The 267,169-nt window shown below is 44.3% G+C and overlaps 6 protein-coding genes across 12 annotated transcripts in view; 3 read left to right on the top strand and 3 right to left on the bottom strand.

The window, feature by feature from the left end:
• Positions 1-25,548: 25,548 nt before the first annotated feature.
• Positions 25,549-37,610, top strand: tmem9 (transmembrane protein 9). 2 transcript variants are annotated; one of them, XM_039010013.1, is made up of 6 exons: positions 25,549-25,611; positions 26,001-26,158; positions 27,770-27,861; positions 32,073-32,181; positions 36,570-36,701; positions 37,037-37,610. In XM_039010013.1, the coding sequence occupies exons 2-6, from the start codon at positions 26,063-26,065 to the stop codon at positions 37,187-37,189; spliced, it is 582 nt and encodes a 193-aa protein (XP_038865941.1). In that variant the 5' UTR covers positions 25,549-25,611; positions 26,001-26,062; the 3' UTR covers positions 37,190-37,610. The 2 variants fall into 2 exon arrangements, with proteins under 2 accessions (XP_038865941.1, XP_038865940.1); XM_039010012.1 differs by having other exon boundaries at positions 25,574-25,644.
• A 2,991-nt stretch (positions 37,611-40,601) lies between these two features.
• On the top strand, positions 40,602-78,911 carry LOC120060984 (dihydropyridine-sensitive L-type skeletal muscle calcium channel subunit alpha-1-like). Its single transcript, XM_039010443.1, has 45 exons — positions 40,602-40,774; positions 43,453-43,558; positions 49,209-49,348; positions 49,920-50,053; positions 50,375-50,527; positions 50,976-51,181; positions 51,737-51,840; positions 52,164-52,309; positions 52,854-52,929; positions 53,271-53,431; positions 54,934-55,159; positions 55,590-55,797; positions 55,880-56,000; positions 56,515-56,629; positions 57,050-57,149; positions 57,547-57,616; positions 59,996-60,128; positions 60,335-60,464; positions 61,968-62,027; positions 62,143-62,249; positions 62,698-62,785; positions 62,886-62,993; positions 64,286-64,338; positions 64,567-64,713; positions 65,187-65,388; positions 65,633-65,791; positions 65,997-66,107; positions 66,252-66,335; positions 67,000-67,047; positions 67,615-67,641; positions 67,763-67,888; positions 68,133-68,198; positions 68,279-68,370; positions 68,701-68,860; positions 68,948-69,075; positions 69,338-69,434; positions 69,630-69,732; positions 69,846-69,947; positions 70,235-70,374; positions 70,755-70,880; positions 74,563-74,777; positions 77,497-77,573; positions 77,905-77,960; positions 78,317-78,454; positions 78,594-78,911. Exons 1-45 carry the CDS (start codon positions 40,602-40,604, stop codon positions 78,909-78,911), a joined length of 5,640 nt encoding a protein of 1,879 aa, XP_038866371.1.
• A 4,162-nt stretch (positions 78,912-83,073) lies between these two features.
• On the bottom strand, positions 83,074-102,512 carry smc1a (structural maintenance of chromosomes 1A). 2 transcript variants are annotated; one of them, XM_039010495.1, is made up of 23 exons: positions 102,225-102,512; positions 99,556-99,744; positions 99,183-99,295; positions 97,822-98,025; positions 97,354-97,592; positions 96,881-97,139; positions 96,509-96,649; positions 96,199-96,381; positions 95,811-95,918; positions 95,209-95,394; positions 94,865-95,044; positions 92,848-92,994; positions 91,430-91,567; positions 90,958-91,181; positions 89,902-90,043; positions 89,482-89,627; positions 89,063-89,216; positions 86,699-86,809; positions 86,301-86,457; positions 86,008-86,162; positions 85,572-85,793; positions 85,162-85,269; positions 83,074-84,943 (listed from the first exon to the last, which is right to left on the bottom strand). In XM_039010495.1, exons 2-23 carry the CDS (start codon positions 99,728-99,730, stop codon positions 84,863-84,865), a joined length of 3,573 nt encoding a protein of 1,190 aa, XP_038866423.1. In that variant the 5' UTR covers positions 99,731-99,744; positions 102,225-102,512; the 3' UTR covers positions 83,074-84,862. The 2 variants fall into 2 exon arrangements, with proteins under 2 accessions (XP_038866423.1, XP_038866421.1); XM_039010493.1 differs by lacking the exon at positions 102,225-102,512 and adding an exon at positions 101,047-101,412.
• On the top strand, positions 101,835-107,355 carry ribc1 (RIB43A domain with coiled-coils 1). Its single transcript, XM_039010496.1, has 7 exons — positions 101,835-102,033; positions 102,142-102,365; positions 102,768-102,882; positions 103,143-103,261; positions 106,146-106,388; positions 106,696-106,862; positions 107,091-107,355. Exons 1-7 carry the CDS (start codon positions 101,835-101,837, stop codon positions 107,170-107,172), a joined length of 1,149 nt encoding a protein of 382 aa, XP_038866424.1. The 3' UTR covers positions 107,173-107,355.
• Positions 107,356-107,551: 196 nt separating this feature from the next.
• Positions 107,552-213,590, bottom strand: LOC120061010 (neural cell adhesion molecule L1-like). 5 transcript variants are annotated; one of them, XM_039010489.1, is made up of 29 exons: positions 213,406-213,590; positions 204,267-204,550; positions 147,495-147,904; positions 146,041-146,055; positions 143,385-143,487; positions 142,184-142,380; positions 140,584-140,706; positions 140,207-140,377; positions 138,937-139,051; positions 138,452-138,636; positions 137,192-137,323; positions 136,793-136,936; positions 136,584-136,695; positions 136,186-136,346; positions 135,812-135,971; positions 135,229-135,353; positions 134,729-134,830; positions 132,521-132,718; positions 124,420-124,490; positions 123,983-124,208; positions 123,271-123,386; positions 122,739-122,958; positions 122,252-122,374; positions 121,603-121,779; positions 121,195-121,308; positions 119,629-119,778; positions 118,608-118,739; positions 113,469-113,541; positions 107,552-112,739 (listed from the first exon to the last, which is right to left on the bottom strand). In XM_039010489.1, exons 3-29 carry the CDS (start codon positions 147,631-147,633, stop codon positions 112,466-112,468), a joined length of 3,858 nt encoding a protein of 1,285 aa, XP_038866417.1. In that variant the 5' UTR covers positions 147,634-147,904; positions 204,267-204,550; positions 213,406-213,590; the 3' UTR covers positions 107,552-112,465. The 5 variants fall into 5 exon arrangements, with proteins under 5 accessions (XP_038866417.1, XP_038866418.1, XP_038866416.1 ...); XM_039010490.1 differs by having other exon boundaries at positions 204,267-204,485; XM_039010488.1 differs by lacking the exon at positions 204,267-204,550.
• Positions 213,591-217,834: 4,244 nt separating this feature from the next.
• Positions 217,835-267,169, bottom strand: part of LOC120061009 (E3 ubiquitin-protein ligase HUWE1-like) — a 77,419-nt gene continuing 28,084 nt past the window's right edge. Inside the window, exons 26-84 of the mRNA XM_039010487.1 lie at positions 263,228-263,361; positions 262,925-263,040; positions 262,413-262,601; positions 261,931-262,147; positions 261,271-261,393; positions 260,732-260,969; positions 259,572-259,794; positions 257,020-257,204; positions 256,579-256,635; positions 255,591-255,713; positions 255,366-255,461; positions 254,707-254,976; positions 254,382-254,534; positions 254,100-254,227; positions 253,761-253,842; positions 253,361-253,537; positions 252,954-253,104; positions 251,555-251,816; positions 251,095-251,275; positions 250,631-250,826; positions 250,179-250,346; positions 249,842-249,990; positions 246,656-246,722; positions 246,168-246,391; positions 245,513-245,724; positions 243,619-243,801; positions 242,214-242,380; positions 241,811-242,032; positions 241,175-241,276; positions 240,804-240,931; positions 240,402-240,561; positions 239,737-239,965; positions 239,203-239,381; positions 238,888-238,977; positions 238,513-238,719; positions 237,078-237,416; positions 235,231-235,441; positions 234,830-234,954; positions 234,345-234,568; positions 232,687-232,896; positions 232,332-232,516; positions 231,555-232,230; positions 230,604-231,315; positions 230,261-230,352; positions 229,838-229,994; positions 228,760-228,895; positions 226,089-226,291; positions 225,599-225,816; positions 224,610-224,712; positions 223,714-223,863; positions 223,214-223,459; positions 222,803-222,920; positions 222,411-222,551; positions 221,903-222,190; positions 221,312-221,417; positions 220,604-220,721; positions 220,085-220,266; positions 219,563-219,753; positions 217,835-218,725 (exon numbers count right to left, since the gene is read on the bottom strand). Of these exons, the coding sequence (XP_038866415.1) occupies positions 218,623-218,725; positions 219,563-219,753; positions 220,085-220,266; positions 220,604-220,721; positions 221,312-221,417; positions 221,903-222,190; positions 222,411-222,551; positions 222,803-222,920; positions 223,214-223,459; positions 223,714-223,863; positions 224,610-224,712; positions 225,599-225,816; positions 226,089-226,291; positions 228,760-228,895; positions 229,838-229,994; positions 230,261-230,352; positions 230,604-231,315; positions 231,555-232,230; positions 232,332-232,516; positions 232,687-232,896; positions 234,345-234,568; positions 234,830-234,954; positions 235,231-235,441; positions 237,078-237,416; positions 238,513-238,719; positions 238,888-238,977; positions 239,203-239,381; positions 239,737-239,965; positions 240,402-240,561; positions 240,804-240,931; positions 241,175-241,276; positions 241,811-242,032; positions 242,214-242,380; positions 243,619-243,801; positions 245,513-245,724; positions 246,168-246,391; positions 246,656-246,722; positions 249,842-249,990; positions 250,179-250,346; positions 250,631-250,826; positions 251,095-251,275; positions 251,555-251,816; positions 252,954-253,104; positions 253,361-253,537; positions 253,761-253,842; positions 254,100-254,227; positions 254,382-254,534; positions 254,707-254,976; positions 255,366-255,461; positions 255,591-255,713; positions 256,579-256,635; positions 257,020-257,204; positions 259,572-259,794; positions 260,732-260,969; positions 261,271-261,393; positions 261,931-262,147; positions 262,413-262,601; positions 262,925-263,040; positions 263,228-263,361 (11,022 nt within the window). The 3' untranslated portion in view covers positions 217,835-218,622. The remainder of the gene's footprint in view (positions 218,726-219,562; positions 219,754-220,084; positions 220,267-220,603; positions 220,722-221,311; positions 221,418-221,902; positions 222,191-222,410; positions 222,552-222,802; positions 222,921-223,213; positions 223,460-223,713; positions 223,864-224,609; positions 224,713-225,598; positions 225,817-226,088; positions 226,292-228,759; positions 228,896-229,837; positions 229,995-230,260; positions 230,353-230,603; positions 231,316-231,554; positions 232,231-232,331; positions 232,517-232,686; positions 232,897-234,344; positions 234,569-234,829; positions 234,955-235,230; positions 235,442-237,077; positions 237,417-238,512; positions 238,720-238,887; positions 238,978-239,202; positions 239,382-239,736; positions 239,966-240,401; positions 240,562-240,803; positions 240,932-241,174; positions 241,277-241,810; positions 242,033-242,213; positions 242,381-243,618; positions 243,802-245,512; positions 245,725-246,167; positions 246,392-246,655; positions 246,723-249,841; positions 249,991-250,178; positions 250,347-250,630; positions 250,827-251,094; positions 251,276-251,554; positions 251,817-252,953; positions 253,105-253,360; positions 253,538-253,760; positions 253,843-254,099; positions 254,228-254,381; positions 254,535-254,706; positions 254,977-255,365; positions 255,462-255,590; positions 255,714-256,578; positions 256,636-257,019; positions 257,205-259,571; positions 259,795-260,731; positions 260,970-261,270; positions 261,394-261,930; positions 262,148-262,412; positions 262,602-262,924; positions 263,041-263,227; positions 263,362-267,169) is intronic.

Below are 267,169 nucleotides of genomic sequence, written 5' to 3'. Positions count from 1 at the left end.
TGTTATCAGGTGTTATTATAGTTATATGATAATAAAATAAATAACTTCAAATAATTGCAATAATAGTAATTTACAGTAACTGCATCTCAATTGCCCAATTCATTCACTAAACAATTGTGGTCAAAACAGTATAGGGACATAGTTGTAAAATAAATGTTTGCATAATTATAAAGGTATTCATATATTTAATGGCTTTAATAACTTGTTTTTAAATGCAGGTTTTACCTCTGTATCCCCCGAGATTTGTGTCTCTCTCCATGACAGGCGTAATCACACCTCTGCATGTTTAAAGTTTATTGACTGAGATGGGAGCTGGTGGGAGGCTCTGGGGAAATACATATTGATGATGACTCTTTTTCATCAATTGCCAATCGTTCTACCTCTATCCCTCTTTCTTTAGATATGACCACTGTCAAGGGAGCGAGGGAGAAGCCCACCAGAGAGAAAAAAACAGAAGGTAAAAATTGTGCCTAACAAGCGTTAAGCTTTCTCGCTATTAGCCTACTGAATATATCAAAGTCTAGGACATATGACAACGTGAGACTAGATTCGGATGGAACGTTAAGAGAAGGAAAAGGGTGGGTGTGAGACTAAGCTAGATTAGGTTCCTAGGGCTCCATGGGGTAACGTTTGAGAACTTAACATGTGCAGTCCAGTCCTATCCAACACAGGTATGTATTGTGTTAAATGGTGTGTCAGTCTCATTTTGTGGCTTGGGGAGTCTGCCAGTGCCATTAAAACCATTAGAATTCTAGAACATTACAACATAATAGAACACTCCTCAGAGCTCTAGAGGCAGTCTCAGTCACTGACAGGACAACAGATAGATAATCATGGCCAGCAGTGAGAGGCAATATAGTCCGAATTGGATTTTTAGGGGCTGTTAAAATATTACTGAGCTCATTAATATTGAAATTTGCATATGTCTCTGAGCTGTCTGTCTCTCTCTCACTCCCTCCTTCTGTCTTTCTCCCTCCCTCCCTCCCTCCCTCCCTCTCTCCCTCCCTCCCTCCCTCCCTCCCTCCCTCCCTCCCTCCCTCCCTCCCTCCCTCCCTCCCTCCCTCCCTCTCTCCCTCTCTCTCTCTCTCTCTCTCTCTCTCTCTCTCTCTCTCCCATGCTCTATCTACCCTTACTTGTCCTTGTTAGATTTGTATTTATTGTGAGAAGAGTTCCTTTTATTTGCGTTATTGAGCAGTGTGCATCCATGCTTCTGGTAGCAGAGGTGTGAACAGGACATTCCATTTACTGTAGCTAGGGTCGGAAGACATTTTGAGTTGTTTGTTTAATCGGCCTCATATATCGTGGTGCAACAAGGAGAATCTCTCTCTCTCTCTCTCTCTCTCTCTCTCTCTCTCTCTCTCTCTCTCTCTCTCTCTCTCTCTCTCTCTCTCTCTCTCTCTCTCTCTCTCCCTCTAACCAATGATTTAGGCTCAGTCGTTTCTCTCCTCTTTGTCTAAAGAGAAAGAGCAGGAACCTATTTTATGGTCACATAACTCATGGAATATTTCTCGCATTTGTCTGTGTGTGCTTTCTTGACTACACTACCGTATCACGATTTGAATTTAGACATTGTGAGAATTCAAGGCTCGTTTAATATTTAATTGAAGACGATATCAGAACCTCAATTTCAAAGAAGCAGGCCACAGAATGCAATAGTCTTACAACTTGCATTGTAAAGACAAAATATGCAAACCTGCTTGACGATACAGCACGAGGTAGATTTCAGCGAGAACGTTCCACATATTAGATCAGCATCACTGTGAGTTCCAGTCTGAGGGGGATATACGGATGGTGTTGGAGAGATGGGTGAAGGGGATGGTGAAGGGTGGAGTGATAACATCAGAAGGATGGTTGTTGGATCCCCTAGAGGCAGGTCACAGCTGGATGTCTGATGGCCACCACTGCTACTCCCTAGGGTCCCACTCCTCAGCAACACAGCTACCCACAGCTCGACCCACACTACCACTAAACACAGATCCAACTATCTAATCCTCATCCACTGCCAGGGGGACAGATAGCAATCAATCTGGGGGTCATTAGGATACAGGGGATACAACGGCTTCTACAGGGTTGTTTGAGGACAGGCCAGAACGACACACACACATGCACGCACACACACACCAAACGACGGACAGGAGAGTTATTACTCAATATAACGATTGTGGGAGCGGGGGTGAGAAAGAAACAGAACGTGGGACATCTATACTACAAGTGGTTAGTGACAAAAGAAAGTAAGTCAGGAAGGCATGACCTGACCTCCAAATAAAGATGGAGAGGATGTCTTGCCTAACTTTGATATGGTGTTAGTTAGAAATAGGGTCAATACCTCCCAGTTTGGTATGGCCTCTCAACAATGAGATCAACGGTATGGAAGGAAAGAGAATTCTTAAGGCAGGAAAAGGGAAGGTATACACTTGCCCGCACAGCACGTGTGTGTGTTTGTGTGTTTGTGTGTGTGTGTGTGTGTGTGTGTGTACAACATGTTTGTGCTGTGCTGTTCCATTAGACTTTGATTAGGAGGCCTGATGCAGAGTGACAGTGTGCAGATTGAGTTGCACAGCCACTCTCATTCTCCCTATTAATAATACCAGCTACACGCCCTGCTCTCTCTCTCTCTCTCTCTCTCTCTCTCTCTCTCTCTCTCTCTCTCTCTCTCTCTCTCTCTCTCTCTCTCCCTTCCTCCCTACACACTGCTGGCCCAGACCACATTTATTAATCACTATTTGTCACCTGTCCAATGCTCCACTCTCGCTCTCACTTTCACTCTCTCTTGGTCTCGGTCTCTCACTCTGTTTTTTTAACTCCTCTTTCTTCAATCGCTCCCTGTCTCCCTCCTGGTCTGTCCAGTTATCCCTTGCTTTCCCCCTCTTCCTCCATTCCAAGCTCTGAGACATGGTCAGGCATACTGAGAGATGTTCTACTCTCTCTCTCTCTCTTTAAGTCCACATACATTTTTGGTAATTTATTTTTTATTTTTAAAGCTTTCCTATTTATACGACATAATTTACTGCCGCATTGTCTTTACAAAAAAAGTATAATGTATAATGAATACTTATATTTCTGAACGCTATATATTTATATACATATATATTTTTTACACCAGATACAAACGTATACATATGAACAACAACTTACAGACGCACACAAACAATGACTACATCTCATCTGCCCAGACCCACATGATCTCACCCTCCATCCCTAGTGCCTGCGTTATTGTTTGCCACTTGGCCTTAAATTGTACTAATTCGTTTTTTTCTCCCATTCTATTTCAATATTTAAATAATAAATCATTTTATTTTTCCATTATGTTAATGATGGCGGAGTGATTGATTTCCAGGTTGTTAGTATACGTTTAAAAAGATGAGTGATGAGAAGAGAATCGTCCAGCCCATTGGGTGTCTCACTACAACCCCATATGACACTACACCACCATATACCATGTCTTGAAATATGCAGACAGACGGAATAAAAGTAAGTTTACGTCGTAAAACTTATGACAGACAACTTTCTAACTCTGCCCATAACTTTTAGACTTTATAGCATTCCCAGAATGCATGGATTATTGAGTCGTTCTTAGTTTTACACTTAATAAGACATGACTCTGCCATTGTGCTGTAGAATTTGTGAATTTTGTCTCTTGTATAATAAATTCTATACATTAGTTTATACTGGATTAAGCATACATTTTCCTTAACTGTAATTTTGTTAGTGTCACGTTCTGACCATATTTCTTGTGTGTTTTACTTGTTTTAGTGTTGGTCAGGACGTGAGCTGGGTGGGCATTCTATGTTGTGTGTCTAGTTTGTCTATTTCTATGTATGCCTGATATGGTTCTCAATCAGAGGCAGGTGTTTGTCATTGTCTCTAATTGGGAACCATATTTAGGTGGCTTGTTTTGTGTTGGGGTTTGTGGGTGGTTGTTTCCTGTCTTTGTGTTCTGCACAAGATAGGACTGTCTCGGTTTTCACGGTTGTTATTTTGTATTTTGTATAGTGTTCACGTTATCGTCTCTTTGTTATTAAACATGTTGAACACTAGCCGCGCTGCGTTTTGGTCCTCTCCTTCATCTCAGGAAGAAAACCGTTACAGTTAGTTATGCTTCAACATTCCTTCAATCTTGTGCCAACATCAGTTATTTTGAAGTCTTGGTTCCAATAGTTTATATTTCTTTCTTAGAGATTGTCAGTTGGATATGCTCTCTGCAAGGTTTTGTATATCTTACCTATCATATGAACAATTTCTGGCTCAAATAAGATACCCTCAAGGAGGACCGACTTTAGAAATCAGTGGAACGGCCGGTGGAATTAGAGTATGATAGCTAAGGAGATGGAGAACATTCTGGCGTTTGATTGCAAATATGCAGAGGGAGTTGAAAAGAGAACACACAGAAGGCTGTTTATAAAACACCTGTCTCTGGATTACATCTTCAAACTAAGGGCAACCATGGCAGGGAGAAGCGTCCATCCATGTATACAACAATCCAAAATGTATTTTTGATACTGTCGCAAAGCTAACTAAAAAGCAGCATTCCCCAAGTGAGGATGTCTTTCACTTCAGCAGTAATAAATTCATGAACTTCTTTGAGGAAAAGATCATGATCATTAGAAATCAAATTATGGACTCCTCTTTAAATCTGCGTATTCCTCCAAAGCTCAGCCGTCCTGAGTCTGCACAACTCTGCCAGGACCTAGGATCAAGAGAGACACTTAAGTGTTTTAGTACTATATCTCTTGACACAATGATGAAAATAATCATGGCCTCTAAACCTTCAAGCTGCATACTGGACCCTATTCCAACTAAACTACTGAAAGAGCTGCTTCCTGTGCTTGGCCCTCCTATGTTGAACATAATAAACGGCTCTCTATCCACCGGATGTGTACCAAACTCACTAAAAGTGGCAGTAATAAAGCCTCTCTTGAAAAAGCCAAACCTTGACCCAGAAAATATAAAAAACTATCGGCCTATATCGAATCTTCCATTCCTCTCAAAAAAAAAAAAAAAAGCTGTTGCGCAGCAACTCACTACCTTCCTGAAGACAAACAATGTATACGAAATGCTTCAGTCTGGTTTTAGACCCCATCATAGCACTGAGACTGCACTTGTGAAGGTGGTAAATTACCTTTTAATGGCGTCAGACCGAGGCTCTGCATCTGTCCTCGTGCTACTAGACCTTAGTGCTGCCTTTGATACCATCGATCACCACATTCTTTTGGAGAGATTGGAAACCCAAATTGGACTACACGGACAGGTTCTGGCCTGGTTTAGATCTTACCTGTTGGAAAGATATCAGTTTGTCTCTGTGAATGGTTTGTCCTCTGACAAATCAACTGGACATTTCGGTGTTCCTCAAGGTTCCGTTTTAGGACCACTATTGTTTTCACTATATATTTTACCTCTTGGAGATGTCATTCGAAAACATAATGTTAACTTTCACTGCTATGCGGATGACACACAGCTGTACATTTCAATGAAACATGGTGAAGCCCCAAAATTGCCCTCGCTAGAAGCCTGTGTTTCAGACATAAGGAAGTGGATGGCTGAAAATGTTCTACTTTTAAACTCGGACAAAACAGAGATGCTTGTTCTAGGTCCCAAGAAACAAAGAGATCTTCTGTTGAATCTGACAATTAATCTTGATGGTTGTAAAGTCGTCTCAAATAAAACTGTGAAGGACCTCGGCGTTACTCTGGACCCTGATCTCTCTTTTGACGAACATATCAAGACTGTTTCAAGGACAGCTTTTTTCCATCTACGTAACATTGCAAAAATCAGAAATTTTCTGTCCAAAAATGATGCAGAAAAATGAATCCATGCTTTTGTTACTTCTAGGTTAGACTACTGCAATGCTCTACTTTCCGGCTACCCGGATAAAGCACTAAATAAACTTCAGTTAGTGCTAAATACGGCTGCTAGAATCCTGACTAGAACCAAAAAATGTGATCATATTACTCCAGTGCTAGCTTCCCTACACTGGCTTCCTGTTAAGGCAAGGGCTGATTTCAAGGTTTTACTGCTAACCTACAAAGCGTTACATGGGCTTGCTCCTACCTATCTTTCCGAGTTGGTCCTGCCGTACATACCTACACGTACGCTACGGTCACAAGACGCAGGCCTCCTAATTGTCCCTAGAATTTCTAAGCAAACAGCTGGAGTCAGGGCTTTCTCCTATAGATCTCCATTTTTATGGAATGGTCTGCCTACCCATGTGAGAGACGCAGACTCGGTCTCAACCTTTAAGTCTTTATTGAAGACTCATCTCTTCAGTAGGTCATATGATTGAGTGTAGTCTGGCCCAGGAGTGTGAAGGTGAACGGAAAGGCTCTGGAGCAACGAACCGCCCTTGCTGTCTCTGCCTGGCCGGTTCCCCTCTCTCCACTGGGATTCTCTGCCTCTAACCCTATTACAGGGGCTGAGTCACTGGCTTAATGGTGCTCTTTCATGCCGTCCCTAGGAGGGGTGCGTCACTTGAGTGGGTTGAGTCACTGACGTGATCTTCCTGTCTGGGTTGGCGCCCCCCCTTGGTTTGTGCCGTGGCGGAGATCTTTGTGGGCTATACTCGGCCTTGTCTCAGGATGGTAAGTTGGTGGTTGAAGTTTCCCTCTAGTGGTGTGGGGGCTGTGCTTTGGCAAAGTGGGTGGGGTTATATCCTTCCTGTTTGGCCCTGTCCGGGGGTATCATCGGATGGGGCCACAGTGTCTCCTGACTCCTCCTGTCTCAGCCTCCAGTATTTATGCTGCAGTAGTTAATGTGTCGGGGGGCTAGGGTCAGTTTGTTATATCTGGAGGACTTCTCCTGTCTTATCCGGTGTCCTGTTGAATTTAAGTATGCTCTCTCTAATTCTCTCCTTTTCTCTCTCTTTCTTTCTCTCTCTCGGAGGACCTGAGCCCTAGGACCATGCGTCAGGACTACCTGGCATGATGACTCCTTGCTGTCCCCAGTCCACCTGGCCTTGCTGCTGCTCCAGTTTCAACTGTTCTGCCTGCGGCTATGGAACCCTGACCTGTTCACCGGACGTGCTAAAAAAGCCAACTGACATTTACTCCTGAGGTGCTGACTTGCTGCACCCTCGATAACTACTGTGATTATTATTATTTGACCATGCTGGTCATTTATGAACATTTGAACATCTTGGCCATGTTCTGTTATAATCTCCACCCGGCACAGCCAGAAGAGGACTGGCCACCCCTCATAGCCTGGTTCCTCTCTAGGTTTCTACCTAGGTTTCGGCCTTTCTAGGGAGTTTTTCCTAGCCACCATGCTTCTACACCTGCATTGCTTGCTGTTTGGGGTTTTAGGCTGGGTTTCTGTACAGCACTTTGAGATATCAGCTGATGTACGAAGGGCTATATAAATACATTTGATTTGATTTGATGTATACGAACGAGTAAGATAGTCTAGCAAGCTACATTTTCAGATAGTATACGTTTCTAATTTTGTCAAATAGTAGTTTTCATTTCAAGTTAAAGGTTACTATTAGCTAGCTAGTGGAGAGCTGTTATTTGTCTACACCCATTCTTAAGAGGGTGTGAACTATGCTGAGTGGGTGTAGACAGGGAAGAGCTCTCCAGTAGGTTTACCAAAACATTCAAGACCATTTCCTCAAAAGTGAGGTTACCAGTTTATCAACTTTCAAAGCAGAATTACTTTTCCAATGTTCCTCAACTGTAGTGTATGATATACTGTACAATTTTCTAGCTCTGAGTCTCTACTTTTTGCTACATAAGACCAAATTGAGCGGGTTGGGCACAAATGTATTATTTCAGCTAGAAAGTTGAAAGCTTCCAAAGTTTTGAATAGAAAAGGCCATTCAGGAGCCTCCCGAGTGGCACAGCGGTCTAAGCCACTGAATCGCATGCAGTGCTAGAGGCGTTACTACAGACCCGGGTTCATTTCCTGGGCTGTGCCACAACCGACTGTGGCCGGGATTCCCATAGGACGACGCATAGTTGGCCCAGCGTCGTCCGGGTTAGGGTAGGCTTTATCGACTCCTTGTGGCGGGCTGGGTGCCTGCTGTCTGACCCCGGTCGCCAGTTTGAACGATGTTTCCTGCGACACATTGGTGCAGTTAGCTGGCGGTTGTTAAGTAGCGCGGTTAGACGGGTCATGTTTCGGAGGACGCTTGACACCATCTTCGCCTCTTCCGAGCTCGTTGGGGAGTTGCAGCGATGAGACAAGATCTAGAAAATTACGGAGAAAAAGGGGGTAAAATACAAAAATCAGGATTGTCAAAAGCCTTATCTGCATTAACAGCCATTTTTTATAAATCTATATCTTGTTGCGTGTTTAAAAAATAAAATAAAAATCGTTTTTTGCTGTGGGTTTCAATCCTATAGAATAATGTATAACCACCCTGATCGTTAGCTACCCACTATTGACATTTTTATGATGTTCATTTTGAAAATCAGTAAAGTTCAAATTAGTCAAATAGGATAAAGGATTTGGACAAGGAGTAGGCACACTGATAAGGGTTTGGTCTCAGAATGGAATTTAATAGGATAATAATACTGTATTTCGGGAACACTACTAAAAGTTCTGTATGCGTTGTATTTTTTTACTCGATTGATCCCCTCTAAAATGATCTCCCCAGTCACTTAGTTTATCTTTATCATAGAGTAGAAACAACTCTGGTGTATATTTAAAACTGTTCCTCACTACTGTACTCAAGTCGTGGCATAAAGTAGAGGAATTTTGTATGAGCAGTTTTTAATTGGATTCCACAAGCCAAGAGTTCTGACTGTGGTTTTTGATTGTGAATGCGGGTGAACTCAGATTCAGAGAATTAACTTCATATGAAGAAGATGAGGCCATGCTTGTATCAAACAGAGCTGATACCCATAGAGCCATTTGAACTCTGCCCACATAATGTGTGTCCCTTGATGTGTTATATGAAGCTTCAAGGGGAACTACAGGAAATCCTAGCATGTTGGATGGAAACAAACAAACAGACAGAAATCCACATGCGCCTCACATCGTCACATGGTGAGGGGGTGAGGGAGAAAAGCCGAGAGAAATGTAAAAACAGAGAAATGAAAGGAGCCATGGAATGAGAGGTCGTGTAAATAGCTGGAGGGAAGGATGGAACTTTGTGTTGGAATTAAAGGATGGGATGTAAGCTTTGGTCTCCAGTGAGACCTGCCAGTAGGTTTAACATGGTTTGGTAGGAGGGTTGATAAACTGACAGCCATTCATGTCCACAGCACAATCCCAATGACAAAACGGCTGATTTATAACGCTGGAAATACACTGAATACTCTCATTCTATCTGGGGGGTTGAGTAGCACTCTTTAATTAAGAACTCAGGAACCAATAGCCTATGACAATCTTTCACATGTCAAAAAAATGTGTGACACACCTTTTCTATGTCAGCTTCCTCCAAAGCATTGTGGGTAACATGCTAAGCCATCAAAGGTCATTCAGAGGTGTTTTTTTGGTAAAAGCCTGACAGATGAGAGAGGAGAGACAAGCATGTTGTCAGTTCTAATTCTACATGGGGAACCTCACAGCGCTGTAGTCTGGGGAGTAGCGCACACACACACCTGGGGAGTGTGGGGGTTTCCCGACATGCCCCTCATTGGGGAGGTGCTGTGTTGAGCCTGTGAGCGTCCTGGAGCGTCCTGGAGCCCCCTGGAGCGGCAGAGTTTGATCCAGCTGCTCCAGCTGCGGCTCCAAACTGCAGGCATAGAGGCCTGCAGGCAGACAGGTCTCCACTGGGGCTCTCCTCCAAATGCCACAGTGACTCACCCTCCTCTGCCTCCACAGACAACACAACATTATCAAACCTGGCAGCTCTGAAAGCGCTCCACACCATCCTGCCCTGTGTCCCCTAAAACACTCAGAGGGATACGTGAGAGAGTATTGTGGCTATTAGGGATGGTCTGGAGTAAGGATTACCTATTCCCACAGTACTTCTTATTTCATATGAAAGGTAACGAGCCTGTTTTGATTAGGAAATACAGCTTTTAGTCACAGAAAGAGACAAGCTACTCACATAAATAAATATAGTGCATTCGGAAAGTATTCAGACCCGTTTACTTTTTCCACATTTTGTTAAATTTCAGCTTTATTCTAAACTGGATTAAATCATTTTTTTTCTTCTCCTCATCAATCTACACACAATACCTCGTAATGACAAAGCGAAAACAGGTTTTTAGACATTTTTACAAATGTATTATTATTTTATTTTGGTATATTTTATTTAAGCAAGTATTCACACCCTTTGCTATGAGACTTGAAATTGAGCTCAGGTGCATCCTGTTTCCATTGAAATGAAATGTTTCTACAACTTGAATGGAGTCCACCTTTGGTAAATTCAATTGATTGGACATGATTTAGAAAGGCAAACACCTGTCTAAATAAGGTCCCACTGTTGTCAGAGCAAAAACCAAGGCATGTGGTCAAAGGAATTGTCCTTAGAGCTCCGAGACAGGATTGTGTGGAGGCACAGATCGGGGGAACGGGTACCAAAACATTTCGGCAGCATTGAAGGTCCCTAAGAACACAGTGGCCTGCATCATTCTTAAATGGAAGAAGTTTGGAACTACCAAAACTCTTCCTAGAGCTGGCCGCCCGGCCAAACTGAGCAATCGGGGAGGAGGGCCTTGATCAGGGAGGTGACCAAGAACCCAATGGTCACTCTGACAGAGCTCCAGAGTTCCTCTGTAGAGATGGGAGAACCTACCAGAAGGACAACCATCTCTGCAGCACTCCACATATCAGGTATTTATGGTAGAGTGGCGAGACGGAAGCCACTCCTCAGTAAAAAGCACATGACAGCCCGCTTGGAGTTTGCCAAAAGGCACCTAAAGGACTCTAAGACCATGAGAAACAAGATTCTCTGGTCTGATGAAACCAAGATTGAACTCTTTGGCCTGATTGCCAAGCGTCATGTCTGGACGAAACCTGTCACCATCCCTATGGTGAAGCATGGTGGTGGCAGCATGCTGTGGGGATGGCGACTAGTCAGGATCGAGGGAAAGATGAGCGGAGCAAAGTACAAAGAGATCCTTGATGAAAACCTGCTCCAGGGCGCTCAGGACCTCAGACTGGGGCGAAGGTTCACTTTCCAACAGGACAATGACCCTAAGCGCACAGCCAAGACAACGTAGGAGTGGCTTCGGGACAAGTCTGTGTAGCAACGCTCCCCATCCAACTTGACATAGCTTGAGAGGATCTGCAGAGAAGAATGGGAGAAACTCCCCAAATACAGGTGGGCCAAGCTTGTAGCGTCATACCCAAGAAGACTCGAGACTGTAATTGCTGCCAAAGATGCTTTAACAAAGTACTGAGTAAAGGCTCTGACTACTTATGTAAATGTAATATTTCCCGTGTTTTTTTTATTTTTATGAATTTGCAAAAATGTCTATAAACCTGTTTTTGCTTTGTCATTATGGGGTATTGTGTGTAGATTTATGAGGGGGGAAAACAATTTAATCCAGTTTAGAATAAGGCTGTAACGTAGCAAAATGTGGAAAAAGTCAAGGGGTCTGAATACTTTCCGAATGCACTGTACAGTAGATATACTCACACGAGTGCACACACACATACACACAGTCTTTCGGGGAGAGCTGAAAAAGTGCTTGCTGTGAATCAACTGTAAACAAAAAGGGTGATCTGAGACCATAGACCATCATCTCACAGCTTCAAGAATCAATATAGCCCCATTTTCACACTCTAATCCCCCAGCTTGTGTGGAGCGGTTTGGCGGCGGCTGGGACCTGCAGAGAGGCCTGGGAGGGAGAGAGAGGGTACACACTATCTTCAATGTCCTCTCATCTTTACCAACTGACGTCTTACATTTGTTGTACATTTATTGTAGAGTAAACATAAGCCTAACCCCTTTGCTGCATTTGAATTTGCTGCCTCTCTCTTCTGTTATTCTCTCGCTTCCCGCCTCTCTGTCTCTCTCTCTCCTCTCTCTCTCTCTCTCTTCCCCTCTCAGTCTCTCTCTCTCTCTCTCTCTCTCTCTCTTTCTCTCTCATTTGTAATTCTGTGCAGCCTTTGGCTTTCTTATTAGGAAGCATCTCCTTGGTTGAAATTCATTCCCACTGCCTCTCTCACTCCTCTGCACTCAAGTAGTACACAGCTTCTCCACCCTGTTTTATTCCATCCATTATGTCTCTCTCACATCCCATCTTTCTCTGTCTCTCTCCCTTATTGACTTCATCAGGTTCTTTCCTAACTGGTGGAAGAGTGAAGGCAGTTTAAAGCAGAGGAAGAGAGAACGGAAGAGGCTGTAGGAGAGAGAGACAGAGATAGGAAGATGGTGGGAGAGAGACAGACAGAAAGAGAGCGAGATAGAGGTGCGTTGGGGTGGGTTTAGGGGGAAACGCTCCAGTGCTTGGCTGACAAACAGAAGGTCCCTCCAGAGCAGAGCAGATGAGAAGAGAGGAGCGAAAGAAACGGGTGCGAGAAAAGAGAAGGAGGGGAGTTTGATGTAAGCATTCAAACCCCTAACCCCCTTCTCTCTCTTTCCCCAACAGAAAGAAAATCTATGACTGCTTTCTTAGTATTCCTCCCATCCTCTACTGAAGCCTCTACGGAAGGAGAACGCAGACAAGCGGATTGCTGGTGAGGCCAGGGCCGGCTCTAGCTTTTTGGAGGCCCTAAGCAAGAGTTGGTTGGGGGGCCCCCCACCTCATGGCAAAACATTTTTGTGGCCCTTCATGGCCGGTGGGTATTTGGCCATGATTACTACAAGTTTAGATAGCTGGCTAGACCAACTACCAATCTAAAAGTTTGGGCACACCTAGTCATTCAAGTTTTTTTTTTTTTTACTATTTTCTACATTGTAGAATAATAGTGAATACATCAAAACTATGAAATAACACATATGGAATCATGTAGTAACCAAACAAGTGTTAAACAAATAAAAATATATTTTAGATTCTTCAAAGTAGCCACCCTTTGCCTTGATGACAGCCTTGCACACTCTTGGCATTCTCTCAACCAGCTTCAAGAGGAATGCTTTTCCAACATTCTTGAAGGAGTTCCCACATACTGTATGCTGAGCACTTGTTGGCTGCTTTTCCTTCACTCTGCGGTCCAACTCATCCCAAACCATCTCAATTGGGTTGAAGTCGGGTGATTGTGGAGGCCAGGTCATCTGATGCAGCACTCCTTCATTCTCCTTCTTGGTCACATAGCCCTTACACAGCCTGGAGGAGTGTTTTGGATCATTGTCCTGTTGACGAACAAATGATAGTCCCACTAAGCGCAAACCAGATGGGATGGCGTATCGCTGCAGAATGCTGTGGTAGCCAAGCTGGTTAAGTGTGCCTTGAATTCTAAATAAATCCCTGACAGTGTCACCAGCAAAGCACCCCCACACCATCACACCTCCTCCATGCCTCATGGTGGGAACCACACATGCTGAGATCATCCGTTCACCTACTCTGCGTCTCACAGTTGGAACCAAAAATCTCCAATTTGGACTCATCAGACTAAAGCACAGATTTCCACCGGTCTAATATCCATTGCTCGTGTTTCTTGGCCCAAGCAAGTCTCTTCTTATTATTGGTGTCCTTTAGTAGTGGTTTCCTTGAAGCAATTCGACCATGAAGGCCTGATTCACGCAGTCTCTGAACAGTTGATGTTGAGATGTGTCTGTTACTTGAACTCTGTGAAGCATTTATTTGGGCTGCAATCTGAGGTGCAGTTAACTCTAATGACCTTATCCTCTGCAGCAGAGGTAACTCTGGGTCTTCCTTTCCTGTGGCAGTCCTCATGAGAGCCAGTTTCATCATAGCGCTTGATGGTTTTTGCGATTGCACTTGAAGAAACTTTCAAAGTTCTTGACATTTTCCGGATTGACTGACCTTCATGTCTTAAAATAATGATGGTCTGTCGTTTCTCTTTGCTTATTTGAGCTGTTCTTGCCATGATATGGACTTGGTCTTTTACCAAATAAGACTGTCTTCTATATACCGCCCCTACCTTGTCACAACACAACTGACTGGCTCAAATTAATTAAGACGGACAAAAAATCCCCAAATTAACTTTTAACAAGGCACACCTGTTAATTTAAATGCATTCCAGGTGACTACCTCAGAAAGCTGGTTGAGAGAATGCCAAGAGTGTGCAAAGCTGTCATTAAGGCAGAGTGGCTACTTTGAATAATCTAAAATCAAAAATATATTTTGATTTGTTTAACACTTTTTTGGTTACTACATGATTCCATATGTGTTATATCATAGTTTTGATGTCTTCACTATTATATATATGTATATACAGTGCATTCGGAAAGTATTCAGACCCCTTCACTTTTTTCACATTTTGTTACGTTACAGCCTTATTCTAAAATGGATTAAATAAAACAAATGTCTATACAATTTACACAATACCTCATAATGACAAAACAAAAACAGGTTTAAAGAAATGTTTAAACATTTATTAAAAACAAAAAACTGAAATACCTTATTTGCATAAGTTTTCAGACCTTTTGCTATGAGACTCGAAATTGTGCTCAGGTGCATCCTGTTTCCATTGATCTTCCATGAGGTGTTTCTACAACGTGATTGGAGTCCACCTGTGGCAAATTCAATTGATTGGACATGATTTGGAATGGCACAACCTGGGTCCCACAGTTGACAGTGCATGTCAGAGCAACAACCAAGCCATGAGGTCGAAGGAATTGTCCGTAGAGCCCCGAGACAGGATTGTGTCGAGGCACAGATCTGAGGAAGGGTACCAAAAAATGTCTACAGCATTGAAGGTCCCCAAGAACACAGTGGCCTCCATCATTCTTAAATGGAAGACGTTTGGAACCACCAAGACTCTTGCTAGAGCTGGCGCCCAGCCAAACTGAGCAATCAGGGCAGAAGGGCCTTCGTCAGGGAGGTGACCAAGAACCCGATGTTCACTTTGACAAAGATCTAGAGTTCCTCTGTGGAGATGGGAGAACCTTCCAGGCCTTTATTGTAGAATGGCCAGACGGAAGCCACTCCACAGGAAAAGGCACATGACAGCCCGCTTGTAGTTTGCCAAGAGGCACTGAAAGACTCTCAGACCATGAGAAACAAGATTCCTTGATGATACCAAGATTGAACTCTTTGGTCTGAATGTCAAGCATCCCGTCTGGAGGAAATCTTGCACCATCCCTACAGTGAAGCATGGTGGTGGCAGCATCCTGCTGTGGCTATGTTCTTCAGCGTCAGGGACTGACAGACTAGTCAGGATCGAGGGAAAGATGAACGGAGCAAAGTACAGCAAGATCCTTGATGTTGGAGCGAAGGTTCCCCTTCCAACAGGACAATGACCCTAAGCACACAATCAAGACAACACAGGAGTGGCTTCGGGACAGGTCTCTGAATGTCCTTGAGTGACCCAGCCCAATCAAACATCTCTGGAGAGACCTGCAAATAGCTGTGTAGCGACGCTCCCCATCCAACCTGACAGAGTTTGAGAGGATCTGCAGAGAAGAATGGGAGAAACTCCCCAAATACAGGTGTGCCAAGCTTGTAGTGTCATACACAAGAAGACTCGAGGCTGTAAATAATTACTGCAAACGGTGCTTCAACAAAGCACTGAGTAAAAGGTCTGGATACTTATGTAAATGTGATATTTCAGTTTTTTTATATACTGTATATATAAATTAGCAAACATTTCTAAAAACCTGTTTTTGCTTTGTCGTTATGGGGTATTGTGTGTAGATTGATGAGGGGAAAAACAATTGAATACATTTTAGAATAAGGATGTAACCTAACAAAATGGGGAAAAAGTCAAGGGGTCTGAATACTTTCCGATGGCACTGTATATATTGTGTCGGGGGCCCTCTAGCGGTCGGGGGCCCTCTAGCGGCCAGGGGCCCTAAGCAACAGCTTACATCGCTTTTGCCTGGAACTGGCCCTGGGTGAGGCCCAGGCCAGCCTTGTGTGATGTTGCTGCTGGGTGGTGTGGTTGCGTGCGTGACAGGTGTTTGTTCAGGCCTGACAGGACAGACGGGAAGACTAGCGACTTGAAAGCTCCTCACCGGGGACTTGGGCTGGACAAGTACTCCCTTTACCTCTCCTTTCTGCTCATCTCACTTTTCACCGGTCCTGCTCTAGTCCTGTACACTCTGTTCTCATGCCAATCAGATCAACATGAACAGTTAGAATCCCATCAACAATTCTGTGATATATTTACTTCTGATTTCCAACACTCGGTTGAGGTGCATGTCATCTATTGTATTTTTTACAAGCGCAAATGGCATAGAAATGCTATCCATCAATCATCTCTACCACTACTACCACTAACCAGACACACAAAATCTTTATCCGTTCCTCTTCCTCTCCCCCAAATTGTTCCTCGTCTGTTACATTGGGCCTGGTAGTCATGCTCCCTGATCATTCCAAAGGTCACAGCTTGTAGCCACTGTCATTACCTGTCACTCTTCTCTCCCTCCCTCTGCCCCTCCCTCCCTCCATCTCTCCCTCCTGAAGACACTCTCTGTCATGCATTTCGTTCCTTGGCTCTGGAAGACAGATCAAAGTGACATACTTAGTTGGGCTTTGAAGGTTAAGAGAGGAGAGAGTGGGAAGTGATCCAACTACAAAATGAGCAGAGTGTGTGGAGTGTGGACAAGGGAGGGAATGGATAACGCGCGGAGGCAGACAGGAGAGTCAAGGTGATCAAGGTTTGCTCTCAATGGAACCTTGTTAAAGTGTTCGTTTAAGTGTTTCAGTGTGTCAGACAATTGCAGTTTTAACTGATGCTCAGTCTATCGGCATCTAAGGATTCATCATTCTGAAGCAGTTGGAGGAAAATATAGTTGTTGTTCAGCACTAGTCTAAGCAGGGTTCTTTATTGGCCTGAATTGTGTTACTGCGGGAGGAACCAAATGAAAAGGAGGCACTGCAGACAAGTAACTGTCTTTCATATAACCACAGAAACAATCGGACAACAAAGGTACTTTAACACTCTTTTTTAATTGAAACTAGCTTGATTGAGGGGAGAAGGGAACAACTTAAAGAGACAGGGATGTGGACACAGGCAGGTGTTGTGTCATTTCATCAACCAGTAGAGGAGAGGTGAGGGGGTAATCATGGCGAAACTTTAATCAGATCAGATCAATTATTCATGTTGATGGGCCTGGCGACGCGCACGCCCATGCACACAAACGTACACACGACACACTGGCACACTGACGCACACCAACACACACACCTGACAGACAGACTGGCTAGAATGAATAATGCAAGCAGCATACACTGGGAAGTCCATCTCTGATCCCTGATCAGCCAGTTCAGGGAATGACAATTAGACAGAGAGAAAATGTCTCCTGATAGGAACAGGATAAAAGACAAAACCCTGAAGTAAATATGCGTCTAAAATCAGCATTCCCTACTACACAGTGCCCTACTTTTAACTTTGGTCAAGCAGAAAAGTACTGAGACAAAATTAGTGCACTAGGGAATAGAATGTCATTTCAGACATTCTGAAAGGTGTGCCGTCATACATAAGTACTTGGAGGGCTTTATGTCGTGTCGTTAGCTTAATCTATACACAACAGTGATGAATTAACAGAGAGAGAATAAAACAACATCAGCCACAGTGTTTTTAAAAGCAGTGTATTAAACACTCCAAAAAGTCATTGCAACTACGCTGAACAAAAATATAAATGCAACATTCGATCTTGTGTTCGATCTTGCAACCTTTCGGTTACTGGCCCAACGCTCTAACCACTAGGCTACCTGCCACCCCTATGGTGGTCACACCAGACACTGACTGGTTTTCAGACCCACACCTTATTTTTCTGTAAGGTATCTGTGACCAACAAATGCATATCTGTATTCCCAGTCATGTAAAATCCATAGATTAGGGACTAATGAATGTATTTCCATTGACTGATTGCCTTATATGATCTGTATCTCAGTAAACTCTTTGAAATTGTTGCATGTTGCATTTATATTTTTGTTCAGTGTATGAACTTATTGGTGTGAAGGGAGGGAAAAGACAGACAGAGGGGTTGGGGGAGGCAGGAAGAGGGGGAGACAGAAGAGGACGACGAGGCAAGGAATGAGGGGGAGAAGGGATATACATACAGTAAAAAGGAGAGTGTCATCGTTGGCTGCCACCATTTATCGTTAAATCCCAACCATAAATCACCAAATAATCCCTCATGTCCTCCTCTTCTTCCTGATGCCCTTGGTACCACCACAGCATCAGGTCAAACCACTGGCCATTGAGGCACTTGTCCGTTCCACAGTTTGGGCTGTTGTTACATCATTTTTACGTCCAATATTTTGAGGCGCACTGAGGATATTTAGCTATTTTCAGTTCTTCCCTTGTTTCTTTTGTGGACCCTTTGAAAACGTACTCAAGTTCCTTGGATGAGAATCACTAATGGCTGCATCAGTGAAGTACACAACATGTCAGGTTACAATAGCAGACGGTGGAAGAAAACAGTACATGCTGTACATTCCCTACAAGGCATCGCTAGTGATCCTGCATGTCAGAGGCTGCATTAACAAGGCAACACTGTCTTGACATCTCCATGGAAACGTTCCATTGCATTACTGATACCCAATTCACCTGTGTTCTCTTCACATTCCATTAAAGCTTCAGATATTTGAGAGACACAGGAAGAGTATCCTTCTTCCTAAACATTTGACATCTTTACATCTATGTACACATGGTTACAATAGAAAGACACAGCATATTGATACATAATAGCGTACTAGGGAATTTAGCCTCACCAATCAATAGTATTTGTCATTATAAATCTTATGAGGATGAAGTTCATGGATGGTTGCATATACACTATGGTAATGAAGAGGTTTATTCCTGTGGTAGTTTCAGGGAAACGACTGACTAACAACGCTTCTAAAGGATCATTAAAACACATAATAATACATGCATAGTTTATCAATTATAATAACATAAATTGTTATGTTATATAAAGTGTCCAATATGTCACGTTTACGTGCTTAAATATTTTGATTGTGTTTGTTGGACAGCACCGTCTATCCTTGTCATGTCCCGGTCCCAGCTGAGGTGTAGAGGAGCGATGAGCGCTCTGGTCCGATGATGTACGGTGACTCACTTTGACAATGATAGAAAGATAGCGCAGGTCAGATGGACAGAGAGAGGGATCAGTTCTTCCCTCTATCCTCTACCTCTCCATGTCTCTCCTGTCATCTCTTGATGATGATCTTTATCTACTCTCCTGAACGGTTTCTAATGTCTCCCTCTCTCCCCCCTATCTCTCCCTCTCGCTCTCTCTCCGCGCGTGTGTGTGTGTGTGTGTGTGTGCGTACGTGCGTGCGTGTGGGTGTTTTTATTACAGGCAGGGATTAGCATCGACTTGGGGGACGTCTATGAAAATGTCATTGTTTAGTTGTGTTTTTGTTTTATGACACTGTTTATACAGTGTGGATGATTGTTGATACCCAACGGGGAGGGAGAGAGAGAGAGGAGGAGAGAGATAGAGAGAGTGAGAAAGAGAGAGGAGAGAGAGAGAGAGAGAGAGAGAGAGAGAGAGAGGAGGAGAAAGAGAAAAAGACTGTGTGTGTGTGTGTGTGCGTCCATGTGTGGGTGAGAGAGTTGCAAGTGTGTGTGTGCGTGCATGTGCATGCGAGCGTATGTGCCTGCATGAGCGAGTGCGTACGCACATGCGTGTGCGCGTGTGTGCATGTGCTTCTGTCTGTCCATGTGTGTGTGTGTGTGTGTGTGTGTGTGGTCGTTGGGGAGAGATTTCTGTCATCACTTTAGAAGGCTGTGACCCCAGAACACAGGGCACTGAGCTGCTGTTTTATTCAGTCCATGTCTCACCCCTCCGTGATTGCTGGGAGCTGACTGACTGACATTTGCACATGTAAATCGATTCCGTTCCCCCCCAAAACATACGCTGCTTAAGGAAAACAGTGGAGGGACCAGGGTCTCTATGTGTGGAGGTGTTGGGATGGTGTGTGTGTGTGTGTGTGTCTGAGAGAGAGTGTGTTTGTTTGTTTGTGTGAGTGCGTGTCCTTATGTGTGCACGCACTCATGTCCATCCGTATGTGTGTGTGCACGTCCGTCCGTTCATATGCGTGTGTCCATCATGTGTCATGGTAGCTCCTAGGGTTTCAAATTCTGTCTGGCTCAATATCCTGCTCTGCTCCAGTGGTCAGTCTCCTCTCTGTCTCCTCACCGAGCATCTCTGTCCCTTAGAGACAGGCCAGGCTGGAGGAGCTGCCACCTCAACTACTACTCTGCATCTATTTCAGGTGCACTCGCCTCACCTCTCCTCTTGGCGCCACACTCACCAGACACCTCCTCCTCTCCCTCCTCCTCTCCCCCTCCTCCTCTCCCTGGGCTCAGGTGGGTGTGTGATTGACAGCTGTCTTCTCAGTCGAGGCAGGAGAATACCACCAGCTGTCTCGGACTAAACAACAGAACAACAGTAGTTCTCAGACTGAGCCAGTGTTTTCTTTTTATCGGCTGTTAATTTGGAATGATTTCTCACTAACACCTCTATAGTTCACGCTTTCCCAGAATGATCCATGGGGCTTCTACGGTTACAGAGATTCACAGTTTATATAAACCAAAATATATAAACCAAAAGTAACTACTTCTTCGATCCATAGGGTTTCACAACATCATGTTGTGGCGTCCCCCTGGGTTTGAGGAATCCTTTAGCATTTTCAATGAAATCTATCATTCAAATGTACAGTATCAGTCAAAAGTTTGGACACACCTACTCATTCAATTATTTTTCTTTATTTTTTACTATTTTCTACATTGTAGAATAGTAGTGAAGACATCAAAACTATGAAATAACACATATGGAATCATGTAGTAACCAAAAAAAGTGTTAAACATATTTGAGATTCTTAGTAGCCACAGCTTTGCACACTCTTGGCATTCTCTCAACCAGCTTCATGAGGTAGTCACCTGGAATGCATTTCCATTAACAGGTGTGCCTTGTTAAAAGTTAATTTGAAGATAGCCCTATTTGTTAAAATACCAAGTCCATATCATGGCAGGAACAGCTCAAATAAGCAAAGAGAAACGACAGTCCATCATTACTTTAAGACATGAAGGTCAGTCAATCCTGAAAATTTCAAGAACTTTGAAAGTTTCTTCAAGTTCAGTCACAAAAACCATCAAACGCTATGATGAAACTGGCGCTCATGAGGACCGCCACAGGAAAGGAAGACCCGGAGTTACCTCTGCTGAAGAGGATAAGTTCACTAGAGTTAAATGCACCTCAGATTGCAGCCCAAATAAATGCTTCACAGAGTTCAAGTAACAGACACATCTCAACATCAACTGTTCAGAGGAGACTGTGTAAATCAGGCCTTCATGGTCGAAATGCTGCTAAGAATCCACTACTAACGGACACCAATAAGAAGAAGAGACTTTCTTGGGCCAAGAAACATGAGCAATGGACATTACACTGGTAGAAATCTGTCCTTTGGTCTGATGAGTCCAAATTTGAGATTTTTGGTTCCAACTGCCGTGTCTTTATGAGACGCAGAGTAGGTGAACGGATGATCTCCGCATGTGTGGTTCCCACAATGAAGCATGGAGGAGGTGGTGTGATGGTGTGGGGATGGTTTGCTGGTGACACTGACAGTAATTTATTTAAAATTCAAAGCACACTTAACCAGCTTGGCTACCACAGCATTCTGCAGCGATATCCCATCTGATGGGACTATTTGATGATTTTCAACAGGACAATGACCCAACACACCTCCAGGCTGTGTAAGGGCTATTTGACCAAGAAGGAGAGTGATGGAGTGCTGCATCAGATGATCTGGCCTCCACAATCACCCAACCTCACCCCAATTGAGATGGTTTGGGATGAGTTGGACCGCAGAGTGAAGGAAAAGCAGCCAACAAGTGCTCAGCATATGTGGGAACTCCTTCAAGAATGTTGGAAAGGCATTCCAGTTGAAGCTGGTTGAGAGAATGCCAAGAGTGTGCAAAGCTGTCATCAAGGCAAAGGGTGGCTACTTTGAAGAATCTAAAATCTAAAATATATTTTTATTTGTTTAACACTTTTTTGGTTACTGCATAATTCCATGTGTTATTTCATAGTTTTGATGTCTTCACTATTATTCTACAATGTAGAAATAGTAAATTAAAGAAAAGTAGGTGTGTCCAAACTTTTAGACTGGTACTGTATGAAGTGCTCTGTTAAGTGCTCTATTGTAGAACATTAAGCTTTGAATAAGGTCTAAAGCAGCAGTTGCTAAAATAACTCCATGTTTTATAACCATGGCACTGGCAGCAAATTCAGTCATGCCCAAAACAACCCTACTACTTGATGAAGACAAATGTGCAAACCCAGGTTGGCAGGATTGCTCTCTCGGCTACAGTTGGGAGGGCGGAACCATAGCGTTGTGATTTATAGTTTTGTGTTGTCCCTGGTCGATGGATCACCACTCTCTGCTGCCTCCTAGCCACCAATGTAATTACAGTGTGTATCTATTAGAATAGAAATGTCAGGAATCCCAAGCACGTACACACGCACACACACATGCACACACACACACACACACAGTCGAGTCACCAACCACCATAATTACCATGTGTGTCTATTAGAATAGTGATAGTCAAACTACCCAAAGCACATCACTGAGAAGAGAGGAGAGGGGGAGGAGAGGAGAGGAGAGGAGAGGAGAGGAGAGGAGAGGAGAGGAGAGGAGAGGAGCAAACAGTGGGGAAGTATCACTTACCGGTGTTGTTGTCTTGTTATTCAAACAATGTACTCTGCAATAACATGATAGAGAGAAAGAGAGGACTCCACAAAAGGAACTACAGAAGATGTAAAGGTAAAGGTCAAAAAGAAGAATGGTTAGAAGTAGTACTGGAGGGAGTGGGAGAGGTGGAGTGAGGAGTAGTGAAATGGTAGAGAAAAAGGTAGGCTACAACATTGTGTTTCTAATTGGAACATTCATTTTACAACAAATCTTAACAGACTTTCTTTTCATTTTGTCAAGCAAGCCCAATATTCCAAATTGATGCACAATATCTAACAGTCCTGAGAATATCTGTGCTTTAATCAGTTGTAAAGGTTACATGAATATGTGCAATTGATTGAATTGGAGGTTCAAACAACATACAATAGCTGGTCATTAGACATCAAGGCATATTGAAAGCTGCTATTCTTCCTCAATACCTCCTGACATCCTACTACAGGGATGAGCCCTATTATAAAGTATATGTATCACAATGGATGAGCTTATGCCACTGGGCCCAGTCAGTGACTGTGGACTTGGAACCTTGTAGCATCACCTAGTGGTCAAACTGACTACTTTTTGCAACAACAAAAAATGTCCTATACGCTTTTGCTTCTTGGTGGATATTCAAAAGATGTTCTTACATTCTATTTAGATGATTGAAATGGAAAGATGATCTAAACTCGTACTACATTTTTGATGTGAAAATATGATGGTTCTGAGTGCTCTGTTCTGACCTTTCAGGTGATGAAAGGCCAGTGACTGTGTGCCTCAGTGGGCAGAGTTCGGTGTCCTTAAACAGACAATTAGCCTTTGGGTGCAAAGACCCTCACTGTGCAGGAGACAGGAAGGGTTACTGCTGAAGAGAAGAGGCTAATAATGGCAGAGCTGGTGAAGCGTAATTTCTCACAGCCCAGTCTGGCTAGAAAGACTGGTGAAAGCAGGATATTGGTGGGAATTAGGACTCAATGTTTTGGGGCTGATACCAGGAATGCACCATGATGTCCACTGTACTGAGTACTTACTTAGCACATGTATGACATAGGAAAGGTGGGAAGGTGGTTGCACTCTTGAACTGTATAACTCCCCAACAATGCAGCTGTATTGAATCTGAAGTGTGCAGCCTTTTGACCTTTTGTCCTCAGGTCAAGAAGACCCTCCGATAGGTCAAGAGGGAATCTCACCATAATAAAAAACACAGGACAGATTCAGATGGCGAGAAAGAGGATGACAAGCAAAGAATACAGAGTAGCGTTCACACTGATATCATAGCTCGTTACAGAAGTATCAGTGTCTCCAACTGCCCTTTCAGTTGCTTGTGTGCATTATTGGTGTGTATGGCTTATTAAGGGTAGCCTGGGGTCTAGGGAGGGTAGCTCACTATAGAAATATTTATCTCAGATTTTTTTATAATATGTATTTTTTTTCTCCACTCCAGATACAAACGTATACATATGAACAACAACTTACAGACGCACACAAACAATGACTACATATCATCTGCCCAGACCCACATGATCTCACCCTCCATCCCTAGTGCCTGCGTTATTGTTTGCCGCTTGTCCTTAAATTGTACCTATTTGTTTTTCTCGGTCGCCCATTTCAATATGATTTTTTTTCATTTGATTTTTCCATTATGTTAATGATGGCGGATTGATTGATTTCTAATTTGTTAGTATACATTTTTTTCAAGATCAGTGATGAGAAGAGAATCATCTAGCCCATTGGGTATTTCACTACACCCCATATGCCATATATTGAAATAGGCAGACAGAAGGATTAAAAGTATGTTTACATTGTAATACAGTAATACAACTTTCTATCCCCACCCATAACTTATTTTGGTCTTTATATCGTTCCCAGAATACATGGATTATTGAGTCATTCGTTTTACACTTGTGCTGTAGAATTTGTCAAAAGATTTTAAATCGAAATTTCGTGATATCTTGGTCAGTCCAAAATTACTTATTAATTCTGTCATGGAAATAAATGTATTTCCTGTTACCAAGCCATTTATGTTTTTTATGCCTTTAGTTTTCCATGTGGACCAATTTATTAGTGAATTCCAAAAAGCTTTCCAAAGATTGTTCCATAAGGTTGTGTATTTAGGGCATGATATTGGTTCTTGTAGAATAGGTTTCATTTTCTTCCATGTTGTTATAGTGTTCTTAACTATAAAGTTGTTCATGTTCTTAGCTTGAGCCTTTGAAAATAGACATGTAAAAGATTCTGGGGTTGAGCATGAGCATCTTCAATATGTACCCATTGTTCCTCTTTAGTGCATTTAACTATATGTCACAAGTAAAAGCCTTGGGTGGCAGGTTGATACAATTCCATGTCTGGAAGGTTAAAACCACCCACAGACTTAGGAAGATGTAAAACTTTCCATTTTATTCTGTGAATTTTATTTGCCCATATAAAGTATGTTATGAACGAGTGTACTTTTTTAAGAGAATGTCTGCGGTGGGGTAATTGGTATTACCGAAAATAAATACAAAACTTTGTCAGCCATGCCATTCTATAGAGTTTTTTTCTACCTGTAAGATTTATGGGAAGATTATTACATTTTATTACATCTGCTTTCATATTGTTGAGTAATGTAATACAGTTTTCTTTATATATGACTCTATATGATATTGATATGACTACCAGGAAATAGAGCTATTGATCGGGTCAAGAAGAATAAGCAGGGGTTTACCTTATACTTTCCACCAGAGCGAGAGAGGATACACATTTTAGTCATTCAGAGAACACACATTTGTCAATAGATTACACACACTGGACTGAGGCTTTTTCCCAATAGACATCAAATTGCATGCAATGATGTACACAAATTGTATAATGCCAGGGATCCTAATAGTTCGCACTTTTTTTATTCCAACCCAGTAGGTGGCGATAATACACCATTGAAGTTCGTTGCCAACAACGGTTAACACCACTGAAGAAGAAAATCTGAAGTCATCTTGTGGTATGTGCGTAGGAAGTAAATAACGTTTCAAAGGTATTTACTAGCTAATAAGTATATCGCTGGTGTGGTATTTTTTCTGTTTAGTTTGCAACATACACATATACATCAATGGCACGAATGTCTTCGACTTAGCTTCCATTTTAGGCCCTGTTGACAGCTTGCTAGCTGTTGTGGCGTGCTATCAGATTACTGTTGACAGCAGTTGTAAATTAATTTGTTTATTTCAACATGTAGCCAGAGAGAACATGTGGGAGACAACTTAATGGAATAATATGTAGTAACTTAATAATATGTAGTATCTAGCTATGTAACTAACAGCTATCCTTGCTAAGATTTGCCATAAAGAGTGTGTTTGTGGGTGCGTGTGTGCCCTCTTCCTCCACATATAGGGTAGTGTTCTTCCTCCAGTCCAGGGTAAGGAGGTTGATACCTGGCGGGTCTGTCTGTTAGTATGTCGTCCAGGAGAGAACAGAGATCCAGGTCCCTTTTATTCGGCCTGCTGGTTGTACTGCTCAGTGACGCCATCTCCTTTGCACACGCTAGTAAGGTATATCAATTCCAGGACCATCAACACTGGTGTATTCTAGCCTAGAAGTCCCAGATCCGTTTTTGCTGTCTTGCCAATTCCATTGCCATAGCTGGCAACTTTTGAAGAAAGCTTTGAGTGATATTTGCTATGTGAATTTCATTGCCCAATGGCACAACCCCTAGACGGGGGTCTGGGGGTCCTGTTTTAAAGCTAAATTCCTGCAATTCTACATATTCTGACATGGTTTAGGCCTATGATCAGAGTGGAAGATAATTTATTTTAGAACAACCGTTACGTTGAGTATGCACATTATTTTATTTTTAAAAAGAATTATTTGGCTGTTTGACACTTTATTCAGACAGTAATTAAATGAGATGGGGGAGACAGGAAAAGGGGAAGGTTGGATGCAGGGATTGGTCCCTGTTCTCAGGTGGAAAGCTGTATCTGACATGTGCTGGGGAGTGTTACCACTAGACCAAAACTCTGCACAGTAAATACTAATATTAATGGTTTATGGCAGTGGGTAACCAAATCATAAGATTGTATTCTCCTTGTCCATAGACTGCTTTCAAGGTAAGGGCACAAACATTTTGTAATTTAGGTAAACTATCTCTTTAAAATAGGGCTGATAGAAAATCCTGCTAGCTCTCCAGGAGGGTTTGGCCACCCCTAATGTTTCCCAAGTGCTGGGTGTTTGAAAATGTTCTTGTTATATCAATTAATTTCTCAAAATCACCCAAACTTCAATAAAAGTCTAATGAATTTCAATATTCAGGTGGTTTATTCCTTCTAGTTTAATATCCGTGTCATCGTCTTACGCTACATAGAAGCAATATGTGTTTTATGACTTGTGAGTCCCCCTAAAATGTCTAAAATGTTTTTTTGATTCCTGGAGCATATAATATCCAGTGACTATTTGTATGACTTAATCAAAACAGTCCATTAATGGTTGAAAAATACATGATTTTCAAAGACCCAAGTAGGCATATCAGATTTCAAATATGTGATTACACTGGCAAAATAATGAAGAAGTGGAATAATAAAACAAGTGTGGGGAATAACAGTAATGTTTTGCTGACAAGCACGCTAATTAACCTAAATTGTTGCTCATTGTTAAGAATGAGAATTGTTTCACTGATCAGACTAAATAAAGTAAATGGGTAATACAATCTCCTGAAGACAAGATTACATAAATCTACACCCTACACCCTGCTGTGGCAAGACAGGGCGATAATAGAGGTTCCGCTCGTGATGTTAATCTGCAGGCGCAGATGCTCCGATTTCAAAACGATTTGGAGCACAGTTGAAAAGTTAATGCGCTGACTATAATGGACTAATTATGGAAATAAAAGCAGTACTTTTCAATTACGTGAGATATTAGAGATGTGCCGTGAGAGCGTGAGAAGAGGGTCAAATGCATGTGTCTCACAGCCAATGCGGGAGAGTTGGCAGCTCTGCATTGCTGTGATGGCCTACAGCGTTTGGCGTGGCAAATGACAATGACCGCAATGGCGTTGACAAGACAGCACACATAGATCTGGTATAAGCTCGTGTATACTGCTACTACTGTCATTTGTTGATAATGCACATGTCACTATATAGTAATAAGAATCTTCTCTATATTCTCAGAGTTTTGAAGATGTGCGCTGCAAGTGTATCTGTCCACCCTACAGGAACATCACCGGACACATCTACAGCAGGAATGTCTCCCAGAAAGATTGGTAAGCGATTTTCTAGTGCATAACATGTGCATGCACATAATGCTGAATTCACAGTCTAGTCTTCCAATCTAGGGGTGGTGGATTTCAAGTTCCATACCAAAAAACAACAACATCTTAGACCAACTTTACTCCACACACAGAGATGCATACAAAGCTCTCCCCCGCCCTCCATTTGGCAAATCTGACCACAATTATATCCTCCTGATTCCTGCTTATAAGCAAAAACTAAAGCAGGAAGTACCAGTGACTCGCTCAATACAGAAGTGGTCAGATGACGCGGATGCTACCCTACAGGACTGTTTTGCTAGCACAGACTGGAATATGTTCCAGGATTCATCCAATGGCATTGAGGAATATTCCACCTCAGTCATTGGCTTCATTAATAAGTGCATCGATGACGTCGTCCCCTCAGTGACTACGTACATATCCACACCAGAAGCCATGGATTACAGGCAACATCCGTATCGAGCTAAAGGCTAGAGCTGCCACTTTCAAGGAGCGGGAGACTAATCCGGACGCTTATAAGAAATCCCGCTATGCCCTCAGACGAACCATCAAACAAGCAAAGCGTCAATACAGGATTAAGATTGAATCCCACTACACCGGCTCTGACACTCGTCGAATGTGACAGGGCTTGAAAACTATTATGGACTACAAAGGGAAACCCAGACGCGAGCTGCCCAGTGACGCGAGCCTACCAGACGAGCTAAATGCCTTTTATGCTCGCTTCAAGGCAAGCAACACTGAAGCATGCACGAGAGCACCAGCTGTTCTGGATGACTGTGTGATAACGCTCTCGGTAGCCGACGTGAACAAAACCTTTAAACAGGTCAACATTCACAAAGCCGCTGGGCCAGACGGATTACCAGGACGTGTACTCTAAGCATGCGCGTACCAACTGTCAAGTGTCTTCTGACATTTTCAACCTCTCCCTGACCGAGTCTGTAATACCTACATGTTTCAAGCAAACCACCATAGTCCCTGTGCCCAAGGAAGCGAAGGTAACCCGCCTAAGTTATTACCGCCCTGTGGCACTCACATCGGTAGCCATGAAGTGCTTTGAAAGGCTGGTCGTGGCTCACATCAACAGCATCCTCCCGGACACTTTAGACCCACTCCAATTCGCATACCGCCCCAACAGATCTACAGATGACGCACTCTCAATCGCACTCCACACCGTCCTTTCTCACCTGGACAAAAGGAACACCTACAGTTGAAGTCGGGAGTTTACTTACACCTTAGCCAAATACATTTAAACTCGGTTTTTCACAATAGTAAAAAAAAATCCTGTCTTAGGTCAGTTAGGATCACCACTTTATTTTAAGAATGTGAAATGTCAGAATAATAGTTGAGAGTGATTTATTTCAGCTTTTATTTCTTTCATCACATTCCCGTGGGTCAGAAGTTTACATACACTCAATTTGGTAGATTTGCCTTTAAATTGTTTAACGTTTCAGGTAGCCTTCCACAAGCTTCCCACAATATGTTGGGTGAATTTTGGCCCATTCCTCCTGACAGAGCTTGTGTAACTGAGTCAGGTTTGTAAGCTTCCTTGCTCGCACACGCTTTTTCATTTCTGCCCACAAATTTTCTATAGGATTGACGTCAGGGCTTTGTGATGGCCACTCCAATACCTTGACTTTGTTGTCCTTAAGCCATTTTGCCACAACTTTGGATGTATGTTTGGGGTCATTGTCCATTTGGAAGACCCATTTGCGTCCAAGCTTTAACTTCCTGACTGATGTCTTGAGATGTTGCTTCAATATATCCACATAAGTTTCCTTCCTCATGATGCCATATATTTTGTGAAGTGCACCAGTCCCTCCTGCAGCAAAGCACCCCCCCAACATGATGCTGCCACCCCCGTGCCTCACGGTTGGGATGGTGTTCTTCGGCTTGCAAGCCTCCCCCTTTTTCCTCCAAACATAACGATGGTCATTATGGCCAAACAGTTCTATTTTTGTTTCATCAGACCAGAGGACATTTCTCCAAAAAAGTATGATCTTTGTCCCCATGTGCAGTTGCAAACCGTAGTCTGGCTTTTTTATGGTGGTTTTGGAGCAGTGGCTTCTTCCTTGCTGAGCGGCCTTTCAGGTTATGTCGATATTGGACTCGTTTTACTGTGGATGTAGATACTTTTGTACCTGCTTCCTCTAGTATCTTCACAAGGTCCTTTGCTGTTGTTCTGGGATTGATTTTTACTTTTCGCACCAAAGTACGTTCATCTCTAGGAGACAGAACGCATCTCCTTCCTGAGCGGTATGACGGCTGCGTGGTCCCATGGTGTTTATACTTGCGTACTATTGTTTGTACATATGAACGTGGTACCTTCAGGCATTTGGAAATTGCTCCCAAGGATGAACCAGACTTGTGGAGGTCTACAATATTTTTCTGAGGTGTTGGCTGATTTCTTTTGATTTTCCCATGATGTCAAGCAAAGAACCACTGAGTTTGAAGGTAGGCCTTGAAATACATCCACAGGTACACCTCCAATTGAGTCAAATGATGTCAAATGATGTCAATTAGCCTATCAGAAGCTTCTAAAGCCTTGACATAATTTTCTGGAATTTTCCAAGCTGTTTAAAGGCACAGTCAACTTAGTGTATGTAAACTTCTGACCCACTAGAATTGTGATACAGTGAATTATAAGTGAAATAATCTGTCTGTAAACAATTGTTGGAAAAATGACTTGTCATGCACAAAGTAGATGTCCTAACCGACTTGCCAAAACTATAGTTTGTTAACAAGAAATTTGTGAAGTGGCTGAAAAACAAGTTTTAATGACTCCAACCTAGGTGTATGTGAACTTCTGACTTCAACTGTATGTGAGAATGCTGTTCATTGACTACAGCTCAGCGTTCAACACCATAGTGCCCACGAAGCTCATCACTAAGCTAAGGACTCTGGGACTAAACACCTCCCTCTGCAACTGGATCCTGGACTTCCTAACGGGCCGCCCTCGGGTGGTAAGAGTAGGCAACAATACGTCTGCCACGCTGATCCTTAATACTGCGGCCCCTAAGGGGTATGTACTTAGTCCCCTCCTGTATTCCCAGTTCACCCACGACTGCGTGGCCAAACACGACTCCAACACCATCATTAAGTTTGCTGACGACACAACAGTGATAGGCCTGATCACTGACAACGATGAGACGGCCTATAGGGAGGAGGTCAGAGAACTGGCAGTGTGGTGCCAGGACAACAACCTCTCCCTCAATGTGAGCAAGACAAAGGAGCTGATCCTGGACTACAGGAAAAGGCGGGCCGAACAGGGCTGTAGTGGAGCGGGTCGAGAGTTTCAAGTTCCTTGGTGTCCACATCACCAACGAACTATCATGGTCCAAACATACCAAGACAGTCGTGAAGAGGGCACGACAAAACCTTTTCCCCCTCAGGAGACTGAAAAGATTTGGCATGGGCCCCCAGATCCTCAAAAGGTTCTACAGCTGCACCATCGAGAGCATCCTGACCGGTTGCATCACCGCCTGGTATGGCAACTGGTCGGCATCTGACTCGGCATCGGCATCTGATCTGTAAGGCGCTACAGACGGTAGTGCGAACGGCCCAGTACATCACTGGGGCCAAGCTTCCTGCCATCCAGGACCTATATAATACGCAGTGTCAGAGGAAAGCCCATAAAATTGTCAGAGACTCCAGTCACCCAAGTTATAGACTAATCTCTGCTACCACACGGTAAGTGGTACCGGAGCGCCAAGTCTTGGACCAAAAGGCTCCTCAACAGCTTCTACCCCCAAGCCATTAGACTCCCCCCGTACACTGCTGCTACTTGCTTTTTGTTTGTTACCTGTGCATAGTCACTTCGCCCGAACCTACATGTACAGATTACCTCATCTAACCTCTACCCCTGCACACTGACTCCGTACCGGTGCCCCCTGTATATAGCCTCGTTATTCTTATTGTGTTACTTTTCATTATTACTTTTTATTTTATCCTACTTGGTAAATGCTTTCTTCTTCTTGAACTGCACTGTTGGTTAAGGGCGTGTAAGTAAGCATTTCACGGTAAAGTCTACACTTGTTGTATTCGGCGCATGTGGCAAATAAAGTTTAATTTGATTTAAATGAATATATTTTTCATTTGTTGTTTATGGTAGTCATGGAAAGGCTCAACTAAAAATGTAGACTACATCTTGGCCCAGTCCATAATGTCATCTTGGATCCATCATAATATGTGTATTTATCGGTTCCCAGTAAGTGCCTCCATGTGGTGGAGCCCATGCCAGTGCCGGGCCATGATGTGGAGGCCTACTGCCTGCTGTGTGAGTGCAAGTATGAGGAACGCAGCAGCAACACCATCAAGGTACTGAGGTCTGACCCTTACACACAGTCCATCAGCTCATATTAACTGGTGTTGGGTGTGGTTAAATTCCACGTGCCCATAGGGACAATTTTGCCTCTTAAATAACTCCCGAGGTTAAGGGTCACCGATTGTAACTCAGCTATGGTGATCTGGAAAGTGACTTCTAAGGACTTACTGTCCACTTAGCAGATGGTTTATAGCCTTAAGTTACGTTATGGCATGTGCTGTGGCACTGGGAGAACGGAACAGGTACGGATGCTTTTATAATACCTTTTTTGTTCTTTGTGTTTTTTGGTTTTATGTTAAGGACTCTGGAGAACGTTTCTGTCTCCCCCTTTGTGCACAATTGTTTTATGAAACCACATACAGTCGTGGTTCGCTTTATGCTTTGAATCCAGCATTTCCACACCTGAGCAACCGAAGATTCCCAACTGGTAAAAACTGACAGGGGGTAATGCTAAAGAGGAAATGGTATAGGAGCATGGTGTTCAAAACCATGACTAAAAAAATACATTCACTGACTATCCATACAGCATGTACTGTATATAAGGCCCGAATAATCTAGTAAGTGTAAATGCCAGATAATGAGAGAACCAGATTGTACTGAAATGCATTTTTTTTTTTTTTTTTTTACACCTCAATGTTTATCAGTAAAATTCATTACATTTTCGTTAAGGTATGTGATGGCCGAATGTTGTACATTATGGCTGGTTTACTGGTAACTGATGTTGTACATTATGGCTGGTTTACTGGTAACTGATGTTGTACATTATGGCTGGTTTACTGGTAACTGATGTTGTACATTATGGCTGGTTTACTGGTAACTGATGTTGTACATTATGGCTGGTTTACTGGTAACTGATGTTGTACATTATGGCTGGTTTACTGGTAACTGATGTTGTACATTATGGCTGGTTTACTGGTAACTGATGTTGTACATTATGGCTGGTTTACTGGTAACTGTAAGTGTAGTAGAAGGTTCCACTACTCAGACCACAGGTTACGCTGTGGGTGCCAGAGCGGAGCTTAGTGGTGCAGGTTCCCAGGTGGTCATCGAAGTTTTAATTTTTTTAATTTCACCTTTATTTAACCAGGTAGGCAAGTTGAGAACAAGTTCTCATTTACAGTTGCGACCTGGCCAAGATAAAGCAAAGCAGTTCGACACATACAACAACACAAAGTTACACATGGAGTAAAACAAACATACAGTAGAAAAATAAGTCTATGTACAATGTGAGCAAATGAGGTGAGATAAGGGAGGTAAAGGCAAAAAAAAGGCCATGGTGGCGAGGTAAATACAATATAGCAAGTAAAACACTGGAATGGTAGATTTGCAGTGGAAGAATGCGCAAAGTAGAGATAGAAATAATGGGGTGCAAAGGAGCAAAATAAATAAATACAGTAGGGGGAGAGGTAGTTGTTTGGGCTAAATTATAGATGGGCTATGTACAGGTGCAGTAATCTGTGAGCTGCTCTGACAGCTGGTGCTTAAAGCTAGTGAGGGAGATAAGTGTTTCCAGTTTCAGAGATTTTTGTAGTTCATTCCATTCATTGTCAGCAGAGAACTGGAAGGAGAGGCGGCCAAAGGAAGAATTGGTTTTGGGGGTGACCAGAGAGATATGAAGTTCAGGTCCTTCTCCCAGATCTCAAACTTCAGGAAAGCCCTGGATGCCACATTCAGAAAGTTGAATACGGCACTCCAGGATGGGTTTTGAGTATCCTTGTGCCAGTCTGTCATGCCACCGGATTCGCCACCACACCAAACCTTGACATAGGGGTCAGGGGTAATTACCAGTAGGGTCCCCTCGAAGGCCGCTAGCATAAAGGCCCGACGTTTGCACCATGGACACCAGCCAGCATACAGAGAAACAGCAGTCTCAAGGACAGGGAGAGGGAGGAGGAGGCCATTGGGGCGGGGGGGTTCAAAACATTACCATGACAACAGGATGACCCTACTTAAGCCACATGAGTCAGAAAGAACCTGAGTCAATATGCAAACAGTTTTCACTAGGGATGGAGGAAAACATTTATTTGGTTACATATCGCAATATTATATCAATACTTTGAATCAAAGTATTGATTTCCCCCTCCCCAAAATTATGATAATTTTTTATGATAATTGTGATAATATTGTATAACGAGTTCCATTCGCAATTCCCAGCCCTAGTCTTCACAGAGAAGAGTAGATACAAATAAATAAAAAAGTCCACTACAATCCTAAAGAAAATATGTACTTTCTACTCCACTTTCTACTGACATTCAAAAGTACTCGTTACATTTTGAATGCTTAGCAGCACAGGGAAATGGTCTAATTCACGCACTTATCAAGAGAGAATCTCCATCCCTACTGCATCTGATCTGGCAGACTCACTAAACACAAATGCTTTGTTTGTAAATGATGTCTGAGTGTTGGAGTGTACCGCTGGCTATCCGTACATTTTTTAAATTGGTTTGGTTAGTATAAGGAATTTGAAATGATTTCTACTTTTTACTTTTGATACTTAAGTATATTTTAGCAAGTGCATTTACTTTTGATACTTAAGTATATTTAATACCAAATTCTTAGACTTTTACTCAAGTAGGATTTTACTGGGTGACTTTGCTTTTACTTGTAATTTTTCTATTAAGGTATCTTTACTTTTTCTCAAGTACATTTGGGTACTTTTCCCACCCCTGAATACTCACCTTTGATGGCCACTGGCATGCTGGAGAAGTGTGCTCTTCCTGGATGAATAGACCGCATGTATGGCCTCGTGTGGGCGAGCAGTTTGCTGATGTCAACGTTGTGAACAGAGTGCCCCATGGACAACGAACACAATTGCATTTTGTGGACGGCAATTAGAATGCACAGAGATACTGTGACAAGATCCTGAAGCCCATTGTCGTGCAATTCATCTGCCGCCATTCATCACCTCATGTTTCAGCATGATAATGCACGGCCTAGTGACGCAAGGTTCTGTACACAATTCCTGGAAGCTGAAAATGTCCCAGTTCTTCCATGACCTTGCATACTCACCAGACATGTCACCCATTGAGCATGTTTATGGATCGACAGCATATTCCAGTTCCCACCAATATGTGGAGATGTGTCGGGCTGCAAATGTTGGTCACACCAGATACTGACTGGTTTTCTGATCCACGCCCCTACCTTTTTTTTAAGGTATCTGTGACCAACAAATGCATATCTGTATTACCAGTCATGTGAAATCCATAGATTAGGGCCTAATTTATTTATTTCAATTGACTGATTTCCTTATGAACTGTAACTTTAATCTGATTTCCTTATGAACTGTAACTTTAATCTGATTTCCTGATGAACTGTAACTTTAATCTGATTTCCTGATGAACTGTAACTTTAATCTGATTTCCTGATGAACTGTAACTTTAATCTGATTTCCTGATGAACTGTAACTTTAATCTTTGAAATTGGTGAAGGTTGCGTTTTATATTTTTGTTCATTTTAATTTGGTAACAGAATTTTGAGCTTAATCACTTAATTCCAAATATATATTAGTTAAAGCACTATAACTAATTGGTAGGTCTACCTTTTACTTGTTACATCTGTGAACTTTCATTATACATCTGTGAACTTTCATTATACATCTGTGAACTTTCATTATTGTTCACCTAATACCTTTTTTGCACTATTGGTTAGAACCTGTAAGTAAGCATTTCACTGTAAGGTCTAGACCTGTTGTATTCGGCACACGTGACAAATAAACTTTGATTTGATTTTGCTCCCTCATGAAGGAGAGAAATGAGAAAATATCTTTGGTAACGGAATTTCAAGGCACAGGGCAATGTTTTTTTTAAACTTCCACAAGGTAAATCATTTCTCCTAAAGTAAATATAAGTGTTGATATTATTTGGCAGGGGTCTTTAGGTCAACACTAATGTGTCTTGATGTATTTCTAATACTTATTAACTTTTTCTGGTCGATGTTTTGTAAGACCCTTTTCTGTCTTTCCAGAAATCAAAGCCTTTGCTTGTTCCTAATATTTAAGATAGAAAATAGCTGCTAAAATGTATATATGCTTTAATTTTTTTTTTATATATATCTAGACTCTTAACTTTAATTTGACACCAGATTTGACATGCTCCTATGCAGTTCACATGTTGGTGTTCATGGGTCATTTTACTTCTTTTTTTACATGCCATGCCTTTTTAGATACTGTATTTGCCAATAATATTTATAATAAATGATATATTTATAATATAGAAATAATGGGTGAAATATCCCTCTCCCTCTGCTTTTTTTGTAATAATACATATTTTCTTCTCTTTGTATTCCTGCATATGTTTTAATATTTGCCTTTGCATTTCAGAAAGCAGCCAAAGGCCTTGTCTACCGAAATGTAATCAAAGCTGCATTATATCCTCTGTCCCAGGTGACCATCCTCATCTACCTGTCAGTGGTGGGCTCCCTCCTCCTCTACATGTTGTTCCTGCTGCTGGTTGACCCTCTGATCCGTAAACATGACCCTTATATCCAACCCCTTCACAACGAAGAGGACTCTGAGGTAGGCCAACTTTTTAAATACACATAGGCACACACAAATGAACGAGTTACTTTAACTGTTTGAATTCTGGAAGGTCAGATATATACAGGAGCTATTTTTCCATTTATCAGTTATAGAGTGCCAGGTTTGCTCTTCCACACAGTCACCACACAGAGGGATCATAAACTCACATTACCTATCAATTAAGCTTCGTGCTTTGATGACTTTAGTTCTCTCTGATACCGCTAAGTTTTGTTGTGGTTAACCGGGTAAGGTCAACAGGTGAAGAACACAGGAGCGTGTGTAACGTCCTGTGTCTGTAACGTCCTGTGCTCTGTCTCTGTCTCCCCTCACAGGACATGCGGCCGCAGCCTGAGGGTGCCAGTGCTGCTCAGGGAGGCAGAAGTAACACAGTACTGGAGAGGGTAGAGGGGGCACAGCAGCGGTGGAAAAAGCAGGTCCAGGAACAGCGCAAGACTGTCTTTGACCGACACAAGATGCTTAGTTAAACCCCAATGGCTGACTTCAGATCAGAGGCTAGTCACCTCCTGAGCTTTGTCCACATCTGCTGCTGTTATACTGTTATTAGCTATGTCGTTTTTGTTCAGGATTTCAATTCCTTTGCTATTTCAATACATTCCCAGCACCTTTAGGACAGTTTATGTACAGTAATGCTGTTTGGAATGATGGCTGGCCCAATTGTCCTTTGTTTCCAAAATGATGGTTGCAGTCATGACTCCTAAGCTAAAGAATACAGATGTGATAGAAGTGTACCAAATGAGGAGTATAACAAAACAGCATAATGCAAGTTATATCTTCATTTCTGTGTCATACACTGAGTGTACAACACATTTAGAATACCTGCTCTTTCCATGACATAGACTGACCAGGTGAATCCAGGTGAAAGCTATGATCCCTTATTGATGTCACTTGTTATATCCACTTCAATCAGTGTAGATGAAGGGTTGAAGACAGTTTTAAAGAAGGATTTTTAAGCCTTGAGACAATTGGGACATCGATTGTGTGTGTGCCATACAGACGGTGAATGGGCAAGACAAAACATTTGTGCCTTTAAACGGTGTATGGTAGTAGGTGCCAGGCGCACCGGTTTGTGTCAAGAACTGCAACGCTGCTGGGTTTTTCACACTTAACAGTTTCCCAAGGACATTCAGCCAACTTGGGGGGGAAGTGTTCCTAATGTTTGTTATACTCGGTGTATGATAGTAGGTGCCAGGCACACCGGTTGGGGGGGGGGAGGGGGGTGTTCCTAATGTTTGTTATACTCGGTGTATACCGTTAAATGAAACTGGATATATTGCAATGACGTCATAAAAAAATAAGCTTGAAAAAATAGGACTGATTCAGAATGTCTGAATATGCTTAAGCACCTTTAAATTCAACCCTCATTGTAGCATTGTTGTGTTGTGAAGCTACCTCAGTGCAGTGGATACTGTAGCTAGGCTGAATGTTTAACCACTGTATATGAGCACCAGCTCACTGCTTGTGGTTCATTTAGCACTTCCTGATGCTATCCTTTGTACTGAAAGACACAATAATGGAATATTTACTCCTTTTATTAAGCCTTGTAATAATGATTCATAGTTTTGCTGACTTTGTTTTGAGAGGCTCTGAAGTAGAGACTTGTGTTTATTGAAACCTCTGAGGTAGCTGAATGTGAATGGCTTGTAACGCTCTTTTATAATGTAGTTATTAACTGTAGAATCACTGGTTAATGGTTTTTGGAATTACTGGAATGCCAAATGGCTTTGAATGATTCCAGAGTGGAATATTGCAGTCAGTTGGATTGTCTCTCGCATTATTAGCAAGGACTGATGCTCTGTGCATCAGTGGGGGGGGGGGGGGTTCACAAGGTGACGTTTTGCTGGCCTGCTTTTACTCAGACATACATGTTACGGAATGATGAAGATGTCTGTTGAATTATTATTTCTTAGTGTATTTTTTTGCTGTTGTATTAAAATGCAGATGCACTCTTTTAAATTGACATTGTTTTGAATGTAATTTTCAACGTGTGAAAATGATCAGTATGTTGATTTTTAAGACATCAACTGACACGTTTGAATCGGTTATTACATTTGTTTATTACAGTTATCGTATCTTGCACTGTTGAAAGAATGTCTGTTTGATGTAATTGTCTACATCATGCTTGGAAAACAATAAAAAAAAAAATCCCTTGGTTGAGCTTATATTGAAGTTATTTGGTGAAATCTGTGTAAAATAGTTTGAAGCCGCTTTTGTCTTCATGATGTTCGAGCCCTTGTTGTCACTTGCGTTGCTTACCGCCTTTTTCTGAAGCCGTATCCCTCGTCTTCTGTTGTGCTTGTATTACTCATGACCACTAGATAGCAGCACATCATTTGGTATTTTATATAGGCCTATCTTTGTTAGCTGGGCCTGGGGGTAAAATAGTTCAAAGAACAAAATTACCAACCGCACATTTTGTTAACAGAACACTTAGCTTAGTCTTTTTTAACAACGTTGCAGTAGCTAGAGGACTTGTTATAAGCTATTTCACAGCCTTTATGATTAACCTTACAAGTTTAAATTAAATGCTTGTGTGTTGTAGTGTTTTTTTTGTTTGGTATAGAAAGTTACAAGTCGTGAATGGTATTCTTTTGATGCAGTTTAGACATGCCACCTGCCCTATCCTGGAGAGGGGTTCTGTGGAATTATGGTGTCGAGATCAATGTGGTGTCGAGAGCAGGTCAATATGTTGTGTAACACTTCAGAGAAATCATGACAACATGAGAAGACTCTTAATCGTCACTAATGACCCTATTCCCTATATATTGCACTACTTTTGGCCAGGGCCCTGGTCAAAACTAGTGCACTAAATAGGGAGTAGGGTGGCATTTGGGATGCATACTTTGTGTTCCTGCCTGCCAACTCACTGTGCTGTTCAGATGAAGAATGTTTATACTGTAGACTAGTTTGGGTTGGTACTATGGTATAAACACTCTCCTCCATCTGCACTGTGTCACAGAAGCACAACAAGTCAGCCTGCCCTGGCCACTGAAGGCAAGAAAGAACATCCACACCTCTTTTCCTCCCTCTCCTCCCTCTTTTCTCCTCTTCTTTTTCATGTGTTCAGACAATGCCGCTAGAGCTGCTACAAGTACCTCCTTCCTGGCCTCCCTCTTTCCTCTTCTTCATGTTCACAGATTAGAGTCTTCTTTAGATCTCTAGTCGGTAGGGGGACAGCTGCACACTTTCTCTGTCTCTCTTGGGGACAGGCTGTTTTTTCTGCTGCCTCGGGAGGACTTCCTCTACCCTGACTGATCGTGCTTCCCCCTTCCTTGTGCGCACCGTCCCCCATGCCCTCACCCCCCAAAACCCCCTTAGCTACCCCTCCCCTCCTCAGCCACCCCCCCCCCCCACCCCCTCCCTCGCTGTCATTCCCCCTACCCTCCACCTCCAGCCTGTTAGCCATCCCCAAGCATGGCTACAGTCAGTCCGTCGTTAGCGCTCTATATTTAAATCAGGGAGGCGGCCGGGCCAACTGCTGTTCTTCAAGCAGCTCACAGACAGCTCTAAGTTTTCCTCTCCTGGTCTGGTGCAGTTTTCTCCTCTAACAGGAGCCTGGGCCAAGTAGATCACTCTGTCCTGTACCTGTTCCTGTGGCTCTGAGAGAGAGACAGAGTCAGGAGGACAGAGAGAAGGAGAGAGAGGGAAGAGGGTGGAGGCAGAAGAGAAGAGAGCACAGAACTGAGTGCCTAAGAATTGTGGAAGTTCTGGAACTAAAGTGGGGCCACAGTGGAGTCACAACACAAAGTTGTGTAGCAGATACAACCGTTTCTGGAATATTTGGTGGTGATTAAAGGAGAGGACGTATCTTTCCAGGATTTAGAAGCTTTGTCCCGGGCGGGACAGTAGGACAGTATGGCGGCCAACGGTGAGCCGGCGATGGCTGCGTTGACGTCGTTCATCATGAACGAAGAGGAGCTGAAGAGGAAGCAGAGGGAGAAGTTGAAGAAGATGCAGGCGACGGGGGGTAACCCTCGCCCCGCCCGATCCCTCTTCTTCTTCACTCTCAAAAACCCCTTCAGAAAAGCCTGCATTAACATCGTAGAGTGGAAGTATCCTTTAAGGGCCCATACAGTATACAGAAATGCATGCGCGCACACTTGCGCTCTTTAACACAATCCTGACTCTTGCTCTTTGATTCTGTTGAAGAAATGTTCCATGTGACTTATTTAAGTGATAATGCCCGAGAAGCCCGGTGTTTGTTGGATATATTGGCACGGGAGTTAAGGCCCGAGGCGAAGTCGAGTCTTATACTCTCTGTATGCTCTCTACTCATGTCATGCCTATATTCTCTACAGAACATTTATGTGCTTGGTGGTTGAACCTTCTATTCTACAGGATCACTCTCGTTTGGATATTTCAGAGACTTTAAATGTGTTACTTGCCAAATGTTTTTTTAGACCAAGTACATATGCAAAAGCAATCTGCCTGCCTGCCATGCTAAAAGTGTACAAATAGTTGAACAGGGAACTTCCCAGCTGGTGCATTTAGTTCCCAAGCGCAGCCATGTCTATAATCCTCTTTAAAATCTCTGTTGAGGAACTTTTGTAGGTGTTAAAACTTTTGTTATGCAGCCTGCCTGGGTTGCCCACCCAGAGTCTATGTGAAATATGTAACCCAGTCTTTTCACTGTCCAGGGTGCTTATCCATGGCTTAACCCTGCGCGATTTTAAAAAAAACGACAGTTAATGAAACCAGTTTATTTAGTGATAAGTGTCTGGCTGACTTGGCTGCTTTTATGTGGAAAGAGCATTGTTGAAATGTTAGGGCACAGTTAGCCAATAGTTATATATTCTACCAGTATCATATAGTTGAGTACCCATAATATCTACGGTATTATATACGGTATCTACTGTGTTATTGGGTGCACTTTCAAATTGCCATGGTCTGAGCTGAGGGGCTTTTCCACCCATTCTAGTTATTCTATGTCTATGACAGTTAGCTTGATCCTGAAGACAGGTTGTTGAAGGATGTTTTCCTACTCTGGGGGTTTCCACCCTGTTTTCGGATCAGTCTCGCATACTATAGCTGTCTGCTGGTTATACATTGGTAAAAACATTTCATCTAGATTTCATCTAGTATTCGTCGACACTATTTCTCCTGGCCAGAGGCAAAGGCTTGTCTTCAGTTCAGAACTTTTGATGGTGGAGATGGATTTTGTTATTTCTTAGATCCACTGCTTGTTTCCATCATAGATTATGGTTTGTAAAATTATTTGCCAATTGACAGGATGTCCTATTCATAGATTAAAGATGGCACCTACTTTTGTTTTTCTGCAGGCATGTTCTGGCATTGTCAGTTGTTAGGATGAAACATCCTCTTTACATTCAACTGTAAAAAGAGAGAGTTTGATTGTTTACAAATCGCTTTGTGCTCACAGAATCCAGGCCTCAGGTACTCAGAGCAGAAGAATGTTCTAGAAATAGAAGCTAAAAATATACACTCTTTACAACACTTGTAAAATTGACTTTTCCTATGTGCCAGACACAACGCCATGCGAGACTGACCTTAGTAATTCATCATCATAGGCAAAAAATTTACTTGGGACTTATTTGAGTTTGTATAAAGTGTGTTTAAAAGGTTTGATAATATTCTGGGCTGGTGGTCAGTAGTGCAGCTGTCCTGTGGCATCACACTGAGACACTGCTGCTGAGCTGGCAGGGGATTTCTGACATAGCTCCCCTTAGAGGTGAGAATGAGAAGGGCGGGCAGGATTATGGCAGGTTCATGGTCCGTTTATATTCGTTTTAATTTTAGATTCAGTTTCGTTTTCAGACCTGATTAGCTCGTAGTTATTTAGTTTAAGTTTTCTGAAAAATATTTCTTTCGTTTTTATATTATTTAGTTTCAGTTAGGGACAGAAAGTATGCGTGGGAGGCTAGAAGCCATTGGTGTTGTATAGTTTTTGTGTTTTTTGGGATGTCACTTTTTGCCACTGGGGACAGTAATACAAAAAATGATGGGTCAGGTACAACTTTATATGAACAAAGTGATTGAGGATTTCACACCATGAATTCCTATGTGAAGACTCAATGGCCCATTTGAAGCTCAGGAAGTCGGTTTTAGTTGCTAAAATGGTGTTTCATGTTGACATAAAATCAAAGACAGTACAGTATGAAGATAGGCAGAAACTGCTTCCCCAATAGAAATCCCTGATCACGCTTGTTTTCAAGGCGATGTTAGCTAGCTAAGCTCATGCTCAGAAACACGTCATCGGCTCTAACGGTCACCTCGCGTCGAACTGCACATGTGCAGGCAGGCTATCAAATCAAAGGCACTAATTTGATATAAAGTTGTTTTTGACAAAAATGAAAATGTGTCAGTTTTTCACTTTCACAAAGTTGGACTAAGAACATGTTCAACTACTTAAAAGACATTGGCTGGAATCTGTTGTGCATTTCGATTTAGAGGCTAGCTCAGTGCTGCGCCCTCACTGAGTATCTCAAGGCCAACAGGGTTAATACAGGCTGCCAGTAGCAACTGAATTACATTTAGAACTTCTTCTGCGTACGATGTTAAAATAATCGGTTCAAGGACATGCAGACGCAAAAAAAAAAAGGAAATAATTTGACTGTTTTCACCATCAAGGTCTATCTCTGGAAGCGTCACAGTGAAATCCACAACAAGAGCATATCTCTCAATAGCGCAATGTTCCTGTCTGCTCCAGTCTCATATTCAATATTAGCCCAATATCTGCTTGGTTGTTGTCTTCCTGAGCTGTGCTCTCCAGACCATTTGAGATCATCATCCTGCTGACCATCTTTGCCAACTGTGTGGCCTTGGCTGTGTTCCTACCCATGCCTGAAGATGACAACAACGCTACCAACACCAGCCTGGTGAGAACCTACTGACCTGATCTTCAGTTTGTGTGTGTAAAGCTGTTCTGATTGTAACATAAATATGACATGCACTGAGTATACCATACATTAGGAATACCTGCTGGCCCGTGTTGACTCCAATGACCCCACAGTTGAGGCTACATTTGGGGTTTTCCCAGTGGAGTGATGTCACATCAACATGCAGTAAGAGGGTATTTTGTGGCTGATGGCAACTAAGGCATGTTGAACAAACTGATGGTCATCAGTTGGACAACAACAGCTGTGTCCTTCTATCCTTAGCGTATGACTGGTAGGCTAATACATGGCACAAATGCTTGAAATCCAAGTAATCTCCTTTGAAACAAAGTGTTTGGTCATAGTCAGTTGGTCATCTCAGTACTTTCCCTTTCGAGTCATCGCAAGGTCAGACTGTCCTGTCCAGCAGCTAACCGCTCCAGCTATAGTACATCGGCCCCTTGAGTCCCATCCTCATCCTCAACATGCCTCCAGAGCTAAGACAGTGCTATACGTAGGACAACATGTGGAAATATACTGAAAGTTATATTGAGGTTTTTTGTTTTCAAAGTATGAGGTTGAGATTTTGGAGCCTTGGTTTTTGACAGTGTCACACCAGCATGGTAAATGAGACCGTGACATTAGTGTGGATATAGTCGCTCATGACAGACTGTTAGCTGGAGAGATTTGTTTCTGGGTTCCAAGATTAGCCTGGATGTGATTTCCGTCCGCATACACTGGACAACAGCCGCTCATCATCTTAACACCGCTACGCTATCAACTAGGCTGGGTGCCAGTCTGAACTGCTCCCTTACCAGCTCAAATCTATAATGAAATAGACAGGCACCCAGGCTAAGTACCAACAGCACCTAATAATATATCTGTCGATCAGATATCGTTTTAATAAATTGATCACACTCTACATAGCAGGTGACTCTTAATGTCTCCAACATTTATAACACTCAGTGACTGTAAGGCAAGACAGGCGTTAGCCCTCCCTAGCCTGGTCTGAGGAGCGTCCTGAGGCTTTATATTTAGGCCTGTTCTCATAGGTGTGTGTTGATGTACTGCTGTGGGTGTGGGAGTACGGTGCAGGCCATAGATCTGAGTCGGTGGGTTATACTTGTACATAACCCCACAACCCAGGAGGTTTTTCCATACACTCACCTCTTAATTTAGGGGATTTCTGAAGGAATATTTGAAAGTGTCTTGAGATAACTAGTCGACGATACTGGAGAGTGGCTATGTGTGTAAGGATTGTCTCCGAAGATCAGAGACAGGCTTTCAGATCAGGCGCAGAGCATGCAATGTAAAATAAATCTTGTTGTTTCAACTCATTATTTTTAAGTAACTGGTTCTGCAGGTTTTTTTCTCGGCCCAAGTGTTACGTGAATAACCCAAAACATTGGCCAAACAAGAGAGAACTATACTGAACAAAAATATAAACGCAACATGTAACAATTTCAACGATTTTCATTTCATATAAGGAAATCAGTCAATTGAAATAAATTCATTATGTCGTAATCTATGGATTTCACAAATATGTGCACAAAATTAAAGAGAAATAAGCTTTTTGTGCATATGGAATATTTCTAGGATCTTTTATTTCAGCTCATGAAACCAACATCTTACATGTTGCACTTATATTTTTGTACAGTGTAGTTCTACACACAGACAGTGCTTTTAACATACAATGTTTTCAACATACATATTTGACACACGTTGCTATTCATGATTACATTGTGCATGTTCATTTCTACAGTAATTCATATTCAACATGTCCTCACCTGGGATTTGAACTCGCAACCTCTTGGTTCACAGCATTACAATCTTACAGCTAGGCCAACATATCTCGGTCAATGACTGATTTCACCTGTGTTGCTACACTATGCACTTCAAAGTAAATCTCAACTCTGCTAGAAGTACACTCAAGATAAACTATTTTATTTATCCTAGTGATTAAGGAGTTGCATTAAAACTGAATAATATGCCCCACCAACTTTAGACAACTGTACAGAAAAAAACTCAAATTACAGAAATAATCAAATTAAATCAATGAAGAGAGACTAGTCAGATGAACTGATAATTGACATTGACATGGTGGCGTAGCTGTAAGATTGGAATGCTACACACTGAGTTTGCGAGTTCAAATCCCAGTTGGGAACAGGTTGAATAATAATTACAGTATAAATGAACATGCACAATGTAATAATGCATGTCAACGTGTGACAAATATGTACGTTGAAAGTGTTGTATGTTTAAAATACTGTTTGTGTGTGTGTGTAACTAGTTGCACGGACTTGTTTCAGTTGAGCAAACACATCATTTTTGTTTTTTCAAGTTGGAGCAAAGCTTAGGCCAACAATTTTAGTTGTTGTTAAGGTAACACTTGGACCAAACATTTGAGTAAACAAAAAAAGGCTGTGGAACCAGTTAATAATTATTAGTTGAAACGGTAACACTTTACTTGACACCCAGCATCATAACACATTATGACACTGTCATAACCATATCATAATCTGACATAACTTGTCATAATATGTTATAATGTGTTCGTAAACACTGTGCTGACCCTTATATTTACACCTGTTGTGGCATATATTGCGTTATTTTATGGCAGCCTATGACCCTGACAGACTGACCTTAGGCACTCCTATTGTACAGAATGTTTAGATGGAACACCCAGTGCACCAACTGCCACTTAGCGCCACATAGCTAGCTAGCGCTCCCAAGTTCACAAACCCTGTGTCTGGCTCTCCCTAGTTCTGCAACATGGAAACTAGGTGCCTGTGCCATGGTGCTGCGTGTCTCAGTTAGTAGAGCACGACGCTTGCAGCGCCAGGATTGTGTGTTCGACTACCGCTGGGGTCATCCATATGGAAAGAATTATACAAGCACTACTGTAAATCGCTTTGAATAAAAGCATCTGCTAAATGGAACTCTGTCATGATCCACGTTCCACCTCCTTTCACCACAACAGAGTAACACTACCATGGCCAACATACAGTATACTGTTAATGTGTTGTCCATCCATAGGATACACACCCATCTCATCACTCTAGATTACAACCCCAGCATGATCCATCTGGCCATTCCTGTCATTAGATCTGATTTGGCATTAGATCTCCTAATGCTTCCCTGATTAATCCTGTATGACTCGTCTCTCAGCTGGCCCTCGGCTGGCTCTCAGCCCACCCACCAGCTCCTCAGTGAGTGAGTCATTCCAAGGATGCGAGGACTGAAACAGGAGCTGTGCGCTGGGCTCTGAAGAAGCAAACCCACTCTCCCCCTGGTCGTCAGAAGTAAGCGTATAAGACCGGGGTTCAAGTAGTATTGCTTCTGGTCTGAAGCCCACCCTCCCTGGTTGTTAGAAGAAGTGTGTCGACGTGCATTCACAGTCAGCATCACCTCATGGACGCACAGCACTGTCACTGGAAACACTCAGTCAGATACTTATACATACTGTCACACTGTGTAATTCACTTTAAAGTGGGTGTACTGTGTGTGTGTGTGTGTGTATATATATATATATATACACACAGAGTACACCCACTTTATATACACACACACACAGTACACCCACTTTAAAGTGAATTACACAGTGGGATTACACAGTATATATCCATGAGGTGATATATATATACATCACTACATGACCAAAAGAATGTGGACACCTTTTTGTTGAACATCTCATTCCATATCATGGGCATTAATATGGAGTTGGTCCCACCTTTGCTGCTTTAACATCCTCCACTCTTCTGGGAAGGCTTTCCACTAGATGTCGGAACATTGTTTCTGGGACTTGCTTCCATTCAGCCACAAGAGCATTAGTCAGGTCAGGCACTGAAGTTGGGCGATTAGGCCTGGCTTGCATTCGGCGTTCTAATTCATCCCAAAGGTGTTTGATGGGGTTGATGTCAGGGCTCTATGCAGGCCAGTCAAGTTCTTCCACACCGATCTAGACAAACCATTTCTGTATGGACCTTGCTTTGTGCACGGGGGCATTGTCATGCTGAAACAGGAAAGAGCCTTCCTCAAACTGTTGCCACAAAGTTGGAAGAACAGAATCGTCTAGAATGTCATTGTATGCTGTAGCATTAAGATTTCCCTTCACTGGAACTAAGGGGCCTAGACCAAACCATGAAAAACAGCCCCAGACCATTCCTCCTCCAACAAACTTTACAGTTGGCACTATGCATTCGGACGGGCAGCTCTAGCAGGGCAGGAATTTGAAGAACTGACTTGTTGGAGCGTTTGTCTGTCCTAACAACCACGGTGGTGTTAGTTTCATTCTGTAGAAGGACACTGGCTATTGAAGTAATTTTACCAATCAGATCTACAGTACATGCAAATAGTTAATCTGAATATTGACTACTAATAAGTATAAGCAGTGAGTAACGATGAGTAACTCTGAGCCAACTGCAATGCTGCTATATACAAGACAAATCACTTTTCACTAATTCCATTATTTAACCAGGAAGTCCCATTTGAGGTTAGAAGAGCTCTTTCTCAATGGAGACCTGGCCAAACTGTAACTCAAGCAGGGTTTAGTTCTGTGACTGTTCTTCACTGCACAGACATACCAGCCAATACAGTGTGGAAAACATTTAGAATAGCTATTTTAATCCATCCAATCGGTTTGTTTCAGTCAGGGGAACCAGGAACTAAATGAACTCCTTGGAAGTGATTTGTGAAGGAGAGAATTGTCAACACAGAGATGTAGTCTCCGAAAAGTAGCTGTCGTAAATGTAGTCTGTCACGTTGCAGTTGTTGTGTGTTCCACAGTTCCTCTGCCTGTCTGGTCTAGCGACCACCACGGTGTGTGTATAGAGACAGAGGGACACCCTACATGGTGCTGTTATGTGTGTGTTTGCCTGCTCTTCCTGACACTATCAATGCTAGAGCTAATACCACAGGGAATCAAATGTTTATCTAACTTATCGTCTGTAGCATTATCAGCTCAAATGAATGATGAGTCAAAGGAGATTATCTGTGCCCTTAATAACCTTTGGTTACAAAACATCATACTTCTCCTCAGCGTACTGTTTATGTGAGAGCTAGTATGTTAGTATGTGAGCCAGTGTGTGTGTGTGTAGCTGACAAAGGTCAGACATTTGAACTACAATGGCACCCAGTCTCACCATACGTCCCTCTTACTGAGTCAGCGTCATCCCTTTAAACCCTGTCTAGGCCCTTTCTAATCAGAGCTGTCGCGAGAGAACAAGCTGGCAAATCTAATACCGTTAAAGCCCGTTTGATTTTACAGCAGCCGATTGTGTCAAAGGTTTCAGTGACCCCAATCATTTTTCCTTAAACGCTCACTCCTATGTTCTTATATCGTTAATGAAGAAAAAAAACAGAGGTAAATATCACAGAGTGGGCCTTGAAATGCCTTTTATCCTCTATTGAACTAACTGCCATCGATAGGTCTTTTTCGGGCAGATGGGCTCTTTGCTTCCCTAAAATGAAAGGTGTAAGACCAGGGAGTTGGGTATCAAATCTGACCCCAGCCTGTTGTGTGTGTATGTTGTGCGTGAGCTTTACAACTGCAAATTGGGACAAATTCTCAAGGTCTCTTTTCTAATGGATAAATAAAGACGACGAGTTTTGTAAAGAGTCTCATTGCCAGGGTTTTCGTGTCTTTCTCTTTCAGGAGAGTCTGGAGTATATCTTCCTGGTGATCTTTACGTTAGAGTGCTTTCTGAAGATAATAGCGTACGGCTTTGTATTCCACGAGGGAGCCTATCTACGGAACGCTTGGAACTTACTGGACTTCGTCATTGTCTTCATGGGGTAAGACGTGCCCTATGGGAGGGCTCCGTATGGAAGCCAATCAATCAAGCTAGCACTGTATGGTTTGGGTCTGCACAACAGCGTATTCCGGTCACATTCAGTTTTATGCCAGTAGATTATAAAGGGGGCATACAATGCATTACAACCACACCACAATGCATTACAACCACACCACAATGCATTACAACCACACCACAATGCATTACAACCACACCACAATGCATTACAACCACACCACAATGCATTACAACCACACCACAATGCATTACAACCACACCACAATGCATTACAACCACACCACAATGCATTACAACCACACCATAATGCATTACAACCACACCACAATGCATTACAACCACACCACAATGCATTATGCTTGGCTTTAGTTGGTTTCAGGTAAAGGGTTACAGAGAAAGTCGATTGTTTAGTATCTCTGTGGTAATCAGTTAGTTGCATGCCACTCTATAATGTCCTATGTAGCTGTTATAAAGGCTTTATGAATGCGTACCTAGTGAGCCTACAGTAAAAGTGTCACCAGTTACTAATTCTGTCTGTTGTTTTTCTCCTGCAGCCTCTTCACCATCGCCCTGGACACCATCAACTATCTAGCAGGCATTCACATGGAGAAGGGAGGAGGGTTAGATATGAAGGCCCTCAGAGCATTCAGGGTGCTCAGGCCCCTACGTCTCGTAACTGGAGTCCCCAGTAAGGACCGACACATCACGCAAACACGCACGCGCACACATGCCCGCACACATTGTTTGATGCTTCAGTTGTTTGATTCTCCAGTGCAGCGTTTCGACCAGAAGTTCTTCGTCAGGCTTCGAGTAACATTCACAGTGGGTAGTAGTGGGTCACACTGTCATCTCCTTCCATTATGTTTTACAATATTGTTTCTTCAGGTTTTAGCTAAGCGCGCATTTCTGTTTCTTTAACATACCATTGACCCTCGTTGGCTAATATGTCTGTTTTTTAAAAATGAAATAGTACTGAGGTAGTGAGCTCCTCCCTGTTGTTCCCCTCCAGGCCTGCAGGTGGTGATGAACTCTATCCTGAAGGCAATGCTGCCCCTGCTGCACATTGGCCTGCTGGTCTTCTTCATGGTCACCATCTACGCCATCGTAGGTCTAGAGCTCTTCAAGTGTAAGATGCACAAGACCTGCTACTGGACCGGCACAGGTAAGCAAAAAGTAGTAGATAGTAAAGAGTATGTGAAGAGTATTTGAGGTAAGTCACTGACATTGAGGACAAACAGCTATGACAACCAGGTAATATTTGGACAACCAGGTAATATTTGGACAACCAGGTAGCTCTACTGTACTCTTTGGATGGAGGTCTGAGTTGTAAACAAGGCACCACTAACCTGGTCGCTAATGTGTTAGTGCTGTATTACAATATATTGAGTTTTTGCTATACAGCACATACTGATCACGTCACCATACATCAAAGTCTTTCACAATGAAAACGTTGTTGTGTCGCTTTCTGTCCTTTCCTCCAAAATTTGGGAATTGGAATTGGGGTTTTCTGAATTGATTGGAATTGAAATCGAATTGACCCCAACCCTGGTCACCACACATCAACATCTTTCACAATAAAACATTTGGTTGTCTCTCTCTCTCTCCTCCAGACATCATGGCTACATTAGAGAACGAGAGGCCCGCCCCCTGTGCCCAGGCCGGTAACGGGCGCCGCTGCCTCCTCAACGGGACAGAGTGTCGTTCAGGCTGGGCGGGGCCAAACTTCGGCATCACCCACTTTGACAACTTTGGTTTCGCCATGCTCACCGTCTTCCAGTCTATCACTATGGAGGGCTGGACCGATGTGCTCTACTGGGTCAGTCTCTCCTCCCTATGAGAAGCAGCTGACTGCAGACTCACAGCAGGGTCCTGTGGCGTGCCATTACCTGAGAGGACCATACATCTATGCACTTCACAGGACATGAGATGCGGTCAGAATCCGGCTGAGATTCCGCAGACAGCTTATTTTGCCTCCCAACGACGTAATTAAAGGCAGTGTATTAGAATAGATGACCCATCCAGCTTCATGGTGGTGTAGCAAACAACCTACTGTATTACAGTAGTGACGCTGTAGTTGGTAGTAATGTTGTGCTGTCCTTCAGGTGAATGATGGCCCTGGCTCTACTTTGTGACTGTATGACAACTCGGTCCTGGGGACCCCAAGAGGTGCACGTTTTGGTTTTTGCCCTAGCACTACCCAGCTGAATCCAATAATCAACATGTCATCAAATGTGATTATTTGAATCAGCTATGTAGTGCTATGGGAACCAAAATGTGCCCCCCTTGGGGTCCCCAGGACCGAGTTTGGGAAACACTTGTGTATTATGTTGTAGTGACGTTGTAGCAACGCAGTAGTGATGTTCTCCTGCAGGTGAACGATGCCATAGGGAACGAGTGGCCCTGGCTCTACTTCGTGACTCTGATCCTAATTGGATCCTTCTTCGTGCTCAATCTGGTCCTGGGTGTTCTCAGTGGGTATGATCATGTCCTCTACTCTACGCTTTTATTAAAAAAGGTGCAATCTGGAACCTAAAAAGGCTCATTGGCTGTCCCCATAGGAGAACCCTTTGAAGAACCCTTATTGGTTCCACATAGAACCCTTTTGGGTTCCACGTAGAACCCTTTCTACAGAAGGTTCTACGTGGAACCCAAAAGGGTTCTCCTATTTGGACAGCCGAAGAACCCTTTTGGAACCCTTTTGGAGTATACTGTTCTTCTAGTTATGTTGAATGGTGTATTTAATCAGAAATGTCTCTTATTTTCTACTCTACCTTTTTTGTCCTCTTCCCTACACCCAGAGAGTTCACTAAGGAGAGAGAGAAGGCTAAGTCCCGAGGGGAGTTCCAGAAGTTGAGGGAGACCCAGCAGCTGGATGAGGACCTGAAGGGTTACATGGAATGGATCACTCAGGCTGAGGTCCTAGACAACGAGCAGGAGGGGAAAGGTAGCTGCTGACACTGTCCAGTTGTACATTGACTCTTGAGGGCGCCCAACATCTCTTGGAGGTGTCCGACGTCTAAATTGTTATAGGGTGTCTGATTTGTTCTGGGGGTTCCTAGGGATTTGAACAACATTGCATTTTATATTTTAGACATTTAGCAGACACTCTTATCCAGAGCGACTTACAAATGAGTGCATTCGTCTTAAGATAGCTAGGTGAGACAACTACATATCACAGTCATAGTAAGTACATTTTCCCTCAATAAAGTAGTTAACAGCAAAGTCAGTGATAGTCAGAAAAGGCAAGTTGGGGCGGTGTGCGCCTGGGGGGTTATTTAAGATGCACTTCAAAAAGGTAGGGTTTCAGACATTTTCGGAAGATGGGTAGGGACTCTGCTGTTTTGATGTTAAGGGGAAGCTTGTTCCACCATTGGGGTGCCAGGACAGAGAAGAGCTTTGACTGGGCTGAGTGGGAGCTGACCCCCTGTTGGGGTGTAGGGTGTCTTCATGTATACAAGTCCCCCTAATATTCTGTTTATTCTTGGCAGGACTCCTGCCTTTGACGGAGGCAGACACAGACAGTCTGATAGGGATGGAGGGTGAGAGCCGGATGGTGTACTATTAGTGAGTACGGAGATAAAAACATAAGCGATACATCATTTAAATGTAATATTATTTTTTACATATCATAGACACGGTGACTGACTTCAGACCATCCTCTCCTTCCCCGCTCTCCCTCATTCTCTCCCTCTCTGCTCTCTCTGCACTCTCTGCTCTCTCTGTCTCCCTCTGTTTTTCTCCCTCTCTCCCTCATTCTCTCCCTCTCTCCTCTCTGTCTCCCTCCCTTTTCTCCCTCCCTCTCTTTCTCTCTCTCTCTCTGTCTCTCCTCCTCTCCTCTCCCCCCCTCTCGTCTCTCATTTCTCCTCCCTCTTTCCTCTCTTTCTCTCTCAACCCTCTCTCCCCAGTCGTCTGGCTCGTCGCTGGAACCGGTTCTTCAGGATGAAGTGTCTCGTCTATGTAAAATCGAAGACATTTTATTGGTCTGTGATTCTGGTGGTCTTCCTGAATACTATTGCCATCGCTAGTGAACATCACCACCAGTCAGACATGCTTACTACTGTACAAGGTACACACACACACACACACACACACACACACACACACACACACACACACACACACACACACACACACACACACACACACACACACACACACACACACACACACACACTCTACTATATAAGGTCTGTTTTACGCTCTCACTGAAGCTGCCATTGACTAGTACATCTAGGAAGCATGTTCTGCATGGGCCCGATTCAGAGTAAAGATAAGCTGCCACAACTCAGGCTTTCGCTTAAATCATTCATTGATGTCAATAAGATACTTGCACAAAAATGTTGCGTTACGCAGATCTCAGGTCAGAATATTGGCACGTAAGCATACGCTAGTGTATTGTATCTCGTTTCTGTCATGTCTTTATCTCTTTATATTTACTGTGACCTCTTTTACTTTTACTCACTGATATATGGTGACTTTTTTTAGTTGACTAATGTTACCCCCATAGCCAGAACCTGAGCCTCTAGTACAGAAATAGCTGCTCCCAGTACAAACCATGAACTACATCAAACGTCCTGCTGTCTAAGGGTCAGTTCTTAGCACCCTGTCTTGCCGATAATGAATGCAGGGGGTTTTACGCACATCCAAAATAATAACAGGAACAGGACAAAAAGAACGTCCAATATATATATAGAGTAATTGCCTGGCAACCCAGACTCCTTGCTCCGGCCAAATGTTACATCACGCCCACGGACGTTAGTTTCTTCTCCGCAATGAGTCTGGATCTGAATACCTCCCCGACCCTTCACCGAATGCCAACCCATTCGGGGCCGTCTGATTGGTACAGAAACCGATGGATTGGGCCAGAACACACGTGGGTAAAGCGGCGGTTTGAAAATGTGTCATTGGATTTGTTACTATGATTGGTTAGAGGCGATCCAATCGCTGATGACTTTGTTTTGTACAACGCCCCTCGACACCACAAACGACTTCAATGACGGCAGTCTCAGAGTAAAGTACGCAGCGAACGACAGCGCTGCGTAAGAATTTAGTGTGAGTCGTCAGGCTAAGAGAAAAAGCCATAAGGAAATGTCTGCTCACTGTTTTGCTTCTCCCAAAATACATATTTGAATAACCCTAAGGTGATTCAATAACCTAAGTCTTTGGGTGTTTGTTCCCAGCAGAAGTATTCCGACTTGCATGAAAAAGACAACCATCACTCACAAATAAAATATGACTTAGATGGAGGCTGGTGGGACGAGCTATAGAAGGACAGGCTCATTGTAATGGCTGGAAAGGAATCAATGGAAACGGTATCAAACACATCACACATATGGAAACCACATGTTTGACTCCGTTCCATGAATTCCATTCCAGCCATTACAATGAGCCCATCCTCCTATAGCTCCTCCCACCAGCCTCCACTTACTTAGCTGTGTTATTCTCTCTGGTGTCAGATAGTGCCAACAAGGATCAGTTCTTAGGGGCCTGTCTCGCCTGTCCCTGATTTCATATCGGTTACCTCTTGCCTATCCCTTTGTCCTCATTGGTTCCTGTGTCCTTTCTCAGATAATGCCAACAAGGTGCTGCTGACCCTGTTTGCGCTGGAGATGTTTGTGAAGATGTACGCTCTGGGCCTGCCTCAATACTTCTTGTCCCTGTTCAACCGCTTCGACTGCTTCGTGGTGAGCGTGGGCATCCTCGAGATCATCCTGGTCACTGCTGACGTCATGTCCCCTCTCGGCATCTCTGTCCTCCGCTGCATCCGCCTGCTGAGACTGCTCAAGGTCACCAAGTAAGTCGCCTCACTGGAAGAGCATTTATTGACCAAACGTTTGCTATTCTTGCGAGCCTTATCAAATCCCGAGCTAGCTAGCCTTCCATCAGAGAGATTTAACATTTGGTGACACATGCTGTTGCAGTGATTTTGGGGTTTGTTCCACAATCACTGAGCGGCATCTCTGTGCTTTCTAAGTTTAATGAGTCAACAATAAAACAGCACTTGTCAAGCATTGCATTTGAAATTACGAGATAAGCGATATGATATCAGTAATATAATCATAGTCAATGTAATCAAACATTTGATATAGTCTAGTATCTCTACGGTGGCCCTAAGAGCCAAAGTAGCTTTTTATTTTCGTGAGCGCACTGTCAGTAAACGTTTCACCTAAGTACCACCATATAGTATATCTCTGATAACAGCCCACTACTCTCTCCTCTCTCAGGTATTGGACCTCCCTCAGTAACCTGGTTGCCTCCCTGTTAAACTCAGTCCGTTCCATCGCCTCGCTGCTCCTCCTCCTCTTCCTCTTCATCGTCATTTTCTCCCTGCTGGGCATGCAGGTGTTCGGGGGGAAGTTTAACTTCCCAGACCAGGAGATCAGACGCAGTAACTTTGACAACTTCCCCCAGGCGCTCATCAGTGTCTTCCAGGTATTGTGCTTTCTATTGTAGCGTGATGTGTTGACTGACTGGCCGGAGGGACGGATTGAACGACTTCCTCCTCTTCATTCAGGTTCTGACAGGGGAGGACTGGAACTCCATCATGTATAATGGTATCATGGCTTACGGTGGACCAGTCTTCCCTGGCATCCTAGTCAGCATCTACTTCATCATCCTCTTCACCTGTGGAAACTGTATCCTTCACTTCACCAGTACATTGAAAAAAGTTTCGAATATTTTTTGCGGAAATGGAATGGATGTGAGGGGATTCAGGCGGAGACTGAGATGAAGCCAACGGTTGTAGATGAAGGATCCAGGGGGTGGACTCTGTAGGGTTTGAGTCTCGGGTTGACATCATCATCATCCGCAGGCAGTGGTAGGCTGCTGTGGTGATGGCAGTACCCCTCAGGAGATCGGTTGTCACTAGTTACCACAGCCACAAAGTCAAAATTGGCTAATATCATAAAAATGGGTGAAAACAAAATAGAACTGTTGTCTTAATGCAAGGTTCGGCGTGGTTACTGGCCAACTTGATTAACATTTTTGTTACCGTCTGTCAGGATAGAATAGTTTGTGACCTGTTTGGTTACAGAATAGGGTTTGTTTTATAGGATGTAAAATAATTGTATAATTACAAGGCTAGACTGTGGCATAGCTAAGAGCAGGCCCAAGTACAAGGCTGTTGTTTCCTGAGTGCTGTGTGAACAGACATCCTCCTCAACGTGTTCCTGGCCATCGCTGTTGACAACCTGGCAGAAGCAGAGAGCCTGACGGCCGCCCAGAAAGACAAGGCAGAAGAGAGGAAGAGGCGGAAACTGCTCAGGTAAACACAACAACCCTCCTTTGACTCAACACACTCTTGTTTGGCACCATTGCAGAAAGAGCTAAATAAATTTAAGATGTTAGCAGTGCTTGACTTAGACTGAAATAGGTTCCGGTACTCATTTTGTGTGCCGGTACCGTTTATATTCAGGTACAGGAGCTCCACAATACTTTTGAGCTAATATTTTATAGGAGTTGCGGGAACTCAAGAAGAACAAAATCTGAGGTGCCGGTACGCAGTTGCGGTGAACTCCTGCCCATGTCAAGTACTGGATGTTAGCGGCTGTTTGCTCAACTTTCTCTATCCTTCTTTATATTTATCTTCCTTCCTTTCCCATCTTAATCAGCCGCTGTTAGCTATACATCCATTATTACAACTAAATGTTCCCCTATTCTCCCTCTCTCCACCTGTTCCTACCAGGGCCAACATGCCAGACAAGGCTGACGAGGAGAAGGTTCTGCTGGCTAAGAAACTGGCTGAACAGAGGGCTAAGATAGAGGGGATTCCCACCACTGCTAAGGTTAGTACTGCTGACTCAAGAGTCCTCTATCTGTACCTGGCAGGTTAGTGTATGAGGTTAGTTAACTAACCCTAGCATTAAGAAGCTAACTGGACAGAGAACTAGGATAGAGTGGATTCCCACCACCGCTACGGTCAGTCAGCAAAGAGGGCTAGTGAGCCAACAGGATCTGACACCACATCTCTTGGTGCAGGGTTACATTTCACTATTTCAGTCCTGAACCAGGTGTTGAGATGGCACGGATAGCCTACTGTATACTGTGCCATTAAGCTGTCAATGAGCTGATGCTTGGTCAATGTGTGGTATTTAGTTAGCTGTGTCTCTTGTATTCTGATACTCTATGTTTTTAGCTGTTTATTAACCTGTCTCATTATATATCCATTGTTTTCAATTCCAGCTGAAAGTTGATGAGTTTGAATCCAACGTGAAGGAAGTGAAGGATCCCTTCCCTTCAGCAGACTTCCCAGGTAGGTGGTAGGCACTGTCTGAGCCAGCCCTAGGCCAGGCAAGGCTTCAGGAATTATCCCAGCATACACTACTGTACTATCATCTGAATCGCACTTCTGCTAATCGAACCGTTACAAAAAAGAAGCAACTGAATCTAATAGTCGATAGCTAATTGCAGTAGGAAAGCTACTGCTTGATGTTGACGTCATTACATTGGATTGAATGACTATCGGTGCTGCTCTCCCAGCCGCGGTACAGTCAGTATAAGAATAGCCCCATCTAATTATTATTAGCCGCTCATCCCAAAGATCATCATCTTTTTAAGTCCAGTCTATTCTTACACGCTGTCCACTGCCTTATAAAGGCTGTACTACCACACATGTGTTTGTTGTTATCCTGGATAACATCAATCAATCGTATTCCTGGAATCGGAAATATGAGTTGTCTGAGATTGTTGTGCTCATCCTCGACAGAGCTCAAGGTCCTAAACGATATCGTAACCGCCATCGATAAGAGACAATACTGTGCAGCCGTATTCATCGACCTGGCCAAGGCTTTTGACTCTGTCAATCACCACATTCTTATCGGCAGACTCAACAGCCTTGGTTTCTCAAATGACTGCCTCGCCTGGTTCACCAACTACTTCTCTGATAGAGTTCAATGTGTCAAATCGGAAGGCCTGTTGTCCGGACCTCTGGCAGTATCTATCGGGGTGCCACAGGTTTCAATTCTCGGGCCGACTCTCTTCTCTGTATACATCAATGATGTCGCTCTTGCTGCTGGTGATTCTCTGATCCACCTCTACGCAGACGACACCATTCTGTATACTTCTGGCCCTTCTTTAGACACTGTGTTAACTAACCTCCAGACGAGCTTCAATATCATACAACTCTCCTTCCGTGGCCTCCAACTGCTCTTAAATACAAGTAAAACTAAATGCATGCTCTTCAACCGGTCACTGCCCGTACCTGCCCGCCCGTCCAGCATCACTACTCTGGACGGTTCTGACTTAGAATATGTGGACAACTACAAATACCTAGGTGTCTGGTTAGACTATAAACTCTCCTTCCAGACGCACATTAAGCATCTCCAATCCAAAATTAAATCTAGAATCAGCTTCCTATTTCGCAACAAAGCATCCTTCACTCATGCTGCCAAACATACCCTCGTAAAACTGACCATCCTACCGATCCTCGACTTCGGCGATGTAATTTACAAAATAGCCTCCAACACTCTACTCAACAAATTGGATGCAGTCTATCACAGTGCCATCCGTTTTGTCACCAAAGCCCCATATACTACCCACCACTGCAACCTGTACGCTCTCGTTGGCTGGCCCTCGCTTCATACTCGTCGCCAAACCCACTGGCTCCAGGTCATCTACAAGTCTTTGCTAGGTAAAGCCCCGCCTTATCTCAGCTCACTGGTCACCATAGCAGCACCCACCCGAAGCACGCGCTCCAGCAGGTATATTTCACTGGTCATCCCCAAAGCCAATTCCTCATTTGGCTGCATTTCCTTCCAGTTCTCTGCTGCCAATTACTGGAATGAACTGCAAAAATCACTAGAGCTGGAGACTCATTTCGCCCTCACTAACTTTAAGCACCAGCTGTCAGAGCAGCTCACAGATCACTGCACCTGTACATAGCCCATCTGTAAATAGCCCATCCAACTACCTTATCCCCATACTGTATTTATTTATTTATCTTGCTCATTTGCACCCCAGTATCTCTACTTGCACATGCATCTTCTGCACATCTATCACTCCAGTGTTTAATTCCTATATTGTAACTACTTTGCCACCATGGCCTATTTATTGACTTACCTCCCTTATCTTACCTCATTTGCACACAATGTATATAGACTTTTTTCTACTGTATTATTGACTGTATGTTTGTTTATTCCATGTGTAACTCTGTGTTGTTGTATGTGTCGAACTGCTTTGCTTTATCTTGGCCAGGTCGCAGTTGTAAATGAGAACTTGTTCTCAACTGGCCTACCTGGTTAAATAAAGATGAAATAAAAAATGTAAAAAAGAGAGCACAGCACATCCTCTCGTTTATCCCTGCTACAGTAGCCTGATCCCAGATTTGTTTGTGCTGTCAACTTCATTGTCACGCCACTAACCATAGGAGTTGGCAAAACAGCACAAACAGACTTGGAATCAGACTATTGCTACACTATGTCTTATGTTTATGAACCTAAAACAAATATGGTTGTGTTTTTGTCTGAAAAGAGGAGGCCTTATTAAAACAAAAATCTGGTTCTAACTTGAATGACTTTAATGAAAGAAAAAGGATAGCACACCATAAAAAAACCTGTCAATAATGAATTTACTGTATAATAATTGAATGACTGCCAACTACCAACTGTCCTATCCACGACGCCTTCTGTTCTAGGTGATGACGAGGAGGAGGAGCCTGCTATCCCTGAGAGCCCACGGCCTCGACCAATGGCTGACCTCCAGCTGAAAGAGGAAGAGGTTCCTATGCCGGAGACCTACTCCTTCTTTATCTTCGGACCGGAGAACAAGTGAGTCGCACAGATCAACACATTCCCTATTCAATTCAGGCCAACAACGAACAATGGGGTGTATCTGACGTAGAGTCGTATTAGACTGCTATTAAAATCATGATTCAATAATAAATTGGCCTCGTGTTCCCGTCGGATGTTACAATAACTATGTAAGTTGAGGTTGTTGTCTTTTCTTTGTGTGTTTGTGTTCCCTCCGTGGTCAGGTTTCGTAAGCTGTGTCATAGGATCGTCAATGCCACCCCCTTCACCAACTTCATCCTGCTCTTCATCCTCCTCAGTAGCATATCACTGGCCGCTGAGGATCCCATAGACCCCAAGTCATTCAGGAATAAGGTGCTCAGGCTATGTTCCATTAGGAAGTCTAAGTGTAGGGTGTCTATCTACTCTGGATGAAAACACACTTTGGTGAATAAAATTTCACTTCCTTATGTTATAAAATACAATTAGTGTTCTGAATTCTTCAGTGGGGACTTTCTCTAACATATCATTAACATTATATCCTAAAAGTCTGATTTTGTAAGCTAATATACATCTGATAATAAGCACTGTTCTCTGTCGACAGAGCGGCGGCACTTTCTCGCAGACTTTTGAGGATTTCATATGTTGTGGTCGTTTGCAAAGTTGTTTCCGCGGGTCGCAAAAAAGCAAAATCGACATGACACGAGCTGAATTAAATAAAAAAATGCTTGTGCTCCTTTTACATTTCACAGAGATATGCTTGATTTTGCGAGAAATCTACTAAAATGAACAATAATTTCACATGAATATGAAAAGCGAATACTAATATATAAGACATGAATGCCAAGAGTGTGCAGAGCTGTCATCAAGGCAAAGGGTGGCTACTTTGAAGAATCTCAAATATAAAATATATTTTGATTTTTTTAACTCTTTTTTTGGGGGGGGTTACTAATTCCATATTGTTATTTCATAGTTTTGATGTCTTCACTATTATTCTACAATGTAGAAAATAGTACAAATCAAGAAAAACCCTTGAATGAGTAGGTGGGTCCAAACTTTTGACTCGTACTGTATATTTTTGACCCAAAAAATTCTCTGGCCTCCATTGAATTATTCACCTTAATTTTGGTCACCTGCAAGGGTAACAACTCCAATAACTTTTGAACGGATTATGATAGAGACATGAGGTTTAGACTACACCATTTACCCACTGGTCAAAATATGTGTTTTTGATTGGACACCCTACTAAGTGGTGTCTTCTAATGTGTTCCAGTCAGACACATCAAATAAAATAACATTTTAAATAAAGTGCATTCAAAATGAAACATCAATAAATGTTCCATAAAAGGACAAACAGTTTAAAGCTTCTCAAACTTTTTTGGGGCCGGGGACCCCTTTTGTGATAGCAAATTAATCAGGTTTCCTTATAATCGGAACACAACTCGAGTTAGTAAAACTCCTTGTGTGCTATATTGTTATCTATGACTATGTTTTTTAAAGGCCAATGTCTTGGCATCGGAGAGAAAATTGTGCTGTTTTCAAGCTAATTTCCCTCAAATCTACACATTTTATCACCGTGAATACCAATATCCCTGTGATTATCCCAGGCCCATGTTGCCCAGGGTTAAGAACATACAATGTAGATGAATACTATTGCATTGTATTGTATTACACAATTTAAACTTATTCCACGGATCCCTTGGCCAAAAGTTCTTTAATCTGTTGTTAGTAATATCCATCAAAATATATATATTGAGATCTGGCTGCGGACCCCCTGCAGTTCCGCGGACTCCCCTTTGAGAACCCCTGGTGTAAAGTACGCTATGTGAATGACTTCGCTATGTGACGATAACTCGACCAACCCTCTCTTTTCTGCAGGTCTTGGCATATGCTGATATCGTCTTCACCACTGTGTTCACCATTGAGATTGTGCTGAAGGTAAAGTGGTCTAAATTCCTATTGGATGAAATATTTAGGACATTACCCTGGTGACAGCTCGTATATGTTAACCCAAGTGCCCCCAACCCCCCCCCCCCCCCCCCCCCCCCTCCAGATGACAGTGTATGGAGCCTTCTTGCATCCAGGCTCTTTCTGCCGTAACTCCTTCAACATGCTGGACCTGCTGGTGGTGGGCGTGTCTCTGTTGTCCATGGGAATGGAGTGAGTGTTGCTATCCTGATGGGTGATAGTAAATATATAGTGTTACTGTATTATTCCTGTGGATAATCACAGAGTTTACCAAACATTGGAAACACCTGCTCTTTGCATGACATAGACTGACCAGGTGAATCCAGGTGACAGCTATCATCCCTTGTTGATGTCACCTGTTAAATTCACTTGAATCCGTGTGGAACGCTTTCGACACCTTGTAGAGTCCCTGCCCCGACGAATTGAGGCTGTTCAGAAAAAAGGGGTTGCAACAGTAGTAGGAAGGTGTCCGTAAGGTTTTGTACACTCGGTGTAGTTCTCGATGTCTGAGTGGCGCCGTAGAGATGCAATAGAGCGCTGTAGAGATACACGTGTACACGCGTGACCTCATTTCAACCAGCTTCGCCTGCTGGGACGAGCACATTGTGAAGGCTGTCGTGTGTCTGCCGTCGGACTCTAGGTCCAGTGCCATCTCAGTGGTGAAGATTCTCAGGGTGTTGAGGGTGCTGAGGCCTCTAAGGGCTATCAACAGAGCCAAGGGCCTGAAGGTACTGTACACCACATACACACACACACACACGTATTTCTATACAATAGCATTGCCACACAGCTGGTGATCTGACCTGTATGTGTAACCTTTTTTTACAGCACGTGGTTCAGTGTGTGTTTGTAGCCATCAAAACCATCGGCAACATCGTCCTGGTCACCATGCTGCTAGACTTCATATTCTCCTGCATAGGGGTCCAGCTCTTCAAGGTACGGTTCAAACTGTATTTTGTAGCTATATGCAATAGCTCACATATGACACTGAGAACAGCATGGTCCTAGACAGCTCAGTGGGTTTATTATGATTTATAATATGCTAGACTGCATACGGGTCCAGCGCCACAATGTGAGATTGAATAATGTATGTACAGTAGTAGCTAGATGACATAACACTTGAGGTCATAGCCAGCTCAGTGGTTATGGTTGTGGTTGGGGCTAGGGTTGAACCAGGATGTGGACATGAAGCTAGGGTTAGGGTTGTGGTTGGGGCTAGGGTTGAACCAGGATGTGGACATGAGGCTATGGTTATGGTTGTGGTTGGGGCTAGGGTTGAACCAGGATGTGGACATGAAGCTAGGGTTAGGGTTGTGATTGGGGCTAGGGTTGAACGGGGATATGGACATGAGGCTATGGTTATGGTTGTGGTTGGGGCTAGGGTTGAACAGGGCTGTGGACATGAAGCTAGGGTTAGGGTTGTGGTTGGGGCTAGGGTAGAACGGGGATGTGGACATGAGGCTAGGGTTAGGGTTGTGGTTGGGGCTAGGGTTGAACGGGGATGTGGACATGAAGCTCAGTGGTTATGGTTGTGGTTGGGGCTAGGGTAGAACGGGGATGTGGACATGAAGCTAGGGTTAGGGTTGTGGTTGGGGTTAGGGTAGAACGGGGATATGGACATGAGGCTAGGGTTAGGGTTGTGGTTGGGGTTAGGGTTGAACGGAGATGTGGACATGAAGCTAGGGTTATGGTTGTGTTTGGGGCTAGGGTAGAACGGGGATGTGGACATGAGGCTAGGGTTAGGGTTGTGGTTGGGGCTAGGGTTGAACGGGGATGTGGACATGAAGCTCAGTGGTTATGGTTGTGGTTGGGGCTAGGGTAGAACGGGGATGTGGACATGAAGCTAGGGTTAGGGTTGTGGTTGGGGTTAGGGTAGAACGGGGATATGGACATGAGGCTAGGGTTAGGGTTGTGGTTGGGGTTAGGGTTGAACGGAGATGTGGACATGAAGCTAGGGTTATGGTTGTGTTTGGGGCTAGGGTAGAACGGGGATGTGGACATGAGGCTAGGGTTAGGGTTGTGGTTGGGGTTAGGGTTGAACGAGGATGTGGACATGAAGTTAGGGTTGTGGTTAGGGTTGGGGTTGAGGTTAGGGTTAGGATTGTGGTTAAGGGTTAGGGTTGCTAGTAATCATAATTTCAAATGACTCTAAATACGTAGTGGAAACTGTAAAGGTTGCGTATTACTTGATGTAACTTAGCTCATGATTCTGTTGTGCTCTCCTCCAGGGTAAATTCTACACTTGCTCAGACCCCTCCAAAATGACAGAGGTCACGTGCCGGTAAGACCCCTTTATTATCAGTCTATTTAACTGTCCCTTATTCATTCCATTGGGCATTATCTGACTAACTGAATTACTCCCTTTTCTCCAACCCCATCCTCTCCTCCCATCCTCCTCTCCCTCTTTCTCACTTCCTTCCCTTCCTTCTCCGCCTCCCCTTTCTCTCTCAATTCATTCCAACTTCATTGACATAGCACTGATGATCTAATACTACATCTCTCCCCCCAGGGGTATGTTCCTGAAGCACCAGGAGAACAGTCTTCAGGAGATGGTGTTGGCCTCCAGGGAGTGGATCAGCAGTGACTTTAACTTTGACAACGTCCTCAACGGCATGCTGGCTCTGTTTACCGTGTCCACGTTCGAAGGGTGGCCACAGTGAGTTACCCAGCCTGGAAGGCGAACTGGCTGAATCAGGGTTGGGGGCTCAATTCCATTTCAACTCCAATTTAGGAACTGAAACGGAAATTCCAATTCTCCATGATGGTTTTCTGTGAAGAACATTTTGAAATTGGAATTACAGTTCCTGAATTGACAGAGTTTAAATGGAATTGACCACAACTCTCGTACGAGTGTCACCGTTTCACTGTTGTTTCATTGTCTTCATTGTATTGAATGGTTCCAGGCTAGATCAGTGAAGTGAAACAATAGTGAGACTGAGCGATATTCAGTTTGGATTCCAGGCTAGGTACTGCAAGACATATAGCCATTATTAAATTAATCCCTCTTTCATGTTCTTCCAACAAGGGAAGTCTTTTTTTACTCTCTTTTCTCTCTCTCTCTCCTTTTATCGCTCCCTCTTTTTCTCTCCTTCCTTCCTTCCCTCTCTTTCCCTCCCTCCCCTCTCCCAGGCTGTTGTATAAAGCCATAGACTCAGACAGGGAGGATATGGGCCCAGTCTACAACAACCGTGTGGATATCTCCATCTTTTTCATCGTCTACCTCATCCTCATCGCCTTCTTCATGATGAACATCTTCGTCGGCTTCGTCATCGTAACCTTCCAGGAGCAGGGAGAGTCTGAGTATAAGAACTGTGAGCTCGACAAGAACCAGGTAAGCTGGCTAAGCATATTGATGTCTTCTTAAATCTTTGTGAGCGACAGCCTGAAAGAGTCACAGAGTATTCTTATCTGCAAGTACTCTCTTTGAGATCTGACAGAAATGTCCATGTAAATATTCTATGCGCTGCTCAATGCATGATTTACGCGAAAATCCAAGTTACGTCATTTGGCCTGTTACTATTTAACAGATATTAACAGGTACTGGGCTTTACTCCCAATATCTTCTCTCTCCTCAGCGTCAGTGTGTGCAGTATGCTCTGAAGGCCAAGCCTCTGCGGTGTTATATCCCTAAGAACCACTATCAGTACAACGTGTGGTACATAGTCACCTCCTGCTACTTTGAGTACGCCATGTTCTTCCTCATCATGCTCAACACACTGTGTCTCGGCATGCAGGTAAATCTAGAACACATCCATTCTATTGGATTCGTGCTCAACGCATCTGGCTGCGTTTACACAGACAGCCCAATTCTGATATTTTTTCCACTAATTGGTGTTTTGTCTCTTTGTTCCTAATGGCAGATATTTTGGAGGTATTGTATAGTCAAAATGCTGTTATGCTATTTCCTCAATGGGTTTGTTGTGTATTTCCACCATGCAGCACTGTAACCAGTCAGCCCATGTGACCAAGCTGTCTGACACTCTGAACATGATCTTCACTGTCCTCTTCACGGTGGAGATGATCCTAAAACTCATTGCCTTCAAAGCTAAGGTAGGGTTAGGCGCAGGCCCAGGCTCTGGGCTGGCAGGAATGTTTACTGTAGAATGTTTAATGGGTCTTTTTAAGTATGCTGGAGGTTCTTTCGTTTCCAAAATAGTTTTTCCTCCATGCCCCTGTGTATTCTGTGTATCCCAGGGCTACTTTGGAGACCCGTGGAACGTGTTTGACTTCCTCATCGTCATCGGCAGTGTTGTCGATGTCATCCTGAGTGAGGTCGACGTGAGTACACAGAACAACGGCAGCCATGTTTGTACACCTATGCAAGTTGTACGGTGATAGTAGATACTGGCCGTGTTCAGTAGCAAAACGTCTTGCAACAATAAATGTTTCCGAACGTTTTCTCCCAACTGAACGTGAACGTTCCCATGCAATGTGATTGTGTTTATTCAACGTATTCATAACTGTGACCCAGAAACACAAACTCCTGGCTCCACAGCAGCAGGCTGTGGGAAGCAGCACTAGTTCTCAGCAGGACCTGGTTAGTACCACTGTCAGACACACGGCCCACATGATCTCCACTCCCTGCCATTGGAATGTCTATGTTACATGTTGATTTAATATTGCGCCGAGGACTAATATTCTATCGTCGGTATCATCTCGTCCGGTTGAGTTCAGTGAAGTGAGGCTATGGCAGGAAATACTACAGCATTTTGAACATCACCTTGTTTTCATGTCTTTATTTTCCCCTCTCCTTTCACTTGGTGAAGCACCAGGTGTCGTTTGTTTCTGTCTTCATCCAACACGCACTCCTGTGTTTTCTCCCCTCTGAACCGTCGCCCATAAACATCTCCAGTGTTCCCTCACCTCCATCCACCTGTCTAACCCACCATTTCCCTCCTCCTCCTCTCCTCCCTCCCTCTCTCTCTCTCCCCCCTCTCTCCAGGCTGCCTTGGCCTCTAGTGGAGGACTGTACTGTCTCCATGGCTGTGCTGTAAATATCACTTTACACTGCATCTGTATCTGCATGGGCCTTCTTGCTGTGTGCTGAGCACTGTGAGCACTACTCTAGTTGTCTGTTACTGTGCCTGTGAGGCCCTAGCTAGATGCGTCCTTACAGAGAGATAGCGGACCCAGCCTTTGGGGCATCTTGTTGCACTAGGAGCTAATTAGACATTGGGTTAGACATTGCTTACCATATAATTGTATATAGGATGTGGTCAGTATTATCTTGACTTGGTTTGTAACTGTATGGCTCTTCTCTTAACATGTCTAACGCTAACTAACTGATTTAATGTCATCAACACATTAGGTACTGATGTTTGTGTCTACATTTATAATAGGTCTTGAAGTTTATTTTGTATTTGGCATGCTGAATGTATCTGTTAATAACTGTGTATCATAACTTCCCCCTCCTGAAGTTTTGTAGAAATGAACATACATTTATGCTAAATCTATAAACAAATTACAGTAATGTGTCCGTTTACTAATTCATAGAATTATCTACTAACGCAACAATAATGTCTGCGGCTAATATGATCTATTTCTGATTGTATTTCAGCAGACAAACCCTATGCAGGCCATTGCGGTAAGACAGGTTTTTTTGTATTGTTTTCAATTACAAATGTATTAGTCTGACAAAGTTACTCTGTAATTATACCATTGATATGAATGAATGAAAATGAACATGTGTTTTTATTCACCTAAAGGATTCTGAGAATGCCAGAGTGTCCATCACATTCTTCCGTCTGTTCCGTGTGATGCGTTTGGTTAAACTACTAAACAGGTCAGAGGGCATCCGTAACCTGCTGTGGACCTTCATCAAGTCCTTCCAGGTCAGTACCAGTCAGTGTTTCCCTAACCTCAATTTACAGGCTTCCTCACATTTCTTCGTAAACAGCAGAGTGATGAACAAAACTTGGGGTAGGGAAACACGAGACCCAAATGGAAGGTCGGGTCCAACTGGTGGTTCTGGAGCCAATTCCTACTGGGTTGCAGCAACCATGTACTGATGGTAGTTTAAGTAAATATCACTGGATATCATTGGTTGGGATGACTCAATGTGTGTTTGTTCTGCAGGCTCTACCCTACGTGGCTCTTCTGATCATCATGCTCTTCTTCATCTACGCAGTCATTGGGATGCAGGTCAACTTTTAGGAGTGAACTGAATATTTTTAAGTACATACACACTAGGGGTCCACTTACCCTTGGGTCTTCCCTTTCAGGTGTTTGGAAAGATAGCCTTAGTGGATGGCACACAGATCAACCGCAACAACAACTTCCAGACATTCCCCCAAGCTGTCCTGCTGCTATTCCGGTGAGTCAGTCAATCAGAGTGAGAGAGTGGATGAGTCAGTCAGTCAGAGCGAGAGAGTGGATGAGTCAGTCAGTCAGAGGTAAGGTCAGAGTTCACACATACTGTATATCTACCGCTAAGGTGCCTGTGTGTCTATGGGAGGGTGCAACAGAACTTTCAGATCGAAATATACTGTGTAAAAACACCATCTGTGATGTAATGATTTGGCCTATTGAATACACTAGTTGTGCTACAGGAGAGGCGTGGCAGGAAGAGATGCTGGCTAGTATGTACGGGAAGTTGTATGGTCAGGTGTAACTGAATCTGATGCCCTCTGTATCCTCCCAACAGTTGTGCGACAGGGGAGGCGTGGCAGGAAGTGATGGTGGCCAGTATGTACGGCAAGAAGTGTGACCCCAAGTCTGACTTCCTACCTGGGGAGGAGTACACCTGTGGAGCCAGCTTCGCTGTCTTCTACTTTATGTCCTTCTATATGCTGTGTGCCTTCCTGGTGAGTAGTCCTTTCTCCTCTCCTCCCTTCGCTTCTCCTCCAGGAAGTATTGTTGTTGTCTTAAGTTATCTTTCTCTCCCATCTCAGATCATCAACTTATTCGTGGCTGTGATCATGGACAACTTTGACTACCTGACACGTGATTGGTCCATCCTGGGTCCTCATCATCTGGATGAGTTCAAGAAGATCTGGGCCGAGTACGACCCAGATGCCACGTGAGTCATCTCTGAACCCAGATCAAAATTTTGTGTGAGCTGGTCAGTTATTTATGTCACTAAAGAGACTAGTCCTCTGTCAAGAATGCAGGGACAATGCCCCATGGCATTCCCTTTCAATCCACAATAAGTTAATGTTGGTAGGTGTTTCACATGGCATCTGTATGTAGTTGATGCTCTAAGTCTTGGTACCCAAAGCTAATATATATCTCCTCTCTCTAAATCAATGTGCCTAAGTGTATTTTGTCCTCCTGTCCTGCAGGGGGCGTATAAAACATCTGGACGTGGTAACACTACTGCGAAGGATCCAGCCTCCGCTAGGCTTTGGGAAATTCTGTCCGCATCGCTCAGCCTGCAAGGTAAGTCAAGTTATTTGGATGAAATGGATTGCCATTTAAATGGGTACCATTGCCATGTACCATGTACATGGCAACTACACCACAAGAGCACGACCACCTGTGCTGACGGATGTGGTTCGGTGCCTGATAGTGTGTACAGTACATCTTCTCACTGGTGTCCACTCTCTCTCGTTCCCCTCTTCTCCCTGACAACAGCGTTTAATATCCATGAACATGCCCCTGAACAGCGATGGCACAGTCACCTTCAATGCCACCCTGTTTGCCCTGGTCAGGACTGCCCTCAAGATAAAGACTGAAGGTGTCGAAGGTGTCTTGTCTCTAGCACTGCGCCCGTCTCACACCATAAATAATATTCTATGTTTATGCTTGTCTTTTAATGTAATACTTTGCTTTTCCTCTTATGTTGACTAGGTAACTTTGAGCAGGCCAATGAAGAGTTGAGAGCCATTATAAAGAAGATCTGGAAACGCACCAGTATGAAACTGCTGGACCAGGTCATCCCACCAATTGGAGGTGAGCATTTCACTGTGACCCCTACATGAACCCTACCTAACTGAAAGCTCATGTACAAAAGCCCCTAGAATGGAGCAGCATGCTAAGATGAACCCTGGTCAGCAAAGTTGATCTGATCTGTTGACTCTTTCAAACATCTTTCCTATGTGACTTTTCATCTAGTTCCTTCGAGCCGGATTGTGTTTACCAGGTGTGTTGTGACGGATTTCCGTCCACCACGACGTAGGCATTTGCCTCCAGTTAGCTCTGTTTGGGTTTTGACACTGTTTTATTGGGATCTGTCCTAGATGACGAGGTGACGGTGGGAAAGTTCTACGCCACCTTCCTGATCCAGGATCATTTCCGTAAGTTTATGAAGCGTCAAGAGGAGTACTATGGCTACCGGCCCACCAAGAAGAGTGCTAATGGGAGTGCTCCAGAGATGCAGGTGAGGCCCTCCACAGTGTTGTATAGCAGGTTTGGAATTGAACATTCAAATCACTTCCTGAATTGAGTGAATTCAATTCCAATTGACACCAACCAACGCTCGTTTGGATGTACACCTTTCTGCACACTATCTTTAGGCTTCAAAATCATCCTCAAATCATCCTCTGCTTATATCGAACATCTCAAACACTACTGTAATCTCTACCTCTATTTCTCTTTTACCCTCCATGTTTATTTCTCTCATCCTCTCTTGCATCTTCTCTCCCTTTGTTTTTCTCCTCACTTTGGTCGTCTGAAATTCATCCTTATTGTTCTCACCCTCTCTTTTCTCTTCCTCCTCCTCTGTTTGTCCCTCTCCCATTTCCTCCCTCTCCTCCCCAGGCTGGTCTGAGGAGTATAGAGGAGGAGGCAGCTCCAGAGCTTCACAGGGCCATCTCAGGAGACCTGCTGAATGAGGAGGAGATGGAGAGAGCCATGGAGGAGTCTCTGGAGGAAGGCATCTACAGGGTGAGTCACCGACAGAGCACTTTCCTTTAGTTTAGCAAACTTTATTATCCCATATGGGGAAGTAAATATGGTTCCAACACACCGTAAACAAAAAGGACGTTAAAAACAATATCATACCATACTGTATATATACAGTACATTCGGAAAGTATTCAGATCCATTGATTTTTTTACACATTTTGTTACGTTACAGCCTTATTCTGAAATGGATTAAATCGTTTTTTCCTCTCATCAATCTTTGTTCACACAATACCCATAATGACAAAGCAAAAACAGGTCATTAGATATTTTTGCAAAACAAATCAACGGAAATATCACATTTCCGTAAGTATTCAGACCCTTTACTCAGTAGTTTGTTGAAGCATCTTTGGCAGTGATTACAGCCTCGAGTCGTCTTGGGTATGACGCTACAAGCTTGGCACACCTATATTTGGGAAGTTTCTCCCATTCTTCTCTGCAGATCCTCTCAAGCTCTGTTAGGTTGGATGGGGAGCATCGCTGCACAGTTATTTCCCGGTCTCTCCAGAGATTTTCGATCAAGTTCAAGTCCGGGCTCTGGCTGGGCCACTCAAGGACATTCAAAGACTTGTCCCGAAGCCACTCCTGCATTGTCTTGGCTGTGTGCTTATGGTCGTTGTCCTGTTGGAAGGTGAACATTCGCCCCAGTCTGAGGTCCTGAGCACTCTGGAGCAGGTTTTCATCGATCTCTGTACTTTACTCAGTTCATCTTTCCCTCTATCCTAACTAGTCTCCCAGTCCCTGCCGCTGAAAAATTGGTGCCAAGTTTCCTCCAGACGTGACGCTTGGCATTCAGGCCAAAGAGTTACATTTTGGTTTCACCAGACTGGAGAATCTTGTTTCTCATGGTCTTAGAGTCCTTTAGGTGCCTTTTTTCAAACTCCAAGCGGGCTGACGTGCTTTTTACTGAGGAGTGGCTTCCGTCTGACCACTCTACCATAAAGGCCCGCTTGTTGGAGTGCTGTAGAGATGGTTGTTCTTCTGGAAGGTTATTCCATCCCCACAGAGGAACTCTAGAGCTCTGTCAGAGTGACCATTGGGTTATTGGTCACCTCTCTGACCAAGGCCCTTCTCCCCCAAATGCTCAGTTTGGCCAGGCGGCCAGCTCTAGGAAGAATCTTGGTGGTTCCAAACTTCTTCCATCTAAGAATGATGGAGGCCACTGTGTTCTTGGGGACCTTCAATGCTGCAGATTTTTTTTGGTACCATTCCCCCCAGATGTCTCGGAGCTCTACGGACAATTCCTTTGACCTCATGGCTTGGTTTTAGCTCGGACTGCGTGAATCAGGTCATCGTGGTCAAATTGCTGCAAAGAAACCACTACTAAGGATACCAATAAGAAGAAGAGACTTGCTTGGGCTAAGAACATGAGCAATGCCATCCCATCTGGTTTGCGCTTTGTGCGACTATCATTTGTTTTTCAACAGGACAATGACCCAAAACATACCTCCAGGCTGTGTAAGGGCTATTTGACCAAGGAGAGGGATGGACTGCTGCATCAGATGACCTGGCCTCCACAATCACCCGATCTCAACCCAATTGAGATTGTTTGGGATGAGTTGGACCGCAGAATGACGGAAAAGCAGCCAACAAGTGCTCAGCATATGTGGGAACTCCTTCAAGACAGTTGGAAAACCATTCCTCATGAAGCAGGTTGAGAGAATGCCAAGATTGTGCAGAGCTGTAAAGGCAAAGGGTGGTTACTTTGAAGAATCTCAAATATAAAATATATTTTGATTTGTTTAAACCTTTTTTGGTTACTACATGATTCCATATGTGTTATTTCATAGTGTTGATGTCTTCACTATTATTCTACAATGTGGAAAATAGTAAAAATAAAGAAAAACCCTTGAATGAGTAGGTGTGTCCAAACTTTTGACTGGTACTGTATGTAAATAAGGTATTTCTGTTTTTTAAGTTTAAGAAATGTGCAAATAAAAAAACTGTTTTCGCTTTGTCATTATGGAGTACTGTGTGTAAATTGATGAGATATTTTTTTTTTTTAGAATAAGGCTGTTACGTAATAAAGGGGTCTGAATACTTTCTGAATGCACTGTACATATATTATATTTAATGTAGCCTGTCACAGTCTTTATCTTTAATCAGAGCAGGATAGATAAACATATAAACGTCCCTTTTTCAGGACCCTGTCTTTCAAAGATAATTCGTAAAAATCCAAATAACTTCACAGATCTTCATTGTAAAGTGTTTAAACACTGTTTCCCATTCTTGTTCAATGAACCATAAACAATTAATGAACATGCACCTGTGGAACGGTCGTTAAAGACACTAACAGCTTACAGACAGTAGGCAATTAAGGTCACAGTTATGAAAACTTAGGACACTAAAGAGGCCTTTCTACTGACTCTGAAAAATACCAAAAGAAAGATGCCCAGGGTCCCTGCTCATCTGCGTGAACGTGCCTTTCGCATGCTGCAAGGAGGCATGAGGACTGCAGATGTGGCCAGGGAAATAAATTGCAATGTCCGTACTGTGAGACGCCTAAAACAGCGCTACAGGGAGACAGGACGGACAGCTGATCATCCTTGCAGTGGTAGACCATGTGTAACAACACCTGCACAGGATCGGTACATCCGAACATCACACCTGCGGGACAGGTACAGGATGGCAACAACAACTGCCCGAGTTACACCAGGAACGCACAATCCCTCTATCAGTGCTCAGACTGTCCGCAATAGGCTGAGAGAGGCTGGACTGAGGGCTTGTAGGCCTGTTGTAAGGCAGGTCCTCACCAGACATCACCGGCAACAACGTCGCCTATGGGCACAAACCCACGGTCGCTGGACCAGACAGGACTGGCAAAAAAGTGCTCTTCACTGACGAGTCGCGGTTTTGTCTCACCAGGGGTGATGGTCGGATTCGTGTTTATCGTCAAAGGAATGAGCGTTACACCAAGGCCTGTACTCTGGAGCGGGATCGATTTGGAGGTGGAGGGTTTGTCATGGTCTGGGGAGGTGTGTCACAGCATCATCGGACTGAGCTTGTTGTCATTGCAGGCAATCTCAACTCTGTGCATTACAGGGAAGACATCCTCCTCCCTCATGTGGTACCCTTCCTGCAGGCTCATCCTGACATGACCCTCCAGCATGACAATGCCACCAGCCATACTGCTCGATCTGTGCGTGATTTCCTGCAAGAAAGGAATGTCAGTGTTCTGCCATGACCAGCGAAGAGCCCAGATCTCAATCCCATTGAGCACGTCTGGGACCTGTTGGATCGGAGGGTGAGGGCTAGGGCCATTCCCCCCAGAAATGTCTGGGAACTTGCAGGTGCCATGGTGGAAGAGTGGGGTAACATCTCACAGCAAAAACTGTCAAAACTGGTGCAGTCCATGAGGAGGAGATGCACTGCAGTACTTAATGCAGCTGGTGGCCACACCAGATAGTCCTGACTGTTACTTTTGATTTTGACCCCACCCCCCCTTTGTTCAGGGACACATTATTACATTTATGTTAGTCACATGTCTGTGGAAATTGTTCAGTTTATGTCTCAGTTGTTGAATCTTGTTATGGTCATACAAATATTTACACATATTACGTTTGCTGAAAATAAACGCAGTTGACAGTGAAAGGATGTTTCTTTTTTTGCTGAGTTTAGATGTGCCTGGGTTGTTTTAACCACAGTGTTTGTGTTTGGTTGTCCAGCGCCAGGGTGGTCTGTTCGGGGACTATTCAGACCCGTTTTCCACAGAGACCAGCAGTGTCCTGCCCTCCCACATGGCTAGCCAGCGTCCCCTACAGCTATCAGAGAACCGCCCCGAGGAGGCTGAGTTGCCCCTCGGTCGCTCAGACTCCGTGTTCCTCCCCGATACAGAGTTCTTTCCCCTGACCCCCACCAAACACAACAGCAACAACAACGCGTAAGTAATGTCGTCCCCAGGCTAATTGAGTACTGTTACTGCCCTCAACCAAACACAACAGCTACAACAACGCGTAAGTAATGTCGTCCCCAGGCTAATTGAGTACTGTTACTGCCCTCAACCAAACACAACAGCAACAACAACGCGTAAGTAATGTCGTCCCCAGGCTAATTGAGTACTGTTACTGCCCTCAACCAAACACAACAGCTACAACAACGCGTAAGTAATGTCGTCCCCAGGCTAATTGAGTACTGTTACTGCCCTCAACCAAACACAACAGCAACAACAACGCGTAAGTAATGTCGTCCCCAGGCTAATTGAGTACTGTTACTGCTCTCAACCAAACACAACAGCAACAACAACGCGTAAGTAATGTCGTCCCCAGGCTAATTGAGTACTGTTACTGCCCTCAACCAAACACAACAGCTACAACAACGCGTAAGTAATGTCGTCCCCAGGCTAATTGAGTACTGTTACTGCCCTCAACCAAACACAACAGCTACAACAACGCGTAAGTAATGTCGTCCCCAGGCTAATTGAGTACTGTTACTGCCCTCAACCAAACACAACAGAAACAACAACGCGTAAGTAATGTCGTCCCCAGGCTAATTGAGTACTGTTACTGCCCTCAACCAAACACAACAGCTACAACAACGCGTAAGTAATGTCGTCCCCAGGCTAATTGAGTACTGTTACTGCCCTCAACCAAACACAACAGCTACAACAACGCGTAAGTAATGTCGTCCCCAGGCTAATTGAGTACTGTTACTGCCCTCAACCAAACACAACAGCTACAACAACGCGTAAGTAATGTCGTCCCCAGGCTAATTGAGTACTGTTACTGCCCTCAACCAAACACAACAGCAACAACAACGCGTAAGTAATGTCGTCCCCAGGCTAATTGAGTACTGTTACTGCCCTCAACCAAACACAACAGCAACAACAACGCGTAAGTAATGTCGTCCCCAGGCTAATTGAGTACTGTTACTGCCCTCAACCAAACACAACAGCTACAACAACGCGTAAGTAATGTCGTCCCCAGGCTAATTGAGTACTGTTACTGCCCTCAACCAAACACAACAGCAACAACAACGCGTAAGTAATGTCGTCCCCAGGCTAATTGAGTACTGTTACTGCCCTCAACCAAACACAACAGCTACAACAACGCGTAAGTAATGTCGTCCCCAGGCTAATTGAGTACTGTTACTGCCCTCAACCAAACACAACAGCAACAACAACGCGTAAGTAATGTCGTCCCCAGGCTAATTGAGTACTGTTACTGCTCTCAACCAAACACAACAGCTACAACAACGCGTAAGTAATGTCGTCCCCAGGCTAATTGAGTACTGTTACTGCCCTCAACCAAACACAACAGCTACAACAACGCGTAAGTAATGTCGTCCCCAGGCTAATTGAGTACTGTTACTGCCCTCAACCAAACACAACAGCTACAACAACGCGTAAGTAATGTCGTCCCCAGGCTAATTGAGTACTGTTACTGCCCTCAACCAAACACAACAGAAACAACAACGCGTAAGTAATGTCGTCCCCAGGCTAATTGAGTACTGTTACTGCCCTCAACCAAACACAACAGCAACAACAACGCGTAAGTAATGTCGTCCCCAGGCTAATTGAGTACTGTTACTGCCCTCAACCAAACACAACAGCAACAACAACGCGTAAGTAATGTCGTCCCCAGGCTAATTGAGTACTGTTACTGCCCTCAACCAAACACAACAGCTACAACAACGCGTAAGTAATGTCGTCCCCAGGCTAATTGAGTACTGTTACTGCCCTCAACCAAACACAACAGCAACAACAACGCGTAAGTAATGTCGTCCCCAGGCTAATTGAGTACTGTTACTGCCCTCAACCAAACACAACAGCAACAACAACGCGTAAGTAATGTCGTCCCCAGGCTAATTGAGTACTGTTACTGCCCTCAACCAAACACAACAGCTACAACAACGCGTAAGTAATGTCGTCCCCAGGCTAATTGAGTACTGTTACTGCCCTCAACCAAACACAACAGCTACAACAACGCGTAAGTAATGTCGTCCCCAGGCTAATTGAGTACTGTTACTGCCCTCAACCAAACACAACAGCAACAACAACGCGTAAGTAATGTCGTCCCCAGGCTAATTGAGTACTGTTACTGCTCTCAACCAAACACAACAGCTACAACAACGCGTAAGTAATGTCGTCCCCAGGCTAATTGAGTACTGTTACTGCTCTCAACCAAACACAACAGCTACAACAACGCGTAAGTAATGTCGTCCCCAGGCTAATTGAGTACTGTTACTGCCCTCAACCAAACACAACAGCAACAACAACGCGTAAGTAATGTCGTCCCCAGGCTAATTGAGTACTGTTACTGCCCTCAACCAAACACAACAGCTACAACAACGCGTAAGTAATGTCGTCCCCAGGCTAATTGAGTACTGTTACTGCCCTCAACCAAACACAACAGCTACAACAATCTATGAGTAGAGTGCTGCTGCGCCACCAAAGCTGCATTTGCTGCCACAGAAACGAATGAATGGAGGCCCAAGATTAATAAGCACCTGGAAAAGCACTGTATGAATCCAATCAATCAATGATCTTTTTCTGCAAATGCCCAAATTCAGCACTATTTGGGTGATACGGTACACTTTGCTTGCTGGTATGTATATGATACATGGCTTACCTGATTATATATAGATTTTTTTTATGTTTATAGGTTTTCTTATGAGAGAGAGGAGAGTCCGAAAGTGAGCAGGCACCATTCCAGAGTGGACACAGAGCGCAGCTCTCCAGGTCAGTTCAACATCAGCCTAGGCTGGGATGTAATCTGCGTAAGGGCCGTGTTATAGCGTAGCCTTTGACAGTCAAAGGTCATCTCCACTTGAGCTGACATGCACAGTGTTTACTATGAATGTGATCTCAGCGAAAAATGCCTTGAAAAGCCACATTGTCAGCTGTCTAGTCCGCTGCGCTAGGAATTGAATCCCGGCCCTAGTCACCTAATCAATCCTATTATCTGCTGATCATCATCACCCTGCATGATATTTGACATACCGTCAGATACTCTTTAGTCATTCTTGTGTCCTACAATAAATAACTGTGTTCTTCTGTCTGTCTCCTGTAGATAGCAGACACTTCTCTGAGATCAGTGAGAAACCAATCAGAACAGACATCACTCAGGTAACATAATACACATCAGATTGAAGACCCCATACAACACATTTAAACACTAAATGCCATAGACCAGGGGTGGGCAACTCCAGTCCTCGCGGGCCTGAGTGGTGTCACACGTTTTCCCCATCCCTAGCAAACACCGCTGATTAAACTAATTGCATTCTCAATTGAAGATCATGATTAGCTAAATATTGGAGTCAGTCGTGTTAGCTGTGGCTGGGGCAAAAGTGTAACACCAATCAGGACCCTGAGGATTGGAGTTGCCCATCCCTGCCATAGACAAAACGGATTGAATTTAGCTGAGTCATGATTCTATTGTTCCATGAATGTCCTAACTGTAAGTGCTGTCTTTGTTGTTGCAGTTCCCCTATGACCTCAAATACGGTGAGAGCCAGTCTCTCCCCAGCTGTTCCCAAGCTAAAGGGGAGGCTACAGAGGAAGCTGAAGGGGCCACAGGAGGCTCTGTGTCTGCACCTGCCGCTGACCAGCTGATCAAAGAGGTACGTTGATACTGATTAACAGATTGTTGTAGAAACAAGAGTATAAAGTTATTTTTTCCTCTGTGCCAGGTTCCTCCCTGAGACCCTATGTTTGTAACAGTAAACATCATATCATTGTACGTATCATGTTCTCCGTCAGGTCTTAGTGGTTGGCGGTCTTGGCGACCTGGCCAATGATGATTCGTTTGTGGCGGTGACTCGTAATGAAATGGCCGAGGCGATGCGCATGCCCATGTCCCACTTTGAAGACGTGGCCCTGGAACTCCTCAACGGGCGCAGTGGCCGCGCAACCTCCGCCACGAGGAAGAAGATCCCAATCCATGTGCCCCCTTCCGCCCCCGACCGGCCCTCTAGGTCTACAGAGCTGAAACCGAAACCCCAGGAGCAGAGAAAGAAGCGCCTCGTTACACCCTTTAAACAACACCTGAAGGGGGAAGAGGCAGACACCAAAGTGTAGAGAGTCTGTCATCGGAGTGCCCATGACGACAGTGGCCTTATCTTGTGACATGATATGACACTTGACTTGACAAGGCTGTGTTGTAGTTGGTGACATCACACACTCACAGCATTAACAAATCCTGATTAGTTGCCGTGGCGATGAGATCAATCCACTAACCATAGTTTCCAATGGAGACTGGAGGAAATAGGCCCACTAACCAGGGTTGATGGCCGAGTTGCTAAGCTCTAGCTGGTTGGCTGTTCAGGTTTTAACATGTTATTCCACTGTGGTTGATTCTTGTCAATTCTGATTCAATTCTTGAATCAGATTCATGATTCTTATGGAAAACTAATCGACAAAGGAAAAGGAATATTCTGCTACAGTAATACATTTTAATCTTCTCAGTTCCGCCATATTTATTTCAACAAATTAAAAAATAACTTATCACAGAGTGCACAGGTTCATGAACCTCTTTCTTTGTTATACTGTTGGTTGACGTAATAATCTATTGCATAGAGTGGTTAGACAGAACAACTATGTCCAGTCTGCTGTGTTTCTTACTAAAACCCTAACTAATGTCCTGTACACACTGCAGGATAGCATTTTTTGTCATGAATCTTGTTCTAGAGGCGGTGCTGCAGTGGTCACTAGCGAGAATTAAAAATATATATTTTTAAACTTAACCCTAACCTTAAATTAAGACCAAAAAGCTCATTTTGACTTTGCAGCTGGCCTATCTAAGGGGAAATCGTTCCGTTCTGCCTCCAGGACAAGACACATGACAATAAACGTCAACATGCGCACACACGCAACTTGTACACGTATTGTGTGCATGGTAACAAATGGGAACTCTGGAAAAAAACGAGGTAAAATCATATCAGAGCTCTAGAAAGATTTATTATTTTACCAGGTAAGTTGACTGAGAACATGTTCTCATTTACAGCAACAGCCTGGGGAATATTTACAGGGGAGGGGAATGAGCCAATTGTAAACTGGCGATTAATAGGTGACTGTGATGGTTTGAGGGCCAGATTGGGAATTTAGCCAGGACACCAGTTTAATGTCCCATCCAAAAGACACTCCCTACACAGGGCAGTGTGTAAGGTCACTGCCCTGGGGAATTGGGATATTTCTTTTAGACCAGAGGAAAGAGTGCCTCCTACTGGCCCTCCAACACCACTTCCAGCAGCATCTGGTCTCCCATCCAGGGACTGAATAGGACCAACCCTGCTTAGCTTCAGAAGCAAGCCAGCAGTGGTATGCTGCTGGCAATATGAGATGCCTGAGTTTCCGACTTGGAATTCGGAGCTCGTTTTTTTCCAAGTTGTCTTGAAGGCACGGAAGTCGGAGATTTCTGAGTTACCAGTTGTTTTGAACGCAGCAAAAGTCTGTGAGTGGAGACAGGGGTGTCCCGGCAAGGGCTGAAGGGGGAAAAAGGAGGTGAGAAAGAAAGGAAGCCATTTTGCGTTTCAGTGAGTTTCTATGTATCTGGGACAACTGCAACTGTTGCGTTTGAACGGTTTAGTTCAATCTTTTGAAAAGAGTCTCTCCTGTTAAAACATCCAGGATGCAAGGAAACGCTTAGTACACACTCAGATTGTACACCTGATGCACAACACATTTGACACAATGGTTGTGATACATCAAACAGTTTTGATGAAGCCTCACCATAGAGATAGAGGACTCTGCATGGATATCACCCGTTTTTAGCATGGACAGTGCCATTGAGGGCTTCCACCATTTTAAAGTGGTTAACTGGGTGGGGACTCCCACGAGTTGGGAGCAATCAGTCACTGAAGAACATGAGCTACTTTCAAATGGAGATAGACTCAAAAACTGCTGTCACAGACACTATAATGGAGCAGTATACAAAGATGAGTCTATCTCAGTGAGCCTCACTGTTTGTGTTCTTAAAGGCAACGTCCTTCATTTATGTCGTTAAAGGGAGGACTTGCCATCTTTTAACTTTATTTATACTTGTCTTCATTTAATCGAGACTTGTAAAACACAGTTTCCTTGGTGCTCAACCTCCCACTGTGGGTTTGGGCACTTTTTTAAGAGGAAGTTTCTTTTTTTTAATGTGTTGAACATTTCTTTGTACTTTTAATTTATTAGTTATTATTGTATTATCAATGTTTGAATACTCACTGAAATAGGTGTATAGGGGAGAGTGGGGTAAGTGGAGCAAATGTTTCATTCAGCATCACTCTGTAAAGGGAAATATATTATTTCTAACAAAAGGTATCTACATATATTTCAGGATGTTGCGCATCCCTTGAAATAATCCGAATTCATGTAAAAATTAGTTTTGAAAACATAGCTTGTCCAAAAAAAAAGTGATCTCTTGGAACAACTTACCCCGGGTTAAGCCACCAACACATTTCTGTACTGAATGAAATATTACCTTTTTAAAACCATGTCTATCTTCATTTCCAAACACAATGACAATCACTGTCTTTTAATCATATTTTACCCCAAGCTTAACGCCTAACAAACACTTTGTACTTTCTTTTTAATGCTTTGCATTATGCTTGGGAAGAAAACACATGCTCACTTACCCCAAGACAAACATTTTGGTTTAGATACAAGCATCATGAAACCTCAAATTCATTTGACTTGCTGAAAATCTGTTTTTTGGTCCTAACTTGCTTACCACTTTTTACATGTGGTTTCTTCCTTCACAGACTCCATAAAATGACATTTTCCTAAATATTTGGTCAAGTTATACATTTTGTTTGGAGTTTCCTAGAAACAAGGGAGGCTCAACTTACCCCTTTTGCTCAACTTATCCCACTCTCCCCTACTGGTATTTAGCACTTATCTAACAGATCACATTGTATTTAATATAAACCAGAGATTTTGTTAAATGAGATTCATATGTATTAATGACCAGAGGTTAAAATGAAGTTGAAAGTAAGAAAAAAATGTAATAAAGGCGATTCAGGATTTTAAGTGGTGCTGAAGTTAGTCTAGACTTGATCAATGCAAGAGTTGTTAGTCATATCAGCATACCTGGCGTATGGTGGATTTAGCATGAAGGCCCACATAGGGGATTAACTGGTTTTGTACAAAACTTTGCACATTTTTTGTCTGGGGAAGGATCTCAAAACTATTTTGCTTGATTCCTTGCGAGCTCTTTCCTCACCTCCTGAAAATGTAAGTTGCAAGCAAGGAGAGCATTGGAGAAGATCTGATGTTTTGAGGATGCAAAGAAAGACCGAATCAAGGAAAATACCTTTGAGATTCACCCCAGGTCTGTTTTTTTTTATTTTTTTTAGTTACCTTAACAGGTCTTAAAGGAGTTATTTTTCACTTCATCCTCGTTGGCCATTTCTGCCTTAGTAACCGGTTTGTCTTTAAAAAGAACGCTGCATAAATAAGACATTAAGTAGTGGGTGGGACAGCTTCTAACCCTGCTATAACATGTATACCCATCTTCTAATATGTGCCTTTCAACAAAATGTTTTTTTCCTTCATGTCAGTGGCAAAACAAACAAATAAAACATCCAAAATATACATCACTTTGGTTTACTTGATTTTTTTTGTAATGTGCAGTGCTTGACTTGGACTGAAATAGGTTCTGGTACTCATTTTGGGTGTCGGTACTGTTTACATTTAGGTGCAGGAACCCCACAATACTTTTGAGCTAATATTTTAGAAGAGGAACAGGAGCTCAAGCAGTAGAACATTTGAGATGACAGTACTCAGCTCCGGTGAACTCCTTCCCAAAGTCAAGCACTGGTTATCTGCAGAAATAAAATGTACAAAAGGAATAAGTACCATGAGTGGCTGAGACATGGCTGGCTGTTTACAACACAAGAAGCATCAGCATAACAGGTGAGTTTGCTCAAATGGTGCTGAAAAACGTGATATGACAAATGTAATGGTTAGCCTCTAGAGGGAGCCTCAGGGAAAGACATGTCAAATTTGAATAATCACTCCTTTATACTAGTGCTGGGAGAAAACTGAGGCAATACTTTGACATGTCAAAGCATACGTACGTACACTGATGTACACTCCAGTCACCCTTATGGACCGGAAAGTCCTGCCTCAAAACACACATACCCACGGGATGAATAAGTTATAACACACAAATATCTACAAAACACAGACCGAACACTAAACTTAAAGTTATGAAAGAGTTCAACCTTACTTCTACCACAAATACACAATTAGAAAACAAGTTAAAATAGTATATTTTATTAACTAAAAAGACTCAAAGTCAATGGAATAAACATGTCTTATGCAAAACTGACCCTTAAAATGGATAATTACATTTCCCATTGGCCATGGACAGATTTAAAAAGAGGCAGGGGGATACTTTTAAAGCAGACTCCATCCCCAAGTCAATAGGGGTAAACTCATAAACCTTCTTCACCTTTATAAATTGACCCTCGCTTTAGTGATACAATTCATAAAGATTGGATAAGAACATGCACCTGACGTAATATTACCAACAATAAAGAATTGCTTTTCATCATTCTGGTCTTAGAATGTCATGTTACATGTTCCAGTATGCAGGAATACTGCATGTTCCAGGTATCTTCCAACAGGGTTTTCTGGAAAATCAGGAAATTTGGGGAAAGGCTCAGAGCCTGTCTGGTAAAACTAAAAGGTGGCTTGGTAGCCTCGATCTAAACTGAATTGTTTCGTTTCACTTCACGTTTATTTTAGGGTTGCACCACTCACAGTCGTGCTCACGCATGGTAACGAAAACGTTATTTAGGCCCCAAGGTCCTACTTGTCTCACGTCTCCCCTTCAACTAAATCAAACTCCACAGTTTCGCCATCTCCAACACCGCGATGGTATTTCCTATGGGCCGTTTAACTTCATGGTTGTCTGGTGTACAAAGACGTCTTCTCATGTGTCATTCCTGTTGGTGAATCCAACCGTGGCCATTACTGACTTAATCTTGCCAAAAGGTAGAGAAATAATAACCATAGCTGACATTGAGCCACATCTTGAAGAAAGTGAAACAACCAGAAAATTCAGTTTGGATACAGGCTAGTTAGACATGGGGATTTAAAATGCTCAGATGACATCTGACTGGGAATGAAGTGGCCACCTAATGGGACCTACGGGTCTTCCAATCTGACACAATTCAGACAAAAAGTTAAAAATTGCACAATAAGTGAAAAAACAGCAAAAAAACAGGCTGAACACAAAGGAGAAAAAAGCAGAATTTCAGATACTTACATTACATAGACCAGTGAAATAACAGAAAGCAAGAATTTGAAGAAAGGGAAAGAGATTAGTAGAAAACATTTATGAGACAAAAAAAAAAAAAAAAACATAAATGGTTACATGTAATACATTATCATTGTCAGCAGGTTTCTACCGTCTGAGGAACAAAGCCTGATACAAATACACAAATTGTCAACAAGGCATGATTTCCAAATCATTTTACAATTTTTCTAAGCCTCATATAACCTTGTCCTGAAATACAATACTCATATGGTTCCAAATTAACCAAATTAAAAGATTCAATTGTATAAATGCATATTATATTCAAGGTGAAACTTTCAAGAAATAACAACTTTCAGCTGCTGTAATTTGTCTCACCCCATCCATTCAGAAAAAGCACAAATTTTCTAATCCTAATATACTCCAAAAATACAGAAATGATTTTTAAAAACATGATAGCAAACAACATCTATTAGCTAATGGATGTTTGATCCACGATACAACCAACACACTACAGAACACATTATTAGCTACATTTGCCATCCATAGACACGAGCCATGTGTCATTCATTAGCCAGAAAAAGGTAGGGACTCGCTGGACTTGTCCAATAAGAAACACACATTTCTGTTCTCAGTTACAAAATGGATTCAAAACATTTTCGGTTGCCTGCACTAATGAATATGACCCTGGTTCAGTTGGTTAACCAGAACGTCAAAATGCCAATGAGTTAAAAGGTATGCCTGTCGTTTATCTCCTCTGTGCGATGTCCTACTTGTTGGGGTTCTACTCGTTGGGGTTGGGGTTGGCGTCAGGGTACACAGACAGGTCAAAGGTCAGCACTTTGCTGATGACGCAATCTCCTTGCTGTGGGGGGGGGGGGGGAAGAGTGACCCTGTCAGTTTTGCCCTCATTTCAGAAAACAGTTAGCATACATAGCTACATTCATTCTATTATCTAAAATGTGAGAGAAAAATGTCAAGACATTCTTATAGTAATGTTTTTATGTAAAAGCGAAGCATTACAAGGATTTATGGATAGGTGTGTTGCATGTTATGTGTGTGTGTGTTTTGTTGCGTCTGTACCTCTGGATAGACCCCGATGAGAGAGTCAGCCTTGGTGTAGAACTCTTCCTTTAGAGAGATCACTATGGCCTGAGTGTTCACTGACTGGTCTTTGATGTAGTTGGCCACCTGCATTGACAGACAGTATTAGACATAACAGCATGGTCATGACATAACAGCATGGTCATGACATAACAAGGAGTGATGTCGTTAGTCATCTGGATAACGTGGATCGACAACACATTAGACATCTCCAACCTATCCCTACTAGTGCACTACTTTAAAATGAGTGCACTTACATCAAGAATAGGGTGCCATTTTAGACTGATGGTGGTTATAGCGAGACTTTAGCACAACGACATCGTAAACACATATGGGTATTTCATGACATTAATAACGATAGTTCATGCAGCATGGTTTTGGACGCAGACCTTGCCAATGTTGGTGTTGTCCAGAGCAGCATCAATCTCATCCAGGACGAAGAATGGGGCCGGCTTGTAGCTGTGTATGGCGAACAGCAGAGCCAGGGCGGCTACAGTCTTCTCCCCTCCAGAGAGGTTGTCCATGGGTCTGAACCGCTTACCAGGGGCAACACAGTTATAGTTGATCCCATCCAGGTAAGGCTCCTCTGGGTTCTCCGGCCCAAGGAAGGCCTGGGATGAAGGAACACACCAACACACAGACAAACGTTTTGTTCAAATCGAAAGGGGTGCAGTCAAACAGACCATTGATTTCATATGGGATGACCCCTATGTTAATGCAAATACCACATAATACAGTTTGTAGCTAGTTTTACTTGGTGGAATACATTTCAGACTGTTTGCGTATGGTACAGTACTAATATGGAGTATTGCTGAGGGACAGTACCTGGGCAGAGCTGTTGCGTGACAGGGCTTTATAGATCTCATCGATGTTGGTGGATACAGCCTCAAAACAGGCGTTGAAGCGGTCAAACCTCTCCTTCTTGATCTGCTCAAACGCCTGCTTGGCCTTCTTGGCTCGCTTACGGGCCGCCTCAAACTCTAGAACACAGAATAGAGCATGAACACATTACACAAATGAAGACACATCCTTTCCTGTTTCGGTAACATTTGATACATTCGCCAAGAGAGACGGTAAGTTAGTCCATGTCTTCAGACTCATTCATCTCTCCTCCTTACCGTCGCTGGTCTCCTGGAACTTGTCCCTGACAGACTCTAGTTTCTCCATGGCCTTCATGTTGGGTGCGCTGATTCTCTGCAGTATGGACTGCTGCTCGTTGAGACGTTGCTGCAGTGTGTGCATCTCTGCCTTGATCTCATCCTCCGCCAGCGCGTCCTGAGAAAGACCAGACAAATGTTAGGCGACTCATATCCTCGGACTCACACTACATTTCAAACTCATCGCTGGGTATTGAAATCATGGCTGAAACAGACAATTTTACATGTACAAAGAGAGAGACAGTCTATGGGGGAGATGAACTCCGTCCCATTTCTGCACACGTCTCCCAAAGTATGCACTTGCACACTCTCAGACATAGCCTTAGTATGCAGGGTTCACGCACGGGTGTACTTCTTACCTTGAGGTCTTCAGACAGGATGCTGTAGTCTATCTCTATGAGAGCCTCTTTAGCCAGGACAGTACTGGACGTTCTCTGACTGCTGCTAGACTCCTCCTGCTGGGTGCTCCCCTACACAGAGAAATAAAAAGACAATTACTTAACACATTGGACAGGAAAAAAAAGAGAAAAAAAAGCTACCTAGAATGCTATTTGGCCCTAAACAGACCACTGTAGACTGATCCAAACTTAAGGAAAGCTTTGACTGTGTACAGACTCAGTGAGCATAGCCTTGCTATTGGGGAAGGCCGTCTTAGGCTACGTGCACACTGCCTACAAAAGGAGGTGGAAACTGAGCTGCACTTCCTAACCTCCTGCCAAATGTTTGACCATAGAGACACATACAGTGGGGAGAACAAGTATTTGATAACCTGCAAAATCGGCAGTGTTTCCTACTTACAAAGCATGTAGAGGTCTGTAATTTTTATCATAGGTACACTTCAACTGTGAGAGACGGAATCTAAAACAAAAATACAGAAAATCACATTGTATGATTTTTAAGTAATTAATTTGCATTTTATTGCATGACATAAGTATTTGATACATCAGAAAAGCAGAACTTAATATTTGGTACAGAAACCTTTGTTTGCAATTACAGAGATCATACATTTCCTGTAGTTCTTGACCAGGTTTGCACACACTGCAGCAGGGATTTTGGCCCACTCCTCCATACAGACCTTCTCCAGATCCTTCAGGTTTCGGGGCTGTCGCTGGGCAATACGGACTTTCAGCTCCCTCCAACGATTTTCTATTGGGTTCAGGTCTGGAGACTGGCTAGGCCACTCCAGGACCTTGAGATGCTTCTTACGGAGCCACTCCTTAGTTGCCCTGGCTGTGTGTTTCGGGTCGTTGTCATGCTGGAAGACCTAGCCACGACCCATCTTCAATGCTCTTACTGAGGGAAGGAGGTTGTTGGCCAAGATCTCACGATACATGGCCCCATCCATCCTCCCCTCAATACGGTGCAGTCGTCCTGTCCCCTTTGCATCCCCAAAGAATGATGTTTCCACCTCCATGCTTCACGGTTGGGATGGTGTTCTTGGGGTTGTACTCATCCTTCTTCTTCCTCCAAACACGGCGAGTGGAGTTTAGACCAAAAAGCTCTATTTTTGTCTCATCAGACCACATGACCATCTCCCATTCCTCCTCTGGATCATCCAGATGGTCATTGGCAAACTTCAGACGGGCCTGGACATGCGCTGGCTTGAGCAGGGGGACCTTGCGTGCACTGCAGGATTTTAATCCATGACGGCGTAGTGTGTTACTAATGGTTTTCTTTGAGACTGTGGTCCCAGCTCTCTTCAGGTCATTGACCAGGTCCTGCCGTGTAGTTCTGGGCTGATCCCTCACCTTCCTCATGATCATTGATGCCCCACAAGGTGAGATCTTGCACGGAGCCCCAGACCGAGGGTGATTGACCGTCATCTTCAACTTCTAATAATTGCGCCAACAGTTGTTGCCTTCTCACCAAGCTGCTTGCCTATTGTCCTATAGCCCATCCCAGCCTTGTGCAGGTCCACAATTTTATCCCTGATGTCCTTACACAGCTCTCTGGTCTTGGCCATTGTGGAGAGGTTGGAGTCTGTTTGATTGAGTGTGTGGACAGGTGACTTTTATACAGGTAACGAGTTCAAACAGGTGCAGTTAATACAGGTAATGAGTGGAGAACAGGAGGGCTTCTTAAAGAAAAACTAACAGGTCTGTGAGAGCCAGAATTCTTACTGGTTGGTAGGTGATCAAATACTTGTCATGCAATAAAATGCAAATGAATTACTTAAAAATCATACAATGTGATTTTCGTTTTAGATTCCGTCTCTCACAGTTGAAGTGTACCTATGATAAAAAATTAGACCTCTACATGCTTTGTAAATAGGAAAACCTGCAAAATCGGCAGCGTATCAAATACTTGTTCTCCCCACTGTATTTCCCTCAGATTACACAGACCCACAAAGAATTCGAAACAAACCCAATTTTGATAAACTCCCATATCAGCAGCAAGATCTGTGACCTGATGCCATAAGGGCAACCAGTGAAGAACACCATTGTAAATACAACCCATTTATTTTCCCTTTTGTACTTTAACTACTTGCACATAATATGACATTTGAAATGTCTTTATTTTTTTTGTGAGTGTAATGTTTTTTTTATTGTTTATTATCTATTTCACTTGCTTTGGCAATGTAAACATGTCTTTCCCGTGGAGAGAGCGAGCATGTCAGAGAGAGGGAGAATGTCAGAGAGAGGGAGAATGTCAGAGAGAGAGAAAAAGGGAGGTAGAAAGCTGGACAAAGAGAGAGTGGGAGAGAAAGACAGTGTGTGAAGTACCTCTCCCTGGCCGATGTCGTCCATGGTCCCAGAGCGTAGCGGCAGTCTGATGTCCTGCATCTTACAGGCCTGCAGCAGGTTGTGGCGGTCGCTGCGTTTCTGCTCCAGCTTGGTCTCGATGGCCGTCACTTCCTTCTGCAGCTGGGTCAGCTCCCTGAGGGAATAACACACATCGGTCAAACAATACCGCCGCAAACTGCAACGCTACAAAACTAGTAACCATCTTTCTGGGTCAGCTCCCTAAGGTAAACACAAACACACAATTGTTGAACACAAACTAAATGGCAATGCTACAAATGGTTATTTCTTTTTTTAAACACATACAAGAATAATGTAGTAAGAAATACCTGCCTTTCAGAAATGGGAAGAAAAAGAGGATGAGAGTTTGTGCGCGCACGTGTCTATGGTTTGAGACTCACTTGTTGGCGCCTCCCAGCTTCTTGCGTATCTCCTCCATGTTGTGGTTCTTGTCGTTGACCTCGGACTTCTTGGTGAGGTGCTGGTTCTTCAGGTCCTGCAGCTGGGCCATGGTCTCGTCGATGATCTTCATGTGGCGGTGCTCCTCCTGGGAAAGAGACAGAAAAACAGTTCAAAAACATCCAATCTCACCTAACAAAGAGAGTACACATTTGATTAACGCCATCGGTCTCAGAATTTAGGCTACGTGCCGAGTCTCCTCCCTTCACCCGAGACGTGCACACTCCTCGTCATGGATATAAAAGCTTTGGATTGGTGGACGGGTGGTTGGACGGAGTTTCCGCCATTGTTAAATCCATTGAGTGGGAGTGTGCAACTGCACATTTCAAGACTTAGTTCGGTTTATGTTAATCTCTCTTTACCTTCTTGAGTCGCTCTATCTCCGCCTCGTCCTTCTTGACGGTCTGCTCCCACATCATGACCTTCTCCTTGTCCTCTTTCAGCTGGTTTTTCTCATAGTCCAGCTGGATGCCCAGACGAGTCTTCTGGGTTTCAAACTCCAGCCTAAAGGTCACACAGACACAAAATGGATGCCGTTAGGTTAACACACTCAAAGAAACCGTCACTCTCAAGGTCCCTCCCCTCCGACCTTTGCGTTTTAAGAAACAGGTGAGAGGAATCAAAGGAAGATGAATTGAGGAAGAGCCTAAGAGACAGACAAAATGGCTGACTACAGCGCACAGAAACAGGTTCACATTGACAATGCCTATTCCCCCTCAGGAGACTGAAAAGATTTGGCATGGGTCCTCATCCTCAAAAAGTTCTACAGCTGCACCATCAAAAGGATCCTGACTGTTTGCATCACCGCCTGGTATGGCAACTGCTCGGCCTCCGACCGCAAGGCACTACAGAGTGTAGTGCGTACGACACAGTACATCACTGGGGCCAATCTTCCTGCCATCCAGGACCCCTATACCAGGCGGTGTCAGAGGAAGGCCTTAAAAATGACCAAAGACTCCAGCCACCCTAGTCATAGACTGTTCTCTCTGCTACTGCACAGCAAGCGGTACCTGAGCGCCAAGTCTAGGTCCAAAAGGCTTAACAGCTAATCGTACTATTTGCATTGACACCCCCCCCCCCCTTTATTTTTACAGTGCTGCTACTCGCTGTTTATTATCTACGCATAGTCATTTTACCCCTACCTACATGTACATATTACCTCAACTAACCTGTACCGTACCCCTGCACATTGACTCAGTACCGGTACCCCCTGTATATTGCCTTATTTTATTGTTGCTCTTTTATTTATTTTTTAACTTTAGTTTATTTTGTAAATATTTTCTTAACCAACAGTGCAGTTCAAGAAGAGTTAAGGGCTTGTAAGTAAGCATTTCACGGTAAGGGCTACACTTGTTGTATTTGGCGCATGTGACAAATAAAGTTTGATTTGACATTGACACAACGGAGGAGTGACTTACCGTTTCTTGGCGATCTCGTTCTGCCTCTTCACCTTCTCCTCCTCGAACTCTCTGATGTTCCTGACCCCAATCTCCTTACAGAACTCGATAAACACCTCATCTTCCACAACGTTCATCCGGTCTCTCAAATTATTGACCTCCTTTTCACGGGATTGGATGATCCTCTTGATGTCGTTGATGCGAGGGCCGAAGTTAGCCAGCTCACTCTCCAGCTTGGATTTCTCCTACAGGGGATGGGAAAAGGACTTCAAGCTAGTCTAATGAAATCACAACAGTGTGTCTACGGGGTTCTAGAAACCCTACTGACACACACATTGTGCAGTAGAAACCTCTATTGATGACTTTAAATAAATCATTATAAATCACCACATCACATAAAAAAGCCACATGCAGCTCCAGAGCCACAGGTTTCAGATCCTTCGTTTAGGGCTACCGCAAAACGAACGGACACCGTGTTGCTACACGTCCATACCTGCATGTTGAGGGAGAGGTGTCGGGTCTTGGTCTGCTCCAGGTCGCTCTGGGAGTATTTGAGTCTCATCTGGAGGCCGTGGGCCTGAGACTGAACCTGGCGCAGCTCTGCCTCCTTCCTCTTAGCCTTCATTTGCTCCTACACCCAGAGAGAGAGAGAGAGATGCCCCATTGTTATTGTAGTCCTGTTCCTTTCAGAGATGCATCATTGTTATCGCAGTGCTTGTGTTCCGTTATCAGCCGTGACAACATTCTAATAGATACATTAGGCTGCTTATCCAACTGCAGCTTGATAACGTCTAAGTAAAATAGGTTTCTACGGTACTTAAGTTTCATATTAATATATGTTAGAAGTATGGTAATGTTATGAGCAATATTCCCTCTAAGCCACGCAGAAGAAATATCAGCCCGTGTAGAGAAGCACGAGATTAAAACTCCAGAAAGTTGAGTGAAGTTCAGTTAACACTATCAACGTTTCCCTTTACCGTGGGAATTGTGATCGAATCAACACAATATTATCCACTTTCAATTCAACATACCGAGAGACAAAAACGAATTATGCCAGACTTAATATAATAACTGTGTGTTTACAGCATGAGTAGTCATGAGTAGATGAGCTTGTTTGGTTTTTTAGATCAAAGCGAGCGCCACATGTGCACATTTGTTCATATCCGTTAATAGTTAGTGAGTTATTAGCCCAATTATAGATCAGTCAGCAAGGGGGGATTGTTTGCTTCCTACAAGAGCACAATGTGTATTTCTAGAAATCTTTGAAAAGCAAGTCAGGTAAAGAGCTTTTTTTGTCTTAAAGGGGCAGTGTTATATTTTGAGACAGCGAGTAGCATAATTTGTCTGATTCTCTGTAATTATGGTATGGGAATAATGACACATTGTATATTTTGTAAAGTGGTATCTTACAAACACAACAACCTTTTCAGTCACCACCTTGTCTGAAGGACAAGTGGATAAACAGGTTAATGTCAAGCCCTGCATTTTTTTTCACATTGGCTGCTACTGTAGGCTGAATGATAGAACTGCTATTTCCATGTTAAAATGTTATGGGATGCATTTCTCCATTGTTTTTGATGGTAGGCCACTCTGGTAGACCTACATTATTATAAAATAGTCACAGTAGCCTGCTTGACCAGTGGTAAAACGAACTTAAAGCAGGTACACCCTCAGTGTTCACAGTAAACGCGCCGGAAGTCACACCAAATTTTCAATGTTCAAGTTTGTGATCAACAGACCTGAAATTTGCCCAGTGCCGGGAAAAAACTGAGGGAAGATTGGTTATGAGGTAGGATGCTCCAAATCACAATGGGATGCGTGACTAGTTTACCTTGAGTGCCATAACATGTTATGATGATGGTGATGATGCTGACGATGCTCAAGACCCCAGTGGCCAGAGTGACTGTTTACCTTGAGTTCCTCAGTGAGTTTCTCCTTCTTGTCCTTGAGTTTGTCCACAGCCTTCTCATCCCAGCGCCTGGCCTTAGCCTTCAGATCACTAGCACCCCCAGAGATCACACCGGACTTCTGGAACAGAGTACCGTCCAGGGCCACTGTCTGGAGAGGGAGGTAGAGGGAAAGAGAGGAGTGCACGGATGAAGGGAGAGAGGGGTGGAAAGTAATTTGCACATCTTTCACTCAAGGTGTGTACCTTGTGTCTGTACGCAGTGTTTTCTACTAGCGCCTTGTTTTTCCACTTAAATTAACTACTTTTCAATTCGCTAGTCAGAAGAAGAAAAAAAAAGTCTGCTGAGCACTCTCCCGCTACAATGAACGATATGCATCTTCTAGCAATCTATTGATAGGATAGGCGCCTGTCAGTCACAAACTGAGCGATGACAGGGAAACATTGCTAGTTTGACAGTCTGCCGTCTGTCCCGCCTCTCGGTACCTGGGTGTGTGTGTGTGTGCTATGGTTGCAGTCTAATTTCTTTACGCGGGGAGCGAGAGCATGAATTTGCACGTCCCATATAATGTGGTAACGACGAGTCTAAATCGACTTAGTCCATTGTTTTCTGACACCATTTATTTTCTTTAGCGTGCAGGGTCCGACATTAACGACGGCCCGGGGACAAACATGTGCCGGGCCAAGCTAAACGTTCTCACCCGTTGCGTCAGCCTCATTGCTTTTTCATTTAAAAAACATTATATAGCCTAGGCCTATTGGTTGTATGAATTTGGAATCTATCGTCCCACAAGTGTCCCAGAGTTTGGTTGGAATAGCCTCGTTCTTTTTCGCACAAAACGACAAAGCTGACCAATAGAATAGGTCAACTGTCCTACCATGGGGGATAGTAGATTGACAGACTAGTGATTTTGCTGTTCATTGCCCGTATTGTTGGCTGAGGAAAGCAAATGTGGACAGTTATTCTAACGTCTTCAAATGCGCAGCGGAATTTGGCAAGGACGCGCGCCGTTGCGTCAAGTTGCATGTTTGGTCAAGATGAATTACCCTGATCTAAATGTGATTTGTCATTCTGAGCACCGTAGTTGGACACCCTAATCAGGTTACAATGCATATGGATCCAGTAAACAGAAACCCTGTATAGTACAGCAGCTGATGAAACTAACCCTGTAAAAGTACGAAAAAAATGTGGTGTTTTTTCCTGATAGTTGATGGTAGAAAATACAATCTAGAAGAAAAAGAAAGGCACACCTATTTAGGCGAGGTGCTGGCTAGCGGAGTAGAAAACTTTAAAATAAAGGAGAGCCGCACACTCTAGGAGCTCAGATGCAAAAATGTTATATCCAACTTTTCGACAGCCAAGCTATCTTCATCAGGGTATAATCACAAGCACTGCGGCATGACTCGTTTATATAGTGTCAAAAGACACACAGGTGTCTGTAATCATGGCCAAGAGTGGCCTAATATCATTGGTTAATTCTCAAATAGTAAAAATGGCATACAAAGAACAGCATACAAAAAACAAATGGATAGCATACGATCATAGATTCATTTTAGACTACACAAGCTTACAAACAATTACAATGGCAAAGTCACAATAATCACAAGAATGGCTTCAGATCAAAGTCTACGTTGAGACCAAAGGGAGCAAGGGTCTTTAAGTTAAGGATCCAGGCAGTCTCTCGTTTTAACAATAAATTCTCAAGGTCACCCACTCTCCTAGGGAGAGTGACATGTTCGATGCCAATATAACGCAGAGACGAAATCGAGTGGCCTGCCTCCAAAAGGTGGGCCGCAACTGGGTAAGTCAAGTTTTTGCACCTAATGGTGCTACGATGCTCTGAGATACGAAAATACAATCTAGCATTAGAATGTACCAGAGGCCAACAAAATAGAGAATTTCATTTCCGGGGAAAGATTGGCTGGCTACTTGTTCTATTTGGCTGGCTACTTACTCCATGTGCTTGTTGAAAACACTACGGTGTGTGTGTATGCATCAGTGTGCGTGCGTTGTCCTCCTACCTTGTGTCTGTAGGGTCCTCCAAAGGCGATGCGTCGAGCGTCCTCTACGTTCTCACAGACCAGTGCGTTACCACATGCGTACTGCAGGGCCTTCTTAATGTGAGGCGGCTCGTAGCGAATCACATCGATCACTAGCTTGGCTCCACGCAGCTCACGCAGCTTCTCATCTGTAGGCTTCACCTGGAGACACACAGAGACACGGACAGTTAAGACTGACACAAGCACAGAGCTGTAGACCAATAGACCGGACTGATACAGGTCTGTGTTCACATGGACATAATGCCATTGTGGAGTCCCATGTAAGTGACCAGTCCCGTTAAACTTAAATCTTCCCCAGTGTGTACCTCCAGATAGTCGAGGGGCAGGAAGGTCTCCGGCTCTCCTCTCTGCTCCTTGATGTACTGGATGCAGTCTCTGCCGGTCTTCTCCGAGTCCACAATGATGGCGTCCATGTTCTTGCCCAGCACCTTGGTCACAGCGATCTGAAACTTCTTCTGAGTGGGCTGACACAGGTCGATCAGACGGCCGTACTGCAGGGAAGAGGGAGAGCGCGTTGGAATGTGTCAACCATTCCACAGTCACGTCAATATTCTGAGAGAAGAAACATGTCTAGAACACAGGAACAGTGAGCAGTTGCGGGGAGAGTAAAACAGAGAAGGAAGAGGGCATCCCAGTGACAAGCATAGATAGCTTACTCTGTGGTTGTCCTATTGCTTACAGTGCCTCCTGCCACAGATCCGGGATAGAGTTCGATGCTCTCCATAATCTCTGCTTTGTCTGGTAGCCTCTAGCCTTTACAACGAACTGTGTGCTAACTATGCTAGCTGCAGCCTCCAGTTATTTTAGCACAGATCCAGCGCAGAATGTCTTAATACTCTGTGGTTGCCCTATGCCAACTGACATTCCCCAGACCAAACTCTTTATCTGTAGGTGCCCGCTGTCTTACCACAGATCCGGGATACAGTCTCTTGATGCTCTCCATGATCTCTGCTTTGCGTGCCTGCCTGCTGTTCTCCTGTCTGTCAATCCTGGCGTCGCCCAGCTGCTCCATCACCTAGGGAACAGAGATAAGATGTCAGTCAAATGTCCTCAGGCCATGTCGACTGATATGACATGGTCCTGGGACTTGCCATTTGCTACCAATCTACATAGCAGCAAACCCCACAGGAGACAGGCAAAACTGAAAATGAATCGTTTTTTTTCTCTTCCAGATTAGCAATTCTGATACAGTTATCATGTAATGTCAACACAAAATGTTTTAACTTTCCCAGTGCGTTTCAGAATCAACCAATAGCTTGGATTGGTGGATTGACTGACAGATAGTGTTCCAGTACCTGGTTGAGTTCCAGGTTGATCTCGTCGATCCTCTTCTTGGCCCCCTCTACCTCCTCAGTCAGCTCCTCCTCCATTCTCTTCTGTTCATCCAAAGACTGCTTGCTGGTGGTAATGTAGTCCTCCAGCTTCTCAATACGCTTCTGGTTCTCCTCTATCTCACGGATCTTCTGCTTGATCTTGGCCTGCAGATGTAACATATTAATAACGGTAATCTCTCTTTGGTCAGTCACCTTTTCTGTTGCGCGACCTTTTTACATTGCGTGCCCCGACGAGCACAACCCGGTATTCCGTATCATCCTCATCCTTTACCTCAGTCTCCACTTTCTTCCTTTCCTCAAGGTCGAGCCGGTCCTGGTCGGCCTTCTGGTCTCTGTTGAACTTCTCCAGCTCCTGGGCCAGAGTGGCCGCCCGCTTACTGGCCTCCTCCTTCAGGCGGTGGTAGGCCTTCACCTGGGGAGAGCGGGAGGGAGGTGGTGAGTATTAAATATTCACCTACATATTTGAGAGATAGTAAGTCTGGCTAACCTGGGAAATGAACCACCGACCTTCCCACACGTCCCTCACTGTGGCAACACTGCTGCCTGATAGTCCGCTGTAACCTTTCATAGGATCCCAGTCTATCTCCCTATGACCATTCATATTTAACTTAGAACACCCTCATGACCGTTCATAGGCTCCAACCTGGTTTTCCTCCAGTGTGAGGTCCTGTCCTTGGCTCTGAGCCTCCTCCTCCATGCGGTCGTCAAACTCCTGCCGGGCCATTTCCACAGCACCCTGCTCTTTCTCCAACTCATCCATGTCCCCCTTCCTCTTCTTGTACAGCTTCTGGGCGTTCTGGAGGGACTTCTTGGCTGCCTCCAGTTTTTTGATCTTGTGGGAGGTGTTCTCTTTGGCCTTGATGTACTGCGGACGCTTTTGGTTCAGTTCAGCATCCTTCTCCCTGTAGGAGGAAGAGGGAGTGGAAAAGGTTAAGATATTAAATCGTTAACTTACAAAAGGGCAACAATTCCACCTGGTCTATCAAATTCTTAGGCTCTTCTTCACGGTCTGTTCCCATTTCCCCTTGCTCCCTGCCTACGCACTTGACCTCCTCTACAGTCTGCTGGTCTCTCAATCCTCCCCAGCTCTTTCTCCCTCCCTCCATCCCCACTCACTTGATCTCTTTCTCCACTGTCTGTTGGTCTCTCATCATCCGTCCCAGCTCTTTCTTCTTCTCCTTCAGTTCCTCCTCCACGTGGTCCATCTTCTTGCGGTCCTTGTCGATCTCCTTGTTGCGGTGCGACAGCTCGCGGTTCAGCTTGTCGATCTCGGCGTCGTTGTGGTACAGCTTGAACAGCTGCATCTGGACGTGGGCCTTCACCACCTCGTCCTTCAGACGCTGGTAACGCTCAGCCTGGAGAGGGGGAGGGGGAAAGTGTGAATGATACATGAAAACTACATAGAAGGTTCGCAAATTGTGGCAATTTATTTATTTTTAAAGGTTTTTTTGTGTTGTAGGGCGAAATGGAAAAATAATGGGGTCTATCAATCTGTCTCAATATTACCTTCTACCTACAGATGGGAAGTGTGAGTGAGCTCTCGTGAGAAGAGAAGGATGCTATCAGACTGGCTGTCTTCCATACCTCCTCTTTCTCCTGCTTGGCCTCTTTGCGTTCTGCGGCGATGTTCTTCTTGCGGTGGTAGTTAAATTGTGTGTCCTCCTCAGCCTTCACCATCTCCTTCTTCCTACGGTCGTACTCCTGAGCCAGCTCCCCAGACCGGGAGATCTCCTCAAACAGAGCAGTACGCTCCTTAGGGTTCTTCATGGCTATCGACTCCACTGCACCCTGATTGGGGAATACATAGAGGTCAGAGGTTACGAACACAGTCTTACACGGGGTCAGCGAGGTCCATGGACGAACAGTCTCTACGGTTCTCTCACCAAGAGAGCTCTCATCTATATTATTCGTAGCTGTCTCTTTACCACCACAAACCGATGCTGGTACTAAGACCGCACTCAACGAGCTGTATAAGGCCATAAGCAAACAAGAAAATGTTCACCCAGAAGCAGCGCTTCTAGTGGCTGGGGACTTTAACGCAGGCAAACTTCAATCCATTTTACCTCATTTCTACGAGTTAAAAGTTATACTGCTGCATTAACGAGAGCATCCTGACCGGTTGCATCACCGCCTGGTATGGCAACTGCTCGGCATCTGACCGCAAGGCGCTAAAGAGGGTAGTGCGTACGGCCCAGTACATCACTGGGGCCAAGCTTCCTGACATCCAGGATCTCTATACCAGGCGGTATCAGAGGGAGGCACAAATAATTGTCAAAGACTCCAGTCACCCAAGTCATAGACTGTTCTCTCTGCTACCGCACTGCAAGTGGTACCGGAGCTCCAAGTCTAGGACCAAAAGGCTCCATAACAGCCTCCACCCCCAAGCCATAAGACTGCTGAACAACTAATCAAATGGCCATCCGGACTATCTACATTGACCTCTCCCCCCCTCTGTTTTTACACTGCTGCTACTCGCTGTTTATTATCTATGCATAGTCACTTTACCTCGACTATCCTGTACCCCTGCACAGTCACTCGGTACCGGTACCCCATGTATATAGCCTTGTTATTGTTACGTACATTTCTTGTATTACTTTTTTTATTTATTCGATTTTTTTTACTTTAGTTTATTTAGTAAATATTTTATCAACTATTTCTTGAACTGCATTGTTGGTTAAGGGCTTGTAAGTAAGCATTTCACTGTAAGGTCTACAATTGTTGTATTTGGCGCATGTGACAAATAACATTTGATTATATTCGCTTTTAAGGAAGCACATATTCTGCTCAAATATGCTAATTGTTTGCATGTGCGTATGTAGTGTACATTTTTTATGAAGAAAGATCAATAAAATCTGTCTACTTACACAAAAAAATATGTCGATATATATATTTTTTGGAAGGGACTATTACCGTGTGTGTATGTTACTGTTTGCATCAGTTCTCACCTGGAAGACAAGGAAGTTCCTGGCCTTGATGAGGATTCCTAGTTTCTCCAGCTCCTCGCTGTACTCTGCCAGATTCACCACCTTACTGTTGATACGGTACTCTGACGACGAGCCTGACACACAGAGAAGATTTGTGATAGTTATGGCTATCCGACAAGACATCAGAATACCAAGGGTCTGTCCAAAATGGCACCCAATTCCCTGTATAGTGCACTACTTTTGACCAGGACCCATCAAAAGTAATGCACTATGTAGGGATTTGAGTGCCACTTCAGACTCAGCACAACACCACAAATTGGACTAGCAGACATTAAGGGAAGCATCACAGCCACACAGTTTATCACATCTGGATGTGGAGACAGCTGTGGCATACCAATGATGATTCTGGTGAAGGTGCGCTCTTCCCCACTGTCCTCATGGTACACCATGCTCACAAAGGCTCTGTTGGCTGCCGGCTTCCCCACGGGAGCTCCGTGGATCAGGTCCTTCAGAGTCTTCACACGCAGGTTGCTGGTCTTCTCAGCCAGCACAAAGCTGATGGCGTCCATGAGGTTGGACTTGCCTGGGAGGGAGAGAATATGAATGGGAAGCAATGGAGTCAGCGAGTGAACTATTCAAGTCTTGCAAATATTGTTTACTTGGAAGAGGACGTAAACTAACTTAAGACCAGGATAAGTTGATACCTAATCAGTTGCACAACTGAATGCATTCAACAGAAATGTATCTTCCAATTGTACTCAACCCCTCTGAATCAGAGAGGTGCGGGGGCTGCCTTAAATCGACGTTGATGTGATCGGCGCCCGGGACTACATTAAACTGTTGATCTAGCTAATGTTTATTAGATCAACTACCTGCAAAGTCTCATTCAAAGTCACCCGAGGGTACGACAAAACCTATTCCCCCTCAGGAGACTGAAAAGATTTGGCATGGGTCCTCAGATCCTCAAAAGGTTTTACAGCTGCACCATCGAGAGCATCCTGACGGGTTGCATCGCTGCCTGGTATGGCAACTGCTCGGCCTACGACCGCAAGGCACTACAGAGGGTAGTGCGTACGGCCCAGTGCATCACTGGGGTCAAGCTTCCTGCCATCGAGGACCTCTATACCAGGTGGTGTCAGAGGAAGGACCTAAAAATTGTCAAAGACTCCAGCCACCCTAGTCATAGACTGTTCTGGCAAGCAGTACCTGAGCGCAAAGTCTAGGTCCAAGAGGCTCCTAAATAGCTTCTACCCCCAAGCCATAGGACTCCTGAACAGCTAATCAAATGGCTACCCAGACCCCCCCCCCCACACTCTCTGTTATTATCTATGCATAGTCACTTTAATAACTCTACCTACATGTACATATTAACTAAATTACCTCGACACCGGTGCCCCCACACATTGACTCTGTACCGGTACCCCCTGTATATATCCCCGCTATTGTTATTTACTGTTGCTCTAATCATTTGTTATTCTTATCTCTTACTTTTTTTGTTGTTGGTATTTTCTTAACTGCATTGTTGGTTAAGGGTTAAGGGCTTGTAAGTAAGCATTTCACTGTAAGGTTGTATTCGGCGCATGTGACAAATACAATTTAATTTGTCAGTGAGGGAAATGTTTATCATAGTAAAAGGTTTTGGACCCGTGGCTAGCTAGCTACAGTTAGAGCAACAACAACCAAAAGTAGCTAACATTAAATAGAAAGCAAGTGTTGTGCTGTCGTTATCGACAAAGTAACAAGTATAGCCGCCCATGCATGCATTGATGCAAATAGTCAACCCGGCTAAACTAGCATTAGCTAGCAATCTAGCTAGGACTAGCAGTACAGTAATGTTAGCATTAGCTAGATAGCCTACTTGCAATGTTGATTGGCCACTACTTACCGGATCCATTGGGTCCAATAATCGCGGTAAACTTGTGAAAGGGACCGATGATTTGCCTGCCCTTGTAAGATTTGAAGTTTTCGATCTCTATTAGTTTCAAATAACCCATTTTGATCAGATCTCTTGTGCGGAAACAGAAGAAGGAATATGTGTTGTTGTGCTAGCAGCTAATGTCGCTAATGCTAGCTAGCTTTTGAACTCAAACGAGAAACATGCAAGCAAATTGTAAACACAAAAATAAAAAGAAGCTAAAGTTGCATAATCGGTTGGTGTGCCCGGCTAACTAACTCGATTAGCTTGCAAGCTAGCTTTCAAAATGTACGACTGCAACAACAATGCGCCATTTTACAGTCCTCCTACACGATTTGAGACCTCTGAGCGCGCGCGTAAGTGAATTAGTTCTCGCGAGATGTTGCTGTTACAATGTATCCAAAGCGCCACATGCTACTGTTTATTTCTCACATTTAACAAAATAGCATTGTAATCGAATGTATTCACACTCACTGGTGTCATTATTATTACAGTGAAACTGATATGGTCAATCTTGTCATCTAGATACTTTTTTTGTTGCACATTTTGTTCACTGGTGTTGCCATGGTGATTTGTATTGTCTAAACAAAAGGAAGGAGCGAAGAAGGTGACCTTTGAATGATGATAATTGCACCTGTTTTTTGGTACGTTTCGGTAAAGTTTTCATATTATTAGGAATGTTTAATCGCCAAAGCAACAAAATCATTATCTTGTTAAACTTTTATGCCTACTATAGATACACCAAACCTAGAAGAGTCATGTATAAAGTGGATTTGCCGGTGGACAACTCCGCGGATGTGGCAGTGGAACGCCGACGGGCCGCAGAAGCTGCGCGCCAGGTTCGCATTTTCAACACCAGACACCGAGTGATGGGTTTGGATCTCAAAGCACTGGAGCAACAGGTGGTGGAGAACAAAGAACGGGAGGAGATGGCGGGTCAGCGAGAGAGGGCTTTCGGTAAGCACAAGGCAAGGGGACAAGTTTACGTTTTAGAGGAGGAACTTAGGAACAACCAAATTTGAAAGCATTTTACCATAAATTGTCTATGTGTTGTTGTTTTTTCAGACATGTTGAGAGTGACTCAAGATGAAGTGTTGATGAAACAGCAGCAGGAGGAAGAGGAGAGGAGAGCAGAGTTAAACAGAGACCTCATCCAGTACCGGGCCATCCGACAGCGGGCAGAAGACACCCGGGATGCTGATCTCAATTTTCACCGGCAGGGGGCGCTCGGGTTGTCCATTCCCATCCCAGAGTCTGAGCTGGGACCTGCTAGTATGCAAGTGTTCCAGGTATCACAGATGACACTATTATAAGCAACAAGATATCAGAGTGTTAAGGGAAATGGGGAAATATGTTGGAATGAATGAATAATGCAAATCCATATCTGACCTGGATTTTAGCACATGTTCTTTTAAAGCATTTTACTTATTTACTGATTTTGTGTTTTCATGGACATGCTGTATTGTATGTATGTATGTATGTATGTATGTATGTATGTATGTATGTATGTATGTATGTATGTATGTATGTATGTATGTGTATGTATGTATGTATGTATGTATGTATGTATGTGTGTGTGTGTGTGTGTGTGTGTGTGTATATATGTATGTATGTATGTATATATATATGTGTGTGTGTGTATGCGTGTGTGTGTCTTTTTCTTCTGCTTCTGTTTTGTATGCTGTACTCAGGGAGAAGGCATTGGGGACAATGACAAGAGGAGAGCTCAGATGGAGCAGACAGAGAGAGCACTACGAGCACAGAGAGAACAGAGTGAGAAACTGCAGAAGGAGAAGAAACTCAAAGGTGAAACAGACACAAAGCTATCATACACACTATGCACAACTGCACTGTACACACCTACACTACACATCACCCGCACAAATAACACAACACGCTCTCATATGCATAACTGCACTCTAAACAGTAGCATCTTCCATCAACGGCTCCTGAGAATACGCACTGTGACCGTGGGAGTGTATGAGTGGTGTTTGTGCAGGATGACGAGGCATTTGGATGATTTAAGGACACTATCTAAACCAAATGTGTGTGTGTGTGTGTTGCAGAGCTACTGAAAGGCAAGGAGCTGGTACAGCAGGACCTGAGGGCTGTTCAGTTAGACGCTCTGGAAGAGGAGTGTAAGAGGGCTGGCCGCATCGCTCTCAACAACTACAACCATGCTCAGGTACACACAGTCTCAAACATGCCACCAGCCAAGGATGCGCTGATGAGACTGTGAGCTGTGACATGGCATGTACTCAGCCAGTATATCTTTTTTTAATTACAAAGTTAATTGAAGACATTAAGCGATGCGTACAAACTCACTCAGGGGAGATGACAAGCACATTAGAGGCGCTAAGCAACCTGCACGGGGAGTAAACTGCTTTGCGCTCACACACGACCACACAAACTGCTTTGATGTATGCGTGGGCAGATAGTCTCCTTTCTAAAAAATATTTTGTTCCCTCGTCTCATTTGCCTTGACTGACTTGATATGAATAGATTCTCCCCAGTGCGAGGCATCATTATAAATGGTTCTGCTCACACTGGTTTTCATGTCAATGTGGTTTGTGTTCAGAGTTTTTTTAATCACTTTGGTACTATTTTCAGAAGTATGTGGTACATTTTCACAACTCTAAGCACAAAACTACAAACTGGTCACACATGTAACGGAGCCAGTTTCTCATTCAAAACCGGTCATTGTGCATTCATTTGGATTGTAAACATCTCTCACCACACAACCATTGATTCAAAATACACTGCTCAAAAAAATAAAGGGAACACTTAAACAACGCAATGTAACTCCAAGTCAATCACACTTCTGTGAAATCAAACTGTCCACTTAGGAAGCAACACTGATTGACAATAAATTTCACATGCTGTTGTGCAAATGGAATAGACAAAAGGTGGAAATTATAGGCAATTAGCAAGACACCCCCCAAAAAGGAGTGATTCTGCAGGTGGTGATCACAGACCACTTCTCAGTTCCTATGCTTCCTGGCTGATGTTTTGGTCACTTTTGAATGCTGGCGGTGCTCTCACTCTAGTGGTAGCATGAGACGGAGTCTACAACCCACACAAGTGGCTCAGGTAGTGCAGTTCATCCAGGATGGCACATCAATGCGAGCTGTGGCAAAAAGGTTTGCTGTGTCTGTCAGCGTAGTGTCCAGAGCATGGAGGCGCTACCAGGAGACAGGCCAGTACATCAGGAGACGTGGAGGAGGTAATCAAAGATGTGATCAATGAAGACATCCTCTACAGTCAATCATGCGAAGAAATATATATTTTTCAAATATATTTGCAAAAAAGGTATACTGTCTTTAATCAAGTGTAAGAAATGAAATGAACCTAATTAAATGAATGAAAATAAAACAACGTTTAGCACACATTAATTTGCATCACGCATGTCTTAAGCATTTGGCCATAAATTCTCATCCACATCACAGTGAATGTCATTGTTCATGCACCGCGGGAAAAACCTTTTGGCATGGAGAATCCAAGCTTGACATTGGTCTGCATTGATGTTGTCAGATGCCTCATCCATGGCCAGGAAAGTGGCGCGCTCATGGGGATGGCGATCGTACACCTTCCACCTTCATGCTGAATAAAATCAATAGGGATGAGGAAAGGAGAGTATAGGGGCAGGTATAGGGTCACGAATCAGGGATGGGCCCAGTACCATGCCTGAACCACCTCTGCATGGTGGAACCTGACATAGTCCCACACAATGACATGGGTGACCCCTTCACCCTGACAGGCCTGCTCAATTTCATTGAGAAACACAATAAGGTGAGCAGCGTTGTAGGATCCAAGTAATGCCCTACATCCTACCACACCATCTTCAGAGATAGCGGTGCACATGGAGATGTTTCCCCCACGTCGTCCAGGCATTTGGACGGACGCCCGTTGGCCGATGGGTTTTGGCCAGATTGAAGCCCGCTTCATCAATAAAGAGATACTTGTGATGGTTCACAGCAGCATCAAGCACAATCACCCACTAAAAATATATTTTGGTTAGTTATTTTTTACATATTGTGATATTGTGAAGTAACATGTGCATCAAATAGCAACAGTAATACAGTATATAGTGCTGTACCTGAACATACTTGGCCCGCAGTTGTTTCACCCGGTCGTTGTTTCTCTCATAAGGTACCAGGTAAATGTGTTTCATAGATACCTGGTGCCTCTTCAAAAGGCGGGCGATTGTTGGTATGCTGATGGATGCCACATTGGCAAAGGTGTCATCGTTTTCCTCAATGGCCTGCTTTATTTTGTACAGCCTTATGTCATTCCTGGCCCTCACCGTTTCCACCACGGCCCACTCCTGCTGGTCGGTCAGCACACGGCCACGGGCACCACCATGGGGTGTTCTGTCAATTATGAGAGTAGAACAGAGTATACTGTCAATACATCATACTGTAAGAATACTGTAACATGTGTTGTGAATGTACATGCATTACAATGTAATTGTAATGCCTCGGCACAATCCTGTTTCGGATCTCTACGGACAATTCCTTCAACCTCATGGCTTGGTTTTTGCTCTGACATGCACTGTCAACTGTGGGACCTTATATAAACAGGAGTTTGCCTTTCCAAATCATGTCCAATCAATTGAATTTACCACACGAGAAATCCAATCAAGTTGTAGAAACATCTCAAGGATGATCAATGGAAACAGGATGCACCTGAGCTCAATTTCAAGTCTCATAGCAAAGGGTCTGAATACTTATGTAAATAAGGTATCTGTTTTTTATTTTTAATAAATTTGCAAAACATATAAAAACCTGTTTTCGCTTTGTCATTATGGGGCATTGTGTGTAGATTGATGAGGATTATATATTTTTTAAATCAATTTTAGAGTAAGACTGTAACACAACAAAATGTGGGAAAAGTCAGGGGTTCTGAAAACGTACCGAATGCACCGTACCAGTGGTTGGGTGCAACTTCTACCTACTCCCCAGATCTTGTGACAGTGACCCTTAACTCTCTTGTCTCTTAGGAGGTCATGGAACTTTTGGTCTAACTTCTGACCCTTGAACTCTAAACCTATCTATGACCCCCACCCACAGGCTGCAGAGTGTGTAGAGAAAGAGAGGAAGGAGCGCATGAGGAAGGAGGGCGAGGAGATGGCGGAGGTGTGGCACATGGTGACATCAGACATCCTAACGGAATGTCCCAAGGCTGCAGAGAGACAAGTAGACAGAGGCCCAGTGCGCGGGCCCAGGGTGCTGACGGACAGGTGGAGGGGGATGAGCCCCGTTCAGCTGAGCGCCATCCACAGGCAGAGAGAGGAACAGCGCCTAGAGGGAAAGGTAATGATAACCTCGTGAACGACTTTAGTTTTAGTGCAAATCTTTTGCAAATTTTCCATTGACACCAATACATATTTTAAAGTCAAATCAGTTCAAAATCTGCATTCAGCTTAAAGAGAACACATTCATTCATGATTGTTGCGATTATATAAATAAGATTGCCTATCACAACCATAGAGATGAAACAATCACTATTGTTGATTGCTTATTGAAGAAGCAGTCTCATCATGAACCTCTCCTTCGGTCTTCACCCTCAGGCTTATGATCATGTTTCTCATATTTCCACAATTTTCTCAAATCATTTTAGAGGCTGAGGGAGATTGAGAGGCAGAGAGACGCTGCCTGGGACTTCCAGCGCATGGTGCAGACCCGAGAGGATGAAGAGGAGGAAAGGAAAGCGATGGAGTTGAAGAAGGAGAAGAGGATTGAGATGGACCGATACAATGAACAGCTGGCCAGAGAGCAGCGCGAACAGTAAGCACACAAACCACACTCAAGACACATCAATCTTTACATTCTTTCTTTACAGATACTGGGTGAGACACATCATGGCACATAACCACACAAACACTTTACTGTCAAAGTATAAACAGATACTATACACGGTGAAAGAATTGAAAGTCCCAGTTTTCACAAAAAAATAGACATTTTAATTGTAAAACAGACATTGACAGTGTATTTTCTCCATCTCGTCTCCACCAGTCAGCAGTTCCTGTCCAAGACGCTGTACACCAACGGACCCACGGCCCAGTACTTTACTCAGTTCAGCAGCAGCTCACGCTGAGATGACCAACACAAACTCACCGCCCAATACTGGATCTCAGATGTAGACCATATGCACAACACAACAAGCAAATTAAGTTTATGATATAGTCATACTTTACATGTTTTTTGGTCTTTTTATCCCTAAGATTTAGTCACTAGGTCAAATGTTGCAGTCTTCTGCAACTTAGCTCAGGAGCTGTATTTTAGGTATATAATGGACACCGTGACTGTCTATCTAGCTGTTATTTTATGTTTCATGCGTAGTAGGGATTCATATCTAGTTTCTCTGATCTTTTGAGGATAAAACGTGCACGTCACCATCTTTAGACATCTTTAGACACACTTTAGACATATGAGTGATTCTAATGATGACACAACGAGGACGCCTCTTTTGGTTCCGATTAGTCCAAGGTTCTTTATTTAATTCATTGTCACATATTTAGTTACAAGTGGCTGATTCATAATGCAGATCGTTACAATGTCATTGGACCCATAACATATAGTACAACTCCACTCCACACAGTGACCACCTCCCTGACCAACCAACCCTCAACCCGCTCCACTTCCGTCTCAACCAATTAGCAGGAACACACTAGCCCGTTCACAGATCTGGTTGTGCTGTCTTAACAACTCCTATGACTTTAGCATGATATCGACCATAGGAGTTGGCCATACAGCACAAACAGATCTGGGACCAGACTACCAATACACTACTGTACCCACCAATCCCCCAGTTCCATTGTGCTAATGGGACCCCAAACACACCACACAGAGGGACTCCCCCCACACAGAGGGACCAAACATACCACACAGAGGGACTCGGTCTCCCCTCAGGCAGTGAAATACACAGTATCCGTCCCCTCCCTCCATCCCTCCCGCCTTCTATCCCTCCACCATGACTGTAAATGTATACATTTTGTACCTTAATGAAGCTGATGCTATCATTCTCTTCTATATGCAATTAAAATTCACTTTTTATTTTTAATTTAAGTATAAAAAAATGGAAATGAAAGTAACAGAGGGGAAAGTAAGAAATGCTAGCACTAAACCTGGCTTAGACGATCCCCTCACTGACCACATGAAAAATCAAAAGCAGAGATAGCTAGAAAGGCAGGCAGTAGAGTGAGTATCTGTGTGTTCAGTAGTTCACTTATTCCCCAACTCATTCATTCAAGCTATCACTTACCCTGACACTACTGACATCACACCATGACTAGCACAGATGGTTAGCAGCGAGATAGGCTGCGTCTCAAATGGCACTCTATAGTGCATTACTTATGACCAGGGCCCATAGTGATATCCCTGAACACCGGGCCCATATGGCTCTGGTCATAAGTAGTGCACTACATAGGGAATAAGATGCCATTTGAGACACAATCCATAGTTATGAGAGAATAATTGGCATATTATTTCATTTTATCATAATATTATCATTCTGTATGAAAATAGATTTCTGAAATTGATTTTTTTTTGTCCTGAGTGTGTCTGTAACAGCAAACTACAGGGAGCTGAGCTCACTCAAACCTCTCATTATGTCAGACTCACTGGCTGCGTCTGAATTGGCACCCTATTCCCTATATAGTGTACATATCCACTGTATAAGGAATAGGGTGCCAATGCGGATGCACCTATTGCCTTTCTGCCAAGCCAGAGACAATCCCTTTTCTCTATCCCATTTCCCTGGGACTCACTGAACAGTAACAGTGGATGATAGCTTGGCTTGCAGTCGGACCTGGGTTCAAATAGTGTTTGTTTTTTCTCAATTACTTAAGCTGTGCTTCTGGCATAATGGACCCAATAGAGTGGCCCCAAAAGTGCAAACCGTTGTCTCCGCCCATCTTGCAATCCAGGCAGGCTCAATCAAACTCTCCTCTGAAAGAAAATGAAACTTATTTGAACCCGGGTCTGTCTCTGGGTAGACTGTAGGCTAGTTTGAGTGGGGTGAGCAGTGAGGGCAGAGCCAGCACATTGCATATACTCCCTGTGGTGCTTCATCACAAACTAGCTCACTGCCTCCCTCCCTCCCGTCCTCATCATCACATGGCCTCAGCACGATGAGTGTCCGCAATGGGACCCTATTCCCTATATAGTACATTATTTTGGCTAGGGAATAGGGTGCCATTTGGGACACAAACATAGACTCTCTCAACACAGATACTCACTGTACTGTAATGCTTAAAGGGACACAAAAAAATGAAGGCGAAGTGCCCCTTACAAGCCAGGAAAACTTGATGGACATGATGACCATTAACATAAGTTTAACCTCAGCTTTCAATGGGTTGGTATTGATTCTACTGTATATTCTAAAACAACAAAAGCTACTGATGTAATCTCGGCACTCAGAACCAAATTTCACGTGCGCACTTTCTACTATTGATGTAAAAATGTGTTTTTCTTTTTTTTCTTGTTTTGCAACATTTAAGGAATGGTGGGAGGATATTATTTTTTTTGCCTTTTTGTTTATATTTTGCTTATCTATTAACGATTTTTCTAAAACAGTCAAATCACTGTAATCAGTTGTCAATACAGGAAAAATATGAATTCATAGGTTCATTACAAAAAAATACAATAAAACTACTTGCAACATTTGAAGTAAACTTAAGACAGAGTTTTAAAACCCACACACTTGTATCAAACAAACTCATTGCTAAATAACACAATCTTTTGGGTTGTATTTACATTCAGAGTGACATTTAAAAAGCTCTCTCTTTCTAGTCTCTTCTCTTTTATCCGTACCAATACCTCTGTTCTCCTTATCTCTAAATGCTTATGTCATGATTCTTGTCATTGTCTAATTCAAAAAGAAGGGTTTTTGGCATGTAAATATTATTTCTACCCATGCCAACAAAGAATGCAATCTATACGTTAGATGCAAAAAGCAACCAATCTACACGTTTGCCTTTCATCCCAATCTGCCAATCAGGTAATCCTGTTTTGGATTGACAGCGTGCATTGTTCAGGGCATGAAAGGAATAGTGAGTGTGTGTGTGTGTGTGTATGTTTGTGTATTTCACTCCCTGCTAACTGTAAATATGTAGAAATACTGCTTCCTACCACACATTACAGTGTGCAATAGTATTATGTTATACTATGACATGAAGAGGTATGGGAAAGATAACGTTTAACAGCGGACATAGTTTAATACACCGTAGAAAGAGACACAGATAGAACAAATACAGAAAGCTAGTACACAAAGAGGTCTACACATAAATTACATTATCATACCAATAATGACATCACACTTGTGGTGAAAAGGCGAGAGTAAAGTAGAATAGACTAGAGTAAGCATGTAATCTGGTGCTCTGTATAGAGGGCCAGTAGGCACTGGAACTCATAATGAACATGTACATACATACTGTATCTATAATACTGTATATGGCTAGATAGATAGATGTAATGCACAAAAATACACCGATTTGCTTACTGCTATACAGCATTTTCACCCAATTCATTTACTATGAAAACCTGGCTAGGGTAAAATTATGATTATCTTGATTTATGTAGAAATATGTAGAAAAAAAATCTAAATATGAATCACCTCATATATGCAAATGATCTATAAAACAATATATTCTTTTTTTTTAAATGAGAAAATACAAAGCAAAACAATGTTGACTTTTTGTATTCAAAAAGTTAGTAGAAAAATAAATTAATCATAAAAAATTATGTTGCCAACTGTCGAAGACATAAAAAAGTGGATGTAGAGATTTAAATCATGGCAAATAATATAAAAAGGTGAAAGTAATAAACATCTATAAGACTTGCCATTTGTAACCCACATTAGCTTGCGCTGTCTGTATCCTCCCACAAGCCTCTGTCTGTCAATCATTCCCTTCCATGTATCCACATCTTCCCTTCATGTCTGTGTACCATCATACCTGAAATTACATTGGCTTCTCTTCCTAGCATCGTTTTTATAATTCGCTCTCTCCCAGTCCAATATGACAATGATTTGATAGAGGGTGAGAGAGAAAGAGTGGGGGAGTCACGAGATATGAAGGTCTGTCACTCAGGTATGTTGTAAACTACATAGAGAAAGACGGGTCACAGGACATCTTTAGGCTGAGGTGGGTCTGTCTGTCTGTCACGTCAGTCGGCCTGTCTTATCAAGAAGGACACTCCTTTGGTCAAATAGTCCAGTCTGTCAGATGGAGAGATAACATTAGGGGTGAGTGGGGTAAGTTGAGCCAAAGAGGTAAGTTGAGCCGCCTTTGTTTTTAGGAAACCACACCAAAAATGTATACTTTGACCAAATATTTAGGAAGAGGTCACAATTTCATCGAGTGTGTGAAGGATGAAAGCACATGGAAAAAGTGGTAAGCAAGTTAGGTCCCCAAAAATTATTTTCACCAAGTCAAATGAATTTATTGTGTTAAAGGTTTCATGATGCTTCCGTCTAAACCAAAGTAAATAATTTAAAGATGGTTTTATACATAATTTGGGGTCTCTATAAGATTCAATATGAGGTCCTAAACATAGCATGAAAGTGCATCATTGTTGCTATGTGGGCTAATATAGTCAAAATGTTTGCCTTGGGGTAAGTTGAGCCATGGTTGAACCAATGGCATGTTGAGCAAATTCAAGTGTTTTCTTCCCAGGCATAATGCAAGAACGATGTTAAAAGTGTTAAAATAGTACAAAGTGTTTGTTAGGTGTTAAGCCTGTGTTAAAATATGCTTAAGTGGGCTAAATCAGGGTCACACAGAGTGTCTCTTGTGAGCAGTAACCCACATTGAAACAAAGTATACACCTCACACACATGGTTCTGAGCTTACAAAAAAGAAGACACCTGTACCATGTCAGATATACTGTAGAGTTGAAATGTTTTCCATTTTGATTTGGTTTGTCGCAGAAACTGAAATTATGCGAACTATTCAATTTTTGCAAACAGGAAATGGTGGAGCAATTTTTTTGGGACAAGCTGTTTTCAAAACTGTCATGTGATTTAATTTGGATTATTTCCAGGGAGACACATCTTCAAATATATGTAGATATCTTTGTTAGAAAGAATGCTATAGTTCCAATGACTGGGTGATTGTGAATGTAAAACATAGCTCAACTTACCCCACTCTCCCCTATTGAACAACAGATGTATCTAAATGGTCAGTAGTATATTGATCATATAGTCAGTGAGCTTATCGATGGAAAAGTCAGTCGAGTAGATAAACCCATGTATTATAGATAGCTAGAAGGGTGTGGGCTGTGGGCATGTTTGTATCATTGACATGTTGTTGACAGATATGTTTTGGTCTGACAGACAGTCCTGTTGCCTTAGTAACCTTAAATCTAAAATGGCTGCATTTTACTTTTGTCTAATCTAAGATGGCCGCCGAGTTGGGCAGGCCGTTGTTGGTGGGTGTTGGGGTGGTGGCGGTGGGGTTGAGGGGGGAGCTGTCCTGCAGTGTACCCGGGTCCGGGGTGGCTTCGCTGGGCCGGCTGTACTGGCTGACCAGGGAATCCTCCATGTTCACCTCGGTGACAGCACTGCTGCCGTTGTTGTAGCCATCCAGGTTGTCCTCACTGGTACACAGCTTGCTCTCATCACACAGAGACGGCTGGCTGGCTGTCCGCTTCTCCTCGTTATCGCTATAGGATGGATGGATGGAAAGAGAGATGGAGAGAGGGAGGGGGAGAGAGAAAGATAGAGAGCGAGAGAGAGAGATGGGTGAAGAAAAGACAGAGATAGAGGAGGTGGTAGGTAGAGGGAGAGATTGTCACTATCTGTGGATGGTTGACATACCAAGGTTCTGTATTGTATCACGTTGCCACAGGAGGGATATTGGGCAAAAGGAGAGGAGAAATAGGTGGGGCCTCTACAAGAAACATTCACTATTTCAAATAAGTAGCAGAGGCTGCATGCACAGTAGAGCACCTTACAGCATACCTTTCTAGAGATCTGGCAAAGCAGGGGCAAGCATTAGGGGAAAGAGGGTCGGCATAATGAACACAAGATGTTGGGATAAAAACATACTATTATCTTTTCAATCAGGGAATCCAAGCAATCATGTTGATTTCGGCATGACACTTAAAACATGCAATTTTGGAGGATAATGACTTGCATTGGGTTTAAGGTAAGCTTTTGGTGACAGCAACCAGGTAAACAAAGCCAAAACCTGGATTGCTGTCTTACCTTTTCCAAAGTCTGCTTACAGGGTAAGGAAACCAATATGTCATTTTGTAACTTGGGTGAACTATCCTTTTAACTCTGTGCTAATATGAAATGATTAAATGATCAGCAGGCTTGAGTTAGTAAAGATATATTAATAAATGATCAATGTATAACAATCAATATATAATCTGATTAGACAGACCAACCTGTACTCTCCGAATGTTTCATCCTTCATAGGGCGCGCCTCAGAGTCTACCTGACCCTCCTCCTTATCTTTGACTGAGAGAGAAAGAGAGAGATTATTGCATTTCAGTATCTGTTCATTAATCAGTAGATGCTCCTCTCTAAGCTAGTAGCTGGCTGAGGGTTTGGTAATGACAGATACTGGCTAGGCAGTGAACTAGCACTCAGGAGGATATGTGTTGTGGTTTTGTAGAGCTACCTGGTCTGCTACGTATCATTTGTTTGACTGATACTGTGTATGTGAACTTCTAAGCCTATTCTTAATGATATTGGGCTGGTTGCTGATAGGGGAAACTTGCTGAATGATCAACTATTTACAGAAAAATAAGTCCTCGATGCTTTGCTAGCAATAGACAGGAAATCCACAGGGGCCGACAGATCGGATCCTGGTTTGGTTAAGTGTGCAGCGCCCATTATGGTTGGCTCAATAACCCTTTCGTTTTTTTATACATTGTTATCAGGAAATATTCCAAATGTATGGAAATCAGCTCTTGTGCTGCCACTCCATTAGGACAAGATAGTAGTGATCTTAATCACTGTCGCCCCATTTCAGGGCTTCCTTGTCTAACTACGATTCTCGAATCCTTGCTAAACGTACAACTTTGCTCTCTTTTATCTGAGAAATGTATTTTGAATGTAAATCAATCAGGGCTGGGCGTAGCACAATTACAGCAACCACTTTAGTTGTCAATGTTTTAGACACTAAACTGAAATGTGCTGCTTGTGGCTCAGTTGGTAAAGCATGGCACTTGCAAAGCCAGGGTTGTGGGTTTGATTCCCACAGGGGACCAGCACAAACACATATGAAAATGTATGCACTCACTACAGTAAGTCACTCTGGATAAGAGTGTATGCTAAATGACTAAAATGTAAAAAATGCTTTGTTTGTGGACCTGTAAAAAGCTTTTGATACTGTTGATCATGCTATAACATTGAAAAAGGTGTCCTCGATGCGCCTGAGCTCTGACGCCTTCATGATTATCTTGGTGACAGAACTCAGGCTATCGTGATGGATAGGGTTAAGTCTGAATTTCTTGAAGTACATAAATGAACACTATTTATGTAAACACCATTGGTCAATCTGTAAAAATGGAACTTCATCTATATGCGGATGATACTATTATGTATGCTGTTGCCCCTGTGAGGGAAAATGTAGTTGTCTGAAGAGATAGCACTGAATTGTACACAGCATCTCCTCTCCCTCTATCTTGGTTCGTGCAGGTGACTGGGACCTCCTCCTCAGACCAATTGCTAGTACACCCGGGAACATTGTCCCGGGAACCAAAAGGGATATCTCAGTTTCAAGGTCTCAGCTTGGAGAGAAGAAGCCTTGTGATGTATTGGTCGGTCACATACAGGAACCAAACGTTAAGAATGAATTAATTATGAATAAGCTAAATCATGCAAATATAACTTGTCTGTGTAAGCAGTATATAAGAGAACTAATGAGACTGCCCCGGCGAAGCTCCCAACCGACATGTACTATGGTGCATTAAGTTTGCTGGAATCTCTCCAGCTTGCTGATAACAAAGACTGATTCATTTAAGCTTGACTTTGAGTCCCTTGTGGTCATTTCCACTACAATTTGGCGTCACAGTGAACTAGATGATTGATTCTGCCTGCGGAGCTTTCCAGTGAGGGTCTGCGAGGAAAACCGATGGCGCATTTTATAAAGCGTGAGGGAAATTCCCGTCTGACCAAAAGACGACGAGGACCTGCTCAGATCCTTACTGCGAGCTGCCCAGGAGGAGACACATCATCCGTTAACAATTGAGGGACATGTCAACTGATTTCAGTTGTCAATTTAAATGAATTTGTATAAAAATAATAATAAATAATAAAACCAATAAACATAAAAATAAAATGACGTCTATGTGGTCTGGGACCACTGTAGCCTGGGACTACTAGAAAGGTACCATGGTCTCTGGGAGACTAGAGTAGTCTGGGACTACTGAGTGAGGGTAGAGAAGCCCCACCGACAGCTGTCTACAGGCATTTCTGGGAATTGTCTATGTGGTCTGGGACTTTGAGTCCCTTGTGCTAATTTCCATGACACCCCGACTGTTGATCTGGCTGTGTCAAAACTAAAGTCATATTTTATAGCTATGCAGGAATCCCTTGTTTTAAAACTTGAGGTTAAAACGGGCAAACTCTCATAAGAATGTTTCAAATGAACTAAATGTTCACTCATTAGATGGTTCTCCAATCAAATGTGTTCCCGCATATTCAGTTGAAGTCAGAAGTTTACATACACCTTAGCCAAATAGATTTAAACTCAGTTTTACACAATTCCTGACATTTAATCCTAGTCAAAATTCCCTGTCTTAGGTTAGTTAGGATCACCACTTTATTTTAAGAATGTGAAATGTCAGAATAATAGTAGAGAGAATGATATATTTCAGCTTTTATTTCTTTCATCACATTTCCGTGGGTCAGAAGTTTCCACACACTCAATTTGGTAGATTTGCCTTTAAATTGTTTAACTTCGGTCAAACGTTTCAGGTAGCCTTCCACAAGCTTCCCACAATAAGTTGGGTGAATTGTAGCCCATTCCTCCTGACGGAGTTGGTGTAACTGAGTCAGGTTTGTAGGCCTCCTTGCTCGCACACGCTTTTTCAGTTCTGCCCACAAATTTTCTATAGCATTGAGGTCTGGGCTTTGTGATAGCCACTCCAATACTTTGACTTTGTTGTCCTTAAGCCATTTTGCCACAACTTTGATAGTATGCTTGGGGTCATTGTCTATTTGGAAGACCCATTTGCGACCAAGCTTTAACTTCCTGACTGATGTCTTGAGATGTTGCTTCAATATATCCACATAATTGTCCTTCCTCATGATGCCATATATTTTGTGAAGTGCACCAGTCCCTCCTGCAGCAAAGCACCCCCACAACATGATGCTGCCACCCCAGTGCTTCACAGTTGGGATGGTCTTCGGCTTGCAAGCCTCCCCCTTTTTCCTCCAAACATCACGATGGTCATTATGGTCAAACAGTTCTATTTATGTTTCATCAGACCAGAGGACATTTCTCCAAAAAGTATGATCTTTGTCCCCATGTGCAGTTGCAAACCGTAGTCTGGCTTTTTTATGGCGATTTTGGAGCAGTGGCTTCTTCCTTGCTGAGCGGCCTTTCAGGTTATGTCGATATAGGACTCGTTTTACCCTGGATATAGATACTTTTGTACCTGTTTCCTCCAGCATCTTTACAAGGTCCTTTGCAGTTGTTCTGGGATTGATTTGCACTTTTCACACCAAAATACGTCCATCTCTAGGAGACAGAACGCGTCTCCTTCCTGAGCGGTATGACGGCTGCGTGGTCCCATGGTGTTTATACTTGCGTACTATTGTTTGTACAGATGACCGTGGTACCTTCAGGCGTTTGGAAATTGCTCCCAAGGACTTGGCTGACTTCTTTTGATTTTCCCATGATGTCAAGCAAAGAGGCACTGAGTTTGTAGGCCTTGAAATACATCCACAGGTACACCTCCAATTGAGTCAAATGATGTCAATTAGCCTATCAGAAGCTTCTAAAGCCATGACATAATTTTCTGGAATTTTCCAAGCTGTTTAAAGGCACAGTCAACTTAGTGTATGTAAACTTCTGACCCACTGGAACTGTGATACAGTTGTCTGTAAACAATTGTTTGAAAAATTACTTGTGTCATGCACAAAATAGATGTCCTAACCGACTTGCCAAAACTATAGTTTGTTAACAAGAAATCTTCGGAGTGGTTGAAAAATGAGTTTTAATGACTCCAACCTAAGTGTATGTAAACTAGGCATTTGGATTGATATGGATTTAACATTTAAAAAACATATAGATGAGCTGGTTAAGAAGCTAGGATTTAAAGTTAGCTTTTTCAGTGGGAAGCAGATTATTCAGTCAACCTTTTTAATCTGTTCTTGATTATGGTGATATTATTTATCAAAGTGCAGCTGTTACTACTCATAAACCTTTGGATGCCATCCACCATAGTGCCCTTCATTTTGTTACTCATCACTGTATCCTGTATCAAAAGATTTGCCTGGACTTCTGTTATGAATTTTATGAATAATGACTAAATGATGTATACATTTAACGTAGAACTATAACTAACAGAATCTTATCCTGTCTCTGTATAATGATAAATAATGTTTGTCCATAAGAAAGAGGGACTGTTAGCAGGCAAGGAACTATGGCAGACAACTTGTGACCACTGTGGAACTGATAACAGGGAAGGAAGTCTCCCCAACCAGGGAGGGGAGAAACCTTGGACTTGTAGTAGATTGTATAACAGGTGGCAGACAATGTATGAGAAGGAGAAGACTTGTGAACTATATTGTCATTGTCTTAGAGGAGGAGGGACAGTTATGATGAAATGAGAGGTATATAAACCAATGTACATGTAAGGATGGGCAGAGCTCTCGTAAATAAACATTCTGACTATTGTAGACTGGCCTCTGTCTGTTTCATTTTAATAAGAACCTTGTAAATTCTTGGTAACAGACCGAGTAGTTTAATTGAAGTTCAGTTTATGAACATTGAGAACATAATTCTCATAACAACTTCGCTAAAACCCTGTAGATCTCTACATTACTCCCTTTTTTGTTTACAAGGCCCTACTTCATAAACTTCCCTCTTATCGAACTTTGCTGTTGAAGTATTGAACCTGAGTTGCCTCGTTCTCCACATTTTGTCACTGTCAAAATAAAGGTTCAATAAAATAATAGAAAAATAACATTTGTTACAAACTGCCTGACATGTATGGTTTCTCACAAACAATCTAGCATATGTAGCATTTTAAAACGTCCTATTCTTATATATGAGAGTTGTTACAAACTACATTCTACAATATACAGTGCATTCAGAAAGTATTCAGACCCCTTGATGTTTTCCACATTTTGCTACTTTACAGCCTTATTCTAAAATAGATTCAATTGTTTTGTCCCTCATCAATCTACACACAATACCCCATAATGACACTGAAAAAAACTGTTTTTTAGAAAATGTTGCAAATTTATAACAAAAAAACGGAAAAATCACATTTACATCAGTGTTCAGACCCTTTTCTTTACTCAGTACTCTCCATTTGTCTGGTGCATGTTGCTATATTTAGACCTACCTGAATACTTTCCCCCCTTGCTCCTCTTGATGAAGCAGAGGATGAGCAGTACCAGCAGCAACAGCACGATGGCGCTCACGAGCCCAATGAACCAGCCCTGAGTAGCAAAGCCTGTCTGCACATCCACCACTCCTACACAGAGAAAGAGAGCGAGCGAGAGAGAGAGAGAGAGAGAGAGAGAGAAGAGAGAGCGAGAGAGCAGGGAGGGAGGGATCGGAGAGAGAGGGATGGGGGATGGGGATGAAAGAAAGGATGAAAGGAAGAGAAGAGATTAAGAAGAGAGAGAGTGGATCTGTAGCTTACACACGGGGGCTCAGTCGACACACACACACACACACACACACACACACACACACACACACACACACACACACACACACACACACACACACACTTAACCTAACAGACATTACACTAGAGATGTAGGCAATACAGTCCAATATGCCCCAAACAAATACCACTAATGGAGCATTTCATTTAGTGGCTGAAAGCTTTGCCATTTAGTCTCGTTCATCTAGGACATTTAAACAAAAAAGCTCTTCACACCGATAGAGCTGCAGCAGAGGGCTGCTGTCAGACGCAGCAGTGGGCCCAGAGGAGGGTGTGTCAGGGGAGGCTGGTGGGAGGAGCTATAGGAGGACGGGCTCATAGTAAAGGCTGAAATGGAATACATGGAACGGTTTCAAACACATCAAACATATAGAAACCACGTTTGACTCCGTTCCATTTATCCCATTCCAGCCAATACAATGAGCCCGTCCTTCTCTAGCTCCTCCCACCAGCCCCCTCTGGTGTGCCTGCCTGCGTCATTGTGTGTGTGTTTTCTTACTACCTGCTCCCTCGGTTCTGATCTCAGAAGGTGTTATTGTTGAAAGTGAATCATGTGTACGGTGTGTATTTAGGTGTGTATCTAGGTGTGTGTAGGTCTACCTGCTCCCTCGGTTCTGATCTCAGAAGGTGTTATTGTTGAAAGTGAATCATGTGTGTATTTAGGTGTGTATCTAGGTGTGTGTAGGTCTACCTGCTCCCTCGGTCCTGATCTCCGTCTCCCAGAAGGTGTTGTTGCTGAAGGTGAATCTGAGCCGGTACTGTGATCCTGGGGTCAGACCCTTCAGCTGGTAGAATGACTGGGACGAGTTCAGCTTCTCAGACTGCTTCCACTTTCCACCGCCTGGAGACAAAATAAAACATTTATTTGTTTATTCTATTCCTTCTATGAATTTATTCAGTAAAAATGAGAGGGTGGTTCACACATGAAAATACACAAAATATATACACCACCGTTCAAAAGTTCGGAGTCACTAAGAAATGTCCTTGTTTTTGAAAGAAAAGCACATTTGTCCATAAAAATTTGTCCATTAAAATAACATAAAAATGATCAGAAATACAGTGTAGACGTTGTTAATGTTGTAAATGACTATTGTAGCTGGAAACGGCAGATTTTTTATGGAATATCTACATTGGCCCATTATCAGCAACCATCACTCCTGTGTTCCAATGCACGTTGTGTTAGCTAATCCAAGTTTATCATTTTATAAGGCTAATTGGTCATTAGAAAACCATTTTGCAATTATGTTAGCAAAGCTGAAAACTGTTGTTCTGATTAAAGAAGCAATAAAACTAGCCTTCTTTAGACTAGTTGAGTATCTGGAGCATCAGCATTTGTGGGTTCAATTACAGGCTCAAAATGGCCAGAAACAAATAACTTTCTTTTGAAACTCATCAGTCTATTCTTGTTCTGAGAAATGAAGGCTATTCCATGTGAGAAATTGCCAAGAAACTGAAGATTTCGTACAACGCTGTGTACTACTCCCTTCACAGAACAGAGCAAACTGGCTCTATCCAGAATAGAAAGAGGAGTGGGAGGCCCCGGTGCACTACTGAGCAAGAGGACAAGTACATTAGTGTCTAGTTTGAGAAACAGACGCTTCACAAGTCTTCAACTGGCAGCTTCATTAAATAGTACCCACAAAACACTAGTCTCAACGTCAACAGTGAAGAGGCGACTCCAGGATGCTGGCCTTCTTGGCAGAGTTCCTCTGTCCAGTGTCTGTGTTCTCTTGCCCATCTTAATCTTTTCTTTTTATTGGCCAGTCTGAGATATGGCTTTTTCTTTGCAACTCTGCCTAGAGGCCAGCATCCCTGAGTCGCCTCTTCACTGTTGACGTTGAGACTGGTGTTTTGCGGGTACTGTTTAATGAAGCTGCCAGTTGAGGACTTGTGAGGAGGGAGAACGGGATCATAGTAAAGGCTGAAATGGAATACACGGAACGGTTTCAAACACATCAAACATATAGAAACCACGTTTGACTCCGTTCCATTTATCCCATTCCAGCCAATACAATGAGCCCGTCCTTCTATAGTTTCTCAAACTAAACACTCTAATGTACTTGTCCTCTTGCTCAGTTGTGCACCAGGGCCTCCCACTCCTCTTTCTATTCTGGTTTGGGGTCACATTTCTATGTGACCCCAAACTTTTGAACGGTAGTGTATATATTTTTTTATGGCTTACAGACAGGGGAGTGAAAGAAATGACAAATGTGTTTGGTTTTCCCACAGCCATACTGTTGGTCGGCTGGTAGCTTACTGTTCTTGTTGAGGTACTGGACCTGGAAGCCCACACTCCTGTGTCTCTGGCCTGGCACCCAGCTCAGGTTAACAGACTTCTCACCTACAGCCAAGCTGATGTTGGACGGAGGAGCTGGAACGGGTTGAGAAGGGGTAATTATATTCTCTCTTACCCTCCTTCACAATTTCAAATGATCAGTTTTGCACCAACAAACGGAGCCACATCCTGTTAGTGTTAACCAACTCAGTGTAATAATATTTCTTAACCCCTAATACTCCACAATGTAACTACATTGTGATAAACACATCAGTAAACAGAATGTTTTAATGTCTGTTTTTATGTTTGGGAAGCCGATGACAAAATTCCACATGGCATGGACAATAAAGAAGAAAAATGGATCTAATTCTAATCCTCCTGCAGTTCTACCTCCGTCCAGCGTGGTGGCGCCCTCCCTTGTTATGGGCTCTCCGTCCCCGGCCGAGGTGCGCCCCCTCAGGTAGAAGCGGTAACGGCTCTTGGGGTCCAGCTGCTTCAGGGTCAGTTTGGTCAGCGTGTGGTCGTCTATGGTCTCCACCTGCACCGGGCTGTCATCACTCTCCACGACTACAAAAAGAGATCGAGGAACAGTCAATCAATCACGGTCCATCAACTATGTTCTAGGTTTGTCTCTGATTTAGAGTCGCATGCGGTCTCAAAGCGGGAAAATATATGTCGGCGGAGAGACTACCTTGGACTTAATCTACAACATTTGAAGTTTGTCTCTGAATTAGACTAACGGATGTTGATTTAGCATTGATGCTCTGAGTCTGAAGTATGGACGGCTAATTATTGATTGATTGATTGATTGATAGTATTACCACTAGCCATCTCCAGTAGTGACTGGTGATACATCAACAATATGTCAGTGTCACCGATGCTCAGTGACAAGATGGCTATTGACTCGTCAAGATGCATTATCGTCTTTTACAAGACAGAGAAGCATATACAATGAAGGTGCAGATGGAGGTATAGGTACCATAGACGACAAAGATAGAAAGATATACAGAAAGAGGGAGAGGTAAAGAAAGATACCCACTCTGTTGATACTGCAGCAGGTATCCTTTGAGAACCCCGTTGGGCTGAGCAGGGGGGGTCCAGTGAAGGGTCATCTCTGTCTCTGCAGGGCTTTCCAGGTGGAGAGACATGGGGGGGCCAGGAGCTGACAGGGACACAGACAGGCTTGATTATATATGCTTCCACTGCAGCGCACGCTATCTTTATCTGTCTCCATTACTCACGCATCAAAGGCCATTCTTGTATTTAGTTTAAGTATCTCTTTTTGTGATCTTTTCATCCCCCACAAATGTAATGGCACTTTGCTTTATTTGACCTTTTTTCTATTTCATCTATCCATTCTTTCCCATCTCCCTCCCTCATCTCTCCTTCTGCTCCATTTACCTCTCACTCAAAATGCCACCCTCCCCTCCTCTCCCTCCACCACCTCCCTTCCACCTCCCCCCTCCCTCCCTCTCCTTTCTTTCACCCCACCCACTCTCTTTCTCCCTCTCCCTTCTTTCTCTCACCTCCTTCGTCGGTACTGAAGGACAGGGGTGGGTCGGAGGGGGGCCCCTCTCCCTTGCTGTTGAACACAGTGACTGTGAGGGCGTAGTGGGAGTAGGGTCTAAGGCCCCCCAGGACCCTCTTCTCCTCGTTGGCCCCTGTCTCCACCACCATGCTGCTCTCTGGCTCTCTGGCCCTCCGGCCCCGGTGGTGGCCCCTGGAGCCGAACCTTGTCAGGTGGATCTGGTGGATAGAAGAAGTTATAATGGGTTAATAATGCTCTATGTAGCTTTATGTAGCTATAATGTCATGTTCATAATGTGTGATGTGTGTGGCCCCGGGTAGTGGCACCTAGAGCCAAACCTCGTCAGGAAAATCCCGGAGGGAAGAGGTTATAATGGGTTATAAGGCTCTATGTAACCATAATGTAATGTTTATGATGTTTATCTGACACACATAGTAGGGAAGAGGTTACAGGGGTCATGGGTGAAAATGAGAAAAACGTAACCACCGAGTGCCAGAGCTGGACACAAACAATGAATGACCTGCAAGTACCTTGTATCCCAGTAGGTGTCCTCTGACAGTATCTCTGTCCACTGCTGCCCATGTTACCCTGATGGCTGTACTGTTGAGCAGCACAACACCCACATCCATAGGAGCCTCCAGGGGGACTGTAGGGAGGGAGGGAGGGAGGGAGGGAGGGAGGGAGGGAAACGAGAGAGCCATTATCTTGCTTAGCATCATAATCACTTGAATGCTTATTATTGTACTGTTTACCAGTAGGCCTAAACACAATAGACTAATTGATAGTCATTAGTGGGAGATAAAGAGGAGAGAGAGAACAAGAGAGAGAACGAGAACAGGAACGAGAGGGAGAGAAAAAGAGGGCAGAGAGAGACTTGATTAGATATTACACTGTGAGTGTAATGTTTACGGTCATTTTTATTGTTTATTTCACTTTTGTATATAAATCTAATTGACTTGCTTTGGCAATGTTAACATATGTTTCCCATGCCAATAAAGCCCCTTGAATTGAATTGAGAGATCGAGAGAAAGAGAGAGTAGGGGATAGAGGGAGAGGGAGAGAGAAAGACAGAGAGGAGAAAGAACAGAGAAAGAGGAAGAGACAGAAAGAGAGAAGATAAAGAGATATATAGAGAGTCTGTGAGAGAGTCAGAGAGAGTGATAAAGAAAGAAAGATAGATGGGAGAGAGAGAAAGAAAGAGAGATCATTAAAGAAAGACAGAATTCTAAAACAACATCTCACCATTCTCTCCGGAGTAGCCAATGACAGGGTCTGGCTCAGGTCCCTCCCCTTTCTGATTGACAGCCTGTACTTTGATCTCGAAGGCTGAGAAGTTGCCCACTTCAGTAACGATGTACGGTGGCTCAGTGGTGACATTATAGTGCCAGGTGGGGCCGTCACCTACTACCCTCCTCCAGAACACCTTGTAGTGGAACTCCGGTCCGTTGAACACACGCCTGTCCATTTCCTGTGACAGAGTGACAGACCGGGACAGGAGCCAATCAGAATGTGAGTACACACAATCCCCTTTTGGGATGAGCTTCAGGTACACAAGTTTAGCCATTTTCTGCCTTTTCAACGTTTTTCTCCAATTCTTTTTTAATGAACACATTTTCCATTTTCGGTGGAACATTCATGTAAAAGGTGACAGAACAGTCTAACATAAGAAAGAGTCTTACCTCCCATGTGATGACCAGGGTGTCTGGGTCTGTAGACTCACTCCTCACATCCTCAGGGTTGTTGTCTGGAGCTGTGGAGGGGGGAAAGGGGTGGAATCCCAAATCAGATATGCAGAGTTGGGTAGGTTACTTTCTAAATGTCATTCGTTACAGTTACTAGTTACCTGTCCAAAATTGTAATCAGTAACTTAATTTTTGGATTACCCCAAATCTGATTACTTTGTTACTTTTGGATTGCTTTCCCCTTAAGAGGCATTAGAAGAAGACAAAAAAAGGATTCATCAAACGCATTTGGTGTGTCATCATAGTGGTCTCTGTCTTGTGGTCAGACTCGCTCAGGTGGAACAAACTTAAACGTGTGTCTTTTTTCAATGCTGAATTGAATGTCATTGAGAAAGCAGAAAGCTGCCATAATGTATTTTTTTTGCAAGCATCCTTTCTGAATTTAAAAGTAATCCATGAAGTAATCATCTAGTTTTTCAAAAGTATCTGTAATCCGATTACAATATTTTTGCTGGTAACGTAACCGATTACAGTTATTTTTTTGTAATCAGATTACATGCAATCAGTTACTCCCTGACCCTGCAGATAAAGAACGTTTGGATGTTCAATCCATGTTAGGAAGGACTGTAGGTCTACATGCAGATAATAATACAGTATATTCACTATTAGTCCAGGTTATAAACTCCAAAAAAAGACCACATTGTTCACTTTGGTATTAAAATTGGCATACTTGTAAAAAAAAAAGTGCCATTTCATCAAAGCCTAAGGTCGGGCTTTGAGCCCCGTATAGGTCAATCGTGAAAATGCATTTATCTGCATTTGGTTTGGTTCATGGCTTCTCCTGAGTTGGATCTATGTGGCCTCAAAATAGCTTAAAATATATGTATTGGTTTGGGGAAATTATTTAAATCAGCAACCAAAACCATATGGAATTTTGTTTTTTCCTTTATGATCGCAACAATGATGAAAAACCTTAAGAAATCGCAGTCAAATTTTGATTTTGTATTTTTTTAAATTAAGTGTTCCCTGAAGTCTACTGATTACATGGATACATAATGTGATATTATTTACTGTGTCACTTTTAAGAAACATGACAGGAAACCATTGCATTTGTCTTACATCAGGTGGGAGGGGTGACAATATCTGAGCTGTGTCCTTAAATGCACCAATGTGCATATTTCAGGCATCGCAAATGGGGAGTTTTAAGACCAGCGGTAACACAGTTGGTAATGGCATGGATTTTGAGAATGGAAACGCAGCCTATCCGGCCAATGGCGCCCAGTGCCCATGTGCTTTTTGTGCCTGTGAACCTCATATTTAGAAATATAAAAAAACAAATGCTTTTTGTTTCATTTGCTTAAAAACCAAGCATAGCTTCCCAATGCATTCGCCAAGTAGCCAAGCCGATCAATAAAGGGTTTTGCTCGTGAAACCTCCTTGAATTAAATGTGAATCACCAAAGCTTTACGTTTGGGAGCAGCAAAACAGTGAGCGGACATTGTCATGTGAGTCATTCCATGTCATTTCAGCAAGCCCTGACGCCCACTAAGATTGTTCTGAAATCATTTCTGTAGTTAGAAACCGATAAGGCATGCATTCCTACAACATTATTTTATTGATAAATAATTTGATCTGAGAAATTAGCTAATTGATTGCACCCAGAATTGCCATTTTAATTCATAGGATTTAGACAATATTCAATAAATATAGTACCCAACATCCAATTTGGACCAAAATTCTTCCTAACAATGAGTAAGACATTACAAATCCAAAAACAAATGGTAAAAATCCACCAACGGACTCCCCAACACCCTATGCCAATCCCAGCGAAGCTGCAAGAAACCCTATTGTACTCGTTGGTTCCACAGCAGTGAGCGAGCTCCCTTCACCTACTCCAAGAGCTTTGGAGAGGCTTCCCAGCCTCAGTGCTTCTCTGTAGAGTGAGGAGACACAATCTGGGTATGTTGTCAGGAGGACCTCAGTAACAGGGACGGGTATTACTGAGTTCCATGTGTTATTGTCATGTAGAGTCAAGTTAGAGATGATCCTGAAGCATCCCATCTGAAGTCATGGAACTGGGTGACGTCAAGGGAGTTGTTCTGGGTACTAACAGGCACAAGAGACCTATCCATAAACTGTGCGATAACATCAGCATCAACTCCCAGGAAGGACGGTCTGAACTCTCAACAATAGACACCCAGAATCTGATTGAGGCTGCGCCGCTCCAATGATCTCAGGAGTTCCTCAGAGGTAAAAGGGAGAAGGCCCAGGACAATAGTGGCACACACCTCCAGCATCATATCTCAACATGTCTCACCATAACGTCTCAATATGTCCCCCTTTGTCTCGGTACAGAAAGTCTTTCTCACTGCCTGTTGATGTTTCAATGGTGCCAAGTCTAGTTCCCGTCTTTTATACACTCTGATGTTTGTTCTCCTGTGACTATGACACAAATAGGTCAGAACATTTGCCGTTTGTGCTGTCTGGGTCTTACAACTGTGGCTCCATCTAAACACGGCAAAGGTTGGGAATCAATCAGAGCTGCGTTATGGCACCGTAACAGACTAAGTGTTGTTATTGAACTCCACATGGGTAGTGTTTACTGTGAATGTGATCACTGCAAACGTCGGGGAAAATGACTTTAAAAGGCTCATTGTCACCGGTCTAATGCGCTGCGAGAATGATGCCAACATGAAAAGGACTAAGAGATGACCCGGGTAAGAGTGTGTCATACTCAAATCTAGGAATGGACAACTGAGATGCAGGATTAGAGACTTCTCATGTCTCTCTCTTCAGTGTCTCTTCTGCTCAGAAGAGTGTGTGTAAAAAAACACAAAAAGAGGTAAGCGCTGAACATTTTTCAAACAGCTTGGAAAATGAAAGTATTTTGCTAGATGTCAGCAGGAACGGGAATGCCAATATTGGGAATGTATTTAGTAGGAAGGTGTAGTCCATAGATGTGTCGTGTGATCAAATAAACTCCGGTTCCACTGACTGCATGCTTCTGACAGCTAAAACACTGAAACTCCATTGAATAGCTTTGGTTCAGAGATAGTTGGGAGCTAGTTTCATAAACAGTAGTGATGGGCATTCCGTCTCTTTTCAGTGAGCCGGCTCTTTTGGCTCCCAAACGGCTCTTTAAAAAAAATATGTTTTGTATTTTTGAAGTTAAACAGTTTGCGATAGTTTGACTATGATTGGTATTAAAACAATTCTAATTAAATTATTAAATGAAATCACACTCTAACTTAACCACAATGCATTTAAAAATGCATTGGTTTGTTATGAAAAATAATGCTATTAAACATTTGCATTTAAAGTATAACTTTAATGTATATAAACAAAGGGCATACAAATCTAACCATTCAAAACGAATACAATCTGAACAGCATAATATAATATTGCACCATATCAAAGAAAAATAAATAACAATTTGCAAAACTGCAGCAAGTTGAAATAAATGTAAAAAAGAAGGATGCTATTACACATGTGCATTTAAAGTCTAACTTTAATGTATATTAACAAAGTGCATATAAATGTAACAATTCAAAACTAATACAATCTGAACAACATAATAATAAAATATTGCACCATATCAAATAAAAATTAATAACAATGTGCAAAACTGCAGCATCCCACTTAAAACATTAAACTGGTCCCTCTTCTCTCTCTTCTTTATTGCCATGTTATAACCAGCAGCACACAGCAATGCTGATCATATTTTGCTTTTATGAGAGATTTGCATTCAGAAATGCAAGCTGCCTCACTTTCGAGGGGCTGATGCGGTTTCTTCTCTCGGTAATTATTTGTCCCGTTTTCGAGAAGACCCTCTCAGAGGGAAGGGATGTGGCCACTATGCAGAGTCTCCCTGTCATGACTTTAGTAAGCCGTGGGTAGACAGAGGCCTTGTTCTTCCACCAGCTCAGAGGGGCTCAGAGGGGCTCCTCCAAATAGGATCGGACCTCAATTATGGCATCTGCTGAGGGATTCCTTCGTGCTGCATCCCCAGTTGTTCTCTCGTCAAACAGCATCCAAACAGCAGACGTTTGTGGCACTACTGCTGGTGCTTCTGCTCACTTTGATCCCTCTTCTTCCTGTTGGCCTGGTGCCTGAGCCAGCTGACTGCTGGGGCTGTCCCTCCCTGCTGCGGAGGTTATTCTTTGAAGACCCTCATCAATCGCTCTGGCATCACTGAAGGCTAACTTCTTAAACCTGGGGTCAAGTGCAGCGGTTTCTGATAGCACGTTATTATATTCCATTCTGTGGAACTTTCTGTCCATTGATGAACATAGGGTGTCCATCAACTCTGTCACATGTCCTGTGGTTACATTTGATTCTCTCTGGCGGCTGGCTGTGATTCGCTGCAGACCCTTACACAGGAGTATCATTTTTGAGGATGTCACATAGCTGAAAAGAGAGAACAGTAACTTATTAGTTCAGGTTCATGTTTTGTCTACTGATACCACATTATCATCTACTGCTCATATACATATATAATACTGGATTAAATAATGATGTAGTAATAACTGCTTACTGTACCTCTCTCCACTGATCTCCACAGTGACCTGCTCAAAGGGTTCCAGGACTCTGCACACCTCCTCAACCACCTCCCATTCCTCTTGGGTCAGAGCATCAACAGGTGCATTGGCAATGGCCAGGGTAGAGATGGCATCCTTTGACTCAAGAAACCGCTTCAACTTGTAAAATGTTGAATTCCACCTTGTAGTGCAGTCTTGTTTAGGCCTCAGCTCAGGCATCCCCATCTGGCGTTGTGTAGACGTTAGTTTTTCAGCACCTACTGTGCTCCTGTGGAAGTATTCCACAGCTGCTTTCACTTTGTCCACAGTGGGCTTCTTCACCTTCAGAGCATCTCTTACAATCAGGTTGATTGTGTGGGCAAGACATGGATGATGGGTCCATTTTAAAATGTTCATTGCTTTGGTTATGTTAGCTACATTGTCGCTAACACAACAGACCACTTCTCCATCTACTTGCCATTCTCTGGCCACTCTCAACAGTTCCTCTGCCAAGTTCTCTGAGGTGTGTCTGTCGCTGAACTCAAAGCAGTCCAGAAGACAGCTAGACATCGAAAAATCTTCAATGAAGTGACATGTAACCGACATGTAAGAAGTGGTTACCCTTGATGTCCAGCAGTCAGTGGTAAGGCAAACTGCAGTAGCTTTTTGGACTCTTTCCCGCACTGAAGCCTGTGTGCTCTCATACAGCTGTGGAATAAGTGATTTTGAAAAGGTTTTCCTGCTTGGAATTGTGTAAATTGGATTTAGACTATTGCTATCATTTCTAAAACCTCTGTCCTCCACAATCGAAAATGGCTGGAAATCGGTGGCAATCATTTTAGCCAATGCAATATCAATTTGGCCTTGTTTTGCTACAGACATAGACTTTGGCATAAACTGGTCCATAGAAGACTGCGTTGCTGTGGGTCGCAGAGTAGACCTACTTGACTGAGTGGATACATCTCCACGTGTGGAGGTGCTGGCTCCACCACTATCACTAGCAGGCCCGCTAGTTTCTCGAAGCTCCGCTACAGCTAGCTTCACAGTTGGGTGCACAGTTCACATATGCCAGTGTAAGTTGTGCGTAGAACCGGCTTTATATGAGATTTTGTTTTGGAAAATTCTACACTGTGCTCTAACATTGTCTACATTATTAAAATGCATCCAAATGCTACTGTGCTTGTTTTCACAGTTGTTTTCACAGCTGTCCTTCCTCTCTCTCCTCGGCTGCTAAGTGTGTGACTGTGAGTGAGTTGGTTCGGCCCTCCCTCACGTATCTTTGGTTCATTGGTTGACACTGCGTGTCTGATTGACAGGAACTACAGGTGAGGCTGTTAGTCTGAGCAGACAATCAGAACGAATGTTTGCGCTTGAGCATTTAGGCCTATATTATTTTATTTATTTTTTTGTTCTTTGAATTAGTTAATTCTAATAATTTAAATCTATTGATTATTCACATCTTAATTTTTATAAATAGATTTGGCTCTTCTGATATGCAAGCCGGCTCCCAACGTTCACCTACAAGAGCCGGCTCCTAGAGCCAACTCGTTCGCGGACGTCCCTTCACTAATAAACAGCCACGTTAGAGCTAGTTTCACTATATACTGTACAGTGGGGTCCGAAATTATTGACACCCTCGGTAAAGATGAGCAAAAATAACTGTATAAAATAAATCATTCAAATACTGAGCTGTATTGTATGCAAAAAAATTGGGAAATTATATTATTTTATACTAATACAATTGATCAGAGAAAGAGATTTTGTTTCACAAGTAATACTTTTTTCTCCTCAAAATGGTAGGGGTCAAAATGATTGACACCCCTATTTTCAATTCCTTTTAATACCTCACCTTGCAAGGATATCCTTTGTCTGCGCTGGACTGCCCTCTTCAACTCAAACCATACGTGTTCATGATTCTGTATAGAGGGATGGTCTAAGATCCTCACACAATGTGTTCTCTAACTCATAAAACATTTTAGAAAAAGGCTCAGTGCCATTATCCTCGCAAGGTGAGATATTGAAAGTTATTGAAAACATGGGTGTCAATCATTTTCACCCCTACCTATGACATGGGGGAAAAAATTACTTGTTAAACAAAATCTCTTTCTCTGAGCAATTGTATTAGTAAAAAGCTATAAAATGTTTAGGATACAATATAGATCAGTATTTGAATTATTCATTTTATACAGTTATTTTCACTCATCTTTAGAAAGGGTGTCAATCATTTCAGACCTCACTGTATATGGGAGATTAGGGCCATTGGAACATATCTGCATTGATAGATTTTGGCAGCGAAATTGCAAGCAAACCTATTGTTTTTAATGTAATTTTTCTTTCTTTCTTATTACTCTTCTTCCTTTGTCGCAATATCTCAATGCCCGATTGGTAAAATGTTTTCTACTTTGGTAATATCAAAGTATATCAACACTGCTACTCAGATACCAAAAACAGCACCGATTGGCCCATAGGTGGCGCTATAATAAGCATTCAAAGTCTAAGGCTCAGCCCTGTCGCCCCGTTTTATTATGTACAACCACGAGCCTTGGTATATCAGTGTTTCTCATCATAAGGAACAAATTTGCCTCAAAAACACATAAGGTGCGACATATTCGATTTTTCTCATGAACCGTAAATCCGATTGACTCAAAACTCAGAACGTATTTTCATCACGTCAGTCTCTACCAAGTTTGAGTTAAGCGATACGTCAAAAGATGGAGGAGAAAATCTCGACCTTGTGAAAAAAAATTTGCTCAATATCTCTCCACTTTATCAACTTGAAACTTAGTGTTTGTTAATTGTTACAAGTACACAAGGGAGGATGTATAAAGCTTCCATGCCACTGTCTCTTTTAGCCTACATATAAGCCATTACCCTGTTTAACACTATTTTTGTACTCGTATTTATAAAATAATAACAATACATTTTTAGTTAGTGAAGAACAGGGGAATCTCTGTTGGATTGAACCTCTCTCTCTGTGAGTTAACTCGTTACTTTTCTTTTATAATTTTGTTGGCTTGCTACTAATTTGAAGGGGCTCTGCCTAGTGTGAACACCTTAACCTGTTGATTTAGAGATTTAATAAAAAGCTTATTGAGCAATAATCTCTTTATCACATGCGTATATGTTGTGACATAGTGATAAAAGTGTTCCTTTGTATTGGTGTAGAAATATATCCTGGTTCGTCTATCATCTGGTTTATATAACAATATTTAAGGTGAGAGTGAAAAGGTAACTTTGTATACACCACTGAAAAAAAAAATGTTTACTGTGATTTTTGACGTTTTTCCTCATTGTTACGATCATAAAGGTAAAATCAAAGAACATATGACATATGTTCACATTGACATATTTACATGTCGACCTGAGGCATTGATAAAATAGCACTACAGGTTTTGTTCATGTGTCCCAATTTTAATCCTTCTATACCACGGTATTTAAAAAAAAAAAAACGTATCTACAGGACTATACAGCGGTTGTATATAGCCTAGGTACTAGCAGATGTAAAGACTCTAGTGCATAACTTGAAACTACCAGGCATTTCATTTTTTTACGCACACACACACTTGATAGGTGTGTCTAACCTTGAGGTGGCGTGCTGTGAAGGTCAGAAGGCGTGCTGGGATCACTCTTCCCGATGTCGTTGATGGAGATGACCCGGAAACGGTAGGACACATAGGGCTGCAGGGCAAGGTTCACACTCTCTTTGGTTCCACTAACACGTTTCAGCTCCTCCCAACTCCACTCGTTAGAAACGGGATCCTTAAACTCCACCCGAAACTCTGGCGAGAAGGATGGGGGGGGGGGGGGGGGGGGGGGGGGGAAAGAGAGAGAGAGAGAGAGAGAGAGAGAGAGAGAGAGAGAGAGAGAGAGAGAGAGAGAGAGAGAGAGAGAGAGAGAGAGAGAGAGAGAGCATCAGCCATCAGTGTCAATGCCACTAAGCAGAAGATATGAAGTAATATGTGACAACGGAGAAATCACAGTCCATGTAACGAGATAGCAAGTTTTCATGTTCTCAGGAGAGATGCAATAATATAACATGATACGATATGGGGTTGGTAATTCAAAGCGCAAAGCCTCAAAGTGATCTGGTTATCAAAGGCAGGCAAGAGGGTCCATTCTGTCCCCAGACCCAGACAGCTGTGGTCATCTACACTGAAAACTACATTAGAAACAGGACCTCACTCTCCCATGGAGAGATACATGATATGATGGCTATGGGTTTATAGTTAAAAGCATCACAGTGGTCTAGTATCAATTGGACCTGGGTTCAAATAGTTTTTAAAACATTTTTAATACTTTTAGCATTTGATTGAGCTTGCCTGGAGAGACAGATAGGTGGGGTTTGCAGTTTGCAATGACGGGGCTATTACATTGGCTACAGTGTGCCAGGCAAGGTCAATCAAGAGTTTGGAAGAAAACAAAGCGTACTTGAACCCAGATCTAGTATCAGTGTCAGTTGTGTATTTGTATTTATTATGGATCCCCATTAGCTGCTGCCAAGGCCTTAATGCCCCTACTCCACCACTACCACATATATACAGTACAACATCCATGTGTACGTGTGTATATAGTGCGTATGCTATCGTGTGTGTGTGTGTGTGTATGCATGTGTCTGTACCTATGTTTGTGTTGCTTCACAGTCCCTGCTGTTCATTAAGGTGTATTATTGTCTGTTTTTTAAAATCTAATTTAACTGCTTGCATGAGTTACTTGATGTGGAATAGAGTTCCATGTAGTCATGGCTCTATTTAATACTGTGCGCCTCCCATAGTCTGTTCTGGACTTGGGGACTGTGAAGAGACCTCTTGAGGCATGTCTTGTGGGATATGCATGGGTGTCCGAGCTGTGTGCTAGTAGTTTAGATAGACAGCTTGGTGCGTTCAACATGTCAATACCTCTCATAAATAAAAGTAGTGATGAAGTCAATCTCTCCTCCACTTTGAGCCAGGAGAGATTGACATGCATTATTATTAATATTAGCTCTCTGTGTACATCCAAGGACCAGTCGTGCTGCCCTGTTCTGAACCAATTGCAATTTTCCTAAGTCCTTTTCTGTGGCACCTGACCACACGACTGAACAGTAGTCCAGGTGCGACAAAACTAGGGCCTGTAGGATCTGCCTTGTTGATAGTGCTGTTAAGAAGGTAGAGCAGCGCTTTATTATGGACATACTTCTCCCCATCTTAGCTACTGTTGTATCAATATGTTTTGACCATCACAGTTCACAATCCAGGGTATCTCCAAGCAGTTTAGTCACCTCAACTTGCTCAATTTCCACATTATTTATTACAAGATTTGAGCTTTAGGGTTTTGGGTTTAGGGTTTAGTGAATGATTTGTACCAAATACAATGCTTTTAGTTTTATAAATATTTAGGACTAACTTATTCCTTGCCACCCACTCTGAAACTAACTGCAACTCTTTGTTAAGTTTTGCAGTCATTTCAGTCGCTGTAGTAGCTAACATGTATAGTATTGAGTCATCCGCATTCATACTGTAGACACTCTGGCTTTCCTCAAAGCCAGTGCTAATTCATTAGTAAAGATTGAAAAAAGTAAATGGGCCTAGACAGCTGCCTTGGGGAATTCCTGATTCTACCTGGATTATGTTGGAGAGGCTTCCATTAAAGAACACCCTCTGTGTTCTGTTAGACAGGTAACTCTTTATCCACAACATAGCAGGGGTTGTAAAGCCATAACACATACGTTTTGCCAGCAGCAGACTATGATCAATAATGTCAAAGGCCGCACTGAAGTTGGCTGTTGTGTTCATTCAGTATCATGTCTGTACCTATGACAGGGCTGTTGTGGTCATCTCCAGCGGTCCAGCTGAGAGTCACTCCGCGGTCTTTAGGGTCAGAGACCTGGAGCTGGGTGGGGGGATTTGGACGGTCTGGAGAGGGGGGGTGGGGGAGAAATCAATTTAGGGTTAACAGTTCAGCACGAGTTGAGGCATACAGCACAATATCAACTTAACACTACATATTGAAAGAAAGAAATACAAACGCTGTAGAAACAATATACCACACGGTGTTATCGTTATCATATGTTCATATTTCCATACCAACTGGAAAATGTTTCTGAACTTACTATAGCATACAGTTAACACAACAGAGGTTAACCCCAATACCAAACATTTTGACATTCACTGGGACATTTCCATACCAACTATATTGGAAAATGTATTAAAAACACAGCATTAATGCATCACTGCACAATAGTACAGTACAGAAGCACTGGCAGCATCATACCACATATGAAATATGACATTGAAATGGGACATTTCCATACCGACTAGCGTGATGGATCCGCTGGCCTCAGCCATATCCAGGTTAGTGATGACCTCACAGGTGTAAACCCCCTCGTCCTCTGTCTGCACGTTGGCCACGATCAGGTCGGGGCCCTCAAACGTGTACCTGGATATAGGAATTGTCATTGTCAGTATTGTCATTGCCGTCGTCAGTATTGTCATCGCGTCGCCAGACGTATAACTTTACCGTAAATAACAATAAGCGTAATACCGTAAAGAGCCGTACAGGTGCCGGCACACACAGCTGTGTTTTCATGACACTTCAGGACTTTTTGGTGTACATTTTTTTTACCATGAAAAATTCTATTTTCCCTAACCCCTAACCCTTAAACTAACCCTAACTCCAAAAACCCTCAACCTTAAGCTTAAAGTAGCATTTTAACAAATTCATGACCTGAAAAACATCGACTTTTCAAAATAGTTATTGTTTTCCTACCTTGTCAGGACATTAAGGTGAAATGGTAGGACATTGGGGTCCTGATAATTTAGGAAAACAAGTGCACGCACACACAGAGACAGACACACACCCGCACAGCCTTAGTAACAGACTAAACATGTCCTTACTTGTCCTCAGCGTACGACTGCATTAGTTTCTGTCCACTCCTCCTCCATTGGATGTGTGGGGGGGTCAGTTTGGAGTCCACCTGAGCCAGGCAGGTAAATATGACCGTCTTCCCAGGCCTAACACGCAGGTCCCCGGGAGGAGACAGGATCACTGTCCTGTCTGAGAGAGAGAGAGGGTTAGAGAGAGACGGGGTAAGATAGAGACATGATTAGATACAGGGTTAGCGAGAGAGCGAGAGAGAATTAGTGTGCATAAGTGTGTGCTGTGCATGTGATTGAATGAGTCAGCATGAGTCTATACTGTATGTGTGCATTTATGTATACGCGTGCGTGTGTGTGCGCGTATCCCTGTGTGTGATTCATGGCCTACTCACTCAGCACCTCCAGCTCAGCGTTGATTGACATGTTGGTGTTGCTGATGGAGCAGGTGTACAGGCCCTCGTCGTCGTGGGAGACGTTGGTGATCTGGAGGCTTCCATTGGTCAGCAGGTTAACCCTGGGGTCAGCCAGTAGAGACGCGCCATTGTCCACCTCCCTGGATAGGAAATACACAGAGATACATAGAGATGACTATACAGAAAACACAACCAGAGAGGATGGAAAACCCAGAGCCAGAACTGTAATGCTCGTTAAAACAAACCAAGGTAGGATTTTGGCTGACTGGTTGCCAATGAGGAGAGTGACACATTTGTTCCTTGTTGGAAGATTTCTTAAATCTAATTAAATAAGCTAGTTCCATAGAAGAATAGAAACTAATACAGGCGTGTCTCACCATGTAACTTTAGGTCTGGGAGACCCAAAGGTCTGACAGTGTAGACCAGCCTTCTGTCCCTCTGTGACGGTGTATGTCTGTCCGTCCGCACTCAGGATCTGAGGCGGCAGCTCTGGAGCAGGATAGCAGGGAACAGGTTAATCAATGCGATCTACTTGTTGTTAACAAATACACAAACACACATATGCACACACAGAGCACCTCCTCACCGATGACGAAGATGTAGGTATTGACTAGGATGGTTCCGTGTTTGTTGTGGGCCTGACACTGGTAGACTGCTGTATCGGTGAAGACCACATCTCTCAGAATCAGAGCTCCATCTCTCACAGTACGCCTGGGGTCCAAGTCTATACCTGAACACACACAGCAAGTCAGCAAGACTTTCTACCAAAGCACAATACTGACTGCCATATTACAAACGAAAGCTCAATTTTAAGTTCATTATTTAGAGTTTGCAATAGCCAAAAGACAGGAAATTCAAATGAGCAACCCAACCCTAAATTTGACCTATGTAGATCAGGAACAGCAGCAGGTGTAATACGCTGAGTTTGCAGTAAAACCTTGTAGGTCAAATGTGTGTGTAATAGTGTGCGTGTGTGATTCCTGACCTGTGATGGGATTTCCGTTCATGCTCCAGGCGACAGCAGGAGAGGGAATGCCATCGGCCTGACAGTCCAGTTTCACTGTCTCTCCTGGGGCATAAAGCTGGCTCACTGGCTCCTTGGTCCAGTACGGAGCAGCTATGACAAAACACACAATACAACAACAGTATTATACACACCACAGTACTAGAAACAACAGCACACCACACTACACAAAACACAACAGTATACACATTACATGATACAGAATGCAATGATAAAGCATATGATAGTATTAAACAGGTTAATATAGCATCAACACCCAATAGTATTACAAAAAAATACATTAACAACAACAAGATCATACGTAACAATCAATGCACATAGAACACACACAATACAGAGAACACATAGAATACACAGAACACACATAGAATACACAGAACACATAGAATACACAGCACACATAGAATACACATAGACTACACAGTACACATAGAATACACATAGAATACACATACAATACACATACAATACACATAATACATAGAATACACATACCACATTGAATACTAATAGAATACACATATAATACACATAATACAGAGATCACATGGATTACCCATAGAATACACATAGAATAGACAGGACGCATAGAATACACATAAAATGCGCAAAACACATATAATACACAGAACACATAGAGAACACATGGAACACACAGAACACATAGAATACACAGAACACATAGAATACACATAGAATACACAGAACACACATAGAATACACAGAACACATAGAACACACAGAATACACAGAACACATAGAATACACAGCACACATAGAATACACATAGACTACACAGTACACATAGAATACACATAGAATACACATACAATACACATAATACATAGAATACACATACCACATTGAATACTAATAGAATACACATATAATACACATAATACAGAGAACACATGGATTACCCATAGAATACACATAGAATACACAGAACACATAGAATACACATATAATACACAGAACACATAGAATACACAGAACACATAGAGCCCATAGAATACACAGAACATACACAGAATATGCACAGAGCACACAGCATATATACAGAACACACCGAACACACAGAATATACACAGAACACATAGAATATATACAGAACATACACAGACTATATACAGAACACACAGAACATACACAGAATATATACAGAACACACAGAACGGCAACAGCCTCAGCGTGAGTGTTTAGATAGCATATGTTCCGTACCTTCGACGCTGACGGTGTAGATGTGTGTGACCCTGCCCTGTGAGTTAATGGCTGAACACTGGTATTCTCCCCCGTCGCTCTCTGAGATGTTACTGAAGCGCAGCAGGCGGTCAGACAGATCTCTGAATGTACGAGACTCGGACAGCTGACCGTCCTTCCTCACCCACTGGACTGTAGGGGTAGGGCTGGAGGGGGAGAGAGAGAAAGAGAAAGAGAGAGAGGGGGGGGGGGGGGGCGAGGAAGAGGCAAGATGGGTCAAGAAGAGAAACGTCAAACAGGCTCACATTGATTGATAGATGTAAGATAGTATATGCGTGTACACACACACACACACACACACACACACACACACACACACACACACACACACACACACACACACACACACACACACACACACACACACACACACACACACACACACACACACACACACACACACACACACACACACAAAATAAAGACAGAAAGAGAGTTAGATTTACAGGCCCTGGACGATGCACTCTAGCTCCAGGCTCTGGCCCCGGAGGGTGTGGTAAGTGCTGTGGGCCCCTGAGGGCCTCATCATCTGGGGTCTTCGGTTCCGCACCACTGAGTTAGCTGGAGATGGAGGGAGGGAGGGGAGGGAGGGAGGGAGGGAGGGAGGGAGGGAGGGAGGGAGGGAGGGGGAGTAGAGGGAGGGAGAGAGAGGGAGCGAGAGACAGGAGAGAAAGTGGTAGAGGGAGAGCGACAGAGGGAGGGAGAGAGAGGGAGAGGGATGGCGGGATGGGAGAGGGAGGGAGAGAGAGGAAGAGAGAGAAAACAGACATATGTATTAGTAATTGCAAGGTTGCCGAGAGCAGTACAAAGGTGCTGATACAGCAGTCACAACACACACAGACAGACACTCACACTGCGTTTAACACACAAACTGAACTCTACCACTGGTGGGTTCAGGTGGCGATCAGAGCCCTTAGCAACATATTTCCCCTCACAACCACCCACCCACACACCCCTCCCACACACACACACACACACACACACACACACACACACACACACACACACACACACACACACACACACACACACACACACACACACACACACACACACACAGCAGAGGAAGTATGTTACCATAATAAGCCTTCCCCATCTTTGACCTCTCTCACACAGATGACCTCTCTCACAACCGCTCTGCCCCCAGCCTGTTAATAACAGTGTGTGTAGGACAGTTGTAACCCAGCATGTGTAGAGCATCTCATTACCAGTGTGTTATGCAGATTACAGAGCCCCCCCCCCCCCCCCCCCCCCCCGCTGGCTGTGGGACTCCCTCCTGTCCTGACCATGTCTGGTCAGTAGCCACACTACTGTAGAGCTACAGACATCTGACATGCTTCTCTACCCCCAGGTGGTTTTGGCTGGGGGCTGCAGTACCGTCAGTGTCTCTATTGATCAATGTCAGAGTGGCTTTGTAACTAACAAAGAGAGGGGTTGCGAAAACCCATACTGTAACATGGTGACTGACGATATTCGTAGTGATTGACGGTGATTGACTGGTACTGCTATCTGGGGAGTTACCATGGTGGACAAGGTCAGTCTACGGTGTCTTACAACGGATACTGATGTCCGCACACTCATTACAGGTTGTAGCAGTCAAAGTGACAGGCTCCGTGGAGAGGATGGTGCGGGCGCTCAGGTACTGTGCGTTACAGGTGTAGTCTTTATAGTTGTACTACCGGCGTTACCAGGGTGACTGAGGCACGGTGTACTTACAGATGGTTACGGTAAGGCTGATGGGTTCCTTGGAGAGGATGGTGCGAGCACTAAGGTACTGGGCATTACAGGTGTAGTCGTTACGGTTGTCGTCGGCTGTAACGTGAGAGAAGTAGAGGTTCCCGTCCCGGCCTTGGGTCACACGATCATTCAGCTCAATGTGACGGAGTCCTGGAGGTGGAGGGGAGGGACGGACGGAGGGAGGGTAGGGGGGAGGAAGGGAGGAAGAGAGAGAATATTGTTTATTCATGTTTTACTCAGCAAAAACAACACACCGTGATATTTCAGATGGTTAAAGAGATGGAGAGACAGACTGACAGACAGATAACAATGAGTAAAACAGATGGAGAGAGAGAGAGAGAGAGAGCGCGACTCACTCTTGTCCATCCAGTGGATGACAGGAGGAACAGTGCTGAAGGGAGGGTTACATTTCAGTATCACACTCTCTCCTTCTTCCACCTTCTTTTTCACCTTTTTCTCTTTCTGGAGGGCCGGGGTGTCTGAAAGGGAGACAGAGCGATGTATAATGCATTATCACTTGTTATAAGCATGTGTGAGCCCTTGTACTGTTTTCTTGTCAACTCACAACGTACTGTACGTGCCAATTACTTTTCAGACTCAAAACAACAAGATCATTACGAGTTGATACTAAGACATAAGAGTTGGTCGTCTCGTCTATAGCTCAGTTGGAAAAGCATGGCAATTGCAACACTAGGATAGCGGATTCGATTCCCGGGATCACCCGTATTTAAAAAAATAAATGTATGCACTCGACTTGAAGTCCTCTCAATGTCACTTTACATAACAGTGTTGTACACGCTCACAACAAGTCTTACAACGCTAAATACCGGTGGCCTTAGACAAGCAGCAGACAACTTGTTTACAGGCAAACTGCCGCAATGCACAAGAATAATTTGAGAAGTTACACACTATTTATAGATCACCAAATTCAGGAAGTTGAAGAATTTTATGAGAAATCTTCAAAGAGCTATCAAGTTGCGGTGTTACACTCCAGACATCACACAGTGTGTGTGTGTGTGTGTGTGTGTGTGTGTGTGTGTGTGTGTGTGTGTGTGTGTGTGTGTGTGTGTGTGTGTGTGTGTGTGTGTGTGTGCTCTTTCTCTGTTCTCATTGTTAATACTCCCAGTAGACCTAGCCGAGAAGAGATGTTGTCGTTCTGTTACTGCATGACATTAACTAGACCTCGTTTCTGGGGAAACCGTTGTCAGGGAAACTGAGAAGGAGATCGCCGGAGACAGAGAGCCCGGAGACCCAGGTAGATTGTAGATAGGATATGCTCTTTACTTTAGTTATGGGGTTGCGTGAGAAAGAGAGAGAGAGGGTGTGTGTGTGTGTGTGTGTGTGTGTGTGTGTGTGTGTGTGTGTGTGTGTGTGTGTGTGTGTGTGTGTGTGTGTTTCAGGCGAAGGTAAGAAGTATATAAGCGTTGAGCCTTGGTAGTAGGTCCTATGTGTTACCAGCTGAGCGCTCTATAAAACACACTGACCACGGCACTATAAATTGTTAAATTATTGCCTATAAAGCAACCGATAGCTTTGCTCACATAATATCCATTCTAAATGAAACGTGGAGCCAGGGAGCCTTTGACCAGCGCCCTGCGAGATGTCTCAACTTAAATCTCCACGTTGACACTAAAAACCTCTCAAGTGTAGGAATATACATTTTTTGGGGGTTGGTTGAAGACCCTTAATCTTGAATTCACTCGCTCTGCATTACTTTCTCTCTCCCTCTGACGGAGATGTGACCGTCAGTAGTTTACTGATCGCCAGCAGCAGATACAAGTCATTAGGTCTACTAATGTGCAAGAGAGGAAGTATGTTCAAGTGCCAAATCGTTCCAATATCCACACTACTATATAATAAAAACATGAACTGGAATCTGCTGCATTCCAGCTGGACCGTTGCCGGAACATCCGAATGCTTATTAGAATGTCGGATTGGAGTCTCTGGTTTACTCACTCTCAGTGATGAGCTGGACCTCGTTGGAGACAGCGGTGCCCAGCTCGTTATCAGCGTAGCAGCTGTATTTGCCCTGGTATTGGCTCATGGGTTCTGACCCTGCCCCTGTTGTCATGAAGGTTCCGGAACCCAGAGACATCGACAGGCCCGGGTAATTGGCTGGGATAAATTCCACCCCGTCCTTTTTCCAACGGAACCTAAGAGCGAGAGCGAGAGAGAGCGAGCGAGAGAGAGCGAGAGAGAGCGAGAGAGAGCGAGAGAGAGCGAGAGAGAGCGAGAGAGAGCGAGAGAGAGAGAGAGAGAGAGAGAGAGAGAGAGAGAGAGAGAGAGAGACCACAGACAAAACACAGAAGAAAGAGTTAAAGCCACAATGTGACATTTACACAGTCTGGCCCTGCATTCCACTTTGTTTGACAAAGGAAGAGGAAAAAGTTAAAGGGGAGGGAGTTGGAGGCTACGTCCCAAATAGCACACTATTCCCTACACAGTGCCTTATGGGCCCTGGTCAAAAGGACTATATAGGGAATAGAGTGTCATTTGGGATTTAGACTGAGTCTTATACAATTGTGATATTCATATTTTGCTCTGCAAATTGAGCTTTTTCCACTTAGTAAAAGTAGAGACATTAAAAGAGATTCAACGGGATCTTCAGCACTTACAAATTCGTAGCATGTTGTACTAAGTGGATGGCGTTTCACACAATTGTGACAATTTCCGGGGACCTGTTTTGGCTCGTCAGCACTACTTAAAAAACAACTGGCAAAAATGATTCAAAACCTTTATATGGCATCTTTAAGAGGCATATGGCATCTTTAAGAGGCATATGGCATCTTTAAGAGGCAGTCCCTTGAGGGCAAAAATCTATTTGTCCCTTGTTAGTGTGACTGTGGTGCGCTGCGCTCTCATGTAATACTGATGTTGCTCCATAGCACCTCCAGATAGCTGCTGTGCTGCAAGGATACAGGGACATATCACGTCCCGTAGAAAACATACCTGCAATTAAGACGCGATAAAAGGGGGAGGGATCAAATGTTGCAGTTCAACTGCAGTCAAGTGGGGTTTGCCGTTATTTTTCTACATGACCTTCTGTTGTTGACATGGTGAAATGTCAGAACTAAATCATGAGAGACTACAGAGATAAAGACTGCAGAGACGGTGCGCGTGTGTCTGTCGAAAGCAGTGCCATTGTATAGTAACTAACTCTGGAGGAGGGTTTCCTGATGCTTCGCAGGTCAGGAGGATGTCTTCAGCACCGAACACGGTGATGGACTCAGGCTGGGTGGTGATCACCGGGGGCTTTTTGACTGCGGAGGAGACACACACAGAATCAATCAAATGTATTTATTTTAGCCCTTTTTTTACATCAGCAGGTGTCACAAAGTGCTGTACAGGAAACCAGCCTAAAAACCTCAAACAGCAAGCAGCGCAGATGTAGGAGCACAGTGTTCATACATACACTCACACAGTCGTACACACACACACACACACACACACACACACACACACACACACACACACACAAACAGTGTCTGGTAGCAGTCAGTGTGTGATTTACACAGAGCAGTGCTGCCGCCCTGTCCCTGACCTGCTGTGGTCACATGATCAGCCTCTGACTCACCACAGAGCCATATAGACACTACCTCACCGTAGAGAACCTTCACACGATCTTATACTGTACCCACAGACACTGTGCTGCCTACATCCGCCACTGGCTCCTTGACAAGAACTCACTGGCGCTGACTAGACTAGAAGCCACCGGAATCCCCCCCCCCCCCCCCCCTGCTGAATCTCAGTAGCCCCTGCTGTGGGGCTGACTAGTCACTGAAAACCCACAGCGCTAAACCCACAGCGCTAAACCCACAGCGCTAAACCCACAGTTCTGCCTATAGGTCTGAGGTTAACTCTCCGAGTAGAGGCCACTGTGCTGCTTACATCAGGGTTTAAACCACTGACTAGTACTATAACCCCTGTGTTGACTACCTCTGACATGCACAGACATCCGCAGGGGACGGGAGCACACAGTCCTGATGCCCGTAGTCCTAGTAACTAGAACCCACAGCTTAACTGTGCTACCTATATTCGGACTCTCACAGAGGTGAATAGCCCACTGGCCAGAACCCACAGACTTACAGCCACGCGCAGGGACTGTCTCACGGAGAGACTTAAGAAGAACAGTCATTTGATTTCCAAGTATCACTGAAACTTAACGGGGAATGTATTCATTCATATCACTTCAAAATCCCCCCCACGAGAATAGACAAAAATATAGGCTGAGAGAAAGAGAGAGAGAGAGCACTGCAGGGAGAGAAAATGGTTGAGATGAGAGGAAAGTGAGTGTTGTATGAATGCAAATGAGACACTCGTGGAATATATAGTGGAATATATCGAGAAGAGAGGGCCCCTTGGGGACAGAGATATTCCACTTTTCTCTCTCTACTGTCTTACTGTACTGTTACGTCCATAAACCACCCGCTCATATCAGACTCATTAAATCCTCCATACTAAGGCGTGGTACAGTATTATTAAAGTGCATGTTCTTCGTCCCAAATGGCACCCTATTCCCTATGTGGTGCACTACTTTTGACCAGGGCCTATGGGAAATAGGGTGCCATTAGGGAAATATAAGTACCTATTCTATACATTCTATATTCCCACAGGTTTTATGTCTGCTGTCAGATTTTTTGTGTTCAGGTTTTTGGTGTGTGGCCTGGACATCTGTGATATACTTGTTCCAATTTCTCTACCCGCTGAGTCCTACTGTATTGTATTGGAATAGAGGTCAATGGTACTTGTTGGTTGGGTTCTGATTTGACTCTGAATGAAAGAGACAGGTCTAGTTTCACAGATATATTTACATTGTGGAACGTAGGTAGGTAAGTGGGCAAAGGAGGGCAGGGAATGGAGGGAGCAAGAAGAGATGGAAGGAGAAACGGAGGGAACGTTAGAGAGGTGAGACGGAAAAAGAGACAGAGGGAGAAATAGGTAGAGATGGTGGGAGCAAATTATTAAAGGTCAAGGACAGGGAGGGAGACAGAGAGAGGGATGAGAGACAGACAGAGAGAGGGATGAGAGAGAGAGAGAGAGAGAGAGAGAGAGAGAGAGAGAGAGACAGAGAGAGAGAGAGAGAGACAGAGAGAGACAGAGAGAGACAGAGAGAGACAGAGAGAGACAGAGAGAGACAGAGAGAGACAGAGAGAGAGAGAGAGAGAGAGAGAGAGAGACTTAGATGATAGATTCCCTAGTGACAGAGGTAATAAGGCTGATCAGATTTGTGTGGAAGCTGCTGCAGGCGCTGCAGTGCTCCATTATTGGAAGAAGCACAGTTAGGTTACACTTGTTTTAGCGGTTACACTTGTTTTAGCGGTTACACTTGTTTTAGCGGTTACACTTGTTTTAGCGGTTACACTTGTTTTAGCGGTTACACTTGTTTTAGCGGTTACACTTGTTTTAGCGGTTACACTTGTCTATCATTTCCCTCTCCCTTATACACTTGTTTATTTTTCCCTCCTCTCTTTTATACTCTCTTTTAAGCCCCCCTTACTTTGATCTGACAACACTAGTCCCATTTTAGAGACAGGCGTGCCTCTTTTCCTCCATCTCCTCTTAATTCCCGTAGGTATCACCCTCCTCCGGGAGGGAGCAAACAAGACTCCGGCACATATAGACTCACTGAAGTGAAGAAGCCACAGTGACGCGAGATTCATTAAGGTGCAGTGCCGATGGTTTGTATTGTGAGCTGTGTGTTTGCAGGAGTCCTGATCATCTTCCTCATCGTGAAAGTGTTTACTGTAGGGCTCTTGCTGCACTTCTACAAACAGAAATACCACACATCAAGCAGAAGGAAGTGAAACACTTACATTCATTTATTTGGTCTGTTAGTCCAGAGCGGCAGGCAGAGCAGCAAGAGAGCGAGGGAGAGAGAAAAGGAGAAAGTCTGTTAGATAGTCAACACAGTCTGGCAGGAAATGACAGAGAGAGGAAAAGACAGACAGACAGAGTGCCTGGACTTAGCTACCGCACAGTGCACATCAGCACGTGCCCTCACTTGCCCTGCAAATTCCCCATTTCAAAATGGGATAATTGATGATTAAACAACAGTTACCACCCATGGGCTATAAAGCTAGTCGAGCGCAAAGCTAGTCGATTGCAATGTTCGGTCAATGTTTTTGTTGTTGTTTGGCCGATGAATTCAGATGTGGATGGTGTATTGATTGTGGTGACCGTATCAGTGACTCTCACTGACATTAGAGAGGCTCATTAATTCAACAGGAGACACCTTGACCTTTAACAATCCCCGCAATCTGGTCCTCCCCCCATCCTCTTCCTCCTCCTCTTCCTCCCCCTCCTTTTCCTCTTCATCCCGCTGTTACTATTCAACCTGCCTCTCCTCCTCCCCCTCTGATTCCTACACTCCTCTTCCTCCTCATCATCATAACCCTCCTCTCTTACTGACACCTTCATTCTCAGGGGGAGCATTAACGCTTGTATGTGTGTATAGGAGTGATACGTGTGTTAGAGTGGGTGAAGGTCTGAGTGAGTCATTGATCCATGACTTAGATGAATAACAGAACAACAATAGCAGCCGCAGCAACAAACACAATTCTTCGCACTCGTTTGGACCGGGGCCCGTAGGGTTCTAGTCAAAAGAAGTGCGCCATAAAAGGGAATACTTTGCCATTTAGGATGCATCCACAATTCTTCCTCAAAGTCTGCTATTAAAGCAAAGCTGTAGGACACTCCGAATCAATTTCCCTGCAGTCCCACAAACTCAGCTGTTTTTTAATGCTCGGATATTGCATTGAGTGGGAGGGGAGGAGACAACTCTGACCCATTGCCTGCCTTCTGTGTGTGTGTGTGTGTGTGTGTGTGTGTGTGTGTGTGTGTGTGTGTGTGTGTGTGTGTGTGTGTGGATTTGCGCCTGCTTTTTCCTGTTGTATAACTCAATTCCCTGTTGAATTACCCTGGCCCTCCAATCCATAATTTGATTTGCACTAAGGAAACCAGATGAATAGAATAACTAATAAATTCGTTGAGGTAATCCATTCCAAAGTAAATAGACAAAGTATGCATACAATATAACCACAGACTGAACGCCCAAAACCTCATAACCACATTGTTAAAGATGCAGATAGAAATTCCATGGAAAGAACTTAGAATCCAGTCTGTTCTGCTCTGTACACTACATTTCTATCTGCAATACTGATGAGTGTGACGACCTAGTGAGGACATCTCAGTCATTATTTGACATTATTATGAGCAGCGACTGTTCAAGTACATTGACGTGTGAATTAAGTTAAGAAGGTGTACTCACAGTTGGGAGGTATGTGTATAGCTGCTTGGCTGAGCTGAGGAGTGTGGGATAGGAGGAGGGAGAAGAGAGGGAGAAGGAGGAGGGGCAGAGGAGTGCGTCGCCCCCTACTGCCAACCTGCTGTCGCTGCGTGCGAGGCATTGCTCACTGTCCCATCAAAGTCCCACCTGCTCAACACACACAAAACGCACACAGAGGGCAATCTGGACACACTCCTGCCGAGCGAGCGTGTGTATCAGCCTCTCTCTCTCTCTGTTGTCACGCCCACTCTTCCTTTTCTTCTACCTTGTTTCCTTTTGCTTTCAGCCTCTCTCTCTTTTCTCTCTCTCTCTTTTCTCTCTCTCTCTTTTCTCTCTCTCTCTTTTCTCTCTCTCTCTTTCGCTCAGGTCCACGCCCTCCTGCTGTCTTCCGTCTGAAAGATAAAAGAAGGGGGGAGCAGGGAGGGAGGAGAGGAGAGGGAGGGGCATGTGTCAGAATGAGAGACAAATTACCCTGCACCAGCACCATGTGGTCAAAGACTAGAGAGAGCCAGGCAGAGAGCTAACACACACACAATAAATAAATAGATGAGCGAGACCAAACATATTCATTTCTATAAAGAGAACTAGCAGTAAAAAAAAGCAAATTTAAGTAATTACAATGGTTCTTCCATAAGGGACAGTGGTCAGCCAGAGAAACAGATGGAGTCAACCCCGCAATACGAGGGAGAACTAACAGACAGTCCAAGAGACCATATGGAGCAGAGACAACAGAGGTAGATAGATGAAGCGTCACATCCGATAATAGACAGAAGACGATTAGCTAACTAAAAAGGCATTTGTAATTAGACAACGTCTTGGAGCTCTATTAAAATGTGAAGAACTCAAGTGTCTAGGCTACGTCTGTAGCTGTGCGGTGACAAGCGTGTGGTAAACAAGAAAACAGAAAATAAAACAGAACGACATGGCTAATTGGCAACGATTTAGATCGAGTGGTTGAGCTCTATTGAAAGACTCAAGACTAACCTCCCTGATTGTGATGGTGATAAGTAGCTGTTAAAGATGCTATCATCAGTCATGTTGTGGAGGCAAGGAGGCCACACAGTCTGTCCATCTGTACCCTCGGCAGCCCAGTAGGCCCACACAGAGCCACAAAGCGTGGCCTACTTTCCACCGGCACCACAGTCCACTGACTGATTGTTGAACTAGGCTCAATAGGAAGTACAATAGATTGTTGGATTGTTATTTGCTACAGTACAACAGTACATCATGACAACGGAAAGGCACTGAGAGACAGGAAACAATAGCTAGAGAATTATAGGGAGACATTGGCCTTGTTACCAAGCCAGGCAAAATCAATGGTGATAAGAGCAGCTGCCAATATTGAAGAAGAGTTTTGGCTCTACACACAACAGTGTGTGTGTGTGTGTGTGTGTGTGTGTGTGTGTGTGTGTGTGTGTGTGTGTGTGTGTGTGTGTGTGTGTGTGTGTGTGTGTGAGAGAGAGAGAGTTTTGGCACCTACAACCCACTGTTAGCTGGCAAAGCCAAACTAGAGTGATGGGCGACCTTGGGGAGAGGGGGAAGGTTGGAGGGTGGTACAGAGAGAGGGGGCGAGAGGAAGTGAAGGAAGAGAGGAGACGGGGGGAGAGAGAAAGAGAGAGGGCAACCCAGCACGAGGGAGAGGAGAGAGGAGAGGGGGAAGATGGTGGGGGAAAAAAGAGGGGGAAGGAAGAGAAACAAGGGATGCAAAGGAATAGTGATTAGTATTCTCTGTTATCTTCTCCAGCAATGGCTGCTGGTCAGTCAGTCACACTGACGCAGACGACGGGCTCCTTGTAACAGCCGCAATGGTATTAATGGAACGGTATCAATCTAACACACAGAAACCATGTGTTTGATACCATTCCATTCATTCCGTTCCAGTCGTTACAATAAGCATGTCCTCAAATTTTTCCTCCCACCATTCTCAACTGACACGATTCAACAATATCTGGCAACCAAAGAAAAATACTAGGTAAAACATTTCAGGGATTCCAAGCACTAAGAAAATAACTGAGAAAGAATGGACTCAACAATATCTGGGAAAGGTGGTAGAAGGAGTGAAAAGCATTTTAGCGATTCCAACTCCAAACTCTGAGAGAATACATCTAAATCAACTGAGAATGACTACGTTTAAAATAAGAGAACAACAAATAGAAGTGAAACACACCCAATGAGCCAGTTTAAACGAATAACATCAGTGGTAAATGGTCCATTAGAGAGTCACTTCACCTATCAGACCTACAACAGCTAGGGAATGACAGAGTGGGTGGAGGAGAGGAGGGACAACGGGGGGAGATGGGAGGAATGGAGGGGTCTGTTTGGGGAGGGAGTGATGGAAGGTGTGTGTGGTGGGGAGGGGTGCAGTGTGTGTGTGTGTGTGTGTGTGTAGGAGAGTATTGGCTCTTCACACCACTGTTAACTGGCAACGCCAAACTAGATAGATGGGTGACCTTGGGGAGGTTGGAGGGTGGTATAGAGAGGGGTGGGGGGAAGAGAGGCTAGAGAGAGAGGAATCGAAGGAAGAGAGGAGGAGAAGAGAGTCGAGAATGAGAGAGAGGAGAGAGGGAAGGTTGTAGAGTGGTAAAGAGAAGGGGGAGAGGAAGAGAGAGGAAGAGAGGAGAAAGAGGAGAGGAGAGAGGGCAACTCTGTTCATGAGGGAGAGGAGAAGGGGAAGATTATAGGGTGGTAAAAGAGGGGGTGAAGGAAGGGGGTGTGTTGGGGAGGTGGTGTGATGGAAGGTGACAGCTGTGACGGTAAACCCCCCCCCCCCCTCCACAAAATCACACACCAGGTCTCCCAATCAATGTGTGAACTCTCTCTGCTGTCATGCACACACACACACACACACACACACACACACACACACACACCTCTCCTCTGTCAGGCTGTGTGATATTAGTACTGGCTGATCAGAGTGCCTCTCATAGGGGGGTTCGGGGGCCCAATTACCAGACGGGCTAGTCTGGGCTGGCCTTTAACAAATTCCATTAGCACAGGATGAATGGAACAGAGCAGAGCTGGAACTGCTGTGGGTATTAGTACAGACACACAGCCTCAGAGACACACAGTTAACATGATAAGGTGTCGCTGAGAGGGTGCTGAGTGGAGCGCCCAACGATGAATGCCACCGACGAACTGCACGCGGCTGAGCCAGGGCACTTCATTGCCAAGTAAACCCTAACACACACACACATCTCTAAACCGAGAAAGACACACACACGGCTGACAACACAGATAAAGGGGCATGCTCCAGTGGGTCTCAGTCAGAAGGCAGGGCCCTAATAGTAGTGAGTACATAAAGGCAGTAAAGGGGAACACTATAATGGGTTAGGTGGGCAATTGGAGGGGGGCAGAGGGGAAGGACGGGAGAGAAAGAAGGGAGGCGTGTCATCTTCCCGAGTAATGAGACTGAACACTGAGAACTCCACCCAAACACGCTGCGATTCCACACAGACGCACTTCTCCTTCGCTTTGTCTCTCTCTCACTAGCACGCACACACACACCTCCCACACACACACACCCTGTCTAGGCTGTACGGTCACTTCCCTTATCACAGGGGTGATTGATTCTGAGACAACAGACAGATGGCTGATTTCACCACCTCTGTCAATCCCAGTGTCTCTGTCTGACTTTCTGCAGCTGCAGCTGATCCAATCTTAGCCCTGTTACCTGCCTCGTTGGCTCAGGGCAGAGGTCAGCAGGCACAATAGAGACTACAGCTGGGAGGTCTGGGTAACCTTAGCCGTGTAAGGGCTGTTTGGAAATCTGTTATCAGGTCTGGTGTCATCCAACTTTATTTAATCTATAGTTGAAGGGAGGTGTCATGATATAAGGCATGAATACATTTTACGTATGGGTGGTACCGGGAATCGATCCCACAACCCTGGCGGTGCAAGCGCCATGTTCTACCGACTGAGCCACACAGGACCACAATAGACAATAGAGCAACCACAGTTGGCTCACGTACCATGTAAGGGCTGTCTGAAAAACTATTAACGCCATAGGAGTCTACAGACACGTCCGATGGTGTCATCATCGATCCAACGTCATTCAATCTCTGAAAGGAGACGTCATGCTGTGATAGTCTTTCAGAAGAGAGACAGAGAGAGAGAGAGAGGGGCAGGCGGACAGACGGACAGACGGACAGAGAAACCAGACGATGAAGATGTACTATGTGAGGGAGTGGCGCAGCAACAGTCTTCTAGAGGCAAACTGGCCACAAGCTAGCTGTGAATCAAATAATGAGGCAACAATCCAGATCAACATACATCAATTTAGTGTGACTTGCTAGCCTGATACATAATTGACGTGGCGCACTGAGGCATTTTGCTAGAGGGGAGGGGACAACACAAAATCAAAATGCCAGGGCAAGAGAGAATGTAAAGGCTATGCGATATCTACAATTAGGTCATTTAGCGGGACGCTAAAGAGCGACTTACAGCCAGCACATTCAACTAAGGTAGGCAAAGACAGCGACATCACAGTCATTCAACTAAGGTAGGCAAAGACAGCGACATCACAGTCATTCAACTAAGGTAGGCAAAGACAGCGACATCACAGTCATTCAACTAAGGTAGGCAAAGACAGCGACATCACAGTCATTCAACTAAGGTAGGCAAAGACAGCGACATCACAGTCATTCAACTAAGGTAGGCAAAGACAGCGACATCACAGTCATTCAACTAAGGTAGGCAAAGACAGCGACATCACAGTCATTCAACTAAGGTAGGCAAAGACAGCGACATCACAGTCATTCAACTAAGGTAGGCAAAGACAGCGACATCACAGTCATTCAACTAAGGTAGGCAAAAACAACAACACATCACAGTCATTGGAATCCTTGTTCAAAATAGCTGCTATCTACAAAATATCTAAGGCATGTATGGCCTGCCCTCCACACAAAAAAAGCAACAGATAATGCATGCCAAAGCAAGTGGCAATGTATTGGTCTATACGTGCTATTTGATACAATACAATAATAATATATTGTACGCCTGTATAATTGTAGCCCTGGTTCCGACTGCATCAAGCTCTTGTCTGTGTGTTCACTCTGTCATACATTATATCTGAAATGGCGCCTCTCTGCTGTAAAAGCCAGTGATTAACATTAGTAAGTAGCTGGCAGCTACAATCAGTGGAAGCCTGTTGGCCCTGCCAGCCTGTCAATGGGCTCTCTGGTTATTGAAGCAGCATTGACAGAACTGAAGCACGTTCAACCGCCCTCTTATCAAAGACAGGATGGATAGAGGAGGGAGAAAAGAGGGAGGGAGGGGCAGATTGGCATTTATTGTCATGAATCTTGCCCTGGAGGCAGCTCTGCAGAGTGGTCACTAGCTGGCACAGCCAAAAAGTCAGATTTTAAACCTAACCCTAACCTTAACCAAACTGCTAACCCTCATGCCTGACCATAACCGTAAAATCAAGACCAAAAAGGACATTTTTGTTTTCATGAATTTTTACGATATAGCTGCTGGCCCATCGAGCGGAAATTGCTCAGTTCTGCCTCCAGGGCGAGATTCATGACAATAAACGTCAACCTGCAGGGTGGAAGGGGAACACAGGATGGAGCCATTTGAGTCCATCATATTCTGTGTATTATAGCAATAACACATATTCTACAATACAACAGCTCAGCATCCCCCAAAAATCACAGTGTTTAATAGTTAAGATAACATTTTTGTTAGCTCCACAATATGAATCTATTCATGAAAAAGCTCCTCCCTGGTTTATTTGTTACTGGCCGAAAGCTGTTGCCGTGGCAATACTGTGCCAGATATCATGAATAAACTCACTCTTAACTCACTCTTCTAAAAAATGTGAATGCCCTTAATACAGCTGATTCAGGTAGCCTATTTCAACGCAGTAAGAACTTCTAAACAGTCAGATCCAGTACCTGACCGTACTTCGTTATAGTATTCCACTTTTGTGTGTGTGTATGTGTGTGCCCCTGTGTCTACACATTTGGCAAGGGGGGGGTGTGTGTATATGTGTGTGTGTGTGCGTGTGTGTGTGTGTGTTCGCAGGTCCTGTGTCCTGTCATGGCTTCTCTTTAAATATTTAACACCTCAAGCTGTGTGAAGATGTGTAGGGGGGAGGGAGGGAGGAGGGGGGACGAAAGAGAGGATGAAATAAATGAATACCTGCCCCCCCCCTTTACCCCTCCTTGCCTCAGGGTCTGTCTGTCTGGAAAATCAAGAGAGCGAAAGAGACAGAGAGGAGGACAAAGTGTGAGGAAGGGATTTAGAATCAGAGAGAAATGGAGTGAGAGGATTAGACGATGGAGGGAAAGACGGGCAGTGAACAGGTTTCACTCACCGGGCAATGAGAGCAAAGAGAGAGAGACGGAGCGATTAGGGGGGTCAACCGACAGGACAAAATAGGAGAGGAGGGTTACGGACACGGAAAATGTTGTGGATTGGGTAAAGGCAGAGAGGAGAGGAGGAGGAAAGGGGGGAGGGACACGGGACATCTTGTGGATGTGGTGGAAGACGAGAGGAGAGGAGGAGGAGAGGGGGGGGACGGACACGGGACCACATGGGATGGGGGCAACAGTAATTCAGGGACCCCCTGTAGAGTAAATTATTTATCACCTTCTCCTTCCTGTCGCGTCAATTTGCCCCAAATTCACCCAAATTCATAATTCATACTCACCAGCGGCGTTCGGTTCACCATGTATTTGGTTTGGTCCCCAGACCCGGACCTATACTGTACCTGCCTCCCTCTCTCTCTCTCCCAGTCTGTCTGGCAGGGGTACATTTGCCCCAAATTCATCCACATAAATAGTTCATATTCACCATATATTTGGTTTAGTGCTAGACCGATCACATGTACTGTACTTGCCACTCTCCTATCTGTCTGTCTGTTTCTCTCCCCCTCTCTCCCCCTCTCTCTGGCAGGGTCATGTTTAATACATGAGACTGTTGCAGTGAGACTACACTCAGAGCTCTCCGCCTGGTGAAATAATACTTGTATCACCTCCCTACCTGTGTCTACTCCTTCTGTGGCAGAAATTATGGTTACTACTACTCTGTCATGTCTTACTGTGTGTCACAGGAGGCTGCCGAGGGGAGGACGGCTCATAATAATGGCCCGGAATGGAGCGAATGGAATGGCATCAAACACATGGAAACCACGGAAACTATGCGTTCGATGTATTTGATTCTATTCCATGTATTCCACTCCAGCCGTTACCACGAGCCCCGTCCTCCTCAGTTAAGGTGCCACCAACCTCCTGTCTGTCTGTCTGTCTGTCTGTCTGTCTGTCTGTCTGTCTGTCTGTCTGTCTGTCTGTCTGTCTGTCTGTCTGTCTGTCTGTCTGTCTGTCTGTCTGTCTGTCTGTCTGTCTGTCTGTCTGTCTGTCTGTCTGTCTGTCTGCCTGCCTGCCTGCCTGCCTGCCTGCCTGCCTGCCTGCCTGCCTGCCTGCCTGCCTGCCTGCCTGCGTGCGTGCGCGTAGCACTAACGAAAGATAACATTAATGGATCAGATCTACTCTGTTTTTGTATGATGATTGTGGACCCAAATGGCACCCGATTCCCTTAACAGTGCACTACTTTTGACCAGGGCCCATATGGCTCTGGTCAAAAGTAGTGCACTATGTGCTAGGGAATAGGGTGCCATTTGGGACAGACTCTATCTGTTCTTCGGGTCGAGCACTATAGTAGAGCCTGTCAAAGAGAGAAGAGTGCCAATTTCCTTGTCACCTTTTTAACAATCTTCCTCTCCTTCTTCCTCTTCTACCACTATCAACCCTCCAGATACGCGACACTAGGCTTGAAAGGTTTTTATTTTCACCCCCCTTGCTTTCACAATACAATTCTCACCCCTCCATCCATCTCTCCATCCTTTGTCTATATTCAACACTTTGCTCTGACCCTTCCATCTCTCCATCTCTCCATCCTCTAATACACTCCTCTGACCAAATTGCCTTGGACAAAACTGATTCCTTCAATATCATCCAACTTTATTGGAAAGGGGGTTTCTTTACGACATGAAGAACCGACTCCAATATCTCTTTAATATGCCTGTGCTTTCCTCTGCATTTAAAGGGCAATATAACATATGGCTGAAGAACAGCAGAGGTGACAGTTAAATGTAAATGAAAGGTTACAAGAAAAAAAGAACACACTCTAAATGACATATAGAAGCTCATCTACAAACAGACCGACCAACAGTTGTGTAGATAAATAACACGGTTAGAAGCTCAACACACATTCCAGTTACTGCTGTTGGATGTCATATGGTGTGATTATATACTCTCTCTCCTCTAACTATCTCCCTCCCCCCTCTCTCATTTTCCCAATCCCTCTCTCCCCTCTAAAAGCCTGTACTCCCTCTGGCTTGTCAGGGTTAAGGGCTAATACAGGAGTGACAAAAAGCTGGAGAAAATAAAGGTTGTCAGGTGGGACCCACTTCAGCCCACTCCACCCACTCCTTCCATGTTGTCATGACAACGGGGTCTCTCTCCACATAGCAACAGCATCCCCCCCCTCCTGACTCCACATGGAAATTCAGTTATTCATACACACGTACGGACAACCAACATGCTCCCTCCCGGTTAGCAGTTATCACTCATAGTCACATGTACATGCAAGCAGACAAAGTCTCAGACACACACACACACACACACACTCTTTCAGTCTCTTTTACCGCTCACCAACTCGCTCCCAGACTTTCTTTCGTTCTCTCTCTCTCTCTCTCGCTGTCTCTCACCCTCCATCCTATAGTCTATACTGTCTGTCTTCACTGCAGAATAGGGGGAGCTACTGCCGGCTGGTTTGTTTACTTATTGATGTTTTCCCCCTCAAGACAATATAGGGGGAGCAGAGGAATGGAGAGAATAAAAGAAGGGATGAATAATTCAAGTGAAGGAGTGGACTCATTAAGAGAACAGTGGGCTTCGGAAAGGAGGAGAGGAGAGGAGGATGAAAGGAGGGGGAGGAGAGAGGAAAGGAGAAGGGTAGAGGAGAGTGGGGTTGTACATGTGGACGGGGTGGACGAGGAGAGGAGAGGGGATACATGTTGAGCACGGCCTGATGGGAGAGAAGAAGAAAGGAAAGGAACAAGGGAAGAAAGAAAAGAGAAAGAAAGAAGAAAAAAACCATCTAGAAACAAGTCAATTAATCAAACAAACAAGAAATGTTGAAAAAGAAAGAAAGAAAGAAAAATCTATAAATCCTATGTTTCAAAAGTCATTAGATTGCATAAAAGACCTGGGTTGAGTGTACTAGTGTCTATCATGTTCCCTCCATGTATCTTTATGTATTAGTTAGTGTATCATGTCTCTCTGTGTCTTCATGTCTTTGTGTGTCTCTCTTCATCAGTATACACGGAGTGGACAAAACATTAAGAACACCTTCCTAATATTGAGTCGCACTCCCCCCTTTTTTGCCCTCAGAACAGCCTCACGCTGTATATAGACTTTCTTTTTTTCTCTCTACTGTATTATTGACTGTACGTTTTGTTTATTCCATGTGTAACTCTGTGTTGTTGTTTGTGTCGCACTGCTTCGCTTTATCTTGGCCAGGTCGCAGTCGTAAATGAGAACTTGAACAATCCATGTCCCAATTGTCTCAAGGCTTCAAAATCCATCTTTAAACTGTCTCCTCTCCTTCATCTACACCGACGGAAGTGGATTTAACAAGTGACATCAATAAGGGATGATAGATTTCACCCGGATTCACCTGGTCAGTCTATGTCATGGATGTTTTGTACACTCGATGTATGTGTTATACTGTGTAGTGTGACTCCATGTAATATAGTGCATCTTAATCCCTAGACGTGTCTGTGTAGGCCTGGTGCGTATCAGCAGATCAGCTGTCAACGTGCCAGTCACCAGGTCAGACAATCCTCTGGTCAGATAGGCCTGGGCTCTAGAGTGATAATTGATCACGTGACAGGCATAAAGATGACGTTTGGCGGTAGTCGGAAGGATGAGGTAGTTAGAATAAGATCATCAGTGATCGCCGAGGTTGCTATAACGTAGATCCGGAAACAGATTCAGTCACTAAGAATGACTGTGTGTGTGTGTGGGGGGGGGGGGGGGGGGGGGACAGACAAATTGTTGTGCTTATAAAAACTGGGGAAGAGCTTAATAAACATGCATGGAAATACTGTGATTAAAATGCATTGGATGTGGAGGCAAAATGAAAAGCTGTCAAGGCATGGAACAAACCAGCCATTTCCAGCCGGTGGGTCTCGTTAGTGTCATCATCAGAGAGACACTCTGGCTGCGTCGCAAATGGCACCATATCCCCTAAATAGTGCACTTCTTTTGACTAGCGCCCTATGAGCCTGGGTTAAAAGTAGCACCCTGTGTAGGAAATAGGGTGCCATTTGGGATGTACACGCTGCCGTAGGACACGCTCCCTAATTGCAGACTGACACACCCTAGCTGCCATGGAGATGAGGCTCAACACACACGCGCGCGCACACACACACACACACACACACACACTCTGCAAAACATGAATCCAGCAAGCACATCCAGACTAAATGGCTGCTCATATGATCGGACCGGGAAACTAATGTACATGACCTGCACAATGAATGGGATAAATACAACGAGCCAGGTAGACTAGTACAGTACATACACAGTATTAAATAGGGAATATGTAAAGCTCCATACAACAGAGATAGTATGGCCCATAATAAGGTGTAGAGATACATTATGTACTGTGGAGGCCATACAGAAACCCATAACGAGCGGTGGAGACAGGCCATTAATATGTACAGTCATAGTCCAGGAAGTACAGTACAGAGAGATGGTGGCATACAGAACATCCAACCCCATCCAGTAGCCAATAACAAGCCGTAATGAGACCTACAGATAGGCCAGGACCGAGGTGGGTGGCACACTGAACAAAACAGGCCTCATCCTAACGCCTGGGCCTTTGTCAACTTTAGCCTGGGTAAATAGGAGCAATCATGACATTATGAAATTAAGCAGAAAACCCATTACCAGTGACCTTCTCTCTCTCTCTCTCTCTCTCTCTCTCTCTCTCTCCCCTTCCTTCACTCTTTCTCTACCTCACTCTACCTCTCCTCCTACTGACGCTTCCCCCTCTCCCTTTCTCTCGCTCATCCACCCTCTACTCTCCTTCTGTCTCTCCCTACCTCCCCCTCTCTTCCTCCCCGGTCGGAGCAAACAGCCTAGTTGTTTGTCTGGTTCAGATGGTAACTATTTACTTCAAATTTTGTTTTTGATTCCGTTCTTAAAAAAGACACACACACCCATTGTTTGCTGAGGGTTGAGAGGACAGAAGGAGAAGAGCGAGGGAGGAGAGGAGGAGAAGAGCAAGGGAGGAGAGAAGGAGAAGAGGGAGGGCTGAGAGGAGGAGCTAAAGGTAGAATCAGTTGACACAGTGTCTGTCAGAGTAGGCCAGGGAGAATAGCTGACGTCGGCTTCACCGTATCTCACAGCGTTAGTACTAACATCAGCCGGACAGACAGCACAACAGTGGGAGAGAAGGAACAACACTAAACCAACCAACCAGACACCGAAACCATAAATAACACTGTCATTTACACCCCCATAACAACAGCCAAATGACACAACAGCACTCAAGGTACCGTGGTTTGGCTTATTGACATATCCACTAACACCGGTATGGCAGAAGCACATTTCAGAACAGCCATAAGGATAACCCTATGTCATTGTAATGATGCATCTATTAAGATACCTAAAGATGAGCTCTTGCATAGCATGACATGAATGCGTTATGGACATGCTATGGATATATTTCATTACCCTTTAATAATGCGGTTTGGACCTGTGATGATACGTTCATGAAATGCTTATAGATGTGTAATGAATAGATGCGTCGTGGATATATAGTCAAGGTAAATTGTTACAGCGCTCACACAGAATACCATAGAAAACAATAAGGACCCGAAAAACAGGAGCTGGAAGAGCAGTAACCAACATCACGAGATGAAGGACCTGTTACCTATGTTGAACACTTTGGCTGAGAATTGGGGCTACAGCACTGAGCAGTGAGAACAGGCCGTGAGAACAACCAGCATTGTATAGTGTGAGTGTGTGTATGTGTAGGTTGCATGGTGTGTGTGTGTCCCCAGGGTTAGGTGATAAGTGGCCCGTGGCGTGGAACGGAACACACAGCTGCCACCGCCACCACCTGGTGTGACACGCAAGGCGCGCGCACATGCACACACACACTTGTTTCCACAGGGACCACCGCCACGCTAGACACGCCCTGGGGAGAGGACTAGGCAGGGGGACGGATGATGTCACCCCTTAAGACTGTGACCTGTAGCCTTTAACCCCTACACACAACAGGTCAGCCATCTGAGACGCTCTGAGACACCAAGGTCACGTAAGGCCGCCCAGCCGCCCCGTAATCACATCACTCTTATAGAGGCAGACCAACTATCAGCAACTGGGGTGATGAGTGGGGTTTTGTTTTCTCCAGGAATATCTGCACGATTCTCTTGCAAATGATATCTAATCCCAGTGGGACTAAACCTTATAGTATAAAGGTTAAATAGAAAAATAATTGATGTAGTCATGCATTTTGATCTTTTCTTTCTTACCTTTAGAGAGTTAGACATTTTGGGCGGGACATTTATTCAGTGTGAATGTTTCTTTTTTGTGTGTGTGCTTCGTATGACCTTAAAACTGCTCTATTTCACACAGCTCATTGTCAAGCATATGCTTCCCCTCCAGCTTAACTCTTGGACGATCGTACGTCGGTAACATTTGCAAGGTCTAGCTAGATTAGACTTAATCGCAGTCAATTCCCCCTCAACCGCCACATGGAAATGAGCTGTAGGCAGGACAAGGTCAGGAGGAGGAGAGCTTTTCTACAACATTTGCATGGAGGCTCAGTGGCCAAACTACCAGGAAAATGACACGCACGGACAGGCACGCACGGAGACGCATGCTGTGCGGCGCATGGGCATGCCCGTCTATCTGACACACATACGCATACTGGCGCACACCAACGTATGCAGGCACACACAGGAGACGATGCAACATAAATGAATACGTGATCACATGATTGCAATCCCTGTTTAAATACCTTGATAAACAGAGACGCAAAACGGAAGGGATACTTATCAGGGCAGATTCATAGAACCAGAAAATCCTCCACCCTTCCTTAAACTACAATTTAAAATGACACGTTTTACAGTAGCTCCAGAAAAACTATTACCCTACATAATATGACTATTTCAAAGAACAAATCCCCATCCTGCCTTTAATAATCTCTAGAATGACGTTAGCTAAAGTAATCCCAGAAAACCTACAACCATATCATATTAAGCCAATAAACCCTTTACCATCATCCTACCTTTCAAAATGTCACGAATCGCATTTTTTGTAGTTCCAGTCAGAAAACTTACAACCATTTTCCATATATACAGTATATTTCCAGAAATCGCATCAGACCAATAAACCCAACAGGAGGATATCTAGAAAAACTGCTCTGGCTTGACTTTCATCATCATCACATAGCGATTAACCAGGTCAGACAGATAGTACTTGTCCTCTGCTAGCCCCATTGACTTTGTTAAAAGTTGCACGAGCAGCACTTAGTGCTTCTGATCTAATCACACAGACACGCCTGGTGGGAATAGAGAGGAAAGGAGGAGAGCGAATTGAGGAAGAGAGGAGATATACCTCCACTTACAGATGTAGAAATCCGGATCAAATTAAGATCCTACGGCAGGAAAATAATCCTGTAGCAAGAGGAAATATTTATTATTATGTGTATTATATTTTTTGTAGGGTTTGATCATTTTTTTCTTAAGGGAAATTAAGTCTGAAATTTCAAAGTGGAAATTTCAAACTTCAGAAGCCTTTTTAAACCTCAAATACACTACATGTTTTACATTTCCTGTTTTCCAGCAAAAGGGCAATCGAAATTAAGATCCTACATCTGTTCAGGCAGTCTATTGAGAGAAAGATGGAGGGACGATGGGAGGGAGGGAGAGAGATGGGTGGAAAGTACAATGTGTGCGAGCGTATGCGTGCTTGTGTGTGTGTGACAGCTCAGAGGAGAACGCCCCACCAGCACTATTGCCACTCTCCTCTCATTCATCTTCATCTGCACCACAGAATATTACGCTACAGCCTCCCGAGTGGCGCAGTGGTCTAAGGCACTGCATCACAGTGCTAGCTGTGCCACTAGAGATTCTGGGTTTCGAGTCCAGGCAGTGTCGGCCGCGACCGGGAGACCCATGGGACGGCACACAATTAGCCCAGCGTCGTCAGGTTAGGGGAGGGTTTGGCCGGCAGGGATGTCCCTGTCCCATTGCGCACTAGCGACTCCTGTGGCGGGCCGGGCGCGGTGCACGCTGACACTGATGCCAGGTGCATAGTGTTTCCTCCGACACATTGGTGCGGCTGGCTTCCGGGTTAGGTGGGATTTGTGTTAAGAAGCAGTGCGGCTTGGTTGGGTTGTGTTTCAGAGGACACACGGCTCTCGACCTTCGCCTCTCCTGAGTCCGTACCGGAGTTGCAGCGATGAGACAAGACTAACTACCAATTGGATACCACAAAATTGGGGAGAAAACAGGGGTTAAAAGATATACATACATACATACATATATATATATATATATATATAGTTGAAGTCGGAAGTTTACATACACCTTAGCCAAATACATTTAAACTCAGTTTTTCACAATTCCTGACATTTCATCCCAGTAAAAATTCCCTCTTTTAGGTCAGTTAGAATCACCACTTTATTTTAAGAATGTGAAATGTCAGAATAATAGTAGAGAGAATGATTTATTTAAGCTTTTATTTCTTTCATCACATTCCCAGTGGGTCAGACGTTTACATACACTCAATTAGTATTTGGTAGCATTGCCTTTAAATTGTTTAACTTGGGTCAAACGTTTCGGGTAGCTTTCCACAAGCTTCCCACAATAAATTGGGTGAATTTTGGCCCATTCATCCTGACAGAGCTGATGTAACTGAGTCAGGTTTGTAGGCCTCCTTGCTCGCACACGCTTTTCAGTTCTGCCCACAAATTTTCTATGGGATTGAGGTCAGGGCTTTGTGATGGCCACTCCAATACCTTGACTTTGTTGTCCTTAAGCCATTTTGCCACAACTTTGGAAGTACGCTTGGGGTCATTGTCCATTTGGAAGACCCATTTGGGACCAAGCTTTAACTTCCTGCCTGATGTTTTGAGATGTTGCTTCAATATATCCACATTATTTTCCTACCTCATGATGCCATCTATTTTGTGAAGTGCACCAGTCCCTCCAGCAGCAAAGCACCCCCACAACATGATGCTGCCACCCCAGTGCTTCACGGTTGTGATGATGTTCTTCGGCTTGTAAGCCTCTCCCTTTTTCCTCCAAACATCACGATGGTCATTATGGCCAAACAGTTCCATTTTTGTTTCATCAGACCAGAGGACATTTCTCAAAAAAGTATGATCTTCGTCGCCATGTGCAGTTGCAAACCGTAGTCTGGCTTTTTTATGGCAGTTTTGGAGCAGTGGCCTCTTCCTTGCTGAGCGGCCTTTCAGGTTCGTCGATAAGAGACTCGTTTTACCCTGGATATAGATACTGTTGTACCCATTTCCTCCAGCATCTTCACAAGGTCCTTTGCTGTTGTTCTGGGATTGATTTGCACTTTTCGCACCAAAGTACGTTCATTTCTAGGAGACAGAACGCATCTCCTTCCTGAGCGGTTTGACGGCTGCGTGGTCCCATGGTGTTTATACTTGCGTACTATTGTTTGTACAGATGAACGTGGTACCTTCAGGCGTTTGGAAATTGCTCCCAAGGATGAACCAGACTTGTGGAGGTCTACAATTGTTTTCTTGAGGTTTTGGCTGATTTCTTTTCATTTTCCCATGATGTCAAGCAAAGAGGCACTGAGTTTGAAAGTAGGCCTTGAAATACATCCACAGGTACACCTCCAATTGACTCAAATTATGTCAATTAGTCTATCAGAAGCTTCTAAAGCCATGACATCATTTTCCAAGCTGTTTAAGGCAAAGTCATAGTGTATGTAAACTTCTGACCCAGTGGAATTGTGATGCAAAAAGTGAAATAATCTGTCTGTAAACAATTGTTGGGAAAATGACTTGTGTCATGCACAAAGTAGATGTCCTAACCGACTTGCCAAAACTATAGTTTGTTTACAAGAAATTTGTGGAGTGGTTGAAAAACAAGTTTTAATGACTCCAACCTAAGTGTATGTAAACTTCCGACTTCACCTGTTTATATATATATATATAAGAATATTACATTGCCTCTCAGTTTTTTCCCAGCACAGAATACAACCGCCCACATGCGCGCAAACACACACGCCACTAAACCGACGTTAGATCATGTGGTTTGAGATGTTGTCAGACAACTGAAGCTGGTTTAAGGGGATTTGCCTGCCATTCAAATGCTTTTCAGAGACAATAAAAGAGGAGGCAGGTAGTTTGCATGGTGGTGAACTGAACTAGCTAGGCTGCAGGGCTAGGATCAGGATGATGCTGTTAACTGGTTGGTAAGCATGGGAGTGTGTGTTGACTTAAAGGGCTGGTGGAGATCTGTAGCACACCATCGCATGACTCATTCTGTTTGTTTTAGTGTGTGTGTTTGAGTATGTATGCAACTGTCAGTGTTCATTTCTGCACTGTGTACCAATGCAAGGAATCAATACCGCCCTCCCCCTTTCTCACCCTGTCATCACCATGGCAACCCCTTAACTCAAGCCACAGCATGCAGCAATATTTCACCCTTCCCCCGATCCATCCCCCACTCCGAATCTCTCTCCGTTAACTCCCTCTCGTTCATCTCGCTCTACTTCTTCTTTCTACCTTCGCCTCTCATCGCCTCCATCTCCCTCACTCTTCTTCTCCATCTCAGTCTCCTCCCGCTCCTCTCTAATATCTGTCTTCATGTTATCTGGAGTTGAGAGATCTCCCTTTTCTCATATCTGACATTTTCCCATCTGCTGTATATCTCTTATTTGCTCTCTGTCGCTCTCTCAGCATAATTTTCCCCTCTCACTCACTCCCTCCCTCACTGCAAAGCTCACTCACTCCTTGCTTCACCTCCTACAGCGAGTCACTCCCTCTCTCCTTCTCTACGCCCCTCCCGCCTTCCCACCATCTCTCTCTCCCTTCCTCCATCTCTTCTTGTCTATAGAGCCCGTGGAACAGCATGTGATATTCTACGGTACATTACATCTTCATTAAGACCAGAGAACAGCTGATTCAGAGCTTTAATCACAGGTAACATCATATTAACCCCAACCATCCACCCCTATCAAGCTTCTCTCACACCATCCATCCAGGCAATTACAGACAATTCATTTCCACAGCACACAGCAAATTTGTGATCGGAATTTTAACAACCACATGGTTAAATGTAACACTTTCTTTGAAATTATATGTGACCATTTCAAATAGTGTTAAACTAGAATTGTTCAGTGTTGATAAACTAACACCCCCGGAGTGTTGGGTCCCTAACACCGTGGGTGTTGCAAATTCCGACTTAAATTAACACTTTATTAGAGCTGATTCTGTTACACTTTCTCAGTGTTAGGGAATAACATATGTGTGTTAGTATTTATTAGGGTATACAGCCTTATTTGCATATTTCCCAGGGTGCCTTTCGAGTGAATGTTAGAGTAACCCGTCCATGACTGTGTTTGTAAGTGACAGAGATTAGGGCTGCGTTTCAGACACACCGTCCTCCTCTTACCCTCGCCTTATGCCCTTGGGGGAATCCCCGCAACCATCTTTGCCGTTGGTCAAAATGATTAGCCAAGCAAGGGAGGTTGGCAACGTGAGACCCTCAGCCCTCGTTTTTTGATCGAGTTTGCGAGTGTACAATTATGTTCACTCCCGCTCAGCTAAAACTTTAAACCAACATTAATATGGAAAAGTCAACATACAAGTGTAAGTACAAACTAATGTAAATCATTTAGAAATTGTGCTATTAATTAAGTTTTGTTTGGTTAGCTTTTGGAAACATAACTTTCCCTGACATTTTCGATTTACCTGATATAGTAGGATGGCTAACATTCGATGTCTGCGGATGCGTTGTCTTTTAGCCAAGATATGAAATGCATCATAATTAACTGCAGAGCATATAAGGCACACGCCACAGTTCCGTGATGACTGAAAACACAACTGTGGTATGAACGAGTGACACATTTCCGGGCAAGAGCGCTACATTTAAAATGAAATCATTCTTCCCTCGCCCCTTGCCCTGCAAGTGTCAACTCGTCAGACGTCATGATACGTCATCAGAAGTGTCCACTTAATTTGAGGGCCGAGGGGAGAGGGTGTGCCTTTTAAGTGTTTGGAATGCAGCCATGGTGTTGCATTCATAAATGTTCAGTCCTGAAGCCTTCACCAATTGAATGTGTTTGAATTAAAAGCAAAACCTTTATGACCATGCATTCTACATTTCATGAGGCCTTTAGTTATGACCTTGTCTTCCCCCAACATTGTGGTCTGAAAATCCTGGCTCGTGGGCCATATCAGACCTGCAAGTCACAATATGCTGGCTTGTGAAGTAATATTTACTATTGGAATCCAGCCATAACTTTTTATCACCCCACAATCTGCATCCAGAATGACTGCTATGGTGAAGAACTCATCAAACAAGACTACCTAAACCATATCAACTGGAACAACCATTTCAGTAACGGGTGCAATAATCAATCAATCAAATGTATTTATAAAGGCCTTTTTACATCAGCAGATGTCACAAAGTGCTGTACAGAAACTCAGCCTCAAACTCCAAACAGCAAGCAATGCAGATGTAGAAGCAAAGATGAATTAGTTTAGAATTTTTTATTTTATTTATCTTAGATCAAATAATCAATGTGCATGCAGAAACATAGATATTAAAACACAACTGTTCTAAAAAAAATCAACCTGCAACAAAGCATGCTGGGAAATATAATAATGAGGACCCTCTCACGGAAATAAACTCAACACAGTTGAGGGAGGGCAGGGAGGGTTCATTGGAAGGCAAGAAGGGGTCATTGGAAGGCTAGAAGGGTTCATTGGAAGGCAAGAAGGGTTCATTGGAAGGCAAGAAGGGTTCATTGGAAGGCAAGAAGGGTTCATTGGAAGGCAAGAAGGGGTCATTGGAAGGCAAGAAGGGTTCATTGGAAGGCAAGAAGGGTTCATTGGAAGGCAAGAAGGGGTCATTGGAAGGCTAGAAGGGGTCATTGGAAGGCAAGAAGGGGTCATTGGAAGGCTAGAAGGGGTCATTGGAAGGCAAGAAGGGGTCATTGGAAGGCTAGAAGGGGTCATTGGAATGTTGGTGTGCATCAACAGCATAGCAGAGCATTCGATTGCTTCGTAGGTGGCCTCATGCATGCGCGCGTGTGTGTGTATATCTATGCATGCGCGCGTGTGTGTCGACACAACCTCAGCTCCAGCCTATAACTCCCATAATATCTGTTATCGTTATCATCATCAACAGTAAACGATGAGCGCTGCAGCAAATTCAATCATTACCAATAGAGACCGCTGAAGGGAGTCTATTTGAGGCGAAGCAGTCTTGTCCTTTCCACAGTGTTAGACTGAGTCCCAAGTGGCCCCCTATTCCCTTCATAGTGATAGGCTCTGGTCAAAAGTAGTGAATAAGGGGACCATTTGGAACGCAGACTTAGACTGGGCCCCTCAAAGACCTGTGTTATCTTCACACAGCAGCACTGCCTTGGTCCAGGGAGGGCGGCGGGCAAATCCCTGTCCGTGTGTGTTCAAATCCCCCCTCTGTTCACCTCCATCACAACATTAGCTACAGCTCACATCACTGTTGTTGTGAGGATCAAGGACGTGACATTTCGCTTCACTCACACCTATTTCAATAAAGCCAGTCAGTAGAGCAGCGAGTGAAAGGCGGAAACGGAATCAACAGACAAAACCTGTTCCACCATGTCCATCTGTCTGCAATTCTAGTTGTCCTGTGTGTGCGCTTGTGTGTGTGTGTCCTTTTTTACTTTAGACAGACAGTGAAGGGATCTAGAGGGTATCTTTAGCCTGTCCCATGTGTATACAGTGAATAAGCAGAGTAGGGATTTCAGGATCACTCTTTCAGCCGCTCTTATCATTTTCAGTGTGCGGTGTGTGGCTGCCTGGGCTAGTCTCTCTATCCCTCCTACCCTCATTGTCTCCCTCTCTCAGAATCACACCGGACAGAGAGAGAGAGAGAGGACAGAGAGAGAGAGGACAGAGAGGACAAATAGAGAGCGGACAGAGAGAGAGAGGACAGAGAGAGAGAGAGGACAGAGAGAGAGAGAGGACAGAGAGAGAGAGAGGACAGAGAGGACAAATAGAGAGCGGACAGAGAGAGAGGACAGAGAGAGAGAGAGGACAGAGAGAGACATGATAGAGAGAGAGGACAGAGAGAGAGCGAGAGAGAGAAAGAGAGAGCGGACAGAGAGAGGACAAAGAGAGAGAGAGGACAGAGAGAGACATGATAGAGAGAGAGAGGACAGAGAGAGAGCGAGAGAGAGAAAGAGAGAGCGGACAGAGAGAGAGAGAGGACAGAGAGAGAGAGAGGACAGAGAGAGACATGATAGAGAGAGAGGGGACAGAGAGAGAGCGAGAGAGAGAAAGAGAGAGCGGACAGAGAGAGAGAGGACAGAGAGAGAGAGAGGACAGAGAGAGAGAGAGGACAGAGAGAGAGAGGACAGAGAGAGAGATGGCAGAGAAAGAGACGACAGAGAGAGAGAGGACAGAGAAAGAGACGACAGAGAGAGAGAGAGAGGACAGAGAGAGGACAGAGCGAAAGAGGACAGTGAGAGAGGACCGAGCGAGAGAGAGAGGACCGAGCGAGAGAGAGAGGACAGAGCGAGAGAGAGAGGACAGAGCGAGAGAGAGAGAACAGAGAGAGAACAGAGAGAGAAGAGAAAGAGAGAGGGAGAAGAACAAGAGAAAGAATGAGAGAAAGAGAAAGACGGAGCGAAACTGAGAAAGAGAGAAAGAATCTGTGCTGACCTTTCACTGAGGCTAGAAGACTAGTTGATGAGCCTGAGATGAGGAGTTCTGCCGACAAGGTCTGACACTGTTCATACATACCCATACTCACACACACACTCACTCGCACTGCACATGGGCTCATCCAGCTGTGTACACAGGTGATGCGCACACACACACACACACACACACACACACACACACACACACACACACACACACACAGCAGGGTGAAGGGGCAGATGGGTAGAAAGCGTACACCACCATAAAAGCACTCTGTAATGGCTGCTAACTCAATTGAATATGTCCTGATTAGCTGTAATGTAGCTTTAACCATGTTAACCATGCTGGTTAGGAGGAGTAGAGTACAGGAGAAGGGGTCAGCAAGCACTGCCAGGAGACAGCTAACATGTGTCCAGTCATCACAATGTCAATAACAAGGGGTAGTGGTATAGGGACAGGATTTCTTCCTGATCACGACTAGGGCTAGTTATACCCAATGACCCAGAGATATTTCCTGTTCAGGTTTATAGTCAAGAAAAAGCTAACAGAAAAACTGTCTCCAGGCATTAAGTCAATTGAGTACTTTTCCACCACGAAAGGAACACTCCTCCCAGTGCTCATCTTTTTGGTATTTGTTTCATTAGTCCATTGTTGATATAGTCCCAAAATGTATTGCATGTCAGAAATCAGGTTTTGCATCATCTGATGCTGCGTTTTGCAGCAAATGATGCAAAATGCATCATACAGGCCAGATTTCTGTATTTTGAAAGTTACATATCATGAAAACTTGATTGCAGACATGGCAAAATAAACTGTGGCTATATCAACAATGGACTAATGAAACAAATACCAAAAGATCGTTTTTGGATGCAGTTTTCCTCGAAGTGCAGGTCGACAGATTTTTCACCTAGTCAGCTTGGGATTTGAACTAGTGACCCTTTGGTTACTGGACCAACGCTCTTAACTGCTAGGCTACCTGCCGCGTGTTGTCTAGTGCACCACAGGCTGATAAAAACACCATTCACACTGTCCATAAATAAAACACACGGTCACACTCTCTCTTAGCTAGGGAGGGAGGGAGGGAGGGACGGAGGACAGACAGACACATGCAAAGAACAGCTCAATATTGATGTATCATTAGTTGAGTCACTACAGTATGTTGTCTTATCTCCTAGTGCTGTGCTGTGTTTCTGTTGCTGGGTAATTAGTGTCATAGTGTAATTGTGTATACAGCCAGAGCGGAAGCAGGTGAGCTCAGTAGCATTAGGAGCTGTGTCTGTGTGTTTAGATGCCAGGTGTGTCTCTGCCTTCCGCTCTGCCTCTCCGTGCTCTGTGACATTTCCATCGCTGCAGGCATCGCTCTCCCTCGACTCCCACCTGTCTGCTTTGTGTTCTCTCTCCCCCTCTTCTTTTCCCTGCATATCCCACCACATCAACTCCCTGGCTCTTCCCCCGCTCTCCCTCCCTCTCTGTATCCCACCAGCCACCACATTGTCTCCCCATCTCCAGCCCACGCACTTTCCACTCTCTCTCTCTCCTCTGTTTTGTCAGGCCCTGAGCGGATCACTTCCTAATAACCCAGTCCACACTGCTAAAAGGCTACTGGGTAGTGGCGTTTCCGTTCTTTAGTTCCTCTCCTCCACCCTCCTCTCCCACTCCTTGCCCCACCCCAGACATGGCTGAGTTAATTAACACAGCGACTCCTCTCCCCCTGTCTCCCCCTCCTCACCCCCACCGCCTGTAAACCCACCCCCAGCCCTGTAGTTAACACTCCGCCCCCCTGTCTCCCCTCTCCATAACCCCGGCAGCCCTGTAGCCTGGGGGGGGTCACCCGGTTACTTAACTCTGTAATTACCTCATTAAGCTCGTTAGTATTGGCCGGGGCCTCTGTCTATTCTCTCCTCCTCTGATGGCTTTGTCTACCCCTCCTCTCCCTCGTCATCTCCCATCTGCTCCCGAATTTTAGTCTCATTGGCTTCCTCTCCTCTCCCCTGCCCTCCCTGCCTTCCTCCACTGTCCTCTCCTCTGAAATGAACGTTCCCAGATCCCCTACAGTTTCCCCAGTTCCCTGTATCCATGCCTTCCAATGTCTTCCTACAGTTCTTGTCTCCTCTCCTCTCCTCTCCTCTCCTCTCCTCTCCTCTCCTCTCCTCTCCTCTCCTCTCCTCTCCTCTCCTCTCCTCTCCTCTCCTCTCCTCTCCTCTCCTCTCCCTGCATTCCCTGCATTCCCTCCAGTATACAGTTACCTTTTCACCTTGCTACAGTTCAGGAGTGAGTGAGTGGACTACAAATCTAGACTCTGTCGCTCCCCTTAAGTGAGACGGCATCATCCAGGCGTTACCCCAGCTCCTTGCTCCCTCGTAACGTTTGTCAAACAAGAGTTACTTCTTAGCCAAAAGTTTGCACACAAATATGAAGTCCAGTTATCGTTCCTTCCCGCTGCATGAGGAAGTTTGATGTTGATATAAACAGACAGTTTAATAGGTGACTACAAACACAGCAGTGGTGGCAAGGGTACGGGACACACACACACACAGCTTCATAGGAGGATACACACTGCCTCATTATTTCAGCTTCTGCACTGTTCCTTACTTCTACACGCCCAATTGAACTCGCTCACATCCTTTGGTCTGAAGGCTCTGCAATGCACACACACACACACACACACACACACACACACACACAACCCCGCTGACCCCAGGTAGCAGTGCAGCCTGAGGAACTGTATAGTAGCTATCTGACCTCATTCACTCTGGCATTTACTGTACAGTAAATTAAGCAGGAGAAGATGAGAGAGAAGCAATATAAACGATCCCTGTTAGAGTGTATTACATAAATTCAAATAGTGCACTTGCCTGGCATGTTGTAGACGTAATGCACAGTCCTCAAAGTGCTCAGTTGGTATGCTATAATTAACTAGATAATGTATGTCTATATCGCGGTGAACATGGCATGTTGGAGTGTATTACATAAACTGCACTTGGGATGCTATAGATCTAATGCACAGTGGAAGAAGAATTCCAAAGATGGGTTCGTGACCCTTACGAAGAGGAGGAGGTTTATAGGAGGGCTGTAGAGGAAGGTGGAGGTAGGATGGAGTTACACACACACACACACACACACACACACACACACACACACACACCACACACACACACACACTTTTCCAGTGGTTGTAAAGGGAAGTGGAGGTAGGATAGGATAGTTGTTCATAGTTAAGGTGGGTGGTCCGACACGGCACACCGTTCACCAGCAGCCACTACCTATAGCATTAGAAATTAACCACTGTACCATGTATGTCAAACTATAATGGATTCAAAATAGTCAGCTGTCTCCGTCTCCAGAATGACAGCTGAAGAGGCTGACTGACTAACTTACTGCAAGCTTTCCATCTCCACCTCTCCTCCCCCTCGCTCTCCATCTCCTCTCCTCTCTCTCTCGCTCAACTCAAAAGACAGCAGGCCAAGCCCCAGAATGCACGGGCAGCCTTTCAGTCACAAAACAAAGAAAAACTGTACGACCTGTTGTATCAACATGAAACGTTTCAACGTCAAATAGAACAGACATGACGGTTGTCATTCTCTCCCCCTCTGCCCCCCCCCCCCCCCCCCCCCCCCCCCCTGTGCGCTACCCCCCGTGCAGTATTCGGGGGTGGGTGGGATAGATGTAAGAGCGTTTTATCAACATGGAATTTTTAACAGTACTGTCAAAGAGAATAGACGCCGAGGTTGCCATTCTCTGTCTCGCTCTCTCTCTCATCATTATCTCATATGTATATATAAATATATATAAGTCCCCCTCGTCCTGTGTCGCCCCCCCTGTCGCCCTCTGTCTCCTCCTGGGTGGCTGGTATAATGGGACTGGCACAGTAGGTGAGATTAAATTAGCACCAGTGTATAGGGATTATGCATACTATACAACTGATCCCCTCCTCCGCCACCTAATCCAAGCCTAATGAATATATCATGGCTGACAAGTACACAGACAGACACTTGGAAGGAACATATCATGGCTCTCACACACACACTGACAGGAGCAAAGTGGCCCTCTTACCCTCCTCCTGCAGTCGTAGGATACAGACAGAGGACGAGAGAGAGACACTAGGATGTAGTGCGCGCACTACAATCACAAGACTGGACGTTACACGCTTGTTTATGGAGTTACATTTTCTAATTCAAATGAGAATGTGAGCTATATCCATTCCACTTGTTCCTACTTTTAGGTTCAATGGAATGTGAGACGAGGAAGTCTGGCAACGTGAGACTACAGTAGGTTCAATAAAACAAGAGATGACAAGCTACTTAACTTAAATTGAAATTCATGACGATTTGACACCGTGGCATTCAATGATCCTTTGAACGAGAATAATTTGTGTCAGTCATTTGATAGGTCAGTCATTCAATGATTCTTTGAACGGGAATCATTTGTGTCAGTCATTTGATAGGTCAGTCATTCAATGATTCTTTGAACGGGAATCATTTGTGTCAGTCATTTGATAGGTCAGTCATTCAATGATTCTTTGAACGAGAATCATTTGTGCCAGTAATTTCATAGGTCAGTCATTCAATGCCAAGCAGTCATGTTCCATAAATTACACTGTTCCAAATCTCCCAGTGGGCTCCAGACAGCCAAGTCCCCTAACTTCTCTCTCAGAGCCTCAGCACAACCCACAGATCTGGGATCGGTTATGTCTTTTAGATTATAATGAATACGAGGGGGTACCTGATCCTAGAACAGCTCTGCCACTGAAACTTTTACAACCCACTACTGTACAATCAAACACATTTATTGATAAAGCCCTATTTTACATCAGCAGAAGTCACAAAATGCTTATACACTTCCCTTCTTCACATCACTTGAATCATTGACATGACAATAGGGACATCCTTCATCTCTGCCTGCCAGCAGCAGTAGTAATATATTCTGGTAGTCAGTATTATGCACAGTACAGTATACTTGTATAGAGTCCAAGATGTGTTGGCGTCAGACAGACACAGTGGAGGATTGAGGAGTTATGTAAATACCAATAGGACGGAAGTCATTTATTACGTACTGGCATGTAATGTAGTCATGAGACCCATACACACACACACACACACACTTCTAAAACTTCTTTACTTTGACGATGTGACACACAAACTCTCTCACACGCTTACACACGCATGCACAAACACTTCCTCTACAGTTAACAGACCTCTTCATCCACCCACAGTGCAGACTGTCCAGGACAGAGGGGCGATTTAGGCTAATTTTAGTCAGAGATGTGCCCATAAAGCTTCTTTGATTGGAGTGGCATGTGGTGAAAGGGATGGGATGATGAGGGGAGGAAGAGGGGAATTCTTACGATGACTCATAGACAAAGACATACTTTTCTCGGAGTAACAGAGCAAGAGAGAGAGAGAGATGAAGGGTCAGGGTCTCAGAAAGACAGAGAGAAGGGCAGACAGGGGAAGACAGTTTCTCTCCACTTCTCTTCTGCCATCTCCCCTCTTATCTCTGTGGTTTTCTCTCTCCGTTACGCATTCTGTCTGTTTCTTGTTTTTCCTCTTTTTGTTCTGAAACCATTTCCTTTTCTAAGGCTACAGGAACTCTATGTTTATGGGAGATTCCAATTATAATCTTGTTATGGTCTGGTTTGAGCTTGTGTGTAATGTACAGTGTCTTCAGAAAGAATTCACACGCCTTGACTTTTTCCCACATTTTGCTGTTTCAACATTAATTTAAAACGGATTAAATTGAGATTGTGTCACTGGCCTATATATATATATTATATATATACACATACATACATACATACATACATACATACATACATACATACATACATACATACATACATACATACATACATACACACACACACACTACCCCATAACGTTAAAGTGTAATTATGTTTAATCTCTGTACCTCACACATACAATGATCTGTACGATCCCTCAGTCGAGCAGTGAATTTCAAGCACAGATTCAACCACAAAGACCAGGGAGGTTTTCCAATACCTTGAAAAGAAGGGAACCTAAAAAAAAGCAGACATTGAATATCCCTTTGAGCTGCTCAGGGATTTCACAATGAGGCCAATGGTGACTTTAAAAACGTTACCGAGTTTAATGGCTGTGATAGGAGAAAACTGAGGATGGATCAACAACATTGCAGTTACTCCACAATACTAACCTAATTGACAGTGAAAATAATGAAGCCTGTACAGAATACAAATATTTGAACATATGCATTCCTGTTTGCAATAAGGCACTAAAGTAAAACTTCAAAAAATGTGTTAAAAGAAGTTAACACTGTATTCAGGACATAAAGTTAAGTGTTATGTTTGGGGCAAATCCAACACAACACATCACTGAGTACCACTCTTCATATTTTCAAGCATTTTGGTGGCTGCATCATATTCTGGGTATGCTAGTCATCGGCAAGGACTGGGGAGTTTTTTAGATTAAAAATAAATGGAATAGAGCTAAGCATAGGCAAAATCCTAGAGGAAAATCTGGTTCAGTCTGCTTTCCAACAGACACTGGGAGACAAATTCACCTTTCAGCAGGACAATAACCTAAAACACAAGTCCAAACATACACTGGGGATGCTTACCAAGATGACATTGAAATGTTCCCGAGTGGCCTTGTTACAGATTTGAATTAAATAGGATTGAAAATACATGAAAATGTCTGTCTAGCAATGAGCAATAACTTACCCTGATTAAGACAGCTTGTTTGTCGAAACGTTGGTTATTAGGTTATTAGATGATTGCATCTGAGCTCCTAGAGTGTGAGGCTCTCCATTCATTTTTCAAGTGTTCTGCTCCGCTAGCCAGCACCTCGCCTAAACAGGTGTTCTGCTCCGCTAGCCAGCACCTCGCCTAAACAGGTGTTCTGCTCCGCTAGCCAGCACCTCGCCTAAACAGGTGTTCTGCTCCGCTAGCCAGCACCTCGCCTAAACAGGTGTTCTGCTCCGCTAGCCAGCACCTCGCCTAAACAGGTGTTCTGCTCCGCTAGCCAGCACCTCGCCTAAACAGGTGTTCTGCTCCGCTAGCCAGCACCTCGCCTAAACAGGTGTTCTGCTCCGCTAGCCAGCACCTCGCCTAAACAGGTGTTCTGCTCCGCTAGCCAGCACCTCGCCTAAACAGGTGTTCTGCTCCGCTAGCCAGCACCTCGCCTAAACAGGTGTTCTGCTCCGCTAGCCAGCACCTCGCCTAAACAGGTGTTCTGCTCCGCTAGCCAGCACCTCGCCTAAACAGGTGTTCTGCTCCGCTAGCCAGCACCTCGCCTAAACAGGTGTTCTGCTCCGCTAGCCAGCACCTCGCCTAAACAGGTGTTCTGCTCCGCTAGCCAGCACCTCGCCTAAACAGGTGTGCGTTTCTTTCGCCTCTAGATCAATAACCAATTCGACATGGCTTGAAGAATTTAAAAAAGAATGTGCAAATATTGTACAATCCAGTTGTGCAAAGCTCTTAGAGACTTACCCAGAAAGGTTCACAGCTGTAATCACTGCCAAAAGGTGATTCTAACAATGAGATGAGATGTTTCTGTATAACGTTTTCAATACATTTGCAAAAATGTCGAAAAACATGTTTTGACTTTGTCATTATGGGGTATTGTGTGTAGATGGGTCAGGAAAACAATCAATGTAATCCATTTTGAATTCAGGCTGTAACACAACAAAACGTGGAATAAGTCGAGGGGTATTGAATACTTTTTGAAGGTGCTGTATATGCAAATGACAATTACTAAAAGTCAGTCTCCTTCTGTATGACCCTAGAAGGGTTGGATAGGAGCCATCTGTCTGGAGTTAGAACGTGTTCTGCAGAATAGGATAGAATCTCTCTCGGTCATGGTTTAGGTACCGTCCAACAGTCTCGTTTCTGTGGGAAGCGAGGAGGTTGTCTTCAACGTCAAAGTTGGGGAGCGGAGTGAGAATAACAGAAAGCAGAAGGAAGAACAGAGCCAGACAGTCATCCGGCCCCTCATTTGCTCCATGCGCTATATGTAAAGAACTGTGTGACTGTTCACTATGCTATTCAGCTGAAACATCCAGTTGGGTGAATACATCTGGTTTGTGCTTTCTCTGTCTCCGTCTGGGTTTGTAGCTGAGAAGAACCTAACGATATCATTTGGTAGAATAAATAGAGGATTCGTGCATTTCCCGGCTTTAATCGAACGCGAGGCTCTCTCATTGACACCCACTGTGCTCTGTAAATGACTTGATTGTTTGAGGTAAGGCATACTAGGCATTCATTTCTCTTAGGACTTCAATTTAGTAGTCATAACACTTGATGAGGTTCCTGTTGAATGGTTAAACAGGTCTATTTCCTGTGTTTTTCAAGGGTTATTACCCTTTCGCACACACACAAACACACACACGCACGGACACACGCGAGCGAAAGGGGTGCCACTGACAGAGATTTAATAAAGTAATCCACTCAAATGAATTCCATAAAATCTCCATATTTGCCAGCAGTTAATCTTGAACCCCATCTCTAAAATCAGTTTTCCAGATGGCACCCTGTTCCCAATTTAGTGCACTACTTTTGAGCAAGGTCCTACCCTATGGGCCCTGGTCAAAAGTAGTGCACTAAACAGGGAATAGGGTACCATTTGGGACCTAGCTTACGGTTCAATTGTATAATTGGGTTCATTTTATTGGCCTTTGTGTCAGCGTTTCTGTAATGTCCAATAATAATCTCAAGTAGACATTATTCTGATTAAGGCCTGGAGTGGAAGGCTTTGGTTTGGTTGCTACCCGACTATGCATGAATCCAGACATGACATGTGAAACCACACTTGGCGCAGAAACGAAGGGAGAAAGAGATGGAAGGAGGGAGGTGAGAAAAGCCGGTAAAAGAGGGGAATGGATTTCAAATTTGGCAGGTCTCCTCTAGATGTGTAAGGATAGAGAACAGGGTTGGTAAGTGATGACTGGCGTTTGGTGGTAGTGTTGTAGTAGAGGTAGTAGTGGCAGTAGTAGTAGTGGCAGTAGAGGCAGTAGTGGTAGTAGTAGTAGAGGCAGTAGTGGTGGTAGTAGTAGAGGCAGTAGTGGTGGTAGTAGTAGAGGTAGTAGTGGTGGTAGTAGTAGAGGTAGTAGTAGAGGCAGTAGTGGTAGTAGTAGAGGCAGTAGTGGTAGTAGTAGAGGCAGTAGTGGTAGTAGTAGAGGCAGTAGTAGTGGTAGTAGTAGAGGCAGTAGTAGTGGTAGTAGTAGAGGCAGTAGTAGTGGTAGTAGTAGAGGCAGTAGTAGTGGTAGTAGTAGAGGCAGTAGTGGTAGTAGTAGTAGAGGCAGTAGTGGTGGTAGTAGTAGAGGCAGTAGTGGTAGTAGTAGAGGCAGTAGTGGTAGTAGTAGAGGCAGTAGTGGCAGTAGTAGAGGCAGTAGTGGCAGTAGTAGAGGCAGTAGTGGCAGTAGTAGAGGCAGTAGTGGTAGTAGTAGAGGCAGTAGTGGTAGTAGTAGAGGCAGTAGTGGTAGCAGTAGAGGTAGTAGTGGTAGTAGTAGAGGCAGTAGTGGTAGTAGTAGAGGTAGTAGTGGTAGTAGTAGAGGCAGTAGTGGTAGTAGTAGTAGAGGCAGTAGTGGTGGTAGTAGTAGAGGCAGTAGTGGTGGTAGTAGTAGAGGCAGTAGTGGTGGTAGTAGTAGAGGCAGTAGTGGTGGTAGTAGTAGAGGCAGTAGTGGTGGTAGTAGTAGAGGCAGTAGTGGTGGTAGTAGTAGAGGCAGTAGTGGTAGTAGTAGAGGCAGTAGTGGTAGTAGTAGAGGCAGTAGTGGCAGTAGTAGAGGCAGTAGTGGCAGTAGTAGAGGCAGTAGTGGTAGTAGTAGAGGCAGTAGTGGCAGTAGTAGAGGCAGTAGTGGCAGTAGTAGAGGCAGTAGTGGCAGTAGTAGAGGCAGTAATGGTAGTAGTAGAGGCAGTAGTGGTAGTAGTAGAGGCAGTAGTGGTAGTAGTAGAGGCAGTAGTGGTAGTAGTAGAGGCAGTAGTGGTAGTAGTAGAGGCAGTAGTGGTAGTAGTAGTAGTAGTAGTAGAGGCAGTAGTGGTAGTAGTAGTAGAGGTAGTAGTAGAGGCAGTAGTGGTGGTAGTAGTAGAGGCAGTAGTGGTGGTAGTAGTAGAGGCAGTAGTGGTGGTAGTAGTAGAGGCAGTAGTGGTGGTAGTAGTAGAGGCAGTAGTGGTGGTAGTAGTAGAGGCAGTAGTGGTAGTAGTAGTAGAGGCAGTAGTGGTAGTAGTAGAGGCAGTAGTGGCAGTAGTAGAGGCAGTAGTGGCAGTAGTAGAGGCAGTAGTGGTAGTAGTAGAGGCAGTAATGGTAGTAGTAGAGGCAGTAGTGGTAGTAGTAGAGGCAGTAGTGGTAGTAGTAGAGGCAGTAGTGGTAGTAGTAGAGGCAGTAGTGGTAGTAGTAGAGGCAGTAGTGGTAGTAGTAGTGGTAGTAGTAGAGGCAGTAGTGGTAGTAGTAGTGGTAGTAGTAGAGGCAGTAGTGGTAGTAGTAGAGGCAGTAGTGGTAGTAGTAGAGGCAGTAGTGGTAGTAGTAGAGGTAGTAGTAGAGGCAGTAGTGGTAGTAGTAGAGGCAGTAGTGGTAGTAGTAGAGGCAGTAGTGGTAGTAGTAGAGGCAGTAGTGGTAGTAGTAGAGGCAGTAGTGGTAGTAGTAGTGGTAGTAGTAGAGGCAGTAGTGGTAGTAGTAGTGGTAGTAGTAGAGGCAGTAGTGGTAGTAGTAGAGGCAGTAGTGGTAGTAGTAGAGGCAGTAGTGGTAGTAGTAGAGGTAGTAGTAGAGGCAGTAGTGGTAGTAGTAGAGGCAGTAGTGGTAGTAGTAGAGGCAGTAGTGGTAGTAGTAGTGGTAGTAGTAGAGGCAGTAGTGGTAGTAGTAGAGGTAGTAGTAGAGGTAGTAGTGGTAGTAGTAGAGGCAGTAGTGGTGGTAGTAGAGGTAGTAGTAGTAGTGGTAGTAGTAGTAGTAGAGGTAGTAGTAGTAGTAGAGGTAGTAGTGGTAGTAGAGGCAGTAGTGGTAGTAGAGGCAGTAGTGGTAGTAGAGGCAGTAGTGGTAGTGTTAGAGGTAGTAGTAGAGGTAGTAGTAGAGGCAGTAGTGGTAGTAGTAGAGGTAGTAGTAGTAGTGGTAGTAGTAGTAGTAGAGGTAGTAGTAGTAGAGGTAGTAGTAGTAGTAGAGGTAGTAGTGGTAGTAGTAGTAGTAGAGGTAGTAGTAGTAGTGGTAGTAGTAGTAGTAGAGGTAGTAGTAGTAGAGGTAGTAGTAGTAGTAGAGGTAGTAGTGGTAGTAGTAGTAGTAGTGGTAGTAGAGGTAGTAGTGGTAGTAGTAGAGGTGGTAGTAGTAGTAGTAGTAGTAGTAGTAGTAGAGGTAGTAGAGGCAGTAGTGGTAATGTTAGAGGTAGTAGTAGAGGCAGTAGTAGTAGTGGTAGTAGTAGTAGTAGTAGTAGAGGTAGTAGTAGTAGAGGTAGTAGTAGTAGTAGAGGTAGTAGTGGTAGTAGTAGTAGAGGTAGTAGTGGTAGTAGTAGTAGTAGTAGTAGTAGTAGAGGTAGTAGTGGTGGTAGTAGTAGTAGTAGAGGTAGTAGTGGTAGTAGTGGTAGTAGTAGAGGTGGTAGTAGTAGTAGTAGAGGTAGTAGTAGTGGTAGTAGTAGAGGTAGTAGTGGTAGTAGTAGTAGTAGTAGAGGTAGTAGAGGTGGTAGTAGAGGTAGTAGTAGTGGTAGTAGTAGTAGAGGTAGTAGTGCTAGTAGAGGTAGTAGTAGTAGTAGTAGAGGTAGTAGTGGTAATAGTAGTGGTAGTAGTGCTAGTAGAGGTAGTAGTAGTAGTAGTAGAGGTAGTAGTGGTAGTAGTAGAGGTAGTAGTAGTAGTAGAGGTAGTAGTGGTAGTAGTAGTGGTAGTAGTAGAGGTAGTAGTAGAGGTAGTAGTGCTAGTAGTGGTAGTAGTAGAGGCAGTAGTGGTAGTAGTAGTAGTAGTAGAGGTAGTAGTGGTAGTAGTAGAGGTAGTAGTGGTAGTAGTAGAGGTAGTAGTAGTAGTAGAGGTAGTAGTGGTAGTAGTAGTGGTAGTAGTAGAGGTAGTAGTGCTAGTAGTGGTAGTAGTAGTAGTAGTAGTAGTAGTAGTGGTAGTAGTAGAGGTAGTAGTGCTAGTAGTGGTAGTAGTAGTAGTAGTAGAGGGTTTAGTAGTAGAGGTAGTAGTGGTAGTAGTAGTAGTAGTAGAGGTAGTAGAGGTGGTAGTAGTAGTAGTAGAGGTAGTAGTGGTAGTAGTAGAGGTAGTAGTAGTAGAGGTAGTAGTGCTAGTAGAGGTAGTAGTAGTAGTAGTAGAGGTAGTAGTGGTAATAGTAGTGGTAGTAGTGCTAGTAGAGGTAGTAGTAGTAGTAGTAGAGGTAGTAGTGGTAGTAGTAGAGGTAGTAGTGGTAGTAGTAGAGGTAGTAGTAGTAGTAGAGGTAGTAGTGGTAGTAGTAGTGGTAGTAGTAGAGGTAGTAGTAGTGGTAGTAGTAGAGGTAGTAGTGCTAGTAGTGGTAGTAGTAGAGGCAGTAGTGGTAGTAGTAGTAGTAGTAGAGGTAGTAGTGGTAGTAGTAGAGGTAGTAGTGGTAGTAGTAGAGGTAGTAGTAGTAGTAGTAGAGGTAGTAGTGGTAGTAGTAGTGGTAGTAGTAGAGGTAGTAGTGCTAGTAGTGGTAGTAGTAGTAGAGGTAGTAGTAGTAGTAGTAGTCGTAGTAGTGGTAGTAGTAGAGGTAGTAGTGCTAGTAGTGGTAGTAGTAGTAGTAGAGGGTGTAGTAGTGCTTCATAGAGTACTGGTCTATACACAGACCTACAATCTACACTGTCTTGTTTCATAACTGGGAACTGAACTGACGTTGACAACAGCCCCAGATCTCTCCCCTTCTTAAAACCACCCACTACCTTTCAAATAACACTAATCTTTCCTCTCTCTTTTTGTCCTTTATTATATATTCATGCATTATTATTTCCATTTCTCAATAAAGTATATATCGTGTGCTATTCTATTCTATTTCATTATGCCCCACTTCTCTCTCTCTATAGATTCAGGCGCCCTTTTCCCTCCCTTCTCCTCTTCTCTCTCTCCCTCCCTTCCACCTTCCCCTTCCCTCCCAGTAGGTTTCATAATCATGTCCCCTGCCTTTCAATCACTCCTTGCCTGACCCTTCACTCCTTAAATCATAGTAACATATTCTAGACTCCACCCCGACACGTCTGCCTGATCCCCCACTTGACACACACCATGTCAGTTAGTCTAGCTCCATCTGCAGAATCTAAATCAAACAGGCTTCCTTCATCACACAGACACACACACCGCAGGGCAACCAGGGAGAAACCATCACGTCAACCATCAACCCTTAAGGCAGCCTCTCTTTAGCTCAGCAGTGTGCTAAAACGACAAACACAGAGGACCAGAGTCACTAAAAGTGAACCTGTCTGTGCATAGTTTACACCTGTAAGTCCCAGTGGGGAATACACTAAAAGTGAACCTGTCTGTGCATAGTTTACACCTGTAAGTCCCAGTGGGGAATACACTAAAAGTGAACCTGTCTGTGCATAGTTTACACCTGTAAGTCCCAGTGGGGAATACACTAAAAGTGAACCTGTCTGTGCATAGTTTACACCTGTAAGTCCCAGTAGGGAATACACTAAAAGACTAAGAAAAAAGCTGTACAATTAACAGAGAAGCTAAAATATGAAACAGAAATGGCTTCGTCACAAATGGCCCACTTTTCCTCATGGGCCCTGGTCAAAAGTGTGTTGTAGTGTGTTTAGTGTGTTGCACTAAATAGGAATAGGGTAGCATTTGGGATGCAGACTTTATTTACACCTTACCTTGAGATCTCTTTACATCTCTTAACCTGTGTTGTATCTTTAATGTTGTATTCCCTTGGAAAATAACAGGTAAAGGCTTTGAGCAGTGGCGACCCGTCATTCAAGGCAGGTGGAGCTGACGGTTGTAGCCGTGTATTTGGGGCAGCTGATGTGTGTAGCCGTGTATTTGGGGCAGCTGATGTGTGTAGTCGTGTATTTGGGGCAGCTGATGTGTGTAGTCGTGTATTTGGGGCAGCTGATGTGTGTAGTCGTGTATTTGGGGCAGCTGATGTGTGTAGTCGTGTATTTGGGGCAGCTGATGTGTGTAGTCGTGTATTTGGGGCAGCTGATGTGTGTAGTCGTGTATTTGGGGCAGCTGATGTGTGTAGTCGTGTATTTGGGGCAGCTGATGTGTGTAGTCGTGTATTTGGGGCAGCTGATGTGTGTAGTCGTGTATTTGGGGCAGCTGATGTGTGTAGTCGGGTATTTGGGGCAGCTGATGTGTGTAGTCGGGTATTTGGGGCAGCTGATGTGTGTAGTCGTGTATTTGGGGCAGCTGATGTGTGTAGTCGTGTATTTGGGTGGCTGCAGTGACTGGCAGTAGGGCCTGGGGCAAAATAACAGGTGGCTTTGGAGCATCTAGCTAGCGTAAAAACACCAGTGTGGAGAATCTAAATTAGCTAGGATAACACTAACACTGCACAACACTGCACTTCAATAGCTTGCATAAATAACACTGCTCCCCCCAGTGAGCTCTCCTGCTTGGCAGATTGCGAGCACACAGCCCACCTTCCCTAACACAATGACATCTCTCCGGTTTAACGAGAGAAGAGCATGGTTCAGTACCATGAATATGGCCAACACCATTGTCATTACAAAAAAACGGAATAGTGCACAGAAATACATGTAAACAAGGCAATAACGTGAACAAACGATGCTCCCCGGGACTCGCCTCTCCAGTTCTCTAACATATTGATCTATACGTCATTGTGCATATCATCTGTTTTTCTATCCCTTTTTCCTATTTTTTCCTTGCTGCCATCTTTACAGCCAATCCTCCCTGTGACCTTGTCCCCTTTCTCTCTCCTGTTGATCCCTCCTTCTCACTCTCTTTTCTCTCTCTCGTCAGATAATCCCTCCCTCCCTCCCTCCCTTGCTCCATCCATCACCACCTCTCTCTTTTTCTCGTTCTCCCCCGTCCCCCCCTCCCTCATCCCCCTCCCTCTATTTCTCCCTGCCCTCTCTTAAATCACTCTTTCCATCCATCCCTCTGTTAGAACAGCTCAATTAAATCCTGGCTGGCATCAGAGAGAAGGAGATTACATTCTGCTGCGGTATAGCTAGCCCAGGGTAATCATACACTGTACTGTACAGCTGTGTGTGTGTGTGTGTGTGTGTGTGTGAGTGTTTGCCGGCTACGCGCATGTGTGTGTGTTTGTATTACTATATAAAAGAAAGAGCAACTCTGTTTCTAGGAGTGCCAAACTGCCGGCAGTAGCAATACACTGACTATTGCATTAAACAGTTTGATAATACGACCAGTAGCATGGAGCAGTCTCCTGGGCATTTCGCCTCAGCGCGCACACACACACACACACACACACACACACACACACAAGCGTGAAGAGACACACACGCAAGCAATGGCACACACACACTATGCACACACACCTCCCTGCCTATATCTTGATCCATATTGTGTGCTGTCCCGATGGTAACAAGTCATTGTCAGCCGCTGAGCAGTGTCCCCAGTACTGTCCTCATCTCATCTGGGACAGGCTGGAGGTTATTGAGGCATGGCGCGAGTGAGGAGAGGGAGGAGGGTGGAGAGAGAGAGAGGGGAGAACGAAAGAGGGTGAAGAAGGGGAGAGAGAGGAGAGATGGAGGGGGGAGAGGAGGAGAGGGGGAAGAGAGTGAAAGCAGAGAGAGGGAGTGTTTTCTTTCACACGACAGCGCTCACACCTAGGAGACTAAAGAAGACACAGCATTTAGTATAGACTGCCTGTTATGTGTTCTATGCCCCCTCATCTGCCTAATGGAGATGTGAGAGCTGGTTGCCATGTTTGGCACATCGCCAGATGTCTGCATCCGTTCACGGGCACACCTGTACAGTCTGTTGTATTGGGAGAGATGCCCGGACTGCCACACCCATATTTTCCTTTCCAATGTCTCTCTCTCTCTCTTCTCTCCTTCCCCTCCCAGTCTCTCTGTCCCATCAGACAGTACTGTAGTTAGTTTAAGGTAGCAAAAGGGAAGGATACAGGAGCACCAACCCAGATAACGTCCTATTCCCAGAGAAAGAGAGTGAGGGAGAGGAGAGAGAGAGAGGAGAGAGAGAACGAGAGAGAGGGAAAGGGAGAGAGGGAGAGGAGAGAGAGGAGAGAGAGAGGGAAAGAGAGAGAGAGAGAGAGAGAAAGCGAGAGAGTGAGAGTCTCTGCAGTAGGACAGCCAGGACAGGAGAGCCTGTATTCACAAAGCAGGAGTGCTGATCGATCAGGTCCTTATTTATGGAAGTGCAAAACGGATCCTAGATCAGGAGAGCTACTTACCACAGATTAGACCTCCATCCTCCCGACCACTAGCCTGGTCCCAGATCTATTTGTTCTGTATAGCCAACTCTTATGGTCATTGTCAATGCCATGAACTAGACTGATCCCAGATGTGTTAGTGCTGTATAGCCAATTCCCATAGGAACACACACAGATCTGGGACCAGCATGCTACCAGACGAGTGAAAATACCATTACAGCACAACGCAATCACAGCCATGCTTAACAACATCAAACCAGTGAGATATAGGCGAGGCTGGGGGAGGGGAGGACAACAGTGGGAAAATATGGCCAAAGTAGCAAGGTAGAGAAAGCAGGGTTGACTGGAAAATTGCTAAAAATACTAATTAATTAGAACAAATGTGTAGTATGCACTGTCAAAAGTACAGGACACAAGTGAAAATAACTGCGAAAATGCTTCACATAGCAAATACTGATACATAGAATTTTGAAGAAATCAAATGTTTACATTACATATTTTTGAAAATTGCTAAGTGAGCAAAATAACCCACACTCATTTTCAATGTAAAATTTTAAAAACGTGTAATCACTTATTTTTAATTTTTATCATCGTATCACACAATCATCCAGATGTAAAATAAAATCTATATTTACGCAGATTATCGAAGCATCTGACGATATGATATGATTTAACAAGGCTCCACAACAGCATTGCGCTCAATTTGAATAGCTGAGCCAGACCCTGTTGCATGCTACATGCTATCTGAGTGTGTACCCAGCAAAACATACTAATGACATGCAATAATACTCTTTCCCTATAACACCCATTCAAACTATTCAACGAGATGTCTTCTTCAATACACTTTCATTTTCTCAATTACCCATCATCATTTTCGAATTCATTAAAAGTCAACTATAAAAGGAGATACTATGGTACAAAACCTACAACCACTTCTACTACAACATCGAGAGAAATTATGATAAGCACATTTGCTCATTTTAACAATAATCTCAACAGAAATCTTGAAATATTAATACTTTGATAGTTTTATCCAATGACATCACCACTAATATTGCCCTCCAGACACTACTAATATAGTCACAACGACACATGACATTACTCTTCTAGAAATCTGACTCAAATTCATCTCTCCACAGCCACCGTAGACAGGCTAGTAAGGCTACCATCTTGTAAAGCTGTGATTGTAATTGCAGATGTGACCCAGGTGTGATGAAGATATCATCCGGCCACCTCTCCTCCACCCAGCCAGCATTCTAATTAATCCCTCGCTCATCTTGTATTTTTAATGGCTGTGTTCTTCTCTTACCTCCACAGGTTTAAACAATGGCCTCAGAGATGTTGATCCTTCTTTTCCTCTGGCAACTCCTTGTCCTCCCTTTTTTCTTCCTAGTTCTTCCTTTTCTTCTTCTCTATCAAATTGATTGTGCCCTCTCCTCTCGCTGTTCTGATGCTGCAGTGATTCAAAAACACACCCTCTCTCCCTCTCTCTCAGCCGCTCTCTCTGCCTCCCTCGCTCTCATTGGCTGCCTGCTAGAGGTGAGGTGACATCACCCTTCTTCTCCTCGCCTCTCCCCTCATCCCTCCCTCTTCTTCTCCTGCCTCGCTCTATTCGCTCACTCTTGTTGGATTCTGACCATTCCTTTATTGTCTTCTTCCCCCCATCGTTCCCTCCCTCCCTCTCTCCATTCCCTCGGTGCACCCCTCCTCCCTACATCCGTCCTCTCCTCCTTTCTCTTCTCCGCTGCTGGCCTTATGCATGCAGTCTTTCCAGCTGGATTAGTCTTGCCAGGTTCCAGCAGCCAGCCAATCTGCTCTGCTGCCAGATAGCAGCTCTCTCTCCTTTTCCTATACGCAGCCATGCAGATCAGCTATAGCAGGCATAACAATACATTTATTAGCATAGTGGTATAGCCTATGGCCCTACCCACTCTAATCTACATCTCATTCCCTGCTCATGTCCAAAATGGTACACTATTTCCTACATAGTGCCCTACTTTTGGCCATAGGATACGCTCCCTAATTGCAGACTGACACACCCATATGGCACTGGTCAAAAGTAGTGCACTGCATAGGGGATAGTGTGCCATTTTGGACGCATCCTGCATCTCTCTCTCTCTCTCTCTCTCTGTCTCGCTTCCTCACCATGCTCTGTCTAATAGCCCTATACAGGTGCTTTAAAGGGACAGCCAAATGACCCTTTATATTAATAACGTCTAATGGATTCTGGCTTCTGTCGCTACTAAAAAGGCATCTATTGCAAACTCCTGGTTCAGGAGAATCATTCTACAGCGTGTAGGAAGTCTAGCTCAGACAGATCAATATGGATAATGTCTCTTATCTCTGCTCATTTCACTGATAAACAGAGTACTTCTCTTCTTCCTACTGGACGTATGGCTCTAGATGTAATCAGGAAAGACCCCTCTCTGTCTCTCTTCCTCACCATGCTCTGTCTAATAGCCCTATGCAGGTGCTTTAATGGGACAGCCAAATGACCCTTTATGTTAATAACGTCTACCATGGTCGATTGAGCCCATCTTTCTCTTACAATTAACGGATTCTGGCTTCTGTCGCTACTAAGACACCTACTGCACACTATCTATTGGGCTTTCAATTGATAAAGCAATCAAAGGAAACGTAGTCAGTGTCAGACAACGTTGTTGTGTTATGTAACGTAATTCTATGTGGAGAAAAATGTGTTGTGATCTGTGACTGGGAGGTGTGGCTGAGGGGCGGAGCTGGGAAATGCCATGTTTAAAAAAAAAATGTATTATCATTTATTTATTTATTACCTTTATTTAACTAGGCAAGTCAGTTAAGAACAAATTCTTATTTACAATGACGGCCTCGGAACAGAATGTTGATTGGGGGATAATGAGGAAGTGGCTCAGTTATCTGTAGGAAGCCTATCTGTGTTGTGACATGATAACAGACAGGCAGAGGGGTGATAACAGTAATACAACCCCGGGGGAATATGGTACTCAATGTCTTAGGGTGGTCTGGAAGGACTGTACATAACTGATCCTAATTTTTCACTGATCCTGAAAACTGTGAAGGGAGAGAGCGAGTTGGCTGTATTCTCTGATAAGGGTCTTTGTGACCAAAATCTACGTTTATCTAAGTGGGCAAAGACGCATTTCTATAGTTTCTTTCTGCACCCGTCAGGAGATACCAGTGATACAACACCGGGGAACTAAAGAGTCTGACTCTGATACTCGCTGTGATCTGGAGTCTGGGTTGATCAGGACTGGGCAGAACAAACTGGCTTTCACTGATCCTCACACTTATCTTTTCTGATGGTCTTGTGAATTGTGTCTGCACCTGAACTTTCTCTGAAGCACTGTCTACTCCTCTCCTTCATTGGTCCAGAGAACTGTGATGAGAGAGGTGGAGACAGAGAGCAAGAGAGAGAGAGAGTGACTGAGTGACAGAGACAGAGAGCAACAGAGACGGAGACAGAAAGAGATAATGCCATCCGAGTGCAATATTCACGTAACCACACAGAGATTTGAGGATGACGATATTGTCCAGTCCCATTGAGCTCCATGTTATTCCACTGTGGCAATGAGGCCAGTCCAGTCTGAGTGCCAGGCTCTCCATGTTATTCCACTGTTGCACTGAGGCCAGTCCAGTCTGAGTGCCAGGCTTCCCATCTGCCAATATACCCAGTCCCATAGGAAGTGCCAGACAAAGGAGGAAGCAGACAACGGACACAGCGGCGGAGCATGGCAGAAGGTGATTGATTACAGTGAGAACACAGATCATGTACGACAGAACCACAGAGGTTACACAGCCATATTTAGAGATCTGAGGGAAGGCTGGGATTATGAAAGCCTGGAGATACAGTAGGCCTGAGGCAAGACATGAGGATGGGACAAGGGCTAAGGCTGAAACCTTTGTAGAATTACAGAATACAAATGCATTATACGTCGAAATGGTTTCTGTTTTTTATTTCTAAAACCCCGGCAGATAGCTAGCTGCAGAGCAGGGGTGGAATTAAGTTTGTGATAGATTAGGCACTAAGGATATTGAGGGAAATGACTTAGCACTATTTGTTGGCACAAATTTGAAACTTCAGTCAGCAGCGACAGTTCATTTACACAGACGTTTAATCTGAACATTCTCTGTTAAGACCCTGTTGTAAAAATACACAAATATTTAATAATGGAACGTTAGTAACGTTTAGAGAGGCAGCCCAGCGATTCATTCAGAGTGGTTCAGGAGAATCATTCTACAGCGTGTAGGAAGTCTAGCTCAGACAGATCAATATGGATAATGTCTCTCTCGTCTCTATGTTCATTTCACTGATAAACAGTACTTCTCTTCTTCCTACTAGACATATGGCTCTAGATTTAATCAGGAAAGACCTTTGAGGTCCATATCCAGCACAACTCAACCGATAGAGTGAGAAAGCTAATCGAGAAAACGAAAAGGTATTACTCTTGGTGTTATCAGATTTTTACTTTGCCTTTTATCAAGCTGTAGCCTACTTTCACGGTTCTTATCTACACTGAACAAAAATATTATACGGTGTTGATCCCATGTTTCATGACCTGATATAAATGATCCCAGAAATGTTCCATACCTCTCAAATGTTGTGCACAAATTTGTTTACATCCCTGTTAGTGAGCATTTGTCCTTTACCAAGATAATTCATCATCCTGATATCCTGATCAAGTAGCTAATTAAACAGCATGATCATTACACATGTGCACCTTGTGCTAGAGAAAATAAAATGCCACTAAAATGTGCAGTTTTGTCACACAACACAATGCCACAGATGTCTCAAGTTTTGAGGGAACGTGCAATTGGCGTGCTGACTGCTAATGTCCACCAGAGCTGTTGCCAGAGGATTTAATGCTCAGTTCTCTACCATAAGCCACCTCCAACGTCGTTTTAGAGAATTTGGCAGTACGTCCAACCAGCCTCACAATCAAAGACCACACGTAACAATGCCAGCCCAGGACCTTCAAATCCGGTTTCTTCATCTGCAGGATCGTCTGAGACCAGCCACTGCAACTGTGGGTTTGCCTAACCGAAGGATTCCTGCTCAAACTGTCAGAAACCGTCTCATCTGCGCGCTCGTCATCCTCACCAGGGTCTTGACCTGACTGCAGTTCGGTGTCGTAACCGACTTCAGTGGGAAAATACTCACCTTCAATGGCCACTGACACGGTGGAGAAGTGTGCTCTTCACGGAGGAATGCCGGTTTCAACTGTACCGGTGTCACGCTCTGACCTTAGATATCTGTTTTCTTTATATTTTGGTTAGGTCAGGGTGTGACGAGGGTGGGTATGGTAGTTTTTGTATTGTCTAGGGTTTTTGTATGTCTATGGTGGCCTGATATGGTTCCCAATCAGAGGCAGCTGTTTATCGTTGTCTCTGATTGGGGATCATATTTAGGTAGCCATTTTCCCTTTTGTGTTCGTGGGTTCTTGTTCTATGTTTAGTTGCCTGTCTGCACTATCCATATAGCTTCACGGTTCGTTTTGTTAGTTTGTTCAGTGTTCATTCGTTAAAATAAATAAGAATGTACGCATACCATGCTGCACCTTGGTCTCCTTCGTATGACGAACGTGACAACCGGGCAGATGGCAGACAGCGTGTATGGCGTCGTGCGGTTTGCTGATGTTAACGTTGTGAACAGAGTGCCCCATGATGGCGGTGGCGTTATGGTATGGGCAGACAAGCTACGGACAATGAATACAATTGCATGTTATCAATGCCAATTTGAATGCACAGCAATACTGTGACGAGATCCTGAGGCCCATTGTCGTGCCATTCATCCACAGCAATCACCTCATGTTTCAGCTTGATAATGCACGGTCCCATGTCGCAAGGATCCGTACACAATTCCTGAAAGCTGAAAATGTACCAGTTCTTCCGTGACCTACATACTCATGTCCCCCATTGAGCGTGTTTGGGATGCTCTGGATCGACGTGTATGACAGCATGTTCCAGTTCCCACCAATATCCAGCAACTTCACACAGCCATTGAAGAGGAATTGGACAACATTCCACAGGCCACAATCAACAGCCTGATCAACTCAATGCGAAGGAGATGTGTCGAGCTGCATGAGGCAAATGGTGGTCACACCAGATACTGACTGGTTTTCTGATCCACGCCCATACCTTTTTTTTAAGTGACCAACAGATGCATATCTGTATTCCCAGTCATGTGAAATCCTTAGATTAGGGCCTAATGAATCTATTTCAATTGACTGATTTCCTTATATGAATTGTAACCCAGTAAAATCTTTGAAATTGTTGTATGTTGTGTTTATATTTGTGTTCAGTGTACATAGCGCCCGTTATTCCACCTGGCTGTCACACAATGCCTCTCATACTATCTTGGTGAGCAAATTTTCTTCTGTTTTAATCCATATATCTGATTATCTTCACCTGACCTCATACACCCCTTCTTTCCTACTCTCTTTCTTACCCTCCGTCTCTCTTCCTCCTGTACAGTAAGGATGAGTCAGTTAGCAGAAGAAGGGAAATGTTGATGAAAGAAAGATGAGAAGGGAGGAACATCGGGAGAGAGGGAGAGAAGGAAAGAGGGAGTGAGGAAGCAGTATGAATGAACAACTTTCAGTCGAGGGTTGCATGAAAAAGGGACGCTGTCAGCAGAAAAGAGAGAGAGAGAGAAAGAGAGTGAATTCCATCAGCTTAAAGAGCAAATGTGACCAACAAAGGTATTGACTAAAACAGAAAGGATACGTGGGCATTGAGAGACAGGAAGAGACAGTAAGAGACAGAGAGGAAGTTTGATCGACAAAGTGATGGAGAAAAGGAGTAGAGGGAGAGAGTATTATGGAAAGTGTGATGGAGGGGGAGAGAGAGAGTGTGTGTGTGTGTGTGTGTGTTTTAGAGAGAGCAAGACAAGCCTAAATCGTAACTTTAGATGTTTGTATGGGAGAAAAGGAGAGAGAGGCAGAGAAAGACAGTGTGTGCGTGTTACACTGCTTTCACATAGGATTTACAGTATTTTGTCTCCAATTTTTTTTTTTATATGACACCTTTACAAACAGGCTAGTGGTAGTAGTGGTGTTCAGATGTGGGTGGGTGTCTATTTTAATACATCCATTGAAAATATACTCCATAAAAAATAAAACCATTATTCATTCATTTAGGCATGTCCTAAGAAACATTATAAGACTAATAAAATGTATTTTCAAAAGAATAGAATAGCACATTTTGCGTCTAGTTAGGCCTACGTTATGGTCTGTGCAGCCATGGCTGCGCCATCCAAATTAAATCAATAGTTTGTTATTGATTTAAACAGACGACACCTACCCAATATCAGTCAACACACATATATATTCTATTGACTAGTAGGAATACAATGTAATATTACAGAATAAAATAAAACAAATATTTTCCCCACACAACTTGTGTCATGGGAATGTGTTGAACAATTGTCATTTTAAATAAAGTTATATTTTGAAACAGAGCCCAGGCCCATGTTTTTTTTTATCCATGTTTCATCTCTTTCCTACCCTCACTCTGCTTTGTTAGGGAGCAGGCGTGGGGTCTTACCTTCATATTTCACAACCTCTGCAGGCATTTGGAGTTGCCTATCGGTGATTGAGCAACATAAATAGCCTTACACTTGATTTAGGCTACATTATTGCATGCAAAAAATGTTTCTGAACAGTAATAGATGAGCTATAGCCTAGACGGTGATTCAGTGAAACAAAATCACATTGATTGATTAGACAATTTCACAGGCTTTTTGTTCGGAGTAGGCCTAGGCTACTAAGTGAGTGCGAGTGACGAGCAAAATAGCCTCATCCACTTGTTAAACTACATGACATGGCAAAATGTTCTAATGGCCTACATGAGCCAACTAGGTAAGATGATTATGGGCAGCACTCACCTCAATTTCCCAGCCTATATGTAGCCTAACCAATAGGGTATCCAAATGGAGATTCGGTGAAAACAAACATCTGACATATATTGATTTATCAAGACCCCATACTTGTCAGGGAGGTGACCAAGAACCCTATGGTCACTCTGACAGAGCTCCAGAGTTCCTCTGTGGAGATGGGCAAACCTTCCAGAAGGACAACCATCTATGCAGCACTCCACCAATCAGGCCTTTATGGTAGAGTGGCTAGACGGAAGCCACTCCTCAGTAAAAGGCACATGACAGCCCGCATGGAGTTTGCCAACAGGCACCTAAAGACTCTCAGACCAGGAGAAACAAGATTCGATGGTCTGATGAAATCAAGATTGAACTCTTTGGCCTGAATGCCAAGCGTCATGTCTGGAGGAAACCTGGCACCATCCCTACGGTGAAGCATGGTGGAGGCAGCAACATGCTGTGGGATTATTTCAGTGGCAGGGACTGGGAGACTAGTCTGGATCGAGGGAAAGATGAACGGAGCAAAGTACAGAGAGATCCTTGATGAAAACCTGCTCCAGAGCGCTCAGGACCTCAGACTGGGGCGAAGATTCACCTTCTAACAGGACAACGACCCTAAGCACACAGCCAAGACAACGCAGGAGTGGCTTCGGGACAAGTCTCTGAATGTCCTTGAGTGGCCCAGCCAGAGCCCAGACTTCAACCCGATCTAACACACGAGAGAGACCTGAAAATAGCTGTGCAGCTATCCAACCTGACAAAGCTTTAGAGGATCCGTAGAGAAGAATGGGAGAAACTCCCAAAATACATGTGTGCTAAGCTTGTAGCGACATGCCCAAGAAGACTCAAGGCTGTAACTGCTGCCAAAGGTCCTTCAACAAAGTACTGAGTAAAGGGTCTGAATAAAATGTGATAGTTATATTTTTTTTTATACATTTGCAAACATTTCTAAAAACCTGTTTTTGCTTTGTCATTATGGGGTATTGTTTGTAGATTGATGAGGGAAAAAAATATTTTAATCCATTTTAGAATAAGGCTGTAACGTAACAAAATGTGTTAAAGGTCAAGGGGTCTGAATAGTTTCCGAGTGCACTGTATGCGTCCAATAAATTGGTCTGCACCGCATCACTCCTAGTGATTCAGGGCTAATCTCTATCGCCATCCAGCTAATTACAAGCGACTGGCTAAACGAAAAGACAAAACCTTTTACCTCTGAGATGTTAGAGTCCATTTCCCGGTGCTTGACATAAGAGCTCAGCCAAGATAGCATGAAGTAAAAAGACAGCACTGTTTTCCCACCTGAATCTCCTCATTGCCCCCAGCAACATTAGCCTACATTTAGGCTATTGTTTATATGTATATTTCACACTATGTTGAGGTAAGAATCGGAGTATAATGCTGTATGGATGTCAACCCCAATACATGTCCATGCCATAATTACCAATCAGCTGCATTACAGTTAAAAACGACTTTCCCTACCACCATCAATTTCTGTATGCTAGCTATGCTACCAGCTTAAAAAAGACTCAATCTGACATCTGCAGTGGCCCTACAGCAATCACTGTAATCCAGCCTCTGTAGAACTCAGGACATGAATTCTTCTTGCACTTCGTGGAGCAGAGCAGAGCTGTTGTGAAGGAAGTTGTGAAGGAAGTGAGTTTGTGTTTGTACAGGACCTCCCGTAATGCAGAGCATTACAGAGCCCTCCGCATTGTTACACAATTTGGGAGGCACGCGGCTATCTGGGATGGTTGGGTATGGAGCTCCATTTGGCCTCTGCAAACCTCCGGAGGCTCCGTAATCGCGTCACACCCTCCATATGGAGCCTCCGGACAGCATTGATATCCCTACCCAAGGTATCATTAAGATGTATTTTATTTGGGAACTTGCTCTTATAGACTTTCACAAAGTTCCCCATGTTTGTTGTCAAGGAAGTGAGTGTCTATACAGGACGTACCACCCCAAACTACTGTCAACCAATTATGTCAATGCGGAGCTATACTGAGCCCTCCGCATTGTTACAAAATTTGGGAGGCGCACGGCGATGTGGTACGGAGCTTGATTTGGCCTTCGCAAGCCTCCGCAATTGCATCACACCCTCTGTATGGAGCCTGCGGATCGCATTACCAGATCAAGCATAAATTGCCTTTAACAATGCAGAGGGCTCTACATAGCTCTGCATTGACATGATTGGTTGTCCGGTGCAGACAAATGACAGCTCCCTGAAGCACCAGAAGTAGGAATGCTCTGACTTCTGCCGAAGCCGCATCACAGTAAATTCTGTACAGCCACTGCAGACATCGGATTGACAATGCAGAGCCTTTTAAAGCCATTGGCATCACTTTACCGAAATGATTGCCATGAGGAAGAAAAGGTCTTTTGGCAGAAATAAAAGTTTAGGCTTTGATACCGCCAATACCTTCTAGATATAAAGAGGCTGAAAAAAGTTGGCAGTATGATAAAGTTGGCGGATAAACTTCTTAGTATGAAAGGGATTAGAGAAAGGAAGTAGAGAGAAATAGAGTGTTCGAGAAACTGAAAGAGACAGTGCTACAGATGTAACACTCTTTCGAGAGTCAGTCAGTTCCAAGAGAGGGTGTCTGAACTTAGCTGAGCTGTTTTCGCTGTTGTGTTTCTGCTGCTGTGGCTCAGTGCTCTCTCCATTGATTGGGTTAAGGTCATTACGTGGCTGTAAGGTCGCCCAGCTGTCTCGACCCGGCGTTAATCACTCACTAATCGAAGGGAAATGACTCTGATTTAGTTCTCTCTTACAAACCGGAGTGCTACCCTGTCTGTCTGTCAGATATGAATGTCTACATTCCAAATGGCACCCTAACCTCTACATAGTGCACTACTCTAGGGTAGTGCACAGGGCAGGATAAAGAAATTGTAGGCCCCTGGGGCTTTGTTTAAAAAAAATATTGAACTCTGAATTCCATCAGCTAAATCATATAGCTATCTTTTAGTATACACACTGTCAATCAATTTCGCCAATGCCATGGTTGCCAGTGCTAGACTGATAGCTGCCTTCAGCAGAGTAAACATGTTTGTTAGCTCATTCTATCTTTGACTGACGTTAGCTAACGTTACCAAATAAAGAGTCTCAATTTGGTAGCCATCTATTCCCGCCCTTGTCTGGAAAACACTCCGTAACTAAAAATAGAATTGTTGATATACAGTAGGTAACTCACTCTGTGTGCAATGATGAATGTGTACAGTATAAATCCTATAAATCATCTATGGTTGGTATAGTTGGGTCTCAGCTGGCTTGCAATCTTGCTGCCAATTTAGTGATGCTAGTTAGCTAACAGCAAACTGACACTATTGAAATGTCCCTGTTAGGTATGCGTAGCTAGCCAGTCTAAAAGAGATCAATACAATTAGTGGGGTGGTTCAATTGTGTATTGTTGTGTATTTTGTTGTAGCTGGTACAGAACCTGATTCCACCAATACGTGCCTCCAACCCCTAGCTCTGCACAAGGTGAAGGTAAATTGGCCAAAATATTTACAAGCTGAAGGCTAAACTAGCTCAATTTACAGTAAGCATGGCATAAACATGATTTGGGTAGTGTTTGTATGGTTTGTGTTATGGGGCTACAGGTGGTTAGAGGTACCCTGAGGACCACAGAATACCTTCCAGACCATGTAATCAATTGCGTCGACCCCTCTTCTCTTTTTACCTTTTGTAAAACTCAGGTTATCTGGAGTCATTCCACAGTGCCCTGCTGAAAAATACCCTAAAGCGGGGCATTGTGGGTACACAAGCATGAGGGAGCGGACACACATTGCATTTATGGAGCACAACAAGATTGTGGGACAGAAACCATCAAGGGATACTGAACAGTATAAAATCAACACTACAACAGTAATGACACAACCACCTCATTCTCAAAACACAACACAAAAACACGTCAAAACAATTCCCCTGCAACAGGCTACTATTGACAAGAATGACCGGTCAAAGTCAAATGGGCTGGGGGAGGTTTACAGACAGTACTTTGAGATGAGGAAGGGGCTTTTGGTTGTGCTTAGACAGTAAATATATTGTTGTGTATGAGAGCGATTGAGGTGCCTTTTCTCCTCAATCTCCCATACACAACAATTCATACTGTGTAAGAACTGCCTTCCTAAGACTTTTCACACCTTCTTTAGCCCCCCCCAGCCCATTCACTTTGTTGACAGATCTTTCCTCTCAAAACAGCTCCCAATGCCCCCTCATTGTCCCTAAACAAAACGCTAGCCGGTCCCATTCGGTTGATACCTTTACCAACAAAGGCATGTTGCCCTACATCCCTTCCAGAAAAAGTATAAAACCACAACCATGTCTTTCCAGGAGACGTGCAGTACCAGCAAATCTTCTGCAAGAGGACCAAGCAGTTGGTGGTTAAGAAGCCCTACAGCACTTTCGACAGAGTCTTTTCCAGCTGGCCGTTCACCGCAGACAGGACAAGCCCATCGCCATAAGCACAATGAGTCTCAGCTTCCCCAGCCCATCATTGCCAGTGTACCGAAGCCGGATAAAGGACTATGGCTGCGTTTACGCAGGTAGCCCAATTCAGACCCGATTGGTCTTTTGACCAATCAGATCAGTTCTGAAAAAGAGCTGATGTGATTAAGACCAAATAGTGGAAAAAAGATCAGAATTGGGTTGTGTGTATAAACACAGCTAATTATTAGAATCAGGATGTGCTACATTATGGTTGGAGGTAAAACCTACAGGACCGTAGCTCTCCAGGAACAGGGTTGGAGAGCCCTGATGTAGAACCAGCATAAAATAAATGTGGATCTTTTCTATCAATCTTCTAAATATTTCTGCCATCATGGATTCACAATATGTATTTATAGAAGCTGTACATGGCTCTGTAGCATAAAAAAGATGCTAGACATTCAGATATCAAATAATGTTTATTTGTCAACATCTAAAATACAGTACACTATTTAATGCTAACTCAAGATAACTGGGTATTCAACGTTTTAAATGGTAAAAGTAACATTCAAAAAATATATATAGTATGAACAGCATAGTACAGTTCAGTGTGTCCGAGTGTCTCTCAGGTGTGGAGACACAAGTGCAGAGAACTGTAGTTACATATTGTTACACCAGATAATGTGAGTTACCCAAATATTTTAGCCGACATCTTGACTATTTCAAGTCTTCTCCCATTGATTGAGACAGGTGGGTGTCCACCCCAAAGTGCTGCATGTCATGATGACAGAGACCTGTCTCTATCAATGAGTGAGAAGACTTGAAAGACACGATGGTGGCACACCATCTTTAAGGAGCAAAAAAAGTATTTATTTTAATAACAGAGCATTTTCTGACATTTTATGAGACTCCTGTTTCCCCTGAATCGAGGACATCGCTAAGATTGGTTGAAAATTCTCTGTGCTACACCAAACAGTACCTATCCTGTAACTCCCAGTAATGTATAACAAAAATCTTTAGTTAAACTGTCATTCAGCTCCTCATCTGCTTGAAATCCATCATAATGTCTAATCCCTCGAGGGGGATACAGTTCTGCTACAATGACACATGCAGACAACAGAATTATGTTTCTGTATCTAGAATTCACTCCAGGAAGAAGCCCAGGCATTAAACGTTATTGTCTGCAAGACAAAAAAAAGCATATTCACTCTATTGTACAGTTTGAACAACAGTTGAACCGTGCCAGCATAACATCAACATTAGGGTAGACTAGTTGGACATGCATACATGTGCACAGGAACAGAGATTACATTTACAACAATATCTAGCCTAATAGAAAGAAATATGGCATAACCCTCAACCTTTGCACAGCGACCAGACCGTACAAATGAGCCTAGGTAGGTAGGCAGACATCTATTTTTAGAGATTTACAACAGTACATTGTTGTATTATTGTTTCTCCTCACTGTTCGGTAGTAAACTTACAGTGCATTCAGAAAGTATTCAGACCCCTTGACTTTTTCCCACTTTGTTATGTTACAGCCTTATTCTAAAATTGATTTAAAAAAAAAAATCCCTAATCAATTTACACACAATAAAAGCAAAAACAGATATAGAAATGTTTGCAAATTCATATAAACATACAGGAATATCACATTTACATAAGTATTCAGACCCTTTACTCAGCACTTGTTCTTTACTAAACATTTGTATTAAACTATTCACCACCTCCCCTGTTCAGAGGAAACCTTTTTTTTTTTTTTTTTTTTTTTTTACAGCTTTTCTGCTACATATACATACACATTTTAAATGCATGGTACTTTTATATACAGCAATCACATAACAATAAAACATTACTAAACAAACTCTTTAATCCCACCCCTCAGCCACTCTAAGCCCATCCCACCTATCACCATAGACCACCCTCGTTTGGTTTTTGGTGCCATGTATTTTTCAGTTGTGCTGTGATGTTTTACATAGATTTTGAACCTTTTCTAATCATAATAGTATCCACAGATTATGAGCTAAAGATGAAAACCTTTCCTACGAATATTATTAATTGACTATGGCTTTCCAAATCACCCAACACTGCTATTTGTAAGGTTAATTTGAAGTGAATGTTGTGATTTTTTTAACCATTCCTGAACCTGTGACCAGAAACAAGCTATATAGAAGGCAATACCAGAATAAATGATCTAGTGATTGTCTCTTCACAAAATCTACAGAGCTGAGATTGTTGTATGCCCCATATATATAGCATTCTGATGGTGGTATGAATTTTGTATAATAATTTAAATTATTGTGTTGAATCAAGTGTAGTTTTTTGTATCAGTTCATAAACCATGTGCCATGGAATCGGTACATCGAAAATCTCTTTTCATTTATTTTGCAATCTGTATGGTGCAGCAGTCAACATTTTTGTCCTCAAACGAAACTGGTATATTTTTATACTTATGCCAATTCCTTTCAGCCAATTTGTATCTTTAATATATGGCAGACAAATTCCTTACCTTCTCCCTCTTCCACTTACCTCCTCCATTTTTGTGGTAACGCTGCAATCAGTTGGTTTTAAGTTTGGATTGAGCAGACATTCCCATATATTTTCGATAGCTGTATATATGTGACATAACTCCACCGTTTCCAATCATAATATCATGAATAAATATAATACAATAAAAAATACAGAATTGTCTTATTTGTATTAAGTCAATATATTTTAGTTTAACCATAATAGTTGTTCTATCTTTTCTGGAGGATAAGGATGAGCCTTTCTTAATAATCTACTGGAGACCATTTTGGGTTTAAGTATAACTTATGTATGAGTGAAGCTTTAAGTGAGAGGTTTAAAGCTTTAATATTGAATAATTTTAGTCCCCCTAACTCATATTTATTATATAAATAGGCACGTTTAATTTTGACTGGCTTAGCATTCCAAATATATATATATATATATTTTTTACTCATATGATTTAAAAAACGAGTCGTCTGGAGTAGGCAGCGCCATTAGTAAGTAAGTAAACTGTGATAGGACCAAAGAGTTAATCAATGTCATTTTTCCATGAATAGACAAGTATTTACCTCTCCATGGTTGCAGAATCTTACCTATTTTTGCAAACTTTCTATTGAAATTGATTGTGGCAAGTTCATTTATATTTTTGGAGATGTGAATACCAAGTATGACTACTTCACCATCCATCCATTTTATTGGTAAACTACAAGGTAGTGTAAACACTATTTTTTAACGATACAATACGTAATATGGTACACTTGTCATAATTAGTTTATAGTCAAGATGCTAGAAAAGTGATCAAGATCTTCAATGAGACTGTGCAGGGATGCAGATTGCGGACTTTAGAAAAAACTAGTCATCAGCATACATTGGCATTTGTTTTTAACCCCTGGACTTCTAACCCCTTTATGTTCTTGTTGGATCTAATTTTAATAGTTAGCTTTTCACATTGGCCATAATAAATAGATATGGAGACAATGGACAGCCTTGTTTCACTCCTCTTAAAAGCTCAATACTTTGAGAAGTAACCATTATTTACATCTAGGTCTGCTGTACATAAGAGATTCATTGAAATGAAAGTAATCTAGGCATTTATATATAAATTCTAGTCGTACTTTATCAAACGCCTTTTCAAAATCTGCTATGAAGACCAGGCCTGGTATCTTTGATGTTTCATAATGTTCAGTACTTTGTTGAAGCACCTTTGGCATTCTCAAGTCTTCTTGGGTATGACTTGGCACAGCTGTATCTGGGGAGTTTCTCCCGTTGTTCTCTGCAGATCCTCTCAAGCTCTGTCAGGTTCACTGCACAGCTATTTTCAGGTTTCACCAGAGATGTTCAACCGGGTTCAAGTCTGGGCTCTTGCTGGGCCACTCGAGGACATTCAGAGTTTCTTTCCCTCAATCCTGACTAGTCTCCCAGTCCCTGTTACTGAAAAACATCCCCGAAGCATGATGCTGCCACCACCGTAGGGATGGTGCCAGATTTCCTCCCATGTGACGCTTGGCATTCAGGCCAAAGACTTCAATCTTGGTTTCATCAGATCAGAAAATCTAGTTTTTTATGGTCTGAAAGTCCTTCAAGTGCCTTTTGGTAAACTCAGCCCAACAATGCCCAACACAAGTTCTAGTCTTTCAGACTGGACAAAATGTGTCTGCTTGTATATTTGCTAATGAATCAACCTATAGGAACATTGTTGAAAGATGTCCAATGGCTCTATCGAACAACCATATTTACACCCAAAGAACACATAGTGCGATCAGTATAACATTGAGCCTTCGAAATGCCACAAAGCAGTACTAGGTGTATTTTTGGATCTCCTGGGCAATTATGTGTGAAACACACCTCACTGTCCTAGAAATGCCTCAGACATTATGAAAACAAGCCCAGATTCCTCCAGGGTGAAATTCCCCTTTAACATGACAGGAGACATTAGCTGAATCTTTTTTAAATTCCACAATGACCATGAGTTGCTACTCTGACAAACTGAGATCAATCTGGTCCTGAATTCAAACAAACAATAGCCCAGGCCCATGAAGCGACACAGACTGTACAATATTAGGAAGAAATATATTCAGTATACACTACCGTTCAAAAGGTTTGGGGTCACTTAGAAATGTCCTTATTTTTGAAAGAAAAGCAAATGTTTGTCCAATAAAATAACAGCAAATTGATCAGAAATACAGTGTAGACATTTTAATGTTGCAAATGACTATTGTAGCTGGATACGGCTGATTTTTAATGGAATATCTACAGAGGCGTACAGAGGCCCATTATCAGCAACCATCATTCCTGTGTTCCAATGGCTCGTGGTGTTAGTTAATCCAAGTTTATCATTTTAAAAAGGCTAATTGATCATTAGAAAACCCTTTTGCAATTATATTAGCACAGCTGAAAACTGTTGTTCTGATTAAAGAAGCAATAAAACTGGCCTTCTTTAGACTAGTTGAGTATCTGGAGCATCAGCATTTCTGGATTCGATTACAGGTTCAAAATAGCCAGAAACAAAGAACTTTCTTCTGAAACTCAATATATTCTTGTTCTGAGAAATGAAGGCTAATCTACGCGAGAAATTGCCAAGGAACTGAAGATCTCGGACAACGCTGTGTACTACTCCCTTCACAGAACAGCGTACACTGGCTCTAACCAGAACAGAAAGAGGAGTGGGAGGCCCCGGTGCACAACTGAGCAAGAGGACAAGTACATTAGGGTGTCTAGTTTGAGAAACAGACCCCTCTCACAAGTCCTCAACTGGCACCTTCATTAAATAGTACCCACAAAACAATAGTCTCAACGTCAACAGTGAAGAGGCGACTCCGGGATGCTGGCCTTCTAGGCAGTTCCCCTGTCCAGTGTCTGTGTTATTTTGCCCATCTTAATCTTTTCTTTTTATTGGCCAGTCTGAGATACGGCTTTTTATTTGCAACTCTGCCTAGAAGGCCAGCATCTCAGAGCTTGGCACACCTGTATTTGGGGAGTTTCTCCCATTCTTCTCTGCAGATCCTCTCAAGCTTTGTCAGGTTGGAGGATGGGGAGCGTCGCTGCACAGCTATTTTCAGGTCTCAAGAGATGTTCGAAGTTCGGGCTCTGGCTGGGCCACTCAATGACATTCAGAGACTTGTCCCAAATCCACTCCTGCGTTGTCTAGGCTGTGTGCTTAGGTTCATTGTCCTGTTGGAAGGTGAACCTTCGCCCCAATCTGAGGTCCTGAGCACTCTGGAGCAGGTTTTCATCAAGGACTCCTCTGTACTTTGATCCGTTCATCTTTGCCTCGATCCTGACTAGTCTCCCAGTCCCTGCCGCTGAAAAACATCCCCACAGCATGATGCCGCCTCCACCATGCTTTACCGTAGGGATGGTGCCAGGTTTCCTCCAGAAACGCTTGGCATTCAGGCCAAAGATTTCAGTGTTGGTTTCATCAGACAAGAGAATCTTGTTTCTCATGGTCTGAGTCCTTTAGGTGCCTTTTGGCAAACTCCATGCAGGCTGTCATGTGCCTTTTACTGAGGAGTAACTTCCATCTGGCCATTCTACCATGAAGGCCTGATTGGTGGAGTGCTGTAGAGATGGTTGTCCTTCTGGAAGTTTCGTCCATCTCCACAGAGGAGCTCTGGAGTTCTGTCAGAGTGACCATCGGGTTCTTGGTCACCTCCCTGCTTCCTCTTGAGCCCCCCACAGGCATGGGCCCAGGGGCTTCAGCCCCCGCATTAATCTGGCCCTGGTAGTGCACTATATAGGGAAAAGGGTACCATTTTGGAAGAAGCTCAACACTGCACTCTCAAACAGATTGATTTGATACCACATGCAAGTAGCATCAGCATTTTATTGATGCTGTCTGACATTTAATTGAGACCAATAAAGACTGATTATTATTGCCACTGTGACTACCCCCAGTTATGGGGGAGAGAATAGGAGACCTACATTAGGCCTATTAATTAAATGGGACTCATACTATGTCAGTGGTTGAGAAAATGTAGGATCTTTGCATATCATTGATATGCAAAGCAGGGAGGTTTTGCATAGAATTTGTCATTGAACTTGGGGCCAATAGGGCAAACTTGGCTTCACAAAAGAGCAGGTTCACAACCCACTGGGCAAAAACTGGTTGAATCAATGTTGTTTCCACATCATTTCAACAACAAAATTGAATGTGATGACATTGAATCAATGTGGGAAACTCATTGGATTCGCAAAAAGTAATCAACGTAAGTTAATTTCCTTTTTTTAACCTAAATCCGATGATAGGGTGATTATTTCTTTTTTGATTTCACATTGAATTCACGTTGACAACTCAACCAAAACTAGACATTAAACTGATGTCTATGCCCAGTGGGAAGGCCTTTAAAAACACAGGAATTAACTTTTACAAATTATCTGATGACTAAGAAATGATCTAACCAGTGATTTAGGCAATTTCCTGTCAGAACATATTGACTTCAAGGGTCTCACTTACTAAGGGTTTGCTGTTGCACCTTTGAACATCTTGCACCTGTTCTTTTGAGACATAAAACAAAGTATCTAAAACATGAAACTGTCTTTATTCAGGCACATCTTTCAATATCTCATCTTTCAGAAAATAACAGGTTGGAAAACATATCTTTCAAAGGTTTACCATAGCCATTCAACAACCTTTCATAGCTTTCTGAAGAGCACAGAGAGAATACCTCTAGGGTATAAATGTTCCAAATTCACTGCATAGCATGTGGAATGACGATCCAAAAGTATGAGGGCTGAAATGTGGTGGTTGCCACCTCGCTCACCTTCACTAGCTCCTTGGAGAGTAGAACGTGGATATTAGGCTCTCCGTGCCATCCAGTTCCCGGGCCAGGTCCCAGGCTGATGTGGTGTTGAGTCCCAGGTTGTGTAGGTTGTCTTCCAGCTGGTTGGACCATCTGGCTCTAGGCCTTCCTTCCTCTTGGGCGTGGTAAGTTAGGGGATGCCTTTAGAGGATGAGGACAGGCTCCAGAAGTGGGTTCAATCTGGCCAGGTGACCAAACAGTCAGAGTCAGGTAGCCACCTGCCTTCTCTGAAATGCCACAGAGTGCTGGGCCAGGGGGGTTAAGTGCCAGATGGAAGGAAGGGGAGAGAAAGACAGAAAGAAGCTGGGTTGAGAGGGCTAGGTAAATGAGGGAGGGTTAGGTGGTCTAGGGGACTATGGGGACAGCAGGGATGATGTCACAGTGAGAAGGCACGGAGAGACTCAGGGTACATCCAAAATGGCACCCTATTCCCTATATAGTGCACTACTTTTGACCAGGACCCATAGAGAATAGGGTGTCATTTGGGATGCACTCTCAAACCTGAAAGGTGAAAGACTATTCAGCTTCAGACACATCCTGACCTTTATAGTAGACAGTGTCACTACCGTTCTTTGTCAGAAAAGTATGGTCCAACTGTGTTAGCGTGTATTTGTGTGTGTGTGTACTGTAACCAAAGGTCATCTCATGAAGATCAGCTGAGCCCAGTGAGTCCAGCGATCAAGACATCTACATCTCTATCTCCTGAGAAGAAAAACCCCCAACAGCATCCCAGTTCATATTGAATCACCGGGGAAGTAATATTTCAAGAACTGAATGTGGAGAGACTGGCTCCATCCTGGGTCGTGTTCAGTAGGGCACACAGGATTATTTTATTTTCAAAAACAAACATTTCTTATTGGACATACTGTGTATGGATTGCATTCTACCTGGCAGGCCGCTCCTACCAGGTGACGTGGAGAGGATCTGTGTCCACACCACATACTCTCACTACTGGTGTCCCCCAGGGTTCGGTCCTAGTCCCTCTCCTCTTTATACACCGAGTCACTCGGCTCTGTCATATCCTCACATGGTCTCCCCTATCATTGTGTGAAAAGTCTTAGGAAGGCAGTTCTTACACAGTATCATTGCTATGTGGATGACACTTAACTACTTTTCGCCTTTCCCCTTCTGACACCCATGTGGCGACACGCATCTCTGCGTGCCTGGCAGATATCGCAACTTGGATGTTAGCCCACCACCTCAAGCCGGAGCTGCTCTTCCTCCCGGGGAAGGCCAGCTCGTCACGCCCTGATGGGTTTCACCTGTCTTTGTGATTGTCTCCACACACCTCCAGGTGTCACCTGTTCTCCTCATTAGTCCCCAGGTACTTATTCCTGTGTTCCCTGCTTGTCTGTTGCCAGTTCATTTTGTTTGTCAAGTCAACCAGCGTGTTTTTTCCCGTTCTCCTGCTTTTTCCTTCTCTCTGTTTTGCTAGTCCTCCAGGTTGTGACCCTTGCCTGTCTGGATTCTGAACCCGCCTGCCTGACCATTCTGCCTGCCCTCGAGCCTGCCTGCCACTCTGTACCTCCTGGACTCTGACCTGGTTTTGATCTTTTGCCTGTCCATTACCATTATCTTGCCTACCCCTTGGATTATAATAAATATCAGAGACTCAAACCATCTGCCTCCCGTGCCTGCATCTGGGTCTCGCCTTGTGCCCTTATAGCCCTCTCAAAGACCTCTCCATCACAGTTGACAACTCCACAGTGTCGCCCTCCCAGAGTGCAAAGGACATTGGTGTGACACTGGACAACAGCCTGTCGTTTTCTGCAAACATCAAAGCAGTGACTCGCTGCTGCAGGTTCATGCTCTACAACATCCGTAGAATACGACCCTACCTCACACAGGAAGTGGCGCAGGTCCTAATCCAGACACTTGTCCTCTTCCATCTGTACTACTACAAATCACTGTTGGCTGGGCTCCCCGCTTGAGCCGTCAAACCCTTGCAACTTATCCAGAACGCATCAGCCCGCATGGTTTTCAACCTTCCTCAAGTTCTCTCATGTCACCCCCTCCTCTGCATTCTCCACTGGCTTCCAGTCGAAGCTCGCATCCACTACAAGACCATGCTGCTTACCTACGGAGACAGCAAGAGGAACTGCCCCTCCCTACCTTCAGGCTATGCTCAAACCCTACACCTCAACCCGAGCACTCCGTTCTGCCACCTCAGGTATCTTGGCACTCCCACCCTACGGGAGGGCAGCTCCCACTCATCCCAGGCCAAGCTCTTCGCTGTCCTGTCACCCCAATGGTGGAACCAGCTTCCCCTTGAAGCTAGTCCCTGCCCATCTTCCAAAAAACATCTCAAACCCTACTTCTTCAAACAGTAAAAAAAGTTTGACAGTAATTCTATAACAACTTGATACATTACATGCCTTCATTTATTCATTCCAATTAGACTGATTTGGATTTCTCCCTGACCAATATGGTGGCCATTTTCACCCCATTCTAGAACTTCTAGGGTTCATGACAAAGCCCCTATAGTAAGTTAAAATCTCTATGGTCGGCCCCCCCACTCCAGATGGTTTATGTCATGTTCATATCTTATGGGGGGGGGGGGGTACATGCGTGTGAAACTTGTACGCCACTGGCAACACACCAGCATCTTGCGATTTTCAGACTGTACCGCTCTTCTCATCCAGACTGGTATATTCCTCACAAACTGAAAACAAATAGCATCCTAATCATACCAGCCAGACTGATACAAACACAGACTTTGTCCAAAATGCCCTATAGTGCAATACTTTTGATGAGAGCCCAAAGTGACTCTGGTCAAAAGTAGTACACTAGGGAATAGGTTGCTATTTGGTGATACAGTAACATAACACCCCGCCAAACATTTCATGTACCGTCAGTGCTGGTGGGGGCCTTTCTCTGAACAGAGTGTCTCTACCATAGAGACATAGGATACAATACATGATGAAACTGTATTTTATTGTAAGCCTAAAATGTATTTCATAAAAAGCATTATTCTTTTACTGTCAATGTATGCCGAGGGCTTTTCTCTCATCATCATCATCATCTATTCTCTGAACCATACAGTGTATGTACGCAGGCAACCGTTCAAAAGTTTGAGGTCACTTAGAAATGTCCTTGTTTTCTAAGAAAACATACATGAAATGAGTTGCAAAATGAATAGGAAATAAAGTCAAGACGTTGACAAGTTTATAAATAATTGTGTCCTTCAAAAACGTTTTGCTTTCGTCAAAGAATCCTCCATTTGCAGGAATTACAGCCTTGCAGACATTTGGCAATCTATTTGTCAATTTGTTGAGGTAATCTGAAGAGATTTCACCCCATGCTTCCTGAAGTACCTCCCACAAGTTGGATTGGCTTGATGGGCACTTATTTACCACACGGTCAAGCTTCTCCCACAACAGCTCAATAGGGTTGAGATCCAGTGACTGTGCTGGCGACTCCATTATAGACAGAATACCAGCTGAGTGCTTCTTCCCTAAATAGTTCTTGCATAGTTGAGCTGTGCTTTGGGTCATTGTCCTGTTGTAGGAGGAAATTGGCTCCAATTAAGCGCCATCCACCGGGTATGGCATGGTGTTGCAAAATGGAGTGATAGCCTTCAAGATCCCTTTTACCCTGTACAAATCTCCCACTTTATGTGATGTGATGTCTTCACTATTATTCTATGATTCCATATGTGTTATTTCATAGTTTTGATGTCTTCACTATTATTCTACAATGTAGAAAATAGTAAAAACAAAAACCCTGGAATGAGTAGGTGTGTCCAAACTTTTGACTGGTACAGTATATAATGAAGCGATAAGGCACAAGGAGGTGTGGTATATGGCCAATATGCGACGGCTAAGGGATGTTCTTAGGGACGAAGCATCGCGTGGTATATTGGCCATATATAACAAACCCCCGAGGTGCCTTATTGCTATTATAAACTGGTTACCAACGTAATTAGAGCAGTAAAATCAATGTTTTGTCATACCCGTGGTATACGGTCTGATATACCACGGCTGTCAGCCAATCGGCATTCTGTTTATATATATATATTTTTTTTTTTACATATAAACCCTTAGATAAGGGCTTGTTTTCCCAGACCTAGATTAAGCCTAGTCTAAAAACTGCAATCAATGGAAAATCTGTGTCTGGGCCCCTAAATGTTGTATTAATAATTTCATGAGCTGTATTGTCTACTAATCTAAATAAAACTGTCAGAATAGTTTCTCTACTCAGAGCTCCACAGGGATGACGCCATTAACAAATAAGTCTGGAACGTAACCATGAAATCCAAGATCAAGACAATTAATTAGGCAAAAATATGATTAATTAAGGAGAAAAAGTATACAACTGTCATGACTAGACTCAAGGGTAGTAAATAACGTCCATGTTAACTGGTCTCTGATGTACACAGATCAAATGTTTGAGATAATGACTGCATAATCTATGGTTTTCCTCCTCTAATACCCACGTACTTACTAAATAGTGACTCTAGTGTTCCCCTCCCTTGAGTAGACCCTGTTCCCTACACATGGTTCTATTGACAGGGGGGCCTGGGTAACCCCATAACCAATCAGGGCCCCCCATTAGACATATCAAAGGGACCCCCCCCTACAAAAAATAAAATATTGACATCAGTACGCCTAAGAGACGTTGGCACCACCAGAATGCATGTGGAGTTCAGTCAGCGTGAATGAATATAAGTCCCAGGACTATCTGTACCACTTGGTGCCAAAGGAAATGGTTAATCACTGTCCTCAATTCTCCAGCAGAAAAATACACTATAGCCCAATCTGCCATTAAGAAAAATATAGCCCAATCTGTCAATTAGGAACATTATACAAATTACAGTAATGAACTCACTCACTCTGTGGCCCCCTTTCATTTAATTCTCAGCTTCCCTGCATCCCCTGCTTTTATAATTTCTCTGTGAGAGGGCAGTAATATTGTGATTTATGTGGGAGGACAGCAGCAGAACTGTATTAGTCTGAGAGCTGAGAGCATTTTGGCTCAAACACAGTTCTCTCTCCTTATTAATGAGCTGCTCTATAACAGTCATTTCCTCCCCCCTTCATCTGTATTGTTCTAAAACCACCAAGAGAGAGAAGACAGTTGTAGGCGGCTTTACACTCTGTAGTAGCCTATTATTGAATGAGATATTAAAATGCTTTCAGATTTGTCTATCTTCAGTAATTACTGGGCTGTCAATACTTATGAGACAATAATATATTCCAATTCCTCAACCCTTGTTGAAACATGGAAGAACACAGAACACACAATTGTTCAGAATACACAGGAAGATTGAGTGACTTGGTTAGAAACCAGGGTTTTCAACTCCAGTCAATTCAGAAAGTAAACTAAATTCCAATTTGAAAAGCATTCGAGGAATTTAACTAAAATTGACCACAACACTGCTAGAAACCAACCACACTGAAATTGTGAAATCCAATCCTTCCCTCAGTTTAACATCATGATCTACAGTAGGTCAGGGGTTCCAAAACATTTTCACTCAGGTCAGCCCCAATCCAATGATCACCACCTACTGGAAACATTAACACAGTGCAGCTCATGTCAATAGGCAGCCTCCTATTTACCCCATATCTACGGAAGAGTATTAGGGCCAAGTGAAGAGAAAAAATAACTAAAGAGTGATGGGTGGTGGTACTTGGATAATTTGGGGAGGGGGGGCGAATAGTAATACTTCGAGAATAAAGTAGCAATATTTCAAATGTTATTTCGAGAATAAAAGTAGGACAAAACAAACAAATGGCCATCAATCGAATGGTCTAATAACTCAACAGGCGTCACTGCACATGCACACACGCTACATTTCTACCTGGGAACTTCAGACTATATGGAGGCATATACTCTAACGGCCATGGTGAGTTATGAGCACAAACAAACCACTCTCTTGGCACTGTCAGCCGCCTCAGCCACTGACTGCGAAGAGCTCTGGGGTTGAGTCCCTGCCAGTCTGCCCTCCGTATTCGCTACAACGTTCTGCCGCATAATTGCAAATATTAGCGACCTTATCCATGATGCTTTACGAACAGTAGTATGTCCCCCTTATAGCAACTATCCTTCTAACGACTAGCCTAGTAGGCTAGGTGAGCACACCCAATGAAACGAATCATATTGGGATCCTGGAGACCGGCGGCTACGTCTGTGTATGTGTCATGTAAAGCTGCTCTCTAAAATTTGCTATAACACCGCTATTTTGCAGGGCATTATAAACCTATAGCGGCCCACTATATTGGGTATCCTAGGCAAGCCTTTCTTAAAGTATGGGTCGCGACGTGTCAGAGTAAATGTATAATTATTTCATTACTGGAATTGCACTCTGTTCCGCATTGACTCTGCTCAGTTTGGCAGCTGCGCGAGTGGGTGGAAGATGCCCGTGTGCTTCACGGTTTACCGAAACTTTTTTCGGCAGTTCTCGATGATCACTCCGTGACCCACACGCTGCAGTGCTGTCGTTCAGACACTGGATTGTCATCCCTACTTGCCATCGAATGGACTCAAGTTCTGACAGCTCAATTGTCACGAAACGCAAATACAGCGATGAGTTTCTCTCCATTGGTTTAATTAATAAACTTTGAGAAATAACGAGGAGCGCCCAAAATCGGTTTTGTGCAGGGAAGTGCTTAGTATTGAGTCTCTCAAAATGAACAAATTAAAACGAAAGGTCCTGACCAAACAGCCACGGCATTTTGGTAAACCCAGGGAATTCTTTCAGAACAGGGCAGAATGCTTCAGGAAACAGTGCTTCTTCGACAGTGGAAAAGTCAACTAGCAAGGCATTTTATAAACAGGTGATGATAAGCAGAAATAAGGGAGTACTCTCTCTTAGTAGTCGATGTGAGTTGCTTTTTCAATCAATCCCCTTGTACACAGCTAATAGCTAGTTAGGTTGCTTTGGCTAAGGTTATCTAGCTACTAAAAGTACATATGAAGATGGGGGGGCTGTTGATGTTAAAATACAAGTAATCATTTTTATTCTGAACTGGAATACACCGATTGATGCAAGATGCTTTTTTTGAGTAAAAAACACAGTTCTGGGTTGCTCATCTATAGCAGGAAGCGGTCTCCTGCCTGGCAGAGAAAGCAGTAGATGTTCTGAAAGGGGGGTCTGAGCTGGTGTAACAGGGTTGGTTATGTTTCCACTTGCCTCTAAAGAAAGGTGTATTTAATGTTCAAGCATTCTTACTGGTTGGTTTAATTCCGATGGCAATAAGGCATGTTGTTATTGGCCCCGCTTGCAGATAGGGGGAGATCGAACGTCAAGTCTCCCCAGTATGAAAATGTGATGCAAAGGTTAGGTCACGTTCTGAATAGTGTTTTCTATTTTAAAATGTGTACAAGTTTGCTGTACATTGCTGAGTTATACATGTGTGGGTATATGATACCTCTGTTAGTGAACGAGGAGCTTTCTGGGATGTGCTTTGGTGTATGATTGCTGTATATAAGTGTGTTAGCTAGCATACACCGATGTAATGGTCACATAAGCCCACTGCTAACACAGTTGTTTTCATGCTACATATTTTACCATCGACAGCCATCAACAAAGAAAGAAAGAAAGAGTTTTGAACGGTCATCCAACTCGGTATTCCAACTCAGGCCTCTTTCTAGAGCGCCGACTTTCCGACCTGAAGATCATTGAAGTCATGATGTTACCTAATATTTTTCTGAGTTCACAGTTGTCTTGAAAGCACCATAAATCAGTCGAGTTAACTATCCCTTGCTATAACATATTGTAATGAAACAGGCAGGGAGCAGGTCTCAAACCCTCAACCTACTAGCCCGAAGTCCAGCGCACTATCGGCTGTGCCCCAAAAGCATGCTCGAGTGGCAGAATCGATATTTGCGCTTATAAACCCAGGGTCGTTACACTACTCCCTCCTTTCAAAGAGCGCGTCCCCGCGCTAGCTTGCGGCTCAACGTCTTATAGGAACGCGTTCACTGGCCAAGCACACGCACGTTCGTGGATGCAAGGTCCGATCACTTCTGACACCAATGTAATGAAACAAGCAGGAAGCAGGTCTCGAACCCCCAACCTTCTAGCCCGAAGTTCAGCGTGCTGTTGACTGTGCCCCAAAAGCATGTTCGAGCGGCCGAGTCGATATCCGCGCTTATAAACCCAGGGTTGTTACAATATTTTGTCTGACAGAGCTTACATGTCTGACAGACGCTTACATGACAACCAGAATGCATTGTATGATGTCAACATACATGGCGCCACACAAATAGCTTAGCTCATCATAATCAGTTCAACATTCAAAAAAACATTTTACACACATGTCCATTGTGTCCATTACAATATATGCAAGAATCTGAATGCATGATTTGTCACAAGTACTTGAAAACGTGAATAAAACAGTAAATACATTATAAACCATACATACATACGGTGTGCTACAGCAGAAAGGACAGCACGATATACAGAAAATATCCACATATTTTGATAGGAATGCACACATTGTCGAAGTCCAATTTGTACGGAAAACAACCATGAAGGCAATGCGGGTGTGTCTTAAAAATGTTTGTGCAAGGCCTGTTCTGACTAGAGACGTGCAATGTCCTCATACTTGATCTGGGGAAACACTAAGGAAAGTGCTTGGGCTCTCTTGAAGAGAGAAGTTTGTCCCGATCAGTAAAGCCTCATACATAAATTGTCCGCAACAGTGAAATGGGCTACTTCTTATGTGAATAAACGAGGCGGAACAGGCCTCAATTCAAACTGTTGTTAGAAAATAATTAGAAATTGACAAGTTGAAACAGCCTATAGATAATTAGCAGGCAGCGCGCCTTGGTTTGAGGTCTGCGCTGATAACTGTTCTGTTGCTTAACAAATCACATTTTGGAACAGTGAGAGAATTCCGACATCAAGCGCATGAAAGAAAACTCATGCAGGGGTGAAGGTTACATGCTGCCCGCTGACCAGACCGCACGCATGTTGATTTTGTCCACCCACACCAGACGCAATCAGGACATGCAGGTTGAAATATCAAAATTAACTCTGAACCAACTATATTAATTTGGGACAGGTCAAACAGCATTAAACATTTATGGCAATTTAGCTAGCTTGCTGTTGCTAGCTAATTTGTCCTGGGATATAAACATTGGGTTGTTATTTTACCTGAAATGCGCAAGGTCCTCTACTCCGTCATTTCATCCACAGATAATAGGGTAAACCGAGTTCGTTTCTAGTAATCTCTCCTCCTTCAGGCTTACTCTTGTTTTTTGGACTTTATATGGCGCTTGGCAACCAATTTTAAGGTTCACTACCAACTGGACTGGAGTGTGGACCTCAGTTCATCTTTCAATTACCCACGTGGGTATATGCTCCTGAAAACCAACCAGGAGATGGCACATGGGTATATGCTCCTAAAAACCAATGAGGAGATGAGAGAGGCGGGACTTGCAGCAGGTCAAGCTCGTTGACGGGCGCGAGCACGGTGGGTGCAATGATTGAATAACATGTATGTGTACACTTATTTTGCAACGCTTGTGATGCCAGCATGTTTTAACCTCATAGTCATTGCATCACTTCAAATCCAAAGTACTGTAGTACAGAGCTAAAACAACAACACAAATGGTCAATGTCCAAATACCTTTAACATGTATTCACTCAGGGATGTGAATACTCCCATCCTTGAAGACATCACTGGTAGATGGATAGTAAAACGAGATTCTACGCAAGGCTACCAACCCGTCAGATCAGTGATTGTTTCTTTATAGCCTATATAACCTATCATCATTGATCTAATAGGCCTATATTTACGGTGCCTTCAGAAAGTATTCATACCCCTTGACTTATTTCACATTTTGTTCTGTTACAGCCTGAATTCAAAATGGATTCAATTGATTTTTTACTCACAATACATATTGACAAACATGAAAATTTAAAAGCTTTAGTATCTTGAGTCAGTAAGTATTCAACCTCTTTATGACAAGCCTAAATAAGTTCAGCTCCCCGTGTATATAATTGACTTGATTCTCAAAATGTCGACTTCATTCTAAACAGACTTTATTCTCAATTTTGGTTGTTTATTCTCTAAATATTGCCACTTTTAAGTACTATACATGAAAAACAAATAATCCAAATACCACCACTATTTATTCTATTAACTTTGCCCTAATACTCTTCCAGACATACTGTATCTGTGTAACGGATGTGAAATGGCTAGCTAGTTAGCGGGTACGCGCTACTAGCGTTTCAATCAGTTACGTCACTTGCTCTGAAACCTAGAAGTAGTGTTGCACCTTGCTCTGCAAGGGCCGCGGCTTTTGTGGAGCGATTGGTAACGATGCTTCGTGGGTGTCAGTTGTTGATGTGTGCAGAAGGTCCCTGGTTCGCGCCCGTGTCGGGGCGAGGGGACGTACTGAAGTTATACTGTTACATTGATGCTGTTGACCCGGATCACTGGTTGCTGCGGAAAGGGTGGTGAGTGTAACGGATGTGAAATGGCTAGCTAGTTAGCGGGTACGCGCTACTAGCGTTTCAATCAGTTACGTCACTTGCTCTGAAAACTAGAAGTAGTGTTGCACCTTGCTCTGCAAGGGCCGCGGCTTTTGTGGAGCGATGGGTAACGACGCTTCGTGGGTGTCAGTTGTTGATGTGTGCAGAGGGTCCCTGGTTCGCGCCCGTGTCGGGGCGAGGGGACGGTTTAAAGTTATACTGTTACATCTGTATTGTAAATAGTAAGAAAAACAAGAAATAAACTACCACAACACATTAGTGTCAGTATTGTGTGACAAAAGAAAAGGCACATTCACTCATCTGCCATAGCGACAATAACATTTAGGCATAAGAAATGTACAGGTAACTGCCAGAATAAAGGAAACACCAACATAAACTGTCTTAATAGGGCAAAAAAAGAGGAGGAAGGGAAGTGCTCTTTGGTAAAAGGGGTAAATTGGTCATCCAAAAAGAAAGGAGGACCAAGGTACTCTTCATATAATTAATTAAAATGCCTTTATTTGTATGTCATGTTTAATTTAAACAAGTTTTAAAAATCTGACGCATTTCAGCTGCATGGCCTGCTGACACCACCACAAGCCGCCAGAACCGGCCTTGGCATAGATTCTAGTGTGTCTTGAAAGTGCTGTCTCAGGCGCCACTCCAGAATCTCCCATAAATTGGGTTGAGATCTGGTGACTGAGACACACCCCCCTTTAAATCCACTATCCTCCTTTGAGATCCCTCTTTAAAAGTTACGGTGCTCTCTGCTTCTAGCCATGTTAGCCAAAGTAATAGGAAACTGGACATTTTTAAGCATGCTGGGATGTTAATTGTTTAATTAACTCAGGAAGTACCTGCTTTCAATATACTTTGTATCCCTTTACTCAAGTGTTTCCTTTAGTTTGGCAGTTACCTCTATAACTGCAATTGTTATCAACATAACACAATGACACAAAATACATTCTGAAACTGGCAGCACAGTGCAATGGAAAAGGTATGTTCCCTCCTCTGCCAGCTCAATCCCAGTATGAAGAGACTAATTATTTTCTACTTTAATTGGTGAAACTAAATCCCCAAGCTGCCACCACACCGTAGCCGATGCCTTCACTTAGTCTAAATCATATTTGGTCCAATACCCTGTGTGTGTGTTTGTGTGTGGCCAGCACCCCGGTACTAAATTGTGGCTGGCCCAGGAGGATACCAGAGCACGGTTGGTGGGTGACGGTAACTAATCTAAAACCCAGGCTTAGTGTGGGGATCAAATCACTGCATGATTGAGTGCCTAATTTCATTCACCATGCATGACAGAGCAAGCTTAGAGCACACAGGCAGACATGTCGGGACACACACACAGGTCCGACTCCAACAAGCCAGCAGAGGATGATGGGCTGTATGGGGGGGGGATTCCCTAGAAGCGTACAAAGTACTATGGGAAATTTTCCACACTAGGCCAGGTAACGGGAGAGAGGAAGAGAAATGTGACAACACGACAGTGCCTTGGTGTAGGAAGAAGATGGGAGAGGGAGGTGGGGTGAGAGGAATACCAGGAATTAGCCCAATTCCAATGTTCCCCCCAAAGTGTGCACTCAAGGATTTAGGGGCGAGTGCATTCACTGGATTGGTAAAGACTGAGTATCTGCAATATGTCTCACACCAGTCCAATGCTTTCAATTCCTTGAAGGGGAGTGCTTGAGTGAACAAGTGCACACTTCAGAAAGATGGGGGTGGATGGTGTAATTAGGTTACTCAAGAGATAACTGCTTCAATTTAGCAGGCAGCCCATCCATCCCTGTCCTGGCTTGATGTAGTTATTCCTGACAGCCTTGCCACCTGTAGCTAGGTTCACCTCCAGGTCCAGACGGCTAGCGTCTCATTCTGTCTAGTCTCACACGCCAGACACTTATGTACTGTGTGCTATTTGCCTGTGGACCAGGTTACATTCTGTCGGACCACCAGACACCTCAGACCAATCTCTCTCCTCTTCATTTGCCCTTCTGACCATGGGCTGACGAGGAAGACGTCACAATCTCATCACCGAGTCGATGGGAAAATCATTAGGAACCAGCTCAAAATGTGACACCACACTGGAGATTGCATTTGTGGTTATCCCTGTCAACTCCAGAGGACCGCATGATGAATCCTAGAGTGATGCTGCTAATCAATACCTTCATGGGTGAATGAATTAGAACGATTTTACAAAATGCCCCAATCAAAATTCCACTCACTGTCACCCGGTCTGTCCAAGTGAATGGGCTAGACTCTTGGTCCTGTCAGTTCTCTCAGCAGTGAGTGTGGCGCTGAGATGAGGCCCAGACTGCAGATCAGTAGTACTGCAGGCATATAGTCACTGTCTGTGTGAAATGACCATGGGTAAAGACAACACAGCTGTGGCTGGAGGACTCTGTCATATCTAGTTGCACCAGCTGGTCTGAACAGGACAGAGCTAGCCTGGTCCCAGACCGGTTTGTGCTTTCTGGGCATCGTCACGGTGTGACAATGCCCAAAGGAGTTGGGAAGACAGGCACAAACAGATCTGGAACCAGGCCAGGAAAGGGCTGATGTGAGATGGTGACAGCTCCGGGCGAAGTCAGCCCACTGCTGTTCTTCCGCTGCCTGGTCTGTGCTGCTCCACTCTTTCCTTTCCACAGCAAAGACTGGACTGAGGAGCATGATAAAGATACAACACAAAATTACCGTTTTTCCTCTTATGCCAATGAACCAGTTACAAAATGTGTAGATTGCGATTTTCTCTGCTTATGGAGTGTTGACTTCCGTGGCCTTGTGAGGATGGATTCCAACTGGTCCCACACCTCGACACATTCATGATCTTTGGAAAGGGTCACCATCACTGGTTCAATTTGATCTGCCAGGGAAATCTCAAAACACAATCCAAAGGATGGCCAAACAATCTTCAGAAAAGAGACACTCCACAATGAAACAATTGTCTCCAATTTGCATTAGTGCAATGACACACTAATAGAAGAGTAACTACCTTTATAATGACGGTATAGTATGATTGGCTATAGTTTGTTTCAGATGAAGGCTGAGATCGGTTGTTACATATAAGAATTGGTAAAACAATGTTAAAAGAGACAAATGGGACTCAATTTTATGCATTTATTCATGTAGTTATTTCACTGATTCAAAGGCTCAAGGCTGGGTCAGCGATTTAATAGCCAAAAATACTCTAGATTTTGTGGTTAATTTCTTTATCATCTGCTTTCTTCACTTGTTCTCTTCATTTTTTTTTTTTTGGACCATCCTTCCTTAAAAATGCCACAACTTTGAAAAGTGCATTTCTTCAAAACTTATTTCTCCTTCTTTCCCCATAAAAACATTTTCCCCCATCTTCAAGGCTTATGAGGTCACAAATTCGCAAACAAGAAACAACCAACATTTTCCCCCAAAGGTTTTATAACCATCCTGTTCAGACACACAAACAACCTTCTCCTTTTTACACAGCCAGAGAAGAACAAAAAGATTAAACATAAACTCCCAAACCTTTTGTACAGAGAAATCAAACTAAACAGAGAAAATGTATTTTATATTAGTCCATGTTTTTATCCTCTGAATTCACTCCCTCTCAGGTTTCTGCCTTTTTAATGTGGGAGGGGAGGGAGATTCACACATACCAGGTACAGGTCTGTGTGTCTATTGACATGAGGCTCTGTGTGTAGTAGGTAATATCAGTCAGTCAGCCCATCATACCACGCTGCTGGTCGGTCTGTTTCTTTATATGGATTAGGAACCAGTTGTATGTCTAGAGGCCATTTTTCCAACAAGTCACCCAGTAATGTCAATGATGGTGCGTCTGTGTGTCATCAGTTTCAATCTTTCAGAGTAGGCAAGGTAAATCGTGTGTATATGTTAAGAGTCTCAGTGTGGGTAGGTCTAAGCCAGTCCGAATCCCTCTGAGCATTCCTGAATGGCCAGCAGCAGCATGTGTCTCAGTTTCTCGTAGCTCTCGTAGGCTGGGAGGTCCAGCTGGTTAAAGCTATATAGGAGAGAAGGAGAGGTTAGGAAGGAATCAACGTCAACCAACGTTTTCATTCAATACATGGATGCATGGGGTGAATCTCCAGTGTCTCTCCTCACCTCAAAACATCAGGGGGAAGATAACATAAGAGCACTTCCTTACTTCCCATTTTGAGGAGGACATGAAGCCTAGACTAAGGACTTTTTGAGATTGTGTGTGCACTTGTGTTATTTACCAGGTGTGAGCTGTGTGGGTATACATTTATTTACCAGGTGTGAGCTGTGTGGGTGTATATTTATTTATTCACCAGGTGTGAGCTGTGTGGGTGTATATTTATTTATTCACCAGGTGTGAGCTGTGTGGGTGTATATTTCATTACCAGGTGTGAGCTGTGTGTGTGTATATTTCATTACCAGGTGTGAGCTGTGTGTGTGTATATTTCATTACCAGGTGTGAGCTGTGTGTGTGTATATTTCATTACCAGGTGTGAGCTGTGTGGGTGTATATTTCTTTACTAGGTGTGAGCTGTGTGGGTGTATATTTCTTTACTAGGTGTGAGCTGTGTGGGTGTATATTTCTTTACTAGGTGTGAGCTGTGTGGGTGTATATTTCTTTACCAGGTGTGAGCTGTGTGGGTGTATATTTCTTTACCAGGTGTGAGCTGTGTGGGTGTATATTTCTTTACCAGGTGTGAGCTGTGTGGGTGTATATTTCTTTACCAGGTGTGAGCTGTGTGGGTGTATATTTCTTTACCAGGTGTGAGCTGTGTGGGTGTATATTTCTTTACCAGGTGTGAGCTGTGTGGGTGTATATTTCTTTACCAGGTGTGAGCTGTGTGGGTGTATATTTCTTTACCAGGTGTGAGCTGACGGTAGGCGGTCGGTGGAGCGGTCGTCGCGGTGGATCTGGAACTTCTGTATTCCGTTCATGCCCTCCAGTGCTGCGAAGCCCTGCAGAGGAACCTTGGACGTGCCCGTCACGAACTGCAGGAATTTGGCTCTGTCCGCCTGGTCGAAGGAACGCAGGGCCCGCCAGAACCACTGGATCTGAGGTGAGAAACGGTCAGGGTCACACCTACACTACACAGACCAGTAGCACACAATCAATATTAATGCATAGTATATAATACAACCAATAGACCCATCTGGTATGTGTGACATCATTGGTGCTGGGTTGTATTCACCAGGCACTAAACTACAGAAAACAGACTGCAAAGGGGAGGGACTACCTGGAACTTGTCCAATAAGATTTAGTTTTCTGTTGCTAAATGTAACATTTTGCTCTAACGAATACGACCCGTGTCTATATGTCTCTGTATGCACTTGTATGGAGCTGGACGGGTACTCTGTGTGTGAGAGAGAGAGTGTGTGTCTCTACCTGTATGGAGCTGGACTGGTACTTGTGGTACTCAGTGTTGGCCTTGAGGTCGTCTATATCTATAGTGGGCAGGCCAGATATGAGCAGCTCCAGCTCCTGCTCTGTGAAGATGGAGATCAGCCTCTTGGGGATGATCTCGTAGAAACCCTCCAGATAGGCTGACAGCTGCTTACGGATCGCACCTACAGGAGGAGGAAGAGAGGGAGTGACCATGTAGACTAACACACTTACAAAGCTACCATTTCACACAAGTAGTACTTCACTACAAGACTTTCAGCTGTGCAACATTTGACAACGTATGTGCCTATTTTATAAGGCTAACTAATAAAATGTATACCATGTATAAAATATGTATATTACTAATTTGGGTGCTTGACTGGATGCTCACAAATGTACTTTTAAATGCTGGTATCTGTAAAGCACTTTGTGACTACTGCTGATGTAAAAAGGGCTTTCTAAAGTACATTAGATTGATAAATGTGTCAGGTTTCTATGTGTTGGTGTTGTCTCGGTTCTCACCAGTCATCTTCATCTGACAGACTAGGTGGACATACTCCTTCTTGTTCTCCTCGGTGACAATGATGTTGCCTCCGTTAGGCTTCAGGTCCCGCACCTCACACACGCCAAACTCCTGGACCTGGAGGGAGGGGGGGAGAAAGAGGGAGGGAAGGAGAGAGCGAGAGAGGATGAGAGTTCAGCAGAGCCACCACAGAATTAAATAGAATCTATGAGGGGTTCACTGGCGAGAGCGAAAAGATAAATGTAACTATTTACCATCATTTATCCAATGTCATTTTTAGTCATGGCTGGCATCTGATTTTTAATAACTATCTTGAGGCACTCAGTCGCATAATTAGCAGTTTTCTGAGTTCAGTTAAAGGGACATTTCCAGAAGTTCAACTTCACATTCATCATGTCCAGCACTACCCCGACCCAACGTATGTGAAAATGGCACGTTTATGTTTTTTATTAAAAAATACTTTTTTCCCAATGGCACTTTTTCAACCAATTAGTTGGCAATGCCTACTCATAATTGGTTGAAATCACATGATGCACACCAGATGATGCCATTGGGAAAACTTTTTTAATACAAAACACAGAAACGCTCCATTCTCACATACATTGGGTCGGGTTAGTGCCGGACATGATGAATGTGAAGTTGAACTTTTTGGAAATGTCCCTTTAGTATAAAAGAGACACGAGCGCACACACACACACACGACATACCTCAGTGCTGAACGTCAGCTCATAGCCCAGAGTGGAGACATTATTCTCCAGCAGGTAGACAAGGCCCTGGAAGAATGGGTAGTCCTCACTCTCCATGTCTGTGTACCTGAGGACAACATAACACCGGCAGCTAAATCAACTACTGAAACACTCCACAAATTAACAAAACATCTCTTGCTACGTACAAGTACATCTCAATGATCTGAACACTGTTTCCCTTAGTGGGACAAAAAAAAGTGGTATTGAATTGAACAATAGTTCACAGATGAAGGGTTACACTGAGTACATGTCATTGTATCTGCAGCCGAGAGGTAAGGCGCAGTACCTGTCGTCCTTGCCCAGGAACTGCTTGTAGAAGCTGCTTGTGAAGTAGTGTGTGTGTCCACTGCTTGTAGAAGCTGCGTGTGAAGTAGTGTGTGTGTCCACAGCCCCCCTAACTGACACTCTTGCCCAGGATGTGCTTGTAGAAGCTGCGTGTGAAGTAGTGTGTGTGTCCACAGCCCCCCTAACTGACACTCTTGCCCAGGATGTGCTTGTAGAAGCTGCATGTGAAGTAGTGTGTGTGTGTGTGTGTGTCCACAGCCCCCCTACCTGACACTCTTTCCCAGGATGTGCTTGTAGAAGCTGCGTGTGAAGTAGCACTCCAGCAGTCGGTTGTCGTAGACGGCCTTGGCCACCACGCGACCTACGAACTTGAAGTAGCTGAGGTGGTTTGGGTTGCAGTGGGACGAGGGGTTAATGGTGTAGGTAACCCTGTCGCCGGGCGAGGTGCGGAACAGGGCGTACATGGCGTTAAACATCTCCCTGGAGATGATCATGTACCACTCTCTCAGCAGACCTCCGGCATCCTGACCCTCCTCCCCTTCAAACACTATGTACCTAGGAGGTGGGGGAGGGGATGAGGGATGAAAGGAGAAAGAGGGGGGGGGGTGTAGGTCAGTACACTTGACTGTCATTCTGTCATGTGGAGAAGAGAGAGAAAGAGAGGGACATGGGGAAAAATAGACAGATGGAGAGAAAGACAGAGAAAGACAGGAAAACAGAAAGACAGAAACAGAAACCATAAGAGACACAGGAAATAAGAGTTCCCATTCCTTACAGTCTGTTCTTCATGTCCTCGGGGCTCTTGCGGTGCAGCTCTCTGTAAGAGTCTTCAAACACGTGGTCCCTCCTGACGTGGACAGCCATGTCCTCCTTCCTCAGACCCTCGTCCAGACGCTCCAGCTCCTGACGGAAGTACCTGGAGGGAGGGAGTCAAATTAGTAAAGAAAGAACCTACAATGTTATCATGAGAGACACACATTCCACCTAAAGGACCAGTGTTTGACCTGGAGCGATCAGGGTTGTGTTCATTAGGGCAAGCAACCGTATTAAAAAGTTTTGCAACGGAAGACAACATTTTTTTGTTGGACAAGTCTAGGATGTCCCTCCCGGTTTCATTCTATTGTCTTCCATTCGGTGCCTAATGAACACTAAAGAAGCCTTCCTTACTTTCGCTTGACGTCAAAGTCGAGGATACGGATGTAGTCGACCAGCACAGCGAAGGGTCCGTCGGCCAGGTGGGTGGTGGACTGACGCAGAATCTGGTTAAGCACGGTGCGGTGAGTCTCTGTAGAGGGAATGAAGGCGGGAGGGAGACAAAGGGAGAGAGAAAGAAAGGACACATGTCAGTCGCATTTTAGGTCTTGAATGATCCAGGCTGAATCTCAACATTATTTTCCTTGACTCCTCACGTCCGCTCTCCTCGTCACCAAGGGGGAAGCAAGGAAATCACTGGAGGAAAATATCAGCTTTCCTTTGACATTTGACAGAGAGTCCGTGAAAGAGAGCGGATGCAAGGGAAATACATGAGTCACCCCCTGCTATACCCTCCCATCGCTGCTCTCCAGTCCCAAAACTCACCGGCAAAGCGGAGGAACTTCTGTGTGTCGGGAGGCAGGTTGGAGGAAATGTGCATGGAGGAGGGTTCCCTGGAGAAGAAGGGGTCCAGAGAAGAGGGGGTGGCGGGGGTGAGGGGCGCTGGGGACAGGGGGGGAGGCTCATCTTTGATGTGGGACAACTGGCTCTCCCTGGTGTCCCTGACGGGGGGCTTGCTCTCCCTCTCTGTGGCGTGGACCAGGAAGAAGGCCTCCACCGCCGGCTGAAGAACTGAGGGCGAGAGAGGGGGGGTGAGTAGACTGCTGAATTCAAGTACCCAAACTCGTCCAATAACACACATATTTTTAACATTTTGTGGCTATTAACAAAACCCATTTCCAATGTTTCATTGCCTGAGTGTACAATCAATACCACTACTTCTTATACTTTAAGCACATTGGTTCAGGGGGTGGAACATATAGCACCCAGTAAGGTGTGGTAAAACTTAGTGCCACAGTTTTAGGTTTACTACAGTTAACACATACCCAGAACGGCGTGCTGATCATGTGACTCCTCCAGTTCCTTCAGGCACTCCCCGAGCATGTCCCACAGCTCGTCTAACAGAAGCTGCTCGCTTAGCAGGGGGAGGTCTGGGAGACGCTCCTCTGTCTCAGATTGGCCGTTGCCTTCTTCATCTGCATAAGAGAAGGAAATACAAAGCACACGTTAGACTAACTGAACCATGTCAAATTATACCCATACCATGGTATTTACCTTATAGTTCGATTGGCTCTGGCTGCATTCCAGGTCCTATTTTTTAGCAGTTGTGCATCTCTGACGATGTATGGTTTATCATATGAACATGGGTCCTGAGACATTAACATCTTCAGGTGTTATGAGATGTGATAATCTGTGCAGTGTGACTGCAATGAAGACGTCCTGGAACGCACCCACTATGTGTTGTGGTTAATGGCCCAATGCAGCCATTTTATATCGACATTAAGTACCTTACTGTAATACATTTCCATTCAAATGGGCAAAAAATAGTTTTTTAGCATAAAGAATTTCACTAGGACTGTCTGGGAATGGTCTGAGCGGGAGGGGAAAAACTAGCTGTTATTGGCAGAAAGGTCTAGAACCTTTTGTTATTGGCCAATTTACCGCATGGTGACATCACCATAGAAAGACGAAAGTATCACGCAAAGACTCAGTGCAGTCAAGATAGTTTTTCCTGTGTTTTGTATCAACGGCAGGTTTGCTGATCAGAAGATCTGGTGTAGATTTCCAACCAGCAACTATCAGGAAATAACACTGATCAAATGTTTTCACACTTTTACAGTGTTTGTTTCTTCAGCCGTTGATACAAAACACAGGGAAAACTATTTTGACTGCACTGAGTCTTTACGTGATTAGTGTTGCAGTAGTTTAACGGCAGTCTTACCCAGGGGTGCAAGGTCCTGCTCCAGAGGGGATGGCTGGTCTACATCCATGGGAGACTCATCCCTCTGGGCTGCCTGGGGCTCCGACACTGACCCTACCTCCGACTGGAGAAGGAATGGTAGGGGGAGGGTAGGATGACAAAAGTAGGTGCCGAGAGGGGGAATATTTGGGCAGATGGGAAGAGCGAGAAAGAAAGACAGAAATGTGATCAATATGAAAGGCAGACAGTTTACTGGAAAAATGAGTGTACCATGCTGATGCATGATGCCATTCTCATAAACCTGCAGAGAGGGGGTGACTGGGAGGCGAGGTGACTGGGAGGGGGGCTAAAAGCATGAAGCCATGACAGCTAGCCAATACAGACCTCATCACATCATACAGTAGAGAAAGCAGGCAGCACCTCCATTCCAGAGCTGGGTTCAAACACTATTTGAAACCTTCCAAATAATTTCAGCATCTGCTCTAGCCTGCCTGGTCATTCCAATACTGAATGCAGTGGATCATTGGCAGCACATATCTCCCATCTCAGTCTGTTTTCAGCTTTCTTCATGTCAGCGGTATGGAGGTTGTCGGTGTGAGATTGCGGGATGTATGGTAGGCTTATTTCAAATGCACCGATGGTGTCAGTAGCAGTGTGTCGGTATCCATGTTTGGAGTAAGATCAATATGGAAATGTAATCGATAGTGTGAGCGTATGGTGAGTATGAATGTAAATCAGACCTTGGTTAAAACAGTATTTTCTTTCTTTTAAATACGTTAGCTACACTTGAAGGAGTGTGCCTGATAGAATGGAACCAATGCTTAAAGTGCAAAAAACACCCATCTGGTACTATTTGAACCCAGGTCTAATGAATACGCATGTAGTCAGTATGCATCATTTAGTCAATAGCACACAAATGTGTGCTTGTGTGGATCAATAGGCATGTAGTCATGTTTGCTCAGAAGCAGCAGTAGTCGGTCAGTGCGTGCGTTGCGGCCCATCATGCTAACCGTTGCAGCGCTCGCCGTGCCGGGGGGAGGGGGGGCAGCGGCGGGGGCATGGGAGGCAGCCACGGAGGATCCGGCGACAGAGGCGGAAGGCGGGGGTGCCTGCTGGAGGCGGCGTGCCCGCTGCCCCTCTCTCACCATCTGGATGATGGCATCAGCCTCGGCTTCAAGCTGACGTACCGCCGCCTGGATACTGCTGGCAGAGCCCAGACTGGTGGAGCCTGGACACACAGGAGAGACCAGTTACATAACACTGACCCAGAGCAGAGAAAATCTAGACTAGTAAAGCTGACATTCCTGATTAAATCAGGAAAATAACAACCTTGCCAGAGAAAGCTGTCAACCAGTCGCGTCTTTTGTTTTTTACTTAATCCTAATGTTTTGAATTTTTCAGTTCATTTCTAAAATGAACAGACTGATGACTCAGCCATTCCTATGAATGATTTTGCCGTGTGTATGTGGGAGCGTGTGTAGTAGTGTACGGTTGTCCTACCTAGTCGTCCAGTCTGCTTGGCCTTCTTGTTGGCGCGGCGTGTGTCCTCTCGGAGCTGGATGATGACCTGCAGGACCCGCAGGAAGAACTTCTGGGTGGACGTCTTCGAGGTCAGGGAGGACATGCAGGGCAGCTGCAGCTCCCGCCCGCCCAGCGTACGCTTCTGGGCTGCCACGATCACCACGCTCTCCGAGCCGTCGAACCTGCGCCCCCGCCAGCACGCGAGGACGGGCGACAAGGCGAAGTACAGTCATTATACAGAAACAGACCAGTGGTAGAGTGGCAGGCAGGCGGACAACAAGGCAAAAGTTGTGGCTTAAATGACGAGACAGATTGTCGAGTAAACGAAACGTTATAATTGCTACCTTGCATTTCTTAACTTTTTGAGTATCATGACCATGTAAAACTAAAATAAAGATATTCTTCCTGTTTCAATCCTTGCTTTGTGGTTTTCCTATTTCTCAACACCGTGTGGGTCTCTATTCTCCCACCTGAAAGTGTGTGTTGTATTTAACTGAACCTGAATAGGTCAAGTTGACACTAGGAGAGAACCAGTGATGACTATCCATTAATATGACACTGTAATCTCCAGAGCCGTGTCTGAGAGCTAAATGTCAACCTAATCACAAAGCCGCCTCTAAAAAGCTGCTCCAACAGGATACTGTCATTAATACTGTGCATTTAGCCTCAAGATACTGAAATCCTCTACAAGTAATCACTTCACAGTCTTCCTTGTCCTACTATGTAGCTACTTGAGTTAATAGACACTTAGTTTAATCTGTGTCTAGCAAACTGGGCCTAACTGAAAAGCCTACCTCTGGACTAAAATTTAAAGTGATTTTTAGTCTAGGAATTAGGACCAGGACGATACCAGTATAGCAATATTTTTTCCATGGCAAAAATTGAAACACGAAGCAGACCAAACTCTTTGATCCTTTTAAAACCTGCTTTATGTAAAATAGTGTGTGCTATAGCTTGGAAAATAAATGAATGTGAATCTGGAAGACAATGTTTGTTTCGAACTTTCGAGCTGTTTTCCTTAAGAAGTTTTGTTTCCTTTACACGATACTGGTATCACCCCGGCCCTACTAGGAAGGGGCTTAATCTGGGTCCAGAATAATAGCTGGTACTATTTTCCTCCTCTCTCTTCACCTGCTAGAGAGCTTTCCCCTGACCCCTAGCTATCCCAGAACTTCTCTCTTCACCTGCTAGAGAGCTTTCCCCTAACCCCTAGCTATCCCAGAACTTCTCTTCACCTGCTAGAGAGCTTTCCCCTAACCCCTGACCCCTAGCTATCCCAGAACTTCTCTCTTCACCTGCTAGAGAGCTTACCCCTAACCCCTGACCCCGAGCTATCCCAGAACTTCTCTCTTCACCTGCTAGAGAGCTTTCCCCTAACCCCTGACCCCTAGCTATCCCAGAACTTCTCTCTTCACCTGCTAGAGAGCTTTCCCCTAACCCCTGACCCCTAGCTATCCCAGAACTTCTCTCTTCACCTGCTAGAGAGCTTACCCCTAACCCCTGACCCCTAGCTATCCCAGAACTTCTCTCTTCACCTGCTAGAGAGCTTACCCCTAACCCCTGACCCCTAGCTATCCCAGAACTTCTCTCTTCACCTGCTAGAGAGCTTACCCCTAACCCCTGACCCCTGGCTATCCCAGAACTTCTCTCTTCACCTGCTAGAGAGCTTTCCCCTAACCCCTAGCTATCCCAGAACTTCTCTCTTCACCTGCTAGAGAGCTTACCCCTAACCCCTGACCCCTAGCTATCCCAGAACTTCTCTCTTCACCTGCTAGAGAGCTTTCCCCTAACCCCTAGCTATCCCAGAACTTCTCTTCACCTGCTAGAGAGCTTTCCCCTAACCCCTGACCCCTAGCTATCCCAGAACTTCTCTCTTCACCTGCTAGAGAGCTTACCCCTAACCCCTGACCCCGAGCTATCCCAGAACTTCTCTTCACCTGCTAGAGAGCTTTCCCCTAACCCCTGACCCCTAGCTATCCCAGAACTTCTCTCTTCACCTGCTAGAGAGCTTACCCCTAACCCCTGACCCCGAGCTATCCCAGAACTTCTCTCTTCACCTGCTAGAGAGCTTTCCCCTAACCCCTGACCCCTAGCTATCCCAGAACTTCTCTCTTCACCTGCTAGAGAGCTTTCCCCTAACCCCTGACCCCTAGCTATCCCAGAACTTCTCTCTTCACCTGCTAGAGAGCTTACCCCTAACCCCTGACCCCTAGCTATCCCAGAACTTCTCTCTTCACCTGCTAGAGAGCTTACCCCTAACCCCTGACCCCTAGCTATCCCAGAACTTCTCTCTTCACCTGCTAGAGAGCTTACCCCTAACCCCTGACCCCTGGCTATCCCAGAACTTCTCTCTTCACCTGCTAGAGAGCTTTCCCCTAACCCCTAGCTATCCCAGAACTTCTCTCTTCACCTGCTAGAGAGCTTACCCCTAACCCCTGACCCCTAGCTATCCCAGAACTTCTCTCTTCACCTGCTAGAGAGCTTTCCCCTAACCCCTGACCCCTAGCTATCCCAGAACTTCTCTCTTCACCTGCTAGAGAGCTTACCCCTAACCCCTGACCCCTGGCTATCCCAGAACTTCTCTCTTCACCTGCTAGAGAGCTTACCCCTAACCCCTGACCCCTAGCTATCCCAGAACTTCTCTCTTCACCTGCTAGAGAGCTTGCCGGCCTTCAGCCTGGCAGAGAGGGAGGTGTCCTCGACCGGTGCGTCAGGTGACTGGGCGTCGGCCCGGGCTCTCCTCTGCTGCTCCAGGTTGTACTCACGCAGCTCAGCCAATAATGTGCCTAGAGGAGAGAGGGGAAGACCACCAGTGGTCACCAATCGGTCGACGACAAAGCCTTGCGTTCCAATTTTATTTTTATTTGTTTCGTGCTGTAAGTGCACCTAATTCAGCAGCGCCGGGAAGGCAAATTATTCCAATTTTGAACCATTTCCCCGTGCCCCCCCCCCCCCCCCAAAAGCTCATTATTATGCTCACTCAGCTGTGCCTCACAAGTAATACAACAAATGATCTATTACCAGTGGGCTTATACCTACAATTTTAATATAATATATGAAATATAATTTCAAAATGGTCTGAGAAGAACAACTTTGGCAGGGAAACTCAAGCATAGCCAATATATATGTATATTAATGTATTGTGCCAATAGCCTACTGCACAAACCTCCTTGCTACAGAACTGTTTTTAATTGGTTAATGCTGCATAGGCATAACACTAATCAAATTTGTTCATACTTTTACAGTGTTAGTTTCCTCAGCTGTTATACAACATGATATAAAAATGATTTTTTTTACTCTACTAGGCATTTAAGTAAAATCTTAGTGACAATGAAACAAACGCACCCGTTGGTAGTGTCAGCTATCTCAGGCTTTGAATAAAAACACCTTGAACGTGTATTGTGTAGTCTACTGACGCATCTGTTTGCAGTGTGTATCCCAGGTGTCTAGCCCATGAGGCTAGTAGACAGCACGGTGTGTTGTGTGTGTACCAATCTGTTTGCAGAGTGTGTATCCCAGGTGTCTAGCCCATGAGGCTAGTAGACAGCACGGTGTGTTAAGTGTGTGTACCAATCTGTTTGCAGAGTGTGTATCCCAGGTGTCTAGCCCATGAGGCTAGTAGACAGCACGGTGTGTTAAGTGTGTGTACCAATCTGTTTGCAGAGTGTGTATCCCAGGTGTCTAGCCCATGAGGCTAGTAGACAGCACGGTGTGTTAAGTGTGTGTACCAATCTGTTTGCAGAGTGTGTATCCCAGGTGTCTAGCCCCACTCAGCAGCAGACGGAGCACAGTGTCTCTGGTGGTTCCATCTCCTCTGGACAGCTGGAGCAGGATGTTGGCTGCATCCTCCAGACCCTCCTCTGAACACGAGTGACTGGTCAGCACCTGGGAAAGGGAAGGGGAAGAGTGTTATTCATTAGGTTCCAAACAGAAGAAAACTGACTGAAACCGGGAGGAACTTCCTAGGCTCTGGTCAAAAGGAGTGCACTGTAGGGGGAACACAGTGCCATTTCAGACACAGCAATGAACCTTTGTGCCCGGGCAACTGAAAGTGACTTAACTCTTACACCAACACATGCATCTAGACACGTAGAGAGCGATTAGCTTTCCCAGTTAGGGATCCAGTGTTAGTTTTAGTGGTCATTCAGTACCTCGACAGAGAGCTGTAGTTGTTTCTCAGTGAGTCCAGTGGAGGCCAGCTTGGTGTCACTTTCAACACAGAGCACGGTCGCTCTATGCTTCCCTGTCGGGACAAAACACACGCATCAATATTCTCTTCCGCTATGGTGCGTTACCTTGTAGGGCGCACGTAGATAAACATTACCACAGCCCTTAGTATTGCTCGATGGGTATTATGTGCTGTGTACTATGTGTAAGCAGCAGCGCTTGTAAGACTAAATTCCCATCTGGGACAATACAGTTGATGTTTTCTCAAACCACTCAAATAGAAAGTGATGTCAGTGTATTGCTTGTGAAGATGCTAGTTGTTCTCACCTGTGGCGCTGGCTCCAGTAGTTGTGGGTATAGACACTATAGCTGTAGAGGTCTGGCCTGTCCCTGAGGACGAGCCCTGCGCTGCAGCCACTACCGAGGCCCCCGACACCACCCCGACACCTGAGACCACCCCTACAGTGGTCCCCTGAGCAGAGGCGGAGACAGAGCCTGGAGGAGCGACGGCTGCACCGGCGGTGGTGGTCTGCGGTGTCGGGTGTCCGGCAGGGACTTCCGTAGCCTTATTATCGGGCAGGGCGATGGAGATGAGGGAGAGGAGACGCAGGAGCTTCTCGGTTAGCAGGGAGGAGCGTCGTATCACTGGGTGGGACAGCATATTCATCAGCTGGCCCAGCGGAGAAGCCTCCAGGCTGAACTGAGCCCCGTCTGCCTCCCCTCCCGCCCCCAGGGGAAGAGTCTTCATGGAGGCCTTGCCTTTCCTCGACACGTTCATGTTGTCCAGCTTCACCAGCAGGTCCCAGAAGTCGGTAGAGATGCCAAGGGACTGGGGGGTGATGGCCGCGCCACAGGCGCCCCCGCCCAGGGAGTTCTGGGCTGAGGAGGGGGTGTTGGAAGAGGTCTGGGTGGATCTAGAGCCTCCTCCTGCTGTTCCGGTGACGATAGAGGCAGCAGCACACAGACGGGAGTCTAGTTCAGATGTGGAGGAGGAGAGCATGTCCTTACAGCGCTGCTGGGTGAAGTGACTGGGGAACACCTGGAGATAGGAGAGCAACACATTAGATTAATGACCTGGACTAACTAAGAGACACACACATTACATTGCCAACTCACAATTTCCCTGACATTTTCAAACAAAAGCTCTGGTCAACTGGCAGTTATCCATCAAACACACCATTCATAAATCAGCACAAAGTTTTTGGACCCCCAAGATGAATGACAGACGTGAGCAGTAACGTGTCCACCACCCATCCAGAGTACAAAACAGTCTCCTACCTTGGCCAGTTGGATAAGAGTATCCAGTACGTGTCGACAGACCACAGGGGCGGCCTGGGGGTGGATGTGTACGGTCGACCCTCCTCCACCTGCACAAGTCATCCCCGCCGCACCCCCCTGTACCCCTCCTCCCAGGGTCCCCCCGGACCCTCCTGACGTCCCCCCCGCAGAGTGCCGGTCGGCATGCTTTCGTCCCGACGCTCGCTGGATCTGGAAAATGTTTGTACGGCATCCTAGCGCCGCGTCCATGGAAACGGACAGCCAAGAGAGCTGGGAGGAGCTACGAGACTCCACCCGGTTGAGAAGCTCCAGAGAGGAGGAAGAGGAGGAGGAAGAGAGTGAGGCGGAAGCGGTTGCTGCAGTCGTAGATCCTTTACTCCCGCCGTAACCTCCCTGACCGGCAGCAGTCCTCTTGCCTCTGGCGTCTTCCAGGCGGGTGGTCTCGACACAAACCTCACTCTCGCTGCTGCGCTGCAGGATGGAGAGCAGACTGCGGATGACCCAGCCACGCGTCTGGGAGTGGTAGCACAGGTTGCGGAGCACGCGGTGCAGACGGCTGGTGTTGAGTTTGGGTTCGTCTACGAAGAGGAGGACCAGGAGACAGGACAATGCCTCGTGGTCCAGGAGCAGACGACCGCGCAGACGCAGCAGAGAGTCCACACTGGAACTGGACGGTCTGGGGAGAGGACAGGTTAGTCATAAGAGGTCATACAGACACACTTTAAACAGACTCATCTCTCACAGACTTTATCCTCAGACCATTCCTCGCCCTCTCACCTGCTCTGGTTGGCCCCTCCTCCCATTTGGAAGGTCCCGCCTCTCTGCACGGCAAGGCGGGTGTACTGTACCCCTCGGTTGCCCCCCAGGCGGCTGGTAAAGGCAGGCGACCTCAAGATGGCCGACAGGGCCGAGCTGGAACTATGGCCGAACAGCCTCTCGTGCATCAGCTGTCTCTGACGAGCCTGGGGATGTCAAATTTACAAAACATGCAATCATGAATATCCCAGTATATTATGTAGCCGGAACAGAACTTTATAATTTTTGTAATTTTATTTTTTGAAGTTATTCTATGCAAGTTCACTTTTGTTACTTGGTGCTAGTGTGTAGTAAAACGTTTGAATCTTACACTCACCTCCTGCTCCCGGCGCAGCGCGGCTGCCTCGGCGGCGATGTCCGGGGGCATGACGGCCAGCACGCTGTCCTCCATGTCTTCTAGGACGGAGCGCCGCAGCTCCGATGGGAGGGTCTGGATGAAGGTGACGGGGTCCAGGGGAGTGTCGCCCTGCGTGGGCTGCTGGGACAGCTCTCTACGCTGCTGTTCAGCACGTTGTTGGGCCAGGACCTGGGGAGAGGAGAGACAGTTCTTTAACTAATGATCCCAATTTTGAAAAAACTTATTAAGGCTTTAAAGCATTCATTAAGTCTTCCTAAGGCCACACAGAGGCTTCAATAGCTTGAGTATAATGGAAATGTTAGGTGTTAGACCAAGATCACTAAATCTTCCCCTCTCTACACTACTCATAAACATGTACACTACATGGCTAAAAGTATGTGGACATCTCATTCCAAAACCATGGCCATTATTACGGTGTTCGTCCCCCCTTTTGCTGCTATAACAGCCTCCACTCTTCTGGGAAGGCTTTCCACTAGATGTTGGAACATTGCTGCGGGGACTTGCTTCCATTCAGCCACAAGAGCATTAGTGAGGTCAGGCACTGATGTTGGGAGATAAGGCCTGGCTCGCGGTCGGCGTTCTAATTCATCCCAAAGGTGTACGATGTGGTTGAGGGTAGGGCTCTGTGCAGGCCAGGCAAGTTCTTTTACACCGATCTCGACAAACCATTTCTGTATGGACCTTGCTTTGTGCATGGGGGCATTGTCATGCTTAAACAGGAAAGGGCCTTCCCCCAAACGGTTGCCACAAAGTTAGAAGCACAGAATCATCTAGAATGTCATTATATGCTGTAGCATTAAGATTTCCCTTCACTGGAACTAAGGGCCCTAGCCCGAACCATGGAAAAACAGCCCCAGACCATTATTCCTCCACCACCAAACTTTACAGTTGGTACTATGCATTGGAGCAGGTAGTGGGTCTCCTGTCATACCCAAACCCAGATTAGTCCGTCGGACTGCCAGATGGTGAAGCGTGATTCACTGCTCCAGAGTCCAATGGCGGTGAGCTTTACACCACTCCAGCCGAAGCTTGGCATTGCGCATGGTGATCTTAGGCTTGTGTGCTCCCGACGAACAGTTATTGTGCTGACGTTGCTTCCAGAGGCAGTTTTGAACTCGGTAGTGAGTGTTGCAACTGAGGACAGACGATTTTTACCCGCTACGCGCTTCAGCACTCGGCAGTCCCATTCTGTGAGCTTGTGTGGCCTACCACTTCAGAGCTGAGCCGTTGTTCCTCCTAGACGTTTCCACTTCACAATAACAGCACTTACAGTTGACCGGGGCAGCTCTAGCAGGGCAGACATTTGACGAACTGACTTGTTGGAAAGGTGGCATCCTATGACGGTGCCACGTTGAAAGTCACTGAGCTCTTTAGTACGGGCCATTCTACTGCCAATGTTTGTCTATGGAGATTCCATGGCTGTGTGCTCAACTCTATACACCTGTCAGCAACGGATGTGGCTGAAATAGACGAATCCACAAATTTGAAGGGTGTCCACATACGTATGACCATGGAGTGTATTTAAGCTCAATTTTAAGCCCCACATAGATAATTTACAAGACAAGTCATAATACATAACAGGATGATTATTAGGGTGATGTATTTTCGTTCCTCACCTCCTCCTGTATGGCGGGTGGCAGGGCAGCCAGGAACTCAGGGCTGACCTCTGTGACCCCTGGTCCTCCTCCCAGTACGGGGGCAGTGGTGGAGGGGAGGGTGGCCGCGGCAGGGGGGCGTGCTGGGGGTCGGATACCCAGCTGGTTCTGGAGCACCTCACGACGGATGTCCTCTGGAAGAGCTGCCAGGAAGGATGGGTCTACACCCTCTGGTAGACTGATGCCTGGAGGGGGGGGGAGGGGTGAGTGTAGGGCTCTACTGTGCATGACGTAACACAAGGGTGGCCAACCCTCCTTCTGGAGAGCTACGACGTATGCATGCTTTTGCTCTAACAATCAAGGTCCAATTAAGGTCTTGATGAGCAACAGGTGATTAGAAGAACCATGTGTGAGCATCGGGTTGGAAAACATGTGCTTTCTCCAGGAGGAATGCCCACCACTGAGGTAGAGGGGCCAGAGAAACCAGCCAATGAGACTCTTCTTACCTGCCAGTGGGTCCTCATCCTCATTGCTGGTAGATGGGAAGAGCTCTTCCTGGATGGCCTGGGATTGGCTGTCTGCGCTGTCACTCCGGGGCATGGTCTCTCCAGGGGAGGAGACAGAGGTGGAGCTACAGAGGGGCAAAGCATGAGCGAGGGAGACAGAGAGAGCTCATCTTCCCCTCAGAGTCCCTGCCTAGATCACATTAGATCTGAACAGATCACATTGGTATAAGTAATATGTTACAGTAGTAGCTCCATCTTGCCCTCTGATAGGCTAGGTATAATTTTGTTCATGTTTGATATACACCTATCCAAATATTTTAGATCTAGAGAAGTGCCTATGGGGTAGGGGCTAGGGTTTGAATTTGGAACGTATCGTTAGTATTGCCCGCCAAGACCCTCACCCTGACTCCCCGTCTGTCTGCCTGGCCGTCAGTCCGCCATCTCCACTCCCTGACAGCTCCTGTGGCAGATGGACAGCCTGGGTGGGGTTGGGGACGGGCTCTTCCTGCATGGCAGATGCGGGGCTACTGGTATCCATGGGAGACCCTTCCAGTAGTGACACGCCCACCGCTGCAGGCTCAGCGGTCTCCACGATGTCTGGACTCAGGGAGGCTGGGCGGAGGGGGAGATCGGGGAGAGGAGAAGAATGAGTGAAAGGAGTGGGGAGGAAAATATGGGAGAAGAGGGGAGGAGAAGAAAAATGGTCAGTTAATACACTAAACAACTATGCATAGTCTGACGGCAACAACGTGGTTGCATGAACACATATGCTCCGTTGCAAAATCTGCACGACACTTTGAAGCAATGTGTCGTAAGCCATGATTAGGGCTGTGGCAGTCATGACATTTTGTCAGCCGGTGATTGTCAAGCAAATAACTGCCCGTCTCACAGTAATTGACCGTTAATTAACAAACCCATTTAACATCTCCTGGCTTCCACACACAGCCTACAAGTCACAAATGCAGACCTTTGGAACATCTACATTTGATAAAGTCTAATAAATCCATGTAATATAGCCTACACCTTCACAATAAATCCATTATCTATTTTAGACGGGTCTAAAGAAGAATGATATGAAGAAAATGTAGTCCATTTCAGAAGAACAGAATTGCATACGCTGAGTTGTCCTTATGTTAGGCCCTGATCTGGCTATGCCAAATGGCTGTGGGTTACACTAGTTCATTTAGCAGACAAGATTTGCTTCGAATTCTGTGGCATTATTTTATAGTATGAAGAATACAACTGAATAAAATAAAGTATATTTTCTCCAAACGATGAGGGAGTGTTGCACATGCAGCTATTCTGTGTTGAGCTGTTAACAAAGAAACAGCTTCCCCTATATGCTTAATTTAGAGTTAATTATGCAACTTTGGTTGTGATACAAACGTTGGGCTATATGTTTTGATTTTTAATCCATTCTAAGGCTTCATGATCCGACTAATGATTATTTTTTTAAAGAAATGAAAGGCATGAGCTCTGCTTAGTTTTTTGTTTAGGCTGCACACACTTAACCAGTCTCCTTCACAATTTGACAAGCACTTGAGATAATGCCTCAAACTTCCCGGCGGCTTCCCCTTTGTGCGGCCGTAATGCCCCCTAAAAAAATGCCAGCCAGGTAGACTATACTCCTGTTGTAAAGAGAAGCAATGTGCTTAATATTAGGAAAGTTGAGAAATAAATATAGTAGGCCTAGCCTATAGAAAGCTGATGGGAGCCCCCTCTTTTTAATAGAGGCCATCATTCTTTTTTCTCACACAATTGCATAGCCTATAGAAATGTTGCACAACATGAGCTTGTGGGCTCTCATGAAGTGTTTGATTAGATTTTCCATTTCATTTGCATTAATGTCAGAGTGATTAGAGGGACAATAAAGTGCTGAGTACCAGGAAGTTAGCAAGTTTGGTAGGCTAATAATGACCATCAGCAGCATCAGAGCTTGGAGAAGCCTAATTACTGTGACTAACTGGTCACTTGGAACTTGACTGCCGTCATGGCGGTAATACGGTCACGCTAGCCATGAAGGCTATATTCAAAAGGAGACCGCTTAGTCAACATCATCACTGCAGATACCGATGTGTGCCCTTACTGCTCATCAGTCACTCTGTGAAAGAGGGTGCATTCGTTTAGCTACCCTGGTGCCCTGGGTGGATGAGACCAACGGAATGGTCTCAAATGTGCAAACTCCACCAACCGGTGCACTGGGAAAGCTAAAACGAACACACTTCTTACAGTTTCAAAGTTAGTCTACCTTCCCTGCCTCCATCCACCGCTCCTCCTCTCTCACCAATAGTGGGCACCGGGGACATTTCCATCTGTGACGCCTCCACTTCGCAGGTCGGCCTATCGGATGCCGCTGCAAGGGCAGGAAGACCGGCCCCTGCCAGGACAGCCAGCGAATTGGCCAGGAGCAGGTCTGCGATTGGCTGGTGGACCTGCTGGCTGATGGCAGTCTCCAGGGAAACCAGGGCCTGTTCGTGGGGGGCGGGGGTTGTGGGGGTGACCTCTCCTGAGGGGGGAGCGGTGAGGAAACCATCCGAGACCCGAGGGGGGTCCAGACACGACACACCACTGCCCTGGGCCTCACCTTCTGAGCCAGGGGAGACACAGAACAGAGAAAAGTTAGCGAGTTCGGGAGTCCTAGGTTCACTTGACCTTCTGATGGAACAACACACAGAACAGGAGGGATGAGTCAAACTAACTGAATAGTGAGCTATAGGTTCACCACTTCAGTTACATATAAAGTACAGAGACAGGTCCTACAAGTGTGCTAGTATTGGAATAGATTAAATACGGGAAACTGGCTGGGGGAACCAAGGAGAGGTTTGGGGAGCACCGAGTTAGAGGGGTACAATGATATCAATGAGCTAAAGCTTATTTTGTCCTGAGTGAGATTGCTGTGAGTTGGGCAGCACTGAGGAAGGCAGTAAGTTGTATAGTTATCTCCCGTACGGGGCGCACTATCCTGATCCCCAACAACAACACAACTTACTACCTCACCACAGCACAGCCACAGAAGGGTATGGGTTCCACATCCGTATAACACACGCACAGAAGCACACACAAGCACATTAGGTTACATAGCAACATCACCGTGTAGCTCACTTGGTAGAGTAAGGCACTTGCAACGCCAGATTCCTACGGGGGAACCAGTATGAAAATGTATGCACTCACGACTGTAAGTAGCTCTGGATAAGAGCGTCTGCTAAATTACTAAAATGTAAATGTAACTACAGTATCGGTAACATTTTCCCCCCCCAACTATTAGTTGCAGAGTAAACGTCCAAGCCAAGATGTCAGTGCCGTGGTTTCCATGGTAATAGGATCCTCTGGGTCGTCTTGGCGTTGCCGTGGGAAAGACAGTAGACTGTATAGTTATCTCCCAGATCTGGTGTGATCCTAAAACTATACAAACTACTACCTCACCCCACAGCACGCTACTCTGTGTCTGTCCGTCTGTCTGCTGGCTTCAAGAGGGTCCAGACAGAGGACACTTACTGGGCCAGAGTCCATTCAAACATGCACAGAAAAAAGACAGAAAATGTGAACAGAAAGTTATCTGGAAAGAAAGGATTCACTTTTGCATAAGGGTTCAAAGTTAGCCTCAATCCGGTAAAAGCACTTGCGCTCTTACAAAAAAATTATACTTAGTATAGTGTTCGCATTTAAAAACAAGGTGCCAGTACCAGCAGTGGTCTCTCCAGCCGCACCGTTGACCGTCCCCAGTCCCGAGCCCTGTAGACTCTGCTCCCTGGCCTCCTCTCCTCCTGTCCTTCTGTCGTTCTGCTTAGCCTCCTCCTCCTCCGCCAGCTGGCGTCTTTTCTTCTCCCTCCTCTCCTCCAGCTCCTCGTCTCTCAGGGTCTCCAAGTGTTGCAGGATAGGAACCTTCACCACTGGGAAGGAGAGAGATGGGGTTAGAGGGATGGGCTGGGGTGTACAGTGTGTGTGCGTACATCTATAAGTCTTCATGAGTAAATGTATGAATCAGCAACAATGTGAGAATCACAGAAAATCATATTCTCTCAGTAGTCCAACAGCAGACTAGTAGAAGACTGTTGTACCTGCTACACAGTCGTGCATGCTCTCAGCGTCCAGTACTTTACACTCATCAGTCCATCGGGTTAAGGCAGTGGGGATACTGGACAGAGTGCCTGGAAAGATATATATTTGAGATGAATTCAACATAATCCAATCAAAGCTTGGGCTCCCAGCACAGACTAAGCACCTAGGGACAGCACCTAGTTTCCAATAGATTCAGCCTAGTTTTGGACTCCTTCTCCAATGACATGTATTTCTTAGTCCAGAACTAGAGCTAACTTGGGTCTGGTAAAGCGGCCCATATAGTAGACTGGACTGGTGGACAGCGAGTGTCATACCGGCTTGTCCTCCGGTGCTGCTCTGCTCGTGGAAGAAGTCGTCGAGCAGCTCGTCGTCGGAGCGGGCGATGATGTGCACGTCCTCGTTGCCCACCAGGAGACGTGCGCGGCCGCGGGACTGAAGGGGCAGAGAGCTGGACAGCTGCAGGATGTCTGCTGCAGCACTGGGACCTAGCAGTCTGGAGGGGAGGAGAGAGAAGGCACATACACATTTAATATACAGCAGTTGATCGTCTTACAACACTGATACATAAACATTCACACACTTAATCATATTCTCTTCTAACGCACCGACATGAACAAACACTTTCAGAACCTATGACCTTAGAAATGGATACACGAGTACAGCAACTATAATCAATACTTTGTTTTTGAGGTGCGATTGATTTAGCATTTGGCGGACTATTCCATTGGTTCCTTTGTACGTTGGTTCCTTTGTACGTACAAAATCAAAAGCTGCTTAAAATGTTTGACAGAATCTGACCCATGACCTAGGAAAAGTCCCATTCATTCATTGTAGCATCTCCGTCTCACCTCTGCAGGATGAGTGGGGGGTTGGGCTGTCTGTTCCCGGGGTAGTGGACGTGTATCGTGTGGCCCGTGTTGGCGGTGAGCTGGCGTAGCGTTCTCTGGCTACGACCCATGCCCTGCGCCAGGCGGTTGTTGGTGCCAGCTCCGCCCAGCGTTAAGGAGCCATGGTCGGCGTGACGCACCATCAGGGGGTGAGAGCTGGGGATGTTGCCTGGGGAGGGAGGGATGTCAGCTGATGGGAACACGATAAACAGAGAGAACAGTTGCAGACATTAGGGGGACACGTAGTGACACAACCCCGTCATTCTACATACTGCTATATGGCTATTATAATATAGGCTATTGCTACGTAGCTATTCGTAAGTCTATGTCTTTAGTGTTAGTTGTTCATTAGGATTAAAAAAAAGACAAACTACTTTGAGAAATCAGGGCCCGTATTCATAAAGCATCTAAGAGTAGGGGTGCCAATCCGGGATCAGTTCGGTCTTTTAGATTATGAATATATGGACAGGGGGAACTGATCCTAAATCAGCACTCCTACCCTTGAGACGCTTTATAAATATATGGGCCCAGCTCAATAACATAGAAGCTGCCTTCTAAATCTATCCATACATTCAAAACAAAGACTATGAAAAACAAAGAGGAATAAAAACACCAATATGACTCACCGGTGGTGGAGAACATGTTGTCAAACTCTATGATGAGGTCATCGTCGCGGTCAAACCTCTCGAAGCGGATGTGTGGCGCAGCGTTGATGTCTGGGAAATCTTCATCCAGCTCCATCTCCGAACCTTCATCGTCATCATCCTCATCTCCTTCTTCATCATCCTGAGAAACAGAACATGGCATATTTAGACAATTTTTTCTTTCTTTACAATTAATTTTTTCCATTACAAAACTCATTCTAAAGTAAGTAAATGGATACCAATCGAATGTCACCAAGCCGGTTCGAACCCAGGTGTCCTGTATAATAGCCCGCTAAGCCGGAGCCAATGCAAATCCTCACGACTCAGACAAGGTAACTGAACACAAAGAAACACTCCTTCCAGAGTCTTCAAACTCTTCCTCACCTGATCCTCCTCCTCTTCCTCTTCTTCCTCCTCCTCTTCATCCTGGCTGTCTTCTTCATCGTTGCTGCCACTGGAGTCCTCCTCCTGCGTGTGCTCCTCATCCTCAGGCTCCAGGATGTTCATAGAGTCTACGGTAGGAGAAGACGGAGAGAGGACAGTGAGTGAGACCAAACCACCCAACACACTTGAACCCTTTTCACCCTAATAACCCCATTTAACTAAATACAATGAATTAAATAGATATTTCATGTATTTTTTACGACAGAGCCACACCAAGCTGTACTGTGCTGGCCTGGTTACGCTACACCATAATTGTCAGAACCATGTTGGAGAGGATAATGTGAAAATAAAATATCAAAACCAGCACTTACCTTCTCGGTTGGCCTGTAGAGTAGAAGCCTGACTGATATTGGAGGGTGCCTCATCCATCAACACGTCCTCTTGTGATTCATCCTCACCACTGCCACGTCCCACTGAGTTAGAGCAAACAACCAATCAGAAACAAGACGATGTATTGAATGTGCCCGCCCCTTTCTTCTACACCATCCCATTTCACTCTGATGAGTCCAGTGGTGTATTCAGACAGGTGAAACATTAAAGTAACATTTGTTTTCAAAGTTTATATTCTGTTAACTCGTACCCAAAAATTGTTATTGACTCCTATACTCATGTGGCCAAAGCGTAAATCCGAGAAAAAAACCCTAACAAAACCCAACTCAACCCATTCTCTCAAATGATTGCCATTTCCCCCTAGATGATGAGATCATCCTCTTGAGGATGATGAGCTGGCCGGTCAGTGGTCTATACGCATTCATAAAAAATAAATAAATTAATAATCGGTCATATTTAATAGAAATCTGGAAAGACATTTCCATTTAGAATGTTGCAGATTTAAATAGAGGTGAAATGAGACCCCAATTATGTTCTAGAAAATGCTTTTCTAATTGAATGGTTTGTAACGTTTCACCCTTTTCAACAGAATCCTGGATTCCAGACTCCCTGCTTACCGATAATGGAGCTATTGACGGCGCCAGCGTCTCTCTCCAACAGTTCATCTATCAGATCCACCAGCTCGTTCTCCACCTGCATGGCCGTTGTGCTGAGCACCTCCGGCTGTCCAGCGATGACCGCTGTGTCTCCCTCCGTCTCTCCGTCCATCAGGTCACTGTCTGTCCCCTGGACCCTGTGACTGCCCTCCACCAGAGTCCCCTCAGCTTCACCAGAGTCACCTGCAAAGAAAATGGATTCAGTGAGATGAACAGTAAGCCAAGAACAGTGTAAATGTGAGTTTCCTATTTCCCTGTGGTACTGGGGAGCATGTGGGTGTCTGTGTGTAGTGTGTACATATTTGTTACTACATGTGTATGTGTTTATGAGTGCAAACGTGTGCGCGCGCATCACCTGTGGTACCTTGTGTGTTGCTATTGGAGTCCCTGGCGGCTCCCACAGTGTCGTGCTCAGCCTTGTTCTTGCTGGATCCCCCCTTCCCTCCAAACAGGCTGCTGGGCTGGTTGACGATGCGGGACAGAGTCTCTAAGGGCTTCAGAGCTGCATTCACTGTGTTTGCCATGTTGGGACTGAGATAACAAGTCAATGGTGAGAAAAACATTCTCATTTTATTTATTAATTTTACCCCTTTTTTCTCCCCAATTTCGTGGTATCCAATTGGTAGTAGTTACAGTCTTGTCTCATCGCTGCAACTCCCACACGGATGTTAACTCGAAATGACACAACGACAAGGTTCCAGTTTAACAAAGTTTACTATACTATATGAACACACTACAAGGTAGCCATTACACTCAAGGCTAGGTCCATCAACGAACAGACTCCCTGCGCGGGCGCACTCTTGACTGAGTGTTAGCCCCATAATAACAGAAGTATAGGGATACTTAAAACATGAACTTAACAATCTCCCCCTTTTCTTTAAAGACAAATAAAACATCAACAACATAATTAAATGTCCAAGTATTGTTCAAGATCCCCATTACAAATGTGTTGTGTGACAGTTTTTATTTGAATTACTCAAGCTGCCACTTTCCATTACTGAGAGCCTGTAGGAGCACAAGACCGTATGCTCCTTTTTATTCAGTCAGCAAGGTGTTCCTTAGGGATACTTAAAACATGAACTTAACGGACTCGGGAGAGGCGAAGGTCGAGAGCCATGCGTCCTCCGAAACACAACCCAAGCAAGCCGCACTGCTTCTTGACACAATGCACATCCAACCCGGAAGCCAGCCGCACCAATGCGTCGAAGGAAACACCGTACACCTAGCGACCAAGTCAGTGTGCACTGCGCCCGGCCCGCCACAGGAGTCGCTAGTGCGCGATGAGACAAGGATATCCCTGCCGGCCAAACCCTCCCTAACCCGGACGACGCTGGCCCAATTGTGCGCCGCCACATGGGCCTCCCAGACGCGGCCGGCTGCGACAGCCTGGGCTCGAACCCAGAATCTCTGGTGGCACAGCCTTAGACCACTGCGCCACCCGGGAGGCCGAGAAAAACATCCTCAATGGAAGGAAGAGATGAGGAGACATTCAGCGATTTGACCACAAGACAGTTGAGAAAATATGAAATCTACGCAAATTTAAGCAATGCGACGTCACAATAATCAATTGGGGGGGGGGGGAAAGCTCTTAAGCCAGCTTTGGCACCGTGCAAGACAAGCTACCAGTCAACGTGCTGTTTTGCATACTGTTTGGAAGAAACACCCACAGGGGAGATTTCCCTGATGCCTTACTATAAAGTAGTAAGCAATGTGACTCCTCTAAGAGGGTGAGTAAGGGGTTTGAGAGGATCAGTGGTGTGTGTGTGTACCTGGACAGGTCGAGGCTGTGCGGTACTCTAGCCAGGTCGTTTACCAGTCCTTTCTTGAGGAAGAGGCGTATGATGTTGTTCATGCCGTTGTGCTGCGTCTTGGCTGCTGACGTGCTGTAGAAGCTAGAGGTGGACGGACACGACTCCATGATGGTGCTGATGATGCACATCACCGCCTGTAGCCTGGGGGGAGAGAGAGAAAAATGGGGAGTTTTCAGTGAAGCCTAGGCACACAGGGACAGATAAAATGCATAACGAATGCACTATGAATCCGTCCATTAGTCAAATACATTACCACTTTCAACTTTTGACACATCAAAATGACAAAAAGGATGGTAAATAATAAACTCAGCAAAAAAGAAACTGTCTTTTAAGGATGATTCGCAAAAATCCAAATAACTTCACAGATCTTCATTATAAAAGGGTTTAAACACTGTTTCCCATGCTTGTTCAATGAACCATAATTAATGAACATGCACCTGCGGAACGGTCGTTAAAGACACTAACAGCTTACAGACAGTAGGCAATTAAGGTCACAGTTATGAAAACTTTGGACACTAAAGAGGCCTTTCTACTGACTCTGGAAAAACACCAAAAGAAAGATGCCCAGGGTCCCTGCTCATCTGCGTGAACGTGCCTTTGGCATGCTGCAAGGAGGGATGAGGACTGCAGATGTGGCCAGGGCAATAAATTGCAATGTCAGTACTGTCAGTAAGACAGCACTACAGGGAGACAGGACGGACAGCTGATCATCCTCACAGTGGCAGACCACGTGTAACAACACCTGCACAGGATCGGTAAATCCGAACATCACACCTGCGGGACAGGTACAGGATGGCAACAACTGACCGAGTTACACCAGGAACGCACAATCCCTCCATCAGTGCTCAGACTCTCAGCTTATTGCGGACAGAGGCTGGACTGAAGGCTGGTAGGCCTGTTGTAAGGCGGGTCCTCACCAGACATCACCGGCAACAACGTCGCCTATGGGCACAAACCCACCGTCGCTGGACCAGACAGGACTGGCAAAAATTGCTCTTCACTGACGAGTCGCTGTTTTGTCTCACCAGGGGTGATGGTCGGATTCGTGTTTGTCGTCGAAGGAATGAGCGTTACACCGAGGCCTGCACTCTGGAGCGGGATCGATTTGGAGGTGGAGGGTCCGTCATGGTCTGGGGCGCTGTGTCACAGCATCATCGGACTGAGCTTGTTGTCATTGCAGGCAATCTCAACACTATGCGTTACAGGGAAGACATCCTCCTCCCTCATGTGGTACCCTTCCTGCAGGCTCATCCTGACATGACCCTCCAGCATGACAATGCCACCAGCCATACGGCTTGTTCTGTGTGTGATTTCCTGCAAGACAGGAATGTCAGTGTTCTGCCATGGCCAGCGAAGAGCCCAGATCTCAATCCCATTGAGCACGTCTGGGACCTGTTGGATCGGAGGGTGAGGGCTAGGGCCATTCCCCCCAGAAATGTCCGGGAACTTGTAGGTGCCTTGGTGGAAGAGTTGGGTAACATCTCACAGCAAGAACTGGCAAATCTGGTGCAGTCCATGAGGAGGAGATGCACTGAAGTACTTAATGCAGCTGGTGGCCACACCAGATACTGACTGTTACTTTTGATTTTGACCCCCCCTTTGTTCAAGGACACCTTATTCCATTTTTGTTAGTCACATGTCTGTGGAACTTGTTCAGTTTATGTCTCAGTTGTTGAGTCTTGTTATGTTCATAGAAATATTTACACATGTTAAGTTTGCTGAAAATAAACGCAGCTGACAGTGAGAGGACGTTTCTTTTTTTGTAGAGTTTATGAGCCCCATGGAAAAACCATCGGCTTAATTGTTTTTAGACAATTATGAAATCTCTGCCCTGCCCAGCCCACTCCCTCACCTGGCGTGTTTCTCCGTGCCCTCTGCCATGGCCAGCGCCCGGCTGAGTGCGGCCTTCACCTCATTGACCAGGGCCACCTGTGCATCGGTGCCTGTGCCAGCGGCTGCCAGGCTGGCCAGGAAGAGGCGTGCCAGGGCCGGGGTGTCCTTGTCCTCAGAGCTCTGGGTGTGGGGCAACAGGTGGTCCAGCACGAAGGCTAATACACTGCAGTCCTGCAGGGGGAGAGAGACAGAGAGAGCAAGAAGGGAGTCAGGACGACAAGTCTTATACTCAACATATTACAAATAAAGCAGTACAGTCGTGTAGCAGAGGAAGAGATGGACCCCTGGGTGAGGAGAGGACTGGCGCAATGTATTGTACATACCTCTACAGAAATCAAATACATATACATCTATACAGCACACAGAGAAAGGACTAGTCAGGTCAAATAGAAACAACGCAAGATATATTCCACATCTTCTCTAATGAGGTTGGAGTCGTGGCTATGGCAATACAGGGAGGGGAAGAGAAAAACAGGAGTTTGTCAACATCGTGTTTAAACTCCTAAAATCCTTCGAGCCCTTGAGGCAATTTATGCCAAATGTATTACAGTAGTAAAACTCTACATAGATTGTGAAAGCTGGACGTTTTGCCCAGTCTAGGCGAAGCCACCCACCTCCTTGATGAGCTCAGACTGTCCGGCCGTGTAGCAGTAGGATGCTATGAGGGTGGCGATGCCCACGTAGGACCTGACCAGCTCTGCCAGGAGACGCAGGATGGTGGAGGTGGGCATCAGGGGCTTGGAGGCCTTAGCCTTGGCCCCCTTACCCTCCTCTGAGCTGGCTCCCTTCTCCCCCTCCACCTCCTTCTTCTCCTCACGCATCTCCTCTGGAGTAGAGGCTGAGGTGGGGAGATAGGGAAGGGAAATGGACAGGGGGGGGGAAGAGAGAGAAGAGAGTTAGGATCGAGAAGGGGCAGAGAGGTGTCTAGGCATGTTACACTGATGGGGCACTCGTGACAAATCTCGATTTTTGTTCCTTCATTTGGTTTAAATACAATATTTTGTATATTAGCATCACACAAATTGACCAAACTAAGGAAAGAAGTGTATTGTAAAAGTACCAGTGGAGGCTGGAGGTGAGGAGGAGGGAGGGAGGGTCTCACCTTCTCCCTGGGGTGTTCCAGACTGAGAGGAGTCAGCTACCGCTCCATCTGCAGAAAACACCTGGGGCTGAGAGATAGGAAGGAGAGGGGGAGAAAATATGACCCACAATATATCTAGACCGATACAGCAGCTTTCAAAACATACATATCAATGTTTTAATTCAAGGCACTCCTGGGTCCGGTTCAAGAAGATAAACTTTTTGAAAAGGAGAGGTTTTACCTGAACTTGTCCAACAAGAACACAGAGTTCTGCATCGGACCGGACACCCACCCGGGATTGACCCACCCCCCAAAAAACAATCAGCTGGCGGGTGGAATGAAAACATTATTTCTCGCAGTTCAAAACAATTACAATGCGGGTCAGAAACATTTTAAATCAAAAAGAATATAACAAGGAGCTAGTTGTGTAGAATTGTGTTGAGAGTGGAGCAGGGAATTGTCCATTAGTAGGCCCATTTGTGTGTTACTCCTAATTTGTCAGAGTGCAGAGCTTATGTTGTTATCTTCCACCACATGACAATACGTTGCCAAGTTAATTTTCCCTGACTCCATAGCGCACGCGAAAATGGCTTCCGTTCCTATTTTTGGGGGCGGGAGATGCACTTGATTCAGCAGCTTTAGTGCTGGGAAGGCCAAGTTTTCGCATTTTGAACCATTTCATGCGTCTGAAGGCAGAACTCCGCCTACCTGGCAGGCCCAGAGAGCAAATCAAGTGCACTTATAGGCCTACCGCTGGCCTATCAGAAAGCTCAGATCACCGTGTCTGCACAGTTTCCCAGAACCATAGACTAAAAACAAGCCTCGAACACACAGCAAACTTTATATTGAGAGATTTCAAAACTTTTAAAACCATGACTAGACTCAACGAATACAGCAAAGAGCTGTTGTTTTGATGTGTAGCCTAAGTTTGTGTTTACATTGTTATTCAGCACTGTCAACACTTTGTTCAACAGTTCTATAAGACATGAAATGCACGTTCTCTCCTTCCAGTCACACTACAACCAGCACTGCAGCTGCAATCAATGAGTACAGCAGTGTGTCAATAAACTTGCGTTGTTATTATTAGCGGCTTGTGTCTTTTTTAATATCGAGGAATATTTCACTTGCTCTGGTCATAGGAGTAACAACATGAATTGGTGCATGAGGCTGAAATAATGCTGCGCGACTTAAGTTTCGTTATTAACTGAAGACTGTGTCCCCTTTTCTCAGTGGGGAGAAGGGGATGGTGAGTCTGGGGAGATGCAGCCTCACCACTGCTGCCTCCCTCCCCTCAGGCTGACCATCAGATGCAGGCCATCAGTCCAGTAAAAAATGATATATTAAAAAAAAAATATATATATATATATATATATATATATATAAAAAATATATTCTCACATAGCTGTGCCTCACTATTAACAGTGTGATTATATATATTTTATATAATTTCTAAATGGTCTGAGAAGAACAACGTTCAACTCAAGCATAGCCAATATGCAGTGATAATGTATTGGGACTATAGCCTACTGTACAAACCTCCTTGCTACAGAACTGTTTTTATTTAGTTAATGTTGCATAGGCTTATGTTTTTGAAATCATGTAAAAAAAAAAAATCTGAACAGTAGATCTCGGCTTGCATTTTGACTCAAAGTGATCTGGACTCAGTTGTGACCACTGATTTAGACCGTACACAGGCCATATAAAGTTTGACTAACCTGTCCAGTTAGTCAAAGTTTGAGTTCCCTACTAAATAAATGTAGGCTCCCGAGTGGCGCAGCGGTCTAAGGCACTGCATCTGAGTGCTAGAGGAATCACGAAAGACCCTGGTTCGATTCCAGGCTGTATCACAACCGTCCGTGATTGGGAGTCCCATAGGGCGGCGCACAATAGGCCCAGCGTAAATATGAATTTGTTCTAAACTGACTTGCCTAGTTAAATAAAACAAATACAAATATTTTAGCAACCTATAGCCTATTCCGAGTCACATGCTGACCAGACCGGACACGTCGCGAGCGTCGCAAAATATATTTAGAAATCCATGTTATTCAATTATTGCACCCATACTGCTCACGCGCGCCAACGAGTGTCTGCGATGCCAAGTGCTAAAATAGAGCTCCTTTCTATTTGACGCAGATCACGCTGAAAGTCCTGCCTCTCCCATCTCATCATTGGTTTATCGAAGCAGGTACCCACGTGCCATCTCCTCATTGGTTATACCCACGTGGGTGATTGAAAGACAAACTGTTTTGCCGGTGGTCGTGGTAATACTATGAAAATTTAGATGCCGATCACAATATAAGTTCAAAGATGAAAAAGCCTGGAAGGAGGAGAGATGACTAGAAACGATTCGGTTGGCCGTTTTGTGTGTGGATTAATTGTCGGAGTAGAGGACCTTGTGCATTTCGGGTAAAATAACAACTATATGTTTATATCCAATGACAAATTAGCTAGCAACAGCAAGCTAGCTAAATAGGACAAATTAGCTAGCAAGTGCAAGCTAACTAGCTAAATTGCCATACATGTTTAATGCTTTTCGACCTGTCCCCAAATTAATGTCATTGGTCCAGAGTTTGTTTTGATATTTTAACCTGCGTGTCGTGATCGCGTTTGGTGTAGGGGGACAAAATACATTTATGCACGATAGCGCACACACACAGCCGGTTTGGGTTCAGGGAATAATTATTTAAGTTTAAATAAAACTATTTGATTACCTGAACAATATTGACTAATGGTATTGTATTGTTAGGTTGGCTATAGGCTTTCATTAGGTAAGAAGACGGCAAATTAGAAGGCTCTTCTTCAAAGCGATTTGAGTTGTCATTGTGCCGCATTGTATTGTGAAAATAAGACAGGCCTATCATTCTTAATTCATGGCAAGGTTTCCATTCATCCAGAATGTTAAAGACATGCAGTAAAATGTATTCACGATGGGAATAGCATAATAGCGTAACTACTACTCTGGAGTCAAAAACAATTAGGCCCCAAAAAAATATTTGGCAGGTCATAGATCAGCTCTCAGGAAACAATTCTATGCAGGTGGGTCGGGGTGCGGAGAAAAATCTGTCCTGATGTCAGACGGTGCGGCCGAAAACCTACCCATATCTTTTGTTTTCCCGATGCAAAACGTTTTTGCTACCGTGTGCCCTACTGAAACAGGACCATGGCCAGAACGACTCTTACAAACAGCCAGCCAGACATGACACTTACGTTGATATGGAAAGCGGACTGCGAGTCGAAGTCACTGCCCTGCCTGGTGAGTCTGTACTGCTGGTAAACGTCATCGCCTACATCCTGGAGGATCTGACACAGGTCCTGCCCCCCGGGCACCGCCACCGCACGCTCCTCTGGACGATCCGCTACAGGGGAGATTTCAAACAGTAAGTTAGACTTCACACAGGTGTAGCTACAAGGCAACATTGATGTCAGAGCTTCGTTAACAGATAGTCTGTTAAGATCATGTGGCTCCATGACTCAAGAGAAAACAGGATGCGAGGACTCGCGGGAAAGACTAAATCGGGATAGAGTGTTTGTGTGAGGGTCTTACCCTCTTCAGGGGCGTGGTAGGCGGCCAGGGCATTTAGCATGTCATAGATGACCTCTTTGATGGTGTCAGGGATGGGGGGCAGCGGAGACATTTTGAGGGGGGTGGTCTTCACCAGCTGCACCGCGTTGGGCCCCTTGATACGCAGATTCTCAAACTCATCATCTGAGGCTGAGCAGAGGAAGGAAGGGAGAAACACTTCGAGTAACCATGTACACGTCACATTGTTACACTGTAAAATAGGGAACTAGCCGAGAGCTATATGTGCAAGCGGATAGTTGAATGGCCACAGGTCTGTCCGCGATGTCCAAGATCTATACAGAAGTGGTTTAATAAAGATTTGGTCACCACACCACGCTGCTTTGCATGGTCCTTCCAGCTAGATAGACCCGTGGCCATTCAACTATCCACTCGTATAAAATATGGATTTTTCCGATGAGAGTATTTTAACGTACCCGTACCAGCTCCGCGAGGTGCGGGCAGGGCGATGCGGACGCAGCTATTGGCTGTGTCAGCAAAGCAGTCTGGGTTCCGGCAGGCGGCAGGGCCCAGAACACGCAGAATGTAGTTGATCTCTCTGGAGCCCAGGGAGCCTGATACCACTCCTGACGTGGTGCTGCCCGCCCCGCTGGTCACTGCTGACCGTACCACCTAGAGAGGGTAGACGGGTCATTGTCACTCAGTACAAAACCCTAATGGCTATATTGCACTACATTTTAACACTGACTGGGAGTGTCTCAACAGTCTAACATGGGTTCCAATCCATTTCCCTTTAGCTCCACTGCTCATAAAATACAGGAAATAGTCAAAATAATAGATGTGCAATGTGTTGGAGCTTTCGCCTGTCCATTTCTAGGAGAAGACTGTTGAGATGCATGCTGGGCAGGTATCAGCGAGGGTGAGGTTTAATATCCAGTACCTTCTCCATGGTGTGTCGTAGCGTGGCGGGGTCCTCGATGATGTGTCTGAACAGCAGGGTGACGAGGGGCGTGAAGCCGTTGAACCCTGACCCCTGCGTCAGCCCCAGGATCATCCTGGTACTCTTCAGCTCAGCAAACATCATGGCGTAATGGTGGGTCCTCGTCAGGCGCAGGCATAGCCTGAAAGAGAAGAACAATCTTTAGTTGTAGAGGGCTTTTCGTCACACTAACAAAATATTTCAGAAGTACATTTTAGTCATGTAGCAGACGCCCTTATCCAGACAGAGCGGCTCAGTCAGTGTATCCAACTGAGGTTAGGCAGGCAAAAACAAACATAAGAGTCACTGCAAGTAAACCTTCCTACAAGATAGCCACTGTCAGCTAAACGGTCTAGAGCTTTTCATAACAAAAAAAAGATTCAAGAAGTAAACAAGAACCATATAGAAGTAAAACAGGAACCTTAGTGTGGCGTGGAGGGTGTCTGGGTCCACAGGGACACTGATCATGGAGACACAGGCTCTGATGAGCACTGTGGTCATATCCTCCGTCAGGCCCTGCACCACGATGGCTCCTCCTGTCCCGGTGCGTTCCGATGTGGGGTCCAAGGGGGCTGTGGGAGGGGGGGCGGGGGGAGCAGAGGGACCGGGGGAGGACTCTTTTAGTTGGGGGGTAGCGTTGTCCTCTTTAGGAGCACTCATCTCCACGGCTACTGGGGCAGAGTCTGAAAGAATCAGAGAGGGGGATGTTACTATGGTACACAACTACAGAAACGGTGAACTGGTCTAATGGCATATATACATACACACATTACCGTTCAAAAGTTTGGGGTCACTTAGAAAGGCAATTTTCTTGTCCATTAAAAAACATCAAATTGATCAGAAACACAGTGTAGACATAGTTATTGTTGTAAATGACTATTGTATTGTAGGAAACAGCTGAATTTTTATGGATATCTACATAGGCGTACAGAGGCCCATTATCAGCAACCATCACTCCTGTGTTCCAATGGCACGTTGTGTTAGCTAATCCAAGTTTATCATTTAAAAAGGGTAACTGATCATTAGAAAACCCTTTTACAATTATGTTAGCACAGCTGAAAACTGTTGTTCTGATTAAAGCAATAAAACTGGCCTTCTTTAGACTAGTTGAGTATCTGGAGGATCAGCATTTGTGGGTTCAATTACAGGCTCAAAATGGCCAGAAACAAAGAACTTTCTTCTAAAACTCAGACTATTCTTGTTCTGAGAAATGAAGGCTATTCCATGCGAGAAATTGCGAAGAAACTGAAAGGAAATCTCGTACAACGCTGTGTCCTACTTCCTTCACAGGACAGCGCAAACTGGCTCTAACCAGAATAGAAAGAGGAGTGGGAGGCCCCGGGGCACAACTGAGCAAGAGGACAAGTACATTAGAGTGTCTAGTTTGAGAAACTGACGCCTCACAAGTCCTCAACTGGCAGCTTCATTAAATAGTACCCGCAAAACACCAGTCTCAACGCCAACAGTGAAGAGGCGACTCTGGGATGCTGGCCTTCTAGGCAGAGTTGTAAAGAAAAAGCCATATCTCAGACCGGCCAATAAACAGAGTGCAGTTTGTGGCTATAGCAATGGCTAACAAAAGGGAAAGAACACCTGCACACTTCACCTTCAGCTGAAAATGTGCTTTAATCTACCGTATCTGCTTATAAAACACTGGGGTTGTGCATATCACTAAAACAGTGTCTCTCATCTAGAAGGCCATTACATGAGCGTCTGTGTGTCTCTTCTGCCTTGCCCCAGTCTCCCTCTCATAAACCAGTTTGAGGCTATACTAGAACGATAGCTCCTCCCATCTAGTAGTAGATGGTCCAGTCACCCACCTGGGTCTGTCTGGGTCTCCTCTGCCTTGCCCCGGTCTCCCTCCTCTCTCTCAGAGTCCGTCATGCTGCCCGTCTTAGCCGGTTTAGGAACGCGAGGCACTCTCTGGACCGTGAGCATCACCGGACGACGGTTACCCGTCTCCTCATTCACCTGGAATAGAAACATTAGAAGAAATCTGAGAAAGGAAAATGGTTTACCAGACCCAAATTAAACCCATTACTGAACTGAAAAGCACTTTCAATGAATACTCTCCTTTGAGCATGCTTTTAAAGACCAGGATTTTTTTTTTTTAAGTATTCACAAAGTCTGATGATTAAAAAAGAAATGTTTCACTGATTGTCGACTCAGTTCTTTTGTTTGAGTTGGAGTGGCATGTATAAAAGAGGCTATGAGGAAGAGTTCCTACCTGGACCATGGTGTTGAACTGTACGGTGTATCGCCTGCGTCCCGCGGTGAATCGGACGCTGCTTTCTCCGGCCCTCCAGGCTGAGTCTATAGTGCTGTTGTTAGAGGCAGAGTAGCTGCACCAGCGGCCGGACCGGTCATCAAACCAACGCCAGTTATTACCATTGGGCTGCAGGTACTGGAGAGAGGGGAGGGAGAGAGAGGGAAGAAAGGAAGGAGAGAGGGAAGAAAGGAAGGAGAGGGGGGAAATTATTTTATTGTCCATGGGAAACAAGAAAATGTGTATTTTCAGTGAGAGAAGGGTCAGGAAAAGACCAGCTATGGCAACACGATGGTAATCATATGCATATTTCATAGCGTCGGTTCATCTTTATGTGGCACCCGGAGGACATTATTCGTACCTTGTTCATCTGCGATCTGCGTTTGGATGAGACCGCCATTTTCTCGTAGAAGTCAATGATCAGCAACACTGGAGTGATCCACCTATAGAGAGTCACAGACAACGTTCAGCCGTATTAAACATCGCAATTTGTCTGGGAGGAGCCAGGCTTCTACATTTACTTCACCTGAAGTAATTCTCTTTAGTTAGGCATTGTAAAACGAGAGAGATTGTTTATGCTGTTATTTCTAGCAGGACAGTATTTTTGAAGGGCAATCCTGCAGGTGTGCCAGCTAGCTAATCTCGAGCGGTCCTCTCGTCAGTTTTCTGTGACAGAGCCAGGGGAGGGGGTGGTACTGACTTGGGTGTCTGGATGTCCTTCTGCTCCTTGGCAGCCTGCAGACAGGGCTGCACCACCTCCAGCAGCTTGATGAGCACATTGAGGATCCCACTGTTCTCCACCACCCTGGCACACGACAGCTTCAACTCCTTAAGGAAAACAGGACAGCATGGATCAACATACAGGGCCAGTGAGTGAGTGTGAGTGAAAGGAATTGCTGTGCTTCTCTTTCTCTGTCACGAACTCAAACAAATATTTTGAGCAGTAGGATGTTTTTCTGTGTGTCTATCTCTCTGTCCGTACCTCAAAGAGCAGTGTGAGCAGCAGGATGCGTGTTGCCAGGTTGGAGGCTTGGGGCAGGGTAGCCATCTGTCTGGTCCACTCGGACACTGTTTTGGTGTCGCTGGTGGTCAGGGGTACTGCTGCCTTGATCAGCACGTCTGCTGCCTCCCACACCTACACATCAGAAACATGACATAGAGAGGCTGGTATACTGATACTAAGTGCATAATAACAATGAAGTCTCTAAACACATTTGACTGCACGTATCCGGTGTATGTGAAATCATTTATAATTGTTTTTAACTCGGGCATATCACACCTAACTACACACACACCATGTTACTCACCTGGTTGACGACCTGTCGTAGGATGAGGTCCCTGTACTCGGGGCCGCTCCTCTTGATGGCGGTCATGAGCAAGTCACAGAGGCGGTAGACTGTGTCTGGCAGCTCGTCCAGCAGGTGGAAGCAGCCGGGGAGCATGGAGTCAGTGAAGGCGTGGAGCTCCGTAATGTCCAGGGGCTCGGCCTCCAGGAACCTCTCCAGGCAGCGAGCCTCCTCCTCCTCCGTACGCTCCCTGGCTCTCCTGTCGTCCTCCTCACGACGACGCGCCGCCTCCTGAGAGAGGGAAAGATGGAGGTGGGGAACGTGAGCGGATGTGGTGGTGAAGTGGCGGTCCAGAAACAACCCCTAGGCACAGAACAAATCTGTACAGACAGAAGCAAATGTGGCTATTATTCCAATGAGCCCATCAACTGAAAACACGACGGTGCAAACATAGAAATAGAACTCTAGATCTTTGGCTACAACAATATTGCTTACATCTATCCAATACTTCCAGATGTACACATACCTAGGGTGTAAACTCTACATCTTGTTTCTGGGCTGGGCCCTGGTTATTCATTTATGAGCCTTCATCTATTCACGTTTGAATTCATTCACCATTGTGTTCCCTCCGTATGCCTGTGTGCGGGGGCATGTCTAAGTGTGCGTGTGTGGCGGCAAACCTCGGGCGAATCAGAGCGCTGCTCCATGCTGACCTCTTGTCCCAGAGACATGGCGATGGCTCTCATCATCTGGTCTTCTTCTGACATGGTCATGTCCTACAGACAGAGGGACATACAAGTACACTTAATATAGACTATGGGAGGGGGGGACTGTAATCTGAGCATCGCTCCCTCTGTGTGTGTGTGTGTGTGTGTGTGTGTGTGTGTGTGTGTGTGCGGTCGTACCCTGACGGCTCCGCTGAGTAGAGGAGGAGGGTGTGTGAGCAGGTACTCTGTGGCCTGCTCCATGGTGCTGGTGTTCACCAGGGCCTCCATGGCATGCTCTCTGGAGAAACCCATGTCCATCAGCTAGATAGAGGAGAGAACAAGGGTTACATAAGGTTAGAGGAGAGAGAGAAAGAGGGGCGAGGGCGAGAGGAGTCACAGGACAGGGTTAGAGCAGAGTTCCTTCTAGGACGTCTTTCCTAGCCACTGTGCTTCTGCCTCTGCATTGCTTGTTCTTGGGGTTTTAGGTAGGGTTTCTGTAGAGCACTTTGTGGGAACTGCTGATGTAAACATTTTATAAAATAGATTTGATTGATAGAGGAAGGGAGGAAGAGAGAACAGAGGCACAGAGAGATCAGAGTGACCGGGGATATCCTTCCAAAATGACCTATCCATCCTCCCTAACCTCTACATAGCATGATATCCTACCCTCTACCCAGTTCTCATGCCTCAATGTTTTGAAATTCCATCCATTTGATATAAAGCAGGGCTCTTCTCACATTTATCCTCCAAAATATGCCTCTGTCCTCACACTATCTCTCCCTCCCAAGTGGCGCAGCGGTCTAAGACACTGCATCTCAGTGCATAAGGCGTCACTAGTCCCTGGTTTGATTCCAGGCTGTATTACATCCGGCCATGATTGGGAGTCCCATTGGGCGGCGCACACTTGGCCCAGCGTCGTCCGGGTTCAGCTGTCATTGTAAATAAGAATTTGTTCTTAACAGACTTGCCTAGTTAAGTAAAATAAATGTTAAATCCCTCCTTAACCGTGACCCCAATTACAAGCACAAGAGAGCAGTATAAATTCTATATAATGTGCCCTCGCGCCGGCTCGCATCGAAAAGAATGTGTAAGTTCCGCACAGTGTAGGAGAAAGCATGCACAGCTCAGGTCAAGTATAAATGGACTTTCAGATTCACACTGGCTGTGGAGCCAGCTAACTGTATACCTGCTGTAGCTGCTGCTGGTTGACGTTTGGCTGCCTCTCCCTGCCTCCTCCCTGACTCTGTCATAACAAGACAAAGTGGAGCAGGCCACGCCAGAGTGAGGGTTCAAGGGGACAATAGGTTGACAACAAAACAGTCCAATTTCATCTTATTACAACATGACCACCTTATTAGTTAACAAGAAAGTGAATGTGCAACAGAGGCTATCAAATTGAGGCTTTCAAATCGTATCTTGCAATGGATGCAATTATATCTATCAAAGCTTTCAAATGTCTAATGCCAATCTGTCTATGAGAAAAGCAATCCGCCGAAAATACATTTCTACGAAGAAACAGTCCCAAAGTTAATGGAATCCAAAAACGCAAACTGATCAACACCAACACACTCCCCTTGACATCCCCACAACTCCCCTTGACACCCCCACTTCCCTCCTGTCCCCTTACCTGCTGTAGCGGAACCTGGTTAACCTGTGGTTCTCTCCTAGGTGTAGAGTTACTAGAGTCCTCTGCTGCTTCACCTGGTGCAGGTGGTGCTGTACTGCCTCCGGTAGCCGGTCCTGACCCGGAACCTGCTGGCACCTCTGCTGCAGTCACTGCTGCTCCAGGGGCCCCTACAGCTCCACCTCCACCTATTTTAAATGCAAGCATTTGAAATGATAGTGTCCTTGGACAGTTCTTGTATGTTAATCCTTAATGTGCATCAACATTGTAAATTGTGTCAAATAATTCAGCTTTCGCTGCTGTTAATATCATTAAAACACTCAAAAAAAATGTAAGCGATAAGTAGGCATTGGTCTGAAAACAAAAAAGGATATTCCAATGAGCACCACAACTAATTCACCCATACTCCACCAAGGTTTTCCAGCACACAGTAGCTCTACAGTAGCTCTTCCAGCACACATTCATGCTCCACAGTAGCTATTATATCCACGGGGCAGGTAGGTCATGCCCCAGTAAGAAAGAGTACAGTTGGGGCTCATCCATCTCCATGGATTGATGAGCTGGGTGAGGCATTTTCTCAAAGAAATATGGCAAAAGTCTTAGCAGACAAATCTAAACTAGAAATTGATGAAAATAATTATAGAACACCATGTAATTAGGCAGGTAAATTAAATCGTAAGAAAAAAAACATTTTCAAAAATGCTTTTATTAATTGTAAAAATGATTCTAAAAAGGTATGGAATATAGTTAAGGGCTTACTTGGTACATCTATCTCATCATGCCCATCTAGTGTGGAGGTTGACGGGAGAGCAATAACAAGACCAGCTGATATTGCCAATCATTTTGCAGATTTTTTTTACTAAGAAAATCTATTTACTGAGCGATAATGTAAACACCCAATCTTCCAAACAAGCTATTGTCCAAAGGATTGATGATCATATTATGAGCAAAAAAAACTGCTCTTTTATTCTACAAATGGTGTCAGTAGAGGTGTTAAACCTATTGAAGTCATTACCTGATGGTAAATCTATAGGTAATGATCTTATGGAATATTTTTTACTTCGCTATGCTGCTCCCCAGATTGCAGCTCCACTGAAATACATATTTAATTGGTCACTGGAAAAAGGGGCATTTGCAAATGTTTGGAAGCATGCTAAAATGTGCCCAATCCCGAAAGACAGCAAAGAACCCACCCATTACTCCTGCCAATAGTCAACCAATTAATCTACTCCCTTCACTCAGTAAGATTATTGCTTGGCTAGAGCTGCCCCGGTCAACTGTAAGGGCTGTTATTGTGAAGTGGAAACACCTAGGCGCAACAACGGCTCAACCACGAAATGGCAGGCCACACAAGCTCACAGAACTGCACCACCGAGTGCTAAAGCGCATAAAAATAGTCTATCCTCGGTTGCAATTACAGAGTTCCAAAATGACTCTGGAAGCAACGTCAGCATAATAACCTTTAGTCTAGAGCTTTATAAAATGGGTTTCCATGGCTGAGCACCCATGTGCAATGCCAAGCGTTGTGTGGAGTGGTGTATAGCTCGCCGTCATTGGACTCTGGAGCTGTGGAAACGCGTTGTCTGGAGTGATGAATCACGCTTCACCATCTGGCAGTCCAACGGACGTATCTGGTGTGGCGGATGCCAGGAAAACACTACCCTGCCCCGATGTATAGCGCCAACTGTAAAGTTTGGTGGAGGAGGAATAATGGTCTGGGGCTGTTTTTCCATGGTTCGGGCTAGGGCCCTTAGTTCCAGTGAAGGGAAATCTTAATGCTACAGCATACAATGAAATTCTAGATGATGCAGTGCTTCCAACTTTGTGGCAACAGTTTGGGGAAGGCCCTTTTCTGTTTCAGCATGACAATGGCCCCGTGCACAAAGCGAGGTCCATACAGAAAGGGTTTGTTGAGATCGGTGTGAAAGAACTTGACTGGCCTGCACAGAGCCCTGACCTCAACCCCTTCGAACACCTTTGAGATTAACTGGAACGCCAACAGCGAGCCAGGCCTAATCGCCCAACACCTCACTAATGCTCTTGTGGCTGAATGGAAGCAAGTCCCTGCAGCAATGTTCCAACATCTAGAGGAAAGCCTTCCCAGAAGAGTGGAGGCTGTTATAGCAGCTAAGGGGGGACCAACTCCATATTAAATGACCATGATTTTGAAATGAGATGTTCGACGAGCAAGTGTCCACATACTTTTGGTCATGTAGTCTAAATAAAAACTAGTAAATCAAGTCTGAAAACTAACAAACTAAACTGAATAAATAAATACATTTAAAAAACATGAATAGAAATAAAGACATCTAGAACTTAAGCTAGGTGGGGGCAAAAATAAAACTGAAACTCAAATGCTAACGACCCTGTCAAAGATCCGGTATATGGTTCTCGCTAATGGCTGACCGAATCAAGACGAGGGGCGGGGAGTGTGTTGAGTACCTCCAGTCAAGTTGATTTGCAATTCAAATCTTGTGTCGATGAAACATTTGAGCATCAACCAATCCCTAATAACGTTGCCTTACTGAAAATGAGAACTAAAAACGCACACTCACCTCCAGCTCCAGAGCTGGGGCCTACAGGCACCGTGGTGGCCCCTGGGCCCCCCTCCTCCTCTGGCCGCGCCGTGCCCTCCCTCTCCTTGGCCAGCCGCTCCTGGATGACTGGTTCACCACGAAGGATGTGACAGAGTATAGCCAACATGGACTCAGCCATGCGGCCCCCGTACACTTTGAGGGGTTTCCTGTTCCACAGGCTTCGGATGCAGTTAAACGCCGCCTGAACACAGTGAGAGAGTGGGTTAGTATTACATAGATTACATCAAAATACACACTTTTTTGGTTACTACATGATTCCATGTGTGTTATTTCATAGTTTTGATGTCTTTACTATTATTCTACAATGTAGAAAATTATAAAAATAAAAGACAAACCCTTGAATGAGTAGGTATATATATATATATATATGACCTTGTTTTTGAAAGAAAAGCACATTTTTTTCGAATTTTTCAGAAATACACTTATTTTTAATGGAATATCTACATAGACGTACAGAGGCCCATTATCAGCAACCATCACTCCTGTGTTCCAATGGCACACTGTACTAGTTAATCCAAGTTTAAAAAAAATCTGCTTAAAGAAGCAATACAACTGGCCTTCTTTAGACTGGTTAAGTATCTGGAACATCAGCATTTGTGGGTTTTATTACAGGCTCAAAATGGCCAGAAACAAATAACTTTCTTCTGAAACTCATCAGACTATTCTTGTTCTGAGAAATGAAGGCTATTCCATGCGAGAAATTGCCAAGAAACTGAAGAACTCGTACAACGCTGTGTACTACTCCCTTCATAGAACAGCGCAAACTGGCTCTAACCAGAATAGAAAGAGGAGTGGGAGGCCCCCGTACACAACTGAGCAAGAGGACAAGTACATTAGAGTGTCTAGTTTGAGAAACTGACGCCTCACAAGTCCTCAACTGTCAGTTTCATTAAATAGTACCCGCAAAACACCAGTCTCAACATCAACAGTGAAGAGGCGACTCTGGGATGCTGGCCTTTATGTGTATGTATTTATTTGATTTAACCTTTATTTAACTACGCAAGTCACTTAAGAACACATTTTTATTTACAATGACGACCCATACAAAATGACCTTGAGCGCAAACATCGCAGATGCCAATCAAGCAACCAAGAAACCACTTAACACACACACTCTACCTTCTGAGTGACGATGAGGAATCGCAGGGCGCTGAATTGGGGGGTGGTGGGGGTAACCCCAGGGACCTTGACGGGCAGGCTGTGGGGTGAGTCCAGCACGGTACTGGGATTCACCATCTTCTCCACCAGCATCAGCCAGGCATCCAGGAACTCCCCTGTCCCATCAGGAAGCTCAGTGTGCTCCAAGCCCTCAGAGACAGGCACCTTACCACCCATAGTAAGAGCCCAGTTAAATGTCCTGGGGAGAGAGAGGGGAAGGAGAAATGTGTCAGTGCTGCTGGGCAGAGAAACACATTATTGCCCATAGTTGTCCTGGTCAACTCACATGATCAGGTAAAACAAGGCCATACTCATAATGATTGTATTGACAATGCTGAGAAAAGTAGTGCCAAAAGTCAATACGTATGTACAGTCAGGTAGTTTGCAACAGTAGTAGGGTTTGTTGTAGCTACAGGGCGCCGACAAATTCCATGTAAAGAAGTACCAACAGCGCAAGTCTGTCAGATATTAACAGAGCTAAGCAAGGGTGCTCCACTCACTGGAAGAGCGCGTCATGTCCTCCGGAGCAGAAGAACTTCTGCAGCATGAGGTGGTAGGGGTACTTCCTCTCATCGAACAGCATGGGGGACGTGAAGCCCACCGAGCAGATGAAGAACGTCAGCCTGGAGAGACAAGTGATAGTGTTAAAATTGACACTGGGAGCATTAAATCAGCAAATCAATAGATGCAGTTGGAATCGTTCTGACAAGCGTAAAGCCTTGTAACCAAACCAACCTCTTGCCCCTCCTACATGTTACATTTTTTTAACCTTTATTTAACTAGGCAAGTCAGTAAAGAACAAATTCTTATTTACACAGACGGTCTACCCCGGCCAAACCCTAACGACGCTGGGACAATTGTGCACTATGGGACTCCCAAGGACGGCCGGTTGTGATACAGCCTGGAATCTAACCAGGGTCTGTAGTGACGCCTCTAGCACTGAGATGCAGTGCCGTAGACCGCTGCGCCACTCGGGAGCCCCGAGTGATGATCTATGTACAGAAGCAAACAACCCTCTGGGCTTATCAGAAGCAAGACAAAATTATTACCAAATCTTATCCACCCTCTGAGACTATAGAAGAGGTTAGCTTGTATGGGCTGATGGGATGATTTTCTTGGAGATTGGGTGTGACAGGGTAGATCCTGACTGAGTAGCGTACCTGAAGCGAGGGGTGGGGGTGTAGGGCGGGGGCTGCCAGCTGAGGCCCTTGGTAAGCAGCTTGGTGAGGGAGGAGGCGGTGGCCCTGGCGGCGGGGGTGGGGGCAGTGCCAGTGCTGGTGGCGTGGTGAGAGCGGCGCTGGCGGACTGGAGAGCCCACACACAGCTTCACCAGCAAACCAAAGAGTTCAGCCAGAGCCCGGCCCAGGCGAGACGATGCTGGAGGTGAGAGAGGAGAGTTACACACCTGTAGGAAAAATACAGCTAGCGCTCGCAAATATAGGATCAGGAGTCAAAGCGGACGTGTTCTGACCTTCATCAGACAGTTAGACACACTTCTCACTAACGCAGAGATTCTGACCGTACATCTCTCTATTTGGTGGGGATACCATTCTACACTTCAACTATGCCTACTACCCGACTACAATTATTTTTATTTTTTTTATTACTCGAAAATAGAGAGAAAAATCTAGGATTTCCTCACCGGAGAGCAGTGGTTTGATCTGCTTGATGCGTGTGGCCATGGCGGGGGTCAGTTTAGACTTGGTCTTGGGGTCAGCGGTGCCGGCGGTCGGCTCGTCAGTCTCCATGGGGGCTAGCGTGTCCCCGTCCAACCCCATCCCCTCCAGGAGACCGGTGGCAGAGGGGTCCAAAGCAACAGTGTCAGACTCAGCTAGGGAGAGAGAGAGAGAGAGAGAGGGGAGAGGCCTAGTGGTTAGAGCTAGTGGTGGCTGGGCTGGAAGAGAAAGTTTGGCTAAAAGATGCTTCAATTCTTTCTTTGCACGTTGCTCAAACGATGCCCGACAAACATTCCGGAGTGGGCAGTTTTATCAGAATGTTTAAAAAAAATGATTTAAAAAAGAACTGCCTAAAGCACACTGCCAAACATTGCCCAACAAAATGTACTATTGCATATTTCATGAATTAACGTTCATAAATATTTGATAATAACATTTTCTTTTGGTTGTTTTTCCAGTAGGAGGTCATCTTCATTACCAGCTCTCCTGGATCCTGAGGCGGTGGCTATGGCTGTGGTGCTGCCAGATGGCTTGTCCTCTTTGGGAACAAGCTTCTGCATGTCAGCCTGGCCAAACTCACAGCCTGGGGGGAGACTGGAGGAGGAGAGGAGAGAAAGAGGAGGTTACTGTGTGCTGCTGGCTGACTGCTGAGGAAGAGAAAGCCAGAGAGAGAAAGAGAGAAAATGGGAGAACCAGATAGAGAAACCCAAGGCCAAAACATATGGATAAAGCAAGAGGGGGATAAAGAGCCAGGAGGAGAGAAAGCGTCAGCTTAGTGTACCTGTTGGGTGTGCAGAGTGACAGCAGCACAGTGCTCTCCCAGACCAGAGAGCAGTAGAGCTGGCTCAGCTTATTGAGAACACTCAGACCTAGCTGGGAGCCCCATTGGTTCACACTGATGGCCCTGATCTCACTCTGTACAACACAAACAGGGGAAGAGACGAGACGGTTAATGCACCCACCACTATTAACACACTCACAGTCAAGCAACTCCATCCCAAAAAACACCTAAAAACCAGACAGACAGACATGGTTATTTGGAAATCCACAGACAATAAATCTGCAATGTCGACAGTTGGTTGGTTATATACTGCTGACATCTTCAAACCAATAGAGCTGAGTTTTTAAATGCATTTGGCTAAGGTGTATGTAAATATATATATATATATATATAAATAAAACACACACATATACAGGTGAAGTCGGAAGTTTACATACACCTTAGCCAAATGCATTTAAAAACTCAGCTTTCACAATTCCTGACATTTAATCCTAGTAAAAATTCCCAGGTCTTAGGTCAATTAGGATCACCACTTTATTTTAAGAATGTGAAATGTCAGAATAATAGTAGAGAGAATGATACACTTCAGCAGTGGGTCAGAAGTTTACATACACTCAATTAGTAATTGGTAGCATTGCTTTTAAATTGTTTAACTTGGGTCAAATATTTTGGGTAGCCTTTTACAAGCTTCCACAATAAGTTGGGTGAATTTTGGCCCATTCCTCCTTACAGAGCTGGTGTCACTGAGTCAGGTTTGTAGGCCTCCTTGCTCGCACACGCTTTTTCAGTTATGCCCACAAATTGTCTATGGGATTGAGGTCAGGGTTTTGTGATGGCCACTCCAATACCTTGACTTTGTTGTCCTTAAGCCATTTTGCCACAACTTTGGAAGTATGCTTGAGGTAATTTGGAAGACCCATTTGCGACCAAGCTTTAACTTCCTGACTGATGTCTTGAGATGTTGCTTCAATATATCCACATAATTTTACTTCCTCATGATGCCATACATTTTGTGAAGTGCACCAGTCCCTCCTGCAGCAAAGCACCCCCACAACATCATGCTGACACCCCCGTGCTTAACGGTTGGGATGGTGTTTTTCGGCTTGCAAACATCCCCCTTTTTCCTCCAAACATAACGATGGTCATTATGGCCAAACAATTCTATTTTTGTTTCATCAGACCAGAGGACATTTCTCCAAAAAGTACAATCTTTGTAGATGTCCTAACAGACTTGCCAAGTTTAAAATGACAAGTTTAAAATGACTCCAACCTAAGTGTATGCCAACTTCCGACTTCAACTGTATATACACACACACGCTAAGGTGTGTCATATATTATATATATATATATATATATATATATATATATATATATATATATATATATATATATATATATATATATATATATATATACACACACACACACACAGTTGAAGTCGGAAGTTTACATAAACTAGTTTTAATGACTCCAACATAAGTGTTTCAACCACTCCACAAATTTATTGTTAACTTCCCTAGGGTAGTGGGCAGCATTCGGAATTTTGGATGAAAAGCGTGCCCAAATTAAATGGCCTGCTACTCTGCCATAAAATATATAATATGCATATAATTAGTATATTTGGATATAAAACACTCTGAAGTTTCTAAAACTGTTTGAATGATGTCTGTGAGTATAACAGAAATCATATGGCAAGCAAAAACCTGAGAAAAAATCCAACCAGGAAGTGGGAAATCTGAGGTTTGTAGGTTTAAGTCTTTGCCTATCGAATATACAGTGTCTATGGGGTAATATTGCACTTCCTAAGGCTTCCACTAGATGTCAACAGTCTTTATAACCTTGTTTGATGCTTCTACTGTGAAGGAGGGGGGAATGGGAGCTGAATGAGTCAGAGGTCTGCCAGAGTGGCATGAGCTGACCACCAGCATGAGCTGGCTTGCGCTCCATTCCATTTATACAGACAAAGGAATTCTCCGGTTGGAACATTATTGAAGATTTATAATAAAAACATCCTAAAGATTGATTCTATACATCGTTTGACATGTTTCTACGAACTGTAATATGACTTTGTCTGGACCTGCCCGCGCGTCGTGAGTTTGGATTGTGAACTGAACGAGCGACCAAAAAGGAGGTATTTGGACATAAATGGACTTTATCGAACAAATCAAACATTTATTGTGGAACTGGGATTCCTGGGAGTGCATTCTGATGAAGATCATCAAAGGTAAGTGAATGCTATTTCTGGCTTCTGTTGACTCCACAACATGGCGGATATCTGTATGGCTTGGTTTTGTGTCTGAGCGCTGTACTCAGATTATTGCATGGTGTGCTTTATCCGTAAAGTTTTTTTTTTTTTTTAATCTGACATAGCGGTTTCATTAAGAAGAAGTGGATCTAAAATGCCAAGCATAACAGTTGTATCTTTTAGCAATGTTTATTATGAGTATTTCTGTAAATTGATGTGGCTCTCTGCAAAATTACCGGATGTTTTGGAACTACTGAACATAACGCGCCAATGTAAACTGAGATTTTTGGATATAAATATGAACTTTATCGAACAAAACATACATGTGTTGTGTAACATGAAGTCCTATGAGTGTCATCTGATGAAGATCATCAAAGGTTAGTGATTCATTTTATCTCAATTTCTGCTTTTTGTGACTCCTCTCTTTGGCTGGAAAAATGGCTGTGTTTTTCTGTGACTTGGCTCTGACCTAACATAATCGTTTGGTGTGCTTTCGTCGTAAAGCCTTTTTGAAATCAGACACTGTGGCTGGATTTACAACAAGTGTATCTTTAAAATGGTGTAAAATACTTGTATGTTTGACGAATTTTAATTATGGGATATCTGTTGTTTTGAATTTGGCGCCCTGCAGTTTCACTGGCTGTTGACGAGGACGCTAGCGTCCCACATACCCTAGTGAGGTTAACAAACTATAGTTTTGGCAAGTCAGTTAAGACATCTACTTTGTGCATGACACAAGTAATTTCACCAAAAATTGTTTACAGAGATTATTTCACTGTATCGCAAATCCAGTGGGTCAGAAGTTTACATACACTAAGTTGACTGTGCCTTTAAACAGCTCGGAAAATTACAGAAAACGATGTCATGGCTTTAGAAGCTTCTGATAGGCTAATTGACATCATTTCAGTCAATTGGAGGTGTACCTTGTGGATGTATTTCAAGGCCAACCTTCAAACTCAGTGCCTCTTTGCTTGACATCATGGGAAAATCAAAAGAAATCAGCCAAGACAAAATATTGTAGACCTCCACAAGTCTGGTTCATCCTTGGGAGCAATTTCCAAATGCCTGAAGGTACCACGGTCATCTGTACAAACAACAGTACGAGAGTATAAACACCATGGGACCACCCAGCCGTCATACCGCTCAGGAAGGAGATGCGCTCTGTCTCCTAGAGATTAACGTACTTTCTTGCGAAAAGTGTAAATCAATCCCAGAACAACAGCAAAGGACCTTGTGAAGATGCTGGAGGAAACAGGTACAAAAGTATCTATATCCACAGTAAAACCAGTCCTATATTGACATAACCTGAAAGGCCGCTCAGCAAGGAAGAAGCCACTGGTCCAAAACTGCCATAAAAAAGCCAGAGTACGGTTAGCAACTGCACATGGGGACAAAGATCATACTTTATGGAGAAATGTCCTCTGGTCTGATGAAAAATAGAACTGTTTGGCCATAATGACCATCATTATGTTTGGAGGAAAAAGGGAAGCTTGCAAGCCGAGGAACACCATCCCAACCGTGAAGCACAGGGGTAGCAGCATCATGTTGTGGGGGTGCTTTGCTGCAGGAGGGACTGGTGCACTTCACAAAATAGATGGCATCATGAGGCAGTAAAATTATGTGGATATATTGAAGCAACATCTCAAGACATCAGGCAGGAAGTTAAAAGCTTAGTTGCAAATGGGTCTTCCAAATGG

This window comes from Salvelinus namaycush, chromosome 16 (genome assembly GCF_016432855.1).
Source record: "Salvelinus namaycush isolate Seneca chromosome 16, SaNama_1.0, whole genome shotgun sequence".
Taxonomy (NCBI): domain Eukaryota; kingdom Metazoa; phylum Chordata; class Actinopteri; order Salmoniformes; family Salmonidae; genus Salvelinus; species Salvelinus namaycush.
This window is presented reverse-complemented; position numbering and strand designations above follow the sequence as displayed.

Coding starts and splice junctions, on each gene's coding strand:
- tmem9 (XM_039010013.1), top strand. CDS start 26,063: ATGTCGTCCAGGAGAGAACAGAGATCCAGGTCCCTTTTATTCGGCCTG. Junction 27,862..32,072: donor AATGTCTCCCAGAAAGATTG/GTAAGCGATTTT, acceptor ATCGGTTCCCAG/TAAGTGCCTCCATGTGGTGG. Junction 36,702..37,036: donor ACAACGAAGAGGACTCTGAG/GTAGGCCAACTT, acceptor CTCCCCTCACAG/GACATGCGGCCGCAGCCTGA.
- LOC120060984 (XM_039010443.1), top strand. CDS start 40,602: ATGGCTGCGTTGACGTCGTTCATCATGAACGAAGAGGAGCTGAAGAGG. Junction 62,250..62,697: donor CTGTTGTCCATGGGAATGGA/GTGAGTGTTGCT, acceptor GTCGGACTCTAG/GTCCAGTGCCATCTCAGTGG. Junction 70,881..74,562: donor TGGAGGAAGGCATCTACAGG/GTGAGTCACCGA, acceptor TTGGTTGTCCAG/CGCCAGGGTGGTCTGTTCGG.
- smc1a (XM_039010493.1), bottom strand. CDS start 101,155: ATGGGTTATTTGAAACTAATAGAGATCGAAAACTTCAAATCTTACAAG. Junction 95,395..95,810: donor GACTGTATCCCGGATCTGTG/GTAAGACAGCGG, acceptor TCTTCCCTGCAG/TACGGCCGTCTGATCGACCT. Junction 86,163..86,300: donor GTTCCAGGAGACCAGCGACG/GTAAGGAGGAGA, acceptor TCTGTGTTCTAG/AGTTTGAGGCGGCCCGTAAG.
- ribc1 (XM_039010496.1), top strand. CDS start 101,835: ATGTATAAAGTGGATTTGCCGGTGGACAACTCCGCGGATGTGGCAGTG. Junction 102,366..102,767: donor CTAGTATGCAAGTGTTCCAG/GTATCACAGATG, acceptor TGCTGTACTCAG/GGAGAAGGCATTGGGGACAA. Junction 106,863..107,090: donor GCCAGAGAGCAGCGCGAACA/GTAAGCACACAA, acceptor CGTCTCCACCAG/TCAGCAGTTCCTGTCCAAGA.
- LOC120061010 (XM_039010489.1), bottom strand. CDS start 147,633: ATGCCTCGCACGCAGCGACAGCAGGTTGGCAGTAGGGGGCGACGCACT. Junction 135,354..135,811: donor CAGTCGTACGCTGAGGACAA/GTAAGGACATGT, acceptor TCCTATATCCAG/GTACACGTTTGAGGGCCCCG. Junction 112,740..113,468: donor GAAACATTCGGAGAGTACAG/GTTGGTCTGTCT, acceptor TCCATCCTATAG/CGATAACGAGGAGAAGCGGA.